We start from the raw sequence: 288,358 nt of genomic DNA on the forward strand, positions 1-288,358 counted from the left end.
CATTTTGGCCACCGTGCTCGATCCTAGATTTAAAACCTACGTTGTATCTCTCTTTCCGGCAGACACAAGTCTGCAGAGGTTCAAAGACCTGCTGGTGAGAAAATTGTCAAGTCAAGCGGAACGTGACCCGTCAACATCTCCTCCTTCACATTCTCCCGCAACTGGGGGTGCGAGGAAAAGGCTAAGAATTCCGAGCCCACCCGCTGGCGGTGATGCAGGGCAGTCTGGAGCGAGTGCTGACATCTGGTCCGGACTGAAGGACCTGCCAACGATTACTGACATGTCGTCTACTGTCACTGCATATGATTCTCTCACCATTGAAAGAATGGTGGAGGATTATATGAGTGACCGCATCCAAGTAGGCACGTCAGACAGTCCATACGTATACTGGCAGGAAAAAGAGGCAATTTGGAGGCCCTTGCACAAACTGGCTTTATTCTACCTAAGTTGCCCTCCCTCCAGTGTGTACTCCGAAAGAGTGTTTAGTGCAGCCACTCACCTTGTCAGCAATCGGCGTACGAGGTTACTTCCAGAAAATGTGGAGAAGATGATGTTCATCAAAATGAATTATAATCAATTCCTCCGTGGAGACATTCACCAGCAGCAATTGCCTCCACAAAGTACACAGGGACCTGAGATGGTGGATTCCAGTGGGGACGAATTAATAATCTGTGAGGAGGGGGATGTACACAGTGAAAGGGGTGAGGAATCGGAGGATGATGATGAGGTGGACATCTTGCCTCTGTAGAGCCAGTTTGTGCAAGGAGAGATTGATTGCTTCTTTTTTTGGTGGGGGCCCAAACCAACCAGTCATTTCAGTCACAGTCGTGTGGCAGACCCTGTCGCTGAAATGATGGGTTCGTTAAAGTGTGCATGTCCTGTTTATACAACATAAGGGTGGGTGGGAGGGCCCAAGGACAATTCCATCTTGCACCTCTTTTTTCTTTCATTTTTCTTTGCATCATGTGCTGTTTGGGGACTATTTTTTTGAAGTGCCATCCTGTCTGACACTGCAATGCCACTCCTAGATGGGCCAGGTGTTTGTGTTGGCCACTTGGGTCGCTTGGCTTAGTCACACAGCTACCTCATTGCGCCTCTTTTTTTCTTTGCATCATGTGCTGTTTGGGGACAATTTTTTTAACTTGCCATCCTGTCTGACACTGCAGTGCCACTCCTAGATGGGCCAGGTGTTTGTGTCGGCCGCTTGGGTCGCTTAGCTTAGTCACACAGCGACCTTGGTGAGCCTCTTTTTTTCTTTGCATCATGTGTTGTTTGGGGACAATTTTTTTGAAGTGCAATCCTGCCTGACACTGCAGTGCCACTCCTAGATGGGCCAGGTGTTTGTGTCGGCCACTTGTGTTGCTTAGCTTAGTCACACAGCGACCTTGGTGCGCCTCTTTTTTTCTTTGCATCATGTGCTGTTTGGGGACAATTTTTTTGAAGTGCCATCCTGCCTGACACTGCAGTGCCACTCCTAGATGGGCCAGGTGTTTGTGTCGGCCACTTGTGTCGCTTAGCTTAGCCATCCAGCGACCTCGGTGCAAATTTTAGGACTAAAAAAAATATTGTGAGGTGTTCAGAATAGACTGAAAATGAGTGTAAATTATGGTTATTGAGGTTAATAATACTATGGGATCAAAATGACCCCCAAATTCTATGATTTAAGCTGTTTTTAGAGTTTTTTGTAAAAAAAAAACGAATCCAAAACACACCCGGATCCGACAAAAAAATTTCAGGGAGGTTTTGCCAAAACGCGTCCGAATCCAAAACACGGCCGCGGAACCGAATCCAAAACCAAGACACAAAACCCGAAAAATGTCCGGTGCACATCACTACTAACACTAATAAGATACAGAAGTATTGCTCAGTTAAAGTGTCAACTAATTCCTGTGTATAGTGTTTCTACTTATGCTCAATCCGGCACTGTATCATATTAAAATCTTATATGCGTGGCAGTAGTAAAATCACAATACACATGTTACAATTATTTGTTGAGAATAGAACATATGCCTTTATTATAGAAAGTGTAATATAAATCAAGCATTTGTGTCATTAATATATGAAACACCAAATACAGTATATTGCCACTTGCATAGAGGAATTCTGACTCAAAACAATCTGTAAAAGCTGCCCAAAAAAACACAGTTTCAACGAATTTTTTTAGCAATAATATTTCAATTATAAACAAACACCATTTATATCATGAAATAATTATATAGTAATTTCATGGGTTTCTCTGCATATATCAGCCCCGAATTATACTCTCCAATCTTCAATTCACAATATTTATTTAATTTACAAAATGGCATCATATGTTTATGTGAACAGTCAAAAGTAGCTAAGTGTTAACATTTGCTTTGACTTGAAATATAGTAACTTCTAATTATTTCTCTCTATATATGGCTAATAGCAGCATCAATGGAAAGTATAATTAAAAATCTTATTTTCAAGATTAGCATGCCTGGACTGTAAAACACACACCGCCTGGTTCCCCCACAAGCAGAAACACATCACTAGATACTTCAATGCCTAAGCAACACAAGAACAGAACTAAGTAGGGAATATGTGTAATATTAGTGAGGTCCTCCAGGCTGCAATTATCAGTCGTACAACTATTGTATAAAGGATTAGGTAATACTCCAATAAAATAGAATATATTCTTCTCGATCACTGTAACTTTAATGCATGTACCATGGTTAAGCCCAAAACACCAACATTGAGTAATGTTAAAATTATTATAACTCATCATTTGCCACGTTAATGTAATAATTATAACAGTAGCAGTGTCTGTAATATTACCTCCACACCTAATCAATAGCTAACCATCAGAATACAGTATTTAGGGGTACAGAGCCTCTGACCTGTGGTAGACTCCATCTGGTCGACAGGGGACGCTATTCTCCCTACAGACATGCACAGTTTCTGTTCTGCTCCATGACATGATCTCATCAATTATATTAAACCTGAGTATGTTGGAGGGGTCCTAAAGAGGTTCTGCAGCAGCTGGGGGATACATGCAAGCAGAGGAACGCGCTCACCGTGGTTGCGGGCCGCCGAGCCACTGTGGTGGCTGCAGGTAAGGAGAAGGAGGCAGAGGACGGTCCCCGCTCTGAGACTCATCCTGGCGCTGGAGGCCGCTGGGTACGAGATGAGGTGCGAGCCCCGCCCTGGGCTCCGGTCCGGCTTCAGGCTGGCGACATACTGGGTTCCCGGCAGACAGATACCCGGGAAAAGCAACCTTTCCTCCCCGGCCGTGATCAGCACCACGGACAGCGGCAGCAGCTGGAGAGTGACAGCCGAGCCTACTGCGACCGCCGGCCCCTCCCCTGTCCCCGGACCCCGCCCACAGCCTATAGGTTCCATGAATGGGACTCGCTGCTAAACTCTCTCCTTGTCATTTAGTGGCCTGCTAGGGAGATAATATAGGCAAATACTGTATATATATGTTACAGGCAAAGTGTGAAATCAGGAATTTGCTCTGTGCCTGATATGTGTTGGGTAGAGCAGGAAGTTATAGTCTTTATCTACTATGGTGACTAGGAATTGGTAACGATATCTAAGATATGTTATCATATGTAGGACATTAATTACCTCCTTTGTCTAGAAAATATAGGATAGGGATGAGCAACAACCATTGCTGGTTAAATAGCCATCTGTGTTTCTCCACCAATAGTTGATGGTTTTGCCAACAATGGTGAAAATGTACCATAATGGGTGACAGGCAGCAATTTATTTTTTCTCTGCACCAAGGGTATGGAGCTTAGTCTCACCCCTGGTGGGCCACTGAGCCCCGTTCCCTTTACTGATTGCCCTGTCACCTGACATTTCCAACAGTGGGCACAGCAATTGATGGGTACAAACCAGTGATGGTTCCATGCCATTAATGTTAACCACCGATGGCACCATCAATGGCGATCCCTAATGAAAGTTATTTCCTTTGCCTGGTAACCACTTACTTCTACTAGGACCACCATAAAAAGTTGTTATCCTGGAACCTCTTAAAGCCACACAGAAAGAAAATGCAGATGCACACTCTATAGTACCAATCACTGCTAATCAGCATAATTATAATAAACTTTGCAATATAACATATAGCAAAATAGAGATGCTAGGCATAATTTTTGGCCAAAATATACAGGCCAATTATTTTTGGGCCAACAATTATGCCAAGCACCTCCATTTTGCTTTATGTTAGACTGCAGAGTTTATTATAATTATTGATTAGAAGTGATTGGTACTATAGAGTGTGCATCTGCATTTTTTTCTGTGTGGGATTACAAGTCTCAGCATGATAGTACCACACATCCTCCAGTCCAGTGGCGGAACTAGCGAGCGGTGGGCCCAGGTGCGACAAAATGCTTTGGCCCCCCCCCCCATCCCATCCAAGTCCACCCCCTCACCCCATGGGAGGATCTGGTGAGGGGGACCTGCTCAGGGCCAGAGAAATGGATACCTAGCAACAGTGCCGTAACTAGACATTTTAGCACTGTGTGCAAGAAACGTCATCGGAGCCCCACCCCTGCATGTAACAGGGGCAGTGCGCGCCGTAGGCGCGCGCAAAAATACATAGTTGCGTGGCTTCGTGGGGAAGGGGTGTGGCCACAAAATAATACCAATTCATAAAATGGTGCACAGTAGTCTCCATTATTCAAATTACGCCGCACAGTAGCACCACTACACCAGGTAGAGACCCTTTTACACCTTACGGCGGACAGATTCCTCTTTTTACACATTACGGCAGACAGCGTCCCCTTTTTACACATTACGGCAGACAGCGTCCCCCTTTTTACACATTACGGCAGACAGCGTGCACTTTTTACACATAACGGCAGACAGCGTGCCCTTGTTAAACATAGCGGCAGACAGCGTGCCATTTTTACACATAGCGGCAGACAGCGTACACTTTTTACACATAACGGCAGACAGCGTCCCCCTTTTTACACATTACGGCAGACAGCGTCCCCTTTTTACACATTACGGCAGACAGTGTACACTTTTTACACATAACGGCAGACAGCACCCCTTTTTACACATAACGACAGACAGCGTGCCCTTGTTACACATTAAGGCAGACAGCATCCCCTTTTTACACATTACGGCAGACAGCGTACACTTTTTACACATAACGGCAGACAGAGTCCCCCTTTTTACACATAGCGGCAGGCAGATTCCCCATTTTTACACATTGCGGCAGGCAGATTCCCCCTTTTTACACATTGCGGCAGGCAGATTCCCCATTTTTACACATTGCGGCAGGCAGATTCCCCCTTTTTACACATAGCGGCAGGCAGATTCCCCATTTTTACACATTGCGGCAGGCAGATTCCCCCTTTTTACACATTGCGGCAGATTCCCCATTTTTACACATTGCGGCAGACAGTCCCAAGAAAGACGGAAAGAAAGACAGAAAGAAAGAAAGAAAGAAAGAAAGAAAGAAAGAAAGAAAGAAAGAATTATACTTACCCTCTCCGCTGGCTCAGGCTCCTCGGTGCAGCTTCTGACGATTCCCGGGCAGTAGAGAAGGAGGAGGAGGGAGGTGGACGAGGGAGCCGCAGCCAGTGCCAGATTACGGTCCTCATGGGCCTGGAGCTGAAATTTATGAAGGGCCTATTGCAGGCATGTCCAAACTGCGGCCCTCCAGCTGTTGTGAAACTACATATCCCAGCATGCCCTGACACAGTTTTGCTGTCAGAGAATGCTAAAGCTGTGTCAGGGCATGCTGGGATGTGTAGTTTCTCAACAGCTGGGGGCCCGCAGTTTGGACATGCCTGGCCTATTGTGTGTCTCCGCAATGGGTGTGGCCAGCATGGTGGGGGTGTGGCTACTGGTATGGGGGGTGCGTGTTTGTGTGTGCGTGCGTGCGTGTGTGTGTGTGTGAAATAGAATAATCTCAGTGCTTAAATAATTATATTACAATAATTATTTTATTAAGAGGGGAGGAAAAAAGGGGGAAGAACAGTGGAAGATGGGAGGAAGACAGGAGGAAGAACAGGGTCTAGATGGAAGGAAGACAAGAGAAAGTCAGGGAGAAGAATAGGGGCTAGATGGGAGGAAGACAGGAGGGATTTAGGGGGAAGAATAGTAGGAGATGAGGGAGACAGGAAGATGGCAGGAAGAAGGGAGGGAGCAGCGGCGGAACTTGTGCCGGTGCATTGCACCGAGGCCCGCTGCTGTGAAGGGGCCCACAGTCGGTAGCAGTATAATGAGTCAGACTGACTCATTACATGCTGCCCGCCATTACGCTGCGGGCCCTAACAATGAAGGAAGCCCAAATGCGGTCCCCGGCACCAGCAAAGGAGAAGGGTGATGAGATCAATCATCACCCTTCTTTGTACTCTGCTCAATGCGCACTGCTGGCTGTCACACTCTTCTCTGACCAGCTCCATACGTCCCAACATTTTTAATCCCAAAATAGGTACCTCTCACGAGTCGAAGGTGCGCGCTCCCGAAAAGGGTGTGTGGTCTATGTAAAAGGAGCGTGGCTTTGCGGCAATGCCACAATCGTGAACCACGCCCCCCATTTTCTGTCACTCTGGGTGAATGCCCAGCACTCTATGAGCTGCTGGCATGCCCCCAGTCCCTCTGTCACCTGTGAATAGACTGTGCGCATGAGACTGTCCCACGAAAATCGGGACAGTTGGGAGGTATGCAGCTCTGTCTCTGCTGGCCGAGGGCCCACAACTGCATGCTGGGAGAAGGGGGAGAGAGAGTCTCGGGAGCATGCTGTGTCCAGGAGACGTTGCTGAAGCCAGAGAGCTAGCCAGGAGGGGTGCACAGTACAGTATGTTGTGGGAATAAACCCCATAAAAAAATGTAAATACCAAAGTGTGTACAGTATATGTGTTTTGCTGTGAGTGTTTTGCTATGTGTTTGTGTGTGTGTTTTACTTGGTGTGTGTGTGTGCGTGTGTATTTTTTTTTACTATGTGTGTATATATTTAACTATCTGTCTATAAAAATAGTGCTCTCACATACTGTGTGTCATAACGTGTATAAGGAGTACTACAGTGAGTCGTAACGTGTATAAGGCGCTCTACTGTGTGGCGTTGTGTATAATGAGCACTACTGTGTGTGGTGTTACATGTATAAGTAGCACTACTGTGTGACATTATGTGTATAAGGAGCGCTGCTGTGTGGCGTTACGTGTATAAGAAGCACGCCTGTGTGGCGGGACATGTGTAAGGAGCGCTGCTGTGTGACGTTACGTGTATAAGTAATGCTGATGTGTGGGATTACATGTATAAGGAGCGCTGCTGTGTGGTGTAAGGTGTGTAATGAGCGCTGCTGTGTGGCGTAAGGTGTTTAAGGAGCACTGCTGTGTTGAGTAAGGTGTTTAAGGTGCACTGCTGGGTGGCGTAACGTGTATAATGAGCGCTGCTGTGTGGCGTAAGGTGTATAAGGAGCACTGCTGTGTGGCGTAAGGTGTATAAGGAGCACTGCTGTGTGGCGTAAGGTGTATAAGGTGCACAGCTGGGTGGCGTAAGGTGTATAATGAGTGCTGCTGTGTGGCGTAAGGTGTATAATGAGCGCTGCTGTGTGGCGTAAGGTGTATAATGAGCGCTGCTGTGTGGCATAAGGTGTATAAGGTGCACTGCTGGGTGGCATAAGGTGTATAATGAGTGCTGCTGTGTGGCATAAGGTGTATAATGAGGGCTGCTGTGTGGCGCAAGGTGTATAATGAGCGCTGCTGTCTGGCGTAAGGTGTATAAGGTGCACTGCTGGGTGGTGTAAGGTGTATAATGAGCGCTGCTGTGTGGCGTAAGGTGTATAATGAGCGCTGCTGTGTGGTGTAAGGTGTATAATGAGCGCTGCTGTGTGGCGTAAGGTGTATAATGAGCGCTGCTTTGTGGTGTAAGGTGTATTAGGAGCACTGCTGTGTGGTGCAATTTGAGGGTATTATTGTGTGGTGATGCCCCTTCTTAATGAGACCAAACCCCACTTTTTGGGTGGTCCCTATTTTGTATATGGGAGGCGGGGCCCAATGCATATTGATGCGCCTGGGCCCACCACTCTCTAGTTCCGCCACTGGGAGGGAAACAGGTGGAAGAACAGGGGGAAGATGGGAGGCACACAGGGGATGGGAGGAAGAATAGGGTCTATATGGGAGGAAGACAGGAGGGAGATATGGGAAGAACAATGGAAGATGGGAGGAAGACAGGGGAAGAACAGTCAGGTGTTCTGGTGGGCGGGGGAATCAGCCTGGTGATGAGGGAGGACGGGGGATTAGCCTGGTGACAAGGGGTGGAAAGGGGATTAGCCTGGTGAGGAGGAGGGGGGGGGGGTTAGCCTGGGGGCGGGGGGATTAGTCTGGTGAGGGGGGTGGGTTAGCCTGCTGACAGGGGGAGGAGGGGGATTGGCCTGGGGGGGGCATTAGCCTGGTGACGGGGGAGGAGGGAGGATTAGTCTGGTGGGGGGAGGGGTAAACCTGGTGACGGGGGAGGAGGGCGGATTAGTCTGGTGTGGGGGGGGGGTTAGCCTGGTGACAGGGGGAGGAGGGAGATTAGTTTCGTGAGAGGGAGGGTTAGTCTGGTTATAGGGGAGGAGGGGGATTTGCCTGGTGACAGGAGGAGAATGGGAGGATTAGCCTGGTGAGTCGGGGCGGATTAGCCTGGTGACAAGGGTAGGAGGGGGCATTAGGCTGGTGTAGGGGTTAGCCTAGTGACAGGGGGAGGAGGGGGATTATTTTTGTGAGGGGGGTTAGCCTGGTTATAGGCGGAGGAGAGGGATTTGCCTGGTGACAGGAGGAGGATGGGAGGATTAGCTTGGTGAGGGGTGTCGTTTAGCCTGGTCACAGGGTGAGGAGGGTGGATTAGGCGGTTGAGGAGGGGGGGATGGCCTGGTGACAGGGGGAGGAGGGGGGGTTAGGCTGGTGAGGAGGGGGGGGAGCGTAGTGACAGGGGAGGAGGGGGTTTAGGCTGGTGAGGAGGGGGGTAGTGTGGTGACAGGGGAAGGAGGGGGGGTAGTGTGGTGGTGACAGGGGAATGAGGGGGGGGGGTTAGGCTGGTAAGGAGGGGGGAGTGTGGTGACAGGGGGAGGAGGGGGGGTAGGCTGGTGAGGAGGGGGGGTAGTGTGGTGACAGGGGGAAAAGGGGGGGGGGTTAGGCTGGTGAGGAGGGGGTAGTGTGGTGACAGGGGAAGGAGGGGGATTGGTCTGGTCTTTTGTGGGGGGACATTAGCCTGGTCTGGGGAGGGGGGGGGGGGATTAGCCTGGTGACAGGGGGAGGAGAAGGGATTAGTCTGGTTAGGGGGGGGGAGGGGGCTGCTGGTGCTACATATTGCAGAGCTTTGGGTTATATAATAGATTCTGTATATTACAGTACCTCTAACTTGCAGATGGCGGCTCCAGTAATGCTATAATAGGGGGCTCCGCTTCGGTGTTTCTGACCTACTTGCACCGGACACAGCGAGAGCAACAGGGGACACCCGGCCTTTCCGCGGCCGCCAATCATTGCACAGTCAGGAACGGCCCGCCTGACATTTAGAGGGAGCCGCGGCTGAGAAAAGAACAGCGCGTGAGCCGCCAGAGCCGGGAATGCAGCATGGGCTTCCTGGTACGGGCTTGGTGTCGTGGTCCAGGCTGCCTGGCGCGTACGCGGTGTAATGGTAGGGCCTGCCCTGATCCCTCCCACTCATCCCCTCATCTACACTGCGGAGATGCCGCCAGCAGCAGGAGCAGAGCAGTGCTAGGTCCTAGTGCCGCTGGCTAGATCCTCCGTCCTGCCCTGCAGCCGTTAGTAAATAGAGGTGCTGGCGGGGTATCTTTACACTGCAGCTGTGCTCACCACACTGCAGCGTCACTGGCAAGCTGCTGTAGCAGGAATTTTTTTTCCTGTTTACAGCAGCACAGCAGTGTGCAGATGCAGTGGGCCTATTTTGGAGTGTGGGCCTGGAGCTGCATCTCCATCAGCCCCATTGTTAATCCGGCCCTGGCCGCAGCAGCGCTGTGTTATTGGTGGAGGCGCTGCTGCCCCTCTGCTTCACTATAGGCTGTTCTCGGAAGACAGCCTATAGTGAAGCAGAGGGGCAGCAGCAGTAGCGCCTCCACCAGTAACAAAGCGCTGCTGCGGCTCCCTCCTCCACCTCCTTCCTCCTTCTTACCCCCGTGCCGCTGCGCTCCTCTCCTCTCCGGGCGGCTGTGTGTTGCGGGCAGCGGTTGCCCGCAGCACACAGCGGCATGTAATGAGTCAGTTTGACTCATTACATGCTTTGGGCCCCTGGACAGAGGCGGGCCCCAGTGCAACACACTGGTTGCACTGGCGGTAGTTCCGCCTCTGCTCCAGACAGACAATGGAAGAGACTTTGCAAATAGCATCTTCCACTTTTTATACAATGCCTGGGTTTTCTAGTTTGCCTGTTACATAAATATTTGCATATATTGTATCCATAGCAAATAACAGGCCACTAGAAAGCAAGAAAAAGAGTTTAGTTTGAGGCTAATTTATGGAATCTATAGGTTCTAGGTTGGATTAGGTGGTGAGGCATGGCTATTGTGCATAGTCTTGACTGTCACTCTCCCGCTGCTGTCGTGATCACAAAAACAAGGAGGAGAGAAAGTTTAGGTTAAATTATTTCCTGATTACTAATGAAAAGTCTAACAGCTTCTAGTTTCTCCAAAACATGAAATTTATAGTCCTAATATCACCTGTAGCTATTATCTATGGTGATGCATTAACTGAGAAAGTAAACAACATACAGTACAGTATATACATTGTACAGTGCAGTGTAATATGTGGCACTGGTGGATCTACAGTACTTTTCCTCTGCTTTCTCACTGAACTTTATACAGGTCGGGACACAGGAAAGCAAAGTGTATATTGAATTATTTCTGTGTGGCACCAGTTTCATTCCTTTAGTTTTTTTCATTCCTGGTAGTAGCCAAGTTATTCCCGGAAATCCATAGCTGGCTTTAAGCTGTGCCATTGCAGTCAGTATTTTGTGGGTAAATATCTGTGCTTAAACTTGGTATGAAAGTCAATCATAACTTTTATTTGTAAAATACCTACTTTGGTTGATGAGCTCCTTGTAATCACTTATGTATGGATTGTTATTGGTAAGGTACCCATCTATGGTCACCATTGATGGTGCCATCAGTGCTTAACATTACTAGCATAAAACCATAAATGAGAAACCATCAATGGTTTGCACCCATCAATGGACATACCTGCTGTGGGAAACAGTAGGTGGCAAGTCAATTGGGAAAGGGGGTGGAGCTTAGTGAGGCAAGACTAAGCTCTGTGCCCCTTGCGATGTATAGAAAAAATAAACATTGCTGCCTCACAGCCATCGATGGCAGTGAACCATTGGATCTCCACTATCAATAGCAAAATCATTGACCATCGGTGGCAAACTATCTATGGTTGTTAATTATCAATGGTCAATGGACATCCCTATACTTCAGACAATTTAACAAACAAAATAACTTGCCCTTAGTGCCAGTCTCTAGTTGTTCTGCTAGTCTTCCCAAAATACCTTGCAGAGACGCAAACAATATTTTATAGGCACCCAGATACACATTCCATTCTAACCAACTTCCAGATCTCCATTATATTTACTGAGAAAATTGTATTTGGTAACTTCCGAGTAACAAATCAAATCAGATTAAAATGAGTGAAGTTAATAAAAGGTACATACAATCATTTCTATCATGTAATGTCCTATTCATGCATCTAGACTGTCTATTTAATTCAGGCCTGCCTACTCACCCACCCCCAAACAGAGTGATTTGGTGATGATGTATTACCTAATAAACAGAGGGGCTGCAAAATTGAAAATGAATTAAGTTGGTACAAGCATATTCAACCATTTTTCATGATCATGGGGTGTCTGCTTCTTTCCCATCCCCCTGGTTACAAGAACATCCACAGCAAAAGCCAGTAAAGCATGCAGCATTAGGGAAGTGGGCTAGTGCTTGATGTACAGGTTTAGGGTATAGTGACTGTGCAGACTAACAGTTGGCTATTGGTCCATCCAGTCATGTGACCTGTCTTCCCCCCTCCCTCCCATTCTCCATTTAGGATAGTGCCATTGATTGGCAGATGAAGGTAGGGCTTAGGGCCTCACCTGGAGGCCGCCCATTCACCTTCCCTATAGCTCACAACAGTTTGCGCTTTAAGGCTAGCCATGGCAACGATCTACAACACTGCTGGTACCAATGGAATAGTAGGCAGGCCTCATTTGTATTGGTCTGGCAGCTTATCAGCGATGTCACTAGTTTCTAGAAAACTATTAGGCTGTCAACTGGATTGGCTGGCCATGAAAACGTGTGCATCCAATTATGCCGGTAAAAAGTCCACTTTAAATTCACCCCATGCAGTCACCTGTTCCATTATACAAGGTCCAGACATGAAGGAAGTGGTGGTGATAAAAAAAATGCCTAACAAAGAATATGATCAATTTATATCAGACTTACAGGTTTACTGCTCACTTGAAGAGTCATAAGGAGGATACAGGGATAAGGTGTCTCCATTTTTTTAAAGCGGTCTGTTAAAACTGCTCACACGCAAACCATACAGATCATACGTGTTATTATAACCATTTGTCAGAAACCGATAGTAGATCTGTTATCATTACTATTTTGTAATATTACAAGCTACCTGTATATAGTATCATACTGTTTTCTGTTGTAATAATAAACTACAGTATGTGTAGAAACATAGCTGAAAGACGGTTTTTGTGCAGAATAAAACAGTAGTACTTCCATATCTGAGTCTTGTTGAAAGGTTATTGCTTGCTGAATCCAAGCAAGTATGCTGTTTCCATGACAATTTTCCCACTGGGGGTCATTGTTCCATCGAAGTCTATGGGTATTATTTCATTAAACACAAACAACATACAGCCCACTTATATTAAATAAAGAAGTGCACCCATCACCCACTGTAGCGCAGATCAGGCTCAGAAACCCAGTGCTTATTTACTCCTTATTCCTCTCATAGTAAGGTAAGGAAACTGACTCACAGCTGTTCTAGCACTTAAAAAGGAAATTTATGGTAGACTTACCATTGTTAAATCTCTTTCTGTGAGGTACACTGGATTCCACCGAGAACAACATCGGAGTATAGAGCTGGATCTTGATCCGAGGCACCAACAGGCTAAAGCTTTGACTGTTCCCAGGATGCACTGCACCACCTCCTCTATAGTCCTGCCTCCAGGCACTGGAGCTCAGTTTTGTTAACCAGTCCAATGCAGTAGCAGGTAAGAGAGCCGGTAGATGTTAGTCACATAGAACCACATTCTCACAACACGAGAAGGGACTAGCGGCTAATGCCATACAAACCCAAAGAAGCTAAGTGCGTCAGGGTGGGCGCCCTGTGGAATCCAGTGTACCTCGCAGAAAGAGATTTAACAATGGTAAGTCTACCATAGATCTCCTTTTCTGCAGCAGGGTACACTGGTATTCCACAGGGAATAACATCGGGGATGTCCTAAATCAGTTCCTCATGTGAGGGGACGCACTCTAGCGGGCACAAGAACCCGGCGTCCAAAGGAAGCGGCGTCCAATTGTTCAGCGGAGGCGCCATGGCGGGCCGCCAAAGAAGGTCCAACTGACTGAGCAGAATGGGCCTTGACAGCAGCAGGAGCTGAGAGCCCAGCCTGGGCATAAGCTTGTGCAATCACCATTCTAAGCCATCTAGCCAAGGTTTGCTTATTCGCAGGCCAGCCACGTTTGTGAAAACCAAAAAGTACAAAAAGGGTATCTGAAGTCCTGATGGAGGCAGTCCTCTCCACATAAACACAGAGAGCACGTTCCACATCCAAAGATTTTTCTTTGGAAGATAGACCAGAAGAGTTGAAGGCCGGAACCACAATCTCCTGGTTAAGGTGAAAAGATGATACCACCTTAGGCAAATAACCAGGACGAGTTCGAAGAACAGCCCGGTCACAGTGAAAAATCAGAAAGGGTGGACGACAGGACAAAGCGCCTAAGTCCAATACCCTCCTAGCAGAGGCAATAGCCAACAGAAATATGACCTTAAGTGTAAGGCATTTAAGATCCACAGACTCAAGAGGTTGAAATAGAGACTCTTGCAGCGTATTCAATAATACAGACAGATCCCATGAAGCCACAGGAGGGACAAAGGGAGGCTGAATCCATAGGACACCCTGAGTGAAAGTGTGAACGTCAGGAAGAGATGCAATTTTTCTCTGAAACCCCACCGACAAGGAGGATATATGAACCTTGAGGGAGACCAGACAAAGGCCCAAGTCTAGGCCTTGCTGTAGAAAAGCCATCAGTCTGGAAGTTTTGAAAGTATATGCATCATAATTCTTAGCAGCACACCAGGTGAAGTAAGAATTCCAGACCCTGTAATAAATCCAAGCCAAAGCTGGTTTACGGGCTTTTAACAAGGTGTGAATGCCCGCCACAGAGAATCCTTTTGCTCTCAGGAGTGATGTTTCAAGAGCCACGAAGTCAAAGTCAATCTGACCAGGTCCAGGTAGACACAAGTGCCCTGAACGAGGAGGTCTGGGTGTTGAGGAAGTAGAAGAGGACGCTCTATCGAGAGACCCTGGAGATCTGAGAATCAATGCCGTCTGGACCACGCTGGAGCCACTAGAAGTAGTATTCCTCCTTCTTGCTTGAACTTCCGTATTACCCTGGGCAGAAGTGACACTGGAGGCCACACGTATGGCACTCAAAAGTTCAGTGGAATTGCCAGTGCGTCCACGAATGCTGCTTGACGATCCCTTGTCCTTGCTCCGAAGACTTGTGATTGTGTCGCGACGCCATCAGGTCTACATCTGTTAGGCCCCAATTATCCACTAGGAGTTGAAAGACTTGGGGATGAAGACTTCTTCTCTCCGGCGTGCACGTCCTGACGATTGAGGACTCCCGGAATGAACACTGCCGATATGGCTGTCAGATGGCATTACGCCAGTTGGAGGATTTTTGACACTTCCATCATTGCCATGTGGTTTCAAGTGCCACCTTGATGATTTGTGTATGCCACCATGGTGGCGCTGTCTGACTGTACTTGAACAGGCCTGTTCTGTACCAGACGCTGGGCCAGTGTCAATGCATTGAACACTGCCCGCAATTAAAAAATGTTTATCAGGAGGAGAGATTCCTCCATGGTCCACCGACCCTGGAGAGAGTGTTGCTCCAACACCGCGCCCCAACCTCTCAGACTGGCGTCCGTTGTCAGGAGGACCCAGTTGGAGATCCAGAAAGGACAGCCCCTGCTCAACTGTTGGTCTTGTAGCCACCAGCTCAGTGACAGACGAACTTCCGGAGTCAAGGAGATCATTTAAGACCTTATCCGATGAGGCAAGCCATTTCATTTGGAAAAGATTAACCTCTGCAGAGAGCGGGAATGAAATTTAGGGTACTCTACCATGTCGAAAGCCGACACCATGAGGCCTAGTACTTGCATTGCCGAGTGTATCGACACACTCTGGTAAGAGAGGAAGCATCTGATCTTTTCCTGAAGTTTCAGGACCTTCTTCAGAGACAGAAACAGTCTTTGGCTGTGTCCAGCAGCGCTCCCAGGTGCACCATGCTCTGAGCAGGGACCAGCGAGGACTTCTTCCAATTGATGAGCCACCTGTGGGCTTGTAGGAATTGGACCGACATCTCCAGTTGACTGAGAAGGACATCTTGGGAGTTCGCCAGAATCAGCAAGTTGTCCAGATACGGCAGGATCCTGATTCTCTGACGATGGAGGAAAGCCGTCATCATGGCCATGACCTTGGTGAAAATCCGAGGTGCCGTGGCCAGTCCAAATGGCAGAGCCTGGAACTGAAAATGAAGGTTGCCAATAGCAAACCGTACATACTGCTGATGCGAAATGGCAATAAGTATGTGCAGGTAAGCATCCTGTATGTCCAGGGAAACCATATAGTCCTCGGGTTCCATGGCCAGCACAATAGAGCGCAGAGTTTCCATACGGAATTTGGACACTCTCACAAACTTGTTCAATGATATGAGGTTGAGGATAGGCTGGAAAGACCCATTTGGTTTCAGAACTAGAAACAGGGTCGAATTGTATCCCCTGCCTCTCTGTGATAGAGGTACCGGCACTACCACTCCTGTTTCCAGGAAGGATTGTACAACCAGGGCCAATATTTACTAAGAATTCGAGTTTGTCCGATTTGTGTTTTGTTTTCTAAGTCCCAATCCGGGAATTCACTAAGCACCAATCTCGGCAGTGTTTGGACTATTCGTAATGGTTTGATTATCAAAGTTCAGAAATACGAATGAATAGACCATCGGTCAAACGCAGCTGTTATTTCATACAATACGGGCATTCACTATTCATTCGTATTTGGGTGTTAGTTTCTGAGTGCTCAAGTGCGGGTCTTTTTTTTTTTGATTCGTTAAAAAAAGCAGCAAAAAAATAGACCTGCTTTTTCCAGTCGAGTTTGGATAACCATGCACGGATCAGTGAGATCTGTGCATGGTTATCTATGGGAAAGGGTCTGTTTAGTGTAAAAACTGGAAAAAAAAATTGCGTGGGGTCCCCCCTCCTAAGCATAACCAGCCTCGGGCTCTTTGAGCCGGTCCTGGTTGAAAAAATATGGGGGAAAAAATGACATGGGTTCCCCCATATTTCATCAACCAGCACCGGCTCTGCGTCTGGTCCTGGTTCCAAAAATACGGGGGACAAAAAGCGTAGGGGTCCCCCGTATTTTTGAAACCAGCACCGGGCTCCACTAGCCAGGTACATAATGCCACAGCCGGGGGACACTTTTATACTGGTCTTTGCTGCCCTAGCATTACATACCCAACTCGTCACCCCTGGCCGGGGTACCCTGGAGGAGTGGGAACCCCTTAAATCAAGGGGTCCCCCCCTCCAGCCACCCAAGGGCCAGGGGTGAAGCCAGAGGCTGTCCCCCCCATCCAAGGGCGGCAGATGGGGGGCTAATAGCCTTTTGGAAAAATGTGAATATTGTTTTTAGTAGCAGTACTACAAGTCCCAGCAAGCCTCCCCGCAATCTGGTACTTGGAGAACCACAAGTACCAGCATGCAGTGGAAAACCGGGCCCGCTGTTTCCTGTAGTAGTACTACTACTAAAAAAATACCCCCAAAAAAACAGGACACACACACCGTGAAAGTATAAGTTTATTACATACATGCACACCTCCATACATACATACTTACCTATGTTCCCACGAGGCTCGGTCCTCTTCTCCATGTAGAATCCTTGGGGTACCTGTGAAAAAAATTATACTCACATAATCCAGTGTAGAATCAGACCTTTGTATAATCCACGTACTTGGAAAAATAATAAAACGGAAACCCGACCACGCACTGAAAGGGGTCCGATGTTTACACATGGGACCCCTTTCCCCGACTGCCAGGACCCCCCCTGACTCCTGTCAAAGAGGGTCCCTTCAGCCAATCAGGGAGCGCCACGTTGTAGCACTCTCCTGATTGGCTGTGTGCTCCTGTAGTGTCTGTCAGGCTGCACACGGCAGAGATACAATGTAGCGCCTATGCGCTCCATTGTAGCCAATGGTGGGAACTTTGCGGTCAGCAGTGAGGTTACTTTCAGTCAACCGCTGACCGCAAAGTTCCCACCATTGGCTACAATGGAGCGCATAGGCGCTACATTGTATCTCTGCCGTGTGCAGCCTGACAGACACTACAGGAGCACACAGCCAATCAGGAGAGTGCCACGACGTGGCGCTCCCTGATTGGCTGAAGGGACCCTCTTTGACAGGAGTCAGGGGGGGTCCTGGCAGTTGGGGAAAGGGGTCCCATGTGTAAACATCGGACCCCTTTCAGTGCGTGGTCGGGTTTCCGTTTTATTATTTTGCCAAGTACGTGGATTATACAAAGGTCTGATTCTACACTGGATTATGTGAGTATAATTTTTTTCACAGGTACCCCAAGGATTCTACATGGAGAAGAGGACCGAGCCTCATGGGAACATAGGTAAGTATGTATGTATGGAGGTGTGCATGTATGTAATAAACTTATACTTTCACGGTGTGTGTGTGTCCTGTTTTTTTTGGGGGTATTTTTTTAGTAGTAGTACTACAGGAAACAGCGGGCCCGGTTTTCCACCGCATGCTGGTACTTGTGGTTCTCCAAGTACCAGCTTGCGGGGGAGGCTTGCTGGGACTTGTAGTACTGCTACTAAAAACAATATTCAAATTTTTCCAAAAGGCTATCAGCCCCCCATCTGCCGCCCTTGGATGGGGGGGGGGGGACAGCCTCGGGCTTGACCCCTGGCCCTTGGGTGGCTGGAGGGGGGGACCCCTTGATTTAAGGGGTTCCCACTCCTCCAGGGTACCCCGGCCAGGGGTGACTAGTTGGGTATGTAATGCCAGGGCCGCAGGGACCAGTATAAAAGTGTCCCCCGGCTGTGGCATTATGTACCTGGCTAGTGGAGCCCGGTGCTGGTTTAAAAAATACGGGGGACCCCTACGCTTTTTGTCCCCCGTATTTTTGGAACCAGGACCAGGTGCAGAGCCCGGTGCTGGTTGATGAAATATGGGGGAACCCCTGTCATTTTTCCCCATATTTTTTCAACCAGGACCGGCTCAAAGAGCCCGAGGCTGGTTGTGTTTAGGAGGGGGGACCCCACGCAATTTTTTTCAGATTTTTTAAGACTTTCATCAACTTTTTAAGGTACACAATGAAGCCCTGCACTGATCTCACAGATCCGGCCGGGATTCCTTGTGTTTTGTCAGGCAGTGTTTAACTCATCACTCCCGTAAAACACTGCCTGATATTACGAATCACATCGACATCGGAAAAAACGATTGTGCAAAACTCGGCAGCTTAGTGAATGATCGTATCAGGATTCAAAAAGTTGCAGTAAAATGCACCCGATACCATTCGAGTTCAAACACCCTTCAAAACGGCCAAAACACGAATCTTTGTAAATATACCCCCAGGTGTGCTTTCAACGGATCCAAAAAGATGACCGTTGAACAGAAACGGCAAGGGGGACATCTCTTGAAAGAGATTACGTACCCGTGAGAGACAACTTCCCGTCCCCAGACATCTGAAGTGGTCTTTAACCAGGCCTGGGTGAACTGCAGAAGTCAGCCTCCCACCCTGGGGTCCCCCAGGGGGAGGCCCGCCCCATCATGCAGCAGGCTTATCTTGTTTGGAAGCAGGCTGACGGGCAGCCCAGGATTGTTTAGATTTGGGTTAGTGGTTTTGGAAGTACGTGCCTGTCTCAGGTACGCCTGACCTTTTGCTTTACTTGGAGGTTGAAAGGAACGAAAAGTGGTTCTCTTAGCCTTCTGAGCAGAAGGATTAGTACTTGGGAGAAATGCAGTATTGGCCGTTGCCAAGTCAGTCACAATCTTATTCAGATCTTCCCCAAACAGGATGTCTCCCTTGAAAGATTTATAACAATAAAACTGCACTGGACTAGTAATTACATATAGATATGTATGTATACAGATATAACAATGCACAGTAAACACTGGATGTATATCACAGAATACTTGTACTAAATATTCAGATAGCAGTACACTTGTTCTTAACTAACACTGTCTACAATGACATGTAGAATACTAAAGTGTCTGTAAATGCACAGCGCTGATGATACAGGTGGATTTACAGAGGAGACAGTGCCCAGCAGTCCCGGAGATCAGCCCAGCTATGTAATGGCGCTAAATTCTCTTCAGGGAGTGAGGGAGAGAGAGAGATGCAGCTCCAGGGTGGGAACACCAGCAGAAGGCGCCCGGAGCTGGGTGAGGGGCCACAGGTCAGCGCCTTATCCCCTCTGCTGGACTTCACCACCGGGTACTGTGGAGCCTTTTGCAAACGGATTTTAATAAATCCGACCTGTACTCCTTGCCCTGGTGGATATAGTGGGGTCCCTGTGCGACACAGTGTCCACGCCAGCGGCGCGGTCTGTCTCCTGGGACTGCGACCGGATCGCAATTTACCTTACCTCCCCCCTTTTAGTGCAGTCACGCGATCCTGGAGAATGACAGCGGTGGTGTTCCTGAAAAACCGGTGTGTCTCCACTGCAAGTACCCGGGAATCAGGCCACGGGAGTATGCAGCGCCGCTGAGGGAGGTGATGGAGCCGCAGCACAGCATGTCATAAAGACATAGAAAGTTCTGCAACCCTTGAAGTCTTCTAAAAAGCTCTTTTCAGGGCTGCCTCGCACAGCCCCACCTGTTAGTGACCTGCACTGCAGGTACCAACTTACAAACTGAGCTCCAGTGCCTGGAGGCGGTGCAGTGCATCCTGGGAACAGTCAAAGCTTTAGCCTGTTGGTGCCTCGGATCAAGATCCAACTCTACACCCCGATGTTATTCCCTGTGGAATACCAGTGTACCCCGCTGTAGAAAATATTTTTTTCCTGCTACGCAATCACTGGACATAATTTATGTAGTAAGGGACCACTTGGGAAATTCCCAGCGGACCCCACATCCTGACGGCTCTGCTCCAGGACGTCTCGGGGAAGATGTTGGGGTTGGATTAGTTAAGCCCTAATCAATCCCTCCATTGGAAGGTCAAATCTCTTCCAGCAGCATGCTATTTCATAAGCCTTTTTTCCCCAGTTAGCACTTTATAACCCATGCCAAAACTGCACATAATACAACTTAAACAGTAATTTAGAAAGACTGAACAAAAAAAATAAGATTTTAAACCTACTGGTAAATCTTTTTCTCCTAGTCCGTAGAGGATGCTGGGGACTCCGTAAGGACCATGGGGAATAGACGGGCTCCGCAGGAGACATGGGCACTATAAAGAAACTTTAGAATGGGTGTGCACTGGCTCCTCCCTCTATGCCCCTCCTCCAGACCTCAGTTAGAGAAACTGTGCCCAGAGGAGACGGACAGTACGAGGAAAGGATTTTGTTAATCCAAGGGCAAGATTCACACCAGCCCACACCATCCACACCGTATAACCTGGAATATACGAACCAGTCAACAGTATGAAACAGAACAGCATCAGTCAAAGACTGAACAAAACTGTAACATAACCCTTATGCAAGCAAATAACTATATACAAGTCTTGCAGAATGTTGTCCGCACTGGGACGGGCGCCCAGCATCCTCTACGGACTAGGAGAAAAAGATTTACCGGTAGGTTTAAAATCTTATTTTCTCTTACGTCCTAGAGGATGCTGGGGACTCCATAAGGACCATGGGGATTATACCAAAGCTCCCAAACGGGCGGGAGAGTGCGGATGACTCTGCAGCACCGATTGAGCAAACATGAGGTCCTCCTCAGCCAGGGTATCAAACTTGCAGAATTTAGCAAAAGTGTTTGAACCCGACCAAGTCGCCGCTCGGCAAAGCTGTAATGCCGAGACGCCTCGGGCAGCCGCCCAAGAAGATCCCACCTTCCTAGTGGAATGGGCCTTCCCCGAATTAGGTAACGGCAATCCAGCCGTAGAATGAGCCTGCTGAATCGTGTTACAGATCCAGCGAGCAATAGTCTGCTTAGAAGCAGGAGCGCCAACCTTGTTGGCTGCATACAGGACAAACAGAGCTTCTGTTTTCCTAATTCGAGCCGTCCTGGCTACGTAAATTTTTAAGGCCCTGACTACATCAAGGGATTTGGAATCCTCCAAATCTCCCGTAGCCACAGGCACCACAATAGGTTGGTTCATATGAAAAGAGGAAACCACCTTAGGCAAAAATTGAGGACGAGTTCGCAACTCAGCTCTGTCCACATGGAAAATCAGATAGGGGCTTTTGTGAGCTAAAGCCGCCACTCAGACACTCGCCTTGCAGACGCCAAGGCCAACAACATAACCATTCCACGGTTTGAAGAGGCTCAAACCAATGAGACTTAAGGAACTGTAACACCACGTTAAGGTCCCATGGTGCCACTGGGAGCACAAAAGGAGGCTGGATATGCAGCACTCCCTTCACAAAAGTCTGGACTTCTGGTAGAGAAGCCAATTCCTTCTGAAAGAAAATAGACAGAGCTGAAATCTGTACCTTAATGGAACCTAATTTCAGGCCCAAATTCACTCCAGTCTGTAGGACGTGGAGAAAACAGCCCAGATGGAAATCCTCCGAAGGAGCATTCTTGGTCTCACACCAAGACACATACTTCCTCCAGATACGGTGATAATGTTTTGCTGTCACCTCCTTCCTAGCCCTTATCATAGTAGGAATGACCTCATCCGGAATGCCCTTTTCAGCTAGGATCCGGCGTTCAACCGCCATGCCGTCAAACGCAGCCGCAGTAAGTCTTGGAACAGACAGGGCCCCTGTTGCAACAGGTCCTCTCTGAGAGGAAGAGGCCACGGATCTTCTGTGAGCATTTCCTGTAGCTCCGGATACCAGGCCCTTCAAGGCCAATCTGGAACAATGAGAATTGACTGTACTCCTTTTCGTCTTATGATTCTCAATATTTTTGAGATTAGAGGAAGAGGAGGGAACACATAGACCGACTGGAACACCCACGGAGTCACCAGGGCGTCCACCGCTACCGCCTGAGGGTCCCTTGACCTGGCACAATACCTCAGGAGCTTTTTGTTGAGGCGTGACGCCATCATGTCTATTTGAGGCAGTCCCCACTGACTTGCAATCTCTGCAAAGACTTCTTGATGAAGTCCCCACTCTCCTGGATGGAGATCGTGTCTGCTGAGGAAATCTGCTTCCCAGTTGTCCACTCCCGGAAAGAAGACTGCTGTCAGAGCGCTTACATGATTTTCCGCCCAGCGAAGAATTCTGGTGGCTTCTGCCATTGCCACTCTGCTCCTTGTTCCGCCTTGGCGGTTTACATGCGCCACAGCCGTGACGTTGTCTGACTGAATCAGAACCGGTAGGTCGCGGAGAAAATTCTCTGCTTGACGTAGGCCGTTGTATATGGCCCTCAATTCCAGTACGTTGTTGTGTAGACAAGCTTCCTGGCTTGACCACAGACCCTGGGAGTTTCTTCCCTGTGTGACTGCTCCCCAGCCTCGGAGGCTCGCGTCCGTGGTCACCAGAACCCAGTCCTGAATGCCGAACCTGCGACCCTCTAGAAGGTGAGCACTCTGCAGCCACCACAAGAGAGATACCCTGGCCCTGGGGGACAGGCTGATCATCTGATGAATATGTAGATGTGACCCGGACCACTTGTCCAGTAGGTCCCACTGAAAGGTCCTCGCATGGAACCTGCCGAATGGAATGGCCTCGTAAGACGCCACCATCTTTCCCAGAACTCGAGTGTATTGATGGACCGACACCCTTTTTGGCTTTAACAGGTCCCTGACCACGTTCTGGAGTTCCTGGGCCTTTTCCATCGGGAGAAAGACACTTTTTCGTTCTGTATCCAGAATCATGCCTAAGAAAGGCAAACAAGTCGTTGGAACCAACTGTGACTTTGGTAGATTGAGAATCCAGCCGTGCTGTTGCAACACCCTCAGGGAGAGTGACACACTGTTCAGCAACTGTTCTCTCGATCTCACTTTTATTAGGAGATCGTCCAAGTACGGGATAATTGTGACACCCTGCTTGCGCAGGAGCACCATCATTTCTGCCATTACCTTGGTGAAAATCCTCGGGCCGTGCAGAGCCCAAATGGCAACGTCTGAAATTGGTAATGACAATCCTGTACAGCAAATCTCAGGAACGCCTGATGAGGAGGATATATGGGGACATGAAGGTATGCATCCTTTATGTCCAGGGACACCATATAATCCCCCCCCCCCCCTCCAGGCTGGCGATGACCGCTCTGAGCGATTCCATCTTGAATTTGAACCTTTTCAAGTATAGGTTTAAGGATCTTAAATTCAGAATGGGTCTGACGAACCATCCGGTTTCGGTACCACAAACAGGGTTGAGTAGTACCCCGTCCCCTGTTGAAGCAGGGGCACCTTGACCACCACTTGTTGAAGACACAGCTTTTGAATTGCATTTAAAACTACTTCCCTCCCTGGGGAAGAAGCTGCTAGAGCCGATTTGAAAAACCGTCGAGGAGGCACCTCTTCGAATTCCAGCTTGTAACCCTGGGAAACAATGTCTATTGCCCAGGGATCCACCTGTGATTGAATCCAGACGTGGCTGAAAAGTCGAAGACGTGCCCCCACTGGGGCGGACTCCCTCAGGGGAGCCCCAGCGTCATGCGGTGGATTTTGTAGAAGCAGGGGAGGACTTCTGTCCCTGCGAACTAGCTGTAGTTGGCAGCTTTTTCCCTCTGCCCTTACCTCTGGCGATTTATGCGACCGAAAGGACTGCATCTGATAATGTGGCGTTTTCTTTGGCTGTGAGGAAACATAAGGTAAAAAAGTGGATTTACCTGCAGTAACTGTGGAAACCAGGTCCGTGAGACCTTCCCCAAATAATTCCTCACCCTTGTAAGGCAAAACCTCCATATGCTTCTTTGAGTCGGCATCACCCGTCCATTGACGGGTCCACAGGGCTCGCCTAGCAGAAATCGCCATGGCGTTGGCTCTGGAACCCAGTAGGCCAACGTCTCTCTGAGCATCTCTCATATATAGGACAGCATCCTTAATATGACCCAAGGTCAATAAAACGGTATCCTTATCCAGTGTATCAATTTCAGCAGACAAGGTATCTGTCCACGCTGCAACAGCGCTACAAACCCAAGCCGACGCTATCGCCGGTCTGAGTGATGTACCAGTATGTGTGTAAATTGACTTCAACGTAGTCTCTTGCCTGCGATCAGCAGGTTCCTTGAGGGTTGCGGTATCTTGAGACGGCAGCGCCACCTTTTTGGATAAGCGCGTCAACGCTTTGTCCACTCTGGGAGAGGCTTCCCACCGTATCCTGTCCTTAGAAGGGAAAGGATACGCCATAAGAATCCTTTTGGGAATCTGCAGTTTCTTGTCTGGAGTTTCCCAAGCCCTTTCAAACAACTCATTTAGCTCATGTGAAGGGGGGAAAGTAACCTCAGGTTTCTTTTCCTTATACATGCGCACACTCGTGTCCGGGACCGAGGGGTCATCTGTGATATGCAAAACATCTTTTATAGCAATAATCATATAATGAATACTTTTTGCCAATTTCGGCTGCAACCTCGCATCATCATAGTCGACACTGGAGTCAGAATCTGTGTCGGTATCAAGTGTCTGCTACTTGGGATAGTGGGCGCTTTTGAGACCCAGAAGGGCCCTGTGACATAGTGAAAGGCAGGGATTGACTACCTGTATTTCCCCTGGACTCCGCTTTGTCCAACCTTTTGTGTAATAAATTCACTTTTGCATTTAAAACATTCCACATATCCAACCAATCAGGTGTCGGCGTTGCCGACGGAGACACCACACTCATTTGCTCCTCCTCCTCCCTAGAAGAGCCTTCCACTTCAGAAATGCCGACACACGCGTACCGACACCCCACACACTCAGGGAAATCTCTAATCTGGAGATAGTTCCCCCAACCAGGCCCTTTGGAGAGACAGAGAGAGAGTATGCCAGCACACACCCATCGCCAATGACCCTGGAAACACAAGTCCCAGCTATATACAGCGCTTTTTTGTTTTATATATATATATATATATATATATATATATATATTGACTGCGCCCAAATTATGTGCCCCCTCCTTCAAAGCCCTCTGTCACCGTGTTCAGCAGGGGAGAGCCTGGGGAGCCAGCTTCTCAGCAGCGTGCTGTGGAGAAAATGGCGCTGGTTAGTGCTGTGGGATCAAGCTCCGCCCCCTCAGCGGCGGGCTTCGGTCCCACTCAAAATACAAAATAACCTGGCGGGGGATTGTATATCATACTGCCATAGCTGAATATATCTGTAATGCCAGCCAAGAGGATTATTGCTGCCCAGGGTGCCCCCCCTGCGCCCTGCACCCATCTGTGCCTGTGTGTGTGTGCGGGAGCAATGGCGCGCAGCGTTACCTCAGTGAAGATCCAAAGTCTTCTGCCGCCTGTGAAGTCTTCTTTCTTCGTATACTCACCCGGCTTCAATCTTCCGGCTCTGCAAGGAGGACGGCGGCGCGGCTCTGGGACGAACGGCAAGGGTGAGACCTGCGTTCTGATCCCTCTGGAGCTAATGGTGTCCAGTAGCCGAAGAAGCAGAGCCTATCACTGAAGTAGGTCTGCTTCTCTCTCCTCAGTCCCACGGCGCAGGGAGCCTGTTGCCAGCAGGACTCCCTGAAAATAAAAAACCTAACAAAATTCTTTATTAAAGAGAAACTCAGGAGAGCTCCCCTGAAAGCACCCAGTCTCCTCTGGGCACAGGATCTAACTGAGGTCTGGAGGAGGGGCATAGAGGGAGGAGCCAGTGCACACCCATTCTAAAGTTTCTTTATAGTGCCCATGTCTCCTGCAGAGCCCGTCTATTCCCCATGGTCCTTACGGAGTCCCCAGCATCCTCTAGGACGTAAGAGAAAGAAAAAAAAACACAATATACCGAACATGGTTTTTATTCTAGATATAGGTGTTTAACATTCGTCTGTTCACCCTGTTCTGTCACATCAAGTACAGCTTTATAGAGAGAAATTTTTGGTAAAGGTACATTTCAACGGATGTCTATACAAGAGGTGGGCCCGTGTTGTGTGTTTAGGGTCCCCCATTTGGTAGGTCTGCAATATATTAAGTTGTGAAGCACTCTATTTGCAATGTCACTTGTTGTCCAAGAAACTCTTTGGTAGTCAACTAACTGTTCAATATGCAGATTTGTTTGGATCTACCTAATCTGGAGTCTTAGAACAACAACACATTGATACCTGGGACAACAGTTTCAAAAAATAATACCGTTTGTTTTGTTGTTGGTTTAAACAGAATAAAAAAAGTAGAATAATCCGTCATCTAAGTGCCCACTGTAGAAGAAAACTGAGGAGTGGGCTGCACACTACTGTAGCTGCCAGCACTCTCTGCAGCTGAACACTGCATGGCCTGATACATTTAGAAATGTGTTTCATTTGTTTATCTGAATCCTGACAAGAGTTGCTCAACAACATTACAGCTCGACAATTCCATGTATTTTTTATCACAATTATTTGGCTAGGGCTCTGTGGATGGATTTCAGCCATGTGATTAATGAGGAGATTAAGCTTCCAGTGAATGATACTTCCAAATGTGGGGTATTATAACCGTGGGGAAGCAGGCGTTATGACAGCCCTTCCTCTGGGTATATTTCCATGAATAGGGTGACATTTCATTCATATTAAAACAGAATTTGCAGGAAGATAATGGTAGTAGCCCGAGGGCTCTATACAACAGATGTGTGTGACCTTTTCATCAGCAGCTGGTGATCCTGAGAAGGTTTTTTTTGAAAGCAGAAAATGTATACTATTTAGGTTACCAAGCATGAAGACAGGCTACACCAGTACAAGCAAGTGAGAGTTAACCCAGTGTACAATAGACAAGTGTGAATCTGTATGATCCGCTGTTGCCGAGTATTAAAAGATATGGATCCATGAGTCAATGACGTTACACACCTCGCAAAACAGCAGCAGGATGTTGGCCCAGGGGAAAAAAAATTAAAAATCTAATTTTGGAACCTGGAAAGAACTACTATTTCATCTCTGTGCTTACATTATAAATAGCTTCATTGAGATTATTGTGCTTGGCTTCCTGTGATGCAACAAAGTGTTTATTTTGTTTGTTAGTTGGAGTTAAAATAAATAAATCAGTGCTAACATGTTCATATAAAAGCAGATACATTTTATATGCTGATGGGATTTCCACTGCATTAACATTTTGTCTGGTAATAAGATTTAGGATGATGATTCTTTAGAAATGTACCAGCCTTGTAGTTCTCTGTTTAGTAAGCATACGTAAGCTTACATAAGAATAGATTTTTGTTTTCTTTACAGTTGTCTCATACCTCTTTTCCACGTGAACATGCAAAACCCAGGATTTTGGTCAGTATAAACGCAACCTACCTGGGACTAACTCCCGCGTTCTCGACCCTGCTCCCGACCAGGGTCACGGAGCGGAGACCCGGGAAATTGGCAGGTTGATTGACCCGGCAAACTTCCCAGGTTGCAGTGGAAAAGGGGTGTAAGTCAGTGGTTCCAACCGGTCCTCAAGTACCCCCAACAGTTCAGGCTTTCCAGGTCTCCTCACAGAATCACAAGTATAATAATTATCTCCACCTGTGAGTGTCTGTGAGTAATGAGTACACCTGTGCACCTCTGGGGGACCTGAAAAACATGAACTGTTCAGGGTCCTTAAGGACAGAGTCTGGGAACCACTGGTCTAAAAGTGATAGAGATTATTTACATTTTTACCCTCAAACCTAATCAATGTAGAGTTTTGCTTACAAGCATTGGACCTGTATGATTGTGGTCTAATATCTGAATGCCTGCATTAAAGAGAATGCACATGAAAGAATTTCCAGTTAGACTAGACCTGCTCTTTACTCTGAGACATAGAAATAGGTCTATTTATACAAAAAGCTCAGGTACAGGAAAAAAAAATGTATAGGTAAAGACAAAATGGAATAGTCACATCATAAAGTTCCCATGCAAATCAAATACTGCACACATATATATATATATATATGAACAGTATATATTTAAATATGGGGGGGGGGGGGTAAGTACTCAAGGCTACATACCTAAAGGATTGTCAGACATTCTATTACTGTAAGTAGTTCAGTCCAGACAGACTATCTGAGGCATAACCCTGGTTTATTCTCAAAAAGGGAAAAAAAATGTGGATAACAAAGCTTATTGTTACCTCCAACCACATGACAAATGGTACAGTTTCTAGTATATAGGGCACCTGGGTTGGCAGCTTACTTACAGTATATCATAGCAGATAGGCCTGTACCACTGCTAAAAGTTATCACCTTCCATTATCACAGGGGTTCCCAAACTTTCTTGTATCACAGCACCCTAGAGCATGGGTCTGCAACCTACGGCTCTCCAGGTGCTGTGGAACTACACATCCCAGCATGCCCTTCCACAGTTTTGCTTTTAAGGGATGCTAAAACTGAGGCAGGGCGTGCTGGGGTGTGTAGTTCCACAGCAGCTGGAGAGCACCAGGTTGCAGACCCATGCCCTAGACGAGTATCAGCATTTTTTTTCACTGCTTCTCTAGGCCAAAAAGTTCTTTATTGATAACTTCTGCAAAAATGATTACATTAAGTAGATTGTGCCTACCTGTCACCCTTAGGTTCATTTATGTGGTGGTGGACAGGGTCGTACTTGTGTTTGTCCACATATTTTATGCCCGTCAGCCACCAGCACTGCTTTTGGTGAGCAGAGATAATGTGATTTGATTCTGGACCACCAACCTGTGGAACTTGGGGCTTCAGGATGACTGCATAAATTTATTTTGATGGTCTTGACAAAGGTCCAGAACGAACCGAAACGCTGGCAGTGACTTTTCTGCACGATGAAGCATTTGTGAGTAAATAAAAGCCTGAAATGATTGATTTTTGTGGTGAGTGCCTATACTCTGCTCTCTCTCTCTCTCTCTCTATACATACATATATATAATATTTTTTAGGTTAAAGCCACTATCATGTGGATGCAGCATTACAAGCTAACACTTACAACACTAAATGTTCCAAATACTAAAAAAATAAAAACATAGACAAGTTCTGAATATACAGAAAATTTATTTATTTCACAGATAGGGGTATCCTGCACAAACACCACACCCACCACATGAAATACAGGGAACCTTGGCAGTTGGGGAATAAACAGGGTAGATTACAAACTGCTTAATCCACCAGCAGAGTGCTGTTCACAGCTGGATACTGTTCAAAGAACGCCTGCAAAAGAACAAGCAATTGATTGAGAAGCAGAGTACTAAAATCTGTAAGAGCAGAAATATAATAACGAAGAACACAAGCGAAACTTATGGATACAATGGTATCACACACTGTTTATCCTGACTTTCTATGGAGTAATATTAGAACTCACTGAGCAGATAAGTGACCCATGCAAAGATATGTGCGCATAATGAATGTTACGATAACATAATTGCTGTTTATTAGGATATAATTTTCATGAGCTTGAACAACAATGAACGGCTTGCGTTGCTTTAGTCTGCGGTAAGGTCACTTGGAAGCTATAAGTATAGAAGAAAGTCACACTGCCGCAGACAAGCCATCATAGCCACTAGTAGGATGCACTTAACATTGGGAAATTGGAAAGGTGCATACTGCAAAGTGAGTCAGTATAGGAATACAACCTGTTGATCTCCAGCTGTTCTGAAACTACAAGTCCCACCATACCCATCCAGGCATACTAGGACTTACTGTTACACTGCTGCCTGAAGCTACCTTAGCCCGGCGTACAAGGGTGTATCTTCCTATTGGCCAGGATGGCACTCGCCAGGGGCGCCAGTCGAGGAGGGGCGCTATCTGGAGGTGCCACCCGCGGGCAGTAGGTACTGTAGATTCAGTTTTAGAGGCCGCAGCTATCCCCCCACCCCTGTGTAGTTCCTCACCAGCATGGATGCCCAGTAATGATCACAGCATGCAGCAGCGGCTGCTGGGAGGTGTAGTTTACAGTATGTAGAGTTTCTTATCTGTATTGTGGTGCGGTGATGGACCCCAGCGCCAATTACAGTGGCTGTTGCTGCATTCTTTGATCATTAATGGGCATCCATGCTGTTGAGGAACTACATGGGGGTGGGGGGATAGCTGCCGCCTCTAAAACTGAATCTACCTAGAAGTGCTGCCTTTAATAGTAAAATCAACATGGGAAATATGTGTGTCTGGCACTGTGGGGGCATACGTGTATCTGGCACTGTGGGGGCATTTGAGTGTCCAGCACTGTGTGGGCATTTGAGTGTCCAGCACTGTGGGGGCATTTGAGTGTCTGGTACTGTGGGAGCATACTGTATGTGTATCTGGCACTGTGGGGGCATATGTGTATTTGGAACTATACTCAGAGGCATTGTGTGTATCTGGCACTGCACTACTTGGGTCATTATGTGTAACTGGCACTATACTAGGGGACATTATGTGCATCTGACACTATACTCGGGACATTATGTATAAGGAGAACTACTGTGGGTGTAAGGCTGCTAATTGTGTGTGTGCATGTGTAGGGGGTGAGATTATATATTTATAGTTTGATATCATAATATAAAATTGTGAGGCCACGCCCACTTTACCAGGAGCATGCACGCCTTCCCATATATATGGGCACTACTGTGTGGCATAATGTGTATAAGGGGTAGTACTCAGTGGCGTATCTATAATGGGTGCAGTGTGTGCGGTGCGCACGGGCCCCTGAGTCCACGGGGGCCCACACCGCACCCATTTCTCCTATACTTACCTTTCCAGAGTCCATCGCTGACTGTGTGTGGGCCCCCTCCTCTCCTGTATCTGTCACCGCCGCTGCTAGCGAACTGAGCACTAGAGACTCTGGCACAGTGTATCTGGCCCTACTTCAAATATGAGGGGGGGGGCACCAGTCCTTTACTCTGCCAGGGGCGCTCGGACCCCTATATACACCCCTGCCGGCGTATACTACTAATGTGAATATTTTCAACATTTATGTCCCCCTGGGAACTCGTTTGCTTGGAAAGAGAGTGGAAAGCTGCACTTGCATGTTGAGAAAAGCAGAGAGAGCGGCAAACACCAGAGAAGCTTATACCCAAGAGATAGAAGAGTGGGGGTGGGCTCAGGTATCCATGGTTACCATTATATCATCTCATAGGCTAATGCATGCTATTGCTCATTAGAGATGTCCTGGTTTCACCATAGCAACCACTAGACTAACCTACTGATGTCTGCTGCTGCCGTGGCAACCACCCATTGACTTCAAGGCCAGTGTAGGTTGCTATGGCAGCAGCCAATGAGTAGAGAGCACACACACAATTAGAAGCCCATACACATGACCCAATTGAATCACATATGTGGCATAATGCTTCAATACACAATGATATGAATGTACACAAACAAGTTGACTGTACAGATAAAACACACAGCTTCCTCGATAATTACAGTACAATGTACAGTATATAAGCCTAGGACACGAAACCCCAAAACACGAATTGACCATTGGACATGATCAGATTGCAATTTTATAACACTCTACGCAGGCATAGGACACGACACATGACCTGGCGAGTGGATATGATCGGAGTACAATTCTATTTTTATACTAAGATTTTATATCTCAACAAACCCTACAATACACGTCATGCAGAATAAAAATAAATATAGAACAGAAGTGGTATTATGCAGCCATCCACATATACTAAAAGAGAATGGATAATGCACATTCTACACACATTACACAGTATTGCAGTTCTAATCTAAGAATGAGGTGTAAATATTGTATTTCCCCCTATGGGTTTGGAGAGATGAGTTTAACTCTTTCAGAAAACTGGATCTTGGTCTTTTTATCCTTTTTCTGGCACTAAATCTGCTCAGCATCCTCTGGTAAACCTGTGTTTTAGAATTATTTCCTATAGTATGAATGCTTAAAAAAATTATCTGTAGAATGAGTCATAAACATAGGTTCTAGAGTGCCCCCTAGTGGCTAAGTTACCTACATACACAACACACAAGTAGAGCATTACCTGGAAGAGATTGCATGCCTGCAGGACACCGGATGTGCAGCACATCTCTCTCACAGAGTGCATCGCCAGCTGTGGAGAACCCAAGTCCAGCACCCGCAGACCCAGTTTACTGGACAGGATTGGCCCAATGGTTGTGCCACATGGCACATCATTACGTACCATGAATTCCTGGTGTTAAAGAGATGTTATTCAGTAGCAGCAGAATGCTATTCAAATATTTTGGAGCTAGACTCAAGCAAACAACCAGACCTTGCAGTGTGTTAATTAGTAGTGACACTTTATAGTCAAAGGGATACCAGAAAATGACCAACGTAAAACACAGTACACAAGTTGTGTCTATAGACATATTTGCAGAAACATCTGAAAGTATTTTCAAAGACTGAAAAAAGTTCCTAACATACCTGCAATGGGACCCCCACACGTCCGGCTATCTCCCTCACCACAGACTCAGTCACTGCGGTGGAGGCATAACGCTGGTTGCTGTTTACTTTGATGACAGGTCCCTGATAAAGGCGAGTGAGTGTTATTGGTACACGGTGCTTAGTCAGTGTGTGGGGTGCACAAAACTAATGGGAGAGATAAAAGCAGCTACAATAGGCTCACCTTGTGGAATAGAGGCCTGTGGTTCTCCTCGTGTTTATCCCTGTAAAGCAAATGTCAATATTAAACACCATATACACATGAAATCAGTCAGGTGTATAACATATTGTTAAGTCCTACATATAATTCACTATTTATTACAGTTCTAAGCTTAAGGGTGCATCATGCAAACTTCCACTCTGCTGGATGGGAAACTAGTTCTGTATAATTCAGTACAGCCACTAATTTACATAATATATTACTGTGTTACCATGCTGAATATTATACATGAAATGCTCTCTCACTCCCCTGTTATGTACTGCAATGCTGGCTCAGAGTTGGAGCTTTAAACAAACCGAGTGACTATGCAATGCTGACAAATGCACTGTGTGGACTGATGGAGTCATACACAGGAGCAGAGCCAGTAATGTCACAGCAACTACACTCACAGCAGTCTAAGGGTGTGTACACACAGTGAGATATTTTCTTTTGATTTTGACTATATAGTCCAAATCGCAAGAAAAAAGTTAGTGCAGATCGCAAGGTGAAAGTCACCTTGCGATCCTGATTCGATCCCGATGCGTGGTCCCGCCAGGTCGGCATCGCAAGAAAAATAAGATTTTACTTACCGGTAAATCTATTTCTCGTAGTCCGTAGAGGATGCTGGGACTCCGTAAGGACCATGGGGAATAGACGGGCACCGCAGGAGATAGGGCACTTTAAGAAAGCTTTGGACTCTGGGTGTGCACTGGCTCCTCCCTCTATGCCCCTCCTCCAGACCTCAGTTAGGGAAACTGTGCCCAGAGGAGATGGACAGTACGAGGAAGGATTTTTGTAAATCTAAGGGCGAGATCCATACCAGCTACACCAATATCACCGTATAACTTGTGATAAACTTACCCAGTTAACAGTATGAACAACAACATAGCCACGGTTCAACCGATAAACTATAACATAACCCTTATGTAAGCAATAACTATATACAAGTCTTGCAGAAGAAGTCCGCACTTGGGACGGGCGCCCAGCATCCTCTACGGACTACGAGAAATAGATTTACCGGTAAGTAAAATCTTATTTTCTCTAACGCCCTTGAGGATGCTGGGACTCCGTAAGGACCATGGGGATTATACCAAAGCTCCCAAACGGGCGGGAGAGTGTGGATGAGAGTGCGGATGAGCAAACAGGAGGTCCTCCTCAGCCAGGGTATCAAACTTATAGAACTTTGCAAAGGTGTTAGACCCCGACCAAGTAGCTGCTCGGCACAACTGTAATGCCGAGACCCCTCGGGCAGCCGCCCAAGAAGAGCCGACTTTCCTAGTGGAATGGGCCTTAACCGATTTCGGTAACGGCAATCCTGCCGTAGAATGCGCCTGCTGAATCGTGTTACAGATCCAGCGAGCAATAGTTTGCTTTGAAGCAGGAGCGCCAACCTTGTTGGCCGCATACAGAACAAACAAAGCTTCAGTCTTCCTGATTCTAGCCGTTCTGGTCACATAAATCTTCAAAGCCCTGACCACATCTAGGGACTCGGAATCCTCCAAGTCCCGTGTAGCCACAGGCACGACAATAGGTTGGTTCATATGAAAAGATGAGACCACCTTTGGCAGAAATTGAGGACAAGTCCTCAACTCTGCCCTATCCACGTGAAAAACCAAGTATGGGCTTTTATGTGATAAAGCCACCAATTCTGAAACACGTCTAGCCGAAGCTAATGCCAACAACATGACCACTTTCCACGTGAGGTATTTCAACTCCACAGTTTTGAGTGGTTCAAACCAAGGTGACTTGAGGAAACGTAACACCACGTTAAGATCCCAAGGCGCCACCGGAGGCACAAAGGGAGGCTGAATATGCAGCACCCCCTTCACAAAAGTCTGTACTTCAGGAAGAGAGGCTAATTCTCTTTGAAAGAAAATGGATAAGGTCGAAATTTGGACCTTTATGGACCCTAATTTTAGGCCCAAAATCACTCCTGTTTGAAGGAAGTGAAGCAGACGGCCCAAATGGAACTCCTCCGTAGGAGCAGCTCTGGCCTCACACCAAGAAACATTTCCGCCATATACGGTGATAATGTTTTAACGTCACGTCTTTCCTAGCCTTGATCAGGGTAGGACTTCCTTTTTCCGCTAGGATCCGGCGTTCAATTGCCATGCCGTCAAACGCAGCCGCGGTAAGTCTTGGAACAGACAGGGCCCCTGCCGCAGCAGGTCCTGCCTTAGAGGAAGAGGCCACGGATCTTCTGTGAGCAACTCTTGCAGCTCCGGATACCAAGTCCTCCGTGGCCAATCTGGAACAATGAGGATTGTTCTGACCCTGCTCATTCTTATTATTCTCAACACTTTGGGTATGAGAGGAAGAGGAGGAAACACATAGACCGATTTGAACACCAAAGGCGTCACCAGAGCGTCTACCGCTACCGCCTGAGGGTCCCTTGACCTGGCGCAATACCACTTTAGCTTTTTGTTGAGACGGGATGCCATCATGTCGATTTGAGGCAGTCCCCATCGATCCGTGATCTGTGCGAAGACTTCTTGATGAAGTCCCCACTCTCCCGGATGCAGGTCGTGCCTGCTGAGGAAGTACGCTTCCCAGTTGTCCACCCCCGGGATGAACACTGCTGATAGTGCGCTTACATGGCCTTCCGCCCAGCGTAGAATCCTGGTCGCTTCTGCCATGGCCACTCTGCTCCTTGTTCCGCCTTGCCGGTTTATATGAGCCACTACCGTGACGTTGTCCGATTGAATCAGAACCGGTTTTCTCCGAAGCAATTCCTCCGCTTGACACAGGGCGTTGTATATGGCCCTCAACTCCAGGACGTTGATGTGGAGACAAGTCTCTAGGTTTGACCAGAGACCTTGGAAATTTCTTCCCAGTGTTACTGCTCCCCAGCCTCGGAGGCTTGCGTCCGTGGTCACCAGGACCCAGTCCTGAATGCCGAACCTGCGACCCTCTAGCAGGTGAGCACTGTTCAACCACCACAGGAGAGATACCCTGGTCCTGGGAGACAGGGTGATCCTTTGATGCATTCGTAAATGGGACCCGGACCACTTGTCCAAGAGGTCCCATTGAAAGGTCCTCGCATGGAACCTGCCGAAAGGGATGGCCTCGTATGAAGCCACCATCTTCCCCAGGACCCGCGTGCAATGATGCACTGAAACCTTTTTTGGTTTTAATAGGTTCCTGACCACGGCTATGAGCTCCTGAACCTTTTCGATCGGAAGAAAAACCTTTTTCTGGTCTGTGTCTAGAATCAGGCATAAAAAGGTCAGACGCGTTGTAGGGACTAGCTGAGACTTCGGTATATTGAGAATCCAGCCGTGTATCTGCAACATCTTCATGGACAGAGACACGCTGTCCAGCAACTTCTCCCGAGATCTCGCCTTTATGAGGAGATCGTCCAAGTATGGGATAATTGTGACCCCCTGCCTGCGCAGGAGCACCATAATTTCCGCCATTACCTTGGTGAAAATCCTCGGGGCTGTGGAAAGCCCAAACGGCAACGTCTGAAACTGGTAGTGACAGTCCTGCACTGCAAATCTCAGGAACGCCTGATGAGGGGGGAATATCGGAACATGAAGGTATGCATCCTTTATGTCCAGGGACACCATCCAATCCCCCCCCCTCCAGGCTGGCGATGACCGCCCTGAGTGATTCCATCTTGAATTTGAACCTCTTCAAGTACAGGTTCAGAGATTTTAGGTTTAAAATGGGTCTGACCGAACCGTCCGGTTTCGGAACCACAAACAGGGTCGAGTAATATCCCTCTCCTTGCTGGAGATGAGGAACTGTGACAATCACCTGTTGAACATACAATTTTTGGATTGCCGCCAACACTAGCTCCCTCTCTGACGGGGAAGCCGGCAGAGCCGATTTGAAAAACCGGCGAGGAGGCAAGTCTTCGAATTCCAGCCTGTATCCCTGAGAAACAATCTCTAATGCCCAGGGCTCCACCTGCGAGTGAACCCAGACGTGGCTGAAAAACCGAAGACGAGCCCCCACTAGATCTGCCTCCCCCCGGGAAGCCCCAGCGTCATGCGGTGGACTTTGCAGAGGCAGGGGAGGACTTTTGCTCTTGGGAACTAGCTGTGTGCAGCTTCTTTCCCCTACCTTTCCCTCTGGCAACAAAGGACGATCCCCGTACCTTTTTGTTTTTATAGGAACGAAAGGACTGCATTTGATAATGAGGTGCCTTTTTTGTATGCTGCGGGGGGACATAAGGTAAGAAATTCGACTTACCAGCCGTAGCCGTAGAGACAAGGTCCGAGAGGCCGTCTCCAAACAACTCCTCCCCTTTGTAAGGCAAGGACTCCATATGCCGCTTTGAATCGGCATCTCCCGTCCACTGTCGGGTCCACAAGAGCCGCCTAGCAGAAATAGACATAGCATTTATTCTGGAGCTTAATAAACAAATGTCTCTCTGAGCATCTCTCATATACAAGGCAGCATCTCTGATATGCTCTATGGTCATTTGAATAGCATCCCTATCTAAGGTGTCAATCTCCGTAGATAAGGAATCTGCCCATGCCACAACCGCACTACAAACCCAGGCCGACGCCAAAGCCGGTCTAGCAATAGTACCTGAATGAGTGTAAATGTGCTTCCAGGTAATTTCCTGCCTGCGGTCAGCAGGTTCCTTGAGGGAAGCCGTATCCTGAGAAGGCAGTGCCACCTTTTTGGACAAGCGTGTCAGCGCCTTGTCTACTTTAGGCGAAGATTCCCAGCGTATCCTATCAGTTTGTGGAAAAGGATACGCCATAAGAATCCTTTTGGGAACTTGTGGTCTCCTATCTGGAGATTCCCAAGCCTTTTCGCACAATTCACTTAGTTCAAATGAGGATGGAAAGGTGACTTCAGGCTTTTTCCCCTTATACAGTACATGTGTACCCTCGTGTCAGGGACCGGGGGTTCCTCAGTAATATGCAAAACCTCTTTAATGGCAATAATCATGTACCGAATACCTTTTGCCACCTTCGGCTGTAATTTTGCATCTTCATAGTCGACACTAGAGTCAGTATCTGTGTCGGTATCTGTGTCATCGTGGGATATGGTGCGCTTCTGAGACCCCGAAGGACCTGGCGCCCCAGGGACAGGCATGGACTGGCTACCTGATTGATCCCTAGCTTCTGCCTTGTCTAACCTTTTATGCAATAGATTAACATTTGCATTCAAGACATTCAGCATATCCACCCATTCTGGTGTCGGCGTTGCCGACGGCGACATGACATTCAAGCACTCCCCCTCCACATTAAGCGAGCCTTCTTCGTCAAACATGTCGACACACGCGTACCGACACACTACACACACACACACACACACACACACACACACACACACACACACAGGGAACCCCTTTCTGAAGACAGTATCCCTGTCAAGGCCCTTTGGAGAGACAGAGAGAGAGTATGCCAGCACACACCCCAGCGCAATGATCCTGGAGACCAACTCAAAATGTTTTTCCCCAGCAGCGCTGTATAATATGTTATCCGCCAATTATGTGCCCCCCCCCCCCTCTCTTTTAAACACCCCTTCACCGTGTGTAAGCAGGGGAGAGTCCGGGGAGCTTCCTCTCAGCGGTGCTGTGGAGAGAAAATGGCGCTGGTGAGTGCTGAGGGAGAAGCCCCGCCCCCTCGGCAGCGGGCTTCTGTCCCGCTCAAACTTACAAAAATATGGCGGGGGCTCTTTTATATACATGTACAGTGCCACCTGTACATGTATATTGTCTTTTGCCATAAGAGGTGTTTATATTGCTGCCCAGGGCGCCCCCCCCTGCGCCCTGCACCCTTACAGTGACCGGAGTGTGTGAGGTGTATGGGAGCAATGACGCACAGCTGCAGTGCTGTGCGTTACCTCCGTGAAGCTGAAGGCTTCTGCCGCCTGACGACTTCTGTCTTCTGTTCTTCTAGCTCTGTGAGGAGAACGGCGGCGCGGCTCCGGGGGTGGACGCCCAGTAAGAACCTGCGTTCACCCCCTCTGGAGCTAATGGTGTCCAGTAGCCGAGGAAGCAGAGCCTATCTTAGACAAGAAGGTCTGCTCCTCTCTCCTCAGTCCCTCGATGCAGGGAGCCTGTTGCCAGCAGTGCTCCCTGTGAAAAAGTAGAAAAAGTAGAGAAAAAATCCAAACAAAAAATAAGATTTTAAACCTACCGGTAAATCTATTTCTCCTAGTCCGGAGAGGATGTTGGGGACTCCGTAAGGACCATGGGGTATAGACGGGCTCCGCAGGAGATAGGGCACCTAAAAAGAACTTTGACTATGGGTGTGCACTGGCTCCTCCCTCTATGCCCCTCCTCCAGACCTCAGTTAGAGAACTGTGCCCAGAGGAGATGGACAATACAAGGCAGGATTTAGAAATCCAAGGGCAAGATTCATACCAGCCCACACCAATCATACCATGTAACCTGGATCATACATAACCAGTTAACCGTATGAACAACAACAGTAACGGTCCAAGACCGATTTCAACTGTAACATAACCCTTATGTAAGCAACAACTATATACAAGTCTTGCAGAGTTTCCGCACTGGGACGGGCGCCCAGCATCCTCTACGGACTAGGAGAAATAGATTTACCGGTAGGTTTAAAATCTTATTTTCTCTAACGTCCTAGAGGATGCTGGGGACTCCGTAAGGACGATGGGGTTTATACCAAAGCATCCAATCGGCGGGAGAGTGCGTATGACTCTGCAGCACCGACTGAGCAAACGCTAGGTCCTCATCAGCCAGGGTATCAAACTTGTAGAATTTAGCAAAAGTGTTTGACCCCGACCAAGTCGCCGCTCGGCAAAGTTGTAATGCCGAGACGCCTCGGGCAGCCGCCCAAGAAGAGCCCACCTTCCTAGTGGAATGGGCCTTAACCGAATTTGGTACCGGCAATCCAGCCGTAGAGTGAGCCTGCTGAATCGTGTTACAGATCCAGCGAGCAATAGTTTGCTTCGAAGCAGGTGCGCCAATCTCATTGGCCGCATACAGGACAAACAGAGCCTCTGTTTTCCTAATTCTAGCTGTCCTGGCTACATAAATATTTAAGGCCCTGACTACGTCCAGGGATCTGGAATCCTCCAGGTCACTTGTAGCCACAGGCACTACAATAGGTTGATTCACATGGAATGAAGAAACCACCTTAGGCAAAAATTGCGGACGTGTCCTCAATTCAGCTCGATCCACATGAAAAATCAAGTAGGGGCTTTTGTGTGACAAAGCCGCCAATTCTGATACTCGCCTTGCTGATGCCAAGGCCAACAACATGACCACCTTCCAAGTAAGAAATTTCAACTCAACCTTGTTAAGGGGTTCAAACCAGTGTGATTTTAGGAACTGCAACACCACGTTGAGGTCCCACGGTGCCACTGGAGGCACAAAAGGAGGCTGGATGTGTAGCACTCCCTTTACAAACGTCTGGACTTCTGGAAGAGAAGCCAATTCCTTCTGAAAGAAAATCGAGAAGGCCGAAATCTGAACCTTAACAGAGCCTAATTACAGGCCCATATCCACTCCTGTCTGTAGGAAGTGGAGAAAACGACCCAGATGAAAATCTTCCGTAGGTGCATTCTTGGTCTCACACCAAGACACATACTTTCGCCAGATACGGTGATAATGCTTAACCGTCACCTCCTTCCTAGCCTTTATTAACATAGGGATGACCTCTTCCGGAATCCCCTTTTTAGCTAGGATTCGGCGTTCAACCGCCATGCCGTCAAACGTAACCGCTGTAAGTCCTGAAATACACAGGGCCCCTGTTGCAACAGGTCTTCCCTCAGAGGAAGAGGCCAGGGATCTCCTGTGAGCATCTCTTGTAGATCTGAGTACCAGGCCCTTCGAGGCCAGTCTGGGACAACGAGTATCGTCTGTACTCTTCTTTGTCTTATGATCCTCAACACCTTTGTGATGAGAGGAAGAGGAGGAAACACGTAGACCGATTTGAACACCCACGGTGTTATCAGAGCGTCTACTGCCATTGCCTGAGGGTCCCGAGACCTGGCACAATATTTTCGAAGCTTTTTGTTGAGGCGTGACGTCATCATGTCTATTTGAGGAGTTCCCCAAAGACGTGTTATGTCTGCAAAGACTTCTTGATGAAGTCCCCACTCTCCTGGATGGAGATCGTGTCTGCTGAGGAAGTCTGCTTCCCAGTTGTCCACTCCCGGAATGAAGACAGCCGACAGAGCGCTTACATGATTTTCCGCCCACCGAAGAATCCTGGTGGCTTCCGCCATCGCGACTCTGCTTCTTGTCCCGCCTTGGCGGTTCACATGAGCCACTGCTGTGACATTGTCTGATTGAATCAGAACCGGTAGGTTTCGAAGAAGACTCTCCGCTTGTCGAAGGCCGTTGTAAATGGCCCTGAGTTCCAACACATTGATGTGTAGACAGGACTCCTGGTCTGACCATAGTCCCTGAAAATTTCTTCCTTGGGTGACTGCTCCCCATCCTCGGAGGCTCGCGTCCGTGGTTACCAGGATCCAGTCCTGAATTCCGAACCGGCGACCCTCCAGCAGGTGAGCACTTTGCAACCACCACAGGAGAGATACTCTGGCCCCTGGGGACAGAGTTATTTTCCGATGTAAGTGCAGATGGGACCCGGACCACTTGTCCAGAAGGTCCCATTGAAAAGTCCTTGCATGGAACCTTCCGAAGGGAATGGCCTCGTAGGCCGCCACCATTTTTCCCAGAACTCGAGTGCATTAGTGAACTGACACCCTTTTCGGTTTTAGCAGGTCTCTGACCATGTTCTGGATGTCCTGGGCTTTCTCTATTGGGAGGAAGACCTTCATTTGTTCCGTATCCAGTATCATACCTAGGAACGGTAGTCGAGTTGTCGGAATCAACTGTGACTTCGGTAGATTTAAAATCCAACCATGTTGCTGGAGCACTCTCAGAGAGAGCGCCACACTGCTCAGCAATTTCTCCCGTGATCTCGCTTTTATCAGGAGATCGTCCAAGTATGGGATAATTGTGACTCCATGCTTGCGCAGGACCACCATAATTTCCGCCATTATCTTGGTGAAAATCCTCGGGGCCGTGGAAAGTCCAAACGGCAACGTCTGAAATTGGTAATGACAATCCTGTACAGCTAATCTCAGGTATTCCTGATGGGGGGCATATATGGGGACATGCAGGTACGCATCCTTTATGTCCAGAGACACCATAAACTCCCCCTCCTCCATGTTGGCTATTATCGCTCTGAGTGATTCCATTTTGAATTTGAATCTTTTTATGTACAGGTTTAGGGATTTCAGATTCAAAAATAGGATTTTGGTACTTACCAGGTAAATCCTTTTCTTTGAATCCATAGGGGGCACTGGAGTACTCTTGGGATATGGACGGCGTAGCAGAACAAAGGCACTGAATATTTAAATTTAGAACTCTCCACCCCTCCATATCCCAGAGTACCTCAGTGTACGAACCCAGTGTTTTTACTGAGCGAACTACTATAGAGAGGTTGACAATGGAGAATTTCTATAACATAACGGACAACAACAAAGTTGACCCATAACGTTAATGTCAACTAAACAGTTGACAGCATAACCGATAGACCTTTATAGTTTGAACCAATCGGTGAAAATGTGTTACCATAAGCTCCTCTGAGCTTAATACAAACCAGGTAAACCGTGTTACCCTAAGCTCCTCTGAGCTTAAAACAACCCAGGTAAAACTGCTCTGGGTGGGCGTCCAGTGCCCCCTATGGATTCAAAGAAAAGGATTTACCTGGTAAGTACCAAAATCCTATTTTCTTTTTCATCCACTAGGGGTCACTGGAGTACTCTTGGGACGTACCAAAGCTTCCCTCGTGGGCGGGAGAGCTGTTTGACACTTGTAACAGTAGGCAGCCAAAGCTAGATGCTGATGCCGCAACTGTCTTATAACGTGTAAACGCGCACAAACGTGTGCACTGAATGCTATGTAGCCACGTCGTAGACGCTCCACGACCAGCTGGTCTTGACATTCCCACAGAACCTGTGGGATGTGCTATTACTTACGTAGGCGACTGTAACTTAGCCTTAAAGTAAGCCTGACTTGTAGTCATTGTTATCCAACTGGATAATGTCTGCTGAGAAAACTGGCTAACCCCAGTTGGCAGCATTATAGAGAACAAGCAACGTATCCGTATTACGTACTGTAGACGTTCGGTACATATAGACGCGTAATGCGTGTACCACATTTAGAATTCTAGAATGTGCTGTCAACACAGGAACCCCTATTGGTGTATTGATGTGAAGAATAAGAAATCGGAATTGGTCCGAATTTCTGCTTTGTCATGAGAAAACTCAAATACGGTGTCTTGGAATACAAGGCACCCAAATATGAAAACAAAACCCTTGGCGAAGCCAAGGCTAGAAGAAAAATGTTTTCCAAGTGAAAAACTTAATGCCCACTTGTCGCCTGGCGCTGTAGATGGGATAAATGGAGGGTGCACTTTGATGACACCTTGTAGAAAGGTATGTACCGACGCAATAGAGTCAAAGGTATTTGAAAATAACTTGACCCCACAGATACCTGTACCCTCAGTGCAAATAAACGCAGTTCTCCATCCCAGCCCGTCTGTAAAACAACAGAATACGGGTAACTTGAAAGATGATGTCGGAACTTCCGAGCTTCACCACCTATAGGCACACCAAAATTTTGTAATAATGAGCTGCTGTAAGCGGCTTCCTAGCTCGTAACATGGTGGGTATAACCGATACTGTAACGCCCTATTTCTTCTCTTAAGAGGGTGGTCTGAACCCCCACCCCGTCAACCGCAGCCGCGGTACCTAGGTAACTAGGGGTAAAAGAACGGTCCCTGTTGTAACAGGTTGGACGTATTATGAGCGGGCCAAGATCGTGTGCAAGTATTCTTTGGAGATTCGAGACGCAAGCTCTTCGAAACCCATGAGATATCACTAGTATGACTGTGACGTAACTGTCTTATGATCCGTGTTAGCAACGGAGAGAGCAGCTGAAAATTGTGGAGCCAGATACACGAGGCTGAATGACCACACGAATGTGATACCCTCCACCGCCACTGCCCTTGTTGACTGTCGTTCTGTACACATACTGAGCGTTTGTAATTGTGGCGAGATGCCATCATGTATACCTGAGAGTAACTCCACCTGTGGATTCACATATGAAACACCTCTGGATTTAATGCCCAGTTTTTAGGATATAAATCCCGACGGGTGAGATCATCTGTCTAACAGATGTCCACTACCGGAATGAACCCCGTCGACATCACCTAATGGTGTTCTGGGCAATTGAGGATTCGAGCTACCTGCCGCATTGCCATGCGGCTTCTTGGTCTTCACTGTTGTTGTGTATGCAACTCCCGTTGCGTTGTCTGACACTTGTCCAGACTGAAAGCGAAGCCTGTAGTGCATTGTAAATTGCACGGAGTTCCAGGACATTTATAGACAGCAATCTGTCGTAATCCGTTTTAGAACTTTTAACTACAACTCCTCAACCTCTGAGACTCTCGTCCAGAGTATATACTATTCGCCCCCCTGAGGGAAAAGCGAGTGAAGGCCGGCGAACTAAAGCGCTTTGAAATCACATCATTATTTGTAACAGGCGAATACACCAATGTACCACTAGTGTGCGTGGCTTTTGCACTAATTACTAGATGTACATTTGTTCTTGCTGGTGTAGTAGGTAAATGTCTTTGATTTACCGTATTTATAATCATGCCTAGGAATTGAAGTCGTTCAGACGGAATTAGATGCGATTGTTTTTGAACTTGACCTGCCACCGCAGTATATATTAGTAGCGCAAGTTAGAGGAACTCTGTTGAGACAGAGTTCTTATGAGCAGATCGTCTAAGTATGGAACGATTGTCACTGGCAGGGCTGTGAGATGAGCTATTCTCACCAACATCACTTTGATAAATACCCGAGGCGTTGACAAGAAGCCAAATGGTAGACCTGAAATGGTTAATGGTTGTGGCGTTTTGGTTGTGGCGTTTTGCAAACGCTAGAACCCGTAATGACCAAACCGATATGGGTAAATACGCTTTGTGAAGATCAAGTGCAATTATGCAATTTTGTGGCTCCAATATGCAAATACTAACCGCAGAAAATCCATTTTCAAACTGCATTAAGTGACTTGCTGATTGAGACTGCGACGGAGCTGTCTGGTTTTGTTACCCCAAACAGAGGGGAATAAGTAACCCTGACTCTGTTGGTGTACTACTGCCTGGATATAAAAACAGCTGAAACCAGCAGAGACTAAATGGCAACCTGCCAAACCGTTCGACAGAGGCAGTCTTGTCCTTTAATCTGTAAATAGCAGAGACATCCATGAGTTGATGTCTGGAAACCCCGCCAATGTAACGTGTAAAGACGCGCTTCCACAATTGGAAAATGGAGATGGCCTAAGAGGTCATCAAGCCACTGGCTTGCTGACTGTAGCGTCTTGTCGTTACAAGGCGTGACTGTTTTGTACCACCGCCTTGAAAAAAGTGAAGTCTAAAGGGATTAAACGCCGGCACAAGTATTTCCATTTTGATACTGGATGCGGTAATAGCTGAATATCAAATTTAGGACCAACAAGCTCTGGCCTTGTCGCGCTTAAACTAGCGACGATGAAAAGTGAGAATCGAAGTAACCGGCGTTAGCAGAAGCTTTACAGATATACTCTGCAGCTTCTCTTAACAGTGATCGTCATTGTTTCCATACATAGAGTCTAGTGACCCCAATGTATCTGTTGACACAGACGCATTTACCAATGGCGGATCGCGTCATTTTGGAAACGATTAAATAGTGGTTAGAGTCTCTCAGTCTCTGTAAAAATGGAGACATTGCCTCACTGGGATTTAGCAATGTATGGTTGTCAAAAAACCCCGCACTATATGAGTGCTGGTCTAATGTACCCTTCTCACTCGTAGTTATCGGTGTGAGATTTGACATAGAATCGTGCATTAAATTATAAGACCAGTTAAATAAACACCCTGGTACCCAAAGGGAAATTGGCCCTTTGGAAAGACTGTCCTTCGTTAGAGCTGGCGGAGTAACTTCCGAGACTCCGATGTTACCACTCTTTTAATTTGAATTGCCAATGCTTAACATAGGATCTTTAAACTTATTTTTAGTCTGCGCTAGAGCCTTACTCGCTATGCAGACAGACACCACAATAGGCAACGGACAGACACTTGCACGACTTATTGAAGTTATTATGTGTCATATATATATATGAAACTCATGGTTGTTTCTCTCTACGGAAATCTGTAGTAAAAAGCGAAAGATTTATTCGATCTGAAGAGAAACCAGAGTATTCTTTATGTGAAAAGCAGTTCACATGGGCATGTGAAACCCGAACCAAATTCCCACTAACACCCCTGCGCCTCTGGTGGCTTAGAGATGTAGGGCAGGAATGTTCCAGAATTACAAACTGGAAAAACAACAGGAAGCATGGTTAAAATGGCCCCTTTGTCATGCTGACTGTGATAATCACCGAACAAGTTACAATTGCTCCGTGTTAATATAGCCTCTTATAATCACAGTATGGGTACAACACATGCTCTATGAATAAATATATATATATATATATATATATATATATATAGGCTCAATAGCCTATGATAATTACAGACATTAATATATGCTCAATAGCCTATTATACAGCATTAATATAGGCTCAATAGCCTATTATACAGTGATAATCATATACATTAATATAGGCTCAATAGCCTATTATACAGCAATAATATAGGCTCAATAGCCTATTATACAGTGATAATCATATACATTAATATAGGCTCAATAGCCTATTATACAGTGATAATCACAGTTATACATGATTAGGCTCATATCACAGGACAGGTTATAATACATGTCTGCATTATTTACTGTCACATATAGCTACATAACTGCTGTTTATATAGGTATTTTACATACCCTTTCCGCAGTGAGCCGCCAGATTCCACCGCCCCCCTTCCCCCCTGTAACGCTGTGTCTTCTCAGGAAAGGCCGGGAAGACTTGCAGTGAGACTTGCAGGGAGGCTGGCATTAATCTGCGGTGCTGGGCGGCCGGACGGAGCAGCGGCCCGGTTGTCACCATGTTAACGCTGTTAGTGAGCGTCTGCGGGTAGATGTGCTGGGCGGCCGGACGGAGCGGCTGGGACGGGCGGACGTAGCGCTGCCGTCTGGAGCGAGTCTCAGACGTAGCGGCTGGGCGCTGTGGCGGGCGGTGCGTGGCAGCGGCATTCACTCTGACCCACCTAGCGGGGCGGCAGCCTGCGCTGACCGCCCCGTTCCCCAGCTTACCTTTCTCCTATTCAAGGCTGCGACGGGGCTTCTCTGTGTAAGCTCCGTCCAGCTTTCAAGTCATCTTGTTCCTGGCTGCGACGGGGCTTCTTTCTGTAAGCTCCGTCCAGCTTGTTCCTGGCTGTGACGGGGCTTCTTCTGTAAGCTCCGTCCAGCTCTTTGATAACTTCTTCCTGGCTGTGACGGGCTTCTTTCTGTAAGCTCCGTCCAGCTCTTTGATAATTTCTTCCTGGCTGTGACGGGGCTTCTTTCTGTAAGCTCCGTCCAGCTGTTGCAGGAGACACTGCCTGTGGCTGTGAGGGTGCTCTTTGTGAGGACCGACACGCCATGCGCTGCCCTGCAGCGGCACCATCCCGGACCCATGTTTTTCCAGAAACTGGGAAGGGATGTGCTAAGTGTAAAAATTAAAAATTAAAAAGTCAAAATGAAAAATTAATAAAATCTTCCATCCAAGTGTGGGAATCCCACAAGCCGATGTTAGTGCTTTGAGCACAGAAAAAACACTGGGTTCGTACACTGAGGTACTCTGGGATATGGAGGGGTGGAGAGTTCTAAATTTAAATATTCAGTGCCTTTGTTCTGCTACGCCGTCCATATCCCAAGAGTACTCCAGTGACCCCTAGTGGATGAAAAAGAAATAGGTCTGACCGAACCGTCCGGTTTCGGGACCACAAATAGGGTTGAGTAGTAACCTCTTCCCTGCTGGTGCAGGGGAACCTTGATTATCACTTGCTGTATAGACAGCATTTGAATTGCAGCTAACACTACATCCCTTTCCGATGTGGAAGCTGGTAGGGCCGATTTCAAAAATCGGCGCGGGGGCACCTCCTCGAATTCCAGTTTGTACCCCTGGGAAACTATTTCTAACACCCAGGGATTCAGGTCTGATCTGACCCAGGTCTGACTGAAAAGTCGAAGACGTGCCCCCACCGGTGCGGACTCCCTCAGGGGAGCCCCAGCGTCATGCTGTGGGTTTTGGAGCAGCCGGGGAGGACTTTTGGTCCTGGGCACCTGCCGAAGCAGGTGCTCTTTTGCCTCTGCCCTTACCTCTGGCGAGGAAAGAGGATCCCCGACCTCTTCTGGACTTGTGCGACCGAAAGGACTGCATCTGATAGGGTGTTACTTTCTTTTGCTGTTGGGGAATATATGGTAAAAAATTTGATTTACCTGCTGTAGCTGTGGAAACCAGGTCCGTCAGCCCATCCCCAAACAATACCTCACCCTTATAGGGTAGTACTTCCATATGTTTTTTTTGAATCCGCATCACCCGTCCATTGGCGAGTCCATAAGGATCTTCTTGCCGAGATAGACATGGCATTGGCCCTAGAAGCTAGCAGTCCAATGTCCCTTTGAGCATCCCTCATAAATAAGACTGCGTCTTTAATATGGGCTAGTTAAGAATATAGTATCCTTATCCATATTATCAAATTGATCTGTCAGCTCATCTGTCCAAGCTGCAATTGCGCTGCACACCCATGCCGACGCAATTGTCGGTCTTAGCACAGCACCCGTATGAGAATAAATACACTTTAAGGTAGTTTCTTGCCTGCGATCTGCAGGGTCCTTAAGGGCCGCTGTGTCAGGAGACGGTAGCGCCACTTTCTTGGACAAGCGCGTCAGGGCCTTGTCCACAGTGGGGGGTGATTCCCAAATCTCCCTGTCCTGCTTAGGGAAGGGGTATGCCATATAAATTCTTTTGGGGATCTGCGGTCTCTTTTCCGGAGTCTCCCAAGCTTTTCCAAAGAAATCATTTAATTCAAGAGATGTGGGAAAATTAATAATCTATTTTTCTTTTCCTTAAACATGTGTACCCTTGTGTCGGGGACCGAGGGTTCATCCTCAATATGCAACACATCCCTTATTGCCACAATCATACACTGAATGGTTTTAGTCACCCTAGGGTGTAATTTTACTTCGTCATAGTCGACACTGGAATCAGAATCCGTGTCGGTAGTAGTGTCTTGTGTTAAGGGACGCTTTTGAGACCCCGACGGGCCCTGTGAGTCGGTCCAATCCGAGGATTGACCCCCTGATGTCCCCCCTAAGTCAGCCTTATCAAGCCTTTTATGTAAAGATGCCACACTTGCATTCAACATATGCCACATGTCCATCCATTCCGGAGTCGGCACAACCGACGGGGACACACCACTCATTTGCTCCACCTCCTCCTTGGAGAAGCCTTCCGCTTCAGACATGTCGACACCACGTACCGACACCCCACACACACAGGGATTAACCTCAAGGGGACAAAACCCCAACCAGGCCCTTAGGAGAGACAGAGAGAGAGTATGCCAGCACACACTCAGCGCTTAATAACACTGTGGAAAAATAATAAGAATTTACTCACCGGTAATTCTATTTCTCGTAGTCCGTAGTGGATGCTGGGAACTCCGTAAGGACCATGGGGAATAGACGGGCTCCGCAGGAGACTGGGCACTCTAAAAGAAAGATTAGGTACTATCTGGTGTGCACTGGCTCCTCCCTCTATGCCCCTCCTCCAGACCTCAGTTAGGGAAACTGTGCCCGGAAGAGCTGACACAACAAGGAAAGGATTTGGAATCCAGGGTAAGACTCATACCAGCCACACCAATCACACTGTACAACTTGTGATAACCATACCCAGTTAACAGTATGAACAACAACTGAGCCTCCATGTACTGATGGCTCATAACAATAACCCTTTAGTGAAGCAATAACTATATACATGTATTGCAGAGAGTCCGCACTTGGGACGGGCGCCCAGCATCCACTACGGACTACGAGAAATAGAATTACCGGTGACTAATTCTTATTTTCTCTGACGTCCTAGTGGATGCTGGGAACTCCGTAAGGACCATGGGGATTATACCAAAGCTCCCAAACGGGCGGGAGAGTGCGGATGACTCTGCAGCACCGAATGAGCAAACTCAAGGTCCTCCTCAGCCAGGGTATCAAACTTGTAGAATTTTGCAAATGTGTTTGAACCCGACCAAGTAGCAGCTCGGCAAAGCTGTAATGCCGAGACCCCTCGGGCAGCCGCCCAAGAAGAGCCCACCTTCCTTGTGGAATGGGCCTTCACCGATTTTGGATGCGGCAATCCAGCCGCAGAATGAGCCTGCTGAATCGTGCTACAGATCCAGCGAGCAATAGTTTGCTTTGAAGCAGGAGCACCCAGCTTGTTGGGTGCATGCAGGATAAATAGCGAGTCAGTTTTCCTGACTCCAGCCGTCCTGGAAACATAAATTTTCAAGGCCCGGACTACGTCCAGCAACCTGGAATCCTCCAAGTCCCGAGTAGCCGCAGGCACCACAATATGTTGGTTCAAATGAAACGCTGATACCACCTTTGGGAGAAATTGGGGACGAGTCCTTAATTCTGCCCTGTCCATATGGAAGATCAGATATGGGCTTTTACATGACAAAGCCGCCAATTCTGACACACGCCTAGCCGAAGCTAAGGCCAACAACATGACCACCTTCCACGTGAGATACTTTAGCTCCACGGTCTTAAGTGGCTCAAACCAGTGTGATTTTAGGAAATCCAACACAACGTTAAGATCCCAAGGTGCCACTGGAGGCACAAAAGGGGGCTGAATATGCAGCACTCCCTTAACAAACGTCTGAACTTCAGGCAGTGAAGCCAGTTCTTTTTGAAAGAAAATAGATCGGGCCGAAATCTGGACCTTTATGGATCCTAATTTTAGGCCCATAGACACTCCTGACTGTAGGAAGTGCAGGAATCGACCCAGCTGGAATTCCTCTGTAGGAGCCTTCATGGCCTCACACCAAGCAACATATTTTCGCCATATTCGGTGATAATGTTTTGCTGTCACGTCTTTCCTAGCCTTTATCAGCGTAGGAATAACTTAATCTGGAATGCCCTTTTCCGCTAGGATCCGGCGTTCAACCGCCATGCCGTCAAACGCAGCCGCGGTAAGTCTTGGAACAGACAGGGCACCTGTTGTAACAGCTCCTGTCTGAGAGGCAGAGGCCATGGGTCCTCTGAGATCATTTCTTGTAGTTCTGGGTACCACGTTCTTCTTGGCCAATCCGGAACGATGAGTATAGTTCTTACTCTTCTCTTTCTTACTATCCTCAGTACCTTGGGTATGAGAGGAAGAGGAGGGAACACATAAACCGACTGGTACACCCACGGTGTCACTAGTGCGTCCACAGCTATCGCCTGAGGGTCCCTTGACCTGGCGCAATATTTTTTTAGCTTTTTGTTGAGGCGGGACGCCATCATGTCCACCAGTGGCAGTTCCCAGCGATTTACAATCTGTGTGAAGACTTCTTGATGAAGTTCCCACTCTCCCGGGTGGAGGTCGTGCCTGCTGAGGAAGTCTGCTTCCCAGTTGTCCACTCCCGGGATGAACACTGCTGACAGTGCTAGCACGTGATTCTCCGCCCATCGAAGAATCCTTGTGGCTTCTGCCATTGCCATCCTGCTTCTCGTGCCGCCCTGGCGGTTTACATGGGCGACCGCCGTGCTGTTGTCTGACTGAATCAGTACAGGTTGGTTTTGAAGCATGGGCTCTGCTTGACTCAGGGCGTTGCAAATGGCCCTTAGTTCCAGTATATTTATGTGTAGTGAAGTCTCCAGACTTGACCACTGTCCTTGGAAGTTTCTTCCCTGAGTGACTGCCCCCCATCCTCGGAGGCTTGCATCCGTGGTCACCAGGACCCAGTCCTGTATGCCGAACCTGCGGCCCTCGAGAAGATGAGCACTCTGCAGCAACCACAGCAGAGACACCCTGGCCCTTGGGGACAGGGTGATCAACCGATGCATCTGAAGATGCGATCCGGACCATTTGTCCAACAGATCCCACTGAAAGATCCTTGCATGGAACCTGCCGAAGGGAATTGCTTCGTAAGAAGCCACCATCTTTCCCAGGACTCGCGTGCAGTGATGCACCGATACCTGTTTTGGTTTCAGGAGGTCCCTGACCAGAGATGACAATTCCTGGGCCTGCTCCACCGGGAGAAACGCCTTCTTCTGTTCTGTGTCCAGAATCATGCCCAGGAAAAGCAGACGCGTCGCAGGAATCAGCTGCGACTTTGGGATATTCAGAATCCAGCCGTGCTGTTGCAACACTTCCTGAGAGAGTGCTACGCTGAGCAACAACTGCTCTCTGGACCTCGCCTTTATGAGGAGATCGTCCAAGTACGGGATAATTAGAACTCCCTTCTTCCGAAGGAGTATCATCATTTCGGCCATTACCTTGGTAAATATTCTCGGTGCCGTGGAGAGACCAAACGGCAACGTCTGGAATTGGTAATGACAGTCTTGTACCACAAACCTGAGGTATTCCTGGTGAGGTGGGTAAATTGGGACATGCAAGTAAGCATCTTTTATGTCCAGCGACACCATAAAATCCCCCTCTTCCAGGCTTGCAATGACCGCTCTGAGCGATTCCATTTTGAACTTGAACTTCTTTATATAAGTGTTCAAGGATTTTAAATTCAGGATGGGTCTCACCGAACCGTCCGGTTTCGGTACCACAAACATTGTGGAATAGTAACCCCTGCCCTGTTGAAGGAGGGGGACCTTGATTATCACCTGCTGGAGGTACAGCTTGTGAATTGCCGCCAGTACTACCTCCCTTTCCCTGGGAGCAGCTGGCAAGGCTGATTTGAGGTAACGGCGAGGGGGAGTCGCCTCGAACTCCAGCTTGTATCCCTGAGATACAATTTGTACAGGCCAGAGATACACTTGTGAGCGAACCCACTGGTTGCTGAAGTTTCAGAGACGTGCCCCCACCGCACCTGGCTCCGCCTGTGGAGCCCCAACGTCATGCGATGGACTTAGTGGAAGCAGGGGAGGATTTTTGTTCCTGGGAACTGGCTGCCTGGTGCAGTTTCTTTCCTCTACCCTTGCCTCTGGCCAGAAAGGATGCTCCTCTGACCCGCTTGCCTTTCTGAGGCCGAAAGGACTGCATTTGATAATACGGTGCTTTCTTAGGCTGTGAGGGAACCTGAGGTAAAAAAGTCGACTTCCCAGCAGTTGCTGTGGATACGAGGTCCGAGAGACCGTCCCCAAACAATTCCTCACCCTTATAAGGCAAAACCTCCATGTGTTTTTTAGAATCAGCATCACCTGTCCACTGCCGAGTCCATAATACTCTCCTGGCAGAAATGGACATTGCATTAATTCTAGATGCCAGCAGGCAAATGTCCCTCTGTGCATCCCGCATATATAAGACGACGTCTTTTATATGTTCGATGGTTAGCAAAATAGTATCCCTGTCGAGGGAATCAATGTTGTCTGACAGGGTATCAGTCCATGCTGCTGCAGCACTACACATCCAGGCTGAAGCAATAGCAGGTCTCAGTAGAGTACCAGAGTGTGTATACACAGACTTCAGGATAGCTTCCTGCTTTCTATCCGCAGGATCCTTTAGGGCGGCCTTATCCTGAGACGGCAGTGCCACCCTTTTAGATAAGCGTGTTAGCGCCTTGTCCACCCTAGGGGATGTTTCCCAACGTAACCTATCCGTTGGCGGGAAAGGGTACGCCATCAGTAACCTCTTAGAAATTACTAGTTTCTTATCAGGGGAACTCCACGCTTCTTCACACAACTCATTTAATTCATCAGATGGGGGAAAAGTCACTGGCTGCTTTTTCTCCCCAAACATAATACCCCTCTTGGTGGTAACCGGGTTAATATCAGAAATGTGCAATACATCTTTCATTGCAGTAATCATGCATCGGATGGCTTTTGTAGACTGTACATTTATCTCATCCTCATCTACACTGGAGTCAGACTCCGTGTCGACATCTGTGTCTACCATCAGAACTAGCGGGCGTTTATGAGCCCCTGACGGCTTCTGAGTCGCCTGGGCAGGCGCGGGCTGAGACCCCGGCTGTCCCAAGGCTGCTGCGTCATCGAACCTTTTATGTAAGGAGTTGACACTGTCGGTTAAGACCTTCCACATATCCATCCAATCAGGTGTCGGCCCCGTCGGGGGCGACACCACACTTATCTGCCTCTGCTCCGCCTCCACGTAACCCTCCTCATCAAACATGTCGACACAGCCGTACCGACACACCGCACACACACAGGGAATGCTCAGACTGAGGACAGGACCCCACAAAGTCCTTTGGGGAGACAGGGAGAGAGTATGCCAGCACACACCACACCGCTATATAACACAGGGATGTACACTATAATAAGTGATTTTTCCCAATAGCTGCTTACTTATCTTATTTGCGCCTAAATTTAAGTGCCCCCTCTCTCTTTTTTACCCTTCTTGTATCCAGATACTGCAGGGGAGAGCCTGGGGAGCTGCTTCCAGCGGAACTGTGAAGGGAAAATGGCGCTGGTGTGCTGAGGAAGAAGGCCCCGCCCCCTCAGCGGCGGGCTTCTGTCCCGCGTTTTGTGAGACTTAATGGCGGGGGTTTGCACACATATACAGTGACAGACTGTATTATGTGTATAATTTGTGCCAAAAGGTATTATAATTGCTGCCCAGGGCGCCCCCCCCAGCGCCCTGCACCCTACAGTGACCGGAGTGTGTGGTGTGCTGTGGGAGCAATGGCGCACAGCTGCAGTGCTGTGCGCTACCTTAATGAAGACAGGAGTCTTCAGCCGCCGTTTTCGTCATTTCTTCTGTCTTCTGGCTCTGCAAGGGGGGCGGCGGCGCGGCTCCGGGAACGGACGATCGAGGTCAGGCCCTGTGTTCGAACCCTCTGGAGCTAATGGTGTCCAGTAGCCTAATAAGCACAAGCTAGCTGCACGCAGGTAGGTTTGCTTCTCTCCCCTCAGTCCCACGTAGCAGTGAGTCTGTTGCCAGCAGATCTCACTGAAAATAAAAAACCTAACAAATACTTTCTTTTCTAGCAAGCTCAGGAGAGCCCACTAGGAGCACCCAGCTCTGGCCGGGCACAGATTCTAACTGAGGTCTGGAGGAGGGGCATAGAGGGAGGAGCCAGTGCACACCAGATAGTACCTAATCTTTCTTTTAGAGTGCCCAGTCTCCTGCGGAGCCCGTCTATTCCCCATGGTCCTTACGGAGTTCCCAGCATCCACTAGGACGTCAGAGAAATGACCAGATAGCTCTTTTTTTTTAAATATAATAATATTCCAATTCCCACTCACTGCGTCGCCAATGTGCCCCCCTCCTCTTTTTTCCAGCCTGTGAAGTTCAGCAGGGGAGAGACCAGGGAGCCAGCGTTCAGCATGCAGCCTCTGTGGAGAAAATGGCGCTGGTTAGTGCTGAGGATCAAGCCCCGCCCACCCGACGGCGGGCTTCGGTCCCAGTGCTTTTTTTTATTAAAATGGCGGGGGATTCTTGGATTTACTGCCTCCGCAGCCTAATCCATCTTAACATGCCCAGAAGTGAGGATTATTGCTGCCCAGGGCGCCCCCCCCAGCAGTGCTGCTCTGTGTGTGTATAGTGGGAGCAATGGCGCGCAGCTTACCGCTGCGCGCCTTACCTCATGAAGATCTGATGTCTTCTGCCGCCTGATGTCTTCTGCCTTCTCATACTCACCCGGCTTCTATCTTCGGCATCTCTGAGGAGGACGGCGGCGCGGCTCCGGGACGAACCCCAGGTGAGACCTGTGTTCCGACACCCTCTGGAGCTAATGGTGTCCAGTAGCCTAGAAACAGAGCCCAACCGTAAAGCCAGCCCTGCTTCTCTCTCCTCAGTCCCACGATGCAGGGAGCCTGTTGCCAACAGGACTCCCTGAAAATAAAAAACCTAAGAAAATTCTTTTAAAACAGAAAACTCTGGAGAGCTCTCTGCAGTGTACCCTTTCTCCTCTGGGCACAGAATCTAACTGAGGTCTGGAGGAGGGGCATAGAGGGAGGAGCCAGTGCACACCCATAGTCAAAGTTCTTTTTAGGTGCCCTATCTCCTGCAGAGCCCGTCTATACCCCATGGTCCTTACGGAGTCCCCAGCATCCTCTAGGACGTAAGAGAAATGCCTTTAGGCAGAGAACTCAGGAGAGCTCTCTGCAGTGCACCCATCCTGCTCTGGGCACAGTGTAAAACTGAGGTCTGGAGGAGGGGCATAGAGGGAGGAGCCAGTGCACACCCAGAGTCCAAAGCTTTCTTAAAGTGCCCTATCTCCTGCGGAGCCCGTCTATTCCCCATGGTCCTTACGGAGTCCCAGCATCCTCAAGGACGTTAGAGAAAGATAGACTGTGCAGGCAAGTCAATCCTTGCTAGATCGGTGTACTATCTAGTTCATCTCACATGTCAATGACATCTCACATAAGCCAAAATCGTAAGCACACAAGAAAAGTTAGTCAAAATCTGTGCTATCTGGGCTCCAGGGAGTTCAAGGGAAATCGCAAGTGAAAATCGGGCATAGCAAGGATCTCACCGTGTGTACACACCCTAAGCTTTGTACAGTACCGACTAAAATCCCCCAGTAAGAGATATTTCTACTGTAGATACATACAACTAATTCCTGTGTGTTTTGTTTGCACCAATCAGCGATTTGCCACTTTTTATTTTACCCCATTGACTTTAAATATTGCTCAGTATGTTTATGGCTTATCTCATGTGTATGGTTTATCTTTAGTGTTATATATAATGAGAACTACATTTGTATATGAGGCTTCTGAATTTCCCACTGTTCCTGTGAATGCATACAACTATTATATATATATATATATATATCTATATATCTCTATAATAGTTCTAGCTTAACGTTGCCTTGCCATAACTACACATCACCACATCATACCGTGTCTTACAGTTATTTAATGATAGTTTGCTGTGGTGTTGTCTTCAGAGAACGGAATTGTTGTAATCACCACTCCTTTCTCCCCCAGGCGGATTTGCTGCTGTCACTTTCATTTATAAACAAATTTCTGCACTGTTTGTCAGTACACAGGGGACCAAACCCAGACTCATTGTCACAGGGATCGCAGACATCACTGAGAATCTGGTTTAGCAGCTTACTTGTGCCTCACAGGCATCACACTTTCCTAGTAAATTGATTGGCTGCTATCTTATAAATATGGCAGCCTACGGGTGCAGGTGACTGATACACATCCCACACACGCCACGCATTGCATCGCTTACATGTAGTTAGGGTGCACAGCATGAGCCATATCAGCACTAATCATAAAAGATTTGGGCACGGATTCCTCGAAGGAGGTGAGATTCTGGGGACTGCTAGAAATACGACGCAGGATCAGCTCCGTCAGCAGTGACCCCGCTCCATGAGCGCTATCCGATCCAACCTAATAAAAGAAACATACAAGACATTTTAATAAAAATAGCTTTTAAAAGAATATGGCGGATAGGCTGCTCTATCATTATTTATTACTTTTTGTATTTTGCTATACTACCCTATATGTTATCAGATTAAAAATAAGCATTCACAGCACTGTAAGACAATGTTTAAACTGCTCCTAAAACACCAGCTTAATGCCGCATTTCCTTACAGACCAACTCTAATACAGATTACACGTTCTCCCCAGATAGTAGATCTACTTTATATTCTAGTTCTTGTATCCAACTCTTATCTTATCTCCGTAAATCGGTATAAACTGATTACACACAGAGTAATTACACTGGGGTATTTTGGACATTGCTGTGCAGACCCTAAACTAGAAGTCCTCATGACAAGTCACCCAGGAATGATCAGATGGGATATGCCAGAGTACGTACATGAAAGTTACGTTGTCAGCCAGTCTGGCTCTTTAACCTAATTAGCCTGAAATTGGTAGGCGAGATGTCCCAATAATCACATCTGATCAATCAAACGGTGATTAAACACTCCCTAGGTGATGACCACATCTGCGTGGATATCGTCACGGTGTGATATTGTGTTTTGCAGTAATATCTCAATCACCAGAAGGGCATTCTGACTTTCCAGAAGTGCTGAATGGTAATATGATTTATAGGCTTTTCCAGAGCGGTGTAACCTTTTCTAAAAGAATTTTGTCACAAGTGCTGAGGGTTAAGCACTGTATTACTTGTACACTCAGATCATTTATAGAGGGTGACTGTAATAGGAGGTCACATACTTTCTTGTCCTCAGAGTCACTGCAGCTGTTCCTGGTTGTATGATCTCCCCCTCTGCACCTGCTCCTGAACATCCCTGTGTGGTGTATATTGCAGCGTCATGTATCTTGTGTCATAGTGGATCATTTGTCAATGCCCCCCTTTTCCCCCCAGCATTTCTCACCTCCTCGTTGTCATACAGAGTGATCATCCTGACGTTGGGGTCATTGGTGAGAGAGTTTGGCGAGTCACAGGAGCCAAGGAGAGCCTACGGTGAGATTTACAACAAAAATATTGAGTAGGAGACATAGGGGGTAATTCAGACCTGATCGCTCGTTAGCGTTTTTTGCAGCTCTGCGATCAGGTCACAACTGCGCATGTGTATGCACCGCAATGCGCAGGCGCGTCGCATGGGTACAAAGCGGATTGTGGCTGTGCGATGGTTTTACGAAGAATCCATTCGCACAGCCGATCGCAAGGAGATTGACAGGAAGAAGGCATTTGTGGGTGGAAACTGACCGTTTTCAGGGAGTGGTTGGAAAAACACAGGCGTGTCCAAGCGTTTGCAGGGAGGGTTCCTGACGTCAATTCCAGCCCCCGGACAAGCTGAAGTGATCGCAGCGGCTGAGTAAGTCCTGGGCAACTCAGAAACTGCACAAAGTTTTTTTGTACCACTCGGCTGCACATGCGATCGCATACTTGCACAGCTAAAATACACTCCCCAGTGGGCGGTGACTATGCGAACACAGGACTGCAAAAAACAGCTAGCGAGCGATCTGGTCTGAATTACCCCCATAGGCTGAAAGGCCAGCTATAGAGAGAGTCAGTGCGACACATTCCCTGCAGAACAATTATGGCCAACCGCTCCAGAAAAATAAGATTTTACTTACCGGTAAATCTATTTCTCGTAGTCCGTAGTGGATGCTGGGGACTCCGTAAGGACCATGGGGAATAGACGGGCTCCGCAGGAGATAGGGCACTTTAAGAAAGCTTTGGATTCTGGGTGTGCACTGGCTCCTCCCTCTATGTCCCTCCTCCAGACCTCAGTTAGAGAAACTGTGCCCAGAGGATATGAACAGTACGAGGAAAGGATTTTTGTAATCTAAGGGCGAGATTCATACCAGCCACACCAATCACACCGTATAACTTGTGATAAACTACCCAGTTAACAGTATGAACAATTAACATAGCCTCGGTTCAAGACCGACCAACTATAATATAACCCTTTTTGAAGCAATAACTATATACAAGTCTTGCAGAAGAAGTCCGCACTTGGGACGGGCGCCCAGCATCCACTACGGACTACGAGAAATAGATTTACCGGTAAGTAAAATCTTATTTTCTCTAACGTCCTAGTGGATGCTGGGGACTCCGTAAGGACCATGGGGATTATACCAAAGCTCCCAAACGGGCGGGAGAGTGCGGATGACTCTGCAGCACCGATTGAGCAAACACAAGGTCCTCCTCAGCCAGGGTATCAAACTTATAGAACTTCGCAAAAGTGTTGGAACCTGACCAAGTAGCCGCTCGGCAAAGCTGTAATGCCGAGACCCCTCGGGCAGCCGCCCAAGAAGAGCCCACCTTCCTAGTGGAATGGGCTTTAACTGATTTAGGCAGCGGCAATCCAGCCGCAGAATGAGCCTGCTGAATCGTGTTACAGATCCAGCGAGCAATAGTTTGCTTTGAAGCAGGAGCACCCAGCTTGTTGGATGCATACAGGATAAACAGCGACTTCGTTTTCCTGACTCTAGCCGTTCTGGCTACATAAACCTTCAAAGCCCTGACCACATCCAGTAACTCGGAATCCTCCAAGTCACGAGTAGCCACAGGCACCACAATAGGTTGGTTCATAAGAAAAGATGACACCACTTTTGGCAGAAATTGTGGACTGGTCCGCAATTCTGCTCTATCTATATGGAAAACCAGATAGGGGCTTTTATGTGACAAAGCCGCTAAATCTGACACACGCCTAGCCGAAGCCAAGGCTAATAGCATGACCACCTCCCACGTGAGATATTTTAACTCCACCGTTTTAAATGGTTCAAACCAGTGTGATTTCAGTAAACTTAACACCACGTTAAGATCCCAAAGTGCCACTGGAGGCACAAAAGGAGGCTGAATATGCAGCACTCCCTTTACAACGTCTGAACTTCTGGTAGAGAAGCCAACTCTTTTTGAAAGAAAATGGATAGGGCCGAAATCTGGACCTTAATGGAGCCCAATTTTGGGCCCAAATTCACTCCTGACTGTAGAAAGTGAAGGAAACGGCCCAGCTGGAATCCCTCAGTAGGAGCATTCCTGGCCTCACACCAATAAACATCTTTTCGCCATATACGGTGATAATGTTTAGCTGTCACGTCCTTCCTAGCCTTTATTAGCGTAGGAATGACCTCACCCGGAATGCCCTTTTCTGCTAGGATCCAGCGTTCAACCGCCATGCCGTCAAACGCAGCCGCGGTAAGACTTGGAACAGACAGGGCCCCTGTTGCAACAGGTCCTGTCTTAGAGGAAGAGGCCACGGGTCCTCTGTGAGCATTTGTTGCCGATCTGGATACCAGGTCCTTCGTGGCCAATCTGGAACAATGAGGATTGTTCTCACTCCTCCTTTCCTTATTATCCTCAGCACCTTGGGAATGAGAGGAAGAGGAGGAAATACATAGACCGACTGGAACACCCACGGTATCACCAGGGCGTCTACCGCTATTGCCTGAGGGTCTCTTATGTCGTTTTTTTGTTGAGGCGGGATGCCATCATGTCCACCTGTGGCAGTTTCCACCGATATGTGATCTGTGTGAAGACTTCCTGATGAAGTCCCCACTCTCCCGGGTGGAGGTCGTGTCTGCTGAGGAAGTCTGCTTCCCAGTTGTCCACTCCCGGGATGAACACTGCTGACAGAGCGCTTACGTGATTCTCCGCCCAGCGAAGAATTCTGGTGGCTTCTGCCATCGCCATTCTGCTCCTTGTGCCACCTTGGCGGTTCAAGCCACTGCGGTGATGTTGTCTGACTGAATCAGAACCAGTTGGTCGCAAAGTAAGTGCTCCGCTTGACGTAGGACGTTGTATACGGCCCTTAGTTCCAGGATGTTGATGTGAAGGCAAGTCTCTTGACTTGACCACAGACCTTGGTAATTTCTTTCCTGTGTGACTGCTCCCGACCCTCGGAGGCTAGCGTCCGTGGTCACCAGGACCCAGTCCTGAATTCCGAATCTGCGTCCCCCGAGAAGGTGAGAACTCTGCAGCCACCCCAGGAGTGACACCCTGGCCCTGAGGGACAGGGTGATTAACCAATGCATCTGAAGATGTGATCCGGACCACTTGTCCAGTAAGTCCCATTGGAAGGTCCTCGCATGGAACCTGCCGAAGGGAATGGCCTCGTATGATGCCACCATCCTTCCCAGGACTCGAGTGCAGTCAAGCACTGACACCTGTTTTGGTTTTAATAGATTCCTAACCAGTGTCATGAGCTCCTGAGCTCTCTCTATCGGGAGATAAACCCTTTTCTGGTCTGTGTTCAGAATCATGGATAGGAAAGGCAGATGAGCCGTAGGAACCAACTGCGACTTTGGAATATATAGAATCCAGCCGTGTTGCCGTTACACTTCCAGAGAAAGTGATACGCTGTTCAGCAACTGCTCTCTTGATCTCGCTTTTATGAGGAGATCGTCCAAGTATGGGATAATCGTGACACCTTGCTTCCGCAGGAGCACCATCATTTCCACCATTACCTTGGTGAAGATTATCGGGGCTGTGGAGAGACCAAACGGCAACGCCTGAAATTGGTAATGACAATCCTGTACCGCAAATCTGAGGTACGCCTGATGAGGTGGATAAATGGGGACATGAAGGTATGCATCCTTTATGTCCAGGGACACCATAAAATCTCCCCCTTTCAGGCTTGCGATGACCGCTCTTAGCGATTCCATCTTGAACTTGAACCTTTTCAGGTATATGTTCAGGGATTTTAAATTCAATATGGGTCTGACCGAACCATCCGGTTTCGGGACTACAACATGGTCGAATAATAACCCCCTCCTTGTTGAAGGAGGGGAACCTTGACCACCACCTGTTGAAGATACAATTTGTGAATTGCAGTTAACACTATTTCCCTCTCGTGGGGGGAAGCTGGCAGGGCCGTCGGTGAGGGGGCATCTCCTCAAAGTCCAGCTTGTATCCCTGAGACACAATATCTATTGCCCAGGGATCCAACAGGGAGTGAACCCACTTGTGGCTGAACTTACGAAGGCGTGCCCCCACCGGGCCTAGCTCCGCCTGTGGAGCCCCAGCGACATGCGGTGGATTTTGTAGAGGCCGGGGAGGACTTCTGTTCCCGGGAACTAGCTGTGTTGTGCAGCTTCTTTCCTCTGCCCCTGCCTCTGGCAAGAAAGGACGCACCTCGGACTTTCTTGTTTCTTTGTGTTCGAAAGGCTGCATTTGATAATGTCGTGCTTTCCTAGGCTGTGCAGGAATATAAGGCAAAATATCAGAATTACCAGCTATAGCTGTGGAGACCAGGTCCGAGATCCCTTCTCCACACAATCCTCAGCCTTCCATATGCCTCTTAAGTCGGCATCACCTGTCCATTGCATATTCTACAGGACACGTCAAGCAGAAATCGACATAGCATTGACTCTAGAACCCAGTAGACTAATGTCTCTTTGGGCATGTTTTATATATATATCTCTTAAGACAGCATCTTTAATATATGTATCTCTATATATACATATATATATATATATATATACACATACATACTAGGGTCTCAATCTCTGCTGATAAGGTACCTGTCCACGCTGCTACAGCGCTATAAACCCATGCCGACACAATCGCCGGTCTGAGTAGTATACCAGAATGTGCACGCTATCTGCAGGATCCCTGAGGATAGCTGTTAAGTCAGGGCTACCTTTTGGGCAAACATGACACCCTAGGGGAAGATTCCCATCGTATCCTGGCCCTAGTAGGGAAAGGATACTCCCTGAGAAGTCTTTGTGGGAAACTGCAGTCTCTTGTCTGGAGATTCCCGCTCTTTTTCATCATGAGAGGAGGGAAATTTACCTCAGCTTTCTTCCCCTTAAACATGTGTACCCTTGTGTCAGGGACAGATGAGTCATCAGTGATATGCAAATCATCTTTTATTACAATAATCATATATTGAATACTTTCCTGCCATTTTGGCTGTAATTTTGCATTATCGTAGTCGACACTGGAGTCAGACTCCGTGTCGATATCAGTGTCTATTATTTTGGATAGTGATCATTGAGAGACTCTGAAGGTCTCTGCGACATAGGGACAGACATGGGTAGATTCCCTGTCTGTTCTCTAATCTTTTGTGCAATAAATTCACCTTAGCACTTAATTACACATATCCAAACAGGTGTCGGCGTTGTCGACGGAGACACCCTCACACACACATTTGCTCCATCTCCTCCTTAGGGGAGCCTTTTACCTCAGACATGTCGACACACACGTACCGACACACCACACACTCAGGGAATGCTCATCTGAAGACAATTCCCCCATAAGGCCCTTTGGAGAGACAGAGAGAGAGTATGCCAGCACACACCCCAGCGCTATTAACCCAGGAATAACACAGTAACTTAATGTTAACCCAGTAGCTGCTGTTTATATTGATTTTTGCGCCTAATTATGTGCAGGGGAGAGGCTGGGGAGCTTCCTCTCAGCGTTCTGTGGAGAGAGAAATGGCGCTGGTGAGTGCTGAGGGAGAAGCCCCGCCCCCTCGGCGGCGGGCTTCTATCCCGCTCAAAATCGTTAAAAAATGGCGGGGGCTCAATTATATACATGTACAGTGCCCAGCTGTACATGTATATACCTATTTGCCATCAAGAGGTGTTACTATTGCTGCCCAGGGCGCCCCCCCCTGCGCCCTGCACCCTTACAGTGACTGGAGTATGTGAGGTGATGTGGAGCAATGACGCACAGCTGCAGTGCTGTGCGTTACCTCTGTGAAGCTGAAGGCTTCTGCCGCCTGAGACGTCTTCTTGCTTCTGCTCTTCTGGCTCTGTGAGGAGAACGGCGGCGCGGCTCCGGGGGTGGACGCCCAGGACGAACCTGTGTTCACCCCCTCTGAAGCTAATGGTGTTCAGTAGCCGAGGCAGCAGATCCTATCAGTTAAGTAGGTCTGCCCCTCTCTCCTCGGTCCCTCGATGCAGGGAGCCTGTTGCAAGCAGTGCTCCCTGTAAAAAAGTAAAAATCCAAAACAAAAATGCTTTCTGTAGCAAAGAACTCAAGAGAGCTCCCTGCAGTGCGCCCTTCATTCTCTGGGCACAGGATCTAACTGAGGTCTGGAGGAGGGACATAGAGGGAGGAGCCAGTGCGCACCCAGAATCCAAAGCTTTCTTAAAGTGCCCTATCTCCTGCGGAGCCCGTCTATTCCCCATGGTCATTACGGAGTCCCCAGCATCCACTAGGACGTTAGAGAAAAACACATTAAAAAGATAGCTAAAAGGTGATATTATCAAAATATGTTTCTCAAGTATGGTGCAGGGGTATGCTGGCCCCCCGGGATCCCGGCCGCTGGCCACTCATACTACACCCTGGTGCAGAATAATTAAATTGCAAAATAGTTTTTTTGTTTTTGATAATGAAGTTTTACAAATGTGTTAACACATTTTGAATGGTGTATCCCCCAGCAATGGGAGTACCCATGTTTTAAAAGGATAAAATAGCTCTTAGGGCCTAATTCTGAGTTGATCGCAGCATCACATTTGTTAGCAGTTGGGCAAAACCATGTGCAGTGCAGGGGGGACAGATATAACATGTGCAGAGAGAGTTAGATTTGGGTGGGGTGTATTCAAACTGAAATCTAAATTGCAGTGTAAAAATAAAGCAGCCAATATTTACCCTGCACAGAAACGAAATAACCCACCCAAATCTAACTCTCTCTGCACGTTATATCTCCCCCCCCCCTGCAGTGCACATGGTTTTGCCCAATTGCTAATAAACTTGCTGCTGCGTCCAACTCAGAATTACCCCCTTAGTCGTAAAAATTACACATAATCAAGTAATTAATGTTGTTAATTGATACTTTGAGCCCAGTCATCTCCCAACACTGTCTTTTCATTGCTGTGATTTACAGTATTGTGCGCTGTGATTTACTCTGTGGCTATAGCCACAGGCGCCGATGTATTCTTTGCAATAAATTGGTTCAAAATCTATTTTAAAAGTAAATTATTTGCATTGTAAATGAGTACCATGTGCTAAAGCAGGGATGGGGAACCTTTGGCCCTCCAGCTGTTGTTGGGCTATACATCATGCCTTGCAATAGTTTTAGCATGGCCAAATAGCAAAACTTTAGCAGGGCATGCTGGGATGTGTAGTTCAACAGCAGCTGGAGGGCCAAAGGTTCCCCATCCCTGTGCTAAAGGGTGGTAGTATGCTGGAAGACAAAAGCCATCATTTCTCAAGCCCTGGAAAGTGATAAATAGCACGGTGATAAAGTACCAACCAATCAGCTCCTAACTGACATGTCACAGGCTGTGTTTGAAAAATGACAGTCAGGAGCTGATTGGCTGGTCCTTTATCACGTGTAATTTATTACTCTCCAAGGCTTTGATAAATCTGGGCCAAAATATCAGTTCTACACAGTGCAACCGGAAGCAATAGCTCTAGCACCTCCATGTAACATGCTGTAGTTATGACTAAGCCAACACATTAGAAAGTAAATAGTTAATTTTTTACATCACGCAGGAGTGCTCATCATTGTTTTGTCACAGGAAGAAATTATACACATATACCGATAAGATATAGAATCCCTGTCCCTCTTTTAAAGAGCATCTACTTTACCTCTGTACTAAATTGGTAAAAATAGCTAATTTATAAAGGTCAATAGAGATTGCCAGCACGGAGCCGATTCAATGACTCCATCATAGACACCAGTGATTACACAATGCAGAGAATCCCATGAGTATTTAGTATAGAAGGTACATAGCATAAGAATTAATATTTGCAATATTAATTCAGTATTTCCATCATTCCAGCAGAGATACCTACAGTTCTGCCCATAAATACAATGGAGAACAAATCTGTACACTTACGTATCCAGTCCCAAAAAAAAAAAGGAAGATTGTACTATTTTTAGAATGACTCCTTTCAGAGTGCACTAACATCATTACGCAGTGGATAACGGAATGCAGATAAACTGTGCGTCATCCCTTGGGTGATGTTGCTCTATGATAGATGATACAAATATCTGTTCTATTCATCTATCTGCCATCATCAATCCCATCGATTCCCCTTCCAGCAATCCTAAAACAGCAGATGTCCCCGTCTACAGGCACACAATCCCGCCCCTAGCATCTGCTTCTAAACTTATATCATTATCAAGGCAATAAGTAAAGGATATGTAACCGATACCCACCTGGAGGGCACAATAACAGCTGTGCAAATTATCCAGGCGTGGTCCAAAGATAAACTCCTCATAGGCGCCTCCTAAAGTCTAATAGAGAAAGGGTGCATTTAGTACAGGTGTCTTTGTCACCTTTGTCACGCTGACCAGAGTATGGGGGACATGTACAAAGCAGGGATAAAAGTGGAGAAGTGAGCCAGTGGAGAAGTTGCCCACGGCAACCAAACAGCTGCTCTGTATACTTTTATAATACACAAATTATAAATGTTACTTCAATGTTGATTTGTTGCCATGGGCAACTTCTCCACTGGCTCACTTCTCCACTTTTATCACTGCTTAGTACATCTCCCCCTATATCTCATGTGTAGCAGAGTGTATGACATGACTTAGGTTCAGTATCTGCAGAACAATGTCCAAGTTTAGGTCATGGATGTGTCTTTAGTTGTGTAAAATCAGCGTACAGATGTGTCCTCATACCTCTATCCTCAATACGCCACGTAGTGGGAGGTGCCTGGTGTGAGAGAGATGACAGGCCCCATGCAACTCCACTAGCATGGGGCGTCCTATTTTGCCAAAAAATGCATCTTATTTGCAACGCAATGTGACTTTTACGCATTGAGAGACTGTGCTGATTAATGTCATATGTGATACTTGTATATCCGTGTGCGTCTGAGTCTGTATATGAAGCGGAACAGAACTTGGCATGGAAAAAAGCCGCTGCATCGTAACACTTTGACTGTATGCAGATTCAGAGCAGCAGATTGCACACAGATATACAAGCGTCGCATATTAAACAGCACAGTCTCATGGTGCACCGTAGTCACATTGCCCAGTGACTAAGTCACATTCTTTCGTCTAAAACGGAAGAAAAGACGCCCAACGGTAGAAGATTCTCACGGAACCGAACGTGTCAAGACGGGCTGTTTGGCCCGACTGCAGCAAAGATGGATGAGGACATACCTGTAGTAGGTCTTGACATCAAATTCTGAGAGTATGATTTACGAAAGGGTGTATTTCATTGTTAGACATTGTGATTTCGCACTGGTTGCCAATCTATAAAGTACAGACTAATCAAATCATGCATTACCTTGCAGGTGTAACATTTTATATTTCCTCCCATTTACCCTGTATAACAGTCATATCATTATATTCATATCAGTATTTTGGACCCGTCATACAGCAGGTCGCGAGCAGATACAACGCATTTACAGAAATGTTTACTTGTTAATGAAGAAATACATTATTGAAGTCTTTGTTGTAGTGTTGCCTTATTATAGTTTGTTTATAAGGGATGTACAGTAGTTTGCATCCCGAACGGATGGGATGCCAGCGGTCAAAAGACTGGCGCCGGGGATGGTTAGGTTTAGACTGCAGGTAGGAAGGGTTAGGGGGAGGGTAAGTGTAGTTTTAGAGAAGTGTCAGCATCCCATACCCAACCCGTTTATAATGGTCTAAGGCAGGCATGTCCAAACTGCGGCCCTCCAGCTGTTGAGAAACTACACATCCCAGCATGCCCTGACACAGCTTTAGCATTCCCTGACAGCAAAACTGTGTCAGGGCATGCTGGGATATGTAGTTTTACAACAGCTGGAGGGCCGCAGTTTGGACATGCCTGGTCTAAGGGGTCTATTCCCTAAGCCTTGGATGGAGATAAAGTGCACGGAGATAAAGTACCAGCCAATCAGCAACTACCTGGCATGTCACAGGCTGGGTTTCAAAAATGACAGGAGCTGGTTGGCTGGGACTTTGGGGGTCATTTCGAGTTGCTCGCTCGCTAGCAGATTTTAGCAGCATTGCGCTTGCTAGGCCGCCGCCCTCTGGGAGTGTATCTTAGCTTAGCAGGATTGCGAATAGAAAATTCTTAGCAGTTTCTGAGTAGCTCGAGACTTATTCCTACACTGTGATCAGCTCAGCCCGTTTCGTTCCTGGTTTGACGTCAGAAACACGCCCTGCGGTTCGGCCAGCCACTCCCCCGTTTCTCCAGACACTCACGCGTTTTATCCTGGCACGCCTGCGTTTTTCCGTACAATCCCAGAAAACGGTCAGTTTCCGCCCAGAAACACCCACTTCCTGTCAATCACACTCCGATCACTTCAACGATGACAATTCTTCGTTCGGACGTGAGTAAATCTACTAAGTTTTGTGCTAAAATACTTAGTGCATGCGCGCTGCGTACCATGCGCATTTTTGCCTTAATCGCTCCGTTGCGAAATCGGCAACGAGCGAACAACTCGGAATGACCCCCTTTATCTCTGTGCACTTTATCTCCATCCAAGGATTAGTAAATAGACTCCTTAAACTTAAACTTTCAGTGCATAATATATTTTAATAGAAAAGTGACATTGTGCAGACATGTTGCAGTGGCCTGGCAACATCAAAGGCAGTTAGATGCAATGGCAGCTCAGAGGTAGGCGGGTATGGGGAGGCCACGCATATTCCTTGCGTGGTCTCAGTGAGGCCATGATATGGACTACTGTAGAAGACAATCTTAGCTGGATACACACTAAGTGTTATATTGTACAAAATACATTCTAATGTGACTCAAAATGATATATCATGCATCGTATAGTGGAACAAAGCAATCAACAACTGCAGGTAGTTACATCTATGCTATAATGATATATCACGCCATCGTATAGTGGATTGTGCAGAAAGTACGGTGGTGCAATATATCATTACATTGTGTAGCACTGTCGGTAGGATACAACTTGGTGACATCTTGTCCAGGAGATCTGGAGTTCTCTGGAAGTAGTCTTTGGAGGTACCTAGAGGAATTTAGGGTCCTTTGCACAACTATACCCTGTATGGCCAGAGAGGAGAAACCAGGATTAACTGGGATACCCTTACCCTGCCTGCTTTCATTTTGTGCAACATCTTCAGCAGAAAAGCAGGTGGCAGATGTACATATGTGAGAAAAAGTTCTGTCCATGGGAAAGATATTACATCCCCCTTTAATGCTCCGTTTCCACAGGATGTGGGATGATAGACAGTGTCTAGTTAGACAGTCAATAGATAGACAACATATGTTAGACAAAGATTAGGTTGACAGGGTCAAAAGGTCGACGTGAAAAAGGACGACAGGGTCAAAAGGACGACGGTCAAAAGATCGACAGGGTCAAAAGGTCGACACCATTTTTTGCATTCTTGTAGTTTGTGTGGATCGTTTTGTCATCTGGGACCTCCAATTGTAAAAAGGCATCCCCTTGCGGGGCCCACCACAACGTTTATAACCAACTCTAAACCGACATGGATAGAGAAGGTATGAAATAGTCCAAAAACATGGAAACCCCCCCCCCCAAAAAAAAAAAAAAAAAAAAATACAACAACCCGGTGTCTACCTTTTTTTCATGTCGACCTTTTGACCCTGTCAACCTAATTTATGCTAACATATTGACTAACTAGACACTGTCTATCTATCATCCGGATACCGTTTCCACACTCTAGGTACAAAGGTAGTATAGGATTCTGAGCTATAGAAGGATTTGCAAAATGATCTATTCTAGGAACCGCTGAAGGTTTGTACCAATGTTTGAAATATTAATTTAGGGGAACATTGCCCAAAGTCAGGAGAACAGTCTTTGAAAATATCATTCCCTAATCACCAGGGATTTTGTAACAGGGATCTAGGCCTCCTTCCTGTTTAGAGTAGAAAGTGCAGTTGTTGTCCAGACAAATTTGAACTGCAATATCCCATAGGTGACAGGGAATTAAAGCTCTGTGGGCTAACATGGCTGGCCTTAACTTGAGCAGATTAATATGAGCCCACTACTCCATTATGGACCATCTGCCTCTCACTGTCTGGTTTTGAGTGAATGCTCCCCAATTGTGAATGGAAACATGGAAGAGACTTAGGTGCAAGGCCTTCCCTTTTCTGATAGCTTTGTCTAGGTGTATATTCTGATGTTGAACTATCAATGAAATGTAATTCTGACCACTTTCTCTGGAAGGAGTCAGAATAGATTTTAACTAATTTATGGAAAATTTGAGTATGCCAGGGTAGACAGAGTTAGACCCTGGTGACTGACTAATATGTCCAGGACTATTATGCAGTGGACTACTTTCTGACAAAGTGACAATAACATAACATGGAACCACTGCTTTCATTAAATGTGTGCAGGTTTAAGGTGCTATTGAGAGTTGAAACACTATTACAGACCACTGAAACATCTGGCCTCATTAGAAAATAGCAAAGCTGCCTATGGTTATGGTGAATTGAGACCAAATGGAAAACCTCATATACAGTACCTGTAGGTCTAGTTTGAGGCAAAACCAGTTTCTGGCCAAAAAAAATCCTGAACATCCTAAAGTCATGTAAGTGTGTATTCAGTGCCTTTACATTTAGCTATAGTCTGAATGAGTCATTTGACCTCTATGGGAAATGAATTGTCCAGCCCACTAAAGCTGGGTCTGCCAAATATTTTCCCTCTGCTGCCAAGCTTTATCTAGCAAGGGGCTGCAATTCCTGAGCATAAATTATGAGTCTTGTAGTGAACCTATGAAATCTGGGCCAAATAGGTCTGTGTCTACCAAAAATGGGCATGTAAAGTGGTCTCAGTCTAGATCTGGTCGACCAGCGAGACCTTCACCAATAATGAGGGTGGCTCTACTAATGGCCTTGAACAGCCAGGGACATGCAGTCAGCGGATGCAGTGCTTCCCCTGTCATTAATGATTAAAATAATGACAGGGGTCATAAGTATCTTCTTTGTATTAATCTAATCATTATTACTGTTTAAATGGAGTTGGGAGCTGCTGTCAATGGGAAAAATGTGGGAGCAGGGGGCGGGGCCAAGCCTTGGGCAGTTAAAACCCATTGAAAATACATAGAAAAACGGCACCATTAGAAGTGCCGCTTTCATACAGGGACGTGCTTTCAACCCATGAAAGCACGCCCGTCAGTGAGGCCACAGTGATTGGCCATCGGATCCGTCACTGGATCTCATCACTGTGTGGGCGTGGCGGTGGTGCGGGCGTCAGTGACGGCAGAGGCGCGGGCGGCAGGACATGGTGGAGGTGAGAGTATTAGCGGCAGGCAGGGATCAGAGATCCCTGCCTGCCATTCTGCAGAGTTTGGCAGCAGAGTGGTACCAGTTTCAAAAATGGCGCCTCAGCGTCATTTTTGAAATTCAAGATGGCCACCGCGATCCAATCATGGTTCGCTGCGTCATCACCCCGACCCCTCCGGCTGACTTATAGAAGTCAGCGCGAGGCAGCGGCGTCAGTGCGACGGCGGAGGAGGAGCAGTGAAGAGCTCCTGAAGAAAGAAGATGCCGTGGAAGTCCATGATTGGCGGTAGCTATAAAAAAAGAGCTTAACAGCCACCGCCCACCAGGTGAAGACGCTGGAAGCCCTGGGAAGGCGGCGGCCATGCAAAAGAGCTTAAAGGCCGCCGCCCCCAGGTTAAGACCCTGACTAATAAAACTTTTTTTTTTTTAAGACGGTGTGGTTTTTTTATTTTAATATTTTCTTTACAGGTGGACTACAGGTGCCAGCGGGCCCTTTATGTCCGGGCATGCTGGCACTTGTGGTTCTCCAAGTGCCAGCATGCTGGGGCAGGCTTGCTGGGACCTGTAGGCCACCTGTAAAGAACAATATTACCATACAATGAACCCAGCACCCACCGCCACCAGGGGTGTGGGGTATAGCACTGGGATATCAGCCCAGTGCTGGTTGTTGCTCGGGAGGGGGGACCCATTTTTATTTTTTGAGGTCCCCACTTTCCAAAGGAATTCCAGCAATGGGCTGACTGGCTTGATGATTAACGTTATGACAGGGGGACCCCACACTGAGTGTCTCCCCTGCTATGGCATTACCCCCCCTGGCTGGTTCTGGTTTTAGTGATGTGTGGGGGACTACACTTCCCCCCCTCTATGGGAGGGGCGGGTTAGCTGCCAGTGCCTCCCCAGGCACTGAGCTCACCGCAAGTCACTGTGAACAGCAAATATTTAAGAACTACTAGAGTCTCTGATTTGCAGGTTCTGGTATCCCATCCAGAACACTGACTGGTTTTGCACTGCTTAGTTTACCAGCTATGGCAGAATCAGGCTTTCTGAACAAAAAGCAAAGGACCTTCAGCATCAATTATTTTAAAACTGAATTTGCCCTAACATTTAGTCCATGGGGTTCCTTTGAGACGTATCACCCTCATGTGAACCAAAAGAAGTCAACTTCATGGAATATAGTGCAGGTACATCTTGGAGCCCTGGCTAAATGCTTAAAACCCATTTATTTGACTAGGGTTGCTCTACAGGCTAGTTGGGCAAACTTGTATACCTCTGACTAAGCTATATAATTTGCCATGCTGGCCATTTGTATGTCGCTATAGGTGCCTCTTTGAAGATGCTAAGGATCTAGTCACCTCTTCTGACTCACAGCCCACTGAGGAGACACATGCTGGACATACAGTCTCAGGAGAGTTAATAGTGGGGCATAGTACTGGGACCCCTTCTGTCTTAATAGGTGCCCTAATATTGCCAGATTCAGCCGACGGTACTTTGCCAGCTACCGGCATGAGAAATGTATCTGGTGTGGACACTGGTGCTTTTCCGCGTGTGGGCAATTTCAGGGAAGGATACATTTTAACTGAACAGGCATCCCTGTGTGAATGTTCCTCCACATTCACTTTTGCACCTGATAATTTGCCGCCTGCGGGCAATTTCAGGGAAGGATACATTTTGACTGAACAGGCATGCCTGTGTGAATTTATCTCCACATTCACTATAGGTGTTTTGCCTCCTGCAGGCAACTTCAGGAACAGATACATTTTTGCCTGAACAGGAATCCCTGAATAGTCTCTAGAGGAAGAGGTGTCTTTTGCCAGTGATTTGTACCTATAGACTCTGAGGTAGAAACAAAAAAATAAATAAAAATGTATTCCACTAACAGAAAATATTTATGTTTATCATAATAAACAGTTTAAATAATAAACAATCACTGCCAGCAGGAAGAGAGCACTTTGGCAGTAAATTTGTTAGCTAATGGGCACCGTGTGCACTGCAGGGGGGGCAGATATAACATGTGCAGAGAGAGTTAGATTTGGGTGGGGTGTGTTCAAATGGAAATCTAAATTGCAGTGTAATAATAAAGCAGCCAGTATTTACCCAGCACAGAAACAAAATAACCCACCCAAATCTAACTCTCTCTGCACATGTTATATCGGGTATGGGACCCTAGGTCGACACCAATTAGGTCAACACCCACTGGTCGACAGTGGATAGGTCGACACTAGAAATAGGTCGACACTGCCATTAGGTCGACATGAACAAGGTCGACATGAGGTTTTTTTTATATTTTTGGTGTCGTTTCTCCATCAAGTGACCGGGAACCCCAATTAGTGCACTGCGTCCCCTTGCATGCGGGCAAGGTTACCGTTCCCAATTGTAGTCCACGTGGATCGTAAAGTATGAAAAAGTCCCCCCCCCCCAAAAAAAATGGGAAAAACTCATGTCGACCTTTTTTCATGCCGACCTTGTTCACGTCAGCCTAATTTCTGCGTCAACCTATTTCTAGTGTCGACCTAGAGTCCGGATAACGTTATATCTGCCCCACCTGCAGGGCACATGGTTTTGCCCATTAGCTAACAAATTTGCTGCTGTGATCAGGTCTGAATTAGGCCCTTTGTTTCTATCTTTTGCACAGAGAAGAGAGGTGACGTTTGGCAGTGACTTTACCTCAGACTCTGAGGTAGAAAGAAAAGACATTTGTTACACTCAGCTGACTTGTAAATAACAGTGTAACTGATAAATAATCACTACCAGCACTATTTAGTGTCTCTCTTGTCACATTATTGCAGGACAACAGAGGACAGCTGTAAGTATTCTGTCAGAGAGACAGACCCAGCTTCCTCCCATGTCTGCTCTGTAGAAAAATCTACCTGAGGGTGGGTCCAAGCGGTAACATGACCTTTTGCTCAGCGAGCAGATGCATGGCCCCGCCCTCCTCTCTAGGATCAAGCTAAAGGGCCCTACACACCTAGCAATTGGCTGCCGAGGTGCCCAACGGCCGATGGCGTGGGGGAGTGAAGTTTCTTCACTCCACCCGTCACCCGGCTCCATAGCAATGCATGTTAATATGGACGAGATTGTCCATATTGGCTTGCATGTTTAAACGAATCGGCACCAACGATGAACGAGAGCAGGGCCGCACATCGTTCATCAATGGTGCATACACACTGAAAGATATGAACGATCTCTCGTTCATTAATGAACGAGATCATTCATATCTTTAAGTGAAATTGCGTAGTGTGTAGGGCTTATTAGTGATTTTTTAGTTTTTACTTTACCTTGTTCCAGCGATAATCGGGAGGCTCACCAGCTGTTGCAAACAAATAGTGTGAGGTGTTTTATTTTAGATCATGATATATACAAATGTGTAGGCGTGATTTCACTCCTTACATCGAGTTGTGTGCAAGTTTGATCCAGTGTTTGACAGGAATGAGAAGAGTGTTGGTGTGAGACAGTAATACAGCAGGCAGAGTCTGTATATGTAACGGAGATTATGCACAAGGGATAAGGGGCCACATTTGTAGCATGTGTGTGTGCATCTTATTCCTGCTTCTGCGACATTATGCAAATACCACTACAAGCCCTTCCCTGGAGTACATCAATGGGTCTGCATGTGCAAGGACTGACATACCCACTGTGAGCATCTTCAGACACTCAAATACCAATTGGTGTATATTTAGTCACCATCAGTCTCACAATCGAAACCTGCATCTGCCCACAGCAGGCTCAGCTTCTCCATCTGAATATGGCCTCCTATGTATCTGATTCTGCGTAACCACTATGCGCGACACACCCATAAATCGGACCATTTCATATCAACACAGAATTCTGACGGCAGAGAAGAACCGCTTAGTCCCACCTAGTCTGCCCTTAACACATGTACAGTACGCGTACACATTTACACACTAGGCTTAAGTTTTGTTGAGACTAATTAACCTACCAGTATATTTTTGGATTGTGGAAGGAAACCGGAGTACCCGGAGGAAATCCACACAAGCATGGGGAGTATATGCAAACTCCACATGGTTAGGGATGTGGTGGGAATCAAACCCATGACCACAGTGCTGTGAGGCAGTAATGTTAACCATTACACCATCCGTGTCCGACATCTCTGTGAGGATCCTGAGCCACCTCTATGTCACCGCCCAGGAACACCCAATACATTTTCAGCACATTTCTGAGACTGAGACTGTGGGTCTCTGGTGCACCTTAATTGCAACTACCACTCTATGCGGACACAATCTGGATGCATACGTAGAAAAATAATCACTCCACTGCGTATGACTCAGGCCAAGGTGAGAAACAGCGCATAGTGTATGAGTGTAGTACATGTGTAGTACATTGTCTGACATGTACAATGTTACTGGTGCTATTTATCATAGGTTCACTACCTTTGTAGCAAAAGGCCTCCCATAAGGTCCTGCATGAATCTGAATCAGGCCCTTTGTGTCAGTTTGACACATAACAGCTTCCACATACGTCATGTTCAGATGGAGACACTGCACCTGCCATAGGCAGCTCTTACTGCCGATGGTGCGCTGATGGTGCAGTGTCTAGAACCACGGGCGGTATTACAGTGCGCAGGGGCTTTAATAGAGTCCGTCTCACGGCTTGGACACTGGCATTGGCATATTAATCACACCGCAACTCCGGCAACAGACATTAGAGCGGATGCAGCAGCAGCACCCATCTCTCAACCAGGCCCAGAACAACCTGTGACGTTAAATAGCCTATTTATGATTGTGTGAATGTTGAATGATAAACTGAAATTATCCTGGTTGATGTAAGTTATGTACGAGGAAACAGACTCTTTACATAAGTACTGTACAGTCGTAGATGCGCACACGCCCCATTCACTTTGAATGGGAGCGTCTGAGTACGCTCGGCGGCAGGCCGAGGCGCAGGCGCGCCTAGGCCCGCCTGCGATGCAGCGCGTGGCTCCATCTGTACTTCTCTCACTGTGGAAACACAGTTTTAATCTCTCATAAATATAGCTCCTAGCTCAGTATATCAGACATCAAGGTGTGGGTAAGTTTGACACTAACTTCAAAAGGTGTTAGTACAGTATATGGTGAGACGTGTGTATGTATAACATTGTAACTTTAGGTTGTGTGTTGATGTTGTACAATGGGTCATGTGTACATACTGTATGACACTGTAACATAAGGTTGTGTATCAGAGCAGTACATGGTGTGACATATGGGTAACCTTGTAATTTTAGGGTGTATGTCAGTGTAGTACATGGTGTGATGTATGTGTGATACTGTAACAGGTTAGGTTGTGCGTCACTGTAGTACAGTGTTGGATATTGTGTAAAGTATTAGTGTGAGGTGACATACCGCTAGCTGGGTGTCGGTCAGACAGAGCTCCATCTCCAGTATTTGATCAGGTTTGACGCCCAGCCTTTCGCAGAGTAAGCTGACCAGCAGAGGGTGATGTCTCTCAGTCTGGTGGGAGAAAATACGGTGGTCACCTCTGAGCATAACTTATATAAATGTGTCCTCAGTCATCATTGCTGCAGTCACACCAAACAGCTCCTCTCAATGTGCCAGGTCCCGTGAGACTCTGCTAGCAGAGTTGCACAAGACCTGGTGGCTCACTCTCACCAAGCATCTCAAGCTGCATGGTGTATTAGGGCTAGATGTATGAGGACACATCTATATATGGTGGTGATAAGATACAAAGTCACAATCCCTCTGCCTACCCAATATTCGAATGGATGCAATTTATATTCTATACCAACTTCTTGCTAAATGTGCCCCAATCATTTACATGCCAGACAGCCTCACCTGGTTCTGGACCCCTGCAGAAGAGTGGCAGGATGATCCCGAATCAATGGACTCTTTTTCCAAACCTTCTTGTATTGAAGAAGCAAGAATAGGAAGGCTGTAATAATAAATAGAGAGAGGGAAGAGAACATAAACCTGTATTACAGGAGATAAGCAAGGCCAGCGGCACCAGCATCACATATTCCGCACACACTCACAGGTGCTGCTCGGAATTGGGCCCAAAGCTTTCGTTCACATTCCTCTGCAGGTGGATCGCCAGGTGGGGGATTCTTAGTATTGGGCGTTCCACGTACACCAGGCGGTGCTGCAAACGGTGCCCCTCCTAAAAGGGAGAACCAGCAGGCCAGGGAGTATTACTTATACTGTTCACTATTATTATCTTTTATTTATATAGTGCTAACATATCGCACAAATGTTGTACATTGATGGAACAGTAACCAAATAAATAACATACAATGTCATGAAACCGAAGGGACAGATGATCCTGCCCATCTGAGTTTACAATCTGACAGGTGCAGGCAAGAAATGACACATAATGTAGCGGAATAACAATTGCAGTATATTATATCAGCCACCACTGTTATAACAAAAGCATGAACAATAAAGAAGTGGTTTTTTTTATCTATCACCTTTTCACATTGGATTCTATCAGTAACAATCAGTGGTGTCACCTAGTCTCTATGCGGATAGCCATGAACTGGGTGAACCAATATCCATGGGACTGCAGGCTAACAATCACTAAACTACAAAAGGAAAGAGCAACATTATAACACAAAGTGACAGTTAATCATTTCTCAGAAACATACTGGTATCTAGTGCAGCGATAGGCTTTATTACAATTACAGATACAGTGCATCTGAAAAGTATTCACAGCGCTTCACTTTTTCCACATTATGTTATGTTACAGCCTTATTCCAAACTGGAATAAATTCATTTTTGTCCTCAACACTCTACGCACAATACCCCATAATGACAATGTGAAAAAAGTTGTTTCTTGTTTTATATTTTTGCAAATTTATTAAAGATAAAAAAACTAAGAAATCACATGTACATAAGTATTCACAGCCTTTGCCATGAAGCTCTAAGTTGAGCTCAGGTGCATCCTGTTTTCAATGATCATCCTTGAGATGTTCCTACAGCTTAATTGGAGTCCACCTGTGGTAAATTCAGTTGATTGGACATGATTTGGAAAGTAGCACACCTGTCTATACAGGTTGAGTATCCCTTATCCAAAATTCTGTATAAGGTCCCACACTTGACAGTGCATGTCTGAGCACAAACCAAGCATGAAGTCAAAGGTCTTGCCTGTAGACTTCCGAGACAGGATTGTCTCGAGGCACAGATCTGGGGAAGGGTGTAGAAAAATATCTGCTGCTTTGAAGGTTCCAATGAGCACAGTTGCCTCGATCATACGTAAATGGAAGAAGTTTGGAATCAGCAGGACTCTTCCTAGAGCTGGTCAGCCGTCTAAACTGAGCGATTGGGGGAGAATGGCCCTAGTTAGGGAGGAGAACCCGATGGTCACTCTGTCAGAGCTACAGCATTCCTCTCTGGAGAGAGGAGAACCTTCCAGAAGGACAACCATCTCTGCAGCAATACACCAATCAGGCCTGTATGGTAGAGTGGCCAAACGGAAGCCACTCCTTAGTAAAAAGCACATGGCAGCCCGCCTGGAGTTTCCCAAAATGCACCTGAAGGACTCAGATCATGAGAAACAAAATTCTCTGGTCTGAGGAGACAAAGATTGAACTCTTTGGCGTGAATGCCAGTCGTCATGTTTGGAAGAAACCAGGCACCGCTCATCACCAGGCCAATACCATCCCTACAGTGGTGGCAGTTTCATGCTGTGGAGATGTTTTTCAGCGGCTGGAACTGGGAGACTAGTCAGGATAGAGGGAAAGATGAATGCAGCAATGTACAGCATTGAAGCGCTCTTGACCTCAGACTGGGGCAAAGGTTCACCCTAAGCACACAGCCAAGATATCAAAGGAGTGGCTTCAGGACAGCCAGAGCCCAGACTTGAATCCAATTGAACATCTCTGGAGAGATCTGAAAATGGCTGTGCACTGACGCTTCTCATGCAACCTGATGGAGCTTGAGAGGTGCTGCAAAGAGGAATGGGTGAAACTGCCCAAAGATAGGTGTGCCAAGCTTGTGGCATCATATTCAAAAAGACTTGAGGCTGTAATTGCTGCCAAAGGTGCATCAACAAAGTATTGAGCAAAGGCTGTGAATACTTATGTACATGTGATTTCTTAGTTTTTTATTTTTAATAAATTTGCAAAAATCTAAAAAAAAAACTTTTACGTTGTCATTATGGGGTATTGTGTGTAGAATTTTGAGGGAAAAATTTAATTTCTCTGACGTCCTAAGTGGATGCTGGGGACTCCGTAAGGACCATGGGGAATAGCGGCTCCGCAGGAGACAGGGCACAAAAGTAAAAGCTTTAGGATCAGGTGGTGTGCACTGGCTCCTCCCCCTATGACCCTCCTCCAAGCCCCAGTTAGGTTTTTGTGCCCGGCCGAGAAGGGTGCAATCTAGGTGGCTCTCCTAAAGAGCTGCTTAGAGTAAAAGTTTTGTTAGGTTTTTTATTTTCAGTGAGTCCTGCTGGCAACAGGCTCACTGCAACGAGGGACTTAGGGGAGAAGAAGTGAACTCACCTGCGTGCAGGATGGATTGGCTTCTTAGGCTACTGGACACTAGCTCCAGAGGGACGATCACAGGTACAGCCTGGATGGGTCACCGGAGCCGCGCCGCCGACCCCCTTGCAGATGCCGAAGAGAGAAGAGGTCCAGAAACCGGCGGCTGAAGACTTCTCAGTCTTCATGAGGTAGCGCACAGCACTGCAGCTGTGCGCCATTGCTCTCAGCACACTTCACACCAACGGTCACTGAGGGTGCAGGGCGCTGGGGGGGGGCGCCCTGGGCAGCAATGAAAGTACCTATTCTGGCTAAAAATACATCACATATAGCCTCTGGGGCTATATGGATGTATTTAACCCCTGCCAGGTTGTCAGAAAAACGGGAGAAGAAGCCCGCCGAAAAGGGGGCGGGGCCTATTCTCCTCAGCACACAGCGCCATTTTCCTACACAGCTCCGCTGCTAGGAAGGCTCCCAGGCTCTCCCCTGCACTGCACTACAGAAACAGGGTTAAAACAGAGAGGGGGGGGCATTTTATGTGGCGATATTATTATATATTAAGATGCTATAAGGGAAAACACTTATATAAGGTTGTCCCTGTATAATTATAGCGTTTTGGTGTGTGCTGGCAAACTCTCCCTCTGTCTCCCCAAAGGGCTACGACCTCCACCCGGGAGAGTGGGGACTTCATCTGGAAGTCTTCCACATGATTGTGAACCGTTGGGAAAGACCAAAGGTGGACATGATGGCGTCCCGTCTGAACAAAAAACTGGACAGGTATTGCGCCAGGTCAAGAGACCCTCAGGCAATAGCTGGGACGCTCTGGTAACACCGTGGGTGTACCAGTCGGTGTATGTGTTCCCTCCTCTGCCTCTCATACCCAAGGTACTGAGAATTATAAGACGGAGAGGAGTAAGAACTATACTCGTGGCTCCGGATTGGCCAAGAAGGACTTGGTACCCGGAACTTCAAGAGATACTAAGAAGGGACTTGCTTTAGCAAGGATCATGTCTGTTCCAAGACTTACCGCGGCTGCGTTTGACGGCATGGCGGTTGAACGCCGGATCCTAAGGGAAAAAGGCATTCCGGAAGAGGTCATCCCTACCCTGGTCAGAGCCAGGAAGGAGGTGACCGCACAACATTATCACCGCATTTGGCGAAAATATGTTGCATGGTGTGAGGCCAAGAAGGCCCCCACGGAGGAATTTCAACTCGGTCGATTCCTGCATTTCCTACAAACAGGAGTGTCTATGGGCCTCAAATTGGGGTCCATTAAGGTTCAAATTTCGGCCCTGTCGATTTTCTTCCAGAAAGAATTGGCTTCAGTTCCTGAAGTCCAGAAGTTTGTCAAGGGAGTACTGCATATACAACCCCCTTTTGTGCCTCCAGTGGCACTGTGGGATCTCAACGTAGTTCTGGGATTCCTCAAATCACATTGGTTTAAACCGCTCAAATCCGTGGATTTGAAATATCTCACATGGAAAGTGACCATGCTGTTGGCCCTGGCCTCGGCCAGGCGAGTGTCAGAATTGGCGGCTTTGTCTCACAAAAGCCCATATCTGATTGTCCATTGGACAGGGCAGAGCTGCGGACTCGTCCCCAGTTTCTCCCTAAGGTGGTGTCAGCGTTTCAACTGAACCAGCTTATTGTGGTACCTGCGGCTACTAGGGACTTGGAGGACTCCAAGTTGCTAGATGTTGTCAGGGCCCTGAAAATATAGGTTTCCAGGACGGCTGGAGTCAGGAAAACTGACTTGCTGTTATCCTGTATGCACCCAACAAACTGGGTGCTCTTGCTTCTAAGCAGACGATTGCTAGTTGGATGTGTAGTACAATTCAGCTTGCACATTCTGTGGCAGGCCTGCCACAGCCAAAATATGTAAATGCCCATTCCACAAGAAAGGTGGGCTCATCTTGGGCGGCTGCCCGAGGGGTCTCGGCTTTACAACTTTGCCGAGCTGCTACTTGGTCAGGGGCAAACACGTTTGCAAAATTCTACAAATTTGATACCTTGGCTGAGGAGGACCTGGAGTTCTCTCATTCGGTGCTGCAGAGTCATCCGCACTCTCCCGCCCGTTTGGGAGCTTTGGTATAATCCCCATGGTCCTTACGGAGTCCCCAGCATCCACTTAGGACGTCAGAGAAAATAAGAATTTACTTACCGATAATTCTATTTCTCGTAGTCCATAGTGGATGCTGGGCGCCCATCCCAAGTGCGGATTGTCTGCAATACTTGTACATAGTTATTGTTACAAAAATCGGGTTATTATTGTTGTGAGCCATCTTTTCAGAGGCTCCGCTGTTATCATGCTGTTAACTGGGTTCAGATCACAGGTTGTACAGTGTGATTGGTGTGGCTGGTATGAGTCTTACCCGGGATTCAAAATCCTTCCTTATTGTGTACGCTCGTCCGGGCACAGTATCCTAACGGAGGCTTGGAGGAGGGTCATAGGGGGAGGAGCCAGTGCACACCACCTGATCCTAAAGCTTTTACTTTTGTGCCCTGTCTCCTGCGGAGCCGCTATTCCCTGTCTCCTGCGGAGCCGCTATTCCCCATGGTCCTTACGGAGTCCCCAGCATCCACTACGGACTACGAGAAATAGAATTATCGGTAAGTAAATTCTTATTTTATTCGATTTTGGAATAAGGCTGTAACATAACAAAATGTGGAAAAAGTGAAGTGCTTTGAATACTTTCCGGATGCACTGTAACAGAGCGGTACATCCCATTCACACTGCTTGTCTCTTGTTATACCCCTTTCACACCGCAGCTTTAACCCGGTAAATTGCCGATTTTTCAGCCTTCCTAAGCGGTTCTAGCTGCGATGTGAAAGGGCCACCTTGAATTTACCGTTTTCAAAATACTGGTATTTTGAAACGGTTAAAAAGCAGGGTCCTACTCGGTTCAGAACCGTTTCACTGTGCAGTGTGAAAGGCTCTGAAACGGTATTTCCAAGCCACAGGAGGTGATAGGCTGTCTCCATGTGTGATGTCACCAGGCAGAAGCAGGAAGCTGGAGGAAAAACACATCAGACACATGAGAGTGGGTTTAGAAGTGTTTTCTTACTGCAAATATATTATACAATGGCAACTTGGAGTGATGAAGAGGTGAGGGAGCTGCTAAGAATCAGAAGGGATGAGGAAATCTGCAGACAAATAACTGGGACAGTCAAGGATGCACTCATATATAAAAACATGGTTAAAATGCTTCAAGCTGCTGGGTTCCATCTGGGTTCCATCGTACGACTAGCCAAATTATTAATAATTAATTAATAATTATTAATAATGTGTGGGCCAGAAAAGTCCATTTATAATGACAACCACTGTTTTCTATGGGTGAAACGGGTTCAGTGTGAAAGGTACCAAAACGGTAATGAAATGGTAATACAGGTATACTGGTAACATGCGATGTGAAGGGGGTTTAACTGCTCATACCCGTTTTAAGAACCGTTTAAAGAACCGTTTCAAAAGCAGGTTTTGCAATGTGAAAGCAGCATTATTTACAGATTATCACTGTTAAACTGCATTGTGTGGTGCATCTCAGACTCGCTACAGCTGGGTCCTATCTTTGCTGATGACAGTTAGTGGGTCATACTCTGTCCTCTTACTCACCAAGCCAATTTCTTTAGTTTTATATATTGTGTAAAAGATAAATGACAATAAGAGCATGACTAGAAGTGTGCACTACATTAGCAAACATAACAAAAGAGGAGCTAAATTCAAGAATTCCTAGTTTACTGGGAGAACTAAAAGGTGCAGTGAAGATGCTGAGTGTATCTATGTAAGGTGCGTGTTGGATCTGAATGGCACATGGTACAGAACTCTGAATAATATATACGCATGTATCAAAGTTTCATCACCTTAACAATCACCCTGCCAGCCACAGTCAGGTCCCTGTCAAACCAGGTGCTCCAGATTCCTCCACCGTAGCACTCAACTCCAACCTGCAGGTAGCCAGCCTGACCACGGCGAGACCTGCGTTTTACCTGCAGGAACAAGACACATGACAGAGAAAAGCACAGAATAGTGCAAAGCCCACATAAAATAACATGTTGAAAAGGAAACAGACATAATTGTGACTACATAAGAAGACAATCGCTTACCCTCAGGCATGGGCTGTCCGTATGGGCTCCAATAATTGTAAATCCATTGCCTTGATGGTAATGGCCTCCCACAGCGAACGCCACCAATGTAGAGTAATTCCGGGTCACAAAGTACTACACAGAGATCAGAGTCAGTAACTAAGTCTCACTAAATTGGAGCTGCTTGTTACCAGCAGAGAGCGAGTGCAGTATTTATACCTTGTGGTTCGGCTTGATGTCCCAGTGGTCGGACTCCTTCAGCTCCTGGAATCCTGCTTGTAGGAGGCGGCTCTTACACTCCTCGACCACTGAGGAGAGAAAAACCAGCTACACGTTTTACCGTCTGAACTGAAGCAACTCACTAGTTACCAACTGAAAATATGATTTTACTTACCGGTAAATCTATTTCTCGTAGTCCGTAGTGGATGCTGGGGACTCCGTAAGGACCATGGGGAATAGACGGGCTCCGCAGGAGACAGGGCACTTTAAGAAAGAATTAGGATACTGGTGTGCACTGGCTCCTCCCTCTATGTCCCTCCTCCAGACCTCAGTTAAGGAAACTGTGCCCGGAAGAGGTGACAGTACAAGGAAAGGATTTTGGAATCCAGGGTAAGACTCATACCAGCCACACCAATCACACCATATAACTCGTGATAAACTAACCCAGTTAACAGTATGAACAACAACAGAGCATCAGATAACCCTGATGCAACCATAACATAACCCTTATTTAAGCAATAACTATATACAAGTATTGCAGAAGAAGTCCGCACTTGGGACGGGCGCCCAGCATCCACTACGGACTACGAGAAATAGATTTACCGGTAAGTAAAATCTTATTTTCTCTAACGTCCTAGTGGATGCTGGGGACTCCGTAAGGACCATGGGGATTATACCAAAGCTCCCAAACGGGCGGGAGAGTGCGGACGACTCTGCAGCACCGAATGAGCAAACACAAGGTCCTCCTCAGCCAGGGTATCAAACTTGTAGAACTTTGCAAAAGTGTTTGAACCTGACCAAGTAGCCGCTCGGCAAAGCTGTAATGCCGAGACCCCTCGGGCAGCCGCCCAAGAAGAGCCCACCTTCCTTGTGGAGTGGGCTTTTACTGATTTTGGAAGCGGCAATCCAGCCGCAGAATGAGCCTGCTGAATCGTGTTACAGATCCAGCGAGCAATAGTTTGCTTTGAAGCAGGAGCACCCAGCTTGTTGGATGCATACAGGATAAACAGCGACTCAGTTTTCCTGACTCTAGCCGTTCTGGCTACATAAATCTTCAAAGCCCTGACTACATCCAGTAACTCGGAATCCTCCCAGTCACGAGTAGCCACAGGCACCACAATAGGTTGGTTCATATGAAAAGATGACACCACTTTTGGCAGAAATTGTGGACGAGTCCGCAATTCTGCCCTGTCCATATGGAAAACCAGATAGGGGCTTTTATGTGACAAAGCCGCCAATTCTGACACACGCCTAGCCGAAGCCAAGGCTAATAGCATGACCACCTTCCACGTGAGATATTTTAACTCCATGGTTTTAAGTGGCTCAAATCAGTGTGATTTCAGGAAACTCAACACCACGTTAAGATCCCAAGGTGCCACTGGGGGCACAAACGGGGGCTGAATATGCAGCACTCCCTTTACAAACGTCTGAACTTCAGGAAGAGAAGCCAGTTTTTTTTTAAAGAAAATAGATAGGGCCGGAATCTGGACCTTAATGGACCCCAATTTTAGGCCCAAAGTCACTCCCGACTGTAGGAAGTGAAGGAAACGGCCCAGCTGGAATTCCTCCGTAGGGGCATTCCTGGCCTCACACCAAGCAACATATTTTCGCCATATACGGTGATAATGTTTAGCCGTCACGTCCTTCCTAGCCTTTATCAGCGTAGGAATGACCTCATCCGGAATGCCTTTTTCTGCTAGGATCCGGCGTTCAACCACCATGCTGTCAAACGCAGCCGCGGTAAGTCTTGGAACAGACAGGGCCCCTGTTGTAACAGATCCTGTCTTAGAGGCAGAGGCCATGGGTCCTCTGTGAGCATTTCTTGTAGCTCTGGATACCAAGTCCTTCTTGGCCAATCCGGAACAATGAGTATTGTTCTCACTCCTCTTTTTCTTATGATTCTCAGCACCTTGGGTATGAGAGGAAGAGGAGGAAATACATAAACCGACTGGAACACCCACGGTGTCACTAGTGCATCTACAGCTATCGCCTGAGGGTCTCTTGACCTGGCGCAATACCTCTGTAGCTTTTTGTTGAGACGGGATGCCATCATGTCCACCTGTGGCAGTTCCCATCGCCTTGCAATCTGCGTGAAGACTTCTTGATGAAGTCCCCACTCTCCCGGGTGGAGGTCGTGTCTGCTGAGGAAGTCTGCTTCCCAGTTGTCCACTCCCGGAATGAACACTGCTGATAGTGCTCGTACGTGATTCTCCGCCCATCGAAGAATTCTGGTGGCCTCCGCCATCCTGCTCCTTGTGCCGCCTTGGCGGTTTACATGAGCCACTGCGGTGATGTTGTCTGATTGAATCAGCACCGATTGGTTGCGAAGCAGGGTCTCCGCTTGACTTAGGGCGTTGTATATGGCCCTTAGTTCCAGGATATTGATGTGAAGGCAAGTCTCCTGACTTGACCACAGACCCTGGAAATTTCTTCCCTGTGTGACTGCCCCCCACCCTCGGAGGCTTGCATCCGTGGTCACCAGGACCCAGTCCTGAATGCCGAATCTGCGGCCCTCGAGAAGGTGAGCACTCTGCAGCCACCACAGAAGAGACACCCTGGCCCTGGGGGATAGGGTGATCAGCCGATGCATCTGTAGATGCGATCCGGACCCCTTGTCCAACAGATCCCATTGAAAGGTCCTCGCATGGAACCTGCCGAAGGGAATGGCCTCGTATGACGCCACCATCTTTCCCAGGACTCGCGTGCAGTGATGCACCGACACCTGTTTTGGTTTTAAGAGGTCTCTGGCCAGTGTCATGAGTTCCTGAGCCTTCTCCGTCGGGAGAAAAACCTTCTTCTGGTCTGTGTCCAGAATCATGCCCAGGAAGGGCAGACGCGTCGTAGGAATCAGCTGCGACTTTGGAATATTCAGAATCCAGCCGTGCTGTTGTAACACTTCCCGAGAGCGTGCTACGCTGACCAGCAACTGCTCTCTGGACCTTGCCTTTATGAGGAGATCGTCCAAGTATGGGATAATTGTGACTCCCTGCTTTCGCAGGAGCACCATCATTTCTGCCATTACCTTGGTAAATATTCTCGGTGTCGTGGACAGACCAAACGGCAACGTCTGGAATTGGTAATGACAATCCTGTACCACAAATCTGAGGTACTCCTGATGAGGTGGATAAATGGGGACATGAAGGTAAGCATCCTTTATGTCCAGAGACACCATAAAATCCCCTTCCTCCAGACTTGCGATAACCGCTCTGAGTGATTCCATCTTGAACTTGAACCTTTTCAGGTATATGTTCAGGGATTTTAAATTCAATATGGGTCTGACCGAACCGTCCGGTTTCGGTACCACAAACATTGTTGAATAGTAACCCCTTCCCTGTTGAAGGAGGGGAACCTTTACCACCACCTGCTAGAGATACAATTTGTGAATTGCTGCTAACACAATTTCCCTCTCTATGGGGGAAGCTGGCAGGGCCGATTTGAGGTAACGGTGAGGGGGCATCACTTCGAATTCCAGCTTGTAACCCTGAGACACAATCTCTATAGCCCAGGGATCCACCTGTGAGTGAACCCACTTGTGGCTGAAATTTCGGAGACGCGCCCCCCACCGGGCCTGGCTCCGCCTGTGGAGCCCCAGCGTCATGCGGCGGATTTAGAGGAAGCCGGGGAGGACTTCTGTTCCTGGGAACTAGCTGTATTGTGCAGCTTCTTTCCTCTACCCCTGCCTCTGGCAAGAAAGGACGCACCTCGGACTTTCTTGCCTCTATGTGATCGAAAGGACTGCATTTGATAATACGGTGCTTTCTTAGGTTGTGAGGGAATATATGGCAAAAAAATTGATTTTCCAGCCGTAGCTGTGGAGACCAGGTCCGAGAGACCGTCCCCAAACAACTCCTCACCCCTGTAAGGTAAAACCTTCATGTGCCTTTTTGAGTCGGCATCGCCTGTCCATTGCCGAGTCCACAGGACCCTTCTGGCGGAAATCGACATTGCATTTATTCTAGAGCCCAGTAGGCTAATGTCTCTTTGGGCATCTCTTATATAGGACAGCGTCTTTTATATGCCCCAGGGTCAGTACTATAGTATCCTTGTCCAAGGTATCAAGTTCCTCAGATAAGGTATCTGTCCATGCTGCTACAGCACTACACATCCAGGCCGACGCAATCGCCGGCCTTAGTAGGGTACCTGAATGTGTATAAATGGACTTCAGGATACCCTCCTGCTTTCTATCCGCAGCATCTTTTAGGGTGGGCGTATCCTGTGACGGCAGGGCTACCCTCTTGGATAAGCGTGTTAAAGCTTTGTCTACCCTAGGGGAGGATTCCCAGCGTAACCTGTCCGTTGGCGGGAAAGGATACGCCATAAGCATCCGTTTGGAAATCTGCAGTTTTCTATCTGGAGATTACCAAGCCTTTTCACATAACTCATTTAACTCATGTGAAGGGGGAAAGGTAACCTCTTGCCTTTTTTCCCCATACATATAAACCCTCTTGTCAGGGACTGGGGTTTCCTCTGTGATGTGTAACACATCTTTCATTGCTATAATCATGTAGCGGATGGCTTTAGACATTTTAGGCTGCAACTTTGCATCATCGCCATCGACACTGGAGTCGGAATCCGTGTCGATATCTGTGTCAACAACTTGGGATAGTGGGCGCTTCTGAGACCCCGACGGCCGCTGCACTGTAGGATCAGGCATGGGTTGAGACCCTGACTGTCCCAAGGCTTCAGCTTTATCCAACCTTTTATGCAAGGAATTAACATTATCATTTAAAACCTTCCACATATCCATCCAATCGGGTGTCGGCGCCGACCCCACATTCATTTGTACCCGCTCTGTTTCCACATAGCCTTCCTCGTCAAACATGCCGACACAAGCGTACCGACACACCACACACACAGGGTATGCTCTATTTGAAGACAGTTCCCCCACAAGGCCTTTTGGAGAGACAGAGAGAGAGTATGCCAGCACACACTCCAGCGCTATATTACCCAGGAGTCACACAGTAACTTAGTGTTAACCCAGTAGCTGCTGTATATACTGTTTTTGCGCCAAATTTATGTGCCCCCCCTCTCTTTTTACCCTCTTTCTACCGTGATTCTGCAGGGGAGAGCCTGGGGAGCTTCCTCTCAGCGGAGCTGTGGAGAGAAAATGGCGCTGGTGAGTGCTGAGGAAGAGCCCCGCCCCTTCAGCGGCTGGCTTCTGTCCCGCGTTTTGTGTAAAAATAATGGCGGGGGCTCATGCATATATACAGTGCCCAACTGTATATATGCTGCTTTTGCCAAGAGGTACCTAATTGCTGCCCAGGGCGCCCCCCCCCCCCTGCGCCCTGCACCCTACAGTGACCGGAGTGTGTGGGTTTAGTGTGGGAGCAATGGCGCACAGCTGCAGTGCTGTGCGCTACCTCATATGAAGACTGGAGTCTTCTGCCGCCGATTTCGAAGTCTTCTTGCTTCTGACGCCGGCTTCTGTCTTCTGGCTCTGCGAGGGGGACGGCGGCGCGGCTCCGGGATCGGACGACCAAGGGTGCGTTCCTGTGTACGATCCCTCTGGAGCTAATGGTGTCCAGTAGCCTAAGAAGCAGGACCTATCTTCTAGTGAGTAGGGCTGCTTCTCTCCCCTCAGTCCCACGTAGCAGAGAGTCTGTTGCCAGCAGATCTCTCTGAAAATAAAAAATCCTAACAAAATACTTTCTTTCCTAGCAAGCTCAGTGGAGCTCACTAAGGTGCACCCAGCTCGTCCGGGCACAGATTCAAACTGAGGTCTGGAGGAGGGACATAGAGGGAGGAGCCAGTGCACACCAGTATCCTAATTCTTTCTTAAAGTGCCCTGTCTCCTGCGGAGCCCGTCTATTCCACATGGTCCTTACGGAGTCCCCAGCATCCACTAGGACGTTAGAGAAATATCAGTTTTCACCACAACACATATTAAGAAGGGCGTCATGATCAATAACTGCATGTATGCCAAATACAAGGTACTTCACAGTAATCCTCTTTTTAAAAGAGAGAAGTTGAGAACATTTATTGCAAAGTGATTTGGAATGACATCTTTACGTTTGGCGCACAAGGTCTATTCTTTAGAAGCAAGTTTCCTTCCATTGATTTTATACTCATAATTACACTTCTATTCCTTATATTATATCAGTGGTCCCCAAACGTGGTCCTCATGGCACCCTAACAGTCCAGGTTTTAAGGATATCCATGTTTAAGCCCAGGGGCGGGATGCTACAAGTGTGAAACTGCAGTCAAACCTCCGAAAATGCAGTTTCTGAAGGTTCGGCTGCATACTGCATATGCACCAAGCCCCAGAATGAGATAGATTCCGGGTCTTAGATACATTGGAAAATGCCATCTTCAGATGGTGTTGTCCAATAAAAACCTACGGGGTTTCTATCACACCTCCTCACTGGGAGGGATCCAACTGGATCCTTCCCAGAACCTGCGGCAGTGCACGCGTCACTCAATGAATGCGCAGATAGGACTCCGGGTCCTAAACCTGGAAGTCCCATCATCGCAAAGGATAGCTCTAACCGGAAGAGCTGTTCTTTGTGACTTAGTAAGCGCCGATATGCATGCGGAGAGTGGCGGGATGCATCACAAGCAAAATGCGGCGCTTGCTGCATCCCGCCCCAGGTGACTTAATTAGTACCTTTGTTCATTTGATTATACCATTTCTGCACAAGAATGGATATCCTTAAAACCTGGACTGTTACCCTGGTTACACATTAGGTGATACTGTATGTCATTCCGACGTGGATCAGAGTGATATATTGCACAGATCACATATTGTGTATGGCTAATCGCTCACTCCCACAGGTGTTCCCAGTGGGAAGGCATGTGGTGGGAAACAATATATCGTGCCATCATCCAGCACATCGCACATGGCGGTGTGATATACCGTACCATCAGTTGTGCCTTTGGCTGGAATAGACATCATTCGGATGCGTACCCAGCCTTAGGGTGCTTTGACAGTGTTTGGGAAACTTGACATAAGCAGTTAGAAAGCTGCTAATCCAATCATTTATTTTGTGAATTCCAACTGACTAACAGAAATGAATGCAGGTCAAGCAACCAAGTTCCTCCTTATCACTTAGTTAGGCAATTAATATGGTACAAAGTTCATTATACACGTGAATGAGGCCAAAGAACAGTCTAAACGCAGAAAACATCTAATGGGAGAGGATTCATATTAACCCTATGCTCAGTTTGCTTCATAATACATAGATAGATTACACACCTGCCTGAATCCAATGTCACCAAGTATCCATGCACATTCATTGGGACTGTTAATCAATGTGCTTATTCAGTAAAAAGCTTAGAACGTCTGTTGCACCCAACAGACTTATTACTCAATTGTTCAGAGCACAATAATTACAGCAGCTGTTGTGGTGAACAAGGATTTGTGTTTACATAAAAGCGATGCAGATATTACCATGGTACGGAGAGACGCCACGATTCAGGAACTTCAGAAACTCCCTGGCAGCTGCCTGAGCTGTTTCTCGTGTTCCCTTCATGGCAGCAACCTGCAAGAGAAATTATACTGTATTATACTGTACATACACCACACCCTCAGCTTCTGTTCTGGGAGCTGGCATAAGTTCTGCATAATAACTCACAACAAGCAACTAGTACATGATAGCAGGATGGAGACTGCATTACATGTCATGGCTGGGTGGATTTTACATAAACTAGCAGATTGCCCCAGACCTACACCGAGTTCCTTTCAGTTTGTGCCCACTCACTGTATATAACCAGCAACTCACTGTATATTACCACAGCACCATACAGTACTAGTATAATAGTTATCTCAGTACGAGGCTGAGGTATAATCAGTGCATGGATTATTCTGCGTACCTGGATCATGCAGAATTAGACAAATGTAGAAGTGGAGGTGTATCACTGGAGTAAAAGTGATGCATTATTCTATAATGGTTTTGTATCTGGATACTCTGCATATATGCATTAGGAACAATTGCAGTGACAACTATTGGCAGTGCATGTGTGCATTTCATATAAGATCTCCGTGGCATCACTGCTGTGTACGGAAAGCATGTCAGTAAAACAGTCTCAGTCAGGCATAAGCATTGTCACTGAGACTCTGTCACACCTCCCCAATCACAGGTAAGCACAACTCACCTGCATAGTGCAAGGGAGGGAGCTGTGCAGCTGCTGCTCACACTGACTTATATAAGACTGACAGGCTTTATGAGCTGCAGCGTCTCTATGCACAGCACAGCACACACTTCCTATACGGAAGAATATTCCTCCATCCCCATCCAGCACTAACAGCTGAGAAATCTCTGTGTGAGCGACATCTGGGGGACTGGAGGACACATTGCATACTGCAAAACTGAAAGGAAAAGTAGTCTGACACAATCAGGTGGAGCTCAGGTACTGTCAGAAATATAATAAATTACTCCTACCTGGCTTGAGACAAATTAGACACTAATAGCATGTATTATACACAATGGATGCTAATACATGTATAATTCCAATCCTGCAAATTATATTTGTTCAGTGTTTCCCATCACCAGTCTCCATGGACCCCTAACGTAGAGTGCACGTTTTCCAGATCTCCTTGTTGATGCCCAGATGTAGTCACGACTGGTTAACACATTTTAAAATATCTAACGGTCACGGGCTAACGCAGGTATTACAAGGTGGGGGGTTCTAGATGCGTATAGATAGCAGTGATGTGAGGTGAGGGCAGTGACTGGGGAGGCACTTAGTGACGTGCAAACCACCCTGCCCCCATACAACCCCCCCCCAAAAAAAAAAACCCCCCCCCCCCCCCCCCCCAAAAAAAAAACACATAGTGTTCCCCCTACTTAAGCAAAACCAGCACTAGGCTGAACCAGCCAGCTGGGATAATGCCATAGCAGGGGAGACACTTAGGGGGACATTTACTGAGCAGTGATAAGAGCGGAGAAGTGAGCCAGTGGAGAAGTTGCCCCATCAACCAATCAGCAGCTCTGTATAATTTTATAGTATTCAAATTATAGATGTTACTTCAGTGCTGATTGGTTGCTATGGGCAACGTCTCCACTGGCTCACTTCTCCGCTCTTATCACTGCTTAGTAAATGTCCCCTTCAGTGTGGGGTCCCACTGCCATAGCATTAAACACCCCCATACCCTCCAACATTGAACACTCGAAAACCGGTACAAATTAGGAAAGGTGCGTGGCCATGGGTAAAAGGGGCGTGGTCATGCCCCATTTTCTATACTTTCTATGGAGATTTAGTGAGCAAAAAATTGGTACAAAGCCCTTTTTGGCCGGTACAGACCATAAAAAAATGGTACTGTACCGGCCAAAAAGGTACAGTTGGAGGGTATGCACCCCCCCCAAACTAGTCAGCCCAGGGTTGGCATTCCTCAGAAAGCGGGGACCCGAAAATTTAAATGGGGTTTCCCCTCCTGAGCAACAACCAGCCCAGTGCTATGCCCGCATCCCTGGTGGCAGTGTGTGCGGGGTTCATGGCATACTAATATTGGGGCAGATGATAAAGGCACCAGCCAATCAGATCCTAACTGTTAATTTACACATTGGAGCTGATTGGCTGGTGCCTTTATCACCTTGCACATATCACTGGGTTATCACTTCCGTATGCCTTCTCCAGGTTAATACATCTGCCCCAAGGTTCTTTACAGGTGGCCTACATGTCCCAGCAAGCCTGCCCCAGCATGCTGGCACTTGGAGAACCATAAGTGCCAGCATGCCTGGACATTAGGGGCCCGCTGGTACCTGCAGTCCGCATGTAAAGAAAATATTAAAATAAAAACACAGACACATAATGTTGAAATAGTTTATTTAGCTGCACCTTCACCTGGGGGCGGTGGCCTTTAAGCTCTTTTGCATGGCCGCCGCATCCCCAGGGCTTCCGGCGTCTTCACCTATGGGGAGGCGACCTTTAATCTCTTTTGCATGGCCGCCACCGCCACAGGGCTTCCGGCATCTTCTATCATCGGGAGCTCTTGCCTTCTCCCTCCCCGCCGCCGGACTGACGGCCGCTACCTCGCCGCCGGCTTATATAAGCCAGTTGAGGGGGCGGGGTGATGACGCGGTAAGCCGTGATTGGCTCGCGGCGGCCATCTTGAATTTAAAAACTTACGCTGAGGTGCCATTTTTGAAAATGGGAAGCTGCTCTCCGCTGACGAACTCTGAAGAATGGCTGGCAGAACCTGGATCCTTTCAGATGCAGGTCTGCCGGCAGCCACACTTTCTCCGCTGGGTCCCGCCGCCACGATGCCCGCCGCGTTGCGCCGCTGCTCCAATGGGAGACTGACAGGGGAGTGCCCTGCCCCCTGCCCTCCACCCGCTACCCGAATTCTAGTATTGGCAGAGGGAGGCACCTCTCCCGCTGCCCCCTGCCCAACATGCAGGGATTTTCATGGGGGGGGGATGAAAATAATAAAAGAAGATAATTATCACAGAATCTATGTTATAAATATCTTCTTTATATTATTTTTATTATTATGACGGGGAGGCACTGCCTCCCCTGGCTGCACGTCCCTGAATAGAATGCCCGTTCCCTTGTGCACATGTGTGTATGTTTCAATATATATATATATATATATATATATGAGAGAGAGAGAGAGAGAGAGAGAAAACAAAAAACAGCGGCACTCTAGGATTTGTATAGAAAGTGAAATCTAATTCAATTGTTTGGAAAATAAGATTTTACTTACCGATAAATCTATTTCTCGGAGTCCGTAGTGGATGCTGGGGTTCCTGAAAGGACCATGGGGAATAGCGGCTCCGCAGGAGACAGGGCACAAAAAGTAAAGCTTTTCCGATCAGGTGGTGTGCACTGGCTCCTCCCCCTATGACCCTCCTCCAGACTCCAGTTAGGTACTGTGCCCGGACGAGCGTACACAATAAGGGAGGATTTTGAATCCCGGGTAAGACTCATACCAGCCACACCAATCACACCGTACAACTTGTGATCTAAACCCAGTTAACAGTATGATAACAGCGGAGCCTCTGAAAGATGGCTTCCTTCAACAATAACCCGAATTAGTTAACAATAACTATGTACAACTTATGCAGATAATCCGCACTTGGGATGGGCGCCCAGCATCCACTACGGACTCCGAGAAATAGATTTATCGGTAAGTAAAATCTTATTTTCTCTATCGTCCTAGTGGATGCTGGGGTTCCTGAAAGGACCATGGGGATTATACCAAAGCTCCCAAACGGGCGGGAGAGTGCGGATGACTCTGCAGCACCGAATGAGAGAACTCCAGGTCCTCCTTAGCCAGAGTATCAAATTTGTAAAATTTTACAAACGTGTTCTCCCCTGACCACGTAGCTGCTCGGCAAAGTTGTAATGCCGAGACCCCTCGGGCAGCCGCCCAAGATGAGCCCACCTTCCTTGTGGAGTGGGCCTTTACAGATTTAGGCTGTGACAAGCCTGCCACAGAATGTGCAAGTTGGATTGTGCTACAGATCCAACGAGCAATCGTCTGTTTAGACGCAGGAGCACCCATCTTGTTGGGTGCATACAATATAAACAACGAGTCAGATTTTCTGACTCCAGCTGTCCTTGCAATATATATTTTTAATGCTCTGACAACGTCCAGTAACTTGGAGTCCTCCAAGTCACTTGTAGCCGCAGGCACTACAATAGGCTGGTTCAGATGAAATGCTGACACCACCTTAGGGAGAAAATGCGGACGAGTCCGCAGTTCTGCCCTGTCCGAATGGAAAATCAGATATGGGCTTTTGTAAGATAAAGCTGCCAATTCTGACACTCTCCTGGCAGAAGCCAGGGCTAGAAGCATGGTCACTTTCCATGTGAGATATTTCAAATCCACCTTTTTTAGTGGTTCAAACCAATGAGATTTTAGGAAGTCCAAAACCACATTTAGATCCCACGGTGCCACTGGAGGCACCACAGGAGGCTGTATATGCAGCACTCCCTTAACAAAGGTCTGGACTTCAGGGACTGAAGCCAATTCTTTTTGAAAGAAAATCGACAGGGCCGAAATTTGAACCTTAATAGATCCCAATTTGAGACCCATTGACAATCCTGATTGCAGGAAATGTAGGAATCGACCCAGTTGAAATTCCTCCGTCGGAGCACTCCGATCTTCGCACCACGCAACATATTTTCGCCAAATTCGGTGATAATGTTGCACGGTTACTTCCTTCCTTGCTTTAATCAAAGTAGGAATGACTTCTTCCGGCATGCCTCTTTCCTTTAGGATCCGGCGTTCAACCGCCATGCCGTCAAACGCAGCCGCGGTAAGTCTTGAAACAGACAGGGACCCTGCTGAAGCAAGTCCCTCCTTAGAGGTAGAGGCCACGGATCTTCCGTGATCATCTCTTGAAGTTCCGGGTACCAAGTCCTCCTTGGCCAATCCGGAACCACTAGTATCGTTCTTACGCCTCTTTGCCGTATAATTCTCAATACTTTTGGTATGAGAGGCAGAGGAGGAAACACATACACCGACTGGTACACCCAAGGCGTTACCAGCGCGTCCACAGCTATTGCCTGCGGATCTCTTGACCTGGCGCAATACCTGTCCAGTTTTTTGTTGAGGCGAGACGCCATCATGTCCACCATTGGTCTTTCCCAACGGGTTACCAGCATGTGGAAGACTTCTGGATGAAGTCCCCACTCTCCCGGGTGAAGATCGTGTCTGCTGAGGAAGTCTGCTTCCCAGTTGTCCACTCCCGGGATGAACACTGCTGACAGTGCTATCACATGATTCTCTGCCCAGCGAAGAATCCTTGCAGCTTCTGCCATTGCCCTCCTGCTTCTTGTGCCGCCCTGTCTGTTCACATGGGCGACTGCCGTGATGTTGTCCGACTGGATCAATACCGGTTTTCCCTGAAGCAGAGGTTCTGCCTGGTTTAGAGCATTGTATATTGCTCTTAGTTCCAGAATGTTTATGTGAAGAGACGTTTCCAGGCTCGTCCATACTCCCTGGAAGTTTCTTCCTTGTGTGACTGCTCCCCAGCCTCTCAGGCTGGCGTCCGTGGTCACCAGGATCCAATCCTGTATGCCGAATCTGCGGCCCTCCAATAGATGAGCACACTGCAACCACCACAGAAGAGACACCCTTGTCCTTGGAGACAGGGTTATCCGTAGGTGCATCTGAAGATGCGACCCTGACCATTTGTCCAACAGATCCCTTTGGAAAATTCTTGCGTGGAATCTGCCGAATGGAATCGCTTCGTAAGAAGCCACCATTTTTCCCAGGACTCTTGTGCATTGATGTACAGACACCTTTCCTGGTTTTAGGAGGTTCCTGACAAGCTCGGATAACTCCTTGGCTTTTTCCTCCGGGAGAAAAACCTTTTTCTGAACCGTGTCCAGAATCATCCCTAGGAACAGCAGACGAGTTGTCGGCATTAACTGGGATTTTGGAATATTCAGAATCCACCCGTGCTGTTTTAGCACTTCTTGAGACAGTGCTAATCCCATCTCTAGCTGTTCTCTGGACCTCGCCCTTATTAGGAGATCGTCCAAGTATGGGATAATTAATACGCCTTTTCTTCGAAGAAGAATCATCATCTCGGCCATTACCTTTGTAAAGATCCGAGGTGCCGTGGACAATCCGAACGGCAGCGTCTGAAACTGATAGTGACAGTTTTGTACAACGAACCTGAGGTACCCCTGGTGTGAGGGGTAAATTGGAACGTGGAGATACGCATCCTTGATGTCCAAGGATACCATAAAGTCCCCCTCTTCCAGGTTCGCTATCACTGCTCTGAGTGACTCCATTTTGAACTTGAACTTCTTTATGTACAGGTTCAAGGACTTCAGATTTAGAATAGGCCTTACCGAGCCATCCGGCTTCGGTACCACAAAAAGAGTGGAATAATACCCCTTCCCTTGTTGCAGAAGAGGTACCTTGACTATCACCTGCTGAGAGTACAGCTTGTGAATGGCTTCCAACACCGTCTCCCTTTCGGAGGGGGACGTTGGTAAAGCAGACCTCAGGAAACGGCGAGGTGGATCTGTCTCTAATTCCAACCTGTATCCCTGAGATATTATCTGCAGGATCCAGGGATCTACTTGCGAGTGAGCCCACTGCGCGCTGTAATTTTTGAGACGACCGCCCACCGTCCCCGAGTCCGCTTGAGAAGCCCCAGCGTCATGCTGAGGCTTTTGTAGAAGCCGGGGAGGGCTTCTGATCCTGGGAAGGAGCTGCGTGTTGCTGTCTCTTCCCTCGACCTTTGCCTCGTGGCAAATATGAATAGCCCTTTGCTCTCTTATTTTTAAAGAAACGAAAGGGCTGCGGTTGAAAAGTCGGTGCCTTTTTCTGTTGGGGAGTGACTTGAGGTAGAAAGGTGGATTTCCCGGCTGTAGCCGTGGCCACCAAATCTGATAGACCGACTCCAAATAACTCCTCCCCCTTATACGGCAAAACTTCCATATGCCGTTTTGAATCCGCATCGCCTGTCCACTGTCGCGTCCATAAAGCTCTTCTGGCCGAAATGGACATAGCACTTACCCGTGATGCCAGTGTGCATATATCCCTCTGTGCATCACGCATATAAAGAAATGCATCCTTTATTTGTTCTAACGACAGTAAAATATTGTCCCTGTCCAGGGTATCAATATTTTCAATCAGGGATTCTGACCAAACTACCCCCGCACTGCCCATCCAGGCAGTTGCTACAGCTGGTCGTAGTATAACACCTGCATGTGTGTATATACTTTTTTGGATATTTTCCATCCTCCTATCTGATGGATCTTTAAGTGCGGCCGTCTCAGGAGAGGGTAACGCCACTTGTTTAGATAAGCGTGTTAGCGCCTTGTCCACCCTAGGAGGTGTTTCCCAGCGCTCCCTAACCTCTGGCGGGAAAGGGTATAATGCCAATAATTTCTTTGAAATTATCAGCTTTTTATCAGGGGCAACCCACGCTTCATTACACACGTCATTTAGTTCTTCTGATTCAGGAAAAACTATAGGTAGTTTTTTTCATACCCCACATAATACCCTGTTTAGTGGTACCTGTAGTATCAGCTAAATGTAACGCCTCCTTCATTGCCAAAATCATATAACGTGTGGCCCTACTGGAAAATACGGTTGATTCGTCACCGTCACCACTGGAGTCATCGCCTGTGTCTGGGTCTGTGTCGACCGACTGAGGCAAAGGGCGTTTCACAGCCCCTGACGGTGTTTGAGTCGCCTGGACAGGCACTAATTGATTGTCCGGCCGTCTCATGTCGTCAAACGACTGCTTTAGCGTGTTGACACTATCCCGTAGTTCCATAAATAAAGGCATCCATTCTGGTGTCGACCCCCTAGGAGGTGACATCCCCATATTTGGCAATTGCTCCGCCTCCACACCAATATCGTCCTCATACATGTCGACACACACGTACCGACACACAGCAGACACACAGGGAATGCTCCTAATGAAGACAGGACCCACTAGCCCTTTGGGGAGACAGAGGGAGAGTTTGCCAGCACACACCAAAAGCGCTATATATATATCAGGGATAGCCTTATAATAAGTGCTCCCCTATAGCTGCTTTGTTATATAAAAATATCGCCATAAATTTGCCCCCCCTCTCTGTTTTACCCTGTTTCTGTAGTGCAGTGCAGGGGAGAGACCTGGGAGCCGTCCTGACCAGCGGAGCTGTGAGAGGAAATGGCGCCGTGTGCTGAGGAGATAGGCCCCGCCCCTTTTCCGGCGGGCTCGTCTCCCGCTATTTTGAGAAATCAGGCAGGGGTTAAATATCTCCATATAGCCTCTAGGGCTATATGTGAGGTATTTTTAGCCTTTATAGGTACTCATTTTGCCTCCCAGGGCGCCCCCCTCCCAGCGCCCTGCACCCTCAGTGACTGCCGTGTGAAGTGTGCTGAGAGGAAAATGGCGCACAGCTGCAGTGCTGTGCGCTACCTTTAGAAGACTGCAGGAGTCTTCAGCCGCCGATTCTGGACCTCTTCTGTCTTCAGCATCTGCAAGGGGGCCGGCGGCGCGGCTCCGGTGACCATCCAGGCTGTACCTGTGATCGTCCCTCTGGAGCTTGATGTCCAGTAGCCAAGAAGCCAATCCATCCTGCACGCAGGTGAGTTGACTCCTTCTCCCCTCAGTCCCTCGCTGCAGTGATCCTGTTGCCAGCAGGAATCACTGTAACATAAAAAACCTAGCTAAACTTTCTCTAAGCAGCTCTTTAGGAGAGCCACCTAGATTGCACCCTTCTCGGCCGGGCACAAAAATCTAACTGGAGTCTGGAGGAGGGTCATAGGGGGAGGAGCCAGTGCACACCACCTGATCGGAAAAGCTTTACTTTTTGTGCCCTGTCTCCTGCGGAGCCGCTATTCCCCATGGTCCTTTCAGGAACCCCAGCATCCACTAGGACGATAGAGAAAGTCGGTTGGGTGTCTGTTTTTACTTTCTATTAGATAGGAAAAAACAGACACCCAACTGACTTTTCAGACAATTGAATACCACCCAAGGTGTCACATAAAAATGTCAACATTTCATGGCCCGTAGCCCCTTTGTCAAGGTGCACCTTGTCAAAGTCGCAGTACACCCTTTTGTTTCAAAAACTGTGCAGGAAATATGAAAACTGAATACTCCAGTAAGGTATGGGTGAGGTGGGCTATCTTTTAGCGTATGTACCGAACATGGGCGGTTTCCCATTTCCAGCACAGCCAATGAGATTTGGAGCCGGGCTTTGTCATACTCTTACCTTTGGAGGCAGCAGGTCTCCATGGGGGTGGGGCCAAGTAAATTGTTTTTACTTTGGTAAATGGGATGGGCAGAACCAAAATGACTCCCGCAAATTGCGGAGGGTGCAGGGGTTCCAATTATGGTCAGAGGGGGGGTTCTTAGGTGCTCATAATCCCCCCACCTGTATGCGCCACTTCAGGTGGTGCTAAACTCACTTGTGTTACTGGGGAGATCTGTAAAACATGCACTGTTAGAAGTACCTGAGGACTGGATTTGGCAAATACTGACTTTACTAGTATAAACTTTGATGTGTAATATTAGAAAGACATATGAAGTTTTGCAAGAAAGAGATACAAATCTGCATATAGATCTAGGCCTTTATAAGTTTATTAGCTTGATTTGAACTAAACAGGTCCAAGCCGATTTTCAAATATGAACTTCCTAAAAAATACAAAACAACATGCGTTTGTGTAAGCCGCCTGTGTTCGATTTTAAGGAATCATGTCAATTATATTGTATGCAGAATCATATGTTTATAAATTCCATGGTAATGGGGCTATTCATCAGGGGCTATTCAATTAGCCGTGGGGTTTACCCTGTGGCTCAATGCCATGCTGGATCTATTCAATGAGAGGGGATTACACCTTATGTGAACCCCCAATGTTGTACTGAACCCCGCAGCTTCATGAGCTGCAAGGCAAAGTCTATGTGAAAATGGTAAAATTGGGGGTTCGCGCGTGGGGAAAACCCATTGATTCCTCAGTTCATGCAGAATCAGTGGGTTTCCATGTGGTAATCCCCGATTTTGGCCATGGGCAAATGGCTATTTAATTGAATAGCCTTTCCCCGTGCTATGGGGATTTTAGCCAGCAATTAGTTAAACCCCGCGGTTAATTGAATATCGCTGATTGACCTGCATGTAGCATTCTATCGCTGTAACTGGTTATGTAGAATTTTCACCAAAATTAAATTCTAATACAGGTTGAGTATCCCATATCCAAATATTCCGAAATACGGAATTTTTTGAGTGAGATAGTGAAATCTTTGTTTTCTGATGGCACAATGTAAACAAACTTTGTTTAATACACAAAGTTATTAAAAATATTGTATTAAATGACCTTCAGGCTGTGTGTATAAGGTGTATATGAAACATAAATGAATTGTGTGAACGTAGACACACTTTGTTTATTGCACAAAGTTATTAAAAATATTGGCTAAAATGACCTTCAGGCTGTGTGTATAAGGTGTATACGAAACATAAATGCATTCTGTGCTTAGGCTTGGGTCCCATCGCCATGATATCTCATTATGGTATGCAATTATTCCAAAATACGGAAAAATCTGATATCCAAAATACCTCTGGTCCCAAGCATTTTGGATAAGGGATACTCAACCTGTATTTGGTTTATTATAGCAAACAATTGAATATGGTCAATAATTTATAATACAATTAGAAATAAGACATAAATCATACATTGCCGTTAATTATATATGCACACCTGGGTTTTCTTATTATCTGTATTTCCATTCATTTATGTGACATATTAACATTGTTGCATTTTATTCCTTTTCTTAGCAGGTTTCATGTGTTTACCAGGCAGAAATAAATGCATGTAAATGGCATAGACACGTACAGTATTGTTCAGTATATTTTAAGGTAAATAATCCTGTTACATTGCATGTTTGTCATTGCGTCCACCAGATTTAGGGGGAGATCATGTACTCAACCTTGGAGAGTGATAAAGTGGAGAGAGCTAAAATATCAGCCAATCAGCTTCCTTACTGCCATGATAATGGCTGTGTTTGAAAAATGACAGTTAATGAGCTGATTGTTTGTAGTTTATCTCTCTCCACTGTATAACTCTCCAAGGCTTAGTACATCTGCCCCTAATACAGAGTATTTCCTTTGTTATTTTTAAAACATCATTGGTGAATTTCTGCAGTGAACAGTGAAAGAAACGGTGTAAGCTGCGTCCTAGTGCCCACTTACCCACCCTTCTTCATGCCAATCAAACATACCCCACCCCTAATTCTGCCGCAGTGAGCTCTAGAATCTTCTGCCTTACCTCGGTTGACCCATCACATGTCACTGCGGCAGCCCTCTCCCAGCATTGGTATATGGTTGGTATACATAATTTAATATCCTCATCCTCCAGCCCAATGCGCCACAACTTACATAACACCTCGCGCCTGGCACAGTAATTCCTTACTCTGCTCCATGCTGACCTAGATATGCCAGAGAGTGGCGTTCAGCTTGGACACTGAGCCTCCGTCTAGCTACAGTAGCTGAACTTCCATCCACATATCCCTGTGCCGTGCCTCAAATAGTACCGCTAGCGGTCATCTTTGTGTTATAAACCATCCCTATTCATTCTCCACTACACAATCCTGTAATTGCAATTAAAATTTGACACATTCCGTGAGCCCTGTGACATTCAGTAATTGATGTGGTCACAATCCAGTAGTACAACTACAACCGATAGTAGAACTTACCATGCTGTGATTAAAATCTATTATTATTAGACCTTATTGTTGAAAGACTTAAATAAGACAATTAGATGCAACCATCCTTTAGCTACTACTGCTCGATGTGATGTTGTCTCTAGCAAAACAGAATAACTCGGTCAATGACTACGCTGAAGTATGGATTTTTGAGTTCCACCTTACAATACAAGGACACATCTTCCTCTGGTGGTTTATAAGTTATTAGGGGATGACTGCACATGTTATTGTAATTAAAGTTGAAGGTCAATTAGAGAGATACCTTTACCTGTAGATCTGTATAGCCCCCTTCCTCCCATGCTCTCTTGCCCAGGCGAAGCATCTTAAGGTTCCCCGCAGCTGACATCTCCACTCTGTGCTGACTTTCTCACAGGCTGTGCAGTGTGTGTGCTTGGGTATGTGCGTGTCACTGTGTGTGTGTGCATGCATGCATGTGTAAATGTGTGCTCCACACAGAGGCGGGGGATATACACGGAGAGAAAGGGGGGCTAGCAAGGATTAGTGAGGTGCGGCCAGAGACAAACGAGAACGAGCTGAGGCAAGCAATACCGGACAAACTGTTAACCTAATCATATGTATACAGAGAGGCACCCAATGTAAGTATGTGTAAAGGGACAGGAGCCACTAAACCCACTTGTCACAGCTCAGCAGCTTCATGAATTGGATAAATCCTGTACAGTATAGGGAAAGCGAGAGGGATACCCTACATAACCAAACACATATCTATTGTATGTGTACAAGCCATCCCATCATACTATCATTTAATCATTTGCACGCTTCCAGGGTTTGCTGGATTAGTACATGTAGGTAACACACGAAATGGGATTTTTTACTGAAAATATGAACACAATCTGAGGAATATAATATATGTTGCGCTGAGTTAGTCAATAGATATGAAAAAATACACGTGATTAAAAAGCTTACCAAAGTATTATATAAGTTATCCCTCAAGAACAATGCAGACCCAAAATGTTGGAAATGGCCTGAAGAAGTGATCTACTATAGGTGCCTAACAGCTAGCTGTGTACTATTTGATGATGAAGCCCTTTTGGATTATTAAAAAAAGTGATTAAAGGGTCATTTAATCTATAGCTGTCTGTATAAGAAGTAATTTCAAGATATGGGTTTTGGGCAAGCCTATTTAACAAGGATGATGATAATAGAGTCAATTTAATTTAAATAAATGCTTTAGTCTTTGTACATTTTTGGACAGGGCTTCTAACTGCAATGCAACTGCCTTCAAACTGCACACCTCCTAGCCTCAGGGATCCAGTAGGGCTTTTGTTTTACTACTATCCCGGGAGGCGTGACAATATCATGTTCAATCAAAGCTCTGCACCCTGGTAGGGAAGAGAACACATCCTTATTCCGTCGTACCATCTCTTCCACCTGCCACTTTTGCTCTGCTGACAAGGTTGGTTCTATGGTAACCAAGGACTTTTCCACTATCATACTCAACAACCCTGGCACTGAATCCTCATCATGCCATTGCTTGAAACAATTAACATGATTTCTCTTACGTCCTAGAGGATGCTGGGGTCCATATTAGTACCATGGGGTATAGACGGGTCCACCAGGAGCCATGGGCACTTTAAGACTTTAATAGTGTGGGCTGGCTCCTCCCTCTATGCCCCTCCTACCAGACTCAGTTTAGAAAATGTGCCCGGAGGAGCCGGTCACAGCTAGGGGAGCTCCTAGAGCTTCTTTGGTTTTATTTACTTTTTTAAGAGTAATAGGCACAGGGAGGCTGCTGGCAACAGCCTCCCTGCTTCGTGGGACTTAGGGGGGAAGTAGTGTCCAACCCTCAGAGGATAATGGCTACTATCTCCGCTGACAGGACACTGAGCTCCTGAGGGTGATGATCGTTAGCCCCCGAGGCGACCGCTCACTTCCGCAGCATGCTGCCACCCCCTAACAGAGCCAGAAGATTGGGGTGGTGAGTGTGTCACCGGTGACCCGACAAGTGGGGAGCCAGTGTGTATGGCGGTAACAGGGAGGCTCAGCGGTACACAGGTGCGGCGCTGTGAGGGGCGCCCTGGGCCAGCGCTATACCCTACAAAACTGGTCACTCCGGCTATCAGAGACATATGTACTGCTGCTAGCGCCATTACCTCAGGCCAGTATAAACATCCAAAGTGTGGGAAGACGCGCCATGTTTGGGGGTGAAGCTTCTCCTCAGAGCAGACCCAGCAGCTCACCAGCGCCATTTTCTCCCTGCAGATCCACACTCGGAGACGCTGACAGGGAGCGCTGATCCTCCACGACTCCTGCTATCCTGTGCGGTACCAAGGGGGTTGTAGAAGGGGGGGAGACTGTCTAATACTGTGTAGTTCTATTAAAGGTACACAGTCAGTGCCAGGTAGTTATTCTATAACTGCCTACTCAGGCGCTGTGTGTGCTGGCTCCAAGGTCTGTGTTTCTCTGAAGGTACATGGGGGAAACTGTGTCTGACATTTTCCTGTGTGTGTTTGTGTATGCAAATTTCTCACATAACCATGTCCAGGGACTCTGTGTCTTGTGCGGCAGAATATGTATCTTCTCCAGAGGAATCCATTCCATGTACACAGGAATGTAATATTTTTTCTCAGCCTTCCGAAGTCGAGCCCCAGTGGGTTGCTTCAATTAAGGGAATGATATCCCAGATTTCTACTAGAATTGCGCATTATGAGACTGAGGGGTACATTTACTAAGCAGTGATAAGAGTGGAGAAGTGAGCCAGTGGAGAAATTTCCCCATCAACCAATCAGCAGCTCTGTATCATTTTATAGTATGCAAATTATAGATGTTACTTTAGTGCTGATTGGTTGCCTTCTCCACTGGCTCACTTCTCCACTCTTATCACTGCTTAGTAAAAGTACCCCTGAATCACAGATTTTAAAACAATCTGTGGAGGTTTTGTCTGGTTCTGTCCCCACTACCTCAAAATCCCCTGGTGTATCCAAGAAACGTGCGCTTGCTCAGATTATGCAGGTTGACACGGACACCACCTCTGACACAGCAGAGGGTGATGCGGATATGCGGGAGGTGAGGCTTCCCTGGCAAGAGGGGTACAACTCATGATTGAGGCTTTTAGAGATGTGTTACACATTACTGGCAAACTACCTGAACAGGTAGAGGAGGCTTACTTTACAGACAATAAGAAGGCCTCCCTGACCTTCCCTGCGTCTAAGGAATTAAACGCATTATTTAAAAAATACTGGGAAAATCCAGAGAAAAAATTTCAGATTCCAAAGAGGGTTCTTGTGGCTTTTCCTTTCCCTGAGGAGGATAGGAAAAATTGGGAAAATCCGCCTATAGTAGACGCTTCTGTATCTAGACTGTCTAAAAAGGTGGTTTTACCTGTCCCGGGGTCTACCGCTTCATAGGCGGATCCAGGGGGGGGGGGGGCACTCGGGCCCGTGCCCCCCCTGTCATTTGTTACTTCTTTTTTTTTTCAAAAGGAGAACAGCAGCAGCACTACTGCTATTTCCGTCAGATTTGATAAAAGAGCCGGCAGGCACTAGGACCCACTGCGGCTCTAACAGCAAGTCCGTGTGGTAACCAATCCCCCTGCTCACACCACAACCTACCTCCCCCACTACCAGCCCAGGTGCGGAGTTCAAATGCCAGCATCGAGTAAGACGGGATGCGGTCAAGATCCCGCCGGACGAAATCCCGGCGGTCGGAATACCGACACCGGAATCCCGACCGGCACAATCCCAACATATTCTCCCTCCGTGGGTGTCCACGACACCCATAGAGGGAGATTAAATTAGTGTGCCGAGCGTAGCAAGGCACCGTGCCTGCAGCGTGACGAGCGCAGCGAGCCCGCAAGGGGCTGCGTTGCGTTTGCCCCCCTGTCGGGATTGTGCTGGTCGGGATTCCGGTGTTGGTATTCCGACCGCCGGGATCCCGTCCAGCGGGATTTCAGACTGATCCCAGTAAGACTGTTACTTATGACGGCGCAGAAGGCTTCATTAGCCCTCTGCACCGCACAACAATCCCAGCGCTTCCTCCTCCACTTCCTTTACCACCATGCTAGGTGCAGTCAAACTCCACCTCAGCTTTGAGAAGGCGACCCGTGTGATTGTGACAGGGCTGACCTGCAGATGTCTTATGCTGCTTGTTGGAGAGCCACCTGGATCCTTCTGCTAATCATAGATGGGCAGTTCGTGTCCTGCAGTCTGAGTCTCAGTGCAATGCCCAAAACAAGGTATGCTGCACCTGCCACCACCAACTAAAAACTTTAATAACTATATTGTGCTGGGGTGCCTTCCAGGCTCCCATACCTAATGGAACAGGTGACCAACATTTCAAGGCCCAATCAGCCTTTTCATCAGGGTGAAACATTGGCAATAAACCAGGATGCGCTCCTACAGCCAATCATTACCTGATGGCGTATTCTGTGAGGCCACGTCCCCTGTGTTACCACACCCCTTATCTGGGAGCACGCGTGCCTTGGGTGCATGTAAATATAACTATTACCGTTCCCCTATCATGGTGCCCCCCCCTTTCATTTTCTTCTGGATCCGCCCCTGTACCGCTTTGAAGGAACCAGTAGACCGCAAGATTGAAACTACGCTCAAATCCATATACACTGCTTCAAGAGTGGCGTTAAGACCCACTATTGCCTGTGCATGGATTTCTAAAGCCATAGTAAAGTGGTCAGGCACATTACTAGAGGACTTAGATTCTATGGATAGAAGTGACATTGAATTGTTTTTACGTAACATACAGGATTCTGCGGGTTTCATGGTGGAGGCCATGTAGGACCTGGGTAATCTGACTGCAAGGACATCGTCCATGGCTGTCTCAGCACGCAGGGGGCTCTGGCTACGCCAGTGGTCGGCACACGTGGAATCCAGGAGAAGTGTGGAGAACCTACCCTTCACAGTTCAGACACTATTTGGGGAAGCATTGGATGCGTGGATCTCCACGGCAACCGCTGGTAAGTCAACCTTTCTTCTCTCAGCCTTTATCTACGTCCTCTGTGCAGTCCTTTCGGTCTGCAAAAGCTAAAAAGTCCAAGACTCCTACCACTTTCTTCAGAGGTAGACGAGCAAAATCCAAAAAACCGTCACCGGCAGGTTCCCAAGACCAGAAACCTGCCTCTGTGTCCTCAAAATCCTCAGCATGACGGTGGACCTCCCTGCCTGGAGAACGGGCAGGTGGGAGCGAGGCTCAGACATTTCAGTCACGTCTGGGTGTCGTCTGGTCTGGATCCCTGGGTACAGGATATAGTGTCCCAGAGATACAAACTGGAGTTTCAAGAGCTCCCACCCCACAGGTTCTTTAAATCAGGCCTGTCAGCTTTGCTGGCAGAAAGGGCTATCCTTCAGGAAGCCATTCACAAATTGGAAAGGTCAGATGTAATTGTTCCAGTTCCACCTCATCTGGTAAACCAGGGTTACTATTCAAACCTGTTTGTGGTAACGAAACCGGATGGTTCGGTCAGGCCAATTTTGAACCTGAAGTCGCTAAACCCATATCTGAGGGAATTCAAGTTCAAAACGAAGTCTCAGAGAGCGTTGATCTCAGAGATGGAGGAGGGAGAGTTTCTGGTATCCTTGGACATCAAGGATGCGTACCTCCACATTCCGATTTGGCTGCCACACCAGGCTTATCTCAGATTTGCGCTGTTGGACTGTCACTATAAATTTCTGGGCACTGCCATTCGGCCTCTCCACAGCACCGAGGGTGTTCACCAAGGTAATAGCAGAGATGATGATTCTCCTCCGCAGGCAGATAATTCCTTATCTGGACGATCTGCTGATAAAGGCATCTTCCAGGGAAAGGTTATTGCAGTCCATTGTTGTCACGACTCGACTGCTCAGGGAACATGGATGGATCCTGAATCTTCCAAAGTCACATTTGGAGCTGACAAGGAGATTGTCTTTCCTGGGGATGAGCCTCGACATGGAAGTGCAGAGGGTATTTCTACAGGTAAAAAGGGCGTAGGTGATCCAAGCTATGGTCCGGGATGTCTTGAAGCCTACCCAGGTATCGGTTCATCAGTGCATTCGCCTTCTGGGGAAGATGGTTGCCTCCTACGAGGCTCTTCAGTACGGAAGATTTCATGCACGGTCCTTCCAACTGGATCTTCTGGACATGTGGTCGGGATCTCATCTGCACATGCACCAGAGGATACGTCTGTCGCCAAAAGCCAGGATTTCACTTCTGTGGTGGCTACAATTGCCTCACCTTCTCGAGGGCCGCAGGTTCGGGATTCAGAACTGGATCCTTCTAACCACGGATGCAAGTCTCAGAGGTTGGGGCGCCGTCACCCAAGGGGAGACCTTCCAAGGAAGGTGGTCAAGTCTGGAATCCATTCTTCCAATCAACATTCTGGAACTAAGAGCCGTGTACAATGGTCTTCTCCAAGCGGCACATCTTCTGCAAGATCGGGCCATTCAGGTGTAGTCGGACAATGTAACAACGGTGGCCTACATAAACCGCCAGAACGGAACGAAGAGCAGAGCTGCAATGTCAGAGGTAAAAAGAATCATCCTCTGGGCAGAAAGGCACGCGTTGGCGATGTCAGCAATCTTCGTTCCGGGAGTGGACAGTTGGGAAGCGGACTTCCTCAGCAGACACGATCTCCATCCAGGAGAGTGGGGCCTCCATCTGGAGGTGTTCACGGAAGTGACAAATCTTTGGGGTGTACCCCAAATAGACGTGATGGCCTCCCATCTTAACAAGAAGCTTCGGAGGTACTGTTCCAGGTCAAGAGACCCGCAAGCAGTGGCGGTGGACGTCCTGGTGTCTCCGTGGGTGTTCCAGTCAGTGTACGTCTTTCCTCCACTTCCACTCATTCCAATGATTCTAAAACTCATAAAGAGAACAAGGGTTCAGGCAACCCTTATTGCTCTGGACTGGCCAAGAAGGGCTTGGTACGTGGATCTTCTGGATCTACTGCTGGAAGATCCGAGGCCTCTTCCTCTTCGGGAGGACCTGCTGCAACAGGGGCCGTTCGCTTATCTAGACTTACCACGGCTACGTTTGACGGCATGAAGGTTGAATGCCAGATATTAGCTCAGAAGGGCATTCCGAACAAGGTTATTCCTACCCTGATACACGTTAGGAAAGGAGTAACGTCTAAACATTACCATCCCATTAGGAAAAAGTATGTATCTTGGTGTGAATCCAAGAAGTTTCCTACGGTGGAGTTTCAACTGGGACGGTTTCTCCTCTTCTTGCAAGCAGGTGTGGATATGGGCCTGAGTTTGGGATCCATAAAGGTCCAGATTTCGGCCTAATCCATTTTCTTCCAGAAACAACTGGCTTCCCTCCCTGAGGTTCAGACTTTCTTGAAAGGGGTTCTGCACATTCAGCCTACCTTTGTGCCACCTACGGCGCCCTGGGATCTTAACGTGGTGTTACAGTTCCACCAATCGGATTGGTTTGAGCCTCTACCGGAAGTTGAGGTCAGGTTTCTCACGTGGAAGGCTGTCACTTTGTTGGCCTTAGCTTCTGCTAGACGTGTGTCGGAATTGGGGGCTTTGTCTTGTTAAAGCCCCTACTTGATCTTCTATGAAGACAGAGCTGAGCTCCAGACACGTCAGCAATTCCTTCCAAAGGTTGTGTCAGCTTTTCATATCAACCAACCTATTGTGGTGCCAGTTGCTACTGACTCCTCAATTCCGTCAAAGTCCTTGGATGTTGTAAGGGCTCTGAAAATCCATGTGAAGAGGACTGCTTGTCACAGAAAATCGGACTCTCTGTTTGTCCTGTATAATCCCAAGAAAATTGGGTGTCCTGCTTCTAAGCAGATGATCTCTCGCTGGATCAGGGTCACTATCCAGCATGCATATTCTACGGCAGGATTGCTGTGTCCTAAATCTGTTAAGGCCCACTCTACTCGTAAGGTGGGTTCTTCCTGGGCGGCTGCTTGGGGTGTCTCGGCTTTACAGCTTTTCCCGAGCGGCTGCTTGGTCAGGGTCGAACACGTTTGCTAAGTTCTACAGGTTCGATAATTTGGCCTCTGAGGACCTAAAGTTTGGTCAATCAGTTCTGCAGGAGCCTCCGTGCTCTCCCTCCCATTCTGGGAGCTTTGGTACATCCCCATGGTACTAATATGGACCCCAGCATCCTCTAGGACGTAAGAGAAAATAGGATTTTAATTACCTACTGGTAAATCCTTTTCTCGTAGTCCATAGAGGATGCTGGGCGCCCGCCCAGCACTTCGTGATCCTGCAGTGGTTACAAGGTTCAGTACTGCTTTGTTCTTGGTTAAGTACTGTTTTGTTACTTGGTTAAGTATTCTCATTCAGCTGTTGCTGAGTTTTGAAGCTGGTTAGCTTGGTTTGCCTTGTATGTGTGAGCTAATGTGAATCTCGCTACTGTCTGTGTTAAGTCCTTCTCTCGAGTGTTGTCCGTCTCCTCGGGCACAGTTTCTAGACTGAGTCTGGTAGGAGGGGCATAGAGGGAGAAGCCATCCCACCACTCTCAAACTCTTAAAGTGCCAATGGCTCCTGGTGGACCCGTCTATACCCCATGGTACTAATGTGGACCCCAGCATCCTCTACGGACTACGAGAAAAGGATTTAGCGGTAGATAATTAAAATCATATTATATCTGCTCTTGCTTTCTCCTCCCAGCCTCCCGGATCTTATTGTTCACAGGGCCAACTGCCTCTGACACTTCATTGGGCCCCTGCCAATGAGCGAAGAGCTTAGTCTTTTGGGTTGGCACTAGAACCAAAACCTCATCCTCGGGACAGAAGGACCAAGTTATCGCAGTAGTATCATAATTCACACTTTCCCCAACCTCTCGTACATTTGAGAAACAAATTGTACCACATTTGGTTCTCTAGGCCCCTGTTGTTCCCAACCCTCCTTTAGCATATCCAGAATGCCCTGGGGTTGCCTCCAAGTGCGGATCATTTTCACCCCTAGCAGTTGACACATATTCCTCATTAGCCTGGACATGAATGGTGTACCCTGATTGGCAAGAATTTCCTTAGGGATTCCCAATCTGGTATACAAGTTAACCAGCTTCCTAGCTATTGTGCTAGACTTTATATTTCGGAAGCGTATTGCCTCCAGCTTGTTGCATAGTGTAGCACCACCAGTATGTGTATACTGGTGGCCTCAAGCTGTCTTCTCTAGAGGCCCAACCAAATCCATGGCAATTCTTTTAAATGCACCTGTATCAATGGTAGTGGAACAAGAGGAGCCCGATACAAGTGTTTAGGGCAGGTTCTCTGACAAATGACGCAAGCATGGCAATACTTTTTCATAGCCATTTGTAACCCAATTAAACCTAAGCAGGACTCTCTGGGTTTTGTCTTCACCCAAGTGTCCAAAAAAAAACATGCTGCTTTTAGAACCAGCAGGACATGTACTTGGGGAACTACTAGCTCTGTCCTGTTCAGTGCTCAACCTATACAGTCAATCATTTTTAATCACAAAGAAGGGCCCTCCCCCTGACGGTGGTGCTACTTGGGCCACCCCATTTACCTCCATCATTGCCTTAAAGGCTTGTTCCAGGATAGCATCATTAACTTGGTTCCAGGCAAAATCCTGTAATGGAAATAGTCTCGGCACCAGTAACCAAACCAAGTCTTATTGGGTCCAGAGTGGGCTCATTTGCAGTTTCTCTCAGGAGGACTGCAAATGGTCGGCCTGTGTCTGTCAACCACTGTGATTTCCTTGCCGCCTTGCTTGTGATCACTGGTGCAGTTTCCTGCAATGACAACTCTATTGTCCTGCAGTGCAGATCTTGTTCTTCCTTGGGCATATCCTTTAAGAGCGAAAACCCGGTGGGTGAATCAGTTCCCAGACTTGCTCGAGGATCACCTTTTGGACTAACAGAAAGTCATGTAGTAGATATGGCAGCTTAGGAGCTATCGCTGTTACAGTCCACATAGTCTGGGCCCTGAGGGTGACTGGAAGAAGGGTCCTCTTGTATTCCTAAGATGTTCCATGAATACACAGGACCTTCACTCTTGCCAACTGTGGTGCTGGCTCCGCAGGGATCAGTGAAATCGAAATCAGGGTAATTTCACTACCGGTTTCCCCCAAGGCCAGGACCATGTTCTGGTTAATGAGGACTGTTATCCAAAACAATCCGTTGCCCTTCTGGGGTATACTCATGGTACAGTAACTTGGGTACATTGGGGGTAATTCTGAGTTGATCGCAGCAGGAACTTTGTTAGCAGTTGGGCAAAACCATGTGCACTGCAGGGGAGGCAGATATAACATGTGCAGAGTTAGATTTGGGTGTGGTGTGTTCAATCTGCAGTCTAAATTGCAGTGTAAAAATAAAGCAGCCAGTATTTACCCTGCACAGAAACAAAATAACCCACCCAAATCTAACTCTCTTTGCACGTGTAATATCTGCCTCCCCTGCAGTGCACATGGTTGTGCCCAACTGCTAACAAAGTTCCTGCTGCGATCAACTCAGAATTACCCCCATTGTCCCCGCCTTCTGGGCTAGGCAGCAGTCCATAAACTCCTACAGTGTCAGGCATTCCATCTGGATCTGTGTGGGTTCCCCACATTCAAAGCACGTTAACTTAGCCAGCCATTGGTTCACCTCTTTATCCAAATCTTGCTGCTGTTGCATCTGTATCAGCTGCTGCTGAAATTGCTGCTGCCTGCTCATGAGCATTTTCAGTATTTCCTCCATTTTGATTTCTTTGTGAGTTCGGAAGTGGAAACTAGCTTCCCTTAGCATCCCAGGCATTGGCACCACTTATAATAAAGAAGCTGTGTAGTGATAGCACACACTGACTCAGGACTTGTCCACTACGGTTTATTTCACTCAGGATAACCACAGACCAGTAACAAAAATCTTTTGGCCCGGTACAGTGATATCTCTGGGGCCCCCTTATATGATGGACCCGGAAGAGTGCATACTTGCACCGCAGTCACTGGGTGTGAATGGCTCCTGTCACTCTGAGGCTGCGCCCACACCGCATACAGCACACTGCCCTATTTGGTGAGGAAGGCTCACATCCCTGCCGGGCACTAAGCGGCGTAGCCGTGGGGCCCCTCTGATCCTTGGGGCCCGGTACAGATGTCCCCTTTGACTCCCCCTATCGCTGGCCCTGACCAGTAACTATCATCAGTGATCGCAAAAACACGCTATAGCGCCTATTTTACCCACTTTTATAGTCCGGTGACTCACTTTTCAAAAATGGGAGGGTCCCCGGGGACACGCTCCGCAGCAGCAAATCAGAGTGATTGCTGTATCCTGGATTTAAATAGAGGAGGTGGAGCCTTAGCGCTTCTCTCCTGTTCACGTGCAGTGGCTTCGTTCACAGGGTCTCGCCATGATCGCGTGGCTCCCTGGAACAGTATGCAAGACTCCCAGTGAGGCCGGAAGGAATGTGTATGTGCTGCGGGGAGCGCTGGTGACTGACTGTGCTGCAGGAGGAAGGGGCACTAGTGATTGTATGTGCTGCGGGGAAGCACTGGTGACAATGTGCTGCGGGGAGGGGGAGGGGGGGCAGGGAGTGCCGGAGACTATATGTGCTCTTCCGGCAGGGGTTGTCAGGGCTGAGAGCTGGTGCCTATGTATGTGCTGCGGGGGGAAGGGGGAAGAGTGAGCGCCGGTGACTGTTTGTGTGTTGTGCGGGGGAAAGAAGTGAGAGCTGGTTGCTTTATATGTGCTGGGTGGGGGGTTTAGAGCGGGCTCCTACACTGGGCTCAGTGGCCATCGCTGCAGCACCAGAGCAGGAATAAGTCCAGAGCTGCTGCACTACATGTCAGTCATCACTCCTCCCCTCGGCACCCCCACTGACACCCATGATGACTGTGGGCACCCCCTTCCCTCGCTGACACCCGTGATCACCCCCTGCACTGACACATGCGATGACTATGGACACCCCCTTCCCACGCAATCACTGTGGACACCACCGTCCCCCGCTGACACCCACAATCACTGTAGACACCCCCCTCCACTGACACCCGCGATCACTGTGTCTGGGGACGACAACTGGGGTCCGAGATGGTGGCTACAATGTGTCTAAGTGGTCACCTGGTGCAATGTGTATAATGAGCTCTACCTGGTGCAATGTGTATAATGCGCTGTACCTGGTGCAGTGTGTATAACGCGCTGTACCTTGTGCAATGTTTATATGTGCTCTACCTGGTGCAATGTGTCTAAGTGTTCTACCTGGTGCAATGTTTATATGTGCTCTACCTGGTGCAATGTGTATAACGTGCTCTACCGGGCGCATTGTGTATAACGTGCTCTACCGGGCGCATTGTGTTTAACGTGCTCTACCTGGCACATTGTGTATGATAACGTGCTCTAACTGGCGCAATGTATATAAAGTGCTCTGCCTGGTGCAATGTGTATAATGTGCTCTGCCTGGCGCAATGTGTATAAAGTGCTCCACCTGGTGCAATGTGTATAACGCGCTCTACCTGGCGCAATGTGTATAACATGCTCTACCTGGTGCAATGTGTATAATAACGTGCTCTAACTGGCGCAATGTGTATAACGTGCTGTACCTGGAGCAAAGTGTATAATGTGCTGTACCTGGAGCAAAAGTGTTTAACGTGCTGTACCTGGAGCAAAGTGTCTAACGTGGTGTACCTGGAGCAAAGTGTATAATGTGGTGTACCTGGAGCAAAGTGTATAACGTGCTCTATCTGGCACAATTTGTATAAAGTGCTCTACCTGGTGCAGTGTGCATAGGAGGTTATACCTGGTGCAATGTGTATAAGCGGCACTACTGTGTGGTGTAATGTGAATTGGCGCTATTATGTGGTCACGCCCCGACCCCATGAAGCCACGCCCCTAACATTTTGCAACGCGCCTTCGGCGCACACTGCCTGTGCTTTACAGTCTTGGAGGTGGAACACCAATTCGCTTTCTGCCTAAGGGCACCAAAATGTCTAGTTACACCTCTGGTGCAGTGTGTCCTGCATGCTACACAGCCCAGCAGCATTGTCACCCCCATCCCCCCACCTTGCAAAACTTTTGTAGTGTCCAAACAAGATTAAGATTAATACGAACCTTCATTCCGATGGGACCCAGAAAAAGACTGGTAGGACCCAATTTTTTAAAGTGAGGGGTCCCTGGGACCCACTTTGTTTTTGGCTCAGTGCGATCACTGCATCATACAGTAAATGTTCATGGTCCTGTCGCCAGATCTACTCCCTAATCACCGGCAACTAAGCTTTCACTGCATCGATCACACAGATAAATGTCCAAGACAGCCTTTTATACCCTAGACCAGGCATGTCCAAACTGCGGCCCTCCAGCTGTTGAGAAACTACATATCCCATCATGCCCTGAGACAGCTTTAGCATTCTCTGACAGCAAAACTGTGTCAGGGCGTGCTGGGATATGTAGTTTCACAACAGCTGGAGGGCCGCAGTTTGGACATGCCTGCCCTAGACCCATCTTCCCCCTCCCAGACTGACAGGCAAACAACACTCCCACCTTGCCTTCTTAAGGGAGTTCATCACAGCTTCATTCAGCTGCTACAGGCTGCAAGGGAGAAATGGACTGAAGTTAATCAAGCAGGTGCACCTTCCCTATCCTCCATATGAATGGCTTCTCTTGGCTTCACAGATAAACACCAAATATCCTTTGTAGCACACTGCCCCTATTGCCACAACCTGTACCTCATATACAAGCAACAACTCTAGACCAAAAGGAGAGCACCTGAGGGCAGGGCCAAAGCAGATGCCAGAAAGCAGTAGAAGGTGTTGTACACGTGGGTCTGACTTCCGAAGACAGACCACCAAAGCCATAAAGCCTGACTGGGGTCCAGTAGACCCTGTGTAGGGTCTATTGGACCCCGATTTACACTGGAATTAGGTGAGTATTTTTTTTTTTACAGGTAACCTATGGATTTCTACGGGACAAGGGGACCAATAACACTATGGGGTATGTGAGTATGCAAGCGTGATTTATTAAAGTTATGCTAAATACGGCGTGTGTGGCCTGTCTTTATTGTAATATTTGTTTTACTAGTAGAACTACAGGTACCAGAGGGCCCTTTAATGCCCCAAATGCTGGTACTTGTGGGTCTCCAAGCACCAGCATGCCGGGGAGGCTTGCTGGGACCTGTAGTTCCACAAGTAAAACACAATATTTATTCTGTTTTTTTGCACTCAAATGCTATGAATTCACCACCCACAGGGTGGCAGGTATAGTCTCCGGCTTTAGCCCTGGCCTTTGGGTGCCCTGGAGGAGGGGAACCCTTTATTGGGAGAGTCCCCACTCCCCCAGGGAACCCCGGCCAGGGCTGACTAGTTGGGTCGTGGTAATGCTACGGCCGCAGTGACCAGTATAAAGGTGTCCCCCGGCTATGGCATAATCACCTTGGATAGTGGAGCCCGTTGCTGGTTTTAAAAATACAGGGGACCCTATGTCCTTTTTCCGCTGTATTTTTGGAACCAGGACCGGCCCAAGAGCCCGGTGCTGTTTCTTTAAATACAGGGGGACCTCACAATTTGTGCCCTGGTATTTTTAGAACCAGGACCGGCTCAAAGAGCTTAGGGCTGAAACATACTCAGTCTGGCCGTAGGATCCAAAGACAGGGGTCCAGGAAGTCTGCATTAGATGATGCAGACCCTGGATCCGCCAAGCCTTCAAAATGGGGGTGACACAGGGTAAGAGGGGTCGGGGGGGGGGGGGGGGGGTGTCCTACAGACACGGGGATTTGCTATTCAATTGTACTCTATTCTTTTCTCATACGTCCTAGAGGATGCTGGGGTCCACTTCAGTATCATGGGGGTATAGACGGTTCCGCAGGAGCCATGGTCACTTTAAGACTTTTCAAGGGTGTGAACTGGCTCCTCCCTCTATGCTCCTCCTCCAGACCTCAGTTTAGAAAATGTGCCTAGGCAGACTGGATGCGCTCCAGGGGAGCTCTACTGAGTCTCTCTGAAAGACTTTATGTTAGGTTTTTTATTTTCTCTGACGTCCTAGTGGATGCTGGGAACTCCGTAAGGACCATGGGGAATAGACGGGCTCCGCAGGAGACTGGGCACTCTAAAAGAAAGATTAGGTACTATCTGGTGTGCACTGGCTCCTCCCACTATGACCCTCCTCCAGACCTCAGTTAGATTTATGTGCCCGGCCGAGCTGGATGCACACTAGGGGCTCTCCTGAGCTCCTAGAAAGAAAGTTTATTTTAGGTTTTTTATTTTACAGTGAGACCTGCTGGCAACAGGCTCACTGCATCGAGGGACTAAGGGGAGAAGAAGCGAACCTACCTGCTTGCAGCTAGCTTGGGCTTCTTAGGCTACTGGACACCATTAGCTCCAGAGGGATCGACCGCATGGAACTGGCCTTGGTGTTCGTTCCCGGAGCCGCGCCGCCGTCCCCCTTACAGAGCCAGAAGCAAGAAGAGGTCCGGAAAATCGGCGGCAGAAGACTTCGGTCTTCACCAAGGTAGCGCACAGCACTGCAGCTGTGCGCCATTGCTCCTCATGCACACTTCACACTCCAGTCACTGAGGGTGCAGGGCGCTGGGGGGGGGCGCCCTGAGGGCAATATATGACACCTTGACTGGCAAATCTACATCATATATAGTCCTAGAGGCTATATAGATGTAAAATTACCCCTGCCAGTATTCCAGATAAGCGGGAGAAAGTCAGTTGAAAAAGGGGCGGGGCTTCTCCCTCAGCACACTGGCACCATTTTTTCTTCACAGTGCAGCTGGAAGACAGCTCCCCAGGCTCTCCCCTGTAGTTTTCAGGCTCAAAGGGTTAAAAAGAGAGGGGGGGCACTAAATTTAGGCGCAATATATGTATACAAGCAGCTATTGGGGGAAAAAATCACTCAGTTATAGTGTTAATCCCTGCGTTATATAGCGCTCTGGTGTGTGCTGGCATACTCTCTCTCTGTCTCCCCAAAGGGCTGTGTGGGGTCCTGTCCTCAGTCAGAGCATTCCCTGTGTGTGTGTGCGGTGTGTCGGTACGGCTGTGTCGACACGTTTGATGAGGAGGCTTATGTGATGGCAGAGCAGATGCATGTGATGTCGCCCCCTATGGGGCCGACACCAGAGTGGATGGATAGGTGGAAGGTATAAACCGACAGTGTCAACTCCTTACATAAAAGGCTGGATGACGTAACAGCTATGGGACAGCCGGCTTCTCAGCCCGCGCCTGCCCAGGCGTCTCAAAGGCCATCAGGGGCTCAAAAACGCCCGCTCCCTCAGATGGCAGACACAGATGTCGACACGGAGTCTGACTCCAGTGTCGACGAGGTTGAGACATATACACAATCCACTAGGAACATCCGTTACATGATCCCGGCAATAAAAAATGTGTTACACATTTCTGACATTAACCCAAGTACCACTAAAAAAGGGTTTTATGTTTGGGGAGAAAAAGCAGGCAGTGTTTTGATCCCCCATCAAATGAGTGAATGAAGTGTGAAAAAGCGTGGGTTCCCCCGATAAGAAACTGGTAATTTCTAAAAAGTTACTGATGGCGTACCCTTTCCCGCCAGAGGATAAGTTACGCTGGGAGATATCCCCTAGGGTGGATAAGGCGCTCACACGTTTGTCAAAAAAGGTGGCACTGCCGTCTTAGGATACGGCCACTTTGAAGGTACCTGCTGATAAAAAGCAGGAGGCTATCCTGAAGTCTGTATTTACACACCCAGGCACTAGACTGAGACCTGCAGATAGTGCTGCTGCAGCATGGTCTGTAACCCTGTCAAACAGGGATACTATTTTGCGAACATAAGACGTCGTCTTATATATGAGGGATGCACAGAGGGATATTTTGCCGGCTGGCATCCAGAATTAATGCAATGTCCATTCTGTCAGGAGGGTATTAGAGACACGACACTGGACAGGTGATGCTGACTTTAAAAGGCACATAGAGCCTTATAAGGGTGAGGAATTGTTTGGGGATGGTCTCTGGGACCTCGTATCCACAGCAACAGCTGGGAAGAAATTTTTTTACCTCAGGTTTCCTCACAGCCTAAGAAAGCACTGTATTATCAGGTACAGTCCTTTCGGCTTCAGAAAAGCAAGCGGGTCAAAGGTGCTTCCTTTCTGCACAGAGACGAGGGAAGAGGGAAAAAGCTGCACCAGTCAGCCAGTTCCCAGAATCAAAATTCTTCCCCCGCTTCCTCTGAGTCCACCGCATGACGCGGGGGCTCCACAGGCGTAGCTAGGTACGGTGGGGGGCCGCCTCAAAAATTTCAGCGATCAGTGGGCTTGCTCACAGGTGGATCCCTGGATCCTTCAAGTAGTATCTCAGGGGTACAAGCTGGAATTCGAGGCGTCTCCCCCCCGCCGTTTCCTCAAATCTGCCTTGCCGACAACTCCCTCAGGCAGGGAGGCTGTGCTAGAGGCAATTCACAAGCTGTATTCCCAGCAGGTGATAGTCAAGGTGCCCCTACTTCAACAAGGACGGGGTTACTATTCCACACTGTTTGTGGTACCGAAACCGGACGGTTCGGTGAGACCCATTTTAAATTTGAAATCCTTGAACACATACATAAAAAAATTCAAGTTCAAGATGGAATCGCTCAGGGCGGTTATTGCAAGCCTGGAGGAGGGGGATTACATGGTATCCCTGGACATCAAGGATGCTTACCTACATGTCCCCATTTACCATCCTCACCAGGAGTACCTCAGATTTGTGGTACAGGATTGCCATTACCAATTCCAAACACTGCCGTTTGGGCTGTCCCCGGCACCGAGGGTCTTTACCAAGGTAATGGCAGAAATGATGATACTCCTTCGAAAAAAGGGATTTTTAATTATCCCGTACTTGGACGATCTCCTTATAAAGGCGAGGTCCAAGGAGCAGTTGTTGGTCGGAGTAGCACGATCTCGGGAAGTGCTACAACAGCACGGATGGATTCTATACATTCCAAAGTCACAGCTGGTTCCTACCACACGCCTACTGTTCCTGGGGATGGTTCTGGACACAGAACAGAAAAAAGTGTTTCTCCCGCAGGAGAAAGCCAAGGAGCTGTCATCTCTAGTCAGAGACCTCCTGAAACCAAAACAGGTATCGGTGCATCACTGCACACGAGTCCTGGGAAAAATGGTAGCTTCTTACGAAGCAAAATTCCATTCGGCAGGTTCCATGCAAGAACCTTTCAGTGGGACCTCTTGGACAAGTGGTCGGGATCGCATCTTCAGATACATCGGCTGATAACCCTGTCTCCAAGGACCAGGGTATCTCTACTGTGGTGGCTGCAGAGTGCTCATCTTCAAGAGGGCCGCAGATTCGGCATACAGGACTGGGTCCTGGTAACCACGGATGCCAGCCTTCGAGGCTGGGGGCAGTCACACAGGGAAGAAATTTCCAAGGACTTTGGTCAAGTCAGGAGTCGTCCCTACACATAAATATTCTGGAACTGAGGGCCATTTACAATGCCCTAAGTCTGGCAAGGCCTCTGCTTCAAAACCAGCCGGTACTGATCCAATCAGACAACATCACGGCAGTCGCCCATGTAAACCGACAGGGCGGCACAAGAAGCAGGATGGCGATGGCAGAAGCCACAAGGATTCTCCGATGGGCGGAAAATCACGTCTTAGCACTGTCAGCAGTGTTCATTCCAGGAGTGGACAACTGGGAAGCAGACTTCCTCAGCAGACACGACCTACACCCGGGAGAGTGGGGACTTCATCCAGAAGTCTTCCAACTGTTGGTAAACCGTTGGGAAAGGCCACAGGTGAACATGATGGCGTCCCGCCTAAAAAAAAAACTAGATATTGCGCCAGGTCAAGGGACCCTCAGGCAATAGCTGTGGACGCTCTAGTGACACCGTGGGTGTACCAGTCGGTTTATGTATTCCCTCCTCTGCCTCTCATACCAAAGGTACTGAGAATAATAAGAAAACGAGGAGTAAGAACGATACTCGTGGTTCCGGATGGGCCAAGAAGAGCTTGGTACCCAGAACTTCAAGAAATGATATCAGAGGACCCATGGCCTCTACCACTCAGACAGGATCTGCTACAGCAGGGGCCCTGTCTGTTCCAAGACTTACCATGGCTGCGTTTGACGGCATGGCAGTTGAATTCCGGATCCTAAAGAAAAGGGGCATTCCGGAAGAAGTCATTCCTACGCTGATAAAAGCCAGGAAAGAAGTAACCGCAAAACATTATCACCGTATTTGGCGAAAATATATTGCGTGGTGTGAGGCCAGGAAGGCCCCAACAGAGGAATTTCAGCTGGGTCGTTTTCTGCACTTCCTACAGTCAGGGGTGACTATGGGCCTAAAATTGGGTTCCATTAAGGTCCAGATTTCGGCTCTGTCGATTTTCTTCCAGAAAGAACTGGCTTCACTGCCTGGAGTTCAGACATATTTGTAAAGGGAGTGCTACATATTCAATCCCCTTTTGTGCCTCCTGTGGCACCTTGGGATCTCAACGTGGTGTTGAGTTTCTTAAAATCACATTGGTTTGAGCCACTTGAAACTGTGGATTTGAAATATCTCACGGGGAAAGTGGTCATGTTATTGGCCTTGGCTTCGGCCAGGCGTGTGTCAGAATTGGCGGCTTTGTCATGTAAAAGCCCTTATCTGATTTTCCATATGGATAGGGCAGAATTGAGGACTCGTCCCCAGTTTCTCCCTAAGGTGGTATCAGCTTTTCACTTGAACCAACCTATTGTAGTGCCTGCGGCTACTAGGGACTTGGAAGATTCCAAGTTACTGGACGTAGTCAGGGCCTTAAAAATTTATATTTCCAGGACGGCTGGAGTCAGGAAAACTGACTCGCTTTTTATCCTGTAGGCACCCAACAAAATAGGTGCTCCTGCTTCTAAGCAGACTATTGCTCGCTGAATTTGTAGCACAATTCAGCTGGAGCATTCTGCGGCTGTATTGCCGCATCCTAAATCAGTAAAAGCCCATTCCACGAGGAAAGTGGGCTCATCTTGGGCGGCTGCCCGAGGGGTCTCGGCTTTACAATTTTGCCGAGCTGCAACTTGGTCAGGGGCAAACACGTTTGCTAAATTCTACAAAATTGATACCCTGGCTGAAGAGGACCTTGAGTTCTCTCATTCGGTGCTGCAGAGTCATCCGCACTCTCCCGCCCGTTTGGGAGCTTTGGTATAATCCCCATGGTCCTTACGGAGTTCCCAGCATCCACTAGGACGTCAGAGAAAATAAGATTTTACTCACCGGTAAATCTATTTCTCGTAGTCCGTAGTGGATGCTGGGCGCCCATCCCAAGTGCGGATTGTCTGCAATACTTGTATGTAGTTATTGCCTAACTAAGGGTTATTGTTGAGCTATCTGTTGAGAGGCTCAGTTATATTTCATACTGTTAACTGGGTGAAGTATCACGAGTTATACGGTGTGATTGGTGTGGCTGGTATGAGTCTTACCCGGGATTCAAAATCCTTCCTTATTGTGTCAGCTCTTCCGGGCACAGTATCCTAACTGAGGTCTGGAGGAGGGTCATAGTGGGAGGAGCCAGTGCACACCAGATAGTACCTAATCTTTCTTTTAGAGTGCCCAGTCTCCTGCGGAGCCCGTCTATTCCCCATGGTCCTTACGGAGTTCCCAGCATCCACTACGGACTACGAGAAATAGATTTACCGGTGAGTAAAATCTTATTTTCAGGGAGGACTGCTGGCAACAGTCTCCCTGCTTCGTAGGAACCAACTTCCTGAATAGTTTCATGGCTCTGCTTCTGGCTGACAGGACACCATTAGCTCCTGAAGGGTACTGAATGCTAGCTGCGGCTATGTACTCCCACAGCGCGCCGTCACCCCCCTTACAGAGCCAGAAGTCAGAAGACAGGTGAGTGTACAAGAAGAAGGATCTTCATCGTGACGGATAAAAGGTACCGCGCAGCGGGCGGAAACGCTGCTCGCCATGCTACCCAGTAACACAGGCACAGCAGGGTGCAGGGCGCGGGGGGCGCCCTGGGCAGCATGAAATCTACTCAAAACTGTCAGATAAGGGGACATAAGATGCTGAGGCACAGTCCTACCCCCGGTAGTATAAAAGTTAGTATTAAAAAATCTGAGAGGAAACGCGCCATTACGGGAGCGGGGCTTCCTCCTCAGGCAGCCAGCACACTGCTCAGCGCCATTTTCTCTCCTAGCAAGCTGCAGAGAAGAACGCTGGTCCTCCTCCACTTCTGAACCAAGTATCAGGGTGCAAAAGAGGGGGGGTACAGTGTCATTTGGTGCTATATTGTAAATGTATCGATTTAAAAGCGCTATAGATCTGTGGGCATTTTGTGTTTCACAGGATTTTTATAACTGGCGCTGGGTTGTGAACTGGCAAATCCTATCTGTGTCCTTCTGACAGATTTTACTGTGGGTCTGTCCCCTATAAGTCCCGGAGTGTCTGTGGTGTGTTTGTGCACGTGTGTGACATGTATGAGGCAGGGAGCTCTTCCCCTGAGGGAGCCATTTTAGGGACACAGAGTTGTAATGTGGTGGCGCTACCGGCACACCACGAGCCTGAATGGGTGAAAGAATTACGTGATAGTGTGAATCATATCAGTAAGAGATTGGATAAGTCTGAGTCTCATGCAGAAAACTGGAGAAAATCAGTGGAAGATGTGATTTTTCATAGTTCTGCCTTTTCATCCACAGGAGACCCCTCTGGGTCACATAAGAGACCATTTGCACAAATAGTACAAACTGATACCGACACGGACTCTGATTCCTGTGTCGACACTAGTTATTCCAGGGGAATAGATCCTAAATTGGCAAAAAGCATTCAATACATGATTGTTGCTGTAAAGGAGGTCTTGGAAGTTACGGAAGCCCCTCCTTTACCTCAGGAGAAGGCTTATTTTTATAAGGAAAAGAAATTAAAAGTAACTTTCCCTCCTTCTCACGAACTATATACTCTCTTTGAGGGAGTTTGGGCAAACCCTGAAAAGAAGTTTCAGATTCCCAAAAGAATTCAGGTTGCTTATCTTTTCCTGGCAGAGGACAGGAAAAGATGGGAGTCACCCCCAGTTTTAGACAGTGCACTGTCACGATTAACTAAAAAGGTGATTCTTCCTGCACCTGAGACGGCTTCACTAAAGGAGCCGGCAGACCGCAAGCTAGAGACTACGTTAAAATCTATTTATGTGACCAATGGTACGCTACTCAGGCCCACCATTGCTTGTGCGTGGGTGAATAGTGCTATTGAGAAATGGTCAGACAATTTGTCATCTGAAATTGACACAATAGATAGAGACCAGATACTCCTAACGTTAGGTCATATCAAAGATGCTGCTGCATACATGCTAGAAGCCATGAAAGATAGTGGGCTCTTGGGTTCAAAAGCCGCTACTATGGCAGTCTCAGCTCGAAGGGCGTTGTGAATTCGCCAAAGGAATGCTGATGCAGATTCCAAAAGAAATAATAAGATTTTACTCACCAGTAAATCTATTTCTCGTAGTCCGTAGTGGATGCTGGGTACTCCGTAAGGACCATGGGGAATAGACGGGCTCCGCAGGAGACTGGGCACTCTAAAGAAAAGATTAGGTACTACATCTGGTGTGCACTGGCTCCTCCCTCTATGCCCCTCCTCAGTTAGGGAAACTGTGCCCGGAAGAGCTGACATTACTAGGAAAGGATTTGGAATCCAGGGTAAGACTCATACCAGCCACACCAATCACACCGTACAACTTGTGATAATTATACCCAGTTAACAGTATGAACAACAACTGAGCCTCATTAAACTGATGGCTCAGAACAAAAAACCCTATAGTTAAGCAATAACTATATACAAGTATTGCAGAATTCCGCACTTGGGACGGGCTCCCAGCATCCACTACGGACTACGAGAAATAGATTTACCGGTGAGTAAAATCTTATTTTCTCTGACGTCCTAGTGGATGCTGGGGACTCCGTAAGGACCATGGGGGAATAGCGGCTCCGCAGGAGACTGGGCACAAAAGTAAAGCTTTAGAACTACCTGGTGTGCACTGGCTCCTCCCCCTATGACTCTCCTCCAAGCCTCAGTTAGATTTTTTTGCCCGAACGAGAAGGGTGCACACTAGGTGGCTCTCCTGAGCTGCTTAGTGAAAAGTAGACCCCTGGATCCTTCAGGTGATATCTCAGGGGTACAAATTGGAATTCGAGACGTCTCCCCCTCGCCGTTTCCTAAAGTCGGCTTTACAGATGTCTCCTTCTGACAGGGAGGCAGTTTTGGAAGCCATTCACAAGCTGTATTCCCAGCAGGTGATAATCAAGGTACCCCTCCTGCAACAGGGAACGGGGTATTATTCCACACTGTTGTGGTACCGAAGCCGGACGGCTCGGTGAGACCGATTCTAAATCTAAAATCTTTGAACACTTACATACGGAGGTTCAAATTCAAGATTGAGTCACTCAGAGCAGTGATTGCGAACCTGGAAGAAGGGGACTACATGATGTCTCGGGACATCAAGGATGCTTACCTTCATGTCCCAATTTACCCTTCTCACCAAGGGTACCTCAGGTTTATGGTACAGAACTGTCACTATCAGTTTCAGACGCTGCCGTATGGATGGTCCACGGCACCCCGGGTCTTTACCAAGGTAATGGCCGAAATGATGATACTCCTTCGAAGGAAGGGAATTTTAGTTATCCCTTACTTGGACGATTCCCTGATAAGGGTAAGATCCAGGGAACAGTTGGAGGTCGGTGTAGCACTATCTCAGGTAGTGTTGCGGCAGCACGATTGGATTCTCAATATTCCAAAATCGCAGCTGATTCCGACGACTCGTCGTCTGTTCCTAGGGATGATCCTGGACACAGTCCAGAAAAAGGTGTTTCTCCCGGAGGAGAAAGTCAGGGAGTTATCCGAGCTAGTCGGGAACCTCCTATACCCGAGCCAAGTCTCAGTACATCAATGAAAGGGTTCTGGGAAAAATGGTGGCTTCCTACGAAGCAATCCCATTCGGCAGATTCCACGCAAGAACTTTCCAGTGGGACCTGCTGGACAAATGGTCCGGGTCGCATCTTCAGATGCATCAGCGGATAACCCTGTCACCAAGCACAAGGGTGTCTCTCCTGTGGTGGTTGCAGAGTGCTCATCTTCTAGAGGGCCGCAGATTCGACATTCAGGACTGGGTCCTGGTGACCACGGATGCCAGCCTGCGAGGCTGGGGAGCAGTCACACAGGGAAGGAATTTCCAGAGCTTATGGTCAAGCCTGGAGACATCACTTCACATAAATATCCTGAAGCTAAGGGCCATTTACAATGCTCTAAGCTCAGCAAGACCTCTGCTTCAAGGTCACCCGGAGTTGATCCATTCGGACAACATCACGGCAGTCACCCACGTAAACAGACAGGGTGACACAAGAAGCAGGAGGGCAATGGCAGAAGCTGCAAGGATTCTTCGCTGGGCGGAAAATCATGTGATAGCACTGTCAGCAAGTGGGGACTTCACCCAGAAGTCTTCCACATGTTTATAAAACTCGACAAGTATTGCGCCGGGTCAAGGGACCCTCCGGCAATAGCTGTAGACGCTCTGGTAACACAGTGGGTGTACCAGTCAGTGTATGTGTTCCCTCCTCTGCCTCTCATACCCAAGGTACTGAGAATTATAAGATGGAGAGGAGTAAGCACTATATTCGGGCTCCGGATTGGCCAAGAAGGACTTGGTAACCGGAACTTCAAGAGATGCTCACGGAGGATCCGTGGCCTCTACCTCTAAGAAGGGACCTGCTCCAGCAAGGACCCTGTCTGTTCCAAGACTTACCGCGACTGCGTTTGACGGCATGGCGGTTGAACGCCGGATCCTGAAGGAAAATGGCATTCCGGATGAAGTCATTCCTATCCTGATCAAAGCCAGGAAAGATATAACCGCAAAACATTATCACCGCATTTGGCGAAAATATGTTGCGTGGTGCGAGGCCAGTAAGGCCCCGACGGAGGAATTTTCAACTAGGTCGATTCCTACATTTCCTGCAAACAGGAGTGTCTATGGGCCTGAAATGGGGGTCCATTAAGGTTCAAATTTCGGACCTGTCAATTTTCTTCCAAAAAGAACTAGCTTCAGTCCCTGAAGTTCAGACGTTTGTGAAAGGGGTACTGTATATACAGCCTCCTTTTGTGCCTCCAGTGGCACCTTGGGATCTAAATGTAGTTTTTGGGTTCCAAAAGTCACATTGGTTTGAACCACTTAAATATGTGGAGTTAAAATATCTCACATGGAAAGTGGTCATGCTGTTGGCCCTGGCCTGGGCCAGGTGCGTGTCAGAATTGGCGGCTTTATCCTGTAAAAGCCCTCATCTGATTTTCCATTCGGACAGGGCGGAATTGAGGACTTGTCCTCAGTTTCTCCCTAAGGTGGTTTTCAGCGTTTCACCTGAATCAACCTATTGTGGTGCCTGCGGCTACTAGGGACTTGGAGGAATCCAAGTTGCTAGACGTTGTCAGGGCCCTGGAAATATAGGTTTCCAGGACGGCTGGAGTCAGAAAATCTGACTCGTTGTTTATTCTGTATGCACCCAACAAGCTGGGTGCTCCTGCTTCTAAGCAGACTATTGCTCGTTGGATTTGTAGTACAATTCAGCTTGCACATTCTGTGGCAGGCCTACCACAGACAAAATCTGCAAAAGCCCATTCCACAAGGAAGGTGGGCTCATCTTGGGCGGCTGCCCGAGGGGTCTCGGCTTTACAACTTTGCCGAGCAGCTACTTGGTCAGGAGCAAATACGTTTGTAAAATTCTACAAATTTGATACCCTGGCTGAGGAGGACCTGGAGTTCTCTCATTTGGTGCTGCAGAGTCATCCGCACTCTCCCGCCCGTTTGGGAGCTTCGGTATAATCCCCATGGTCCTTACGGAGTCCTCAGCATCCACTAGGACGTCAGAGAAAATAAGAATTTACTTACCGATAATTCTATTTCTCGTAGTCCGTAGTGGATGCTGGGCGCCCATCCCAAGTGCGGATTGTCTGCAATACTGGTACATAGTTATTGTTACCAAAAAAATCGGGTTATTGCTGTAGTGAGCCATCTTTTCTAGAGGCTCCTCTGTTATCATGCTGTTAACTGGGTTTAGATCACAAGTTATATGGTGTGATTGGTGTGGCTGGTATGAGTCTTACCCGGGATTCAAAATCCTTCCTTATTGTGTACGCTCGTCCGGGCACAGTATCCTAACTGAGGCTTGGAGGAGGGTCATAGGGGGAGGAGCCAGTGCACACCAGGTAGTTCTAAAGCTTTACTTTTGTGCCCAGTATCCTGCGGAGCCGCTATTCCCCCATGGTCCTTACGGAGTCCCCAGCATCCACTACGGACTACGAGAAATAGAATTATCGGTAAGTAAATTCTTATTTTCTCTGACGTCCTAGTGGATGCTGGGTACTCCGTAAGGACCATGGGGATTATACCAAAGCTCCCAAACGGGCGGGAGAGTGCGGATGACTCTGCAGCACCGAATGAGCAAACTCAAAGTCCTCCTCAGCCAGGGTATCAAACTTGTAGAATTTTGCAAACGTGTTTGATCCCGACCAGGTAGCAGCTCGGCAAAGTTGTAAAGCCGAGACCCCTCGGGCAGCCGCCCAAGAAGAGCCCACCTTCCTCGTGGAATGGGCTTTGACTGATTTAGGATGCGGCAGTCCAGCCGCAGAATGTGCAAGTTGAATCGTACAACAGATCCAGCGAGCAATAGTCTGCTTAGAAGCAGGAGCACCCAGCTTGTTGGGTGCATGCAGGATAAACAGCGAGTCAGTTTTTCTGACTCTAGCCATCCTGGAAACATAGATTTTCAGGGCCCGGACTACGTCCAGCAACTTGGAAGCCTCCAAGTCCCGAGTAGCCGCAGGCACCACAATAGGTTGGTTCAAATGAAACGCTGATGCCACCTTAGGGAGAAATTGGGGACGAGTCCTCAATTCTGCCCTGTCCATATGGAAGATCAGATAGGGTCTTTTGCATGACAAAGCCGCCAATTCTGACACACGCCTAGCCGAAGCCAAGGCCAAAAGCATGACCACTTTCCACGTGAGATATTTCAACTCCACGGTCTGAAGTGGCTCAAACCAATGTGATTTTAGGAAATCCAACACAACGTTGAGATCCCAAGGTGCCACTGGGGGCACAAAAGGGGGCTGAATATGCAGCACTCTCTTAACAAACGTCTGAACTTCAGGCAGTGAAGCCAGTTCTTTTTGAAAGAAAATAGACAGGGCCGAAATCTGGACTTTAATGGATCCCAATTTTAGGCCCATAGTCACTCCTGACTGTAGGAAGTGCAGAAATCGACCCAGCTGAAATTCTTCTGTTGGGGCCTTCATAGCCTCACACCACGCAACATATTTTCGCCATATGCGGTGATAATGTTTTGCTGTCACATCCTTCCTAGCTTTTATCAGCGTAGGAATGACTTCAACCGGAATGCCCTTTTCCATCAGTATCTGGCGTTCAACCGCCATGCCGTCAAACGCAGCCGCGGTAAGTCTTGGAACAGACAGGGCCCCTGCTGTAGCAGGTCCTGTCTGAGAGGCAGAAGCCAAGGGTCCTCTGAGATAATTTCTTGTAGTTCCGGGTACCAAGTCTTTCTTGGCCAATCCGGAACGATGAGTATAGTTCTTACTCCTCTCTTTCTTATTATCCTCAGTACCTTTGGTATGAGAGGAAGAGGAGGGAACACATAAACCGACTGGTACACCCACGGTGTCACTAGAGCGTCCACAGCTATCGCCTGAGGGCAGAGGCGTATCTAGCACGGGGCGAGCAGGGCACGTGCCCTGGGCGCTGTGGAAGCCCCAACAGAGGGGGCGCCACCGGCACGGCCCGCTCACCCCATGCAACAGGGATTCCGCCGACGCTACCTGCGGCGCTCTCCCTGTCTTCCCGGCTGCTGTGCCTGTCACACTGGACAGGCAGCGGCAGCCAGGAGCCTCCGCTCATCTCCCCCGGCCCTCCCCCTCTCTCCGTCTCCCTACACATTGTACTGTGCGCGATCGCGACGGTACGTGCGCGCGCGCGCCTGCGCGGCTTCAGTGAGCGGGTTTAACAGCCAGGTGAGCGGAGTGGACTTTAGTTTTTTTTCTGTCGGGAGAGGGGGTTGCGGGATAGTGTGTGTGTGTGAGTGTGTTAATTGTGTGTGTGTGGGACAGTGTGAGTGTGTTAATTGTGTGAGTGTGTTAATTGTGCGTGTGTGGGACAGTGTGAGTGTGTTAATTGTGTGAGTGTGTTAATTGTGCGTGTGTGGGACAGTGTGTGTGTGTTAATTGTGTGTGTGTGTGGGACAGTGTGCGTGTGTGTGTGTTAATTGTATGTGTGTGTGTGACAGTGTGCGTGTGTGTTAATTGTGTGTGTGACAGTGTGTGTGTGTGTTAATTGTGTGTGTGTGACAGTGTGCGTGTGTGTTAATTGTGTGTGTGGGACAGTGTGCGTGTGTGTGTGTGTGAGACAGTGTGCGTGTGTGTGGGACAGTGCGTGCGAGACAGTGTGCGTGTTAATTGTGTGTGTGCGTGTGTGGGACAGTGTGCGTGTGTTAATTGTCCCGGCGGTGATTGGTGTCTGCAGTGTGCGCCCCCGTCCTCCTCCGCTGCTGCTGACAGGAGCGGTGTTGTGCGGCTCTCCCCCTGCTCCGCCGGCTCCGTCCTCCCGTCGTGGCCCTGCAGTGTGTGCCGGTCTCCCCAGCAGCAGCAGCAGCAGGTTAGTCTCTCTCTCCTACCCCCCCTCTCTCTCTCTCTCTCTCTCTCTCCTCCTGTGGATTGAAGTTTGTAAGTATCATTTTCATTTTTACAGGTGCCCCTATTGGATTCTACTGGACAAGTGGACGTGACCGGCGTGGGATGTAGGTAAGTAATGTGTCTCTCATTTTTACAGGTGCCCCTATTGGATTCTACTGGACAAGTGGACGTGACCGGCGTGGGATGTAGGTAAGTAATCTGTCTCTCATTTTTACAGGTACCCCTATTGGATTCTACTGGACAAGTGGACGTGACCGGCGTGGGATGTAGGTAAGTAATCTGTCTCTCATTTTTACAGGTACCCCTATTGGATTCTACTGACAAGTGGACGTGACCGGCGTGGGATGTAGGTAAGTAATCTGTCTCTCATTTTTACAGGTACCCCTATTGGATTCTACTGACAAGTGGACGTGACCGGCGTGGGATGTAGGTAAGTAATCTCTCTCTCATTTTTACAGGTACCCCTATTGGATTCTACTGACAAGTGGACGTGACCGGCGTGGGATGTAGGTAAGTAATCTGTCTCTCATTTTTACAGGTGCCCCTATTGGATTCTACTGACAAGTGGACGTGACCGGCGTGGGATGTAGGTAAGTAATCTGTCTCTCATTTTTACAGGTACCCCTATTGGATTCTACTGGACAAGTGGACGTGACCGGCGTGGGATGTAGGTAAGTAATGTGTCTCTCATTTTTACAGCTACCCCTATTGGATTCTACTGACAAGTGGACGTGACCGGCGTGGGATGTAGGTAAGTAATCTGTCTCTCATTTTTACAGGTACCCCTATTGGATTCTACTGGACAAGTGGACATGACCGGCGTGGGATGTAGGTAAGTAATCTGTCTCTCATTTTTACAGATTCCCCTATTGGATTCTACTGACAAGTGGACGTGACCGGCGTGGGATGTAAGTAAGTAATCTCTCTCTCATTTTTACAGGTACCCCTATTGGATTCTACTGACAAGTGGACGTGACCGGCGTGGGATGTAGGTAAGTAATCTCTCTCTCATTTTTACAGGTACCCCTATTGGATTCTACTGGACAAGTGGACGTGACCGGCGTGGGATGTAGGTAAGTAATGTGTCTCTCATTTTTACAGCTACCCCTATTGGATTCTACTGGACAAGTGGACGTGACCGGCGTGGGATATAGGTAAGTATGTGTGAGTGTGTCAGTGTGTTTTAATAAATTTTTACTGTCACGGTGTGTGAGTTGTGTTTTTATTTGGGTATTTTTTCTGTTGTAGAACTACAGGTACCGGCGGGCCCGTTATTTCCCTGCATGTTGGTACTTGAGGTTCTCCAAGAACCAGCAAGCGGGGGAGGCTTTCTGGGCCTTGTAGTTCCACAACAAAAAACAATATTCTTTTTTACTTACATGGCTATCAGCCTCCCATCCACAGCCCACGGATGGGGGGGACAGCCTCGGGCTTCACCCCTGGCCCTTGGGTGCCTGGAGGGGGGGTGACCCCTTGATTTAAGGGGTCCCCACTCCTCCAGGGAACCCCGGCCAGTGGTGACTAGTTGGGGGGGTAATGCCATGGCCGCAGGGACCTACATAAATGTGTCCCCCGGCTGTGGCATTATGTCCCTGGCTAGTGGAGCCCGGTGCTGGTTTTAAAAATACGGGGGGACCCCTACATCTTTTGTCCCCCGTATTTTTGGGACCAGGACCGGACTAAGAGCCCGATGCTGGTTGTCTAAATACGGGGAACCCCTGTCCAATTTTTTCCCAGTATTTAAACAACCAGGACCGGCTCAAAGAGCCCGAGGCTGGTTATACTTAGGAGGGGGGACCTCACGCAGTTTTTTTTGGACATTTTTAACCCATTCAGACCCTTCTCCATTAAGTTAATGGAAGCCCTGGACAACAAAATTGCATTCATGTCCTCCTCCCACTCCCTTCCCAGTCCCAAACACTAATTATTATTTTTTTCTATAAAATTGTACAATATATCACAAGTATGATGAGCAGGCATGCAGCGGGCATTGGCGGCTTTGGACTGAGTTGCAAATTAGTGGCGGAGGGCTGGGTCAGTTGATGGTGGGCCAGTTTGTAAGCCATTGGTGGTGGCAGTGGGCATCGGCTCAGAGGCAGTGGCGGGCATTGGCTCGGTGGCGGTAGGGCTCATTGGCAGGATTCGGCAGACATTATGCTGTAGTGCCTCACCGCACGCCACTGACCTCACCGCACGCCACTGGTGTGTGGGACAGTGTGCGTGTGTGTTAATTGTGTGTGTGGGACAGTGTGCGTGTGTGTTAATTGTGTGTGTGGGACAGTGTGAGTGTGTGTGTGTGGAACAGTGTCAGTGTGTGTAAATTTTTGCAGTCCAGTGTGTGTGTGTGGGGGAGAGGAAAGTATGAGAATGTGTGTGTGTGTGTGTGTGTAGTCTGAGTGGGTGTGTGTAGGATTTGGGGGTGGCCAGTCTGTGTGTGTGTGTAATCAGTGTGTGTGGGATGTACTAATGGCCATTTACCGAAGAGAGATATGTATTAAACCACGGGCACTGAGATGCCCTTCTCACTCACCATCCAGCTGGGTGGGCGAGCCGGGCGGGTGGAAAGCCAGCAGCAGGGGCAGTATGCCGGATATCAGCAGCCGAGGGTGGGGGCTGTAATGCACGTGCGGAGCCCAAAGCCGGAGATCAGCAGCACGTTGACCGGCAATAAGCAGCTTCTGCTTCTGCGTTCAACATGCTGCTGATCTCCGGCTTTGGGCTACGCAGGGTTCGGGGGATGGGTGTCCTCTGCCGGTGTACTGCAGCTCCGGGGGTGCGGGCTCCGGAGGCTTTCAGCACTGTTGAATATCCAGCTACCTCAAGTATGTACAGCCCGCACCCTCTGCTGCTGATATCCGGCATGCTGCTGCTGGTTGTCCCCCCGCCCGGCTCGGCCACACAGCTGTATGGTGAGAAGGGCATCTCAGTTCCTGAGGTTTAACACATATGCCTCAGAAAATGGCCTCTGCGGTATTTGATACTAATGCTTACCGTGACAGTAACAGCGGGGAGGAAGGTGCACATCGGAATCCTGCAGCATGAAACAAGAACCCCTTCAGAGCGCAGCAGACCACACTGAAAAGGGTGCATACCCGGTGCGGTGCTCTGCATCCCGGGTCGTGCCGAAGATGTGGAGTGTCGGAGGTGGCAGAAGCGCCGCAGCTTGGGGTGAGAAACCGCTGCAGCCCTTCCGCTGCTAAACTCTGCAATTAGTCTATTAAGGGGGTGGGCTCCCTCATCATAGTGCCCCACAGGCCATGTTAATTCTGGGGGTAGGATCCCCTAACTCTATAATGGGAATTTTGGCTCATATCATGTGCTGTAACGTGAATTTTGGCTCATACCGTGTGCTATAATGTGAATTTCGGCTCATACTATGTGGGGTAATGTGAATTTTGGCTCATTCCGTGTGCTGTAATGTGAATTACGGCTCATACCGTGTGCTGTAATGTGAATTTCGGCACATACCATGTGGGGTAATGTGAATTTTGGCTCATACCATGTGGAGTAATGTGAATTTTGGCTCATACCATGTGGGGTAATGTGAATTTCGGCTCATACTGTGTGCCATAATGTGAATTTCAGCTCATGCCGTGTGGGGCAATGTGAATTTCGGCTCATACTGTGTGCTATAATGTGAATTTCGGCTCATACCGTGTGCTATAATGTGAAAGGGGCACCAGTACTAGATAGTACAAGGGGTCCTAATACACTCAAGGACACGCCCCTTTTGAGTGACCGCGCCCCTTTTCCGGAGCGCGCGCGCCTTCGGCGCGCGCATAATTGCTATCTAAACTCTTTCATTCCACCTTCAAAATTCTACTTCGACCACTGCACCTACATACACATACATACACACCCTGACATCTTTATATGCAGTGACACCGGTGGCGTCTGCACATACTTTCCTTTTGTATTTTTTTTTTGTTATTAGCATTTTATTAATTTATTCTTTGTATTAGAATTTTTTTTTTTTTTTTTTTGGGGGGGGGGGCGCCATTATTGATCTTGCCCTGGGCTCCAAAAACCCTAGTTACGCCTCTGCCTGAGGGTCCCTTGACCTGGCGCAATATCTTTTTAGCTTTTTGTTGAGGCGGGACGCCATCATGTCCACCTGTGGCCTTTCCCAACGATTTACAATCAGCTGGAAGACTTCTGGATGAAGTCCCCACTCTCCCGGGTGGAGGTCGTGCCTGCTGAGGAAGTCTGCTTCCCAGTTGTCCACTCCCGGAATGAACACTGCTGACAGTGCTATCACGTGATTTTCCGCCCATCGGAGAATCCTTGTGGCTTCTGCCATCGCCATCCTGCTTCTTGTGCCACCCTGTCGGTTTACATGGGCGACCGCCGTGATGTTGTCTGACTGAATCAGCACCGGCTGGTTTTGAAGCAGGGGTTTTGCCTGACTTAGGGCATTGTAAATGGCCCTTAGTTCCAGAATGTTTATGTGTAGGGAAGCTTCCTGACTCGACCATTGTCCTTGGAAGTTTCTTCCCTGAGTGACTGCCCCCCAACCTCGGAGGCTTGCATCCGTGGTCACCAGGACCCAGTCCTGTATGCCGAATCTGCGGCCTCGAGTAGATGAGCACTCTGCAGCCACCACAGCAGAGACACCCTGGCCCTCGGGGACAGGGTGATCAGCCGATGCATCTGAAGATGCGATCCGGACCACTTGTCTAACAGATCCAACTGAAAGATCCGTGCATGGAACCTGCCGAATGGAATTGCTTCGTAAGAAGCTACCATCTTTCCCAGGACTCGCGTGCAGTGATGCACCGACACCTGTTTTGGTTTTAGGAGGCCTCTGACTAGAGATGACAGCTCCTTGGCCTTCTCCTCCGGGAGAAACACTTTTTTCTGTTCTGTGTCCAGAACCATCCCCAGGAACAGTAGACGTGTCGTAGGGACCAGCTGTGACTTTGGAATATTTAGAATCCAACCGTGCTGTTGTAGCACCTCCCGAGATAGTGCTACCCCGACCAACAACTGCTCCCTGGACCTCGCCTTTATCAGGAGATCGTCCAGGTACGGGATAATTAAAACTCCCTTCTTTCGAAGGAGTATCATCATTTCGGCCATTACATTGGTAAAGACCCTCGGAGCCGTGGATAGACCGAACGGCAATGTCTGGAATTGGTAATGACAATCCTGTACCACAAACCTGAGGTTGTCAGGTCCGGGTGTTTTTGTGAATCCGTTAACCCGGGACCAACCACAGGTGTAGGTGCTGGGGTATGAAGAAAGCAGGGAGGACGAAGAAAGTTCAGTTTCATATATTTATTAAAAATAACAATTCAGTAAAGAGTTAAATGACAAGTTGTTAATCATCATATTATACTGAAGTATTGCAGGAATGGCAGAAATAATATGCAGGATAAATCTCAAAAACAAATAAAAGAAATGTTCATGGAACTGTATATAAAACAAGCTGATGAATAAATGTTGAATTGTCCAAATATAAACAAGCTTTGATGCTGAACTGCAGAATGTGTTTAACTGGGTAATGCAGACATGAAGAAATAACTGTAAGGATTTGCAATGAAGTTTTGAGAGTTAACTGAGAGGCTGTGAAGAATTATCCTTGTTATGGTAACATAAAAAATAAAAGTACTGAATTGGGTTACTTGCGGGTTCCGGAGATCACTGTGAAAACTGTAGCAGATGACACCTGTTTTGGTTTTAGGAGGTCTCTGACCAGAGATGACAACTCCTTGGCCTTCTCCTCCGGGAGAAACACCTTCTTCTGTTCTGTGTCCAGAATCATACCCAGGAACAGCAGACGCGTCGTAGGAACCAGCTGCGACTTCGGGATATTCAGAATCCAGCCGTGCTGTTGTAGTACTTCCTGAGATAGTGCTACTCCGACCAACAACTGCTCCCTGGACCTCGCCTTTATAAGGAGATCGTCCAAGTACGGGATAATTACAACTCCCTTCTTTCGAAGGAGTATCATCATTTCGGCCATTACTTTGGTAAATACCCTCGGTGCCGTGGACAGACCAAACGGCAACGTCTGGAATTGGTAATGGCAGTCCTGTACCACAAAACGGAGGTACACCTGGTGAGGTGGGTAAATGGGGACATGTAGGTAAGCATCCTTGATGTCCAGTGATACCATGTAATCCCCCTCTTCCAGGCTTGCAATAACCGCCCTGAGCGATTCCATTTTGAACTTGAACTTCCTTATATAAGTGTTCAAGGATTTCAAATTTAGAATGGGTCTCACCGAACCGTCTGGTTTCGGTACCACAAACATTGTGGAATAGTAACCCCGTCCCTGTTGAAGGAGGGGAACTTTTATTATCACCTGCTGGAGGTACAGCTTGTGAATTGCCGCCAGTACTACCTCCCTGTCCTGGGGAGTAGCTGGCAAGGCTGATTTGAGGTAACGGCGAGGGGGAGACATCTCGAACTCCAGCTTGTATCCCTGAGATACCACTTGTAGAACCCAGAGATCCACCTGTGAGCGAACCCACTGGTCGCTGAAGTTCCGGTGACGGGCCCCCACCGCACCTGGCTCTACATGTGGAGCCCCAGCGTCATGCGGTGGACTTAGTGGAAGCAGGGGAGGATTTCTGATCTTGGCAACTGGCTGTATGGTGCAGCTTTTTCCCTCTACCCCTGCCTCTGGGCAGAAAGGACGCGCTTCTAACCCGCTTGCCTTTCTGAGGCCGAAAGGACTGTACTTGATAATACGGTGCTTTCTTAGGCTGTGAGGGAACCTGAGGTAAAAAAGTTGACTTCCCAGCTGTTGCTGTGGATACGAGGTCCGAAAGACCGTCCCCAAACAATTCCTCACCCTTATAAGGCAAAATTTCCATGTGCCTTTTAGAATCAGCATCACCTGTCCACTGCCGAGTCCATAATACTCTCCTGGCAGAAATGGACATCGCATTAATTCTAGATGCCAGCCGGCAAATGTTCCTCTGTGCATCTCTCATATATAAGACTACGTCTTTAATATGCTCTATGGTTAGCAATATAGTGTCCCTGTCAAGGGAATCAATGTTATCAGACAGGGAATCAGACCACGCTGCTGCAGCACTGCACATCCATGCTGAAGCAATAGCAGGTCTCAGTATAGTACCTGAGTGTGTATACACAGACTTCAGGATAGCCTCCTGCTTTTTATCTGCAGGCTCCTTTAAGGCGGCCGTATCCTGAGACGGCAGTGCCACCTCTTTTGATAAGCGTGTGAGCGCCTTGTCCACCTTAGGGGATGTCTCCCAGCGTAACCTATCCGTTGGCGGGAAAGGGTACGCCATTAGTAACCGCTTAGAAATTACTAGTTTCTTATCTGGTGAACCCCACGCTTCTTCACACAATTCGTTTAACTCATCAGATGGGGGAAAAGTCACTGGCTGCTTTTTCTCCCCAAACATAATACCCTTTTTTGTGGTAACCGGGTTAATGTCAGAAATGTGCAACACATTTTTCATTGCCGTAATCATGCATCGGATGGCCCTAGTGGATTGTATATTTGTCTCATCCTCGTCGACACTGGAGTCAGACTCCGTGTCGACATCTGTGTCTGCCATCTGAGGGAGCGGGCGTTTTTGAGCCCCTGACGGCCTCTGAGATGCCTGGGCAGGCGCGGGCTGAGATGCCGGCTGTCCCAAAGCTGCGTCATCGAACCTTTTATGTAAGGAGTTGACACTGTCGGTTAATACCTTCCACATATCCATCCACTCAGGTGTCGGCCCCGCAGGGGGCGACATCACACTTATCGGCACCTGCTCCGCCTCCACGTAAGCGTCCTCATCAAACATGTCGACACAGCCGTACCGACACACCGCACACACACACACAGGGAATGCTCTGACTGAGGACAGGACCCCACAAAGTCCTTTGGGGAGACAGAGAGAGAGTATGCCAGCACACACCACAGCGCTATATAAACTAGAGATGAGCGCCTGAAATTTTTCGGGTTTTGTGTTTTGGTTTTGGGTTCGGTTCCGCGGCCGTGTTTTGGGTTCGAACGCGTTTTGGCAAAACCTCACCGAATTTTTTTTGTCGGATTCGGGTGTGTTTTGGATTCAGGTGTTTTTTTCAAAAAACACTAAAAAACAGCTTAAATCATAGAATTTGGGGGTCATTTTGATCCCAAAGTATTATTAACCTCAAAAACCATAATTTACACTCATTTTCAGTCTATTCTGAATACCTCACACCTCACAATATTATTTTTAGTCCTAAAATTTGCACCGAGGTCGCTGTGTGAGTAAGATAAGCGACCCTAGTGGCCGACACAAACACCGGGCCCATCTAGGAGTGGCACTGCAGTGTCACGCAGGATGTCCCTTCCAAAAAACCCTCCCCAAACAGCACATGACGCAAAGAAAAAAAGAGGCACAATGAGGTAGCTGTGTGAGTAAGATTAGCGACCCTAGTGGCCGACACAAACACCGGGCCCATCTAGGAGTGGCACTGCAGTGTCACGCAGGATGGCCCTTCCAAAAAACCCTCCCCAAACAGCACATGACGCAAAGAAAAAAAGAGGCGCAATGAGGTAGCTGTGTGAGTAAGATTAGCGACCCTAGTGGCCGACACAAACACCGGGCCCATCTAGGAGTGGCACTGCAGTGTCACGCAGGATGTCCCTTCCAAAAAACCCTCCCCAAACAGCACATGACGCAAAGAAAAAAAGAGGCACAATTGTCATGACTAAGGTTTTTGTGAACCCGGTGCTAGCGAAGTCTGCGCGGGCGACTGGAGGACTACACGAATACCACCACTGACCTGGTTTTGGAAGTGTTGTGGACTCGGGGTCTCTTCCGGTGACTGGGAAGAGGAACCGCGGCAGAGATGGCCGAATCCAGGTTCTCCTCATGCAGGATGAGGTCGGCAGACAGGAAGCACGTGTGGGCGCTGAAGGTCTCCTGAAAGACAGAACTGGAAAGGCGCTGATGAATCAGTGAAGAATAACAGGTACAACTGTGCTAAAGGGCACGGGGTGCTTGGGGACACTGAGGTGCTTGGAGACACTGAGGTGCTTGGAGACACTGAGGTACGTAGAGGCACTGAGGTGCGTAGAGGCACTGAGGTGCGTAGAGGCACTGAGGTGCGTAGAGGCACTGAGGTGCGTAGAGACACTGAGGTGCGTGAAGACACTGGGGTGCGTAGAGACACTGGAGTGCGTAGAGACACTGGGGTGCTGAGGCACGGAGGCACGGAGGTGCTGGAAGCACGGAGGTACTGAGGCACGGAGGTGCTGAGGCACGGAGGCACGGAGGTGCTGAGGCACGGAGATGCTGAGTCACGGAGATGCTGGAAGCACGGAGGCACGGAGGTGCTGGAAGCACGGAGGTACTGAGGCACGGAGGTGCTGAGGCACGGAGATGCTGAGTCACGGAGGTGCTGGAAGCACGGAGGCACAGAGGTGCTGGAAGCACGGAGGTACTGAGGCACGGAGGCACGGAGGTCCTGAGGCACGGAGGTACTGAGGTGCTGAGGCACGGAGATGCTGAGTCACGGAGGTGCTGGAAGCATGGAGGTACGGAGGTGCTGAAAGCACGGAGGTACGGAGGTGCTGAAAGCACGGAGGTACGGAGGTGCTGAGGCACGGAGGTACTGAGGCACTGAGGTGCTGAGGCACGGAGGCACGGAGGTGTTGGAAGCACGGAGGTACTGAGGCACGGAGATCCCAACTACAACAGTAGTAAAACTGAAACACGACAGCTGTGGTTTTCAGTGGAGAACATGGAATTCAGTACTGTGCCTTTAAGACGAAACATTGCAGCTGTGCCTTTACATTGAGACTCAGGGAAATGGTGAAATCAAATGGCAACACACAAGTAACCATACAGGAACAAGGGAACAGAGTTTCCACAGGAACTTAGGTACAATGGTTACCTTAAGGGAGCTCAGCATAAAGACTCTCACAAGGCTGTATGTGACACGAGGAACTGGCCCAGATTCCAACTCAGCCTCCTGATTTATACTTCCTGGTCCTTGATGATTGGTGGGCAGGATTAGGTGATGTAGAGAGTCTCAGGCTGGCAGAGGATTGGACAACTCCGGGTCAGGTAAACAGTCACTGTCATGTGACTACTCTAGAGGAGGCTGTGAAGTGCAGCGAGGCCTAGCAGGCCGAGAGAACACTGAAGCCTGAACTTCAGATTACTGAATTCAGCCTCACACAGGAGATCACTACAGGTGGAGCTAATTAACTATTACCTCTCAGGCAGAGAACTCAGGAAACTCAGTGCTGACAAGCTGTTTAACTCCGTGAGTGAAAAGACACAGGATCCAGGACAGAAAGCAGGGGTAAGTCACCAAATATGAGAATTACAGTCAGGATTGTGACAGTATCCCCCTCTTCGAGGGTGGACTCCGGACACCCATCTAATCTTAGGGGAACTTGAGAAATTCATACAGAAGAATTTAGGACCTTCGTTGATGCCTCTTCTTCTTATGGGAACGTTTGGTTTTGACCAAGGACCGCGGGATCTCCTGTAAAGAAAAACCTTCCTTAGAAAACATGGGGGCTCCCAAGAAAGGAGTAGCATCATGGACTGGATCAAATTCAGAGTCTGAGTCCAAGTCTAATGGAAGATATGAATCTCCCATAGATACACAGTTTGCAGATGAAAATGAGGTGCACTGGAGATTTAAATTCTCTGGGCTAGGAGAGACTCCAACATGAGCAATTTTAATGGTCGGATTCTTACTGAAGGAGATTCTTAGATTATCCCTGGGAGGACAGCACAAACTTCCTTCTGCATTCCCTTTAGAGCCTGATTTCTTTACCGAGTCAGATTCCATAGGTTTAGGACCAAATTCTTTAACCACAGCATTACTAAAATTCTGTAAGTCATGGAACACAGGATCATTACTCTCAAAAAGCATGTTGGCCCACTCCAAAGCTCTTCCTCTGAATGCCAGGAACAGATATCGAGTAACGTTGGAAGGAGTTACTGCACCTGAAGGATCAGACTCCATCCGAGACAGAAATTGTTCAACCAAAGCGGCATATTGCAGTAAATCTCCATCGAAGTAAATAGGTGGTAAACCATCAGACGAAAGCTTAGAGGCTGAAACTGGAGAAATCTTTGACTGGACGAGTAGGACTGGATTGGATCCGGGGATGCTTGAATTGGCTGGAACCAAAGGAGACTGACCAGGCTGGTCCTGGAGTAACACTGGACCGGCTGGAACCGGAACGAACTGACCAGGCGGAGCCTGGAGTATTGCTGGACCGGCTGGAACCGGAACGGACTGGCCAAGCTGGGCCTGGAGTATTGCTGGACCGGCTGGAACCGGGACGGACTGACCAGGCTGGGCCTGGAGTATTGCTGGACCGGCTGGAACCGGGACGGACTGAGTCCTTTCTTCACGGGGCTGAACCAAGGCAGGAGCCCCCACTTCACGGGGCTGGGCTGAGGCAAGAGCCCCCACTTCACGGGGCTGGGCTGAGGCAAGAGCCCCCACTTCACGGGGCTGGGCTGAGGCAAGAGCCCCCACTTCACGGGGCTGGGCTGAGGAAAGAGCCCCCACTTCACGGGGCTGGGCTGAGGCAAGAGCCCTCTCTTCACGGGGCTGGGCTGCGCTCTGAAGGCTCTCTGGCTGGGCAGCGCTCTGAAGGCTCTCTGGCTGGGCAGCGCTCTGAAGGCTCTCTGGCTGGGCAGCGCTCTGAAGGCTCTCTGGCTGGGCAGCGCTCTGAAGGCTCTCTGGCTGGGCAGCGCTCTGAAGGCTCTCTGGCTGGGCAGCGCTCTGTAGACCCTCTGGCTGGGCAGCACTCTGTAGACCCTCTGGCTGGGCAGCACTCTGTAGACCCTCTGGCTGGGCAGCACTCTGTAGACCCTCTGGCTGGGCAGCACTCTGTAGACCCTCTGGCTGGGCAGCACTCTGTAGACCCTCTGGCTGGGCAGCACTCTGTAGACCCTCTGGCTCTGGACCCTCGGATCCCCTTCCTGGGGCTGTACCCTCGGAACCCCCTCCTGGGGCTGGACCCTCTGAAGAACCCCCTCCTGGGGCTGTGCCCTCTGAAGAACCCCCTCCTGGGGCTGGATGCGCTGAACCCCTCACTGGGGCTGGACGCTCTGAACCCCTCACTGGGGCTGGACGCTCTGAACCCCTCACTGGGGCTGGACGCTCTGAAGAACCCCTTCTTGGGGCTGGACACTCTGAAGAACCCCTTCTTGGGGCTGGACACTCTGAAGACGCCCCCCCTGGGGCTGAAGACACGGACGCCCCCCCTGGGGCTGGACACTCTGAAGACGCCCCTCCTGGGGCTAGACACTTTGAAGACGCCCCTCCTGGGGCTGGACACTTTGAAGACGCCCCTCCTGGGGCTAGACACTCTGAAGACGCCCCTCCTGGGGCTAGACACTCTGAAGACGCCCCTCCTGGGGCTAGACACTCTGAAGACGCCCCTCCTGGGGCTAGACACTCTGAAGACGCCCCTCCTGGGGCTGGACACTTTGAAGACGCCCCTCCTGGGGCTGGACACTTTGAAGACGCCCCTCCTGGGGCTGGACACTCTGAAGACGCCCCTCCTGGGGCTGGACACTCTGAAGACGCCCCTCCTGGGGCTGGACACTCTGACTCCTCTGTGACTCTAAATGGCTTGAATATTCTTCTCTGGACACCCAACTTGGGATAAGGTCTTTTAATCACCGGACCCCAGTCATAAATTTGAGTCTCTTTCCGAGTAGCCATCTTGATACCCCCGTCAGCAGTAGCAGGATCGGCTACTGTGGATGACTTGTAGACATGAGCACTGTGATACTGCGATTTGTCACCATTCCCTGGCTTGCGAAGAATGCAGTCTTTAACAAAATGACCGGAATTTCCACAGTAAAGACAGAGGTGTAGCTCCCTACGCCGCTGACGTTCAGCTTCAGAGAGCTTGGGCCGTGGATAGCTCTGATGAACAACTTTTCCTTGCACAGAGGAAGAGACTCTATTAACTGGTTGGGACAAAACAGGATCAACAACGTTGGTAGTATTCCTGAGGAGATCAGGCATTACAGAGAGAATACTAGGCAAAAGTTCTTGTAACTGTAATAACATCTGGTAGAATATCTGCAGTTGGTCAGGAGTCTTAGAGCAGAAGGTCAGAGAATCTCTGGAGAAAGAATTCCGCTGCAGACACTGTGCCAATTGATGCTGAGTCGACTCCAGACCTTCCAAGCGTCCTGCAATATTGCTTAGGAGGTCCTGCGTCAGACAAACACTTTCGGCCGGGTCCATGGGGCCAGTTCCTACTGTCATGACTAAGGTTTTTGTGAACCCGGTGCTAGCGAAGTCTGCGCGGGCGACTGGAGGACTACACGAATACCACCACTGACCTGGTTTTGGAAGTGTTGTGGACTCGGGGTCTCTTCCGGTGACTGGGAAGAGGAACCGCGGCAGAGATGGCCGAATCCAGGTTCTCCTCATACAGGATGAGGTCGGCAGACAGGAAGCACGTGTGGGCGCTGAAGGTCTCCTGAAAGACAGAACTGGAAAGGCGCTGATGAATCAGTGAAGAATAACAGGTACAACTGTGCTAAAGGGCACGGGGTGCTTGGGGACACTGAGGTGCTTGGAGACACTGAGGTGCTTGGAGACACTGAGGTACGTAGAGGCACTGAGGTGCGTAGAGGCACTGAGGTGCGTAGAGGCACTGAGGTGCGTAGAGGCACTGAGGTGCGTAGAGGCACTGAGATGCGTAGAGACACTGAGGTGCGTGAAGACACTGGGGTGCGTAGAGACACTGGAGTGCGTAGAGACACTGGGGTGCTGAGGCACGGAGGCACGGAGGTGCTGGAAGCACGGAGGTACTGAGGCACGGAGGTGCTGAGGCACGGAGGCACGGAGGTGCTGAGGCACGGAGATGCTGAGTCACGGAGATGCTGGAAGCACGGAGGCACGGAGGTGCTGGAAGCACGGAGGTACTGAGACACGGAGGTGCTGAGGCACGGAGATGCTGAGTCACGGAGGTGCTGGAAGCACGGAGGCACGGAGGTGCTGGAAGCACGGAGGTACTGAGGCACGGAGGTCCTGAGGCACGGAGGTACTGAGGTGCTGAGGCACGGAGATGCTGAGTCACGGAGGTGCTGGAAGCACGGAGGTACGGAGGTGCTGAAAGCACGGAGGTACGGAGGTGCTGAGGTACGGAGGTGCTGAGGCACGGAGGTGCTGAGGCACGGAGGTGCTGAGGCACTGAGGCACGGAGGTGTTGGAAGCACGGAGGTACTGAGGCACGGAGATCCCAACTACAACAGTAGTAAAACTGAAACACGACAGCTGTGGTTTTCAGTGGAGAACATGGAATTCAGTACTGTGCCTTTAAGACGAAACATTGCAGCTGTGCCTTTACATTGAGACTCAGGGAAATGGTGAAATCAAATGGCAACACACAAGTAACCATACAGGAACAAGGGAACAGAGTTTCCACAGGAACTTAGGTACAATGGTTACCTTAAGGGAGCTCAGCATAAAGACTCTCACAAGGCTGTATGTGACACGAGGAACTGGCCCAGATTCCAACTCAGCCTCCTGATTTATACTTCCTGGTCCTTGATGATTGGTGGGCAGGATTAGGTGATGTAGAGAGTCTCAGGCTGGCAGAGGATTGGACAACTCCGGGTCAGGTAAACAGTCACTGTCATGTGACTACTCTAGAGGAGGCTGTGAAGTGCAGCGAGGCCTAGCAGGCCGAGAGAACACTGAAGCCTGAACTTCAGATTACTGAATTCAGCCTCACACAGGAGATCACTACAGGTGGAGCTAATTAACTATTACCTCTCAGGCAGAGAACTCAGGAAACTCAGTGCTGACAAGCTGTTTAACTCCGTGAGTGAAAAGACACAGGATCCAGGACAGAAAGCAGGGGTAAGTCACCAAATATGAGAATTACAGTCAGGATTGTGACAGCAATGAGGTAGCTGTGTGAGTAAGATTAGCGACCCTAGTGGCCGACACAAACACCGGGCCCATCTAGGAGTGGCACTGCAGTGTCACGCAGGATGTCCCTTCCAAAAAACCCTCCCCAAACAGCACATGACGCAAAGAAAAAAAGAGGCGCAATGAGGTAGCTGACTGTGTGAGTAAGATTAGCGACCCTAGTGGCCGACACAAACACCGGGCCCATTTAGGAGTGGCACTGCAGTGTCACGCAGGATGTCCCTTCCAAAAAACCCTCCCCAATCAGCACATGATGCAAAGAAAAAGAAAAGAAAAAAGAGGTGCAAGATGGAATTGTCCTTGGGCCCTCCCACCCACCCTTATGTTGTATAAACAAAACAGGACATGCACACTTTAACCAACCCATCATTTCAGTGACAGGGTCTGCCACACGACTGTGACTGATATGACGGGTTGGTTTGGACCCCCCCCCAAAAAAGAAGCAATTAATCTCTCCTTGCACAAACTGGCTCTACAGAGGCAAGATGTCCACCTCATCATCACCCTCCGATATATCACCGTGTACATCCCCCTCCTCACAGATTATCAATTCGTCCCCACTGGAATCCACCATCTCAGCTCCCTGTGTACTTTGTGGAGGCAATTGCTGCTGGTCAATGTCTCCGCGGAGGAATTGATTATAATTCATTTTAATGAACATCATCTTCTCCACATTTTCTGGATGTAACCTCGTACGCCGATTGCTGACAAGGTGAGCGGCGGCACTAAACACTCTTTCGGAGTACACACTTATGGGAGGGCAACTTAGGTAGAATAAAGCCAGTTTGTGCAAGGGCCTCCAAATTGCCTCTTTTTCCTGCCAGTATAAGTACGGACTGTGTGACGTGCCTACTTGGATGCGGTCACTCATATAATCCTCCACCATTCTATCAATGTTGAGAGAATCATATGCAGTGACAGTAGACGACATGTCCGTAATCGTTGTCAGGTCCTTCAGTCCGGACCAGATGTCAGCATCAGCAGTCGCTCCAGACTGCCCTGCATCACCGCCAGCGGGTGGGCTCGGAATTCTGAGCCTTTTCCTCGCACCCCCAGTTGCGGGAGAATGTGAAGGAGGAGATGTTGACAGGTCGCGTTCCGCTTGACTTGACAATTTTGTCACCAGCAGGTCTTTCAACCCCAGCAGACTTGTGTCTGCCGGAAAGAGAGATCCAAGGTAGGCTTTAAATCTAGGATCGAGCACGGTGGCCAAAATGTAGTGCTCTGATTTCAACAGATTGACCACCCGTGAATCCTTGTTAAGCGAATTAAGGGCTCCATCCACAAGTCCCACATGCCTAGCGGAATCGCTCCGTGTTAGCTCCTCCTTCAATGTCTCCAGCTTCTTCTGCAAAAGCCTGATGAGGGGAATGACCTGACTCAGGCTGGCAGTGTCTGAACTGACTTCACGTGTGGCAAGTTCAAAGGGCATCAGAACCTTGCACAACGTTGAAATCATTCTCCACTGCGCCTGAGACAGGTGCATTCCACCTACTATATCGTGCTCAATTGTATAGGCTTGAATGGCCTTTTGCTGCTCCTCCAACCTCTGAAGCATATAGAGGGTTGAATTCCACCTCGTTATCACTTCTTGCTTCAGATGATGGCAGGGCAGGTTCAGTAGTTTTTGGTGGTGCTCCAGTCTTCTGTACGTGGTGCCTGTACGCCGAAAGTGTCCCGCAATTCTTCTGGCCACCGACAGCATCTCTTGCACGCCCCTGTCGTTTTTTAAAAAATTCTGCACCACCAAATTCAAGGTATGTGCAAAACATGGGACGTGCTGGAATTTGCCCATATTTAATGCACACACAATATTGCTGGCGTTGTCCGATGCCACAAATCCACAGGAGAGTCCAATTGGGGTAAGCCATTCCGCGATGATCTTCCTCAGTTGCCGTAAGAGGTTTTCAGCTGTGTGCGTATTCTGGAAAGCGGTGATACAAAGCGTAGCCTGCCTAGGAAAGAGTTGGCGTTTGCGAGATGCTGCTACTGGTGCCGCCGCTGCTGTTCTTGCGGCGGGAGTCCATACATCTACCCAGTGGGCTGTCACAGTCATATAGTCCTGACCCTGCCCTGCTCCACTTGTCCACATGTCCGTGGTTAAGTGGACATTGGGTACAACTGCATTTTTTAGGACACTGGTGAGTCTTTTTCTGACGTCCGTGTACATTCTCGGTATCGCCTGCCTAGAGAAGTGGAACCTAGATGGTATTTGGTAACGGGGCACACTGCCTCAATAAATTGTCTAGTTCCCTGTGAACTAACGGCGGATACCGGACGCACGTCTAACACCAACATAGTTGTCAAGGCCTCAGTTATCCGCTTTGCAGCAGGATGACTGCTGTGATATTTCATCTTCCTCGCAAAGGACTGTTGAACAGTCAATTGCTTACTGGAAGTAGTACAAGTGGGCTTACGACTTCCCCTCTGGGATGACCATCGACTCCCAGCAGCAACAACAGCAGCGCCAGCAGCAGTAGGCGTTACACGCAAGGATGCATCGGAGGAATCCCAGGCAGGAGAGGAATCGTCAGAATTGCCAGTGACATGGCCTGCAGGACTATTGGCATTCCTGGGGAAGGAGGAAATTGACACTGAGGGAGTTGGTGGGGTGGTTTGCGTGAGCTTGGTTACAAGAGGAAGGGATATACTGGTCAGTGGACTGCTTCCGCTGTCACCCAAAGTTTTTGAACTTGTCACTGACTTATTATGAATGCGCTGCAGGTGACGTATAAGGGAGGATGTTCCGAGGTGGTTAACGTCCTTACCCCTACTTATTACAGCTTGACAAAGGGAACACACGGCTTGACACCTGTTGTCCGCATTTCTGGTGAAATACCTCCACACCGAAGAGCTGATTTTTTTGGTATTTTCACCTGGCATGTCAACGGCCATATTCCTCCCACGGACAACAGGTGTCTCCCCGGGTGCCTGACTTAAACAAACCACCTCACCATCAGAATCCTCCTGGTCAATTTCCTCCCCAGCGCCAGCAACACCCATATCCTCCTCATCCTGGTGTACTTCAACACTGACATCTTCAATCTGACTATCAGGAACTGGACTGCGGGTGCTCCTTCCAGCACTTGCAGGGGGCGTGCAAATGGTGGAAGGCGCATGCTCTTCACGTCCAGTGTTGGGAAGGTCAGGCATCGCAACCGACACAATTGGACTCTCCTTGTGGATTTGGGATTTCGAAGAATGCACAGTTCTTTGCTGTGCTGCTTTTGCCAGCTTGAGTCTTTTCATTTTTCTAGCGAGAGGCTGAGTGCTTCCATCCTCATGTGAAGCTGAACCACTAGCCATGAACATAGGCCAGGGCCTCAGCCGTTCCTTGCCACTCCGTGTCGTAAATGGCATATTGGCAAGTTTACGCTTCTCCTCCGACAATTTTATTTTAGGTTTTGGAGTCCTTTTTTTTCTGATATTTGGTGTTTTGGATTTGACATGCTCTGTACTATGACATTGGGCATCGGCCTTGGCAGACGACGTTGCTGGCATTTCATCGTCTCGGCCATGACTAGTGGCAGCAGCTTCAGCACGAGGTGGAAGTGGATCTTGATCTTTCCCTAATTTTGGAACCTCAACATTTTTGTTCTCCATATTTTAATAGGCACAACTAAAAGGCACCTCAGGTAAACAATGGAGATGGATACTAGTATACAATTATGGACTGCCTGCCGAGTGCAGACACAGAGGTAGCCACAGCCGTGAACTACCGCACTGTACTGTGTCTGCTGCTAATATATAGACTGGTTGATAAAGAGATAGTATACTCGTAACTAGTATGTATGTATAAAGAAAGAAAAAAAAACCACGGTTAGGTGGTATATACAATTATGGACGGGCTGCCGAGTGCCGACACAGAGGTAGCCACAGCCGTGAACTACCGCACTGTACTGTGTCTGCTGCTAATATAGACTGGTTGATAAAGAGATAGTATACTCGTAACTAGTATGTATGTATAAAGAAAGAAAAAAAAACCACGGTTAGGTGGTATATACAATTATGGACGGGCTGCCGAGTGCCGACACAGAGGTAGCCACAGCCGTGAACTACCGCACTGTACTGTGTCTGCTGCTAATATATAGACTGGTTGATAAAGAGATAGTATACTCGTAACTAGTATGTATGTATAAAGAAAGAAAAAAAAACCACGGTTAGGTGGTATATACAATTATGGACGGGCTGCCGAGTGCCGACACAGAGGTAGCCACAGCCGTGAACTACCGCACTGTACTGTGTCTGCTGCTAATATATAGACTGGTTGATAAAGAGATAGTATACTCGTAACTAGTATGTATGTATAAAGAAAGAAAAAAAAAACACGGTTAGGTGGTATATACAATTATGGACGGGCTGCCGAGTGCCGACACAGAGGTAGCCACAGCCGTGAACTACCGCACTGTACTGTGTCTGCTGCTAATATAGACTGGTTGATAAAGAGATAGTATACTCGTAACTAGTATGTATGTATAAAGAAAGAAAAAAAAACCACGGTTAGGTGGTATATACAATTATGGACGGGCTGCCGAGTGCCGACACAGAGGTAGCCACAGCCGTGAACTACCGCACTGTACTGTGTCTGCTGCTAATATATAGACTGGTTGATAAAGAGATAGTATACTCGTAACTAGTATGTATGTATAAAGAAAGAAAAAAAAACCACGGTTAGGTGGTATATACAATTATGGACGGGCTGCCGAGTGCCGACACAGAGGTAGCCACAGCCGTGAACTACCGCACTGTACTGTGTCTGCTGCTAATATATAGACTGGTTGATAAAGAGATAGTATACTCGTAACTAGTATGTATGTATAAAGAAAGAAAAAAAAACCACGGTTAGGTGGTATATACAATTATGGACGGGCTGCCGAGTGCCGACACAGAGGTAGCCACAGCCGTGAACTACCGCACTGTACTGTGTCTGCTGCTAATATAGACTGGTTGATAAAGAGATAGTATACTCGTAACTAGTATGTATGTATAAAGAAAGAAAAAAAAACCACGGTTAGGTGGTATATACAATTATGGACGGGCTGCCGAGTGCCGACACAGAGGTAGCCACAGCCGTGAACTACCGCACTGTACTGTGTCTGCTGCTAATATAGACTGGTTGATAAAGAGATAGTATACTCGTAACTAGTATGACTATAAAGAAAGAAAAAAAAACCACGGTTAGGTGGTATATACAATTATGGACGGGCTGCCGAGTGCCGACACAGAGGTAGCCACAGCCGTGAACTACCGCACTGTACTGTGTCTGCTGCTAATATAGACTGGTTGATAAAGAGATAGTATACTACTAATATTATATATACTGGTGGTCAGGTCACTGGTCACTAGTCACACTGGCAGTGGCACTCCTGCAGCAAAAGTGTGCACTGTTTAATTTTAATATAATATTATGTACTCCTGGCTCCTGCTATAACCTATAACTGGCACTGCAGTGCTCCCCAGTCTCCCCCACAATTATAAGCTGTGTGAGCTGAGCACAGTCAGATATATATATACATTGATGCAGCACACTGGGCTGAGCAGTGCACACAGATATGGTATGTGACTGAGTCACTGTGTCTATCGTTTTTTTCAGGCAGAGAACGGATATATTAAATAAAACAAACAACTGCACTGTCTGGTGGTCACTGTGGTCGTCAGTCACTAAACTCTGCACTCTCTTCTACAGTATCACAGCCTCAGGTCAATCTCTCTCTCTCTCTCTCTCAACCCTAATCTAAATGGAGAGGACGCCAGCCACGTCCTCTCCCTATCAATCTCAATGCACGTGTGAAAATGGCGGCGACGCGCGGCTCCTTATATAGAATCCGAGTCTCGCGAGAATCCGACAGCGTCATGATGACGTTCGGGCGCGCTCGGGTTAACCGAGCAAGGCGGGAGGATCCGAGTCTGCTCGGACCCGTGAAAAAAACATGAAGTTCGTGCGGGTTCGGATTCAGAGAAACCGAACCCGCTCATCTCTAATATAAACAGGGATTTACACTAACAAAAGTGATTTTTCCCTATAGCTGCTTAATATACTCAGTTTGGGTCTAAATTTAGTGCCCCCCCTCTCTTTTTTACCCTTTGAGCCTGGAAACTGCAGGGGAGAGCCTGGGGAGCTGTCTTCCAGCGGAGCTGGGAAGAGAAAATGGCGCCGGTGTGCTGAGGGAGATAGCCCCGCCCCCTTCTCGGCGGACTTCTCCCGCTTTTTTATATACTTTTATGGCGGGGGATTATGCACATATACAGTTTATTAGACTGTATTATGTGCTTTTTTGCCATGTAAGGTACTCTAATTGCTGCCCAGGGCGCCCCCCAGCGCCCTGCACCCATCAGTGACCGGAGTGTTTGGTGTGCATAGGGAGCAATGACGCACAGCTGCAGTGCTGTGCGCTACCTTAATGAAGACCGAAGTCTTCAGCCGCCGATTTCCTCCGGTTTCTTCCGTCTTCTGGCTCTGCAAGGGGGACGGCGGCGCGGCTCCGGGAACGGACGATCGAGGTCGGGCCCTGTGTTCGATCCCTCTGGAGCTAATGGTGTCCAGTAGCCTAGAAGCACAAGCTAGCTGCAAGCAGGTAGGTTTGCTTCTCTCCCCTAAGTCCCACGTAGCAGTGAGTCTGTTGCCAGCAGATCTCACTGAAAATAAAAAACCTAACAAATACTTTTCTTTCTAGGATGCTCAGGAGAGCCCCTAGTGTGCAACCAGCTCTGGCCGGGCACAGATTCTAACTGAGGTCTGAAGGAGGGGCATAGAGGGAGGAGCCAGTGCACACCAGATGTAGTACCTAATCTTTTCTTTAGAGTGCCCAGTCTCCTGCGGAGCCCGTCTATTCCCCATGGTCCTTACGGAGTACCCAGCATCCACTAGGACGTCAGAGAAATGGAGGCTCTCCCGTATAAAGTTGAGGCCTTGTTTGAAGATGGGCTGGATGCTTTAGTCTCTGCGGCTACCGCAGGTAAGTCGACAATATTGCCTTATGCTCCTGCGCCGGCGAAAATATCACACTCTCAGATGCAGTCCTTTCGGCCCAACAGATACAAAAAGGGTAAAGGTTCCCCTTTCTTTGCAGGTAGAGGGAGGGGAAGAGGAAAGAAGTCCGCAGCGTCTCCAGGATCGCAGGAGCAGAAATCAACCCCTGCTTCTGCCAAATCTGCAGCATGACGCTGGGGCTCCCTTGCGAGTCCGCTCGGGTGGGTGCACGTCTGAAACTTTTCAGTCAGCTCTGGGTTCAATCGGGCCTGGACCCATGGGTCTTGCAAATAGTGTCCCATGGATACAAACTGGAGTTTCAAGACGACCCCCCAGGCCGACCCCCCAGGCCGATTTTTCAAATCGACCTTGCCAGCTTCTCTTCCGGACAGAGAAGTAGTATCAGCTGCAATTCAAAAATTATGTCCGGATCAAATCATTGTACTGGTACCCTTGTCGCAACAGGGAGAAGGGTTTTATTCAAGCCTCTTCGTAGTTACGAAGCCGGACGGCTCGGTCAGACCGATTTTAAACCTGAAATCTCTGAATCTTTACCTAAACAGGTTCAAGTTCAAGATGGAATCTCTGAGAGCAGTGATTTCCAGTCTGGAGGAAGGGGACTTCATGGTATCAGTAGACATAAAAGATGCTTACTTACATGTTCCCATTTATCCTCCTCATCAAGCGTATCTGAGATTCGCAGTACAGGATTGCCATTACCAGTTCCAGACATTGCCGTTCGGACTCTCCACGGCACCGAGGGTTATCACCAAGGTGATGGCAGAGCTGATGGTCCTCCTTCGACAACAAGGAGTCAATATAATTCCTTACCTGGACAATCTCCTGATAAAAGCGAGATCCAGGGAACGGTTGGTGCAGAACATTGCACTCTCCCTGTCAGTACTCCAACAACACGGTTGGATCATGAATTATCCAAGGTCCCAGTTGGAACCGGCAACAAGATTGTCCTTTCTGGGGATGATACTGGACACGGAAGTACAGAGGGTATTTCTTCCAGTGGAAAAGGCTCTGGAAATCCAGAGAATGGTCAAGCAAATTTTGAAACCAACAAGAGTGTCGGTCCATCAATGCATTCGGTTGTTAGGAAAGATGGTAGCGGCCTACGAGGCCATACAGTTTGGCCGATTCCGTGCCAGAGTATTCCAGTGGAACCTGTTGGACAAGTGGTCCGGATCCCACTTACACATGCACCAGAAGATAATCCTGTCCTCCAAAACCAGGATTTCGCTCCTGTGGTGGCTTCACAGTTCTCACCTGTTAGAGGGACGCAGGTTCGGGATTCAGGACTGAGTCCTAGTAACCACGGATGCAAGTCTCAGAGGCTGGGGAGCAGTCACACAGGGAAAAAGCATGCAAGGAAAATGGTCAAGTCAGGAAACCTGTCTTCACATAAACGTTCTGGAATTGAGAGCCATTTACAACGGCCTCTACAAGCGGTGCATTTTCTTCAAGATCAACCCGTGCAGATCCAGTCGGACAATGTAACAGCAGTCGCGTACATAAACCGTCAAGGCGGAACGAAAAGCAGAGCGGCAATGGCAGAGGTGACAAAGATCCTCCTCTGGGCAGAAAGACATGTAAGAGCTCTGTCAGCAATTTTCATTCCGGGAGTGGACAACTGGGAAGCAGACTTCCTCAGCAGACACGATCTCCATCCAGGAGAGTGGGGCCTCCACCAAGAAGTATTCGCAGAGGTGACAAGTCTTTGGGGAGTTCCTCAATTAGACATGATGGTATCTCGTCTCAACAAGAAGCTTCAGAGATATTGTTCCAGGTCGAGGGACCCTCAAGCAATAGCAGTGGATGCACTGGTGACCCAGTGGGTGTTTCGGTCGGTATATGCCTTCCCTCCACTTCCACTAATACCAAAAGTTCTCAAAATAATAAGAAGAACAAGGGTTCGAGCAATCCTCATTGCACCAGACTGGCCAAGGAGGGCTTGGTATCCAGATCTTCAGGAGTTGCTCATAGAAGATCCTCTGCCTCTTCCTCCTCGCGAGGACCTGCTGCAGCAGGGGCCGTGCGTGTATCAAGACTTACCGCGGCTACGTTTGACAGCATGGCTGTTGAGCGCCGGATCCTAACTCGAAAGGGTATTCCCAACGAAGTCTTTCCCACTCTTATTCAGGCCAGGAAAGGAGTAACATCTAAACATTACCACCGTATTTGGAGAAAATATGTGTCTTGGTGTGAATCCAAGAAGGCTCCTACGGAAGAGTTTCAGTTAGGACGTTTTCTCCATTTTCTGCAGGCAGGTGTGAATGCGGGCCTAAGATTGGGTTCAATCAAGGTCCAGATTTTGGCCTTGTCAGTTTTCTTTCAAAAACAATTGGCCTCCCTTCCAGAAGTTCAAACGTTCGTGAAAGGGGTTCTGCACATCCAACCTCCATTTGTGCCTCCGGTGGCACCTTGGGACCTTAATGTGGTGTTGCAGTTCCTTCAAACAGATTGGTTTGAACCTCTGCAAGAGATAGAATTGAAGTTTCTCACTTGGAAAGTGGTGATGCTTTTGGCCTTGGCATCCGCAAGGCGGGTGTCTGAGTTGGGGGCCTTGTCTCACAAGAGCCCTTACCTGGTTTTCCATGAAGATAGGGCAGAGTTGAGAACTCGCCAACAATTTCTTCCAAAGGTGGTTTCGTCTTTCCATATAAACTAACCTATTGTGGTGCCAGTGGCTACTGACACCTTCACTGCATCAAAGTTTCTTGATGTGGTTAGAGCTTTGAAAATTTATGTCACAAGAATAGCTCGGATACGGAAAACAGAGGCTCTGTTTGTCCTGTGTGCTCCCAACAAGATTGGGTGTCCTGCTTCTAAGCAGACCATTGCGCGCTGGATCAGAGGGACGATTCAGCACGCTCATTCCACGGCAGGATTGCCGATACCGAAGTTGGTAAATGCCCATTCTACTAGAAAGGTGGGCTCATCCTGGGCGGCTGCCCGGGGGGTCTCGGCATTACAACTTTGTTGAGCAGCTACTTAGTCAGGGGCAAACACGTTTGCAAAGTTTTACAAGTTTGACACCTTGGCTGATGAGGACCTCAAGTTTGGTCAATCTGTGCTGCAGGGTCATCCGCACTCTCCCGCCCGTACTGGAGCTTTGGTATAACCCCATGGTACTGAAGTGGACCCCAGCATCCTCTAGGACGTATGAGAAAACAGGATTTTAATACCTACCACCCGACCCAGGCCCTCATTCCGAGTTGATCGGTCGCAAGGCGAATTTAGCAGAGTTACACACGCTAAGCCGCCGCCTACTGGGAGTGAATCTTAGCTTCTTAAAATTGCGACCGATGTATTCGCAATATTGCGATTACTAACTACTTAGCAGTTTCAGAGTAGCTCCAGACTTACTCTGCCTGTGCGATCAGTTCAGTGCTTGTCGTTCCTGGTTGACGTCACAAACACACCCAGCGTTCGGCCAGGCACTCCCACCGTTTCTCCGGCCACTCCTGCGTTTTTTCCGGAAACGGTAGCGTTTTCAGCCACACGCCCCTGAAACGCCGTGTTTCCGCCCAGTAACACCCATTTCCTGTCAATCACATTACGTTCGCCGGAGCGATGAAAAAGCCGTGAGTAAAATTACTTTCTACATAGCAAAGTTACTTGGCGCAGTCGCAGTGCGAACATTGCGCATGCGTACTAAGCGGATTTTCATTGCGATGCGATGAAAAATACCGAGCGAACAACTCGGAATGAGGGCCCCAGTGCGTACTTTACCTGCAGTTGTTAGTTTGTAGTTACACAAGTGTTGTGTTAGTTATTTTTCAGCATGTTGCTGCAAATTGTTCATGCCCGTTGGCATGTGTTATGTTGAATGCCATGTTGTGCAGCATGGTTGAGGTGTGAGCTGGTATGAATCTCACCATTAAATTAAAAGTAAATCCTTTCCTCGAAATGTCCGTCTCCCTGGGCACAGTTCCTATACTAAGAGCTGGAGGAGGGGCATAGAGGGAGGAGCCAGTTCACACCCTTGAAAAGTCTTAAAGTGCCCATGGCTCCTGCGGAACCGTCTATACCCCCATGGTACTGAAGTGGACCCCAGCATCCTCTACGGACTAGGAGAAAATGATTCACCGGTAGGTATTAAAATCCTGTTTTTTTCTTGCACTCAGAACAAGTCTGATTTTTCCTACAATCGTTTATCTTAGCTGAAATCACCAGGACTTGCTCTTGCATCTAGGGGCACCTCTCCTGAGGACTAATTAAGCAAATGGAAGTTTCCAATAAGCTTAATTAGCCAGCAATTACCTTCCGAAGTGGTGTCTTCTCCAGCGTCGGGATCCAGACTATTGCAGCAGGGGTAAGTATGTAAGCGTATTGTGTGTGTGTGTGTCATACAACCAGAGGCAGTGGCTGGGAGATCTACATTTCCCAGCAGCCCTTGAGCCTCCTAGCAGCCTTGGAGCCTCCCAGCAGCCCCCCCCCCCAACCAGTGTAAAGATGGAGGGGAGACCACTGGGAGCCGCGGAGACCACCAGATAAGTGAGTATCTTTTTTCTTCTTTTTTTCTTCCCTCCACTAGGGGGCACCGGGAACACTGGGTTTAGCCTTTCCCAGCAGCCCCAGACTCCCTCTCCACTATACCTCACCCCTAGCCATCAGCCAGCTAGTTTCAGTTTGGTGCCAATAGAAGTGGGCACCATTTTGTGGGGTCTGCTATGCAGTGGTGCCCCCGGTTACTATAATTTTATTTTGCTGAGTGGATTGAATAAGTGTGCTACAGGACCACCTCACAGCTGCTCTAACAAACAGCACCGGTGGCAGCAGCACCGGTGAAGTCGGAAAATATTACAGTACACACATCACGTACAAACTCCACACAGATGGCCTCCGTGCGCGTACTTGTTCTGCCGTGCATGCGCATATTCGCAAGTTGCGTATGACCGCTCATGCGGTCTTGCATATTAGCGTGTGGTATGAGTAATTACGGTAGCATTTGTATTCGCATGGTAAAGCCTCAAAAACATATCTCATATTTAATCCACATAGTGCACAATATACACATAGCCCACACGCACCACACCAGCAAGTTATACTTGTTTAAAAGGTACAACAACAAAGGGATTCACCTTTGCAGGATATGAGGGGACAGCATTAGGTTATGAGGTGGTCTTTGGTATCCAATTGTAGAGTATTTTAAGGGCAACATTCCGGTAGCAGTTTGCAGAAGATAGCACGCTCCTGCGCATAATTATGTGCAGGAACAGGATATTAATATTATACTGTTTACTGTACTCTGATATTCGGCGGGAACCCAGTGGAGACCAACTGCAAGCACACCTGGACCAGACATCGCCCACCTATTCAAACCAACCTATGACCCCACCTGTACTGTAAATGACCAGCCCTTTGTCCTATAGATGAAGAGGTTACAGTTTCTATTGTATTGTGTTTTGACCAACTGTATAAAAGCCAAGCTGCCTAGCCAGTCATTCAACTCTCTTTGAAGGTCATCTTGCTTGATTGACTGAGCACCGGACCATTTGGCGCTGGTGTACCATTGATTGTAGACTCTTTTCTGTTATTGTGATTGTATATCTGTTGTAACCTCCTTTCAGCAATTATATGTTGTGGGTCGGATCCCAACATCTTAAATACAATTGGTGTCATGTCTCCTTCCTGCTAAGGTTTAAAGTGTATTTCAGCCACACGTGCAGCTGCTTTGTGCTCTCAGTGTGTCGATGTGTGTGTGTATGTACTGCGTGTACTTTTTCCGTCCGTTGCGGCGTGTGTACGCAAAGTGCGTACCCGGTACGGGTCTTTGTACGCTAACTGAGTAAAAGGTACGTAGGTTTAGGATTACATACAGCGGCCGCAGCGGCTTGAATTTAAGTGTAATAAGGTATTGCTTTTAGTCCTGTAAGTAAATCAGCATTTACAATTGGGGGCTCGATCCGGTTTTTCACACGCTTGTAGGCTATCAGATCATAGCAGACTTTAATCTATCAGCAAAAGGTGGAGATACATCTTTCAGTAAAACCTTTTCCTGGTTGCTTGGCTGTTTTGAAACCCTATTTTGTGCTGTTAGATTGCGTCTGCTCTGTCTGGTCTGCAGAGGTGCTGATAGAATCTGGAGGTAACAGGAAAAAAGCTATTTAAAAAATCTGTGTAATTTTTTTTGGGCGCCAAAAGCGTATACAAAGTGTACCGACACTTTGCATACCCTCTCACATACTGCTGCCATAGGTTCATAGGTTATTACAGTCATTATAGACCTGTGTGAAATCGGATACATCTGTTTGCTATATAGATAAATTTGAAATAAGTATATTAAGGCTGTAATTATAAAACCCAAAACGCAGTTCTGGAGTGGCATAAAGGTTTATACAGAACAAGTGTGGGTTGTGTTTGTGAGCGATTATAGTTTGTATTCCTCACATTTATAGAGATTGTGTAATGTGTTGAATTGCGGACGTACGTTTGTACACGTGGGATGGACAAAGTACAGGGTCGCACACGTGGCGTAAAAGGCACGCACTTTCGCGTGTTTACGCCAGGTTGCGTAGGATTACGGACGCTAAGTACAAATCACACGATAGTTGTTCAATTAAAGGCGGGATAGTATACATTTAATACAATAGCACATAACTATCCGATTTCAAAAGTAGGTTACCTTAAATATTTTGTTTAAACTGTAAGTACCTCTGGGGTAAAGTAACCAACCTAGGAGAGTGGTATTTTCTGTACAGAAAAGAAAAACAAGGTGTATCTGAGTAAGTGAAAGAAGGAGTGAGTGGAGCTGAACCCCGGAAATTCGGGTCCCGTGGGAACACTGGGTAAGTAGAGGCCCGGTGGCGTAAGGTTCGCTACCTTACGTGAACATAAAGAGAGAAATACGCAAGTCGTGAGGAGACTTGCACAGGAGCGTAATAAGGAATTGTGCATTGAGAAGTATAGAAATTGTGAATTGAAGTAAAGGTGAATCCCAAACGTATAGATTTTTATTGTTACGCTCCGGCTGAGGAGCGCAGCTTGTTAATTCGACTCCCGTGATCGTAGGGCATATAGATAACTAGTATCTATAGGCTGTGCGATTGAACCGCACGTCCGTGTGTTTTACACAGCACAGAGTGATATTATTGTGTCATATGCGCTGTGGAGAGCATACGCAGACGTGATTGTGTAAAAGGAAAGAGAAAGGGTTTTTTCTTTGATAACGTCGGGAAATCTCCCTGGTGGGCTTCCACTGGAAAGGGTGAACAATAGTTATTAGGCAACTGTTTTTTTCACCCTACAAAAATTCCAGTGGAAAGATACTGAAAAGGAATTTTTTCGCTGCCTTTCTCAGGAAAAGATTCCAACAGAACCTCCACCGAAAGAAATGACGGTGCTGTAAGGTCTGATAGGGCCCTAGGTTGGGTACATTGCGATCCACTATCGACAGTGTATCGTTGTACTGGCCAACGTGGGCGAGAGCGGGTGAAGAGCGCTCAGTGAACTTTCACCGCCTGCTTGCATTGAGTATTTTGGTGTTTGTGGGAAAAGGCCCACAAATATGGGAGCCAGTTGCTCAAGTGAGAGACGTTCAGTATGCAGGGTTCAGGCTGGAGAATTGCGGCCGAGAGGGTCAGCGAGGTTTATTATGTGTGAGAAATATGGTTCACACACGGAGGCTTATTGCAATGAATGGGTACGTATGACTGCTGAAGATAGGGCATCATTCCCCAGGATGGGCAGCTTTGAATCTGAGGTACTGAAGAACGTAAAGATTAGAATATGTCTTATCAAATCTAGAAAACAAAGGATCAAACATAACGACTGTTTAAATCTGTGGCAGCAGGAGGGGGAGGTACAAAGGGAACTGACTCGCACAGCAGGTTCCATACCTGGCAGGAATGTGAGTACGAACACACCATTACCGACACAGGTCGAAGGGGAGAAAATGGCTACAGTCAATGGTGCATTGGAAAACGATAGAGACATTCATGAAAAGTGTGTTAACCCTAACCCTTGCAAGTTGTATCCTATTTTGAATTCTCTCCAAGGTTATAGGTCACAGGAAGATAAAGGATCCAGCCTAATCTCAGCTCTCATTCAGGCAGTCGCCTTATAGGAAACGCAGATGGGTCCTGCCCAACCAGTAAGAGCAGTGACGGTGTCCCCTACTGAAAGGACTGTGAGATCACAGACATCGGTAAGTGTGAGACTCTTCATTACATGGAGACAATAACACCTCACAGTTAGCAAATTAGGAATGGAATGGTAGGGTTACATCCTGTCTTGGAAATAGTAACTCCAAATAGGGGGACCGATAGTCAGGGAATAACCCACACCAGGAATAATGCAATGTATTGCCCGTGGTCCAGATCAGAGCTGCGGTCAATCATTTCAGAATTCCCCGATCCCCGGAAGCATTTAGCCAGATGTCAGAAGTTTATCAAGGATCTGGGTAATACCCATGAACCTGCAAACAAAGATTGGCGGATATTCTTGAAAGCATGCCTACCCCCTAATATTGACACCCAAAAATGTATTACGGATTGTAAATTAGAGTCAGATGGTCCTATGACTGACGAACACAATCAGGAAAACGTGGAACGAATTAACATAAAACTAGGATTGTGTTTTCCCACTGCTGTTAAGTGAAGCAAAATTTTCTCCATAAGACAGAAGGACAGTGAAATGACATCTGAATATTTCCATAGGGCTTTGCAAATAATGGCTAGAAACACTGGGGTATCGGATATAGGGAACGATGCGAATTACAGGGAGGTAGCTGTCTCTGTGCTAATGGACGGGCTCAATAAGTCATTGAGGGTCAGGGTGCAAACATCTTTGCCTAATTGGAGAGGGGTCACAGTAGATAATCTTAGAGAGTGCGCTATTGAACATCACAAGAATATTGTTAGGCGCAGAGAACAACAGGAGGAGAGGTTGAGGACGGTAAGTATACAGGCACATACAGAAAAGACCCATCAGCTCAAACCCCAGATCCCTAATGGTAAGTCAAGGTCAATAATATGTTACACTTGTAGGAAGGAAGGGCATTTTGCCAGAGATTGTAGGAGTAGTAGGACACATAGTCAATATAGACCCCCTAGACAGAAAACACAAGCCACATTATTAAACACATAGACGAGACCAAAGGACATATAGTAAGGAATCACAAGCCATATAGAAAACACAGATTCGGCTAAATGGGAAGAACAAAATAAATGCAACATTACCCTTTGACAAAACTTGCTGGGGTTAAGAGGGGGCCTCTAAACTTTTGCTTCTTTTTCCAGCAGAAATGGCCCCTGACTAACGTAACAGAAACTTTTGTTAAAAATTATATACATATAATGGGGTGGTCTTCACTATGCCGAATGTCGGATCCCGGCACACAGTATACCGGCGCCGGAATCCCGACACCCGGCATACCGACATATATTCTCCCTCGTGGGGGTCCATGACCCCCCTGGAGGGAGAATAAAATACGCGCCACCGTGCCCGCAGCGTGGCGAGCGCAGCGAGCCCACAAGGGGCTCATTTGCGCTCGTCACACTGTCGGTATACCGGCGGTCGGGCTCCCGGCGCCGGTATGCTGGTCGCCGGGAGCCTGGCCGCCGGCATACCATACTACACCCATATAATGTGCTCCCGCTCAGGAAGTACAAAGTATGTTAGACACCCACGAAAACTAATGTTGCATTTCACTGTTCTAGATTCATGTCCATCACAGGTAGAGGAAAATGTCTCGCTAAAATATCAGGTTCCCTATGAACTTAGGATGGACAGGACACTGGATTGATGGCTGGGATAGTCCCAGTAGAGATACAACACACATATAATTTTTTTAAGGGGAGTAGACCAAGTAGAGAATCACTTCCCCGTAATGCCCAATCCAGTTGTCAAATTTTATAAAATTTTCTTTACCTCTACAAACTTACCTGTCACCAACTTCTATTCTGTTTCTCCATAATTGCCTCTTCATCTTTTTCGTTCACACAGGGTGGTCCAATACATGGACCCGATTACAGTTCAAACACCACATGCCTACTCGGTCCTTATGAGTTCTGCCCAAACCCAGTATATCTCACCAGCAGGATGACACCAGTATGACTGCAGTGTGCCTTGTCATGCACAAAGGGTGGAGTATGGGAATACTGGTGAAGGGAGATTGTGTACAGACACTGATATGCATGATGGTGTGACGGCCTGTTGGTGAATGGCAAACCTGACATTTTCTTTTTCATTTTCCCTCTCTTCTCTCATCCAGAGATGTTTTTTTTTTTACTTCACACAACTGATAACATGAAATAATTAAATTGAAATTCAAAATTTGTGTTCCCTACAGGAAAAGGCAGTCTGGAAGGCGAAGGGATATGGTCAGGAGTCCTCAGGACTTTGGACAGATGGACACGGTAAGCCAGTGGCTCCCAGAACATATCTCCCAAGTCTAGCTGAGGTGGCACACCGTCTGACTAATCTGGGCAAGGAGGGTATGTGCAAGCTGGTAAGAGCCTACTGGAGTGCACCGGGATTCTCTTCTCATGCAGGTAAGAAAGCAATGACATGTCTTACTTGCTTGAGGAAGAATATTGGTAAGGCAATACCAACGGAGCCATCAGACGGACCTTTTCAGGTAATACAGATCGACTACATACAGTTACCACCCTGTAGGAATTTAAAATATGTATTAGTATGTACTTATGTGTTTTCCAACTGGGTAGAAGCATTCCCCGCTGCCACAAATACTGCTGTGTTCACTGCAAAGAAAATCGTGCAGGAATTTGTGTGCAGATATGGTATCCCTAGAATGATTGAGAGTGATAGGGGTACCCATTTTACAGGTGAAGTCTTTCAGGTCATGTGCAAACTGGTGGGAATTAATAGCAAGCTGCATACTCCATACCGGCCACAGGCGAGTGCAAAGGTGGAGAGAATGAACAGCACTATTAAGAATAAGCTGAGCAAAGTAATGGCTGAAACTGGATTGCCGTGGCCAGAAGCTTTACCACTAGTGTTGTACAGCATCAGAACCACTACCAGGTCACCGCTTAACTTATCACCCTTTGAAATTCTTTTTGGTCGACAACCCCATATAATGATAGACCCCCAGGATGATTTGAAATGCAATAATGAAATAACTGTGAAATATTTGGTTAGGATGAACCAGCAGCTGAGAAATCAACAAAGAAATCTAAAGCTGGTGATTCCTGACCTACCGAACAGTAATTGTCATGACATTGAGCCTTGGGATTATGCGATGATTCGAAATTTTGTACGCTCAGGTTGCCTCATAGACAGGTGGAAAGGACTGTATCAAGTCTTGTTAACCAGCACGACAGCACTAAAGGTCGCCGAAAGAGAGACTTGGGTTCACTCGCCCCACTGCAAGAAGGTCGCTGACCCGGAGAAAACTCGTGACACAGAGCAAGGTGAAGAGAACCTCGTATCACTAGAGTGTTTGTTCCGGGAAAGCTGAGAGGCAGGACTGTTGAAACGGCACCTGAGCGCAGAGAACAACAAGATCAAAGACGGTTGTCGTACCAGTTTTCTTTTTTCACCTCCCACTGCCCTTTTCTCTCTCTCCCCCTTCTTATTTCCCTTCTTTTTCCCTAACGAAATGGATCTACCTCAAGAGACTGTGTTTCGGGTTTTTCTGGTAATTCTGTTTTTGCACATATTATAGAGAAAAGAGAATGGGGTTGTACTAGTAAGGTGCACAGAAAGAAATTGAAATTTAAAATATAACTTTTATTATCACATTTAAGGCCGTAAATCGGTCAGCGTAGCGAAATATATGGTTAAAATGACAGATAGAATTTAGAAAGATCAAGTGCTCTAAGATAGAAAAGTGATAAGATTTAAAATATATCCGCTCTGATGGATGCAAAAACTACCAGTAAAAATTGTTTAAGTATTAACCCATTGATTGGATGAAGCCACGATTGGTGGCTGCTACATACTTTCAGCTCACAGTGTCCTCTATAATATAAGAGTCATTATAAACTCTTAATCTGAGTCAAATACTCTACCCTGAACAACCTACATATATTACGTGAATTGGATGTTATGTGAGATTTGAAATAAAGATAATAAAAACCAATTTTGGTGTCCTCAATTATTTATCCAGTTTCACCTGGGTATTCACTCCCAGTGTCTCCACAGCTGTATCAACAGCCACATGCAGTCACCTAAAGTGTATTATTGGATGGGTGATATTTGAATCCCATCCAATAATACACTTTAGGTGACTGCATGTGGCTGTTGATACAGCTGTGGAGACACTGGGAGTGAATACCCAGGTGAAACTGGATAAATAATTGAGGACACCAAAATTGTTTTTTATTATCTTTATTTCAAATCTCACATAACATCCAATTCACGTAATATATGTAGGTTGTTCAGGGTAGAGTATTTGACTCAGATTAAGAGTTTATAATGACACTTATATTATAGAGGACACTGTGAGCTGAAAGTATGTAGCAGCCACCAATCGTGGCTTCATCCAATCAATGGGTTAATACTTAAACAATTTTTACTGGTAGTTTTTGCATCCATCAGAGCGGATATATTTTAAATCTTATCACTTTTCTATCTTAGAGCACTTGATCTTTCTAAATTCTATCTGTCATTTTAACCATATATTTCGCTACGCTGACCGATTTACGGCCTTTAATGTGATTATAAAAGTTATATTTTAAATTTCAATTTCTTTCTGTGCACCTTACTAGTACAACCCCATTCTCTTTTCTCTATAATATGTGTTGTTAATGGTTGTCTTAGGTAGCACCCCCAATACTTATGTATATCTAATTCTAAAGTATATTTGGGGTTAATGTTAGTGATTTATTTCACTGCATCACTTTACAACATAAATTAGAGAGTGCAGATTTCTTCCCAATTTTTGTCGTTGGAATTCTGTTTTTGCTCAAGACAATCTGTTTTGGTGAGGGTCCCAGAGAAGTTGAGCAAGGATCTGGAATGGGTTCTGATGGCGAGTACAGATTTGTAGGATCTCAGGAGCAGCACATCACTCTAGTAAAGGCTGGTATCAGTAAGCGCTCTGGTAGTCATGGAGCTCGGAGGCAATGTGAGGGGTTATTGTCTGATGAATATTGTATTTGTAGGAATTGTGAGAACATAGTCGAAGATGGGTGCATCCAGAGATGTCAGTCCAATATTAATATCGACATGGACCGACATCCGTTGAGTGATTACCACTCATTAGTGGGTAAGGTCTTAAACTAAACAGAATGTTGGGTGTGCTCACAGGTACCTCAAGGACAGAGTAAGTCAGGATTAGTACCATACCCTTTAGCAATAGATGAGGTACTCAAATTACGGGGTGGGAGACCGGTGGACAAGAAATTCAATATATCTAGGCCCCCTAGTTTGAAGCTCCACCAGTATCATGTAGATAGGTAACTGTTGTGTTTTAATATTTCCAATTTCCGAAAACCAGGAAATTGGGAAGTGACGTGGAATAACCAGACAATGACCTTTTCGCACAGAGCTGATAGGATACCTATCGACTCTGAACTTGTACGCAAGATAGCTAACAGTGGGAAGTATTTTCGGTACCGGTATACACGTGGAAGCAAAACCATGTGGGTTGGAAAGGTGTCGCAGGGGTATTGTGCCCACATCATCCAGCCCAATACTTGTACTGAGCAAATGGGAGAACTAGGGACTGGATTCTTTACAAGGAAGATTTGTAATATGGTGTTGTTACATTTTGTCCCCTATGTTCTCCCAGATGATGCCTATTTCATATGTGGGAGGAAAGTGTACAAGTGGCTTACTCCGAGCTCTGAGGGATTGTGTTATATTGGAAGAGTACTACCAGAAGTCATGACCATAACCCACGATAAAATGAAAGACGTTCACCGCAACGCTCAGACTCCTTATACTCATATCCATTATGAACACATCATCAAGAGACACCTCATAGATAGGGCAGAGCACGCAGCCTCTGATTTGATACTCGAATCCACCGGGATTCAGTTCCTTCTCGCATTAAACATCACCCGTACTGCCAGAGGAACTATAAATTATAGGTACATCCAAGCGCTAGCGAACTTGATAGATAATATCACTGAGATGTATGATGACACCTTCAGGTATACAGGAAGGGAGTTACAAGCCTACAAGAAGGAGCTGATGCAGCACAGGATGGTCCTCAATTACGTTACAGCTGTGACAGGTGGGTACTGTGTTACCCTGGCAACTCAATATGGTGTGAAGTGCTGTACGTATATTACGAATAGCACTGACGAACCCACGGAGATCATCGATCAAAAGATGGACGAGATCTTGCAGTTGAAGTGGGAGTTCAGGAGGAAGCACAACCTTACCTTGACGGCTGTGGGTAATGAACTGACTGGTTGGGTCTCATGGTTGAACCCACGCAAATGGTTCTCAGGGTTAGGAGAGTGGGCACAGAATGTTATCATGAGTGTGGGAAAGTTTCTCCTTTGTATCCTGGGTGTCGTCATAATTATTGGCTTGATATTCAGGTGTGTTCGAATCTTAACGCGGCGCAAGCACGGCACAAATTTGATGAGTTTAAGGAGCGAGGGCGTTGTCACAGCAGCAGATTTGGTTGATGACCCATCAATAGAAACAGTGTTATGATAAGCAAAACAGAAAGAACACACCCAGACGCGCTGTCACAGCTGCCAGTAGGGATTGTCAATCCCAATGAAAACTATAAAAAGCGGATAAAAAACTGGCGCTTGATGTTTCCCCAATAATGAAGACTGTGGATGAAATCTAATAAAATAACATAGATTTATTAATTAATTAACTAGACATCACAAGCTAAAAACAGGAAATAATTCCAGTATAAACATACAATGAAGGGCATTGATGGAGCTCAGAAATAGTTAGAAATAGCTGCTGACATGTGTCCACAAAGGATCCCGGACTGAGAATGTGCAAAGTTCCCTGGGGACAGGAAATATATACAGCTGGTGTTACCCTTAGCGATGGAGACTTCCAGAGAAATGTAATTGCCAGCAGGCAAGCTGTGCTGTTCGTGTGAGCACTGGGTCTCTCCAATCGGTGCTGTTTGGTTTGAAAATCCCACAGGAAAAGTTCCAAAATAGTTGGTTCAAAAGTCCATATCTGGATCCGTTTGAAATGCAGGACACTGGAGTAATGGCAGCATGAACACTTAACGCGTTTCCCTAGGCTCGGTCACCTAGCTTCATCAGAATTTGATGAGTCTAAGCAGCAGATTTGGTTGATGACCCATCAATAGAAACAGTGTTATGATTAGGATTGCAAATGAATTTCATGGCCTGTTTCTTTCACCATTTTTCTCTGTCTCCCCCTTTTTACCCAGAAACATCCAAAGACGTCAACCCTACCCAATGTTTATGTGAATGTATTTTTATATATGTGTCTTATCTTCATCTCTGCAACCCTCAGTTAATGGCACGCATAGTCGACAGGTGTTATACACATATAGTAGCATTCACATATGTTCCCCCTCCATGTATCATCAACTAAATGTGCTCCCCATTTGTTGGTATTAGAAGCCGAAGAGGCAAGGGTCAAAAGCCCTTGCCCAAAAGGAGCTCGGTAGTGTTTGTTTGCCCAAGTACAGACCCTTAATACGGGATAAGAAGGATTTAATGAATACTTTGCAATACCTTGAAACTTACTTAGAACATATACGGCACGATGATACATGCCCCTCAGACATTAATTCATACATACATGCTTTTACTATCCCACTAGGCTATACATTTCTCACCTACAACTCTCCCCCGATCATCCCACCTTTGTATATATTGTATAGGTAATATTTTTAGTTTATTAGTTAAGAGTACCAGTTATTGATGACTGCCAAAGGGCGGACTGTCGAAGTCGGAAAATATTACAGTACACACATCCCGTACAAATTCCACACAGATGGCCTCCGTGCGCGTACTTGTTCTGCCGTGCGTGCGCATATTCGCAAGTTGCGTATGACCACTCACGAGGTCCTGCGTATTAGTGCGTGGTATGAGTAATTACGGTAGCATTTGTATTCGCATGGAAAAGCCTCAAAGACATATCTCATATTTAATCCACATAGTGCACAATATACACATAGCCCACACGCACCACACCAGCAAGTTATACTTGTTTAAAAGGTGCAACAACAAAGGGATTCACCTTTGCAGGATATGAGGGGACAGCATTAGGTTATGAGGTGGTGTTTGGTATCCAACTGTAGGGTATTTTAAGGGCAACATTCCGGTAGCAGTTTGCAGAAGATAGCACGCTCCTGCGCATAATTATGCGCAGGAACAGGATATTAATATTATACTGTGTTTACTGTACTCTGATATTCGGCGGGAACCCAGTGGAGACCAACTGCAAGCACACCTGTACCAGACATCGCCCACCTATTCAAACCAACCTATGACCCCTCCTGTACTGTAAATGACCAGCCCTTTGTCCTATAGATGAAGAGGTTACAGTTTCTATTGTATTGTGTTTTGACCAACTGTATAAAAGCCAAGCTGCCTAGCCGGTCATTCAACTCTCTCTCTCTCTGAAGGTCATCTTGCTTGATTGACTGAGCACCGGACCGTGTGGCGCTGGCGAAACCAAACGTATGTACCATTTATTGTAGCCTCTTTTCTGTTATTGTGATTGTATATCTGTGTAACCCCATTTCAGCAATTATATGTTGGTGGGTTGGATCCCAACATCTTAAATACAATTGGTGTTGTGTCTCCTTCCTGCTAAGGTTTAAAGTGTATTTCAGCCACACGTGCAGCTGCTTTGTGCTCTCAGTGTGTCGGTGTGTGTGTGTATGCACTGCGTGTACTTTTTCCGTCCGTTGCGGCGTGTGTACGCAAAGTGCGTACCCGGTACGGGCCTTTGTACGCTAACTGAGTAAAAGGTACGTAGGTTTAGGATTACATATAGCGGCCGCAGCGGCTTGAATTTAAGTGTAATAAGGTATTGCTTTTAGTCCTGTAAGTAAATCAGCATTTACATGCCGTTGAACAGCATTACACCACATCTGGAGCCCACAGCTGCAGCAGGACATTCTGGATTCTGGGCAGGTAAGGAGACACAGCTATTCAACGAGGAGCATGAAACAGTACACCATTGCAACAGTGAGTACACAGTCCCTGTGTTTTTTTTTTGCAATACATGCTAGAGGGCTAAAGGACCTCTGATGTCATAGGGAGGAGCAAGGTCTGCATATTTTCAGTATCCACCAACATCTACTTCCTTTAGACCCCTGGGGTCTATTTACTAAGCCTTGGATGGAGATAAAACAGACGGAGATAAAGTACCAGCCAACCAGCTCCTAACTGTCATTTTTCAATCACATAGCAGTTAGGAGCTGATTGGCTAGTACTTTATCTCTATCCACTTTATCTCCATCCAAGTAGTAAATAGTCCTCCAGTGCCAAAAGCGTAGCGAGCATCCATGTCGGGTACAATGTTCTTGCCTTGCTCCTCCCCTGGGTGATGTCAGAGGTCCTTTACCCAACTTGTTTTAGTCATAACCGTTTTCTTTCACCTGAAGGGGAGGAAGGCTCCTTCAGGTTGACTCGTCCTCTCTCGCTCTCCTCCTCCTGGAATGTTGAACAGCCATTTTAGCCACATTGATGCCACAGCACTGTGCAAAGGGAAAATCCTGGGCTCCTGGCTCCTCCGTACCTTGCTCCTTGCATCCTGGTAGTTTGCCTACACTCCTTCCTGCGGTATGCGGTCTATAGATCTACACTAAAAAGGTCTACAGTCAATAGGTCGACCACTAATGGTCGACATGCATTAAGTCGACAGGGTCAAGCAGTCGACAGTGCCAAACGGTCGACATGTAAAAGGTAGTTCAAAAGGTCGACATGATCAAAATGTCGACATCACAATGGTCAAAACACATATGGTCGACACAAGTTTTTTATTTTTTTCAGCTTTTTCATACTTTACCATCCACATGGACTAGGATTGTGAATCATTGGGAACACAGCAGTAGTAGTGGAGCGAGGCAACTTGCCTAAACATGGTGAGTGAAGAATATACAGTAGGCATGCTGCATATAATTTTAATCAGCAAAAGCTGCTTGTGCTTCCTATTGCATTACATTGCATCTAATGCCTCATACACACTATGCAATATTGTTCACAATCTGAACGACATTGTTCAGTCCTAAATGATATTGCATAATGTGTATGAATGATCCGACGTACGATGCGCGCTCCCGCGGGTCGCATGCGACGTCGTACGTCGGTCTGCATGCAGTCTTGATGAGGTGATATTGTGTGGTTTTGAACTCCAGTGATGACTTTGTTTCTAGACATTGTTTGTAGTGTGTACACCTGATCCGATCTGTTATGGTATCTCATACAATATCATACGATATTGTATCGTATGGGATCACATAATGTGTACATAGCATCAGACGCATTTTCGCGGCAAAAAAGACGCACTGCGCTACAGTGTCACACAGCACTCACGCATTATGTGTAATTCGACTTGTAGCGCATGGAGCAATGTTGTAAGAGGACACATCTGTATTGACTGTTGACCTTTTTAGTGTAAATCTAATAATTCACACCCCCTTCTTGTTTGTTCTGGTTGGATAGATAAGAATTATTGTCCACTTATCCACTGCATTGAGTGTTCTGTGTGCATGTATCTTCTCTGCTGTGTCCCTGTCTGTGTGTCCTGCTGATATCGGTCACACTAGGAACACCCCACAGGTCTCTGTTGTGACCGAGGTTGTTATTGTGAAGTCTGATTCACTTTCAGGAAGAAAAAGCAATACCTTAAACGGATATCTGTACAGGCCGCTGCGACCGCTAAGCGTGTGTGTGTAAAACCCCTAACAGATGCGTACACGTTTCGTGCGCATGCCGTCACGCTGTAAGCACACGTGAGGCAGAATACACTTTATAACCCCTAGCAGGAAAGGAACACGACACCAATTGTATGTTTGCATATGCAATGCTGGGGTTCAACCCACCAACAGTTATTTACTAAAAAGGGGGTACAACAAGAAATACAATCATATAAGAGAAAAGGGCTACAATCAATGGATACATACGTTTGTTTCGCCTGCGCCACCCGGTTCCAGTCCTCAGTCAATCTGGGTAGATGACCTTCAGAGAATGTGACTGACCAGCCAGGAGGCTTGGCTTTTATACAATATTCCAAAGCATGAAACAATAGAAACTGTATGCTCTTCTTCCATTGGTCCAGGGGTGGGACATATCCTGTGCACTGGGGATCATTGGTCAGCTCATGAAGAAGACTACAAAGAAGACAAGATAACCCTGGTAGGAAGCACTCTTATCTGAGGTAACAAGATAAATTAATGGATAAAAATTAAATAATCTTAAAATTACAAATTTTATTAGATATGCCTTAAAAATGGTTTTTCATAGTCCATGTGAATTCACTGATAAGTATGTGATCTTTTGCGAAAATTTGTTGAAAAATATGGTCTCATCTATATGACCTCAGTCAGAACAATTAAATTCAAGTCCGTCTACGTGATGATTCCCTTACCATTGTTGTGTGGCTAAATCAGAGTGTGTCAAAAATTTGATAATGTGACCATCATCTTTATCATTTATATAGCCCATATGTAAATTCTCAGGGCAATAATTTTGAATCATAGGTCACTGATGGGTTGTTTTTAGTTGGGTCACTTATACATCAGTATGGGGCCCAGTTAGCAAGGAGAAGTGTTTGTGAAGCCGTTTCTTAAAGATATAGCAGGCATGGGCATGCCATCAATTGGACATGAGATGGTGTCACCTGTGTGCAGAAATGATGATATTCAGTTTTTGTTAGTTTACACGCATACACAAATTGAAAGAATATGAGGCACCCGTACTGAAAAAACCCTTATGTTCTATGCCAAATAATCCTATATTAATCACCCAGAAGGAAATCAATTTACCTTTGATATAGATCACACTCGCTGCTATATAGAGGTATGAGGTGCATGTGCCTCCATTTTCAGCAGTTGTCAACCATTACACTTGCTGGGTTAAGGAAGGAGTATGAGGTGTGAGTACTCAAAACAGTTATCTGTATAAAACAGTCATGTAGTAATTGCACCAAAGGGGTTATGCCTCAATTATCAGCAGCTAATTACATCCATGTCTTGAGAGACAATTCTTTTCTGTAGGAAATCCCCGCCGTGTCACTCATTGGTCAGCTCAAGCGGTGGGCGATGGCTAAGTCTTGAGATGTGATTACTGTTGTTTACATCTCAGTTCCCGCCCCAAGACCAGTTAAACCCACCACATTAATCATACATAAATCCGGTATTACTAATAACTTATTGCTGCAATATGCGACAATATCCTCATACCCACCGGATTACTGCTTATGTGACCCTGAACAATATGATCCCACACATGATATGTTTATCCATTTCTATCCTTGAGATATATATATATATATATATATATATATATATATATATATATACACTGCTCAAAAAAATAAAGGGACCACTTAAACAACACAATGTAACTCTAAGTCAATCACACTTCTGTGAAATCAAACTGTCCACTTAGGGAGCAACACTGATTGACAATCAATTTCACATGCTGTTGTGCAAATGGAATAGACAACAGGTGGGAATTATAGGCAATTAGCAAGACACCCCCAATAAAGGAGTTGTTCTGTAGGTGGTGACCACAGACCACTTCTCAGCTCCTATGCTTTCTGGCTGATGTTTTGGTCACTTTTGAAAGCTGGCGGTGCTTTCACTCTAGTGGTAGCATGAGACAGAGTCTACAACCCACACAAGTGGCTCAGGTAGTGCAGCTCATCCAGGATGGCACATCAATGCGAGCTGTGGCAAGAAGGTTTGCTGTGTCTGTCAGCGTAGTGTCCAGAGCATGGAGGCACTACCAGGAGACAGGCCAGTACATCAGGAGACATGGAGGAGGCCGTAGGAGGGCAACAACCCAGCAGCAGGACCTCTACCTCCGCCTTTGTGCAAGGAGGAACAGGAGGAGCACTGCCAGAGCCCTGCAAAATGACCTCCAGCAAGCCACAAATGTGCATGTGTCTACTCAAATGATCAGAAACAGACTCCATGAGGGTGATATGAGGGCCCGACGTCCACAGGTGGGGGTTATGCTTACAGCCCAACACCGTGCAGGACGTTTGGCATTTGCCAGCGAACACCAAGATTGGCAAATTCGTCACTGGCGCCCTGTGCTTTTCACAGATGAAAGCAGGTTCTCACTGAGCACATGTGACAGAGTCTGGAGATGCCAAGGAGAACGTTCTGCTGCCTGCAACATCCTCCAGCATGACCGGTTTGGCAGTGGGTCAGTAATGGTGTGGGGTGGCATTTCTTTGGGGGGCCGCACAGCCCTCCATGTGCTTGCCAGAGGTAGCCTGACTGCCATTAGGTACCGAGATGAGATCTTCAGACCCCTTGTGAGACCATATGCTGGTGCGGTTGGCCCTGGGTTCCTCCTAATGCAAGACAATGCTAGACCTCATGTGGCTGGAGTGTGTCAGCAGTTCCTGCAAGACGAAGGCATTGATGCTATGGACTGGCCCGCCCGTTCCCCAGACCTGAATCCAATTGAGCACATCTGGGACATCATGTCTCGCTCCATCCACCAATGCCACGTTGCACCACAGACTGTCCAGGAGTTGGCGGATGCTTTAGTCCAGGTCTGGGAGGAGATCCCTCAGGAGACCATCCGCCACATCATCAGGAGCATGCCCAGGCGTTGTAGGGAGGTCATACATATATATATTTCCATGAGTTTAGACTATAAATGTTATACCTCTGATGTCTAAATGTCTGGTATGTAAATTGTCAGCTATTTAGTGATTTGTACAAGCAAGGCTTGTGTTTTTGTGTAGGATATTGTCTTCTTGTTTGTCCTGGCTTCTAGTAAAACAATGACAGTCCAGTATCTGTTGTCGTAATGTACACTTTAAAACAATGGGGGCAACCAAAGGTATTTGCCTTCTTCATAGATCAGGGTCCATGTTCCATGATTACAAAGCTTTGCGTAAACAAGTCAGTCTGATACATTCAAGGCACTGTTTGTGATTGAGTTTCTGGAAGAATTATCTTTCTAAGCGTATGAGTGGTTTGATTCATTTGTGTGTGCACAGTAACTTGCTATTGAAGAATGTACAGACAGTGTGTGAGTTATGCACTATATGGATAAAATATTGAATATGGCTTTTGTGGCTTTTCTATGCGAATGAGTATGTTACCGTATTTACTCATACCACGTGCTAATACGCAGGGCTTCACGAGTCAATGTACGCAGCATCCGGGTTTGCGCACGCATGGCTGGTACGCAACCGCACAGAGGCCACTCTGAATGGTGTTTGTATGTGATGCGTGTGGCTATAATATTTTCGACTTCGACAGTCCACCCTTTGGCAGTCAACAATTACTGCCACACATTACTAATAAAACTGAAAATATTACCTATACATTATATACAAAAATCGGATGACCGGGGGAGAGTTCTTTGGTGGGAAATGTATAGCCTAGGGTGGGAAATGTATAGCCTAGTGGGATAGAAAAAGCATGTATGTATGAATTAATGTCTGAGGGGCATGTATCATCGTGCCGTATATGTTCTAAGTAAGCTTCGAGGTATTGCGAAGTATACATTAAATCCTTCTCATCCCGTATTAAGGGTCTGTACATGGGCAAACAAACACTACCGAGCTCTTTTCGGGCAAGGGCTTTCAACCCTCACCCTTTCCGGCTTTTTATACCAACAAATGGGGAGCACTTTTATCTGATGATACATGGCGGGGAAACGTATGTGTGTGCTACTATATGTAGATAACGTTTATCAACTATGTGTGCCAATAACTGAGGGTTGCAGAGATGATGGTAAGACACATAAAAATATACATTCACATAAAGTTTGGGTATGGTTGACGTCTTTTCCGGTTGGATGTTTCTGGGTAGAAGGGGAAACAGAGAGAAAATGGTGAAAGAAACAGGCCATGAAATTCATTTGCAATCCTTATCATAACACTGTTTCTACAGATGGGTCATAAATCAAATCTGCTGCTGTAACAACGCCCTCGCTCCTTAGACTCATTAAATTTGTGCTGTGCTTGCGCCGCATAAGAATTCGAACACACCTGAATATCAGACCAATAATTATGAGGACACCCAGGATACAAAGGAGAAACTTTCCCACACTCATGATAAAATTCTATGCCCACTCTCCTAACCCTGAGAACCATTTGCGTGGGTTCAACCATGAGACCCAACCAGTCAGTTCATTACCCACAGCCGTCAAGGTGAAGAAAAATGGTACAACAACCGTCTTTGATTTTGTTGTTCTCTGCGCTCAGGTGCCGTTCAACAGTCCTGCCTCTCAGCTTTCCCGGAATAGAATCTCTAGTGATTCGAGGTTCTCTTCACCTTTATCTTTGTCACGAGTTTTCTCCGGGTCAGCGACCTTCTTGCAGTGGGACGAGTGGACCCAAGTCTCTCTCTCAGCGACCTTTAGTGCTGTCGTGCTGGTCAACAAAACTTGATACGGTCCTTCCCACCTGTCTATGAGGCAACCTGAGCGTAAAAAATTTCGAATCATCACATAATCCCCTGGCTCAATGTCATGACAATTACTGCTTGGTAGGTCAGGAATCACCAGTTTTAGATTCCTTTGTTGATTTCTCAGTTGCTGGCTCATCCTAACCAAATATTGCACAGTTATTTCGTTATTGCACTTCAAATCATCCTGGGGGTCTATCATTACATGGGGTTGTCGACCAAAAAGAACTTTGAAGGGTGATAAATTAAGCTGGGAGTGGTTCTGATGCTGTACAACACTAATGGTAAGGCCTCTGGCCACAACAATCCAGTTTCAGCCATCACTTTGCTAAGCTTATTCATAATAGTGCTGTTCATTCTCTCCACCTTCACACTTGCCTGTGGCCGGTATGGAGTATGCAGCTTGCTATTAATACCCATCAGTTTGCACATGACCTGAAAGACTTCACCTGTAAAATAGGTACCCCTATCACTTTCAATCATTCTAGGGATACCATATCTGCACACAAATTCCTGTACGATTTTCTTTGCAGTGAACACAGCAATATTTGTGGCAGCGGGGAATGCTTCTACCCAGTTTAAAAAGACATTGGTACAAACTAACACATATTTCAAATTCCTACAGGGTGGTAACTGTATGAAGTCGATTTGTATTACCTGAAAAGGTCCGTCTGTAGGAGGGATAGGGGATGGCTCTGTTGGTATTGCTTTACCAATATTCTTCCTCAAGCAAGTAAGACATGTCATTGCTTTCCTACCTGCATAAGAGAATCCTGGTGCACTCCAGTAGGCTCTTACCAGTTTGCACATACCTTCCTTACCCAGATGAGTCAGACCATGTGCCGTCTCAGCTAGACTTGGGAGATATGCTCTGGGGGCCACTGGCTTACCGTGTCCATCTGTCCAAAGTCCCAAGGACTCCTGACCATATCCCTTCGCCTTCCAGACTGCCATTTCCTGTAGGGAACACAAATTTTGCATTTACATTTTTGAATGTTGTGTATTTGTTGTGTGGAGTAAAACCATCTCTAGAAGAGAGAAGAGAGGGGAATAAAAAAAAAAGATAATGTCACGTTTGCGTTCACCATCAGGCCGTCACACCATCATGCATATCAGTGTCTGTACACAGTTTCCCTTCACCAGTATTCTCATTCTCCACCCTTTGTGCATGACAAGGCACACTGCAGTCATACTGGTGCCATCGTGCTGGTGAGATATACTGGGTTCGGGCAGAACTCTGAAGGACCAATTAGGCATGTGATGTTTGAACTGTAATCGGGTCCATGTATTGTACCCTCCTGTAGGTGAACGTAGAAGATGGAGAGGAAACTGTGAAGAACAATGACATAGAGGTTGGTAACAGATAAGATTGTAGAGGTAAAGAAGATTTTTATTTTTTATTTTTTTTAAAATGACAACTGGATTGGGCACTACGGGGAAATGATTCTCTACTTGGTCTACTCCCCTTTAAAAATCTGTGTTTGTTATATTACTACTGGGACTATCCCAGCCATCAATCCAGTGTCCTGTCCATCCTAAGTTCATAGGGAACCCGGTATCTGTGAGATAATTTCCTCTACCTGTGACGGACATGAATCTAGAATAGTGAAATGCAACGTTAGTCTTTGTGGGTGTCTAACATACTTTGTACCTCCTAAGCGGGAGCACACTATATGTATATCATATTTAACAAAGTTTCCGTTACGTTAGTCAGGGGCCATTTCTGATAGGGAAAGAAGTAAAGGTTTAGCATCATAGAGGCCCCATCTTAACCTCAGCAAGTTTTGTCAAAGGGTAACGTTGCATTTATTTTGTTCTTCCCATTAGCCGAATCTGTGTTTTCTATATGGCTTTTGAATCCTTACTATATGTCCCTTGGTCCCGTCTATTTGTTTAATAATGTGGCTCGTGTTCTGGTCTAGGGGGTCTATATTTACTATGTGTCCCATTACTCCTACAATTCCTGTCAAAATGCCCTTTCTTTCTACAAATGTAACCTAGTTTTGATCGTGATGTACCATCAGGGGTCTGGGGTTTAGGCTGATGGGACTTTCCTGTATGTGCCTGTATACTTACCGTCCTCAACCTCTCCTCCTGTTGTTCTCTGCGTCTGGAAATATTCTTGTGATGTTCAATAACGCACTCTCTGAGATCATCTACTGTGACCCCTCTCCAATTAGGCAAAGAAGTCTGCACCCTGACCCTCAATGCCTTATTGAGCCCGTCCATTAGCACAGAGACAGCCACCTCCCTGTAATTCGCATCCTTCCTTATATCCGATACCCCAGTGTATCTAGCCATTATTTGTGAGGCCCTATGGAAATATTCAGATGTCATTTCATTTTTCTCTCTGTTTTATGGAGAAAATTTTGCTCCACTAAACAGCAGTAAGGAAATACAATCCTAGTTGTAAGTTAATTCGTTCCACGTTCTCCTGATTGTGTTTGTCAGTCAGAGGATCGTCTGACTCTAAATTACAATCCGTAATAACATTTTTTGGGTGTCAATATTAGGGGGTAAGCACGCTTTCAAAAGTGTCCGCCAATCTTTGTTTGCAGGTTCATGGGCATTACCCAGATACTTGATATACTTATGACATCTGGCTAAATGCTTCCAGGGATCGGGGAATTCTGAAATGATTGACCGCAGCTCTGATCTGGTCCATGGGCAATACATTGCATTATTCCTGGTGAGGGTTATTCCCTATCGGTCCTCCTATTGGGAGTTACTATTTCCAAGACAGGATGTAACCCAACCATTCCATTCCTAATTTGCTCACTGTGAGGTGTTATTGTCTCTGTGTAATGAACAGTCTCACACTTACCGGTGGCTGTGATCTCACCAGTCCTTTCAGTAGGAGACACCGTCTCTGCTCTTATTAGTTGGGCCGAGCCCACCTGAGTTTCCTTCAAGGTGGCTGCCTGGATGAGGGCTGAGAGTGAGATGGATGCATCATTTTCCCCTGACCTATGACCTTGGAGAGAACTTAGGACAGGGTACAATATACATTGGTTAGGGTTAATACATTTTACATGAATTTCCCTATCGTTTTCCAATGCACCATTGATTGTAGCCATTTTCTCCCCTTCGACCTGTGTCGGTAATGGTGTGCTCATACTCACATTCCTGCTAGGTTTGGAACCTGCTGTGTGAGCCAGTTCCCTTTGCACCTCCCCCTCTTGCTGCCACAGATTTAAACAGTCGTTATGTCTGATCCTCTTTTTTTCTAGATACCTACATTCTGCAGTACCTCTGGTTCAAAGCTACCTACCCTAGGGAATGATGCCCTATCTTCAGCAGTCATACGTACCCATTCATTGCAAAAAGCCTCTGCGTGTGGACCATATTTCCCACACATTATAAACCGAGCTGACCCTCTTGGCCGTAGCTCTCCAGCCTGAACCCTGGCTGCTGTACGTCTCTCACTTGAGCAACTGGCTCCCATTGTGAGTCCTCTACCACAAACACCAAAATGCACAATGCAAGCAGACGGTGAAAGTTCTCTGAGCGCTCTTCACCCGCTCTCGCCCACGCTGGCCAGTACAATGATACACTGTCGATAGTGGATCGCGATGTACCCAACTTAGGACTCCTATTAGACCTTACAGCACCGCAATTTCTTTCGGTGGAGGTTCTGTTGGAATATTTTCATGAGAGAGGCAGCGAAAAATTCCTTTTCGGTATCTCTCCACTGGAATTTTTGTAGGGTGAAAAATAGAAAACTTCAATAACTATTGCTCACCCTTTCCAATGGACTTCCACCAGGGAGATTTCCTGACGTAATCAGCAAAAACCCCTTGTTTACACAATCACGTCAGCGTATGCTTTTCCACAGCGCATATGACACAGTGGCCCTCATTCCGAGTTGATCGCTCGCTAGCTGCTTTTAGCAGCAGTGCACACGCTAGGCCGCCGCCCTCTGGGAGTGTATCTTAGCTTAGCAGAAGTGCGAACGAAAGATTAGCAGAATTGCGCATGAAAAATTTCATGCCGTTTCTGAGTAGCTCCAGACCTACTCCTATCTTGCGATGAATGCAGTCTGTTTAGTTCCTGGTTTGACGTCACAAACACGCCCTGCGTTCGGCCAGCCACTCCCCCATTTCTCCAGCCACTCCTGCGTTTTTGCCTGGCACGCCTGCGTTTTTTAGCACACTCCCTGAAAACGCTGAGTTGCCGCCTAGAAACACCCACTTCCTGTCAATCAGACTACGATCACTCGAGCGACTGAAAAACGTCACTCGAGCTTGGGTAAAACGACAAAGTTTTGTGTGAAAGTACTTAGCGTATGCGCGCTGCGTACCATGCGCATGCGCAGAATTGCCGTTTTTTCACTTGATCGCTGCACTGTGAAAATCAGCAGCGAGCGATCAACTTGGAATGAGGTGCTTGCCAGGTATTTGGAAAACTTATTGGGCGCTGGAAGGTGAACAGGCAGCCTAGGTTGCACCTACGGGGTTTTCCTTCTTACCCCCAAAGGAATACAAATGTCAAGGGATGGTGGTGTACCTTGGGCGCCTGACCTTTCGGTGGACTTATAGCAGGACCAAAGCAATGGTCACCTCACAATACGAATAATTGTATGGGTGCGAATTTGCAAAACTAATAACATACAGGGTAATCATAACATTAACACATTGTTTAATACACGATTTCATAAAACAATTAAAGCGTACCAAAACGGTAAGCTAGGAGCCGCAGGTGTTATAATGGGGCAGGGTGGTCGGAACCTTCACCCTGCTCTGGCCCCTAAGCAGATCTGTGGATCGATGTCCCCGGATGGATGATAATACTTGTGGAATGTTATTCAAAAAGAAGCTGAAAACGTACCGGTAGGGTAAATTAGGAGCCGCAGGTGTTTGAGAAAAGCAGGGTGGTCCAGACTTCACCGTGCTCTGGCTCCCAAGTATTACCACTGGTCGATGTCAGGTGTATAAGCAGTCAGAGTTCTTCCTTAGGTCCAGTTGCTGAAGATCAGGTAGCCCATCTTATACACCTGACATTGACCAGTGGTAATACTTGGGAGCCAGAGCAGGGTGAAGTCTGGACCACCCTGCTTTTCTCAAACACCTGCGGCTCCTAATTTACCCTACCGGTACGTTTTCAGCTTCTTTTTGAATAACATTCCACAAGTATTATCATCCATCCGGGGACATCAATCCACAGATAAGCTTAGGGGCCAGAGCAGGGTGAAGGTTCCGACCACCCTGCCCCATTATAACACCTGCGGCTCCTAGTTTACCGTTTTGGTACGCTTTAATTGTTTTATGAAATTGTTTTATGAAATCGTGTATTAAACAATGTGTTAATTTTATGATTACCCTGTATGTTATTAGTTTTGCAAATTCGCACCCATACAATTATTCGTATTGTGAGGTGACCATTGCTTTGGTCCTGCTATAAGTCCACCGAAAGGTCAGGTGCCCAAGGTACACCACCATCCCTTGAAACTTGGAGTGAGGGCCCATAGTATCACGTTGTGCTGTGTAGAACACACGGACGTGCGGTTCAATTGCACGGCCTATAGATACTTGTTATCTATATGCCATACGATCGCGGGAGTCGAATTCACAAGCTGCGCTCCTCAGCCGGAGCGTAACACAAAACCTTAACTTCACAATTCACAATTCTAAACTTCACAATGCACAATTCTATATCACGCTCCTCTGCAAATCTCCGCACGACTTGCGTATTTCTCTATTTATGTATTCACGTAAGGTAGCGAACCTTACGACGCCGGGCCTCTACTAACCCAGTGTTTCCACAACAATCTGATTTTTCCACGGGGTTCAATACATCCACTCCTACTTTCACTCACTCATATACACAGTGTTTTTCTTTTCTGTACAGAAAATATCACTCCCTTTGATTGATTGGTTACTTTACCCCATAGGTAGTACATTTTAAACAAAATATGATATTAATCTACTTTTGAAATCGGATAGTTATGTGCTATTGTATTAAATGTAATCCCACCTTAAATTGAACAGCTATCGTGTGGTTATATCTTGCGCCTGCAACTCTACACAACCTTGCGTAAACACACGACCGTGCGTGTCTCTACGCCACGTGCGCGCCTCTGTACGTTGTCCTCACGTTCCGTACCATGTGTACTAATGTGCGTTCACAATTTAATAAACCACACTGAATGCCCGGCGCTCACTATCTTTTGGGCTGATGTATTTAAGTGTACTGAAGCAATATTGAAAGGCGATATACCCAAAGATCCGGGATTCTGGTTACTGAATATTACCACTGCAGACGCTAAGACGTATAAACACTCGACACTCCGACATCTCAATAATGCCTCTAAAGCAGTTATTCCCACGCTGTGGAAATCAACAAGGGCCCCTTCAGTGAGGGATTGGTTTAAGAGGGTCGACTACTACATGGAGATGGAGGATATTATTACGTTTACAAGGGGCAATGTTTCTGAATTTTCGGCAATATGGTCTCCTTGGCTGGAATTCAAAACTACTTTGTTATACCGGCACTATATTGCTGGTGTTCACTCTTCTGCTCCGCCTGGTAGTTGATCATATAATATCCATACGACTCTGTTTGCAGATGCTACTATAGCTATCCATCCTTGATTCTGTTTTATTGGTCTTTCGGAACCTCCGGTTCTCAGGTCCCCTTACTTTCCCCCTTTCCTTCTCACTATCTTTGTTTATTCTTCTTTCTCCCATGCTGGGTCTCGTCACAGTATGTTCTTTTCTTTCTACTATCCTCACGATTACTGTTTTCTACTATTCTAAAACAAAAATGTTTACAAATTCGGTTTGATGTCAAATGTCGATTTTATTATTGTAAATGATTGCTCTTTATTGAATTGAATTTAATAAAAACAGTTTATACAAAAAATAAACCACACTATCTCGATAAAAGTGAGCAATAAAACTACTATCGCTCACTAACACAAACAATTTTTTTCCGTATAAACCTAAACGACTAGGCCGGAACTGCGTTTTGTGTTTTATAATTACACCCTTAACACACTTTCAAATATCTATATAGCAAACAAATGTATTCGAGTTGTTATTATTATTATTATTATCCTTTATTTATATGGCGCCACAAGGGTTCTGCAGCGCCCAATTACAGAGTACATAAACAAATAATCAACCAGGAAAACAGCAACTTACAGTTGACTACAATATAAGACAAGTACAGGGTAAATAAACATAGCTACATCAGCAGATGACACTGGAATAAGTATCAGGTGGCAGAAGACTGCTGGATTTGGTGCAGCTGAAGATTATTAAAGTAAGAAAAGGGTAAGCACATGAGGATAGAGGGCCCTGCTCGTGAGAGCTTACATTCTAAAGGGGAGGGGTAGACAGACAGGGGTGAGACAGATGGGGTACATAGAGAGCGTGGAACAGAGGTTTAGGATGAGATTTGGCTGGGTTTGGTGAAGAAGTGGGTCTTGAGAGCCCGTTTGAAGTTTTGTAGAGAGGTGGAGAGTCTGAGAGAGAGAGGTAGGGAATTCCAGAGAAGTGGTGCAGCACGTGAAAAATCTTGGAGGTAGGAGTGGGAGGAAGTAATCCGTAGGCAGGAGAGTCGGCGAGCATTAGCAGAGCGAAGAGGGCGGGTGGAAGTGTAAAGCGAGATAAGATCAGAGATGTAGATGGGAGAGGAGTGGGTGAGGGCTTTGTAAGCAAGTGTGAGAAGCTTGAAATGGATTCTGAAAGGGAAGGGGAGCCAGTGAAGGTCTAGTAAGAGAGGAGAGGTGGACGTAGTGCGTTTGGTGAGGAAAATGAGCCGGGCAGCAGCATTGAGGATAGATTGGAGTGGAGAGAGGTATTTGTCAGGAATGCCAGTCAGGAGGAGATTACAGTAGTCCAGTCTGGAGATGACCAGTGAGTGTATAAGAGTCTTAGTAGCATCCTGGGTCAGAAAGGGTCTGATCCTGGAAATATTTTTTAGATGAAAACGGCAGGTTTGTGAGAGGTGCTGAATGTGTGGTTTGAAGGAGAGGGAGAAGTCAAGGATTACTCCAAGACAGCGCACTTGGGGGGTAGAGGAGATAGTAGTGCCATCAATAGATAATGAGATTGTAGGAGGTGAGGTTATGCGGGAGGGAGGGAAGATGATCAGCTCGGTCTTAGACATGTTAAGTCTAAGAAAGCGCTGGGACATCCAGGAAGAGATAGCAGAGAGACAGTTGGAGATACGAGTGAGGAGAGTAGGGGAGAGGTCTGGAGAGGAAAGATAGATTTGAGTGTCATCAGCATAGAGATGATATTGGAAACCAAAAGAACTAATGAGCTTACCTAGTGAGGACATATAGAGAGAGAAGAGAAGAGGACCAAGGACAGAACCTTGGGGTACCCCTACAGTTAGTGGAAGTGAGGGGGAGGTGGAGTCATGAGAGGAGACAGAGAATGAACGGTCAGAAAGGTAGGACGACAACCAAGAGAGGGCAGTGTCACGCAGACCAATGGAGTGAAGGATTTGCAGTAGGAGAGGATGGTCCACAGTGTCAAAAGCAGCAGAGAGATCAAGTAGAATAAGTAGAGAGTAGTGTCCCTTAGATTTAGCAGCATGGAGGTCATTGCATACTTTTGTAAGGGCAGTTTCAGTGGAGTGGAGAGGACGGAAGCCAGATTGGAATGGGTCAAGCAGTGAGTGTGAGGAAAGAAAGGAAGTAAGGCGGTTGTAGACAATACGCTCAAGGAGTTTGGAGGCAAAAGGGAGGAGAGAGATGGGTCGGTAGTTGGAGAGAGTGTTTGGATCAAGGGTAGGTTTTTTAAGAATAGGAGAGATGAGTGCATGCTTGAAGGCAGAGGGGACAGTGCCTGATGAGAGGGAGAGATTGAGAAGGTGGGAAAGATGGGAACAAGCAGAAGAAGAGAGGTAGCGGAGGAGGCGGGAGGGGATAGGGTCAAGTGGGGAGGTGGTGAGGGGACAGGAACGAATGAGGGCCATGACTTCCTCTCCAGATGCATGGGAGAAAGATGACCGAGTTGGTGCGAGGGATGGGGAGGGTTGGTAAGGGATGGGAGAAGGCTGGTTACTGATGGTCTGGTGTGATGTGATGTCCTGACGTATGGAGTCAATTTTGGATGTGAAGTAAGTGGTAAAGTCAAGAGCAGAGAGTGAGGAAGGGAGACGAGGTGGAGGTGGGCAGAGGAGTGAGTTGAGAGTGGCAAAGAGGCGCCGGGGGTTGGAAGACTGGGAGGAGATGAGGTTCTTGAAGTATGACTGTTTAGCAAGAGAAAGGGCAGCACTGAAGGATGAGAGCATAAGTTTGAAATGGAGGAAATCTGCCTTAGAGCGTGATTTCCTCCAGTGTCACTCAGCAGTACGTGAGCATTTTTGCAGATATCTGGTGCATTTGGTGTGCCAGGGGAGTTCACACAGATCTATAATGACTGTAAACCTACGGCAACAATATGTGAGAGAGTATGCAAAGTATCTATACGCTTTGTGTACGCTTTTCGCGCCAAAAAAATTTACACAGATTTTAAACAGCTTTTTTCCTGTGTCCTTCGGGTTACATCAGCACCTCTCTAGACTAGACAGAACAGACGTGATCTAACAGCACAGACTGGTTTTAGCACAATGCAAGGTTATTTAACATGTGTCTCCACTCTTTGCTGATAGATCAAAGTCTGGTATGGCCTGTAAGTATGAGAGTGTGAGAAGAACGGATATCTGTACAGGCCGCTGTGACCACTAAGCGTTTGTGTGTAAAACCCCTAACAGATTCGTACATGTTGCGTGCGCACGCCGTCACTCTGTAAGCACAGAGTAGCTACATGTGAGGCGGAATACACTTTATAACCCCTAGCAGGAAAGGAACATGACACCAATTGTATGTTTGTATATGCAATGCTGGGGTCCAACCCATCAACAGTTATTTACTAAAAAGGGGGTACAACAAGAAATACAATCATATAAGAGAAAAGGGCTACAATCAATGGATACATACATTTGTTTCGCCTGCACCACCCGGTTCCGGTCCTCAGTCAATCTGGGTAGATGATCTTCAGAGAATGTGACTGACCGGCCAGGAGGCTTGGCTTTTATACAATATTCCAAAGCATGAAACAATAGAAACTGTATGCTCTTCTTCCATTGGTCCGGGGGTGGGACATATTCTGTGCACTGGGGATCATTGGTCAGCTCAAGCGGTGGGCGATGGCTAAGTCTTGAGATGTGATTACTGTTGTTTACATCTGAGTTCCCACCCCAAGACCAGCTAAACCCACCACATTAATCATACATAAATCCGGTATTACTAATAACTTATTGCTGCAATATGCGACAATATCCTCTTACCTACCGGATTACTGCTTATGTGACCCTGAACAATATGATCCCACACATGATATGTTTATCCATTTCTATCCTTGAGATATACACACACACATATATATATATATATACATACACATACTGTACATTCCTGCTATTACAATTTGTTATGAAATATATATATATATATATATATATATATATATATATTTCCATGAGTTTAGACTATAAATGTTATACCTCTGATATCTAAATGTCTGGTATGTAATTTGTCAGCTGTTTAGTGATTTGTACAAGCAAGGCTTGTGTCTTGTGTAGGATATTGTCTTCTTGTTTGTCCTGGCTTCTAGTAAAACAATGACAGTCCAGTATCTGTTGTCTTAATGTACACTTTAAAACAATGGGGGCAACCAAAGGTATTTGCCTTCTTCGTAGATCAGGGTCCATGTTCCATGATTACAAAGCTTTGCGTAAACAAGTCAGTCTGATACATTCAAGGCACTGTTTGTGATTGAGTTTCTGGTAGAATCACCTTTTTTATGCGTATGAGTGGTTTGATTAATTTGTGTATGCACAGTAACTTGCTATTGAAGAATGTACAGACAGTGTGTGAGTTATGTACTATATGGATAAAATATTGAATATGGCTTTTGTGGCTTTTCTATGCGAATGCGTATGTTACCGTATTTACTCATACCACGTGCTAATACGCAGGGCTTCATGAGCCAATGTACGCAGCGTCCGGGTTTGCGCATGCACGGCTGGTACGCAACCGCACAGAGACCACTCTGAATGGTGTTTGTATGTGATGCGTGTGGCTATAATATTTTCGGGGAAAAAATAAAAAATAAAAAATAAATATATATATATATACACACACACACACACACACACACACACACACACACACACACACACAACACCAAAGAAGAACGGCACTGGAGGCAATAAGTTCAGAAATAATGCTGTGTATTGGAAGCGACAGCTGTTTCAGGGCAAAAGCCCTTTTCTCAAGCAACAACACCAAATGCTGGACAAAACAAACGTACAACACTTACCCCACCTAAATACCCGCTGGGGCGCTCACCGCCGCATCCTCTCCACGCGTCCCTGCTTCCGGAAACGAAGCCGCCGGGTCACTTCCGGTGAACGCGTCACCCGTTGTCATGGGGACCCGCTGCTTGCGGTTCACCACTCCACTGCTGCGTGTCACAGGGGGCCGGCTCTGCTTCCTCCTCAGCCCGGGAACCAACGATCAGAGAGGGAGGGCGATGACCTAATGCACCTCAGCTTAAACAAGGACAAACAACAATACACATAAATACCACATAGCAGAGAAAGTACAAACATATACAACATTATATGCAACAAAAGTGTGGTTACAAACTAGGAAAAGCCCAGAACCCCAGACCCACAAACAAGGAGCCTGTCTGGTCCCCGACCTGCCACCCGGGTAACCCCAAACTGTGAAACTGAGCTTATGCAAGCAGGGTGGTAGACGCAGCTAAAACAGCCAGTGTATTCATAAAAGCTATTTATGCTAAAGTCTAGAACTGGGCTCATAAAAACTACATGGACTCAGACTACATTGGGCAGACTACACGCAAGTTTATTGAACGCATGGCATCACACCGCTCTGCCATCAAGCTTACCCTGGAAGGTAAACCTGTAGATCAGCCGGTGGCCCGGCATTTCAAGACCGCGGGCCACTCCTTGAGCTCTTTGAAATATTTTGTCATAGAACATGTACCATTGTCCATGAGGGGAGGAGATAGGGCCAGGGTCTTATTGGAAAAGGAGACCCGTTGGATCTTGAAGTTGGACACGTTCTGGCCACATGGCCTGAACGACAAAATCAATTGGAATGTTTTTGGCTAGGCAGTATGTCTATAGCTAAGCATTTCATATTAATATAGTACCATTGATGTCTGAGTCCATGTAGTTTTTATGAGCCCGGTTCTAGACTTTAGCATAAATAGCTTTTATTAATACACTGGCTGTTGTTTTAGCTGCGTCTACCACCCTCCTTGCGTAAGCTCAGTTTCACAGTTTGGGGTTACCCGATTGGCAGGTCGGGGACCAGACAGGCTCCTTGTTTGTGGGTCTGGGGATCTGGGCTTTTCCAGGTTTGTAACCACACTTTTGTTGCATATAATGTTGTATATGTTTGTACTTTCTCTGCTATGTGGTATTTATGTGTATTGTTATTTGTCCTTGTTTAGGCTGAGGTGCATTAGGTCATCGCCCTCCCTCTCTGATCGTTGGTTCCCGGGCTGAGGAGGAAGCAGAGCCGGCCCCCTGTGACACGCAGCAGTGGTGTGGTGAACCGCAAGCAGCGGGTCCCCATGACAACGGGTGACGCGTTCACCGGAAGTGACCCGGCGGCTTCGTTTACGGAAGCAGGAACGCGTGGAGAGGATGCGGCGGTGAGCGCCCCAGCAGGTATTTAGGTGGGGTAAGTGTTGTACGTTTGTTTTGTCCAGCATTTGGTGTTGTTGCTTGAGAAAAGGGCTTTTGCCCTGAAACAGCTGTCGCATCCAATACACAGCATTATTTCTGAACTTATTGCCTCCAGTGCCGTTCTTCTTTGGTGTTGTGCATAGAATTTTCAGACGTGGCACGGAGGCTGGTTGTGGTATTTAACCCTTTGAGTGCCGACTGCCTTGTCTGTATATCTTGTGCCGTGCTAGGCACCAGTTGTAAGGCACCTACAATTACTTATTAAGCCCTGCCTGGAGACTTTATCTCGTTTGTGTTGGGACATCGATGAACATTACCATATAGTTCAGAGGAGACTGTTTGTGTGTGGGACTATGGAAAATACCGCGACCGTGGCCCAGGATGCCCCAGGGTGCAACATCATGGGCATGATGGCACCCGGGGAAACGTTCAGCTTTACGCAGGAACAGATTGAGAGCATCTTGTCCAAGGAAATTCTTCCTGTCATGGATACAACGATGAAGGTTGAGGATTGTCTGTTCCAGCTAATGAAATATAAACGCAGGGAGATAGACTTCTTGCTGCATGGGATCTCACTCACCGAATATTACAGAGAGCATAAAATTCCCAGAGGATTCCGCATCCGTAATGTGCCCACTATTGGGCGCCATAACCCAGATTTTGTAAGAAAATGGATTGGAATCCTCAATAGATGTGCCTTCGATCTCATGGTCCTTGTGATCGAGGAGGCCAACAGGGAATTACAGCTCACACGACAAAAAATTGCGACATTTGAGAGGGAGAACATGAAGGTACTCGAATCAGATAAATCACAAGATTGGATACGTAAATTGGAGACCCAGTGCGACCAGTATAGGTGAGCTCTGCTTAAATTTAAGCGCAATAAAAAGATGACTGTAGACCAGGACTATGATGACAACAAAGTCTACAGGTGGTTGGCTGGCGTGGATGGTTCGGACAAACCGCGAGCTTTACAGAGATGCAGACCATGGCAGAGGACGAACAAGGTCCCAGGAGTGCAAAATCCAGTAGCGACAGCGACTTCGCTTTTTCTGAATCTGAAGAAGCCTCAGGCAGTGTCCCTTTAGGACCAGCTACAAAAGACGGTCAAGGCCAGACCGATGCACTCCCACCCGCAGGGGTGGCCAGAACAAAAGGGGTCCGAAAAGCCGCCCAGAACAAGAACTACACTTAATTTTCAACTTATCCAGAAGAACCATCACGCCTACAGAAACACAGGTCCTGAGTCATGGCCTCAGCTTCGTACCGACCAATGCGCATGATCCCTTTAATTGGTCGCGAGATCTTCACCATTTTACTAGAAAGCTTAGGCTTAAAGAATTTTTCCAGAATTCTCCTTCACAGATGGTTGCACCTTCTGTGTTTGAGAACTTTTTGAAACGTGTCTCCAGATCCAATTTTGATCCGGTCTCTTCCAACTCCTCTATTAGGACCTTCAGTAGGCTCATGGATGAATCGGTCAATAGATTCTTAGCAGCTCCGGCCAAAGTCAGATTGAATATGTCCCTCAGCGAAAGAAAAGCTTTAAAGAATCTCCAGACGTACCAGGACATTGTGATCCGGCCCGCCGATAAGGGCGGAGCCATAGTCATCATGGACTTAGATTATTATAGAGAAGAAGCTCTTGAGTCAACTAGCCGAACAGGGGGTGTATCGCAAACTCTCCAAGAACCCTACGTTGGAGTATCAACAGGAATTGTTTAACATCCTAGATAAAGCTAAAATACAAGGATTGTTACCGGACAAAGTACACAAGGTGTTATGTGTCCGGCACCCTAAGAGTCCAATACTTTACACGATTCCTAAGCTTCATAAGCATCAGACTAAACCCCCCGGGAGACCGATCATCTCCGCTAGAGACTCACTTTACCAGCCTGTGTCTCAGCTTCTGGACTGTGTCCTGCAACCATTGCTATTGGGGCAAAGAACATTCCTCAAGGATACCAACTCATTAATTCTGAAATTGCAGGAACTTACGGTATTACCACCAGGCACGTTGATGTGCTGCCTGGATGTTTGCAGCTTATACACGTCCATCCCGCACCAGGAGGGGATGGGTGCGATGCGGGACTTTCTGGAGGATAACCTAGCTCCATCATCATTTAACCACAGTCTGTTTCTCACCTTGTTAGAACTCACCTTAAGCAGAAATTATTTTCTGTTTGATGGTGAGTTCTACCTGCAGCTGCGAGGGTGCGCAATGGGATCATCGGTAGCACCTTCGTATGCCAACATCTATATGTTCGCTCAGGAAAACAGGATGTTTTTTACCAATCAAGCTGTGGCCGATAATATTATTTTGTATACTAGGTATATTGATGATGTCTTCCTGTTATGGGGGGGGTGGGAAAGAAGCCTTCCAGAAGTTGATGTCAGAAATCAATACCCTTCCCTCCCCTATTAAATTCACGTATACCTGTGATGAGAGGGTGGCCAATTTTCTAGACGTTAAGATAACTCTTGCTGGGGGCTATATTTCTACTGAAATTTTTTCCAAACCTACCGATAGGAACACCCTATTGATGGCCTCCAGTCATCACCCTAAGCCGTTGAAAAAGGGAGTGTCCTTGTCTCAGATGATGCGGGTAGCCCGCATCACAAGTGACAGAGAGAAAATCCCTGCCCTGTTGAATGATATGATCCTTAAGTTTTTAGCGAGGGGTGATCAAGCTGATTATTTACCTTAGAACACAAGCTATTTATTAATATTGTGAAGCCGTAATGGCCGCTGTCCCTCGTGCACGTGCTACGCACTTTGTACGCTATTTGCGTACAAAGACCTCGCACGTGGTACGCTAGTTACGTACACACGCTGCGCTGTGAGTACGGAATACACACAGCGAGCGTACACACAGATAATAAACTTTTAAACCTTACACAGAGTATGCTTATACTGTAAATCTTAGTGTTGAGATACTGCAATGATATAATGCTGTTTGACCTTGGTCTGTAAGCTAGCTGTTTGAGCGATTGAGATGCTCCGATTACCCTCAGCAATGTAATAAACACACAATACCTTGCTAAGGTTCCAACACCTTTACTAACAATATTTAGCTAAGTAAAAGTTAAAACAGTGAACAGTTCATACACTACAGGCTAACATTAATATCTAACAGAATAACTAAACAAAAAATATACACAATAGCGAACGATCGCAAACACAAATACATCGACTAAGAATGAATGGCTAACATTAAAACGGGTAACAAAGTGGCCACAGAGAAACATACCATACGGGGAACACTCGCAAGCACAACCGGAATCCAGTCCTCCAATTATCAGAGATAAATGTTGAAGAGAGAGAGTACTGGCCGGTCTGGGGACAGTGACCCTTATATACACAACATACAGTGTACTACAAAGGGCCCTACAATCTTATTGTTCATTGGACACAGGAATGTCTCCTCGCATTATAACAAAAGGTCATAGGTTAGTTTGAACAGGTGGGCTGTGACTATATCAAACTGCTCAGGTGGGAGGGAATCTCAGAATTCCCGCCGCATGGATAATGAACTGCAAATATAGGAAATGTCCGGAAACTACTAATGGCCATAACTATACGCAGGAGCGATTAATCTTTACCCAACCAGCACCGGATTGTTCCTAATAAAATGTTCTTTAGTTAGGTACCAAACACCACTGCTCAAACCCTGTCTGACCCTTCATATCATGCAATGAGGAATTCCTCTGTCCAGCGACCAGTTACATTAAACAAACTTACAGTCATTATTAAGGGGAACATTATCTATAAAACATACTATTTGGTTTTATTATTTAACTATTGAGTCGCCCGCTAGACGCACACAAACTCTACCGTAAATGCACATACCACGCGCTCGAGCGCATGGCCGAGGGGGGCGCCATCACGCAGCTGCGAGTATCCGCACGCACGGGAGAGAATGTGCACGTGCAGCGGGCAAGCGCATGAGGTGAATATATGGCAACGTGTAGCATGATATTTTTCCGACTTTGACAGTTCACCCTTTGGCAGTCACCAATAACTGCCACTTCCTAAAACAGTTCAAAAAGAGAAAAATATATGTCATATGTAAATACATTTCTATGATTGGGTAAGGGAGAAGAGAGGAAGGTGGGAAAAAGGTATGACCTAGTGAGATAGTAGAAGCATGTGTGTATGAATCCATGTTTGAGGGGTCATGTATCATCGTGCCGTACGTGTTTTAAATCAAGCTTCGAGGTATTGCGAAGTATACATTTGAATTCCTTCTTATCCCGTATTACGGGTCTGTGGATGGGCTGTCAAACTTTACCGAGCTCTTTTCGGCTTTTGGTTGCAACAAATGGGGGAGCACATTTAGTTGATGATACATGAATGGGGGAATATGTGAGTGCTGATATCTGTATCTATATTCCCTATCGACTATGTGTGTCATTACCTGAAGGTTGTAGAAATGAAGATAAGAAGCAATTATGGTAAATGCAGTCATAAACTATGTGAGTTTAATATACATTTGCTGATTGAGGTCTTGTCTTGTGTCTTGTCTCGATGTACATGTTGACTGTAGTCTCCTGATGCTTTTGCTATAAATGATGGCAAAAGTTTTTCCATTGTCCAGAAAGTTAGTCACTAAAATATTTGGGCTATCGTAAAATTTAAAGTCACTAGGGAAAATGGTGCTTGTAGCATAGCTCATCAATGGTCTGTATAAAAGAGGTTGTCAAATTCTTCTTCCAAGCGGATGTCTTTGTACCTTGGAGGAAAACAAAGGAGAAACGGGTGAAAGAAACGGACCGTGGAATCACATTTTCATCACAACATTGTCTCTATCGTTGGGTCATAAATCAAATTAGTTGTAGTTATTACAGTGTCCTCGCTCCTTAAGCTCATCACCCTGGTATTGCTTTTACTCTTCATTAAAACCCGAACGCATCTAAATATCAAGCCAACCAATATGACGACCCCCAGAATACACAAAAGAAATTTCCCTACATCCATAATAATATCTTGGGCCCATTCTCCTAAACCCGAGAACCAATTTCGTGGGTTCAACCATGACACCCAACTGGTCAGCTCATTACCCACAGCAGCGAGTGTGAGATTGTGTTTCCTTCGAAACTCCCATTTTAATTGTAAAATGTCATCCATCTTTTGGTCTATGACCTCGGCTGGGTCCTCCGTGCTGTTTGTAATGTACGTGCAGCACTTTATTCCATATTGAGTTGCAAGGGTAACACAATACCCACCTGTCACTGCTGTGAGGTAATTGAGAATCATCCTTTGCTGAACCAGTTCTGTTTTGTAGGCTTGTAACTCTTTCCCAGTGTACCTGAATGTGTCGTCATACATTTCGGTGATATTGTCTAATAAATTTGCAAGCGCAGATATATATTTATAATTTATCACTCCTCTGGCGGTACGAGTGATATCTAACGCGAGTAGGAATTGAATCCCGGTGGATTCATGGATCTGATCAGAGGCTGAATGCTCTGTCCTCTCTATCAGGTGCCGTTTATCGACGTGCTCGTAATGAGTGTGAGTATAAGGAGCTTGGGCACTGCGGTGAATATCTTTCATTTTGTTATGGGATACAGTCATTACTTCAGGCAGTACTTTTCCAATATAGCACAATCCCTCTGAGTTTGGGGCAAGCCACTTATACGCCTTTCTCCCGCATATGAAATATGCATCATCGGGGAGAACAAATGGGACGGAGTATGACATTATCATGTTACAAATTTTCCATGTGAAATCTCCTAACCCTAACTCTCCCATCTGTTTAGTACACGTATCTGTTTGTACGATATGTGCACAGTATCCTGGTGATACTTCTCCAACTCGCATGGTTCTACTTCCTAGAGTGTACCTATACCGGAAAAATCTTCCATGGTCAGCTATCTGGCATATAAGTTCTGTGTCTATGGGCATTCTGTCGGCTCTGTATGAAAAGGTCATGGTTTGATTACTCCATGAGACTTCCCAATTTCCCGGCTTTCGGGGATTGGAAATGTTAAAGCATACTAAGGACCTATCCACATGATATTGGTGGATATTAAACCTCTTGTCCACCGGCCTCCCACCACTTAGCTCAAGTACCTCTCTTACAGTTAAAGGGAATGGTACTAGTCCTGATTTGCTATGACCTTGAGGTACTTGAGAGCATACCCAACAGTCTGTCTGGTTTAACACTTTACCCACTAGGGAGTGATAGTCACTCAATGGATGCCGGTCCATGTGGACATTAAAACTGGACTGACATTTCTTTATGCACCCATCCTCAACTATATTGTCACAATGCCTACAGATGCAGTTCTCTTCAGCTAACAATCCTTCACAATTCCTTCTATTGTCAATGCTACCAGATCGTTTTCTGATACTCGCATTTACTCGGAGATTATGTTGTTCTTGGAAATCTACGCCTGCATCCTGGTCATCAGAACCCATTCCCGATCCTTTCTCGACCTCCATGGTACTCTCACCGAAACAGACTGCTCTGGTCAACATCATGGTCAACAGGAAAATCCGGATCACAGTCTCTTGGGGCAAGTCCATCTTAGAGGAGTAAAAGGAGAAAAATAAGAAGGGGGAAAGGAAATAGGAGGGAGGTGGGAACTGGAGAAAATAACAAATGGGAAAAAGAAATCTGGCTCGACAAGCTTCCGGTCTTGTTATTCTCAGCGCTCAGGTGTCGTCTCAATCCTCCCTGAACAGACACTCTAGTGATACAACCTCTACCGTCTGTTCTTTATCACGGGACCTTTCTGGGTCAGTGACCTTTTTACAATGAGACGAATGGACCCAAGTCTCTCTCTCGGCAACCTTCAAAGCAGTTGTGCTGGTCAATAAGACTTGATATGGTCCTTCCCATCTGTCAATAAGGCAACCTGAGCGTAGAAAATTCCGTATCATTACATAATCCCCAGGTTCAATGTCATGACAATTACTGTCTGGCAAATCAGGAATCACCAACTTTAGATTATCATTCTGATTCCTCAATTGCTTACTCATCTTAACCAAGTACTTTACGGTTACTTCATTGTTACATTTCAAATCATCCTGGGGGTTAATCATAACATGGGGTTGTCGACCAAACAGAATTTCAAAGGGAGACAGATTAAGAGGGGACCTAGGAGTGGTTCTGATGCTGTATAATACAATTGGCAAAGCTTCCGGCCATAACAGTCCTGTTTCAGTCATTACCTTGCTCAATTTATTTTTAATAGTGCTGTTTACTCTTTCCACCTTCGCGCTCGCCTGGGGACGGTACGGAGTATGCAGCTTACTATTAATTCCCATCAACTTACACATTGTTTGGAAGACTTCTCCTGTGAAATGGGTACCCCTATCACTTTCAATTATTCTAGGGATACCGTACCTACACACAAATTCCTGAACAATTTTCTTTGCAGTAAATACAGCGGTATTTGTGGCCGCAGGAAATGCTTCAACCCAATTTGAGAACACATCAATACAGACCAAAACATACTTTAAATTTCTACAAGGTGGCAATTGTATGAAATCAATCTGTATTACCTGGAAAGGACCATCTGTCGGAGGGATATGGGATGGCTCTGTTGGTATTGCCTTTCCGATATTCTTCCTCAAGCAGGTGAGACATGTCATCGCTCTTTTACCCGCATGGGAAGAAAATCCTGGGGCGCACCAATAAGCTCTTACTAGCTTACACATCCCTTCTTTGCCTAGATGAGTCAGCCCATGTGCTGCTTCCGCTAGACTTGGAAGGTATACTCTGGGTGCTACTGGTTTATCCTGTCCATCTGTCCAGAGTCCTGTGGACTCCTGGCCATATCCTTTTGACCTCTAAACTGCCTTTTCCTGCGGGGAACACAAATTTTGCATTTCACACAATTTCTGTGTGTTTACAGTATTAAATACCATCAGTCGTGTACTATCTGTTTGTATGGGGTTACCAGCTGCTGATTTAGCAGCTTCGTCTGCTCGGCTGTTACCAAGTGATACCGGGTCTTGGCTATACGTGTGAGCTTTACACTTGATAACAGCCACTCTGTCGGGTTCCTGTATCGCTGTTAGAAGTCTTTTGATGTGGGCTGCATGCGCTACGGGTGTGCCAGCTGCCGTCATGAAATTTCTGAGGCGCCATAGGGCTCCAAAATCATGGACTACTCCGAAGGGGTACCTAGAATCTGTGTAGATATTGGCTGACTTGCCCTTAGCCAATTCACATGCTCTGGTTAGGGCAACCAGTTCAGCAACTTGTGCTGAGTGAGGTGGGCCTAGCGGTTCTGCTTCTATGGTACCTTGGTCATCTACGACTGCGTATCCAGTACACAAGTCTCCCGAGTCCGTCTGTCTGTGACAACTACCGTCAGTGTAGAAAGTAAAATCTACATCTTCCAGTGGGTTGTCACTGATGTCAGGCCTTGCCGTGAAATTTTGGGTCAAATATTCCATACAATCATGCATGTCATCCCCTGTATTAAATCCTCCTTCGCCATCACTCTCATCCTCCACCCTTTGTGCCTGTCCAGGCACACCTGGGAGATACGTTGCAGGATTTAATGCGCTGCATCTCCTTATGGTGATGTTTACGGGGGCCATCAATGCCAATTCCCATCTTGTAAACCGCGCTGATGAGACGTGTCTGGTTTGGGCAGAATTTAGTAAGGCTGACACTGCATGTGGTGTATGAATTGTGAGGTTGTGTCCTAGCACTACATCTTCGCTTTTTGTGACTAGCAATGCTATTGCTGCAACACTTCGCAAGCATGTAAGGAGGGATCGCGCTACCGTATCTAGCTGAGCGCTGTAGTAAGCTACCGGCCTGCTGGCATCACCATGCTTCTGGGTTAAGACACCTGCTGCGCACCCAGCACTCTCTGTTCCGTACAGCTCAAAGGGTTTCCCATAGTCTGGCATACCTAATGCTGGTGCCTGCGTTAGGCACTGTTTAAGTCTCTCAAATGCCATCTCAGATTCGTCTGTGTGCGAAATCCGATCAGGTTTGCTTGATGAGACCATCTCCTGCAAAGGTAAGGCTAGTATGGAAAAACCTGGGATCCAGTTACGGCAATACCCACACATTCCTAAAAACGTTCTAATCTGTTGCTGGGTTTGTGGCAGGGTCATGTCACGAATTGCTGGAATTCTATCAGCGGTAAGGTGTCTCAGTCCTTGTGTTAGACAGTGTCCCAAATACTTCACACGGGTCTGGCATAATTGTAACTTGTCTTTGGAAACCTTGTGTCCTGTGTCTGAAAGATGAAACAGGAGCTGTTTCGTATCTCTCAGGGATGCTTTCAGTGAATCTGAACACAGTAGTAAATCGTCCACGTACTGTATCAATATTGATCCACTCTCTGGTTGGAAAGACTGTAAACAATCATGCAGAGCTTGTGAGAAGATACTTGGACTGTCTATGAAACCTTGTGGTAAGCGAGTCCATGTATATTGAACTCCTCTGTATGTAAATGCAAATAAGTATTGACTGTCAGGGTGCAGAGGTACCGAGAAGAAGGCGGAGCAGAGGTCAATCACAGTGAAAAATTTGGCAGTGGGAGGGATTTGCATTAGGATAACAGCTGGATTTGGCACTACGGGGAATTGACTCTCAACTATTTTGTTGATCCCTCTTAGATCCTGCACTGATCGGTAACCCCTCCCCCCACTCTTTTTAACAGGGAAGATGGGACTATTTGCAGTGCTGGACGTCCTTACCAGAATGCCCTGTTGTAGCAAGCGCTCTATTACAGGGAAAACTCCTAACTCCACCTCTGGCTTCAGAGGATATTGTGGGATTTTTGGAGCTATCCTACCATCTTTTACTTGCACAACTACTGGGGCTACGTTTGCCATCAATCCAGTGTCTTGTCCATCCTTGGTCCAAAGTGATTCCGGTATCTGGGAAATCATTTCCTCTACCTTGGACGGACACCTATTTACAACAACAGTGTGTGCCATTAATCTTGTTGGGGAGTCTAGCATATCCTGCGCTTCCTGAGCGTGGTTTTCGGGTATATCCAAGAACACACCTTCAGGAGTACAGTATATGACGCATCCCATTTTGCACAGTAAATCTCTCCCTAAGAGATTAGTCGGAGCCGATGCAGCCAGCAGGAAAGAATGCTTGGTATGCAAAGGCCCTATCGTAATCTCTGCAGGTTTGCTTAAAGGGTAGTGCTGTACTACTCCTGTTACTCCCATGGCTGGAATTGTTTTACCAGTGGTTCTCATGCCCACGGTCGAATTTATCACTGACTTGGCCGCCCCCGTATCTACAAGGAAATTGAGAGATTTACCAGCTACATCAATTGTGACCTCGGGTTCACTTCCAAGGTTCGCAATTAATTTCACTGGCTGCAGATTACAGGTGTGGCCTCGCCCCTATGGTGCGTGGTGGCCTCCCTGCATTGCGCTGGCAGCTATTACCTGTTAAGGGGGTAAATGGGATCTATCAGTGACTTGCCAGTCTCTTTTTGGGGGATACCTTTTTGTTTCCTCTGCGTGTGGCTCATAACTCCGTCTCTGCGGTCCTTGATCCCAATTTCGTGTGTCATGTCGTTGTCTAGGGGGTTGATATGATTTTTGTGCATTCTTTGATCTACAGTCTCGTGCAAAATGTCCCTCTTTATGACAGTAATAACAAGTTACCACTTTTGACTTACCCACAGGGGTCGGAGATTTATACAGAGGTTGCCTGGTGATCAGGGCCTGTATACTTACGGCCATTAACTTATCACTTTGTGACTCCCTGTGTTTGGTGATATTCCGATCATGATCAATAGCGGCCTCTCTCAAAGTAGCCACCGACAGACCTCGCCAACATGGTTGGGTAGACCACCCAACCATGTTGGCGAGGTCTGTCGGTGGCTACCCTCGTCTTCAATACTTCCTTTAAACCATCCATTAACACAGATACTGCTACTTCTCTATGATTCACATTTGTCTTAATGTCTTCTATGCCTGTATACTTAGCCATATCCTGTAGTGCCCGATGAAAATAATCAGCTGCTGTTTCTCCCTCTTTCTGTTTGATGGAGAAAATTTTGTTCCATTTGACAACAGCTGGAAAATATTTTTTTAACTGTAAATTTATTCTCTTTACATTATCTTGGTTGTACACATCCGTAAGGGGTACATCCTCATCTAATTTACAGTCAGCTAAAAATTTAGCTGAGTCGACATTGGAGGGTAAACATGCCCTCAGCAATATCTGCCAGTCTTTGTTATTGGGCTCCACAGTATTTCCTAGCTCTCTAATGTATTCCTGGCTTGCAACTAGATCTTTCCTAGGATCAGGGAATTCAGACACCATTGATCTTAATTCCATTCGGGAAAAGGGGCAGTGCATGGCAATGTGTCTGAGAGGAGTGACTCCTGAAGTGTCAGTTTTCCCATTTGGCACTGCAATTACCCTAACGGGATTAAGTCCAATAACATCATTCTGAGTAGAGTCTACAGCATGTGGTGAAATGGTTTCAGTATATTGTATGGTGCCGTACTTACCAGTTGATACGATCTCACCTGTCCCTCCACTAGGGGCCTTTGATACTAATCTTACGGGTTGGGCCGTGCCCACTGTTGTTTCTGCTATGGTGGCTGCTAGAGAGAGTGCCGATATTGTTGTTGGTTCATCCTCTTGGTCACAATCCTGGGGAAAGTTTAAAACAGGGTACAGCTTGCACGGGTTAACATTAGCATCAACAATCTTGGTTACATTAGGCTTAACATTTATACAGTTACTAAGTGCATGTTTATCATTCACCAGTGTGCCATTCTCTGCAACCACCTTCTCTCCCGTTATGTATGGTGGTGGTGGCGCGGTGGCTATCAGTTTTCTGATAGGGTTAGATCCACCTGCTTGAGCCAATCCTCTTTGTATTTCACCTTCCTGTTGCCATAACTGTAAATAATCATAATGTTTGATCCGTCTCTTTGCAGATTTAATGAGACATATCCTTCTCCTTAGATTCTGTAACACATCGGGACTAAAACTGCCTACCCGTGGGAACTTTTCCCCATCGTGCACAGTCATTCTTTCCCATTCATCGCACAAAACTTCTGTGTGTGAACCGTATTTCTCACACATTACATACCTTGCCGACCCGATTGGTCGGTTTACTAAGTCAACCCGAACCGAGGTTGATCGCCCCCTACCTGAACAACTGGCCCCCATCTTTGCAGGTGTTGCTTTCACTACCTCTGACCTTCAAATCAGGGTCTTCAGCGAACCCTTACAAAAACCAAGATGTCCGGGGTAGGCCGGCGGCGGAAGTTTACCGAGTACTCCACTCACTCGCCCACGTCGACCAATACGCCCACACACTGCTCTAGCGCTGGCGTACTCGACCTAGGGCCCCTGCGACCTGAACCTCTATTTACTGGAACATGTGGGTGTGATCCGAAGAGCACTTAACCCTTTCCAGTAACTATTGGTTGTTGGATAGTTCCCAAGTGACCAGCGAACTTCCCTTAAAATAAAAAATTACACAAATCACGTTAGAATGTACAAATAGCGTTTATGACCCCTCTAGCGTACGCAAATGGTACTGGGTCAAGTTACTAACTAATGCACACAATTACGTGCGGTACAATCGTTCTGCACATAAGCAACTAATCTTATGTGCGGAGCGACCAGTGGAATCGAAAATTGTGGCTGCGAATTCCTTCAGCCTGAGCTTAATGGCCTATATGGGTACCGCACCAACCCTTTCTGGTGTTGTGCTCTTTTACTCTTTATCTATAGCGGACTTCTTAGTCTGCTGTACCTGGACCTCCTGGTCTGTGCTACAGTAGACCTCCTGATCTGCTATACTCTAATGCTCTTTTTTTTTTTAAATGTTTAACAAGGGATGCCTCCCAAGCCACCATGCAGTCACTTACACGTATGTACCTTCACGAGAACTCGATGATTTCCTTTGGTTCAAACCCCCAAAAATTAGAAACTTATATATATGTATACACACTCTTTCACCTCATATACTCTTTACTTTCGTTTCTGCGCAGAAATCCCTTTCATTCAGTATCACAGGCTAATCCCGAGGAGTTACAACTAGAGAAGGATCTATTAGCTTAAAATTTTGGACACTGAGATCGATTTGCGCTATTATCGCGTTGCCTTCTTATCGCCTAATTAAAACAATACTATCGTGTGATTTGTATTATGTGGGCGTACCCAGACGCTCCGTTGCGTAATATACGCTCCGTGCGTCGGCCCTTGCGTCGCGTACACTAGTCCCGCCCTTTGTTAGAGACACGTGTACGCCAGCCAGGTATATCCACAGAAATACAATTTAACACGTTTATATCAATGTAGATGATCTTTAACTGTAATCATCTACTGAACACCACACCAAACTTCCTTGTATCTTAGGCAAGCCGTGCGCGTGTGTTACAAATTACTCCTTAACGTATTATCTTTACTCTTTAACTACCAATAGCAACAAATCTTTCTCAGCACGTTATCAATTGTGAAATGGCAACCAGGAAAGTGATATGTGAAAATACACAAATGAAAAGAAACAGAAATAAACAGTTTTAAAAGACACTAGCGTATTGTTCTTACCTCCGGTTCCGGATTCCACCAACACTTCTTCAACGTAGCGAAACAGACGCTTATTTAGCCAGCACTACTGTATCCCTATACGAAGGGATACTGCCTTCCCGCCCTTGCTGACGGATAACGTTTGTTTTCGTTAGTGCGGATATGTGGAGGACGGACGAGCCCTCAATTGATAATGCTGATTTGATTACCTTATAACCTTCACTATATGGGTAAGAGACTCAGTACGCAATTGGCGTATGGGGGTACCGTAAGGGTACGCACTTAGTGTAGCATACGCTCGGCCGTGATCGAGACGCACATGTGGCACGCTCGCTCACAGCTTAATGCGTGGTGTCGAGCACGCTATAGGCGGGCGACTACCGTAATGCTACGCTACCAGCGTAGCGGATGCTCGAGACCACGAGGAGATCACGAGCGGCGCAGACGCTCACAAGATGACAATCAGTAAACCTTGAATGTAATACACAGAAAGGATACTCTTATACTGTAAACCTTGTACTGAAACACTGTAGCGATATAACGCTGCTTAACCTTGTAAATACTAAAGCTGTTTGAGCGATCGAGACGCTCCTATTACCCACTGCAATGTAATGAACACACGATACCGTGCTAAGGTTCCAACACCTTTACTAACAAGTTTTTAAGTTATATCGAAAAAGGTAAAACAGTTCACAAGTCATACACTACAAACTAACATATAATTCTAACAGAATATCTAGACAGAAATATACAATAGCGTCACAAACTTATACTATAACAGAGAGAGAGGGAATGGCCAATACAAACAGAGAATAAGTTGGTTTGCAGAGAATTACTTACACACACTGGGAATGATCGCTGCGCAGCTTTCTGGTACCAGCTCCGAGTTAGTCAAGATGAAAACCGTTTGTGGAGAGTGAGAGAGCTGCCCAGGCTGGCTGATCTTATATACACTGAGTACAGTATACTACAAAGGGACCTATAATCTCATTGTTCATTGGACACAGGAATGTCTCCTCGCATCATAACAAAAGGTCATAGGTTAGTTTGAACAGGTGGGCTGTGACTATATCAAACTGCTCAGGTGGGAGGGAATCTGAAGATTCCCGCCGCATGGGTAATGAATCGCAAATATAGTAAATGTCCAGAAAATACTAATGGCCAAGGCCCTCATTCCGAGTTGATCGCTCGCAAGGCGAATTTAGCAGAGTTGCTCAGGCTAAGCCTACGCCTACTGGGAGTGTATCTTAGCTTCTTAAAATTGCGACCGATGTATTCGCAATATTGCGATTACAAACTACTTAGCAGTTTCAGAGTAGCTTCAGACTTACTCGGCATCTGCGATCAGTTCAGTGCTTGTCGTTCCTGGTTTGACGTCATAAACACACCCAGCGTTCGCCCAGACACTCCCCCGTTTCTCCGGCCACTCCTGCGTTTTTTCCGGAAACGGTAGCGTTTTTATCCACACGCCCCGAAAACGCCGTGTTTCCGCCCAGTAACACCCATTTCCTGTCAATCACACTACGATCGCCGGAGCGAAGAAAAAGCCGTGAGTAAAAATACTATCTTCATTGTAAAATTACTTGGCGCAGTCGCAGTGCGATTATTGCGCATGCGTACTAAGCGGAATTTCACTGCGATGCGATGAAAATTACAGAGCGAACGACTCGGAATGAGAGCCCATATCTGTACGCAGGAGCGATTCATCTTTACCTAACCAGCACCGGATTGTTTCTAATAAAATGTTCTTTAGTTAGGTACCAGACACAGCTGTTCAAACCCTGTCTGACCCTTCGTACCATACAAAGAGGAATTCCTCTGTCCAGCGACCATTTACATTAAACAAACTTACAGTCATTATTAAGGAGAACATTATCTATAAAACATACTATTTGGTTTTATTATTTAACGATTGAGTCGCCCGCTAGACGCACACAAACTCTACCGTAAATGCACATACCACGCGCTCGAGCGCATGGCCGAGGCGCCATCACGCGGCTGCGAGTATCCGCACGCACGGGAGAGAATGTGCACGTGCAGCAGGCACGCGCATGAGGTGTATATATGGCAACGTGTAGCATGATATTTTTCTGACTTTGACAGCTCTTACTAGCTTACACATTCCTTCTTTGCCTAGATGAGTCAGCCCATGTGCCGCTTCCGCTAGACTTGGAAGGTATGCTCTGGGTGCCACTGGTTTACCATGTCCATCTGTCCAGAGTCCTGAGGACTCCTGGCCATATCCTTTTGACCTCCAAACTGCCTTTTCCTGCGGGGAACACAAATTTTGCATTTCACACAATTTCTGTGTGTTTACAGTATTAAATACCATCAGTCGTGTACTATCTGTTTGTATGGGGTTACTAGCTGCTGATTTAGCAGCTTCGTCTGCTCGGCTGTTACCAAGTGATACCGGGTCTTGGCTATATGTGTGAGCTTTACACTTGATAACAGCCACTCTGTCGGGTTCCTGTATCGCTGTTAGAAGTCTTTTGATGTGGGCTGCATGCGCTACGGGTGTGCCAGCTGCCGTCATGAAATTTCTGAGGCGCCATAGGGCTCCGAAATCATGGAGTACTCCAAAGGCGTACCTAGAATCTGAGTAAATATTGGCTGACTTGCCCTTAGCCAATTCACATGCTCTGGTTAGGGCAACCAGTTCAGCAACTTGTGCTGAGTGTGGTGGGCCTAGCGGTTCTGCTTCTATGGTACCTTGGTCATCTACGACTGCGTATCCAGTACACAAGTCTCCCGAGTCCGTCTGTCTGTGACAACTACCGTCAGTGTAGAAAGTAAAATCTACATCTTCCAGTGGGTTGTCACTGATGTCAGGCCTTGCCGTGAAATTTTGGGTCAAATATTCCATACAATCATGCGTGTCATCCCCTGTATTAAATCCTCCTTCACCATCACTCTCATCCTCCACCCTTTGTGCCTGTCCAGGCACACCTGGGAGATACGTTGCAGGATTTAATGCGCTGCATCTCCTTATGGTGATGTTTACGGGGGCCATCAATGTCAATTCCCATCTTGTAAACCGCGCTGATGAGACATGTCTGGTTTGGGCCGAATTCAGCAAGGCTGACACTGCATGTGGTGTATGAATTGTGAGGTTGTGTCCTAGCATTACATCTTCGCTCTTTGTGACTAGCAATGCTATTGCTGCAACACTTCGCAAGCATGTGGGGAGGGATCGCGCTACCGTATCTAGCTGGGCGCTGTAGTAGGCTACCGGCCTGCTGGCATCACCATGCTTCTGGGTTAAAACACCTGCTGCGCACCCAACACTCTCTGTTCCATACAGCTCAAAAGGTTTCCCATAGTCTGGCATACCTAATGCCGGTGCCTGCGTTAGGCACTGTTTGAGTCTCTCAAATGCCATCTCAGATTCGTCTGTGTGCGAAATCCGATCAGGTTTGCTTGATGAGACCATCTCCTGCAAAGGTAGGGCCAGTATGGAAAAACCTGGGATCCAGTTACGGCAATACCCACACATTCCTAAAAACGTTCTAATCTGTTGCTGGGTTTGTGGCAGGGTCATGTCACGAATTGCTTGAATTCTATCAGCGGTAAGGTGTCTCAGTCCTTGTGTTAGACAGTGTCCCAAATACTTCACACGGGTCTGGCATAATTGTAACTTGTCCTTGGAAACCTTGTGTCCTGTGTCTGAAAGATGAAACAGGAGTTGTTTCGTATCTCTCAGGGACGCTTCCAGTGAATCTGAACACAGCAGTAAATCATCCACATACTGTATCAATATTGATCCACTCTCTGGTTGGAAAGACTGTAAACAATCATGCAGGGCCTGTGAGAAAATACTTGGACTATCTATGAAACCTTGTGTAATCGAGTCCAAGTGTACTGGACTCCTCTGTATGTGAATGCGAATAAGTATTGACTGTCAGGGTGCAGAGGTACCGAGAAGAAGGCGGAGCAGAGGTCAATCACAGTGAAAAATTTGGCAGTGGGAGGGATTTGCATAAGGATGACAGCTGGATTTGGCACTACGGGGAATTGACTCTCAACTATTTTGTTGATCCCTCTTAGATCCTGCACTAATCTGTAACCCCTCCCCCCACTCTTTTTAACAGGGAAGATGGGATTATTGGCAGTGCTGGACGTCCTTACCAGAATGCCCTGTTGTAGCAAGCGCTCTATTACAGGGTAAACTCCTAACTCCACCTCTGGCTTCAGAGGGTAATTGTGGGATTTTTGGAGCTATCCTACCATCTTTTACTTGCACAACTACTGGGGCTACGTTTGCCATCAATCCAGTGTCTTGTCCATCCTTGGTCCAAAGTGATTCCGGTATCTGGGAAATCATTTCCTCTACCTTGGACGGACACCTATTTACAGCAACAGTGTGTGACATTAATCTTGTTGGGGAGTCTAGCATATCCTGCGCTTCCTGAGCATGGTTTTCGGGTATGTCCAAGAACACACCTTCAGGAGTACAGTATATGACGCATCCCATTTTGCACAGTAAATCTCTCCCTAGGAGATTAGTCGGAGCCGATGCAGCCAGCAGAAAAGAATGCTTGGTATGCAAAGGCCCTATCGTAATCTCTGCTGGTTTGCTTAAAGGGTATTGTCGCACTTCTCCTGTTACTCCCATGGCTGGAATTGTTTTACCAGTGGTTCTCATGCCCATGGTCGAATTTATCACTGACTTGGCCGCCCCCGTATCTACAAGGAAATTTAGAGATTTTCCAGCTACATCAATTGTGACCTCAGGTTCATTTCCAAGGCTCGCAATTAATTTCACTGGCTGCAGACTACAGGTGTGGCCTCGCCCCTATGGTGCGTGGTGACCTCCCTGCATTGCGCTGGCAGCTATTACCTGTGAAGGAGGTAAATGGGAATTATCAGAGACTTGCCAGTCTCTTCTTGGGGGATACCTTCTTGTTTCCCCTGCGTGTGGCTCATAACTCCGTCTCTGCGGTCCTTGATCCCAATCTCGTATGTCATGTCGTTGTCTAGGGTTTTTACATGCATTGTGTGGATTACTGGTGCAGTTACGTGCAAAATGACCTTCCCTATTACAATTGTAACATTTTACCATATGCGGCTTACCACCAGGGGTCTGAGATTTAGACTGAGGCGGCCTTGTTGTAAGGGCTTGGATACTTATAGCCATCAGTCTATCACTCTGTGACTCCCTGCGTCTTGTGATGTTCCTGTCGTGCCCAACAGCAGTCTCTCTTAAGGCGGCCACCGACATACCTCTCCAGTTAGGTTGAGTGGTTTGCACCCTATTCCTTAATACCTCCTTTAAACCGTCCATCAAGACGGACACCGCTACCTCTCTATGGTGTACATTTGCCTCAATTTCCACGATCCCAGTATATTTAGCCATTTCCTCCAGTGCCCGGTGGAAATATTCAGAGGCAGTTTCTCCTTCCATTTGTTTGATGGAGAAAATTTTGTTCCATTTTACCACAGCTGGGAAGTATATTCCTAGCTGCAGATTGATTCTGGTTACATTATCTTGATTATACTCATCTGTAAGGGGTACTTCTTCATCTAATTTACAGTCAGATATAAATTTCACAAGGTCAATACTAGAGGGCAGACATGCCCTCAGTAGTGTCCGCCAATCTTTGTTGTTGGGTTCAGTGGAGTTACCCAGGTCCTTAATGAACCTTTGACATGCGGCTTAATCTTTTCTGGGATCAGGAAATTCAGACAAAATTGTTCTTAATTCTGCTCGGGACCAGGGACAATGCATTGCAATATTCCTGATGGGTGTGACCCCGTTTTTGTCGGTCTTCCCATTGGGGACCGCTATCACTCTAACAGGATTAATATTAATTACTTCACTCTGGGTTGATTCTACAGTGGGTGGTGCAACAGTTTCAGCATATTGTACAGTGCCGTACTTACCTCTAGATACAACCTCACCTGTCCCTGAACTATGTGCCTTTGATACCACCCTTACTGGTTGGGCGATGCCCACTGAAGTATCATTTATGGTGGCCGCTAGAGAGAGAGCTGAAATCGTAGTGGGCTCATCTTGCTGGTCGTATTCCTGGGGGAAGTTTAAAATGGGATACAACTTGCATGGGTTAGCGTTAGTATCAACATTTGCATTAACTTTCATTTTATTCTTATCATTACTACATTGGTTAAGTGCACCCTTATCGTACACCCGCATGTCATTCTCTGCAGCCACTTTGTCCCCTACTATATACGGTGGTGGTGCCGTTGCTATCAGACTCCTACCAGGATTTGAATTTGCTTTCTGAGCTAATTCCTGTTGTATTTCACTTTCCTGTTGCCATACCTGTAAACAATCATAATGTCTAATCCTCTGCTTTGCAGATTTTATTAGACCTATCCTTTTTCTTAGATTCTGCAATACCTAAGGGTTCAAACTGCCTACCCGGGGAAACTGTTCCCCATCATCCTCTGTCATTCGTTCCCATTCTTTGCAAAATACCTGTGTGTGTGATCCGTATTTTTCACACATTATATACCGTGCTGACCCTTTGGGCCAACAACTACCAATGTGAACTCTTGTTGGACGTCCCTTCTTTGAACAACTGGCCCCCATTGTTTGCAGATATTGCTGTCTCAGCAAATTCTTACAAAACAAACCAAGTTGCCCGCGGTAAGGCGACGGTGAAAGTTCAACTAGTGCCTTCACTCACTTTACGCCCCAATTGGCCAGTACGAGTTCCAGCAATGTGCCCACCACTGAACGTACCCAATCCGCGGGATCTTTTTGTAACCTCTATTTACTGGGGCGTGTGGGAGTATGCTACCCTCCCCAGTAAGTATTGGTTGTTGGAGATTTCCTGAGTGAACAGCGAAACTCCCTTAAAATAACAAAAACCTACACAAATCACGTTAGAATGTACAAATAGCGTTTATGATCCCACAGTAAATTTTAATGGGTATCAAGGTAACAAACTAATGCACACAATTACGTGCGGTCCAGTCGCACTGCGCATAAGTAACTTAATATTTATACGCTGTACGACCAACGGAATCAGTTGTTTAGGCTGCGAAACCTTCAGCCGGAGCTCAATCTATATGGGTAATACGCAAACCCCCCCGGGCTGCGCTTAAACCTTCGCAGTCGTTTTGTCTGCGGATACTACTTGCTCCTTTTACCTTGTATAATGTTAACGCGGGCAAGCCAGTCCCACGCCACCAAGTGTCCACTCACCTGATGTGGTCTCCGACGGGATCCCGATTTCTGGGTTCACAAAATAATACCTTTATTTCCACACTCACTCCTACTCACTCATATGCACTGGTCTTTCTGTACAGAAATTCCTTTCATACAGGCAGTAGTTCAATCCCTGAGTATTGCAATAGAAAAAGGTTCTCTTTTAACTAAGCTTTTTGGAAACTGAACAAACCTGTGCTATTTTCAGGTGGCTGTACTATACCGCCCCCACTAAAACAATGTTATCGTGTGATTTGAGTCTCTGTGTGCGTATCCGTACGCTCCGTTGCGTAAACACGCCACGTGCGTATGCCTTTGTGTTGCGTACGTAATCTCGCACGTTGCCCGAGACACGTATGCACAAAGTCCAGATATGCCCACAGCAACGCAACTAACACGCTTCTATAAATGTAAACGATGTTCAACTGTAATCGCTTACCGTACACCACACAGTATTTGCTATGCTGTGTGCGTGTCCTTTACAATTATTCCCTTAAAAATTATCCTTTATAATCTCAACTAAATAGCACCAGATTTCCTCAGCACGTGTCTAATAATCGGTTCTAATGGCAACAAGAGAGTGAGTTGCAACAATGTAGATGTGTGCGTGCGTGTGTGTGTGCGTACGCAAAACAGAAATAAACAGTTTTAAAAGATAATAGCGTTTTGTTCTTACCTTCCTACCTTCCGGTTTCGGATTCCACCCCAGCACTCCTACAGCGTAGCGTAACAGACGCTTATCTAGTCAGCACCACTGTATCTCTCACCACCAATACGGATACGAAGGGATACTGCGTTCCCGCCCTTTGCTGACAGATAAAGTCTGTTCTTGCTAGTGGCAGATATGTGGAGGACGGACGAGCCCTCAATTGATCAAGCTAATTATTTACCTTAGAACACAAGCTATTTATTAATATTGTGAAGCCGTAATGGCCGCTGTCCCTCGTGCACGTGCTACGCACTTTGTACGCTATTTGCGTACAAAGACCTCGCACGTGGTACGCTAGTTACGTACACACGCTGCGCTGTGAGTACGGAATACACACAGCGAGCGTACACACAGATAATAACCTTTTAAACCTTACACAGAGTATGCTTATACTGTAAATCTTAGTGTTGAGATACTGCAATGATATAATGCTGTTTGACCTTGGTCTGTAAGCTAGCTGTTTGAGCGATTGAGATGCTCCGATTACCCTCAGCAATGTAATAAACACACAATACCTTGCTAAGGTTCCAACACCTTTACTAACAATATTTAGCTAAGTAAAAGTTAAAACAGTGAACAGTTCATACACTACAGGCTAACATTAATATCTAACAGAATAACTAAACAAAAAATATACACAATAGCGAACGATCGCAAACACAAATACATCGACTAAGAATGAATGGCTAACATTAAAACGGGTAACAAAGTGGCCACAGAGAAACATACCATACGGGGAACACTCGCAAGCACAACCGGAATCCAGTCCTCCAATTATCATAGATAAATGTTGAAGAGAGAGAGTACTGGCCGGTCTGGGGACAGTGACCCTTATATACACAACATACAGTGTCATACAAAGGGCCCTACAATCTTATTGTTCATTGGACACAGGAATGTCTCCTCGCATTATAACAAAAGGTCATAGGTTAGTTTGAACAGGTGGGCTGTGACTATATCAAACTGCTCAGGTGGGAGGGAATCTCAGAATTCCCGCCGCATGGATAATGAACTGCAAATATAGGAAATGTCCAGAAACTACTAATGGCCATAACTATACGCAGGAGCGATTAATCTTTACCCAACCAGCACCGGATTGTTCCTAATAAAATGTTCTTTAGTTAGGTACCAAACACCACTGCTCAAACCCTGTCTGACCCTTCATATCATGCAATGAGGAATTCCTCTGTCCAGCGACCAGTTACATTAAACAAACTTACAGTCATTATTAAGGGGAACATTATCTATAAAACATACTATTTGGTTTTATTATTTAACTATTGAGTCGCCCGCTAGACGCACACAAACTCTACCGTAAATGCACATACCACGCGCTCGAGCGCATGGCCGAGGAGGGCGCCATCACGCAGCTGTGAGTATCCGCACGCACGGGAGAGAATGTGCACGTGCAGCGGGCAAGCGCATGAGGTGAATATATGGCAACGTGTAGCATGATATTTTTCCGACTTTGACAGGGGGTATGAAGGCACGGTTCTGCAGTTACAAAAGCAACGGGTTCTGCAGATGTCCAGGGATCAGCTTCTGCATCCAGCAAAAAAAGATTCCAGCAATATTTTACCTTGGGCCACTGATTTTTCAACAGCCAGTCCGATTATCTGCAGGGCTTCACAAGCTCTGTGGCCAATTGTGGCGTCGGATCCGGAACTGCCATCGTTTAAAAATATCACACCTATTGCTGCATTCAGGCGAGGAGCTAATTTACACGATAAAGTAGTTAGAACAGACATTACTGGGATGGGTAGTCTTCCTGTTTCTAATGTACAAAAAAAAACCCCGGAGTGTTACCGCTGCCCCAAGTGTGCAACGTGTAATTATATGGTATCTTGTAAAGAATTCCAACACCCACATAGGGATTTTAAATTCTCCATTAGACAGGTGATTACTTGCAGTACTGTGTTTGTTGTGTATGCTATAGTATGCCCATGTGGTTTGTACTACATTGGGCAGACAACACGCAAGTTTAGGGAACGCATGGCAGCACACCGCTCTGCCATCAAGCTTACCCTGGAAGGTAAACCTGTAGATCAGCCGGTGGCCCGGCATTTCAAGACCGCGGGCCACTCCTTGAGCTCTTTGAAATATTTTGTCATAGAACATGTACCATTGTCCATGAGGGGAGGAGATAGGGCCAGGGTCTTATTGGAAAAGGAGACCCGTTGGATCTTGAAGTTGGACACGTTCTGGCCACGTGGCCTGAACGACAAAATCAATTGGAATGTTTTTGGCTAGGCAGTATGTCTATAGCTAAGCATTTCATATTAATATAGTACCATTGATGTCTGAGTCCATGTAGTTTTTATGAGCCCGGTTCTAGACTTTAGCATAAATAGCTTTTATTAATACACTGGCTGTTGTTTTAGCTGCGTCTACCACCCTGCTTGCGTAAGCTCAGTTTCACAGTTTGGGGTTACCCGGGTGGCAGGTCGGGGACCAGACAGGCTCCTTGTTTGTGGGTCTGGGGATCTGGGCTTTTCCTAGTTTGTAACCACACTTTTGTTGCATATAATGTTGTATATGTTTGTACTTTCTCTGCTATGTGGTATTTATGTGTATTGTTGTTTGTCCTTGTTTAGGCTGAGGTGCATTAGGTCATCGCCCTCCCTCTCTAAATGTTGGTTCCCGGGCTGAGGAGGAAGCAGAGCCGGCCCCCTGTGACACGCAGCAGTGGAGTGGTGAACCGCAAGCAGCGGGTCCCCATGACAACGGGTGACGCGTTCACCGGAAGTGACCCGGCGGCTTCGTTTCCGGAAGCAGGGACGCGTGGAGAGGATGCGGCGGTGAGCGCCCCAGCGGGTATTTAGGTGGGGTAAGTGTTGTACGTTTGTTTTGTCCAGCATTTGGTGTTGTTGCTTGAGAAAAGGGCTTTTGCCCTGAAACAGCTGTCGCTTCCAATACACAGCATTATATCTGAACTTATTGCCTCCAGTGCCGTTCTTCTTTGGTGTTGTGCATATAATTTTCGGACGTGGCACGGAGGCTTGTTGTGGTATTTAACCCTTTGAGTGCCGACTGCCTTGTCTGTATATATATATATATATATATATATATATAGATACAGTTATACACTGCTCAAAAAAATAAAGGGAACAGTTAAACAACACAATGTAACTCCAAGTCAATCACACTTCTGTGAAATCAGACTGTCCACTTAGAAAGCAACACTGATTGACAATCAATTTCACATGCTGTTGTGCAAATGGAATAGACAACAGGTGGAAATTATAGGCAATTAGCAAGACACCCCCAATAAAGGAGTTGTTCTGCAGGTGGTGACCACAGACCACTTCTCAGCTCCTATGCTTTCTGGCTGATGTTCTGGTCACTTTTGAAAGCTGGCGGTGCTTTCACTCTAGTGGTAGCATGAGACGGAGTCTACAACCCACACAAGTGGGCTCAGGTAGTTCAGCTCATCCAGGATGGCACATCAATGCGAGTTGTGGCAAGAAGGTTTGCTGTGTCTGTCAGCGTAGTGTCCAGAGCATGGAGGTGCTACCAGGAGACAGGCCAGTACATCAGGAGATGTGGAGGAGGCCGTAGGAGGGCAACAACCCAGCAGCAGGACCGCTACCTCCGCCTTTGTGCAACAAACAGGAGGAGCACTGCCAGAGCCCTGCAAAATTATTATTATTATTATTACATTTTATTTGTAGGGCGCCACAAGTGTTTCGCAGCGCCGTACAAAGGACAGTACAGGGAGACAAAACTTAGCATAACAGTAAATAAATAACAAAAATGGAGTGCAGGTAACAAAGAGCAACACAATTCTCAAAACATAATACAGCTTAGATGTAAGTAGCGAAGGAGTAATCATTGTACTACTTGGGGCTGGCAGCCATAGATAGAGATGAGCCTTTACCAGCAGGAGAGAAAGCAGGTAAAGATGGTCGCTGAGTGAAATGTGTCAAGAAGAGGGTTTAGACAAGAGGAAAGAGGGCCCTGCTCTGAAGAGCTAACAATCTAGTGGGGAGGAGCAACAGACAGATGACATGAGGTGCAAGCCGGTAGAAGCCTGATGGTGGTATGCGAGCAAAGCAGAGATGTCCAAGGCATGGGGCAGGGGGATGGAGGAGCAGCCTAAGGACTAGGTTATGCATTGGAGGGGTACGCTTTGATGAATAGGTGGGTTTTCAATGCCCGTTTGAAGCTTTGCAAGGTCGGGGAGAGTCTAATGGAGCGGGGGAGCGCATTCCACTGAAGGGGTGCAGCACGGGCAAAATCCTGAACTCGTGCATGGGAAGCAGTGACCAAGGCAGAGGACCTCCAGCAAGCCACAAATGTGCATGTGTCTACTCAAACGATCAGAAACAGACTCCATGAGGGTGGTATGAGGGCCCGACGTCCACAGGTGGGGGTTGTGCTTACAGCCCAACACCGTGCAGGACGTTTGACATTTGCCAGAGAACACCAAGATTGGCAAATTCGCCACTGGGGCCCTGTGCTCTTCACAGATGAAAGCAGGTTCTCACTGAGCACATGTGACAGACGTGACAGAGTCTGGAGATGCCAAGGAGAACATTCTGCTGCCTGCAACATCCTCCAGCATGACCGGTGTGGCAGTGGGTCAGTAATGGTGTGGGGTGGCAATTTCTTTGGGGAGCCGCACAACCCTCCATGTGCTCACCAGAGGTAGGCTGACTGCCATTAGGTACCGAGATGAGATCCTCAGACCCCTTGTGAGACCATATGCTGGTGCGGTTGGCCCTGGGTTCCTCCTAATGCAAGACAATGCTAGACCTCATGTGGCTGGAGTGTGTCAGCAGTTCCGGCAAGACGAAGGCATTGATGCTATGTACTGGCCCGCCCGTTCCCCAGACCTGAATCCAATTGAGCACATCTGGGACATCATGTCTCGCTCCATCCACCTATGCCATGTTGCACGACAGACTGTCCAGGAGTTGGCGGATGCTTTAGTCCAGGTCTGGGAGGAGATCCCTCAGGAGACCATCCGCCACCTCATCAGGAGCATGCCAAGGCATTGTAGGGAGGTCATACAGGCACGTGGAGGCCACACACACTACTGAGCCTCATTTTGACTTGTTTTAAGGACATTACATAAAAGTTGGATCGGCCTGTAGTGTGTTTTTCCACTTTAATTTTGAGTGTGACTCCAAATCCAGACCTCCATGGGGTGATAAATTGGATTTCCATTGATAATTTTTGTGTGATTTTGTTGTCAGCACATTCAACTATGTAAAGAACAAAGTATTTAATAAGCATATTTAATTCATTCAGATCTAGGATGTGTAATTTTAGTGTTCTCTTTATTTTTTTGAGCAATGTATTATCTTTCAGTAGCCGGCCCACGTATTGTATTTGAGTGTGCGACCACTCTAGCACTCCTCTACGGTACACACCACTGCCTCAGCTTTTGTGTGTGGGGACACACTTGGTTTGCATTTACTATGTCTTTCTAGAACAAAGCTCCCAAGCATGTGGGTGCTCTAGTATCATGCACTTGTAGAGTCTGTGTTAACATTCTCTCTCTCTCCCCAGGACCTAGACAATGATGACCTTTGTATTCATCGCTTTGCGGCTACACTCCGTCCACTCAGGCACCAGCTTGGGCTTTGGTATTGACTCAGGTAATGTCTCGGCTAGTGGACTAGCTTGCAGCTACCGCATCAGCCCCTCCTGCTACTGTAGAGGCGTGTGTGCCCGCAGTTAGTGGTCCACAAGAGCAGGTGTCCACAGTGGAGTTTGCGTGGATGAAGTCATTTGCACTGTCCTTGCAGAGGTTGTCTCACCTGCTGGACAGGGATAGGACGTCCAAGTAATGGCGGTTGTTGTATGCAGAGGACCTTCCCTTATGGCTCCAGGGGGTTTATGTAATCATGCTGAAGTTTCATAACACACTTGCAGGAGGTTTGCCACTCTCTCTCTCGTGGTAGCTGCACCAGTCCTACCAGGACAAGGGCCGCCTCTTTTGAATCCAGGACTGGGTCTTACCACCAACTCAAGTCTTCAGGGGTGGGGGACAGTTTCTTGTCAGCAGACGTTCCAGGAATGGTGAGTAGCTTGAAAGAGCAAGCTATTGATCAATGTACTGGAGCTCAGGGCAGTGTACAAGGATCTGTGCTTAGCTCAGCCTCTCCTCCAAGGATGTCCGGTCAAGGTGCAGTCAGACAATGCGACAGTGGTTGCCTACGTCAGCCACCATGGCTGACTCACAGCTGTGGCACCATGAAGAAAGTATGTCGCATCCTCTTCTGGGCAGAGTATCATCTTCCGGTTCTGTTGGTGGTGTTCATTCTTGCCAACCAAAATTGGGAGGTGGACTTCCTAAGCTGCCAGAACATGCACTCCGGCGAGTGGGTTCTGCATCCGGAAGTCTTTCAGTTACTGGTCAGCCACTGGGTCCTTCCAGACATCGATATGATGGCGTCTCGGCACAACCATCAGCTGCTGAGTTACTGTTCCTGCACCAGGGATCCCGGAGCTCTCCTGGTAGCCACTCTGGTGGTGCTGTTGACATTCCCACTCTTCTACATCTCACTACCAGTTTTGATGATCCTGCGGGTGCTTCGCAAATCCATACTGAAAGGCGGCATAATGATCCTGGTGGACCCAGATTGCCCTCAATGGGTGTGGTGCGCCGAACTCCTGGGTCTTTCAGTCAGCGGTCCTTTGTGTCTGCTTCTTCAACCAGATCTCCTGTCACAGGGCCCGACTCGCTTTGAGGAGGTGGCTATTGAGACGTCTTAAGAGCAAAAGTTTTCTCCAGGAGGGTCATTAGTACAATGCTCCTCGAGTCCGTTCCTTTTTACAGGCGGGTCTAAATTTGGGCCTCCAGCTCTGGTCTTTGAAAGTCCAGGTCTTCGTCCTGTCTGTGCTCTTTCAGCAACAGGCTTGCTCTCTTGCCAGACGTCCGGACTTCCTTTCAAGACATTCTGCACGTACATCCACCGTTTGTTCCTCCGGTTTGTCACGCCTCAGGTCTGACTCTGACCAGTGGAGATCTCAGGCATAGGGGCCGACTGGAATGTGAATCTGGGAACTTTGATAAAGTTCTTATACATTAACCAGGATATGGTAAACTTGAGCGTAGGGCTGTAGGCGTGACCAGAATGGAGGAGAATATAAAATAAAAAAGTCTTTTATTCAGCACGCAAGATGGTACAGATAGCGGCAGATGGTATTAGACTCAATAAACGGTATCACAGATAATGCAGTAAAATTGGCACAGGAACAAGGGTAATGCTGTTGCGGATGTAACATCGATGGCAAGATGTAATATGAGATGCATTGTGAACCAGTGATGAAGTCCCAATATAATGAGCACACAATAGCAGATGCAGTTGCAGTGTAAACCACTGACGAAGTCCCAATATAAAAGGAATACACAATGTTTCTGACCACTGGAGAAAGTATACCGATGGTACTGAATATTGGTGGCAGAGCACCAATGTAGCTGGAGATTGATGGAGGAACACCGATGGAGCTGGAGATCGATGGCGGAACACCGATGGAGCTGGAGTTCGATGGCGGAACACCGATGGAGCTAGAGATCGATGGCGGAACACTGATGGAGCTAGAGATCGATGACAGAACACTAATGAGCCAGGCAGAGCTGCAAGCAGGATGGAACTCAAGTCTCAGGGCAGAATGGAATCTCCTGGAGCCAGGTAACTTGGAAGCAGCTGAGAGGAAACATCCATACAGGGTATGACAATCATAGCACTGGCGATCAGACAGTCCTTACCCAGCTTTCTTATAGGAGCCAGTGTGCAGGGATTGGCAGGGACGATCAGGTGATGCAGGGAGGCTCAGACAGTCACATGATTGTCTGTGCTGCAGTCAGGTGGTCAGGACTTGTCACAGCAGTACTACAGGCTTAGGCTCTAATGTGGATTGAGGCCTAGTAGGCCCAAACACTAGGAAGCAGACATTCTGCTGAGAGAGCTATGCAGTAACAGCATGTAAAGACTTTACTGCAAGCTGGGTGTGAACAGGGAGCCTTGTTGCTGAACACTGGATCCTGGCAATTACTCACACAGTGGAATTCCTGCTCAGGTGCTAACCAGCAGGTAATCAAGACTGCAGTTTGTATGTGAAGCAGATGCCTGTTTGCAGAGTAAGCAGAGGTAAGTCACAAAACATGAGAAATACAGTCAGGATTGTGACACTGTTGCTCTATGGGACCTGTTCGTAAGGCTCTCCAGTCGACTCCATTTGAAGCCCTCTATTCAGCGGACATTTGTTGGCTTATGTGGAAAATAGTTTTTACTAGTTGCCCCTGTGTCGGCCTGGATGGTGTCTGACTTGAGTGCCTTAGTTTGGCACTCTCCCTTTTTGTCTTTTCATATGAATCCGGCAGTCCTCAGAACTCGCTTGGGTTACTTACCCAAGGTGGTTTCTCGTTTTCACATCAATTGAGGAGATAGTGGTACCGTCTTTCGCCTCTGTTAATGTGGTGAGGGCTCTCCAGACTTATGTGGACAGGACCAGGGAGGTCCAAAGACCGGATTCTTTCTTTGTTTTGTATGATGTTCACAAACAGGACTGGCTGGCTTCAAAACAGACTTTGGCCAGATGGCTCCACTTGACTATCCGCCACGCCTACTCTGCTGCTGCTCTTCTTGCCCCTTGTCACAGTCCGGATAACAAAACAAACATTCTAACTGTACTCCAGGTCCGTTTGCTATCAGCGTTGTCTGCGTCCACTGCGTAGTGGGGCAGACCTGCATCTGTTTCTGAGGTCGCCCGGTGCCGTTGTCCCCGCGGCTATACAACATTGTCAGCCCATCATGTCTGACTCACAGTCTCAGCTACCCGCGGTTTCCATGTTGTCGCCATTGCTGCTAGGCTGCAGCCACATGTGATACAAACAGTTTCCCTCCTAAACCAAACATGGGTGCGTCTGGTCACCTGATCCCAGTGAGCCTATCCTGAGCATCCTGCTGTCCAGCTGATTGTCCGAGCCAATCCCCGCACACTGGCTGCTATAAGAATGCTGGTTAAGGACTGCCTAATCGCCAGTGCTATGATAGTCATACCCTGTATGGTTGTTTGCTCTTAGCTGCTTCCAAGTTACCTTGCTCCAGGAGTTCCCATTCTGCCCTGAGACCTGAGTTCCATCCAGCTTGCAGCTCTTCCTGGCTCCATCGGTGCTCCGCCATCTATCTCTAGCTCCATCGGTGTTCCGCCATCGATCTCTAGCTCTATCGGTGTTCCGCCATCGATACCTCCATCAATGTTCCGCCATCGATCTCTAGCTCCATCGGTGTTCCGCCATTGATACTCCCCTCCATCAGTGTTCTGCCATTGATCTCTAGCTCCATCTGTGTTTTACCATCGATCTCTAGTTACAGTGGTGCTCTGTACCTAAATCCAGTATCATCGGTAACCTTCCTATCTCCAGTGGTCAGTAACCTTGTGCTCATTTATACTGGGACTTCATCACTGGTTTACACAGCAGCTAAGTCTGCTGCTGTGTGCTCATTTATATTGGGATTTCAACAGTGGTTTACACTACATCTGATATTACATCTTGCCATCGATGTTACATTTGCTACAGCATTGCATCAGTTCCTATGCCTATGTTTCTGCATTATCTGTGATACGGATTATTGAGTCTATTACCATTTGCCGCTATCTGTACCATCTTGTGTGCTGAATAAAAATACTTATTTTATTTTACATTCTCCTCTATTCTGGTGACGCCTTCGGGCCTACGCTCAAGTACACCACATCCAGGTTAATGTACAAGAACTTAATTAAAGCTCCCAGGTTCACATTCCTGTCAGCCCCTACGCCTGAGATCTCCACTGTCAGAGTCAGACTCGGGCGTGACACCCCTGCCACGATGACGACTCATTTGACCAGGTCAGTGGGGACTTCTCGGGCAGCTCAGCATGGTGCTTCTGCAGAGCAGTTTTGTAAGCAGCCATGTGGTCTTCTGCTCACACTTTTATTAGTTTTTTACGCGTTTGACACCTTTGTGTTTTCAGACACAGCTTTCGGGTGTACGGTTCAGAGCACAACTCACGGGTGTCACCGCCTATAAAGGGACAGCTTTTGGACATCCCAGTGTTCCCTGTGTTTCCTAGTGGACAGCAGAAGAAAAGAGAATTTATGTTCTTACCTGGTTAAATCCTTTTTTTTTTTTGCGCCCATGGGGGGCACAGGGTGTGCACCCTGCCGCTCTTGGCTTGCGGGTGCCTGAGTGTGTGCCGGTCTTCCTTCTCCTTGCTCCTGCCGTGTGCTTTCTAACTTCACTGTCTGGCCAGTGGCTGGGGGCGGGGCATGGTGGAGAGGGAGTCTGGAGTTGCTGGGGGAAAAAAATAGTAACCATTTGGTGCCCAGACTTTCTCCTCTTCAGGGCTGTTCCCTCCAGTGTTCCCTGTGCCTCCTATGGACGCGAAGAAAAGCATTTAAACAGGTAAGAACATAAATACTCTTGTTTTTCTTTTCTTTTCTTACTTGCACTGCAGGTTTTTCAGCTCTGAAAACACACAACCAATTGGATACCACAGGTTTCGGGAGCGCGCACATGTGGGGTGTTTTACCATGCTAAACCTCTCACCCAGTTGAATTCCCCCCTTAGATACCATGTTTCGGCACCAATCTATACATGCTGCTTTCTCAAAATCAGCCTGTGCCAAGTTTTGCCGGATTGTGTTTGTGAATGGATGTGATTGATAAAAACAGTAAAAATACTGCTTCAAGCCCAGTCTGCTACTGTACCCGGACCCTGACCCATATTGTTATGCCAATAATAAGAGGTTCTTAGTCATATTTACTCCCTTTTATGTTCCCGTAGGCAAGGCACAGGTGCATGGAGAGTGGTGATGCAATTAAAGTCAACATGGCCCCACCGTTAAATGAAACGTGCAGCAATTCCCAGCATTTTGCATTGTTCTATGATGATGCGCATCGCGCCATTACAGTCCAGCCTCACCTATTTCACGGGTGAAGTGGATGGGATACGAGAGGGTGGTCTGCTCATGCTGGAGTCTGGGAGAATGCCTGGGAATTTTTGGATCTCTCGTACATAACAGGAGACTAAACTAGGATGTTCTTAGTGCACAGTTCATGCCCATTTAGGGAGTCAAGGTGATCTTATTCAGGCCTGTTCATGCCCTAACTATGATTCTGTAACAGGGTACTTACCTCTTTCTGTGGCATTTGCATACATACTGTACTACAAACAACACTTGCAGGAACCTGTCTCTACACTGCTCTAATTGTCCATAAGATTTGGCTGGAGTTTGCAAAGGTGAAGAGTACTGTAGAAGGGAAAACTGATACCACTGGATTTCTAGCATTGGACTCTGGACAGAAGAGGAGCTACAGTACAGGAGCTTTCTAAACCTCACTGAAGACCTCTTTATTAAATAGAAGATCCTTGTTTCTCATGTTGTACCTCCAAATCCTAACTCTCTCATAATTATAATGCCTTCTGCTGCTTCGCTCCTCACCAAATTAGCCAATTCCAATTCCTAGCTGGCCATACAGGTCATCTGTCATAAGTAAGATTCTCTAACTTATCTTGTGACCAGGATATTTGGATAACCATGAACAAGGTGACCACAAGATCTTCTGTTACAAATGGCAAAACAAATGTAAGACCAAAATAGCTCAAAAATTTGATTGACAGCGTTTATAGTGTTCTTCACGTAGAGTATCCCCCTTTCTGTAAAGAAGAAGACTTACTGGTTGTCACCACCATCAGATCTTAAGAAGGTAACCCATGTAGGGCAGCTAGGGAACAAGAAAGGCAAGTGGAAACCAAGAACTTGTAGTCAGGCAGCAAAAGACAGACAGCAAGGTATAGAAAAATGACATATAGGAATATGTAGGTACCAATAAAAGGCAAAGGGTTTATAATGTAGGTAAAAAAACACGGAAATTGGTACTCAAGGAACACAACCAGAAAATATACCTAGGTCACGGCATATAATAGCTTATTACAGATTGTCAGGCATCGGACAAGGATTGCCAAAAATTTGCAAGGGCATATCTCCAAAACATAGGGCTATCCCTGGAAGTACATATCAACTATTGCAGCCACTGAAGTCTTAAAGAAGGACTGTTACATCAATGCCCCCATGTAAATCAGTTCTTGTACATACCTGACAGCTCAAATCCCAGCCTCTAGTTCTAAATTCTGCTCTATGTTTCATGGAGATACGCACAGAAAGATAAAATCATCAACTAGATCTAGATCACAGATCTTTTTGTTTTGTTCCTATACTTAATATGTTGTATTTTTATATATGTGTAACATGTATGTAGATCTTTGTGGATCCAGATAGCGGAGACATACAGTCTGCAATCATATAATGTAATTTCCATAGCTCATTTTCTGTGAAAACAATCAGTAAGCCTTTAGAATAGGTAGAATAATGGACTCTGGAGATCTCTGATACATCTGCTTCAGGCCACGCAGCAGATTGCTGAGCCTTCAGATGAACTTAAGTCCGCTTGGATGCAGATAGGCAGAGAATTCTCCCGTTGCGCCCGGGGCACCCGCTCATCTGCCCTCCCAGGTGCAATGTATTGTGATTATTGAGCTTACGCCTTGTTAGCTGCTTGGAACGGGGAACACAGATCCTCCCTCCCCACTAACCATCACACACCCTAATCCCCCTACATTCTTCTGACTTTTTCTTTACCCTTTCTCACAATGTACAGCCCTGTCATTTTCAGTTAGAATTATATACAAAATGAAAAAAAAAAAGAAAAAATTGGGGACATAGAGTATTCTTTGAATTTCATTTAATCTGAACAGAACAAGCTTGTTGCATTATATCTGGAGAAAGGGTCTTATTAAAAAATGCTGAGATCCCGCGGTACCTCTAATTTCAAAACATGCGAACAGAAATCTGGGCTATGAAAAGAGATGGTCAGCGATTAGTCACAGGCAAAGGATGACCCTTATGGCCCATACACACGGTGAGATTCGGGCTATGCCCGATTCTCACTATGCGACAGGGGCTAGGTCGGCACATAATCAGTATCGCAAGCACACTCATTATGTGCTTGTGATACTGACTATGTGCGATTTTGGCTAAGTGTCAATTTTGACTATCTCTTCTATAGAGAGAGTCAAAATTTACTTTCCTGCAGTCTGTCTATTCTTGCGATGCTGACCGCGCGGGACCGTGCAACGGCATCGAACCGGGATCGCACGGTGATTTTCACCTTGCGATCTGCACTAACTTTTCTTACTATTTTGACTATATAGTCAAAATCGGAAGAAAAAATCTCACTGTGTGTACACACCATTACTTTACTGATGTTTTTTAGTTGGGCACACGTATGCAAAAGAGTGGGTGTGGCTGTTTTTAATTGTTTTTTCAAATGTGTCCTTTCAATGGGCGCACTCAAATGGATGATCCTGTAACTTGGTAAAAACAATTGCAGTGCTGTTGTTGGTATTATACTGTACAACAGAGATTTTCAACCTTTTTTTACTCGCGGCACACCGAACAATATTTTAAAATTGCCAAGGCACACCATCAGTTCCCCACAGAAAAAAACCAAAACACACACATTGGCCCTCACAGTAAAAAAAAAAAAAAAAAAAACACCACACACATACATTGGCCTACACAGAAAAAACAACCACATTGCTCCCCACATAAATCATGTTGCTCCCCACATAAATCCTATTGCTCCCCACATGAATTATTCACATTGTTCCCCCATAAATCCTATTGAAATCCTATTGTTCCCCACAGGAGAAATAAAATAACAAATATTATCAGATGTCCTCCTCCCTGTCCCTCAGTGGCAGGGGTTGTTCATAGTGGAGTTCTGCGAATACTGAGCAGCAGGCGGTCGGGCAGGTGTGGATGTGGGTGGGCAAGGAAAGCTGTGTATGCAGGCGGGAACTGGAAGATATGTATGCAGGCGGGTGGGCTGGCTGGGTGGTGAGACGCGGCGGCCGTGACCTATGATATCACATTGTTTTCAAGTCATAGGTCATGGCCGGAGCACAACTGATCCTCTAAGAAGAACCCGGGCCAACCGTTCATTCTGAAGGTGCAGGAAGCTGCTCTGGCTCCGCGGCACACCTTGCAACTGGTCGCGGCACACTAGTGTGCCACGGCACACTGGTTGAAAAAGCCTGCTATACAAGAATAACCAGTGCTGGATCACCTGCTAGAGAAATAAGCCCCTGCTTAGGGACTGGTGGTCCCTGGGGGCTTACCTGCCATAATCTAACAAGCTGATGTTCCTTAACAATAATGTTTTAGCATGCTAGGCTCTTCTCATCCAAATTGTCTTTAACTTGTTTTGTAATAACCCTGTCTATTGTACAATTGGTAAATGTTGCCTGGTAGGACTGATTGCACACACTGCTACTACTACTTCTATAATTTTTATTATTATTATTATTATTATTATTACTAGCTGAAGTATCTGGCGTTGCCTGGGTTTACATTTTCCAGTTATTTAGTTATCAATGAGTTGGATGTAATTGTCAACATATTAAAAATAATTAGTAACTTAGTAGCTCTTCCAACACACCCATGAAGTGTCTGCCGAGTGTCGTTTTTGTTTTCCTTTATGTTCAGTTATTTAATTACAATTCCACTGCGAGATGGGTTAAACTTTTTCCTTCTGTTATCAATGTTGCTATTCCAAGGCTTTTGGGTGCACAACAGTTTTTGTCTTCCCACCTCCGTTTCTGTCAGTTATTTTAGTTCACTGATTTTTCTTACGTCCTGGAGGATGCTGGGGTTCCATTTAGTACCATGGGTTATAGACGGTCCGGTAAGAGCCATGGGCACTTTAAGAATTTGAAAGTGTGGTCTGGCTCCTCCCTCTATGCCCCTCTTACCAGACTGAGTTTATTTATTTTATATGTTTGTAATTTTCAGGCAGGGCTGGTTGGCACCGGCCTGCCTGCTTCGTGGGACTTAGGGGGGGGGAACGGCCCAACCTCTTGAACGGTTAATGGTCCCGTTCTCCGCTGACAGGACACTGAGCTCCTGAGGGAACTATTCGCAAGCCCCACCACGGCGAGCGTACATTCCCGCAGCACGCCGCCACCCCTAACAGAGCCAGAAGAAAGGAGAGTGGATAGTACTAAGCCGGCGTCCCAACTAGCGGGTCGCCAGCCATTATGGCGGCATGAGGGTATGGAGACGCATGGCTTCTAACCGGGGCGGAATGCGTCTCCAGAAACAGTACACAACTGCATCTCAGTACACTGTACACAGTACCCACACTGGCAAAAACAGCCTTAAAAAGGATTTCTCTCCATTTTAAGCACCAGATTACCTCAGCCAGTATAAAAAAAGCGGGAAGACTGCGCAGCAACATTGAAGGGGCGGGGCCTTCACTATGAGCGGATCCAGCAGCTCACCAGCACAATTTTCCCTCTGCAGTGGATACAGACGCTGATTGACAGGGACGCGCAGCTCCTCCGGAGAGACTCCAGATTACCTCAGCAGTACCAAGGGGTCATAGTAGGGGGGGAGCGAATATTAGTGTACTAAGTCCCCTATCAGGGTACTTAGTCTGCGACCCAGCTAAGCTTTGCATTAGCGAGAGGGTCGCAGTGGGGGCTGGCTCCAAATAACTCTGTCTCCCTGAAGGGCTCTTTGTTGGTTAATTGTGCTTAACCTTTTCGTGTGTGTGTGTGTGTGTGCTGTCACATTTACTGTACATTATGTTAGGCAAAGAGTGTGTTTCTTGTACAGCAGAGTGTTCCTCTTCACCAGGGGGCTCACTACTGGGTAATCAGGGCAGTGCACCTTCCCGGGGCTGAACCGGATTGGGTTAGTTCCATTAAGGGAATGATCTCAAATATTTCTACAAAGCTATCCCGCAATGAGAAAGAGACACAATACTTAAGACAGACTGTGGATGAGATTATGAGTCCCCAAACCAGCGTCTCAATCCACTCCCATTTGTCCGCTAAAACGATCTCTGGCCCATATTCTGCAGTCTGACTCTGACGCTGACGGGTCAGACATGGAGGAGGGCAAGGTGGATTTGGAGGGGGGGATGCTACTCTGTCACAGGGAATATAGGGGGTCATTCCGACCCGATCGCTCGCTGCAGTTTGTCGCAGAGCAGCGATCTGGTCAGAACTGCGCATGCGCCGGCTCCGCAGTGCACTGGCGCATGGCAGCTTTCGTTACCTAGCGATCGCCTCTGAGACAGAGGCGGTCGCTAGGTGGGAGGGGGCTGAACGGCGGCTTTAAGTCACCGTTTAGGGGGAGCGGTCCGGCCAACGCAGGTGTGGCCGGACCGTTGGGGGGGCGCTGCGTGATGTGTCACGCAGCCGCTGCGGCCAACAGAAGCGACGAACAACTCCCGGCCAGCCGCAGGAGCTGCACTGGACGGGAGTTACTCCTCAAATACAAAGGCATCGCCTCTGTGCGATGCTTTTGTATTTGTGCGCGGGGGGGGGGGGGGCGGCACTGACATGCGGGGCGGACTAGCTCTGTGCTGGGCATCCCCCGCATGTCTGAGTTAACGATCGTAGCTGTGCTACCTTAGCACAGCTACGATCAACTCGGAATGACCCCCAGAGGCTCTTATAGAGGCTATTAGAGATGTTCTGCAAATTCCTGATAAGGTGTCAGAGGAGTGTGAGGACTCTTATTTTAATGTAAAAAAGTCCTCAGTCACTTTTCCTGCGTCAAAGGAATTGAATACCCTGTTTGAAGAACCGTGGGTTGATCCTGATAAGAAATTTCAAATCCTTAAAAGGCTGCTGTCATCGTTTCCTTTTCCCCTAGAGGATAGGAAAAAATTGGAAAATCCACCGATAGTGGACGCATCAGTCTCTAGGCTGTCATGTAAAATAGTTTTGCCTGTCCCTGGTGCAGACTCCCTAAAATATATGGCTGATCGTAAAATTGAGACTACACTCAAATCATGGGCCCTCATTCCGAGTTGATCGGTCGCAAGGCGAATTTAGCAGAGTTACACACGCTAAGCCGCCGCCTACTGGGAGTGTATCTTAGCATCTTAAAATTGCGACCGATGTATTCGCAATATTGCGATCACAAACTACTTAGCAGTTTTAGAGTAGCTCCAGACTTACTCTGCCTGTGCGATCAGTTCAGTGCTTGTCGTTCCTGGTTTGACGTCACAAACACACCCAGCGTTCGCCCAACCACTCCCCCGTTTCTCCGGCCACTCCTGCGTTTTTTCCGGAAACGGTAGCGTTTTCAGCCACACGCCCATAAAACGGCCTGTTTCCGCCCAGTAACACCCATTTCCTGTCAATCACATTACGATCGCCGGAGCGATGAAAAAGCCGTGAGTAAAAATACTTTCTTCATAGCAAAGATACTTGGCGCAGTCGCAGTGCGAATATTGCGCATGCGCACTAAGCGGAATTTCACTGCGATGCGATGAAAAATACAGAGCGAACGACTCGGAATGAGGGCCATTGTACACAGCTGCTGGGTTGGCCCAAAGACCTACTATTGCATGTGCGTGGATCACAAAAGCCATTGCTAAATGGTCAGGTAACCTAATTGAGGGGTTAGATTCCTTGTCTAGGGGGCAGGCCCGGCGCTACCCGCTCAGCGAAGGGATGCAGTGCAGGGAGGCGCTGGGACGGAGAGGCGCTTCCCCTGCTCTGCATCCCTTCCCTGCTGCGCCGTCCTGTCCCCCCCTGCTGCTGCTGCTGCTGCTGCTGTGCCTGTCACTGTATGACAGGCACTGGCAGCGCCGCCTGCAGCATGAAAGCTTCCTCCCTCTCCTCCCCTCACCTGTGTGACACAGCGGCTGTGTACGGGACGGAAGGGGGCGGAGCTAAACGGGACGGAAGGGGCGGAGCTAAACGGCCAGAAGGGGGCGGAGCTACACGGACCAGGCTGCTGTACCGAGGGAGACTGGCTTAGGTAAGTAGAGGGTGAGAGAGAATTGTGTGTTTGTATATATGGTGGGTGTGTATGTGTGTGTGTGTGTGTGTGTGTGTGTGTGTGTGTGTATATGGTGGGTGTGTATATATGTGTAAATTGTGTGTGTGTGTGTGTGTGTGTGTGTGTGTGTGTGTGTGTGAGGTATGTCTGTGTACGCGCACTTTATGGATGGTAGTACTGGGGGGGCATTACGTATAATGACGCTATTGCTGGGGGGGGGCATTACATGTAAGGACGCTACTACTACAGGGGGGGCATTTTGTGAAACAACGCTACTACTGGGGGGGCCATTACGTATAAGGACGATACTACTACTAGGGGGGAATTACGTATAAGGACGCTTCTACTTATGGGGGTGCACTACGTATAAGGACGCTACTACTACAGGGGGGGGCATTACGCGTAATGACGCTACTACTACTGGGGGGGCATTACGTATAAGGACGATACTACTACTAGGGGTGAATTATGTATAAGGACGCTTCTACTACTGGGGGTGCACTACGTATAAGGACACTACTACTGGGGGAGCATTACGTATAAGGACGCGTCTACTACTGGGGGGCATTATGTATAAGGATGCTACTACTGGGGTGCATTACATATGACGCTACTACTACGGGTGGGGCATTATGTATAAGAGGAATAAGATTGTGCTACATTGTGGCGTCATTTTAAATGGGGGTACTATTGTGTGGCCATGCCCCTTACTTGTGAGCCCACACTCCTTTTCCCGGCGCGTGCCAAAAGACTATGGGAGGGCGCAAATTTATAGTTTGCAGGGGGGCGCCGAACACCCTAGCACCGGCCCTGCTAGGGGGGATGTTGTTTTACTCCTGCAGCATATACAGGACTCTGCAAACTTTATGGTGGAAGCCATAAAAGAAATAGGCTTGCTTAATGCACGCACCACCGCTATGGCAGTGTCGGCACGCAGGGGCTTGTGGCTACACCAGTGGACTGCTGATACGGACTCCAGGAAAGGCGTGGAAGGTCTGGTATTCACAGGAGAGGCCTTGTTTGGAGACGAACTAGACAAATGGATCTCCAAAGCTACTGCGGGTAAGTCTACGTATCTTCCTTTCGCAGGTCCCCCAGCCAGGAAAGCTTATTCAGCTTCAAGTTTAAGGGAAAATCCAGAGGTGCCTCTACGTCTTCCAGAGGTGCAAGAGGTAAACCACACAAACCAGCAACAGCAGGTGCTCAGGAACAGAGCTCAGGCTCTGCTTCCTCAAAGCCTTCAGCATGACGGTGGACCGCGATGCCTGGAGGACTGTCAGGTGGGAGCCCGACTAAAATTCTTCAGTCACATCATAGATCTTGACAGAAAGGGGTTTTTTGGGAGAGTGTACTAATGTGGCGCAAAGCAGCTCAGTTGTTCAGGCCCAAAGAATAAATGTCACCACATTTAAAACACAATTTTTATAGATGTGGTAGTTGTATTGGCTGTAAGAATATAAAAAGTGAAGGAAGCAACAAGATTGAAAATGTGTCCATTAATATCAAAGTCGATATTAAAGACTTTGTGACATGTGACTCAAAGAAAGTAATATATGCTATCAGATGTAGGTGCAACTTGTTTTATATTGGTCGTACCTCTCGCCCCCTCAAAATTAGAATGGGGGAACATATCAGGAACATAAGGAAGGGACTTGAGAGTCATTCCCTAGCTTTACATTTCAAGACTCAGCACAATTCCTCCATTTCCGATATCACTGGCTTTTATGGACTGAGGCATATTAAGGCAACAATTAGAAGTGCTAATACAGCTTCACTTTTAGCAAAAACAGAGATGAACTGCATTTACAATTATAATACCCTCAGTCCATGTGGATTGAATTGTGACTTTGAATTAAAATGGTTCCTGTAGTATTCATTTGCCATTTTTATCCATACTGTTATTCTTGTCCTATGTGTTTTGAATCTGAACAATTATTAGAGGTTAATATTGTATATGGTCACCTTTGATTGAAACATATAACAACGGTTTCACAATTGGTTTATTCTTTGTCAAATCCAAAACTACATTTACCATGATGCTCTATTTTCTATCGTAGTCATAGCTGAAGGGACTTCCGGTCATTATGTATACCACGGACTACAATATCCAGAACATTGTTAATTACTTGTTTGACAACATCCCGTTGACGAACGCATGGGATGACGTCACTTCCTGCCGATGGGACTTCCGGTCTTACGGGAGCAATGGACTATGTTACCCATGAAATCTGATGACAACATCCTGTTACTAAGTCCACCAGATGACATCACATCCGGCGGGACCGCCCGGGAGACGGACTACATTTCCCATGATCACTTTGGAAACGGGGACTTCCAGCTAGCGTTATTTATATGAAATTGTGCTCTGTTTTCTTTTCTTACTATTGTGACTAAAGTATGATGTTATTTTATGTTTTAGTAATATAGTAATATATACTTTACACTACGACTAAGTATTGGAAAAAATCTGACCCTGAATCCAAATAAGTGTGTGAGGTCATTTCCTGCCTCACATCAACTGGTCAGTGGCAGTATAAATATCAAGCTACTACACACTCCATTATGTCTTGATAAAGGTTATTCACCGAAACGCGTTGACACAGGAGTGTGAGTAGCTTCATACTATCCAGCTGATCCATTTCTAATCCTTTTTTTTATCTTTTTAAAATTTGCATGTGTTTTTTATGTTGGTTCCATTTTTTACCTTGGATGGGGATTTTGTAATGTGCTGTTTTCTATGGAATTTTATGGATTTTTCAAGCCAATAAAAATAGTTAATTTTCTATGATATAAACCACGGATCTGAGTGCTTCAGTCCTTTGTACAAAGAACCCCATCGGCTGTGTAAAGATACCTTTATGGGAGCAGCATTACAATACAAACTGTGAGTTTGGGTACGCTGTGTACTGCACAGAATAATCCTCTATATAAAGATACCTTGATGTGTTTATTTCGCCTCCTCTTGCTGTGAGTGTTGGGATACGCTTTTTTCAAAACATTGTAAGCTGTTTATTCCTTGGTAACACCACTTAACTGGTCTGTACTGCAGAGAATGTACAACACCAAATTGGATTTCTAAAGGGAGTAGGGCACTATTTGGTTAAAGATACCTTGATGTACATATCTACTCTATCCTTTGTGTGAGTGGGGTACGCCTTTGAACAGCATCTGAAGCCTATACTTCCATCTTTATTACTCCTTAAGATTTTAGAACATACTACACATTGTATTGTTTTTTGTTTTATCTTTTCATATTGGGGTATACATCCCGAACATTTACTATCAGAAGAAGGACCCGGAATGTGATTTCCTCTGAAAAGGGACGTATCAGTATTCCTATTTCTAAGCGCACTGTGTGTTATACAGGTCCAAAACTTGTGTTGTTTGACATCATAGATCTTATTTCCCAGGGCTACAGACTGGAGTTCCAAGACCTTCCACCTCACAGATTCTTCAAATCAGGCTCACCATCTTCACAAGAGGCAAGTATAACTGTACAGCAGGCCATCCAAAAACTGGTACAGGCTCGAGTCATTGTTCCAGTTCCACCTCATCTGCACAACAAGGGGTACTATTCCAACTTGTTTGTAGTACCGAAACCGGATGGTTCGGTACGACCAATTCTGAACCTCAAGTCCTTGAATCCGTTTTTAAGAGTGTTCAAGTTCAAGATGGAGTCTCTGAGAGCGGTGATCTCAGGTCTGGAGGAAGGGGAATTACTTGTGGCTCTGGATATCAAGGATGCGTACCTTGACATTCCAATCTGGCCACCTCATCAGGCTTATCTACGGTTTGCACTGCAGGATTGTCACGACCAGTTCCAGGCCCTGCCATTTGGTCTCTCCACGGCACCGAGGGTGTTCACCAAAGTGATGGTAGAGATTATGTTTCTCCTTCGCAAGCAGGGAGTGAACATAATTCTGTACCTGGATGATATTCTGATAAAGGAGCCGTCCAGGGAGGGGTTGCTGGACAGCATTGTCCTCTCAACCAAATTTCTCCAGGATCACGGGTGGATTCCGAACCTTTCCGAAAACTCACCTAGAGCTAACACAGAGGCTCCCATTCCTGGGAATGATACTGGACACGGAGTCACAAAAGGTGTTCTTCCCGTTGGAAAAGGCATTGGTAATCCAGTCGATGGTTCGGGATGTCCTGAAGCCTTCTGGGGAAAATAGTGGCCTCTTACAAGGCGCTTCAATGTGGAAGGTTTCACACAAGACCCTTCCAGCTCGATCTGTTGGACAAATGGTCCGGATCTCATCTTCACACGCACCAGAGGATCTGTCTGTCGCCAAAAGCCAAGATCTTCCTTCTGTGGTGGCTACAGATTTCTAACCTCATCGAGGGTCGGAGGTTCGGAATTCAGGGCTGGATCCTGTTAACCATGAACGCAAGCCTCAGAGGTTGGGGAGCAGTCACCCAGGGGGTACAGTTTCAAGGAAGATGGTCAAGTCAGGAAGTCACCCTTCCAATCAACATTCTGGAACTCAAGGCCATATACAACGCCCTTCTGCAGGCCTCTTATCTTCTTCAGGATCGGGCCATTCGAATCCAGTCGGACAGTGTGACGGCAGTGATGTACATAAACTGTCAGAGCAGAATGAAAAGCAGAGCAGAAATGTCAGAGGCATCAAGAATTCTCCTCTAGGCAGAAAAAATGCTGTGGCATTGTCAGTGGTCTTCATACCAGGAGTAGACAACTGGGAAGCAGACTTCCTCAGCAGACACGACCTGCACCCGGGGGAGTAAGGCCTTCACCCGGAAGTGTTTAGGTGTTTGACACGTCGGTGGGTATACCCACACATCGACATGATGGCCTCTCATCTCAACAAGAATCTCAAGCGGTATTGTTCCAGGTCGAGAGACCCACAGGCAGTGGCGGTAGACGCTCTGATGACTCCATGGGTCTATCAGATGGTGTACGTGTTACCTCCACTTCCTCTGATCCCAAGAATTCTAAAAAGGATAAAAAGGGAAAAGGTTCAAGCAATACTCATTACTCCGGTCTGGCCAAGAAGGACATGGTATGCGGACCCTCTGGAGGTGCTCCTCGAAGATCCGTGGCCTCTACCTCTTCGCGAGGATCTTCTGCAACAGGGCCGTTCGTCTATCAGGAATTACCGCGGCTATGTATGACGGCATGGAAGTTGAACAGCTGATTCTAGTCAGAAGAGGGATCCCTAACAAAGTTATCCCGACTATGATCCAAGCCAGGAAGGGGGTAACGTCTAAACAATACCACCGTACTTGGAAGAAATGCGTCTCTTGGTGTGAGGGCAGAAAATATTTAGCTGTGGAATTTCACCTGGGACGTTTCCTGCTTTTTCTGCAGGCAGGTGTGGATGTGGGCCTATGTCTGGGCTCCATAAAAGTCCAGATTTCGGCCTTGTCCATTTTCTTTCAAAAACAATTGGCTTCTCTCCCTGAGGTCCAGACGTTTTTGAAAGGTGTTCTGCGCATCCAACCTCCCTTTGTGCCTCCCATAGCACCTTGGGATCTCAATTTATTGCTTTAGTTCCTCCAGTCGGACTAGTTTGAACCGTTACAGGAGGTTGACGTAAAGTACCTTACGTGGAAGACCATCACACTGTTGGCCTTGGCTTCATCAAGACGTGTGTCAGAGCTAGGGGCGTTGTCTCACAAGAGTCCCTACTTAATTTTTCACGAGGACGGAGCTGAACTCCGAACTCGTCAGCAGTTTCTTCCTAAGGTGGTGTCCGCGTTTCACATCAACCAGCCTATTGTGATTCCGGCTGTTACGGACACCTCTGCTACTTCAAATTCTAGATGTTGTGAGGGCTTTGAAGGTGTATGTAAAGAGAACAGCTCATCACAGGAAATCTGACTTGCTGTTCATTCTATATGATCCCAATAAAACGCTGGATCAGGTTCACTATCCAGCATGCTTATTCCATGGCAGGTTTGCCGGTTCCGAAATCTGTACGGGCCCACTCTACTAGGTCGGTGGGTTCTTCGTGGGCAGCTGCCCGGGGTGTCTCGGCTTTACAGCTCTGCCGAGCAGCTACTTGGTCAGGTTCGAACACGTTTGCTAAGTTCTACAAGTTCGATACTTTGGCCTCAGAGGATCTTCAGTTTGGTCAATCAGTTCTGCAGGAACCTCAGCACCACCCGGTTTGGGAGCTTTGGTACATCCCCATGGTACTAAATGGAACCCCAGTATCCTCTAGGACGCAAGAGAAAATAGGATTTTAATTACCTACCGGTAAATCCTTTTCTCATAGTCCGTAGAGGATACTGGGCGCCCGCCCGGTGCTTCGTTCTTCCTGCACTGTTACTTAGTTAAGTATTGTTGGTTCAGCTGTTGCTGTTCCTGTTTAAAGTTGGGTTAGCATAGCTTTCCTGTTTTGTGTGTGCTGGTTCGGAATCTCATTACTATCTTTATCTATCCTTCTCTCAAAGTATGTCCGTCTCCTAGGGCACAGTTTCCTAGACTGAGTCTGGTAGGAGGGGCATAGAGGGAGGGGCCAGCCCACACTATCAAATTCTTAAAGTGCCCAAGGCACCTAGTGTACCCGTCTATAACCCATGGTACTAAATGGATTCCCAGTATCCTCTACGGACTACGAGAAAAGGATTTAACCGGTAGGTAATTCAAATCTTTTTTATCTGCCATTTATTACAGTTCATTAACGTTTTCCTCAAAATCCATCCAGTGGAAGGCTGAGAACAGGCTCCCTGGGTCAAAGTTCTGCCCAGTGTACACCAATGGGAGGTCCGACTGGGACCCCAACCCCTAGTATATCTTCTGGAATCCAGTGTTGCCACTCTATAAAGTTTTAATCCAAATCCATCCAGTGGGAGCCCCAGAACATGCTCCCTGGGGCAAAGGTCTGCCCAGTATATACCACTGGGAGGTAGGTCCAACTGGGACTCCAACCCACTAGTGTGTCTTCTAAGTTCCAGTGTTACCACTCTGTTTAGTTTTCTTCCAAATCCATCCAGGGGAAAGCCCAGAACAGGCTCCCTGTGTCAAAGTTCTGCCCAGCGTACACCAATGGGAGGTCTGACCGGGACCTCAAAACCCTCGTATGTCTCCTGCGATCCAGTGTTACCACTCTGAAGTTTTCATCCAAATCCACCCAGTAGGACACCCAGAGCTGGCCCACTGGGTCACAGTTCTGAACGGCACATTCTGCCGTGAGATCCGACTGGGACCCCAAACCCCTGGTCTGTCTTCTGGAATCCAATGTTACCACTCTGTTTTTTTTTCCAAATCCATCCAGTGAACAGGCTCTTCGGGTCAAAGTTCTGGCCAGCGTACACCAACGGGAGGTCTGTCTGTGACCCCACCCCCTAGTATGTCTTTTGGGATGCAATGTTAACACTTTGGGGGTAATTCCAAGTTGATCGCAGCAGGAAATTTTTTAGCAGTTGTGCAAAACCATGTACACTGCAGGGGAGGCAGATATAACATGTGCAGAGAGAGTTAGATTTGGGTGGGTTATTTTGTTTCTGTGCAGGGTAAATACTGACTGCTTTATTTTTACACTGCAATTTAGATTGCAGATTGAACTCACCACACCCAAATCTATCTATCTCTGCACATGTTATATCTGCCCCCCTGCAGTGCACATGGTTTTGCCCAACTGCTAAAAAAAATTCCTGCTGCGATCAACTTGGAATTACCCCCTTTGTGAAGTTTCTTCCAAATCCATCCAGTGAGTGGTTCAGAACAGGCTCCCTTGGTCAAAACTCTACAGGAGCAAATGGTAAATTATCATTTGCACCCATACATTACCAGATTTTCATTCCAACCAGCCAGACTGGACAGATGAAACAACGAGAGATCTATCAACTGCACAAGTGTAGGTGTAATGATGACATATATACAGTGAACATAACAGTGTAACCCCTTCATGTATACATCACTTGTGTATTACTGTTAGTTAATAAGAGTGGTGGTGCACCCAGAGAGTGATATGTGTTAGACAAAAAAGGACAGCCAAGGCATGACACAAGACTCTCGTATGTGGTGGCACTCTTGTATAGCCAATTTTTGTAGTTAAGTTACAAGTATGAAAAATAAAACTAATTATTTATAAACACATTAAAAGGGGGAAAATATAGATCCAACAATAAGCATGAAGACACAATGGGGATAATTGCGCAGTGCGCCGGCGTATGCCAGACAGCTGATGGATGTCTTAGCCCTGCGATCGCCTCTGCCTGATTGACAGGCAGAGGCGGGAGGGGGCGGGCCGGCAACGTTTGGCCGCAGTGTATGGGGCGCGGTCCAGGCAACCCAGACGTGCCCGGACCATTGGGGGGCGTGGCCCGTGGCGGCTGCGTGACACCACACACAGCCACTGGCAGGGAGCTACTCTTCCAGTACAAAAGCATCGCCGCTGTGCGATGCTTTTATACTTGTGCGGGGGTGGGGGGGTCGGGCCTGACATGCGGGGCGGACTAGCTAAATTTAGCACATCTACAATCAGGTCTGAATTAAGCCCAATGTTAATAGGGTGCACAGGTTCAAATAAATCTCATAATGTGGAAGAGAATTTGCTATTCATAGACCAGATGTCCAGTATTTTCTGGTATTGTATATGAAGTAGATATTAGATAATAGGTAGGCTAGGCTACAGAGGTGTTTTCAGAATTCTGCTGCCCCTCATTTGCATCCATATTGAATGAGGAGTGAGAGATTCTTAATTGCACCCGCCAAGGGAAAAACGAGATTTATGGTAAGAACTTACCATTGTTAAATCTTTCTGCGAGGTACAATGGGCTCCACAAGGAATTACATTGGGGTGTGGCGTTGAAGCTTTTGACTGTTCACAAGATGCACAGTGCCGCCTCCTCTATAACCCCGCCTCCATGCCAATGAGCTAAGTCGTAACCAGCCCAATGCAGTAGCAGGTACCAGAGACGACAACCGATCGTAGCCAATCACACCACACACTCACTGTAGGAGAGGCTGTCAACGGCTATGCCAATACCAACCCAAAAAAGCTAAGTGCGTCAGGGTGGGCGCCTTGTGGAGCCCAGTGTACCTCGCAGAAAGAGATTTAACAACGGTGAGTTCTTACTATAAATCTCGTTTTCTGCTGCGGGGTACACTGGGCTCCACAAGGAATTACATCAGGGATGTCCCAAAACAGTTCCTCACGGGAGGGGACGCACTGTGACGGGCACAAGAACCCGGAGTCCAAAGGAAGCATCCTGGGAAGCGGCGGTATCAAAGGCATAGAACCTTCTAAACGTGTTCCCTGAGGACCACGTAGCAGCCTTGCACAATTGTTAAAGGGTCGAACCACGGTGGGCTGCCCAAGAAGGTCCAACCGACTGAGTAGAATGGGCTTTGATTGATGGTAGCAGGAGCTGGACGACCAGCCTGTACATAAGCATGTGCAATCACCATTCTAATCCATCTGGCCAGAGTCTGCTTGGAAGCAGGCCAGCCACATTTGTGAAAACCAAACAATACAAAAAAAGAATCAGATTTCCTTACGGAGGAAGTTCTCTTCACATAGATACGGAGAGCCCGTACCACATCCAAAGACCATTCTTTGGGAGACAATTCAGGAGAATTAAAGGCCGGAACCACAATCTCCTGGTTAAGGTGGAAAGAAGACACCACCTTAGGCAAATAACCTGGCCGCATTCTAAGAACCGCCCGGTCACGGTGAAAAATCAAATAAGGAGACTTGCAGGATAAGGCACCCAAGTCCGAGACCCTTCTAGCCGTAGCAATAGCCAGCAAGAATAGGACCTTAAGGGAAAGCCACTTAAGGTCAGCAGAGGCAAGAGGCTCAAACAGAGACACTTGCAAGGCCTCCAAAACCACTGACAAGTCCCAAGGGGCCACAGGCGGCACATTAGGAGGCTGAATCCTCAACACACCCTGAGTGAATGTATGGACATCAGGTTGGGTGGCAATCTTTCTCTGAAACCAAACCGACAAGGCAGAAATGTGAACCTTTAGGGAGGCCAGATGTAGGCCTAAGTCCAGGCCCTGTTGCAGGAAGGCCAACAGTTTGGCCGTACTAAACTTGAAAACGTCATGATTGTGAGACGCACACCAAGTAAAGTAAGCATTCCAGAACCTATGGTAAATCCGAGCAGAAGCCAGCTTACGGGCCTTCAACAATGTTTGAACGACCGCCTCAGAAAAACCCTTGGCCCTCAGTACGGAAACTTCAAGAGTCATGCCGTCAAAGCCAGACGGGCCAAGTCCTGGTAAACACAAGGGCCCTGAACGAGGAGATCTGGCCGTTGTGGAAGTAGAAGGGCCCTGTAGATCGGAGAACCAGTGCCGCCTGCGCCACGCTGGAGCGAGCAGAAGGAGTCTTCCTCCTTCTTGCTTGAACTTCCGTATTACTCTGGGCAGGAGTGACACCAGAGGGAACACGAACGGCAGCCGAAAGTTCCATGGGATTGACAGAGCATCCACGAATGCTGCTTGAGGATCCCTTGTCCTTGCTCCGAAGACCGGAACCTTGTGATTGTGTTGAGACGCCATCAGGTCCACATCTGAGAGGCCCCACTTTTCCACGAGAAGTTGAAACACCTCTGGATGTAGGCTCCATTCTCTGGCGTGCACGTCCTGACGATTGGGATAGTCCGCCTCCCAGTTCAGAACGCCCGGAATGAACACTCCTGATATGGCCGGCAGATGGCGTTCTGCCCACTGAAGAATCCTTGATACTTCCCTCATTGCCATGCGGCTTCGAGTGCCGCCCTGATGATTTATGTACGCCACCGTGGTGGCGTTGTCCGATTGCACCTGAACAGGTCTGTTCTGAATGAGATGCTGGGCCATTGTCAATGCATTGAACACTGCCCGCAGTTCCAGAATATTTATCAGGAGTAGAGACTCCTCCTTGGTCCACCGACCCTGAAGAGAGTGTTGTTCCAACACCGTGCCCCAACCCCTCAGACTGGCATCCGTTGTCAGGAGGACCCAGTCGGATATCCAGAATGGACGGCCCCTGCTCAATTGAAGGTCCTGCAGCCACCAGCTCAGTGACAGGCGGACCTCCGGCGATAATGAGATCATGTGAGATCTTATCCGGTGAGGCAGGCTGTCCCACTTGGTCAGAATTAACTTCTGCAGAGGGCGAGAGTGGAACTGAGCATACTCCACCATGTCGAAAGCCGACACCATGAGACCCAGCACTTGCATTGCCGATTGTATCGACACACGCGGACAAGATAGGAAGCATCGAATCCTGTCCTGAGACAGGAACAACCGTTGGTTGTGAGTGTCCAATAACGCTCCCAGATGTAACATGCACCGAGCAGGAACCAGGGAGGATTTCTTCCAGTTGATCAGCCACCCGTGGGCTGTCATGCACTGGACCGTCAGATTGAGATGACACAGGAGAAGTTCTGGGGAATTTGCCAGGATCAACAAATCGTCCAAGTATGGTAGGATCCTGACTCCTTGACGGTGGAGTGTAGCCGTCATGACCGTCATTACTTTGGTGAAAAGTCGGGGAGCCATTGTCAAACCAAAGGGTAATGCCCGAAATTGGTAATGTAGGTTGCCCACCGCAAACCGCAGGTACTGTTGATGAGAAACCACAATAGGAATATGCAGGTAGGCATCCTGTATGTCCAGGGAGACCATATAGTACCCAGGCTCCATGGCCAGAACAATAGAGCGCAGAGTTTCCATACGAAACTTGGAGACCCGCACATGCTTGTTTAAGGACTTCAAATTGAGAATGGGCCGCGAGGACCCGTTTGGTTTCGGGACTAGAAACAGCGTGGAATAGTACCCCTTGCCTATCTGAGCCAGAGGCACCTGTACCACCACTCCTGTGACCAGGAGGGAATGTACCACTGAGTGCAACATGTTTGCTTTTGCTGGATCCAGAGGCACATCTGTCAGGCAAAACCGCTGCGGGGGACGATTCTTGAAGGGTATGGCGTAACCTCGAGCGACGACTTCCCTCGCCCAGGCATCTGAAGTGGTCTTCAACCATTCCTGGACAAAACCTAGAAGATGGCCCCCCACCTTGGGATCCCCCAGAGGGAGGCCTGCCCCGTCATGCAGCAGGCTTATCAGTTTTGGAAGCTGGCTGATGGACAGCCCAGGCACGCTTTGGTCTGGGCTTGTTTGGTCTGGAAGCATGAGCTTGCTTTGCTTTACCTGGAGTACAAAAGGGCAGAGGGAAAGTACTTTTAGCCTTCTGTGCAGAAGGAGCCGTACTAGGTAGGCAAGCTGTTGTAGCCATAGCCAGATCAGCCACAATCTTATTTAGGTCTTCTCCAAAGAGAATGTCTCCTTTGAAAGGAAGCACCTCCAGGGTTTTCTTGGAATCCAAATCCACCGACCAGGATCTCAACCAAAGGATACGTCTGGCCAAGACGGACGCAGTAGCAGCCTTGGCCGCAAGCACCCCGGCATCGGAGGCCGCCTCCTTAAGGTACAGAGAAGCCATGGCAATATATGAGAGACATTGTCGAGCATGCTCAGACGCGTCAGCAGACAGTTCCGCCACGAGTTCCTGAGCCCACGCCTCAACAGCTTCAGCAGCCCAAGTCGCTGCAATTGTTGGCCTATGTACAGCCCCCGTTAGGGTATAAATTGCTTTTAAACAGCCCTCCACACGTCTATCCGTCGGTTCCATCAGAGAGGTGACGGTAGTTACTGGCAGAACAGAGGAAACAACCATACGTGCCACATGAGAATCTACAGGCGGTGGGGTTTCCCAATTTTTACACACCTCCGCAGAGAGAGGATAGCGAGCCAACAGTCTCTTATTCGGTGTAAACTTTGTCCCAGGATTTTCCCAGGATTCCTGACGTATGTCAACCAGGTGTTTAGAGTAGGGTAAAACCTGTCTAACCACCTTCTTACGCTTAAACCTATCCGGTTTCTTGGAGACAGTTTCAGGCTCAGAATCATCAGACACTTGAAGAATGAGCCGAATCGCCTCAATCAAATCCGGGACATCCACGGATGACTTCCCTTCCCCATCTAAAACGTCAGTGTCAGCGGGGTCAGTATATGCACCGTCCTCCTCCGAGGATGTGTCGGTTAAAGCCGTGGATTGGGAGGAGGAAATGGCCCGTTTAGAAGACAACTTAGTCTTAGGCGGGTGAGAGTGAGACTTAGATTTAGTCATAGATCGGTTCAAATGCTGCAGCTGAGTGGAAAGCTGATCCGCCCATGGCGGGTTCACAGCAGGGACCATAAACTGCTGCAGTGGCACAGGTGGTCCCACAGGGGGCGTCAATTTAGTCACAAGCGTGCGTAGCAATGTGGAGAATGTAGCCCGAGGTGGATCCTGCGATACTCCAAGCGCTACTGACCCACTGGGGGTAATGAACCCCCTGAACCTGAACTCTCAGCTGCTAAGTTATCCTCCATTGCGCCAGCGGCCTCACTACCATGCAGTGTGGGAGAGGCCCCAACGTCGTTGCCACGTGTAGCAGACATACTATGTGCACAATAATGGGCAACCCGGTACAAAGCGTAGCAGCACAATATCTAGCAAGAACTCTCAGATGGCACAGACCGGAGGTTCAATAGATATAGAATATATGGTGACTATAAATCACAAGCAAAAATACCCCGACAGTATATCTTGTGATATAATCCTACATTGAAAATAGAAAAACCTGAAACACTTGGCCCCCTCATGTATAGCAATATAGGAATAGCACGCTGAGTGAAATACCCTGCAATAAGTCAACCACGTAGAAGCTACATACACACACACATATATTTAGTCAGAAGTGTAACATGCAGAAATTATGTACCATAAACTGCACTGGACCAGCAATACAAAGTAATACTCAGTATACCTATATGTGATAACAATAGATATAACAAACACAGTAAGCACTGGATGTATATCACAGGGTGTTTGTACCACACAACCCTGAAGGTATGCACTCTTTCTTAACTAACACAGGCCCTCATTCCGAGTTGTTCGCTCGCTAGCTGCTTTTAGCAGCCGTGCAAACGCTAAGCCGCCGCCCTCTGGGAGTGTATCTTAGCAGAAGTGCGAACGAAAAGATCGCACCGCTGCTACAAAAAAAGATTGTGCAGTTTCTGAGTAGCTCGAGACTTAAGGTCCATACACACTTAACGATATAATGAGCGACATCGCTCATTTTCCCCCTCCTTGAGCGACGTCGCTCATTATATCGTTAAGTGTGTATGCCGCCAGCGACGGCCGATGCGCGGCCCCGCGGGTCGGCAACGATCGTCGCTGTCGGTAGGGCATGCATGAAGGATGTGGACTGTCATCCACGACCTTCATGCAGGGCTGGCGGGGGCGTGACGTCACTGAGCGATATGAGCGGTCATATCGCTCAGTGCGTACAGGCGGCCGCCGACCGGCCGGCCCGGGAGGGGGAAACGTTAGACGATGTCGCTCACAGAGCGACATCGTCTAATGTGTATGGGCCTTTACTCCTAGCTAGCGATCACTTCAGACTGTTTAGTTCCTGTTTTTTTTTAAATATTTATTTATTGAAGCAATGCATAAATCAACAAACAGTATACAGTTGTTTTCAAGGAAGTCGTACATGTCATCAACATATCACAATAAACTTTAACCATTGACACCTTCCCATTGACTTTGTTTGTGGAGTCTGAGACCAAAGATAAGGAAATACAAATACTACAGGTGTTGAACCTAGTCTCCGTGGCACGATGGGGTGTCAATATAACAGTACAGTGAAATAGTTGTCTCTCTCAGGTGACTAAAATTCCCAATACATACAACAATCCAAAAAAGAATCAATAAAAGTATCGTCTGCACCAGTCCCCACATTCCCTGGGAACAAAAAAAAAAAAAAAAAAGGAAGGGCATTATAGGGCAATGGGAGGGTCCCCACCCCTCTACCCTAGACATATACCACAGATTATTCGTTAAGGAGTCATGGAGTTGCGATTTCATAGGGGTAGACAATGTGGCCACATAACTCTCCAAGACATTGATAAAGCTAAATATCTATCGTATATAAAACACTTTAAGAGGTCTAAGAACACTGTACGCTATCTACGTAAGAAGTACCGTAAGGGTACGCAAGTTGCGTAACGATCGCTCAACCGTAGTCGAGACGCTCAAGCGTCACGTTCGCTTACGGCCCAGAGATCACAGGCAGGCACGCTAGTGGCTGCCGACTAACGTAATGATTCGCTATAGCGTAGCGGACACTCGGGACCACGAGGAGATCACCAGCGGTGCAGACGCTTACAACGTTAAACCTTTATATCTATACCATTAACAACGAAATATACAGTAAACCTTAGTGTGGTGTTAGAGTGTAAATGCAACCTGGTGTAACCTGATTAACTACAAAGCTGCTTGGGCGTCACCGACGCTCAGGGAATACTTAACACTATAAGAAATACACAGATACCTGGGCTTAGGGTCCAAAACCTATTATATGTATTATGACTATTATACTTGCAATAGAATCACAGAACAATTCATACACTACAATATAACATAGACTAACTAACCAGATAACTACACAGGAAATACAATGCAATACAATACAATACAATCAAGGGAAAATAAGGGAGAAAGAGGGGAGAGAGAGATGGCTTACAATAACATCAAGACAATATGATTGCGGAGAAACACTTACGCACAAGGGGAAATGATCGCATGCGCCTCGATATCCAGCTCCCGATTATCAGCAATGAGAACCGTTGAAGAGAGTGTCCTGGATACGGTCGGCCTGCCTATTTATGCCCCACACACAATACAATTCAATGGTCCCTACAATCTCATTGTTCATTGGACACAGGAATTCGGCTTCGCATTATAACAAAAGGTCATAGGTTGATTCATACAGGTGGGCTGTGACTGTTTCCAACTGTTCAGGTGGGTGGGATATTGGGTTTCCCGCCGCATGACTAAGTAAGAACAAATGATAGTAAATGGACATAAACTTCTTATGTCCATAACTATTCGCACGAGCGACTAATCCGCTCCAAACCAACACCGGAATATTGCTATTTAAATATTCTTCCGATGGGTACCAAACACTACTGTATGACCCCTGTTAGACCCTTCGTACAATACAAAGAGGGATCTCTCTGTTCAGGAACATGCTATGTTAACTAAACTTTCAGTATCTATCAAAGGGACCATGATCTACAAAATACATTATTAGTGAAAATATGTAACGAATGAGTCGCACGCTACGATTACATAAACTCTACCGTAAATACGCATACCGTGCGGCTGCGGGTGCCCGCGACTGTGAGTATGTGCACGTACGGGAGAGCGTACGCATGCGCAGCGCGGACCAGTATGAGGTGCAAATATGGCAGTGTGTGTAGAGATATTTTTCTGACTTTGACAGTCCACCCTTTGGCAGTCAATAATAACTGCCACCTTCTAAAACATTTCAAAAGGAGAAAAATATATGTCAGGGGTTAATTCATTTCCATGGTTGGGTAAGGGAGGAGAGAGGAGTAGGTGGGAAGAGGGTATGACCTAGTGAGATAGCAGAAGCATGTGTGTATGAGTCCATGTTTGGGGGGTCATGTATCATCGTGCCGTACGTGTTGTAAATCAAGCTTCGAGGTATTGCGAAGTATACATTTGAATTCCTTCTTATCCCGTGGTACGGGTCTGTGGATGGGCTGTCAAACTTTACCGAGCTCTTTTCGGCTTTGGTTGTAACAAAATGGGGGAGCACATTTTAGTTGATGATACATGAATAGGGGAGGTATGTGGTTGCTGATATCTGTGCCTGTATTCCCTATCGACTATGTGTGTTATTACCTGAGGGTTGTAGAGATGAAGATAAAGAACACTTATGGAAAATGCAGTGGTATTCTATGTCAGGTTAATGTACATCTGTCGGTTGAAGTTTTGTTCGGTATCAGTTGAAAGTCGTCTTCTTTGCGCTGTTTTGCCCATTAGGTGCGAGCAAAAAGCTTTGTCAATGCCATTAGATTTACAAAAAAAATGTTGGGCTAGCGTAAGTTTAAGAATTCTAGGGAAACTGGGGATCCATGGCAAAGTTCATCAAATGTCCGTATCTAAAGTGGTCAAAACTTCTTCTTTGGTCTATCCGTTGTCTGTATAGAGTCTCGTCAACTTCCTTGTCCAAGTGGGTCTTGTTACCTTGGAGAAAACGGAAAAACAGGTGAAAGAAACGGACCGTAGAAATCGCATTTTCATCACATCATTGTTTCTACATTTGGGTCATAAATCAAGTCCAGGTTAATTACAGTTTCCTCACTCCTTAAACTCATTACCCTAGTACGATGATTGCACTTCATTAAAGCCTGACCGCATCTAAATATCAATCCAATCGATATGACAACACCTAAGATACATAGGAGAAACTTCCCAACATCCATTATGACTCCTTGAGCCCAGTCTCCTAAACCAGAAAACCAATTTCGCGGGTTCAACCATGACACCCAACCAGTCAGCTCATTACCTACAGCAGCAAGAGTGAGATTGTGTTTTCGGCGAAATTCCCACTTCAATTGGAGAATATCGTCCATCTTTTGGTCTATGACCTCGACCGGATCCTCGGTGCTATTCGTGATATACGTGCAACACTTCACGCCATACTGTGTTGCCAATGTAACACAATATCCGCCTGTCACTGCTGTGAGGTAATTAAGAACCATTCTATGCTGCACCAGTTCTGTTTTATAAGCTTGAAGTTCCCTTCCAGTATATCTAAACGTGTCATCATACATTTCAGTGATATTATCTAACAAATTTGCAAGCGCAGAGATGTATCTATAATTCATCACTCCTCGAGCGGTGCGAGTGAAATCTAACGCCACCAGAACCTGAATCCCGGTGGATTCATGGATCAGATCAGAGGCCGGATGCTCTAACCTTTCTGTCAGTTGCCTTTTAACAATGTGCTCGTAATGAGTGTGAGTATAAGGAGCTTGGGCACCACGGTGTATGTCTTTCATTTTGTCATGTGACACAGTCATTACTTCAGGCAATACTTTTCCAATATAACACAATCCTTCAGAGTTTGGGGCAAGCCACTTGTACGCCTTTCTCCCGCATATGAAATATGCATCATCGGGGAGAACATATGGGACGAGTAGGACATAACCATATTACACACCTTCCATGTGAAATCTCCTGACCCTAATTCTTCCATCTGCTTAGTACACGTATCAGGTTGTACGATATGTGCACAGTATCCTGGTGATACTTCTCCAACTCTCGTAATCCTATTTCCTAAGGTGTACCTATACCGGAAAGATTTTCCTCTACTGGCTATGTGGCGTACAAGCTCTGTATCTGTAGGCATTCTATCTGCTCTATGCGAAAAGGTCATGGTGTGGTTACTCCATGACACTTCCCAATTTCCTGGCTTTCGGGGATTGGAGATGTTGAAACATAATAGGGACCTATCCACGTGGTATTGGTGGAGCTTTAAACTAGGAGGGCTGGAGATATTAAACCTCCAGTCCACCGGTCTCCCACCATTTAACTCAAGTACCTCCTCTATCGTTAAAGGAAATGGTACTAGCCCTGATTTGCTATGACCCTGAGGTACTTGAGAGCATACCCAACAATCTGTTTTGTTTAACACACTACCCACTAAGGAGTGATAGTCACTCAATGGATGCCGGTCCATATGGATATTAAAACTGGATTGGCATTTCTTAATGCACCCATCCTCAATGACATTGTTACAGAGCCTACAGATACAGTTTTCTTCAGCTAACAATCCGTCACAATTTCTTCTATGGTCAATGCTATCGGATCGTTTTCTGATACTCGCCTTTGCTTGTTGGTTAGGTTGATCTTGGAAAACTACGCCTCCGTCTCAGTCATCAGAACCTTTCTGGATCCTTTCTCGACCTCACTGGTACTCTCACCGAAACAGACTGCTCTGGTCAACATCATGGTCGACAGGAAAAATCCATATCACAGTCTCTTGGGGCAAGTCCATCTTACAGGAGGAGAAAAGAAGAAATTTGTAATGGGGGTATAAGAAAACAGTTTGTGGGGGAGAGAACTTGTTACGATAATAAGTTCTCTCGTCTTGTTGTTCTTCTTGTTCTGCTGTCCTCTCAAAAGGTGCTGTCTCTTCAGTCTTCCAAATGAACATTCTGGCGATGCAATATCCCTTCCTAACCAGCGATCTTTCTGTAAGGAGCAAAAATCTGGCATTACCATTGGTCCAACTGAGGGGTGACATACCATCTTTAAACCATGAAAACATGAGTGAGAAGAGAGAGAAAAAAAAAAAAAAAAGAGATAGAGAACAATTCATGTGCATATATACATATTACATAACTCAACAATAAACACCAATAGGAAAAGAGAAATTAAACATTTTTTTTTTTTTCAAACATTTTAAAACATGGTCAGCATTAAGAAAACATTGTCAGATTTATCAGGCTGTCATATCTACGTGTCTAATGGTTTCCTTGAGCAGTCCCTCCCCACCAGCACCTCCATATTCCACTGTCTGTATCTGGCCAGAATACATTGTGGTGGATAGGTCATGCTGGGGTTTGGTAGACTTCTGCAAGGACCAAGCGGATATGCAATGTTTGAATTCTTACCAATAATCGTCAGAGATGGGGATAGAAAAAGAAACATTTCACAGATACATTTACAACTTTTCACCCGGTCATTCCTGTGTCTTCAGTGAATGACCTCCCAATTTATTAACCGTTACCTCAGGCTTACCGTCAGTCCTAATGATCACCTTTTCCTGACTACATATCATGGGTGTGGCCCAAAATTCTTCCTATGTGATCCCTGATTATAATTGTGTGTGTTATAACTTTGCTCATTTCTTGGTCTAGGGGGTCTGACTTTATGTGGGTTATTACAGTTGCTGGCATAATGCCCTTCTCTTCTACAATGATAACAAATCCTTGGCTTTCTCCATGTGCTAGGGGCCTGGGATTCCGGTCGACTTGATGCATCCTCTAGTGCTTGGATGTTCAGTGCCATCAACCGCTCTCCCTGCGCTTCCCTGGTTCTTTGGATATTTCGGTCATGCTCGATAACGGACTCTCTTAATGCCGCCACCGAGATACCTCTCCAATGTGGTATGGAAGTTTGTACCCTAATTTTTAGTGTGTCTTTTAAGTTGTTCATTAATACGGACACAGCTACCTCTCTGTGGTGTACATTAGTTTCAATGTCATCTATACCAGTGTACCTAGCCATATCCTGCAGAGCCCGGTGAAAATACTCTGATGCGGATTCACCTTCTTTTTGTTTTATTGTAAAGATTTTATTCCATTTTACTACTGTGGGAAAATATTCTTTCAACTGTAGATTGATTCTTTTTACATTATCTTGGTTATACTCGTTTGTTAGTGGCACTTCCTCATCTAGCTTACAATCAGCGATAAATTTCAATGAATCAACATCGGGGGGTAAACATGCCCTCAAAACTGTCCTCCAATCTTTGTTATTTGGCTCTGCAGTGTGTCCTAGCACTCTAATGTATCTTTGACAAGCAACTAAGTCTTTCCTGGGATCAGGAAATTCAGACAGAATTGTTCTTAATTCTGTTCGGGAAAAGGGGCAGTACATGGCGATGTTCCTGACGGGGGTGACTCCTGAAGAGTCAGTTTTCCCATTTGGTACTGCAATTACCCTGACAGGATTAAGTCCAGTAACGTCATTCTGAATTGATTCCACGATATGAGGTACATTTGTTTGTGTGTGATGTATAATACCATACGTACCTGTGGACACGACCTCACCTGACCCTCCATTAGGGGGTTTGTTTACAGTCTTTACCGATTGGGTCGCGTCCACCTGGATTTCTTGTGTGATGGCTTCTGGAAGAGGTGCCGACATCGTTCTGGGTTCACTTTCTTGTTGGTGTTCCTGAGGAAAGTTTAACATGGGGTGCGACTTGCATGGGTTAATAGTTGTACATTCAACAGTATTACAATTAGCATTGTTACATTTATTACACTTATTCCTATCATCTATACTACAGTTGCTAAGAGCGTTTTTATTGTTCACCCTTGTGCTTTTCTCCGCAACCATAATCCCCTCCATTGCCATGTCTCTCCTCTCAAGATGAAAGTTAGGTAAGTAAGTTACATTTCTCTGCATGTCACTTTCCTGTAGCCATATCTGCAAACAATCATAATGCTTGATTCGTCTCTTTGCTGATTTAATGAGACATATCCTTCTCCTTAAATTATGCAACACCTCTGAGTCAAAACTACCTATCCCGGGAAATGGTGCCTTATCCCCCGCAGTCATTCGTGTCCATTCATCACAAAAGGTCTCAGTGTGGGGACCATACCTCCTCCACATTACTAACCGAGCAGACCCTCGGGGTCTGCAAGCCTCTGGAGTCTGAATCCTGACCTCCGACCGTCTCTGTATTGTGCACTTGGCTGCCATTGTGGACCTTTCTAACACAGAAAAACTTCCTAAAATGCACCAAACACAGAACTTCATTGGAAATCCTTAAAGCTCTTCCACTGAACTTCTTCTGCTCCGGGTATCTCCGGTCCGCCTTCTAGCAGACACGTGTAGCCGTTGCAGGCCCTATCTTTAGAGATTTTCCTGAGAAAATTCCCTTCCTTTTTCTTTACACAAATCACGCTTGCATGTGCTCCCTACAACACGTATGAGGGCAAGATATACGACCTCATATCACGTTGCGTTATTGGTCACACATACAACCGTGCGGTCCAATCGTACCACTTATAGACACTTGTTGCCCATAAATGGTAGGATCATTGGAGTCTCCCTACTGTGCTCCAAAACAGCCAGAGCGTAACACAACGAAAACTTTATCACACTCTGTTGCACGTTTTCACTTCAGGCCGTGCTCATAGATCACACAGATCACAAAGTCCACAAAGTGGGATTTAATACCGTTTTATCACATAGACCACAAAGTCCACAAAGCGGGATTCAATACACTCATACCGTTTTCAACCCACTATCATTCTTATAGTTTTCTGATCAGAAAAATCATTTCCCGTAGTCTGATAGCTCTCCCCAGAGGTATTACAGTAAAGTAAGGTATTTAAACTAAGTTTTGGAAAACTGAAATCAATTTGTGCTATTTATCGCCTTGCGCTATTTACCGCGTTGCGCTATTTATCGCCTGTTAAAATCAACTTGTGGTTTGAGTTACGTGGGCGTACACAGACGCTCCGTTGCGTAATATACGCTGCGTGCGTCGGCCTTTGGATTGTGTACGCAAGTCTTTGTTAGAGACACGTGTACGCAAAGCAAAGATCCACCGTAACACAATTTATACTTTTATCAATGTAGATTGATCCTTGATCATCTACCACACAACACACTGACTTTGCCTTATCTCCCAGGCAAAAACTGTGTGTTTGTCTACTTTAACTATATTACCTCTATTCTTAAACTATGAAATAACGGCAAATCTCTTTTAGCACTTTTATCAACTATAAAACTGGCAGACAGGAGAGTGATATACGAAAATACATAAATGAAAAAGAAATGCAGATATATATGTGTGCGTGCAAGACAGAAAAATAAACAGTTTTAAAAGACACTAGCGTTTTGCTCTTACCTCCGGTTCCCGGATTCCTTCAGCACCCTTTACCTAAGCGAAGCAGACGCTTATCCAAACAGCACTACGAGGGATACAACCTCCCGCCCTTTGCTGCTGGATAATGTCTGCTGATATTACCTAGTGCAGATATGTGAAGGACTGGACGGCCCCCAATTGATAAAGCTAAATATCTATCGTATATAAAACACTTTAAGAGGTCTAAGAACACTGTACGCTATCTACGTAAGAAGTACCGTAAGGGTACGCAAGTTGCGTAACGATCGCTCAACCGTAGTCGAGACGCTCAAGCGTCACGTTCGCTTACGGCCCAGAGATCACAGGCAGGCACGCTAGTGGCTGCCGACTAACGTAATGATTCGCTATAGCGTAGCGGACGCTCGGGACCACGAGGAGATCACCAGCGGTGCAGACGCTTACAACGTTAAACCTTTATATCTATACCATTAACAGCGAAATATACAGTAAACCTTAGTGTGGTGTTAGAGTGTAAATGCAACCTGGTGTAACCTGATTAACTACAAAGCTGCTTGGGCGTCACCGACGCTCAGGGAATACTTAACACTATAAGAAATACACAGATACCTGGGCTTAGGGTCCAAAACCTATTATATGTATTATGACTATTATACTTGCAATAGAATCACAGAACAATTCATACACTACAATATAACATAGACTAACTAACCAGATAACTACACAGGAAATACAATGCAATACAATACAATACAATCAAGGGAAAATAAGGGAGAAAGAGGGGAGAGAGAGATGGCTTACAATAACATCAAGACAATATGATTGCGGAGAAACACTTACGCACAAGGGGAAACGATCGCATGCGCCTCGATATCCAGCTCCCGATTATCAGCAATGAGAACCGTTGAAGAGAGTGTCCTGGATACGGTCGGCCTGCCTATTTATGCCCCACACACAATACAATTCAATGGTCCCTACAATCTCATTGTTCATTGGACACAGGAATTCGGCTTCGCATTATAACAAAAGGTCATAGGTTGATTCATACAGGTGGGCTGTGACTGTTTCCAACTGTTCAGGTGGGTGGGATATTGGGTTTCCCGCCGCATGACTAAGTAAGAACAAATAATAGTAAATGGACATAAACTTCTTATGTCCATAACTATTCGCACGAGCGACTAATCCGCTCCAAACCAACACCGGAATATTGCTATTTAAATATTCTTCCGATGGGTACCAAACACTACTGTATGACCCCTGTTAGACCCTTCGTACAATACAAAGAGGGATCTCTCTGTTCAGGAACATGCTATGTTAACTAAACTTTCAGTATCTATCAAAGGGACCATGATCTACAAAATACATTATTAGTGAAAATATGTAACGAATGAGTCGCACGCTACGATTACATAAACTCTACCGTAAATACGCATACCGTGCGCCTGCGGGTGCCCGCGACTGTGAGTATGTGCACGTACGGGAGAGCGTACGCATGCGCAGCGCGGACCAGTATGAGGTGCAAATATGGCAGTGTGTGTAGAGATATTTTTCTGACTTTGACAACATCAAAGAACTTTTCTGCTTTTTTGTCCTTTTCTAATGACATCCACACCCACTCCATCCTAAAAAGGTAAAACAACTTTGTTTTAAATAAAATCAGTGACGGGGGTTCAGGATGAATCCAGACCTGCAGAATGGATATCAAAGCTGCCGCACGAACTGCCAACAACAACTTTTTGCTGCCGCTGGACAGTCGTTGATTATCTGGGAAAATACCAAAAAGTGCCCATTCTGGCGTTAAAATAAGATTTTAAACCTACCGGTAAATCTTTTTCTCCTAGTCCGTAGAGGATGCTGGGGACTCCGTAAGGACCATGGGGTATAAACGGCTCCGCAGGAGACATGGGCACTGTCAAGCTTTAGAATGGGTGTGCACTGGCTCCTCCCTCTATGCCCCTCCTCCAGACCTCAGTTAGGACTGTGCCCAGAGGAGACTGACAGTACGAGGAAAAGGATTTTGTTATCTAAGGGCGAGATACACACCAGCCCACAGCATACACACCGTACAACGTGGTATACAATAACCAGTTAACAGTATGAACAAAACAGCATCAGCCATAGGCCGATCTCAACTGTAACTTAACCCTTACGTATGCAATAACTATATACAAGTCTTGCAGAATGTTTCCGCACTGGGACGGGCGCCCAGCATCCTCTACGGACTAGGAGAAAAAGATTTACTGGTAGGTTTAAAATCTTATTTTCTCTTACGTCCTAGATCCTCTGGGGACTCCGTAAGGACCATGGGGTTTATACCAAAGCTCCAGAACGGGCGGGAGAGTGCGGATGACTCTGCAGCACCGACTGAGCAAACACGAGGTCCTCATCAGCCAGAGTATCAACTTGTAGCACTTTAGCAATAGTGTTTGACCCCGACCAAGTAGCTGCTCGGCAAAGTTTCCAAGGGAGAAACTTCAATTCAACTGTTTGAAGCGGTTCAAACCAGTGTGACTTACGGAGTCTTAACACCACGTTAAGGTCGCATGGTGCCACTGGGGCACAAAAAGAGGGTGGATGTGTAACGCTCTTTTTACCAAAGTCTGGACTTCTGTGAGAGAAGCCAATTTCTTCTGAAAGAATATGGATAAGGCAGAAATCTGTACCATAATTGAGCCTAACTTTAGGCCCATATCCCCTCCTGTCTGTAGAAAATCGAGCAAACGTCCTAGTTGGAAATCCTCAGTAGGAACATTCTTGGCTTCACACCAAGACACATATTTTCTCCAGATACGGTGATAGTGTTTCACCATAACATATTTTCTAACTTTAATAAGAGTAGGAATGACCTCCTCTGGAATACCCTTTTTTTACCTAGGATTTTGTGTTCAACCGCCATGCCGTCAAACGTAACCGCGGTAAGTTTTGGAACACGTACGGCCCCTGTAGTAGCAGGTTCTCCCTGTGAGGAAGGTGCCACTGCTCTTCTGAGAGCAGTCCCTGAAGATCTGCATACCCGGCCTTTCGAGGCCAATCTGGAACAATGAGTATCGTCTGCACTCTTGTTCGTCTTATGATTCTCAATATTTTTGAGATGAGAGGAAGTGGAGGGATCACCTAGACCGACTGAACACCCACGGTGTCACCAGGGCGTCCACCGCCGCTGCCTGAGGATCCCTCGACCTGGGACCATACGTCCGAATCTTCCTGTTGAGGCGTGATGCCCTCATGTCTATATGAGTAGGTCCTCAACGACTTGTCACCACTGTAAAGACTTCCTGATGAAGTCCCCACTCTCCTAGATGGAGATTGCGTCCTCTGTAATGAAGACCTCCGACAGAGTTTACATGATTTTTCGCCCAGCGAAGAATCCTGGTGGCTTCTGCCATTTCTGCTCTGCTTTTTGTCCCGCCCTGGCTAGATCAGAACAGGCAGGTTGTGAAGAAAATTCTCCGCTAGTTTGAGGCTGTTGCAAATGGCCCTCAATTTCAGCACACTGATGTGTAGGTAAGCCTCTTGGCCTGACCATATTTTCTGAACATTGTTCTCCTGTGTGACTGCTCCCCATCCTCGGAGGCTTGCGTCCGTGGTCACAAAAACCCAATTTTGAACACCAAACCTGCGATCCTCTAGAAGGTGCGCACTCTGGAGCCACCACAGGAGAGAGAGAGAAAGAGAGACACTGGCCCGGGGACAGGGCTCCGGTGCATGTGCAGGTGGGACCCTGACCACTTGTCCAGAAGGTCCCACTGAAAAGTCAGTGTGGAATGGCCTCGTAGGCCGCCACCATCTTTCCTAATACATGAGTGCATTAATGAACTCATTTTGACTCTGACCATGTTCTGGAGTACTTGGGCTTTTTCCTCTGGGAGAAAGACCTTTTGTTTTTGTGTGTCCAGAATCATGTCCAAAAACGGCAGTCGAGTTTGGAACCAACTGTGACGTTGGTAGAATAAGTATTCCGCCTTGTTGTTGTTGTAGTATTCTCAGGGAGAAAGATACGCTTTGTAACAATTTTTCCCTTGAACTCGCCTTTACCAGGAGATTGTCCAAGTATGGAATAAATGTGACGTCTTGCTTGCGCAGGAGTACCATCATGTCCGCCATTAACTTGACGGACGTGGGAATAACAATCCTGTACAGCGAATCTCAGGTATGCCTGATGAGGAGGATAAATGGGGACATGAAGGTATGCATCCTTCATGTCTAGTGCCACCATAAAAACCTCCCCTTCCCGGCTGGAGATCACTGGCCGGAGAGATTCCATCTCGAATTTGAACCTTTTAAGATAATCACTTACTGATGATACAGTTTCTGTATGGCAGCTGTCACTGTTTCCCTCTCTGAGGAGGAAACTGGCAGGACCGATTTGAAAAATCGATGAGGAGGCACATCTTCGAATTCTAATTCGCATCCCTGGGATACAATTTTTACCACCCAAGGATCCAAGTCCGACTGAACCCAGACTTGTCTGAAGCGTCGAAGACGTGCCCCCACCGGCGCTGGCTCCCTCAGTGGAGCCCCCGCGTCATGTAGTGGATTTTGTGCAGGGCGGGGTGGACTTTTGTCCCTGGGAAATAGCCGTAGCTGGTGTACTTTTCCCTCTACCTCCACCTCTGGCGAGGAAGGAAGAGCCCCCATTTCTGAACTTATGCGACCGAAGGGACTGCATCTGATATTGGCGTGTTTTCTTTTCCTGTGGGGAAACATAAGGCAGAAGAGTAGATTTACCCGCGGTCGCTGTGTAACCCGATCCGCGAGGCCTCCCCAAATAAAACTTCACTTTTGTAAGGTAAAGTCTTTTTTTTTTTTTTAAGACAGTACACTTGTCCCTTGGCAGGTCCACAGGGACCGTCTAACAGAAAACTCCATGGCATTGGCTCTTGAACTCAACCGCCCAATATCACTCGCAGCTTCTCTCCTATATTATGCTGCTTCTTTAATGTGACTCAAGGTCACCAAAAAGGTATCTTTATCTAGGGTGTCAATGACAGATGACCAGTTATCTGCCCACGCTGCAACTGCGCTACTCACCCATGCCGACTCTACTGCCGGCCTTAGTAGGGCACCCGTATTGTATAAATTGATTTTAAGGTAGTTTCCTGTCTGTGATCAGCAGGACTCTTAAGGGCTGCCGTCTCAGGGGAAGGTAACGCCACCCTTTTTCTACAAGCGCGTAAATGCCTTGTCCACCGTGGGTGAGGATTCCCACTGTAACCTGTCCTGGGAGTGGAAAGGTTACGCCATAATATTTTCTTGAGAATCTGCAGTTTCTTATCTGGAGTTTCCCAAGCTTTTTCAAACAGGGCGATCAGCTCGTGAGATGGGGAAAAGTTACCTCAGGAGTCTTTCCCTTAAACATGCCGACCCTTGTGTCAGAGACAGAGAGGTCCTCAGTGATATGCAAAACATCTTTAATTGTTACAATCATATATTGAATACACTTGGCCACCCTTGGGTGCCACTTAGCATCATCGCCGTCGACACAGGAGTCAGAATCCGTGTCGTATCGGTGTCTACTATCTGTGAAAAGGGACGTTTCTGCGACCCCGAAGGGCCCTGTGACACAGTAAAAGCTATGGATTGGCTTCCTGCTTTAATCCTTGGACTCAGCTTTGTCCAAACTTTGTGATAAAGTCACCTTAGCATTTAAAACATTCCACATATTCATCCAATCAGGTGTCGGCGGTGCCGACGGAGACAACACAATCATCCGCTCTGCCTCCTCCCTAGATTAGCCTTCCACCTCAGACATGTCGACACAGACGTACTGACATCCCCACACACACAGGGATACCTAATATTATTGGGACTGACCCACCATAAGGCCCTTAGGAGAGACAGAGAGAGAGTATGCCAGCACACACCCAGCGCCACTGTTTACTGAGAGAAAAAACCCCAGTCTGTCAGCGCTTTTTATTACAATTGTAAAACACCACATATTTTGCACCAAATAAATGTGCCCCCCCCCCCTCGTTTTGTACCTCTGTATTAACTAACAGCAGGGGAGAGTCTGGGGCCGCTTTTCTGTATGAGGAGAAAAAATGGCGCTGGTTAGTGCTGGAGGAAACAAGCTCCGCCCCCGACGGCGGGCTTCGTTCCCGCTCTAAATCTTTATACTGGCGGGGTATTCGGAAATATATATACTTGTTTATAGTGTATATATGTACTTAGCCAGTGTTATGTGAGGTATATTAATGCTGCCCAGTGCGCCCCCCCTGCGCCCTGCACCCTTACTGTGGTGCCTGTGTGTGAGCTGGGAGCAATGGCACGCAGCGTTACCACTGCACGTTACCTCATGAAGATCTGAAGTCTTCTGCCGCCTTTGAAGTCTTCTTTCTTTTTGTACTCACCCGGCTTCTATATTCCGGCTCTGTGAGGAGGACGGCAGCGCGGCTCTGGGACGAACCCCAGGGTGAGACCTGTGTTCCAACTCCCTCTGGAGCTAATGGTGTCCAGTAGCCTAAGAAGCAGAGCCCTTGAACTCTTAAGAAGTAGGTCTGCTTCTCTCCCCTCAGTCCCACGAAGCAGGGAGCCTGTTGCCAGCAGTGCTCCCTGAAAATAATAAACCTAACAAAAGCTTTTTCAGAGAAACTCAGGAGAGCTCCCCTGCATTGCATCCAGTCTCCACTGGGCACAGGAACTAACTGAGGTCTGGAGGAGGGGCATAGAGGGAGGAGCCAGTGCACACCCATTCTAAAGCTTTACAGTGCCCATGTCTCCTGCGGAGCCGTCTATACCCCATGGTCCTTACAGAGTCCCCAGCATCCTCTAGGACGTAAGAGAAATGTAAATAGTTTACTAGGTGGTCCACTGCATATCTACGGATTTGCACCCAAAACCCCTTGATCAATGGGCAAAGCCATAGGCAATGGTAAAGATCTGCTTTGGTCCCACCACATTTCCAACAATCATGAGAGGGAGAAAGACCAATCAGGAATCTCCTATGGGGGGCAAGATACGTCCGATGTAGAATGTTAAGAAACATTTCCTTGTATCTTGCCGATGGAAGGGTCGTGCATGCCATTGTGTGAACTTTTAAGATCCTATCTAGGTCTATGTGAGGGAAATACGTTTTCCAGGCAGCCAAGCCTTCCGATCTCGTTGAAAAATCTACAACCTGTCTGAAGTGATTATAGGCTATCGAAATGCCTTCTTAGTCATGGGGGCCTGCTGGAGCAGGGCATCAACCGGGTTGTGCCAGTCCTCTGGGGAGAAGTGTCTAACCGTGTCCCCTACGTAGTGTTGAGCTAGTAAGAAAGCAATTGGGTATGGCTCAACCACTGGAAACTTAGCAGCTGTCTCCTGGAACGACAAGGGCCTCCCCCCCTCCCCCCCCCCCCCGGGCGTCAACCAAATTTCCAATATTAAGAATTCCTCCCGCTCTCCAAATGTTATACGGGAAACATGCGTTTCCGCTCTGAAAGTCAGGGTTGTCTATGAATGGAAGGAATAGGGATGTGTGTGTATTCACGCTATGCTGACGTCTCAAACCCACCCATAATTTTCTAACATACCACAAAAGCGGGTTTTCTTTGAGACTTCTCGGTCATGTGTATGCAGAAAGCCGACCAAGTCTCTTCCCTGTAAGAATTCCCTTTCCTGGTCCGTATTAGCATAATTTTCCTGGTTATGTAACCAATCAACAAGGTATCTCAACTGAGCCGCTTGAGAATACCAAACCACGTTAGGGATGTTCAAACCTCCCTTACTGGCCGTCTGTTGCAGTTTAAGTAAACTAATTTGTGGCTTTTTCCCTTGCCATATAAACTTTCTAAACAAGAAATTCAAGTGTTGAACATCTCTAGACAAGATCATGCAAGGAAGGGTTTTAATAATATACATGAGGCGGGGGAATGACACCATTTTGACTAAGTTGACTCTCTCCAAATACGACAACTGTAAGGATTTCCAACCCTCCAGCTCAGCAGCTATCTTTCGTATTATAGGGTGAAGTTTAAGCTATATAATAGTCCCGGATTTCGAGGAATCTGAACGCCCAGGTATGTGATGGAATCAGACGTCCACGTTAAAGGTAAATTGCCTATTCCCTCTCTTGCAAAATTCCCAGAGCCCAATCTGAGTGCTATCGATTTCGCCCAGTTGATACAGTAGCCCGAAACGTTCCCGAATGCTTGCAAAAGTTCAAAAATGTGAGATAATGATTCCGTCGGATTACCTATATACAACAGGACGTCGTCAGCAAACGCAATTACTTTGATTTACCTAGCCCTATCTTGATTACTTTGAATTGGACATCATTTTGCAAGATGCGTAGTAATGGGTCTATCGGCAGGTTAAATAAAAGTGGGGATAGTGGACAGCCTTGACGCGTACCTCTGTACATGACAATCGGGTCGCTACAAGCGCCATTAATCAAGAGAGTTGTGGAGGGGGAAGTATACAGGTATTGTATAGTTTTGATAAAGTCTGGATGAAAATTCCTACGGTGTCAAAGGCCTTCATTGTGTCTAGACTAAGCAAGAAGTTTTGGACCGGTGTGATTGTGCAGAGATGACGCTTGCCGCCACTGCTGCTCGCACCCCCTTCACTGAGTGTTTATCTCTAACAAAACCTAGTTGGTGAGGGATCAAGGCGTGGGGCAGAATTGTTTGTAATTTATCTGAGAGTATTTTGGCAAACAATTTAATGTCTGTGTTTAGTAAAGTGATAGGCCTGTTCACTAGTTGGGGATCCTGAGTAGGTTTAGGGATCAAAATAGTATGGGCAGTATTAAAATGGTGGAACGGGGTGTGGTGTTGCATAATATTATTGAATAATTCAAATAGTGTGGGGGCAATATGTGGGTAAAGAATTTTATAGAATTCATTGGACAGACCATCTGGCCCAGGGGACTTATGTAGATGAAGATTCGATATTGCCGCATCTATTTCTAAAGTTGTGATAGGTGCAATCAATGCATCAGCCTGAGTTTGAGACAACCGAGGCAAATCCGCTCGTCTCAGCAACCCCTCATGCGCTTCACTATCAAAAGGAAGACTGGAATATAGGCTTGTAAAATATGATTCAAAGTGGTCTACAATCGCCCTAGTGTTTGTGAGCAATTGGCCGGTCTTTCTGTCCCTAACAGCTGTGATGTAACGGGTAGGGCACCGTTTTTTGGACATAGTGGCCAAAAGACGTCCCGTCTTGTTTCCCCACTGGTAATATTTGTATCGAGAAAATACTATGTCTTTCTTGGCCTGAGACAACAAAAAGTCATTCAATAACTGTTTAGCTTGAGTGTAATTATGTAGTGAGTCCTCCGTTGACATGAGGAGATGGTCATGAAGGGCTTCAGACATTGAATTATGCAATGTACGGTAGGTAGCTGTGGATTTCCTTTTATGTCTAACGACATATTAAGTTATCTGGCCTCTGAGAACAGCTTTGGCCGCGCCACAGAAAACATGTGGCCTATCCCAGTAATCTAGGTTGTCATCCAAATAGTTCAGCCAATTGCTCGTAAGAAATGTCAGAAAATCATCTGACTTGTACAAGTAACTAGGGAACTGACAGAATCTAGTGCCGTTAGAGTGCATAGTCCCCTCTAAAGTTAATGAAACGGGAGCATGATCGGAAATCAAGATGTTGTGTATATCCACATTGTTCACGTGCGTCACTAAGGAGTCCTCTACCAACATGGCGTCTATTCTGGACCATGAATGGGGCACATTAGAATAAAACGTGTACGACATGTCTGTGGGATTCAGTAACTGCCATATGTCTGTGAGTTGAAGGGTGATCCTCATCAACAGCAACTGCTTCCACAACGGGGAGGTCAAATTTCTAGGGGGAGGCCGTTTATCTAGGGTAGGGTCATCCACTGAATTAAAGTCCCCACCTATCACTAAGGCGAAATTATCCCTCTGCGAGAGCAAGCCAGTCAGTTCCTGGATAAAATCTATAGTTCCCACATTAGGCGCATATACGTTCACCAAGGTATACTTTGTTCCCCATATTTCTATATCCAATATCAAATATCTACCATCGCTATCACGAATTGAAATTAGAATGGTGTAATTCAGGTCTTTGTGGAATAGAATGGCAACCCCCCTTGCTTTTCTACAATAGTCAGCCGAAATGCAGCCATCTATCCATGGAGCTCTAAGAGAGGAATCCAGCCAATGCGTTTCCTGCAGAAACACAATATGGGGACGGAATCTAAATGTGTTGCGTTTAGTTCCTGTTTTGACGTCACAAACACGCCCTGCAGTCGGCCAGCCACGCCTGCGTTTTTCCAGGCACGCCCACATTTGTATCTGACACGCCTGTGTTTTTTCACACACTCCCCGAAAATGGTCAGTTACCACCTAGAAACACCCAGTTCCTGTCAATCACTCTGCGGCCAGCAGTGCGATTGAAAAGTGTCGCTAGACCTCGTGTGAAACTGCAATGGCTTTTGTGAAAGTACGTCACGCGTGCACATTGCGCCCCATACGCATGTGTAGAAGTGTCGATTTTTAGCCTAATCGCTGTGCTGCGAACAACGACAGCTAGCGATTAACTCGGAATGACCACCACAGTCCCAGTGACAGGTAGAATACTTAAGTGTCCTGTAGGAAGCACAGCACTGGCAGTAAGGCGGTTCCACAGAGGAGGATTTGCTCCAGCAGTCCCAGGAACAGCAAGGCTCAAGCTGTAATGGCCGCTGACCAGGAGTGAAGGAGAAGAAGGCAGCTCCAGGGCGGGAACATTGTAGAAATGACGCCCTGGGGCTGGGGGGAGGGGCCTCAGGTCCGGCCTGCTCCCCCTGCTGGCACCCCCACCGGGTTTGCAGGCAGAGCTTAAAACGGGGGAATTGTACTAAATCTCCCTGACCTGTGCCCAAAATAATACCTTGGTGGCTAGTGGAGCAAGCTACCCAGTAATCAGTGCCCACGCCAGGACACGCGCGGCCCGCTTCCTACGGCTGCGCTGGATCACGGTAAAGTGCGACACAGGAGCCCCTTACCTCCCCCTTGTCTGCGGCCCCGCAATCCCAGAGACGGCAGCGTGTGTGTGACTCACAGTTAGGAAAAAGCCTTCGTCTCCGCTGCAGTGACCCGGCAACCCCGGCGCGGGAGTATACAGTGCCGCTGGGTGTGATGGAGCTGCACACTGAAAAGTCTCTAAGACTTTACCAGCAGCAGCCCTTGAAGTCTTCAAACAGAATCTTCTGTTCAGTTCTGTAAAATTACTTTGAAAAACGCTGCTTAAGGCAGCCACCTGTAACGTGCCTGCATACTGCAAGGCACCAACTTACAAAATGAGCTTACTGGCATGGAGGTGGGGTTATAGAGGCTGTGCATCTTGGGGACAGTCAAAAGCTTTGAGCCTGTTGGTGCCTCGGATCAAGATCCTACTCTACACCCCGATGTAATTCCTTGTGGAGCCCAGTGTACCCTGCAGCAGAAATCAAAGGTAGTGTCAGGGCTAATGCAAGAATTTTCGTTTTCGCTTTCGGCTGATAGCAACAAACCAGCACCGCTGATGAGAGAACTACTTAACTGCAAGTGACCCTGAAGCAATAAAGATAGAGAGTAAGCGAAGTATTATCTGTAACAAAGAGTGATGCTGTAGTTGTGATTGTCCACTAAGTATCAAAGATAATCCAAAGTGATGGTATTTAACACAAAGGGGAGGCAGTGAGTTTACCAGCTGTCGGGATCCCTGCTGTCAGGATACCGACGCTGAATTCCCGACACCCGGTGAAATACCGGCGGTCGGAATCCCGACCACCGACTGGAATCCCCGCTTGGAATATAACTCTGTGGTGACCTAAGGTCGCCATCAGGCACGAAGTGTGGCGATCGCCGCCGGGATGCCGACAGCCGGGATATCATACTGTTCCCACACAAATTTGCAGTGTTATTACTATTGGCCACTGTGTATCATAAACAGATCCAAACTTTCGTATACAGTGTATCCTTAGATTTATCCTTGGGGGTCTGGTAGTGGCACCCAATTTTGGAGAGCCTCGAGACCATTCCGGGAGGGTAGGCAAGAATGCCCTGGAGAGGAGATGCAGCTGACTACTTTGGGATGGGGGTGGGCATCATCAGGCTCGCCATCAGGGGGGTGCTGCGGGCACAGCTGTCTCAGGCCTGGACTTTCTAACAGAAAGGGGAGGGACGGGCTGCTCATGCCGCTGACCGCCACCCTCCCGCCACCGTCCGTCCTTCTGCCTCCGCTGCCCGTCCTGCCACCGCCGCTGCCAGGCTCCTGCAATCTATTGAAAAGTCCTTCTCAAGATGGCTGCCGCCTCAGAGGAGACAGTTATTACAGATACTAGAGGAGGCTCTGGTATCTATAATAACTGTCTCCTTCGAGGCGGTGGCCATTTTGGAAGGGACATTTACTATAGTTTCACATGAAACAGGCTGCCGAACAGTCTGCAGCGACTCCAGCGGCGGCAGCGGCTGCAGGGGAGGAGAACAATAAGTACCCCAATGAGCAGGTACTGGGGCATTATAGTGTGGTGCATAATATGGGTCTGGGGACAAAAGTATCGGGACACAGTTTAAAAAATAATAATAAATATATATATATATATATATATATATATATATATATACCGTAATATTTTATATAATTATTATTATTTCATTTTTATTTATATTTTTTTGGGGGAAGGGGGCCCTGCCTATTTTGCCATTCCCAGGCCCCGTCATTTCTGATGGCAGCCCTGGGCATCATTAGGTCGCATCCTTGTCATAGCAAAATGCTGCAAATCGCAGGTCTTTACAGAAAAGGCGGGGCTAAAACAATGCGATTCACAACATTTTAGCCATGCCTACTGCCCACATACCCACAATTCCCGGAATTATCTTCCCATCATGCCTACTTTATTAGGAAGCAGTGCAGGATGCGGGAGATCCATACACTTTTCTGGGCAACTACCAGAAAAATAGGGAGTCCCCCGCACTTTCCGGGAGAATACATATGTCTCTAACATACTGTAGTTAACATTCAGTGATAAAAACCTCTGTGAAAAAGATAACGAGCATTTTCACTGCCATAATGGAGCTGGATGAACGAGATGTGATGTATGGGAGCCAGTTCCTGGATCTATATGAAGGGTACAATTGAGCTGGACAGGGAGTTGGTGATTAGATTGAGAAAGACTTTAAGGGTGAATAAAGCTAGGAAGAATGTTTTGTCCATCGCTACTACTTATTCTTCAGTGTGGGATCTCCCTTTACTGGCCAAGCTCCTTTCAACAACATCCTTGGGGGAATTCAATTACCGCCGAAGGATTTGCTAGGTCGAATCTGTGCAGCAGCCACCGCACTTTATTGGAGTTGGGACTTGCACAAAAGTGTTTACAACTTCTTAGGGTAGCAACCACTTTTGTGCGACTCGTCCAGGCAAAGAGTGCGAGACTGGGTGCCGTTGCCGGTATTTAAATTCCTCGGCAACGCTAATTCACACACTGCCGGCAATTGAATTCCCTTCTTAATCCCTGTTAGAGAAAGAATCCAGTGGCAATTTTTACAGATCTGGTACTGTATATTATGGTGACATTCATAAGGTCAACATGGGAATGTCGTCATGTTCATAATTTTGACATTAACAATGTCATCATTCAGCATGTCAACACTGATGTAATGCTGCAATTGTTGAAATGTCATGCAAGAAAAGGAAATTGGAACGCTAAACCAGACGTTCCCTAACTCCTGTTGAATCACGGCACCCTAGAGAATCAGAAGTTTTTTCATGGCAAGCCCTGGGCCAGAAGTTTCTTATTGGGGAATTTCAGAAAAAAATATTACAATAAGCAAATTGTATTTATAGATCATCCTTAGGTTCCTTTATGTGGTGAGGGACAGGATTCAATTGTGTTTGTGGACATATTTTATTATTGGAAGCCAGAAGCACAAGTTTGCCTATTACATTGACCATAAATAATTTTAAATAATTTTAATTGGTCCTGGACCACCCTGCAGCCAGGATCTCTGCTACAGCACTGCCCCTTCTGTGTGACTTAATGACATTATATGCGCAATGTCATGATGTCGGGCAGTGACGTGCGGTGAGGTCATTGGCTGAGGCTAGTACCAGAGCCAGATTTACACACAGTGTATGAGCCCATACTGTACAAAAGACTCTCAAAGAGAATGGTGTTGATTCCACACAGATCTGCTCTCGGGGGTCACACAGGTATATTATGACGTACTGTATATGTACCAACCTTTGACAGAATTTTTCCAGATATGAATCCTATGCGATAATTTCTCAGTTGGTGGTGCGCCCACCTGTGACAGTGGTAATAGAGGACAGAAAAGAAGACTCTTTTTTAGGGGCACTCTTTATTTATAATTTATTAAAAATATTACATTTTAATGTTATGCATTAAAAAAGGGGATTTAGGTGTCCCGTTTTGAGTTCACAGACAATACAAACATTTAACAATAATTAGACAGAGAAAATGGAATTCCAGTCAGTCATTTCAAGTAGCCAAAGGGCTGTGTTTAAGAAATAATAATTGGTCTACAGATTGGTTAACGTACAGCAGTACAGATAAGTGTGCTATGTTTAGTAAGGCACATACAGTAAGTAGCACATGTGGATGTATATTCATAGACAAAATATATACAAATGTCAGCCAATGTAAATAGTGATTTCCAAATTTTGGGGAATAAATTTGTCCCGTTAATTACGTATTGCATATGGCTATATTTTTTAACATAACATCAAAGTAGTGCTAGTAATTGTAGACAAAAATACAGATTTAGGACAATAGTAAATCAATATAAATACATATAGGCAAAAATAAGAAACAATCTTCAGGTATCACATATATTATCTGTGTATGCCTATACACTGTTAATTATTACAATTTGTACAAATGTGGAGCATACGGCAAATTAAATAATCACTGGTGGTATGTTTTAGGATTAATGTAGATATATTTATGTATAGAGGAGGCAAAGACTCATATGGACCACCCCCACTTCTACTGTCCTCCCTTATGTCCCAAAGGACAGTGGACATAAGGATGAGAGCGGGGGAAGATGGGCCAGAGGTGAGTGAGTATAGAACAGGAGAAGGATCTACTGCTATGGGGCGGCCAGCACTAACACCCCTATTGGTAAGTAACCAGTGCAGGGGAGTCAAATGAGTACCACACAGTGAGAGTCCCTCCGAGTTAGGTGGTGAGTGTTAGAATCGGATATATAATGTCAATAAAGATAACCCCTAGACAGTTTAAATAATAGGGGTTTGTAAACAGTAAGCTCTGGTATCTCACAAGTGTGTTACCAAGACACACCCTGATATAGCCATCATCTGCATATAAGACAGAACAGCATGGGGCGGGGCCTGGCTGCTGACCTGAGAGGACGCAGCGCTTTGGAGCTCCTGGCCTACGTCCTTTTAAATTCCCCCTATACAGCTCCGCGGGGCTTGTCTTGCTCTCCCCTCCCGCCCTAAGCTCACCTGGTGTTGGGGGGACAGTGGGATTGACGCAGAGCCGGGGGACATGTCTTTTGCATCCCTTCAAGTTGCGGCCTCTCCACAGAGAGAAAGCCACGGCCTCCTGTGACAGCCAGCTCAGACGTGGGACTGATTCGGGCGTGGAGGACAGTCAGCCAGAAGTGAAGAGGAGACGCTGCTGCTATCATCCTTGCCTGAGGCTTTCGGCAGGGGAAGCTGGGAGTTTCCAGCATACCGCTCAGATGGACCTCGCAGTGGCCGGGCCGAGTGTGGCGCGGGTGAACATGCCTGTTCCCAATCCAGGTACCCTGCGCCAGGGGAGACTAGTGCCTCATCATAGTTACCCCCTCCTGCACAATACCACTGCTCTTAGCGGGCTCCGCAGTGATTTATAGCCTCACGGGTGTGCTGGGGATGCAGGTCACTTCAGAGAAGGGGATTTAAGTGCCGGTACACAAGAAGAGGTGGCCATTTTACCCACTCTCTGCCTGTGCTGCCTCCCAGGGCTATTTACACCTCTCCTTTAACATATATGGTGATTTCACAGATGTCTGCCCAGTACATTCCTCCTTTGTGTCCCAGCCTAGTGCAACACAGATCACTGAGATATTTTGGGAAGGAGTAATCCCTCTACTTATTTGGTCTGCCTCTCTCCATGCCCCATAGAGGATTTTCCTGGAAACATCAATCTCTCACTCTATCTATGGGTGCTGCTGGCAGAACATCCTGATACATACTTTTTGTGAGCTACTCTGTACTATTGGGGAATAATTGCAGCAGAACATATTATACATTTATTTATACCGATCTCTGCTTATTCTGCAGAGAAACACTTTTTGGCTCCTGTCTGCTCTAATTTAATGATGACCTAGACACGTCCTCTAGAGGCCCTAATTTTTTCTATATCGTCAAGTGGATCCGTACCTACTATTTTCACTAACTCATGCTATAGTTCTACTATGCCCTATAAAATAAGGAATGCTGCTGCTGCTACTACGACTTCTGCTATGTTCACTCCTAGGAACAATGCTGCCTCCCAATGGTCTGAAAGGAGCAGCTCATCACCTGATTCTCCCCCGGAGATGGATATCGATCCGTCTATTCATGCTGTTCTTACTTTACTCTTAGAGGGGATTAAACTGACGTTCCAACAAGAACTGAAAAGGGCGGTAGATGAGTTTAAATCTGAACTGACTGCTCTTGGCACACGTACAGATGCCCTGGAGTCCAAGATGGATGACCTGTGCAGATATCAGGGTGGGATTGATGAGGAACGCTCTCTTTTACGCGCAGAAATTAATGACCTTAAAGAAAAGCAGGAGGATTTGGAAAATAGGTCAAGGGGCAACAATCTCCGGATCAGGAATGTTCCGGAGTCCATTCCTCTACCGACTTTCCTCCGAGACCTCTTCAAGCATATCCTCCCCGACCTTCAGGATGGTGAACTACTCTTGGACAGGGCTTATCGAGCCCTTCGAGCACGACCTTCTTCTGTACAACAACCTAGGGATATAGTCACGAGACTACACTATTATCGTACTAAAGAGAAACTGGTGACCGCTACTAGAGATACCCCTAACATTGTCTATGAGGACATGAACATTCAGATATTTCAAGATCTTGCTCCGTCTACAATACAAAAAAGAAGGGACCTGCAACCCATGACGAAGGGGCTTCACCAACGTAATGTGCGGTACTGGTGGAACTTTCCCTTTCAGCTTCAAGTTGTAGCTGATAACACTGTCCGTACAGCTAAGACACTGGAACAAGGTCAAAAGATCTTGGAGGATTTGAAAATTCTTCCGGAAACCGCATCTCCTTTACTTAGTTCGCCCAGGTCTCAGCGATCTTGCCCTCTGCAAGCACAGTGGACGATGGTATGACTGGGCCATGAGGATGATTCTGCTCTGCCTTGAGAGGGAGTCCTGAGACTTGGATCGAAGTATTTACTGCTAGTCCAGTTTTCTTCCATTCTAGTTGGAATAGATTGAGTTAGTTTTTCTCTCACTCTCATTGGTGGTTTAGAGAAACATACCACTTTCCTTCGTTACACCACACGGTTCAGTAGTTATGCTGTGGAAAGTTGGCGCTAGTTATTCTTATGTCCTTAACTTCTATAATCTAATGACTATAGATTGTGCCTGTGTTTGTTTTTGTCTTTACATTTTAGGACAATGGCTGTAGCACACCATGGCACTTAATTCTTTGAATATACACAGTTTGTCTATGTTTGTTTCTAGACAGGATGTACAAAGAATTGTATTTTTTTTCATTGCTGCCCATTTTATGCTAATAACTGGTGAATTCATTAGATATCTGCCTTTCACTACGGATCCACTACACTACTCTACATATCTTCCCTCCTTCCCTTTGCTGTTGGTAGGGCAGGCATGTAGATTCCTGTTAATTGTTTATGATAGAGGGCCTCTGGTCTTTCTACAGTTCTAGACGTATATCGCCCCCCACCCCTTATGCGTGCATCATTTCACTATTTCAATTTTAGTTCTTGTTTACTGTTCAATCTGTTTAGTCCCTTCCTTAGGGTCTACTCTTTTCAGGGTTTTGGCCTATCGAGGCCTCTGTTCACTCTCTTCTTCAGGACTCCCTGTCCTTTTTCTTGTTCTCTTCCACTCTTTCTTTCTTTTCTTCTCTGATCTTTTCCGTCTGACCAGAGTGGTCTCCTCATCTCAAGCCTGGAGATTTATTTTGAGACTCTAGAGATTCTTGCAGTTCGCACGAACCATGGGACTTAATGTTCTCTCAATAAATGTCAATGGTCTCAATTCCCCCAGACGTCGCACCTTAGTTTTGGGAGCTTGTAGGCGGGAAAAAGCAGACATAGTTCTACTCCAAGAGACACACTTGACTGGAGACCACTCTCAATTAAAGCTTAGGTGATTTCCTCAAACCTACTTTGCGTCAGCTCCTTGTAAAAAGAGGAGGGGTGGCAGTTTTGTTTGCAAACACTGCTTCCTTTGTTCTGTCACGCTCAGTAGCAGACCCAGATGGACGATATCTCATCCTAGTGGGCTCCATAGGGACTGAACAGATCACTTTAGTCAATCTATATGCTCCCAATACCGGTCAAAGCTCCTTTTTCTTTAAGTTATTTTGGCTAATAGAAAAACTTCTTCAGGGACATCTGATAATAGGTGGTGACTTTAACGCAGTCTTGGATCCCTCCATCGATAAAACCACTGTGCGGCAATCAAAACACTCACCTGAAGTTTTGTGCACATCACAGACTCTCAGTGCCGGTTTGAATAGGCCATCGGTGTTAGACTCCTGGCGTCTGAAAAATTCGTCGGCCAGAGTTTACACACACTTTTCTGGTCCCCACCAAATTTATTCCTGAATTGATTATTTTATTTTATTATTTATTTATTAACAGTTTCTTATATAGCGCAGCAAATTCCGTTGCGCTTTACAATTTGAAATAACAATAACAAACTGGGTGATAATAGTCATAGAGGTAGGAAGGCCCTGCTCGCAAGCTTACAATCTATAGGGAAATAGGCATGTGTACACAAGGAAAGGTGCTATCTATTGCATAGAATGAAAAGACATGTGAGGATATGTGTGGACTGTACAGAGTGGATGTAATTTGATAGGAAGGTTTATGAAAGTTATGTGGGCGGTTCTGGAGTGTGATAAGCTTGCCTAAAGAGGTGAGTTTTGAGGGAACGCTTGAAGGTTTGGAGACTAGAGGAGAGTCTTATTGTGCGTGGTAGGGCATTCCACAGAGTGGGTGCAGCCCGATGAAAGTCCTGCAGTCGTGAGTGGGAGCGAGTAATGAGTGTGGATGAGAGACGCAGGTCTTGTGAAGAGCGAAGAGGTCGGGTTGGGAGATATTTTGTGATAAGCGAAGTGATGTACGTTGGTGTAGTTTGGTTAATGGCCTTGTGTGTGAGTAAAAGTATTTTATATTGAATGCGGTAGAGTACAGGTAACCAATGGAGGGACTGACAGAGTGGATCTGCAGACGATGAACGTCTAGCGAGGAAGATAAGCCTCGCCGCTGCATTCAGAATGGATTGTAGTGGTGAGAGTCTCGTTTTGGGAAGACCAGTTAGGAGACTATTGCAATAATCAATGCGGGAGATGATGAGCGCGTGGATTAGAGTTTTTGCAGTGTCTTGTGTAAGGTATGGTCGTATTTTGGATATGTTTTTTAGATGCATGTAACATGATCTTGAGACAGATTGAATGTGGGGAACAAAGGACAGATCAGAGTCAAGGATGACACCTAGGCAGCGAGCTTGTGGGGTAGGGTAGATAGTCGAGTTTTCAACAGTGATAGAGATATCAGGTTGGTACCTACTATTGGCCGGTGGAAATATAATTAACTCTGTCTTTGAAATATTAAGTTTGAGGTGGCGAGATGTCATCCAGGATGAGATGGCAGAAAGGCATTCAGTGACACGGTCCAGTACAGATAGGGACAAGTCAGGGGAGGATAGGTAGATTTGAGTATCATCTGCGTACAGATGATACTGAAAACCAAAAGAGCTGATTAGTTTACCAAGAGATGAGGTATAGATAGAGAAAAGCAGAGGACCCAAGACTGAGCCTTGCGGTACTCCAACTGAAAGAGGTAGCGAAGAGGAGGTAGATTCAGAGAAGCGAACACTGAAGGAGCGATTAGATAGGTACGATAGGAACCAAGAAAGGGCTGTGTCTTTAAGACCTAGGGATTGTAGTGTCTGTATGAGAAGAGAGTGGTCTACAGTGTCAAATGCAGCAGATAGGTCTAGAAAAATAAGTAGTGAGTAGTGGCCTTTAGACTTCGTAGTGACCAAATCATTAACCACTTTAGTCAGTGCCGTCTCTGTGGAATGTTGGGAACGGAAGCCTGACTGAAGTGGGTCCAACAAAGTGTATGAGTTAAGAAAGTGTGTGAGTCGAGTGTAGGCAAGTCTCTCAAGTAGCTTAGAGAGACAAGGGAGCTGAGAGATAGGGCGGTAGTTTGAGAGAGCATTAGGGTCAGAATTTTGTTTTTTTTAAATAGGAGTAATCACTGCATGCTTGAAGAGTGAAGGAAAAATACCAGTAGAGAGAGAGAGATTACAGATGTTAGTTAAGGTAGGGATGAGCACCAGAGACAGAGCTTTACTTATTTGTGAGGGTAAAGGATCAAGAGGAGAGGTAGTAGAGAAGCAGGATGAGAAGAGTGATGATACTTCATCTTCATTTGTGGGATCAAATGAAGAAAGAGTGCCAGAGGGTTCAGGTAAAGAACGGAGCAGGTCACTGGCTGCCGAAGAGCATACCATTTCATCTCGGATTTTAGCAATCTTCTCCTTGAAGTAGGAAGCAAGATCCTGGGCCTTGATAGTGGCTGGTGGGGTAGGTGCGGGAGGATTCAGAAGTGATTTAAATGTATTAAAGAGTCGTTTGGGGTTAGAGGCTTGAGCAGAGATAAGAGTTTGGACATATGTTTGTTTGGCAGTGTCCAGGGCATTTTTGTAAGAAAGGTAGACTGTCTTATATGTGAGGAAGTCACTTGAAATACGAGATTTACGCCACTGATGTTCAAGTTTTCGTGTGAGTTTTTGTAGTTGTCTTGTTAATTTGGAGTGCCATGGTTGACATCTAGGCCTACGTGGAGTGTGATGGGTAGCTGGAGCCACTTCATCAAGGGCTAGTTCTAGAGTCTCATTAAGGTGTGATACAGCCATCTCAGGAGAGGTGAATGCAGAAATAGGTGAAAGCAGTTGTTGGAGTGAAGTGGAAAGTTCTTGAAGATTAATTGTGTTAATATTTCTGCGAGTTTGAGGAAGATTGGAGAACTTCCGCAACACAGGGTTTGAATTAACAGATGAAAGCATGCAGGTGATAAGGTTGTGATCTGAGAGGGGGAACGGAGTGTTGGTGAGTTCAGCGATGGAGCATAGTCTGGTGAATACTAGATTGATGTGATTTTTGTCTCTCGTTCACTTGCCCCTATGGTCACTGTGGCGGGTATTACACCTTTTTCATGGACAGACCATGCTAGTCCATATATTTTACTAGATACCCTCTCTTTTCTTTTTTCTCTAAATCAGCTAACATCCTAAAAAAACTCAGCCAGAAATATTATGATAAGGCGGACAAAGTGGATTCAGTTCTTGCTAGTAAACTTAGGCAGAAGAAGGCATCTAGTTGAATCTCCAAAATCAAGAGACAGGGCTTAGGGGAACTTACTTATAACCCCCAACAAATAGTATCAGAATTTCAGGCCTATTATGAAAAATTGTATAACTTGCCTAGTTCCCACCTCCCTCTCAACATGGCTTGTCGACAGCTCTCTATATGTCCGCCTTCTTTTCCAGCGGCTTACTACCTCAACTAAGTGACCAACACTTGCTGGCTCTGAACGCGAACATATCTGAGGAAGAAATTTCGAATGCCATCAAGAGTCTGAAATCTACCTCTGCGCCAGGTCCAGATGGATTCACCCCCAATACTACAAGAAATTTTCATTGACGCTAACGCCCTTTTTGAAAGCCTTTTTTAATTACCCTATAGACTGTGCTTCTTTTTACCCCTTAACCTCCTTGGCCAGCATAGTTGTGATACCAAAATCGGATAGGGACCCAGAATTGGTCTCTAATTACAGACCTATCTCGTTACTTAATGTGGACATAAAAATTTATGCGAAATTTTAGCAAACAGATTGGATCCGCTGCTACCTATGCTGGTTCGCCCAGATCAAGTCGGTTTTATCACCGGTTGACAAGCATTCGACAACACAAGGCACACGACTGATTTGATCCATGCGATACACAAACAAAAATCACCGGCTGTAGTCATGGGATTAGACGCCAAGAAGGCATTCGACCGAATTCAGTGGCCCATTATGTTTTATACTCTGCAGTCCATAGGTATATCTGACCAGTTCCTCCATGGAATTGCTGCCCTCTATAATAAACCAAGAGCAACTGTGCTGGCCAATGGGGTTGATTCCGCACCCTTTTTGATAACTAATGGTGCCTGTCAGGGGTGCCCGTTGTCCCCTATTATATTTGCCCTCTCAATCTAACCCCTTGCGGCTCGAATTCGCACCAACCCAACATACGAGGTATAAAAATTGGTCTCACGGAACATAAGATTGCCCTTTACGCGGACAATGTTTTACTTACAATTTCTGACCCTGCCCACTCCCTTCCCTATTTGTTCCAAGAAATTGAGGATTATGGGGCATTATCGGGTTACAAGATTAATATGTCAAAAACGGAGGTCCTTGACTGTTATATCCCACAACATGTTAAAGGTTCCCTAGAGCACTCTTTCCACTTTCGTTGGAACAGACAACATCTTTCTTATTTAGGTGTTTCAGTCACCAAATATTACAGGCAGCTCTATCAAGCTAACTACCCCAAAATATTAACCCAGTTCCAGAAAGATCTTGAAGACTGGGGAAGCTATCATATCTCTTGGATTGACCGCATTAATGCCGTTAAGATGAATTTATTACCCAGATTACTATATCTGTTTCAAACGTTACCAGTTCGTGTACCTTCCTGTGTCTTCAAGCTTCTTCAGCAAACTGTAATGAAATTCACTTGGTCTAAGAAAAGACCCAGAGTGAAGCGTACAGTAATTCAGAGACACAACTCAGAGGGGGGGCTTAGGTGTTCCCAATTTTAAATCTTATTATCTATCGGCTAGAGTGGCACAATGTATTTTATGGAATCGACCCGCCCATGAGAGGGTGTGGGTTGCGATAGAATCCTATGCTCTTAAATTGCTCTCCGTATCCTCTTTGCTTTGGCTTCCTAGATTGTCCCGGCCTAAGACTGTCGCTTATCATCCAATTATATCTCACACATTAGATGTCTAGGACTCAGCCGACAGACAGTTTCACCTAGCCCCACACCCCAGCCCTCTGATTCTGCTGTTCGATAATCCACGCTTTCATGCTGGCTGTGCCACCGCTTCTTTGACTGCTGGCAGAATGGTGGAATTAGACTGCTTAATGAACACTCGTCCTTTCTGACATTTTCGGAACTTCAAACCAAATATTCAATTCCTCCAAATCTTTTTATCAGTATATACAAATTATTGATTTTTTTTCTTCAGTTATACCACAAATGACTGCTCGCCCTCTCTCTTCAGTAGAACTCCTCGTTTTTTGTAAAGCTTCTACTAAAGGACTTATATTAACTATGGCCCTCATTCCGAGTTGATCGGTCGCAAGGCGAATTTAGCAGAGTTACACACGCTAAGCCGCCGCCTACTGGGAGTGAATCATAGCTTCTTAAAATTGCGACCGATGTATTCGCAATAATGCGATTACTAACTACTTAGCAGTTTCAGAGTAGCTCCAGACTTACTCTGCCTGTGCGATCATTTCAGTGCTTGTCGTTCCTGGTTGACGTCACAAACACACCCAGCGTTCGCCCAGGCACTCCCACCGTTTCTCCGGCCACTCCTGCGTTTTTCCCGGAAACGGTAGCGTTTTCAGCCACACGCCCCTGAAACGCCGTGTTTCCGCCCAGTAACACCCATTTCCTGTCAATCACATTACGATCGCCGGAGCGAAGAAAAAGCCGTGAGTAAAAATACTTTCTTCATAGTAAAGTTACTTGGCGCAGTCGCAGTGCGAACATTGCGCATGCGTACTAGGCGGATTTTCACTGCGATGCGATGAAAAATACCGAGCGAACAACTCGGAATGAGGGCCTATATACACATTGCTGTTATCCCATTCTATTGAAATTAAAGATGCTCATGAAAGGGCATGGGAATCTGACCTAGGAGAAACTACTGAGGACTGGTCTGAAATGTATGCAAATGTGGCTTCGAGCTCAATTTATGTTAGACTGAAGGAAAATGCATATAAACTATTCTATAGATGGTACTACGTCCCCACTAGGCTCAACAAAATGAACTATGAAGTTTCCCCTTTATGTTGGCGTAAAAATACTGAAGGAACGTTTATCCATATATGGTGGAACTGCCCACTTCTGATTCCCTTATGGAAAGAGGTTGCGGCCCTGGCTACCACAATCTTATCACTGAACATCCCCTCTAAGGCCCACTACTTCCTGCTATCAATGAACATTCCTGAGGTGTTCCACCTTCAGAATAAGCAGTTCACTCACATGGTCCTTGCAACCAGGTGCTGCATTGCAGCCCAGTTGAGGTCCCCCGAGCTCCCTAGAATAGATGAGATTATTGCCAGAATTTGGCACATCCATTTGATGGAATATATCACTCTGAAAGGCTCTTCCACTAGATTTCTTAAAATCTGGGATCCCTGGACTTCCTATTTCAAGGTCTCACCAGCATTTAACTGAGGATATAGGACCCATCTGTTTGTCTACACAAGCTGATACCCGTCTGTAGGTGTAGCTAGTTACCTGGGTGCGGGTCTGACCAGTCGGTCGATCTGTCGGACATTCTCTCATTCATTCCTTTATTCACTCACTTATTTATTTATTCATTTACTCACTCACTTATTCAGTCAGTCAATTAACCATTTCTCAATCCTTTCATAATCTCCTTCTTTTCTTCTCCCTTCTCTTTTTGACCTGACTCCAGGACCATCGGCAACTGGATGAGTAGCATACATTTATTTCTTAAATATAATAATAGTATATATATACAGTATATCTTTTTTTTTTATGTATGCTGTTCTGTCTTATATGCAGATGATGGCTATATCAGGGTGTGTCTTGGTAACACACTTGTGAGATACCAGATACACGCCAAGCTGAGCGGTGGAAGCTACGTCAGCCGCCTCTTCAAGTCCGGCACAGATCGGCGAACGGAGCCTCTGTCGGATGCCCGCCCAATAGAAGTTAGGCTCCTTGTGGGTCACACACACCAGAAAAGTTTACCTCATTCAACTCCGGATATACCAGCTAATAGCCCCCGTTTGCAAAGCACGGAGGTACCGGAGACGGTGTGAATTGGGCTAGGACGGCGCATTGAGACACCCCGCACGGCACGGCTTCCAGATTGTCCACTGAGGCTCTGGTGAGTGTCTCCGTCCGGACTGTGGGACAACACCGGGGAGCAGAGACCGTAGGAGCTCCTGCCCAGTGGTAACTGTGTGCACACAGCTATTAATATACACGTGTCTTTTTTCTGCAATAGCTACCCACTGTTATGAACTTACATTTTTACAACTGGCTAAAAGAAAACAGTTGCTAGTGACTTTTGTTCTATTAATTAGTAATAATAGTGTGCATATATATAACCCATAAAAGGCTGTTTACCTTCCAGGTGTTATTTATAAACTAATTACATGCTATTAATTAGGCTCATTCAATGTTAATCCAGACATTGTGTTGTTTTAAGATTTATCACCCCCGGGAGGTTGTTGTAATTTTTACATGCATTTAAGAAAATAAATGTTTTAATTTACTCTGGTTGTCCAGCGCCACTTGTTAATTGTTTTATTGGTTGTGTTTTAAGGGATTGGCAATTCCCTTTTTCAAGAGGCTGCTGACAACCAAGTGCAGTGCTATTCACCTGAGCGCATAGCTTTTTCCATTTTTTCCTTTGTGAGATACCAGACCTTACTGTTTACAAACCCCTGTTATTTAAACTGTCTGAATTTTCTGCTACTAGGAGTTATCTTTATTGACAGTATAGATCCGATTCTCACATTCACCACCTAACTCGGAGGGCACAACGAATTAAGTAGTTTTGCACAGGGTCTAGCGAAGCATTTCAGTCGCACTGGTGGCCGCAGTGTGATTTACATGAAGTGGGCGTTTCTGGGTAGCAACTGACCGTTTTCAGGGAGTGTTTGGAAAAACGCAGACGTGCCAGTTAAAATGCAGGCGTGGCTGGGCGAACGCAGGGCGGGTTTGTGACGTCAAAACAGGAACTAAACAGTCTGAAGTGATCGCAAGCGCTGAGTAGGTTTTGAGCTACTCTGAAACTGCACATAAAAACGTTGTAGCCGCAGGGTTTCTCTTTGTGCTACTGCCTTATTGCACTTTTACTCTGTTGCAATGACTGTTCTTAAAATTGGTTCATGGAACATAGGGGGAGCAAATACCCCACAAAAACGTAGAAAAATATTGTTATATCTCAACAAACAAAAAATTTATTTCATTTTTCTTCAGGAAACACACTTACTTGAACAAGATGTTATTCGGTTTAATATGCTGGGCTGGACGGTGCTCGGCTCAGCCTCATACACATCAAAAAAGAGAGGAGTGGCAATATTAATTAAGATAAATATTTCCTATGAAGTGTTTACCACTAAAGCTGATCCTGTCACTGACCTGGGTTGGGGATGTTGGCCAGGGGTAAGCACGGCGGCCGCTGCCCCTGGCGTGTGACAGTACCCCCTCCTCAAGGAGTGGCCCCTGGACACTTCCCGGGCTTTGTTGGATGTCGGGAATGGAAGATCCGCACCAGTTGGGGAGCCGTAACTTCAGTAGCTTTGACCCAGCTCCTCTCCTCAGGGCCATAACCTTTCCATTCTACCAAGTACTGCAGATTCTTGCGAAGATAACGGGAGTCAAGAATAGCTTTGATTTCAAATTCCATTCCGGCTTCAGTCTCTACAGAGGTTGGCCTAGGGGACTCTGAATGGAACCGATTTAAAATGAGGGGACGAAGGAGAGAAACATGGAAGGAATTTGGTACCCGAAAGTGGGAAGGCAAACCCAATTTGCAGACAACCGGGTTCAGAACTTGCAACACGGGATAAGGACCAATGAACCTCGGGGCAAACTTCATAGCGGGCACTCTTAAACGGAGGTTGCGGGTAGAGAGCCATACTCTATCACCAACTTTGTATTGGGGAGCTGCCCGTCGCTTCCTATCCGCAAAGAATTTGTAGCGGCCGTAGATTTTCTTGAGGTTAACGTGAACCCTACTCCAGATTTGACTGAAGTGCCGAAGAGTAGAGGCTGCAGCAGGAACATCTTCCGGAGGACAGACGGGTAATTCTGGAACTTGAGGATGGAATCCATAATTAATGAAGAATGGGGACTCACCAGTGGAAGAGTGGTACAAATGATTATGGGCAAACTCGGCTCAGGGCAACAGTTCCACCCAATCATCTTGTGAAGGAGAGAGATAAACGCGGAGAAAAGTCTCTAAATCTTGATTGACGTGTTCAGTTTGCCCATTGGTCTGAGGATGGTAGGCAGATGAAAACTTAAGTTTTATTTGTAAGGCTGAACAGAGGGCCCTCCAGAATCTTGCAGTGAACTGCACCCCCCGATCAGAGGCTATTTCCTGTGGTAACCCGTGCAGGCAGAAGTGTTCACGGATAAATAATAAAGCCAATTTGGGAGCTGACGGTAACCCGGTCAAAGGGACAAAATGTGCCATCTTAGAAAAGCGGTCAATAATCATCCAGACGGTATTGTGACCCTTGGAGAGGGGCAATTCGGTAACAAAGTCCATAGAAATATGGGTCCAAGGCCTCTTAGGAATGGACAGTGGATGAAGCAATCCTGCAGGAGGCTGATGAAGAATTTTGTGCTGAGCACATTGAGGACATTAGTTGACATAATCTTGTATGTCCTTCTTCATAGTGTCCCACCAGTATGACCTTCGTAGAAACTCCCACATTTTTTGAACTCCAGGATGACCGGAAAACTTGGAGGTATGAGCCCACTGCAGCAACTTCGGTCGAAATTTAGCTGGTACTGACATTCTCCCAGGAGGAGGACCCAAAGCGGTGGGAGCTGCCGAAATAGAAACTGGACTGAGAATCAAAGCCTTTCCAACGGAATTCTCCTCATCCGAAGCCGTCAAGGAACGAGATAGAGCATCAGCCTTAGTGTTAAAAGTCCCGGCCCGGTACTTAATGATGAACGAGAATCGAGTGAAGAAGAGCGCCCATCTAGCTTGACGGGAATTCAAGCACTGGGCTGTCTTGAGATACAGCAAGTTCTTGTGATTGGTGTAAATCGTAATTAGGTGTTTAGCACCTTCCAATAGATATCTCCATTCTTCCAGGGCAGATTTTATTGCCAAGAGTTCCTGGTCTCCGATGGTGTAGTTTCGTTCAGCAGGAGAGAACTTGCGAGAATGGAAACCACATGGATGTAACTTCCCGTCAGAGGAGTACTGTGAAAGCACGGCACCAATGCCTACTGAAGAAGCATCGACCTCCAAGAAGAATGGTTTTGAAAAAGTCGGTCGCTGGAGTACTGGAGCGGACATAAAGGCTGCTTTCAACCGGGCGAACGCTGCTACAGCTTTATAAGACCAGTGACTTGGGTCAGACCCCTTTTTGGTTAGGGCAGTAATAGGTGCTACAATAGTAGAGAATCCCTTTATGAATTTCCGGTAGTAATTCGCAAAACCCAGAAATCTTTGTACCACTTTCAAGGAAAGAGGCTGAGTCCAGTCCCGAATAGCAGTAAGTTTTTCCGGATCCATGCGAAGCTCCGTACCTGAGATGACGTAACCAAGAAATGGAATTGAAGGAACCTCAAAGGTACATTTGGAGATCTTGCCGTAGAGATGATTCCTACGAAGCCGAAGAAGTACCTCCTTGACCTGAACTCTGTGCTCTGTGAGATTCTTAGAAAATATCAGAATGTCATCCAAGTATACCACTACACTTAGGTATAACATATCTCGGAAGATTTCATTCACAAATCCTTGGAAGACGGCAGGGGCATTGCTGAGGCCAAACGGCATTCTGTCCCTGGTATTGAAGGCCGTCTTCCATTCGTCCTCGTGTCGAATACGTATCAAATTATAGGCTCCACTTAAGTCGAGCTTAGTGAAGACATGGGCTCCGCGAACCCTATCAAATAGCTCCGTGATGAGCGGCAAAGGATATTTGTTCTTAATGGTGATATCATTTAAGCCGCGGTAGTCAATACATGGTCTCAACCCTCCGTCCTTCTTCTTCACAAAAAAGAAGCCTGCTCCCGCCGGGGAGGTAGAGGGGCGAATGAATCCTTTCTGCAGATTAGACTTGATATAGTCCGACATGTCTTGGGTCTCGGGTAATGATAAGGGATAAGTGCGTCCCCGGGGTGGCATTTTCCCTGGGATGAGCTCAATGGGACAGTCCCAGGGTCTATGGGGTGGTAACTGATCGGCCACCTGTTCCGAAAACACGTCTGTGAACTCCCGATAGGCCTCCGGAATGAGCTCCTCATTCGACTTGGAAGATACACGGAGCAGGTAGACAGGAGTGAGACAATTAGAATGACAAAATGAACTCCAGGATACTATTTGTGACGACCTCCAGTCGACGTGAGGGTTGTGTACTTTAAGCCAAGGAAGACCAAGAACCAGATCGTGAGGCATCTCCCGAATCACTAGGAACTCCAGATGTTCTTGATGCAGAGCTCCAACCTGCAGCTTGATTGGCACTGTGCGACTTGAAATAAGACCATTAGAAATGTGGGTACCATTGATAGCAGTCAACGTAATAGGTCGTTCGACGGACTGTAACTGTAAACCCAGTTTTTGGTCACAAGAAAGAGAAACAAAATTTCCTGCAGCCCCGGAGTCCAGCAGAGCCTTAACAGGTTTGGCTATAGACCCAGAAAATAGAGACACGGAGAGTAAGCAGTCCACTGTTGGAGAAGGTTTAGATGTAACCCCTAACTCGACTCCTCCGGAACAAGCTAGGACTGCCCGTTTCCCGGACGGGACTTACAAAACTTGAGAAAGTGATCAGCAGCTCCACAGTAGAGGCAGAGTCTACCCTCACGACGGCGCTGTCGTTCCTCCGGGGACAGCCGAGATCGATTAATTTGCATAGGTTCGTCTGGACTTGGGGTGACCGTTTGCTTTGACGGGAGAGACCGGAATCTGGATCGTTCTGACCGACTACGTTCGCCACCTCATTCCTGCATACGAAGATCCACCTTTACACAGAGTGAGATCAACTGTTCTAAGGAATCTGGCAGATCCCTAGTGATCAGTTCGTCTTTCAGACGGTCGGAGAGCCCATTCCAGAAAGCGACCCGGAGAGCATCATTATTCCAGCGCAGTTCTGAGGCTATGGTTTGGAAATGAATCACATACTGTCCCACTGAACGGGAGACTTGTCGGTCTCGGAGCAAGTCTGAAGAAGCAGCGGTCGTTCTGCTGGGCTCATCGAAGATCCTTCGGAATGACGTGATGAAATTGGTGTTACTGGAAACCAACGGGTCAGACCGCTCCCATAACGGAGACACCCAATCCAACGCTGAACCTTCAAGCAAGGAAATAATGTACGCCACCTTGGACCGATCTGTGGGGAAGTTGTGTGAGAGAAGTTCAAAATGTACCTCGCATTGGTTGAGAAAACCACGGCAATTCTTTGGATTCCCATTATAGCGAGAAGGAGTGGGAAGCTGAAGGCGTGACCTGGTTCCAGACAGGAATTGAACATTACTAGGGACAACCACAGGAGCGGGTACTGGAGCTGGATCCGGAACTACTGAAGCCAGAGAAGCCTGAATTTGATCCAGCCGGCCGGATAACTCCTGGAGATACTGCATCACCTGGCTCTGTGCCGCCTCCTGACTTTGAAGTCGGGAAGCCAGGTCCTGGATGGCGCTTGCCTGTGGGTTCCGATCCCCCGGGCCCATGGGGCCTGAGTATACTGTCACTGACCTGGGTTGGGGATGTTGTGGACCCGGGGGTTCTTCCGATGGTCGGGAAGAGGAACCACAGCTGGGTCGGAGCAGAGATGGTCGGATATAGGTTTTCCTCATACAAGACTCTGATAGTTAGGATTGGTGAAAAATGCTGAGGAACTTTATTATGGGAAGGGAGCAATACAGCGACACATGAAAGAAAGGGAACTTGTGGGCAACGTCAAAGGCTGCTGGAGAATTTGTGAGCAATGTTTAAAGGCACTGATCAATGAAGAACTTGTGAGCGATGGTGAAAGACACTGTAGAATTCGTGAGCGATGTTCAAAGACACTGATGAATGAAGAACTTGTGAGCGATGATGAAAGACACTGAAGAATTTGTGTGCAATGTTTTGAAGACACTGATGAATGAAGAACTTGTGAGCGATGATGAAAGACACTGAAGAATTTGTGAGCGATGTTTAAAGACACTGATGAATGAAGAACTTGTGAGCGATGATGAAAGACACTGAAGAATTTGTGAGCGACGTTTAAAGAGATTGATGAATGAAGAACTTGTGAGCAATGGTGAATGACACTGAAGAATTTGTGAGCGATGTTTAAAGACACTGATGAATGAAGAACTTGTGAGCGACGGTGAATGACACTTAAGAATTTGTGAGCGATGTTTAAAGACACTGATGAATGAAGAACTTGTGAGCGATGGTGAATGTCACTGAACGCTGGAAACACTAAAGTTGGTTCGGCCCGCAGGCCATGCTGAATCCAGGGAGCGCTGGCAACTGCACTGCAGAGGAACACACTAGTTGCTCGGATCACTGAAGACTGTGCTGCAGGAAGGCACCCTGAATGCTAGATGCACTGGAGTATAGCTGCTGGGGAACACACTGCGTACGGGAGCTCTGGCATCCACTTCAGAAAAGAGACGATACTCAGGTGCCGAGGCTCTGCCCGGCGTCTGGTTTTGAATCTCCCGCCTCTACTGGATTGGTGAAGCGGGTTAGTGACATCACCTGCTCCCCGCCCACGTGACGCCGGCTGTCATGGCGGCGCCCACGCTCCGGGGAACCGCCGGGAGCCGTGCCAGCCAGACGCCGGGACCCGAGGACCGCCGGCCACGCAGGGGTAAGCGCGGCGGTCGCTGACCCTGGCGTTTGACAGATCCTGAGGGTCGATATTGTCTCTGTGATGCGAAGGTAGCTGGTACTAGATATCTACTGTGTGATGTGTACGCTCCTAATGTATATTCTGTAAACTTCTTCCAATCACTTATAGCAGAACTACAATTGTTTGGCAATCAGCCTAAATTAGTTTGTGGTGATTTCAATCTGATTTCTTCATCCTCATTAGACAGACAGATTATGCCGAGTAGATGCCGACGCCTCCCGAGGTTAGGTATTCCTGCCTTCTTGAGGCGGTTGCAGCTGTTGGATACATGGCGCTCCTTCCATCCGACTGAAATTGTATTTTCATGTCTTTCCGCAGCACATTATACCTTCTCCAGGATAGATTATATCATGGCATCTACTTCTTTATTTCCCAAACTGAAACAGGTGGAGATGGAACCGATATGTCTATCAGATCATGCTTTACTGTGGGCTGTATTGCCGTCAGGGGTTGATACTGGTCCATATAGACAATGGAGATATCCCGCTGGTTTATCGCTTATGTCAGATTTTCAGGATAATATGGAGGGGGTGTGGGAATCTTATAACATGCACAATTCTGACATGCTAGAGGAAAAACCGGCAATTTATTGGCAGGCATCAAAGGCAGTTCTTAGGGGGTCTATAATATCTTATGCATCAGCTAAGAGGAAGGCTCTGTCCCAGTAATATATTGAGGCACAACAGAAATTAACGTCTACTTACCATACCCATCATACACATCAGACCGATGCCACAAAACAATCGTATCTCGCGGCAAAGACACATTTTGAAGCAATAGTTACTAAATTAGAGGGGGTTTATTCTTTCAAAAAAGATGCCAATCACTTTAAATTTGGTAATAAAATGGGTAAGCTGCTTTCAAACTTGTTACGAGGCCAAAATCCCCGCATGGTGGTACATCCTTTAAGATTGCCTGATGGTGATAAGACTACCTCTAGTGCTCAGATTGCGGAGATCATGCAAAACTTTTATGGGAAGATTTATGCATGCACAGACAGCCGACCCTCTGTTGCCAATATGCAGAATTTTTGGGAGGGGTTAGACCAGCTCTGGCGGCAGTGTCCCTAATCTCTCCGATTACGGAAGCGGAGGTCCGTCAAGCAATTAAACTCTTAACACTGGGAAAAGCCCCTGGCCCAGATGGCCTCACGGCAGAATATTACAAACTCTTTGATGAACGTATTACACCAGTATTTACAACATTGTTTAATGTTATATTGAGCTCCGGTCAGATGCCTTTACACTTTAACTCTGCCATAATCAAAGTGTTGCCAAAACCGGGTCGAGACCTCAGTAATCCAGGGTCGTATAGACCCATTTCCCTACTTAACACCGACTATAAATTACTCACAAAAATTTTAGCCAATCGCCTGAAGCAAATTCTCCCGGGCATTATACACAGTGATCAAACTGGGTTCATAATGGGTAAGACTTTTATAACTAATATTAGACGAGTATTGTCAGCAATTTATGACTCCTCCTGACCTGATGTTAAGGTTAATAGAGCGATAGTGTCCTTGGATGCTGGGAAGGCTTTCGACATGGTGTTGTGGGGTCATCTCTATGACACCATGTCGAAATTTGGATTCCCTGCTGAGTTCATAGGATATATATCCACATTATATACTGACCCTTATACTCAGATATCATGAAATGGCTATTTATCACAACCATTTAACATTAAACGTGGTACTAGACAGGGTTGCCCACTGTCCCCACTTCTTTTCGCGCTGGCGTTGGAACCTTTGGCCCTTTCTTTGCGTCAATCCCCTTTATTTCAAGATATAGTGATAGGAGATATAGATTTACGTGTAGCTTTATTTGCTGACAATATGTTGCTTTTTCTCTCTGACCCCTCCCATTCTCTACCAATTGTTTTTGACATAATTTATTTATTTATTTATTTATTATTTATTAACAGTTTCTTATATAGCGCAGCATATTCCGTTGCACTTTACAATTAGAACAACAGTAATAGAACAAAACTGGGTAAAAACAGACAGACAGAGGTAGGAAGGCCCTGCTCGCAAGCTTACAATCTATAGGGAAATAGGCATAGATACACAAGGATAGATGCTACCTATTGCATAATGGTCCACCAGATTGCTAGGTTCTTAATGGGTTGTATGATGATACCCCACAAAGTTATCCAAGTGTCAGGAGGGTGTGAGACTTAAGAAAGACAAGATATGTGATGTTATGAATATTCTACAGAGGATGTAATTAGATAGGGAAGCACTGAAGGTTATGTCGGTGGGTCTGGAATTTGATAGGCTTGTCTGAAGAGGTGAGTTTTCAGGGAACATTTAAAGGTTTGGAGACTAGAGGCGAGTCTTACTGTGCGTGGGAGGGCATTCCACAGAGTGGGTGAAGCCCGGATAAAGTCCTGTAATTTTGAGTGTGAACAAGTAATGCGTGTGGATGAGAGATGTAGATCTTCTGCAGAGCGGAGAGGTCGGGTAGGGAGATATTTTGAGATGAGTGAAGAGATGTATGTTGGTGCAGTTTGGTTAATAGCCTTGTATGTGAGTAAAAGTATTTTATATTTAATACGGTAGAATACCGGAAACCAATGGAGGGACTGACAGAGCGGATCTGCAGACGATGAACGTCTGGCAAGGAAGATTAGTCTCGCAGCTGCATTCAAAATGGATTGTAGTGGTGAGAGCCTATGTTTGGGAAGACCGGTCAGGAGACTATTACAATAATCAATGCGGGAGATAATGAGAGCATGGATTAGAGTTTTTGCTGTGTCTTGTGTAAGATAAGGGCGTATTTTGGATATGTTTCTTAGATGTATGTAACATGATCTTGAGACAGATTCAATGTGGGTAACAAAGGACAGTTCAGAGTCAAGAATGACACCTAGGCAGCGAGCTTGTGGGGTAGGGGTGATTGCAGAGTTCTCAACAGTGATAGAGATATCAGGTTGGAAACTACTATTGGCCGGTGGAAATATAATTAATTCTGTTTTGGAAATATTAAGTTTGAGGTGGCGAGATGTCATCCAAGATGAAATGGCAGAAAGGCATGCAGTGACACGGCCCAATACAGATGGTGACAAATCAGGGGAGGATAGGTAGATTTGAGTATCATCCGCATACAGATGGTACTGAAATCCGAAAGAGTTGATTAGTTTGCCAAGAGATGTGGTATAGATAGAGAAAAGCAGAGGACCTAGGACTGAGCCTTGCGGTACTCCAACTGAGAGAGGTAGCGAAGGAGAGGTGGAATCAGAGAAACGAACACTGAAGGAGCGATTAGATAGGTAGGATGAGAACCAAGAAAGGGCTGTGTCCTGAATACCTAGGGATTGTAGTGTTTGTATGAGAAGAGAGTGGACAACAGTGTCAAAAGCAGCAGAGAGATCAAGGAGAATAAGTAGAGTGAAATGTCCTTTAGATTTAGCAGTGACTAAATCATTCACTACCTTAGTCAGTGCTGTCTCTGTGGAGTGTTGGGCACGAAATCCTGACTGAAGTGGGTCCAGTAGGCTGTGTGAGTTAAGAAAGTGTGTGAGGCGAGTGTAGGCAAGTCTCTCCAGTAGCTTGGAGGGGCATGGGAGCTGAGAGATGGGACGGTAGTTAGAGAGAGCGTTCGGGTCAGAGTTGTGTTTTTTCAGAATGGGAGTAATCACTGCATGCTTGTATAGAGAAGGAAAGATACCAGTAGACAGGGAGAGATTACAGATTTTTGTTAAGGTTGGGATGAGCACAGTAGACAGAGCTTTACTAATTTGTGAGGGTATAGAGTCAAGGGGAGAGGTATTAGAGTAGGCAGATGAAAAGAGTGCAGATACTTCATCTTCATTTGTAGGATCAAAGGAAGAGAAGGTGTTAGAGGGTTCAGGCAGGGAATTGAGCAGGTCACTTGCTGTGGAAGAGCATACCATTTCATTTCGGATCTTGTCAATCTTGTCCTTGAAATAGGAAGCAAGATCTTGCGCACTGACAGTGGCTGGTGGGTTAGGTGAGGGAGGGACAAGAAGTGATTTAAATGTATTAAAAAGTCGCTTGGGGTTAGAGGCTTGAGCAGAGATGAGAGATTGAAAATATGTTTGTTTGGCAGTGTCCAGAGCAGTACAATAAGAGTGGTAGGTGGTCTTATATGTGAGAAAGTCACTTGAACTACGAGATTTACGCCACTGGCGTTCAACTTTTCGTGAGAGTTTTTGTAAGTGTCTAGTGTATTTAGAGTGCCACGGTTGACATCTAAGTCTACGTGGAGTGTGATGGGTAGCTGGAGCCACTTCATCAAATGCTGTTACTAGAGTTTGGTTAAGGTGTGACACAGCGGTCTCTGGAGAGGTGAATGTAGAAATTGGTGAAAGCAGTGGTTGCAGAGAGGTAGATAGTTGTTGAAAATTAATAGCGTTAATATTTCTGCGGGTAAGAGGTGTCCTTGTAGACTTTATGGACATTGAGTTTGAAGTAATGGAGGAGAGCATGCATGTGATAAGGTTGTGATCTGAGAGAGGGAAAGGAGTGTTAGTGAGTTCAGAAACAGAGCATAGTCTGGTGTATACAAGATCAAGGCAGTGGCCCTCCTGATGAGTAGGGGAGTCAGTCCATTGGGAGAGGCCAAGAGAGGAGGTTAGAGAGAGTAGTTTAGAGGCATGGGGAGATTGTGGACTGTCAATAGAGAGATTGAAATCACCCATAATGATGGTGGAGATGTCAGAGGAAAGAAAGTGAGGGAGCCATGCAG

At 46.9% G+C, this 288,358-nt stretch overlaps 2 protein-coding genes, 1 long non-coding RNA gene and 1 other non-coding gene across 7 annotated transcripts in view; 1 reads left to right on the forward strand and 3 right to left on the reverse strand.

Moving 5' to 3' along the window:
• The window catches only part of PTPRN (protein tyrosine phosphatase receptor type N), a 282,930-nt gene extending 279,606 nt beyond the window's left edge, over positions 1-3,324 (reverse strand). Inside the window, exon 1 of one of the 2 annotated variants that reach the window (XM_063933845.1) lies at positions 3,039-3,324. In XM_063933845.1, coding sequence (XP_063789915.1) covers positions 3,039-3,120 — 82 coding nt within the window. In that variant the 5' untranslated portion in view covers positions 3,121-3,324. The remainder of the gene's footprint in view (positions 1-3,038) is intronic. The other variant, XM_063933846.1, reaches the window with a different exon arrangement.
• A 26,056-nt stretch (positions 3,325-29,380) lies between these two features.
• Positions 29,381-103,626, reverse strand: DNPEP (aspartyl aminopeptidase). Of its 3 annotated transcripts, none has more exons than XM_063933847.1 (15): positions 103,534-103,626; positions 91,556-91,646; positions 84,169-84,257; positions 83,971-84,084; positions 83,728-83,853; positions 77,428-77,552; positions 77,231-77,327; positions 76,781-76,888; positions 66,452-66,529; positions 58,262-58,345; positions 57,151-57,311; positions 32,928-32,967; positions 32,726-32,827; positions 32,325-32,492; positions 29,381-29,556 (listed from the first exon to the last, which is right to left on the reverse strand). In XM_063933847.1, the coding sequence occupies exons 1-15, from the start codon at positions 103,609-103,611 to the stop codon at positions 29,506-29,508; spliced, it is 1,512 nt and encodes a 503-aa protein (XP_063789917.1). In that variant the 5' UTR covers positions 103,612-103,626; the 3' UTR covers positions 29,381-29,505. The 3 variants fall into 3 exon arrangements, with proteins under 3 accessions (XP_063789917.1, XP_063789919.1, XP_063789918.1); XM_063933849.1 differs by lacking the exon at positions 103,534-103,626 and adding an exon at positions 92,260-92,359; XM_063933848.1 differs by lacking the exon at positions 103,534-103,626 and adding an exon at positions 91,978-92,206.
• Positions 46,029-46,144, reverse strand: LOC134946898 (U5 spliceosomal RNA). The gene has a single exon (XR_010182466.1). It is a non-coding gene; the product is annotated as a U5 spliceosomal RNA (small nuclear RNA).
• Positions 92,395-231,804, forward strand: LOC134944909 (uncharacterized). Its single transcript, XR_010181981.1, has 3 exons — positions 92,395-92,514; positions 102,340-102,420; positions 231,154-231,804. It is a non-coding gene; the product is annotated as an uncharacterized LOC134944909 (long non-coding RNA).
• Positions 231,805-288,358: the final 56,554 nt, after the last annotated feature.

This window comes from Pseudophryne corroboree, chromosome 7, assembly GCF_028390025.1.
Source record: "Pseudophryne corroboree isolate aPseCor3 chromosome 7, aPseCor3.hap2, whole genome shotgun sequence".
NCBI classification, from domain to species: Eukaryota; Metazoa; Chordata; class Amphibia; order Anura; family Myobatrachidae; genus Pseudophryne; species Pseudophryne corroboree.

Coding starts and splice junctions, on each gene's coding strand:
- DNPEP (XM_063933847.1), bottom strand. CDS start 103,611: ATGTCAGCTGCGGGGAACCTTAAGATGCTTCGCCTGGGCAAGAGAGCA. Junction 84,085..84,168: donor ACATCAAGCCGAACCACAAG/GTATAAATACTG, acceptor ATCTCTGTGTAG/TACTTTGTGACCCGGAATTA. Junction 77,328..77,427: donor CCCAATTCCGAGCAGCACCT/GTGAGTGTGTGC, acceptor TTATTATTACAG/CCTTCCTATTCTTGCTTCTT.